This window comes from Silurus meridionalis, chromosome 14 (genome assembly GCF_014805685.1).
Source record: "Silurus meridionalis isolate SWU-2019-XX chromosome 14, ASM1480568v1, whole genome shotgun sequence".
NCBI lineage: Eukaryota > Metazoa > Chordata > Actinopteri > Siluriformes > Siluridae > Silurus > Silurus meridionalis.
Window position 1 is genome coordinate 1,899,083 of NC_060897.1, and position 288,358 is coordinate 2,187,440.

The window sequence follows — 288,358 nt, forward strand, 5'->3', positions numbered from 1 at the left end:
AGCACTTATGCCGGCAGGCGGGCTCCACCCAGGATGTCGCACGGGTCCCAGGAACAGGTGGGGAGTGCTTGGCTAACCAGGGACGACCCAGGATCACGCCCACTGTCGAATCCTCCAGTACGAGCAGTTGAATCTCTTCTTGGTGTAGCACTCCGACTTGGAGGACAATAGGTGGAGCACAGTACTTCACCTTGCCCTTCCCTAATGGTCGTCCCTGGATGGTCTGGACGGCCAGTTCCTGGGATCCCCTCTGCCGGCGTAGCTGGAGGCGTTCTAGACACGCCTGGGAGATGAAGTTCCCCGCGGATCCTGAGTCGACTAGGGCAGAAGCCGATAGAGAGAGCAGGGGTTACTAAGGTGACCCTGAGCGAGACAGGTGAGTAATGTCAGAAGAAAGGGTGACCGTACTCACCGTCCGACGAGGAGGCCTCACTGGGCATTGGGCCACGCGATGTCCTCTCTCTCCACAGTAGAGGCAAGCTCCAGCCGCCCACCGGCGCTCCCTTTCTTGCCGAGACAGCCGCTGTGACCCGAGTTGCATGGGTTCTGGTTCTGGAGTTGTTGGTACTGCCATAGCCTGTGCTGGTTCGACCTCGGGGGATTTGCAGGCTGCCAGGTGTTGAGAGACTCGGATGGATCTCTGAATAAAAGCCTCAAGCCCCAGAGAGTCATCATAAGTGGCCATCGCCAGCCTGAGCTCCTGATTTAGGCCTCTGCGGTATACAGCCAACAGCGCTTTCTCATCCCAACCAGCAGATGCCGCCAGAGTGCGGAAGCGGAGGCTGTAACTCGAAACGCTGTCTGTCCCCTGGTGGAGATTGAGCAGCTGATCAGCGGTTGAGGTATCCCGGGCGGTGCTAAAACCTCGGCGAAATGACTCGTGAACGCGGCGTATGACGTCAGGGCCGGGCTCGCTGCGCCCAGAGCGCTCTTGCCCACGCTAGCGCTCTTCCGGTGAGCAGCGAATCAGAAACGCGACCTTTGCTCGCTCGCTAGGAAAACATTGTGGTCGCATCTCGATGTAGACGGCCGCCTGGAGCAGGAATCCCTGACATTCCGCCGCGTTTCCGGAAAAAGACGCTGGGAGAGCCATCGGGCTGCCAGATGACGGAGGGGTTTGGTGCGCGGCTTCCGGCCGGAAAGCCTCTCGCGCGGCGGTGAGCTCCTCACAAACTCGGACGTGGCAACGGGCTGGTCCTCCGCTGACCCGGACGCTGCAGCGAGCTGGTCCTCCATGCTGAGGTAACGCGTTTCTTTTCTTCCGTGTTAGGTGCCCCTCCGTTTGTGAAAGGTCCGTTCTTCTGTCAGGCAAAGAAAGTGCCGGAAACCGAAGTAGATTCCACAAGGCTTTTAATGAGAAAAGCACAAAAAAATAAGGAAACCCCAGGTTTGCTAAACCAGGTAAGAGCGGTGATCAGGCAGAAGCAAAACAAATACACAATGCAAAGTAGTCCGATAGTGTTCTATCGCCTAAGCTGTAGAACGGACAATGAGCTGGTGGAGGGACGGAGGTTATATAGCATGGGAGCTGATGAGGGCCAGGTGTAGCTGATTAGTAAGTGGGAGAGTGGCTTGGAGTGATAAGTGAAGGTGTGGCTGGTGGATCCCTGACATCATGTGACTCAAAACAACTGGAATGTGTTTCTTTGCAAACTCATCTACCCTGAAGAGGTAAAGGTCTAGCGTTACCTCTGACTTTTTAAAAGTGTGAACACTGGAGACTTCTTCCAGGGATACTAAGGAAACATGACCACCCAGGAACTTTCCTATCCTGGAAAAATTGCACTGGCTTCCTGTTAGTTTTCGTATTGAGTTTAAAATTCTCATGCTCACCTATAAGGCCTTGAATAATCTGGCCCCTCAATATTTATGCGAGCTGTTAACCCCCTACACACCTTCATGTGCTCTACGGTCCTCTGAAGCTGGTCTTCTCACTGCCCAAAAAACACGGCTAAAAACTGTGGGTGATCGGGCTTTTTCTTCTTTGGCTCCCAAACTGTGGAATTCCCTGCCCTCAGAGATCAGGAAAGCACAATCCATGGGTGTTTTTAAATCCCATCTTAAAACATACTTTTTAAGGGTAGCTTTTATGTGACTTCTTTGTTTGTTATTTATTGGGTTTTTATTTTTTGTATGGTTAGTTTTAGTGTTTGCATTATTATGTGTATCTTTTAATTTTATCTTTTATGTCAAGCGCTTTGAGAAACTCCTTTTAAAGGCGCTATACAAAATAAAGTTTATTATTATTATTATTATGTCACTAATACACATAGAAAAACACTTTGTGTGGAGTAGCTGAACTACTGTCAGAACCGCTTCTAAAAAAATGGATCAGATTTACAAATGCTGCAATGCTGTGATACAAAAAAATAGATATATTATTTCCATCTTTAAAAGGATTCTTTTAATATAGTGTTAACATTTACAACTTACGTTGTGTATGAAGCTCACACTGTCTTTCTTGCTTTTTCCCAAACCAAATGATGACTGGAACTAAAATGAGAAGCAGTGCTGCTGTCACTCCAAGAACAATGTAGGGAGCCGGTGACGCTGAGAGAGAAATTATTATCATCATCACATTTTTCAAGATTTAACTGCAGAACAGAAAATGCTGGAACTGGTTTATTTAGCTTCATAGTGATGACCAGGAGCTGAGTGGCAGTGAAGTTAAAGTACAGATGTAGTTTCCCTGTTGAACAGAATTTGCCTCAGGAAACAGTTAGATGACGGAGTGATTAACAGCTCACTGAGCTCTGGTTATGCTGGGTCCACTAAACAAGTAAAAGGATACTGGGGTTTAGTGTATCAATTAATAGAGAAGCTGTAGTGTCTTCTCTCTCCTGGTCCTTCAGGAGCACGGTAGGAAATTTTGGGTTTTTGCAGCTTCCTCAATAACATTAATGGGATGAGATCCTAGTATCATTGTTTTGTACCAGTAAAGAGGTAAAGATTTAACATAAGTTCTGGTTCTCAGTTCCCATGTCCCTGAAACAAGCTGTGCAGATGCTGTAGAAGCATTTGGCAGCCTTTGGAAAATCGATGAATGGTCAGGGTAAGGTGTATTCATTGGAATCTCTACAAATATCCGGTGGTGCAAGTTATAAGTAGATTTTGTGGGCTGAAACAAGTGGAGTTAGTTGTTAGTCTTCACCTCACCAATCTACAAATCCCTGGAGAAATTAGTCAGGACTTCTGACATTAATGAGAAAAGATTTGTGGATAGGTTCTGCAAACTGGGGGCATTTTCAGCAGCAAAACAATAGGGATTGATTCCCTTTCATAATGGCCCCTTGGAACAGCTGCACAAAAGGACCCAACAAGTCTTTGAGCAATTGGTATTCTGCCACTCATATGTTTTTATTATTAAAAATAAGTCACGACACAAACTACTCAAACTAAAAAACTAATTAACCAGTTATTGGTCTCAAAAATTCATTGGGAACTTTTCTTCAGCAAAGCTTATCTTAATCTCATAGTTGGGCATTTTCACCCGGACACAACAATAAATTGTCTAATGGCTAATGTCTATTGTTAACCATGGTGTGCAGCATACTGCTGGTAAATCTGCCACCCACCCAAAAAAATGCATTGCTCACCTTAGCTTTAATCAACATAGCCTGTAAAAGAATTAGTATGGAACTAATTGAGCCATTAGTAAGGTCTGTTTGAGGATATAAATTTGTGTTAGATGATGCAGCATACTAGATACTAGAATTCATGTCTATGCAATATCTCCACTTGAATTGTGGCAAAGGTTTTTCTTTTGACTCGGGATCCTGATTGACCTGCATTTGAGACTTTTTTCCCCATATTGAATTGTAAAATCTTCTCTGCACTTACCCACAGTAATGCTAATGGAGCTGCTCCTGGGTGAAGTGGAGTTACTTTCCAAGTATGTGTAATCACAGGTGTACTCGCCCTGATGTGAAGCTTCTACAGTCAGAGTAAATGTTGTTGTAGACTCTGCAAATTGCCTCCTAATGGATGTCCCATTTTTTTAAACTGAAGTCTACAGAGATGCATGTTGGGCTGGAAGTGGAACATGTAAACTGAAGGACTTCTCCAACTGATACCACAGAGTTTGGGGAGATCCGAGTCAATGTAGGAGCCTGCATGTCTGATGAAAAAAGAAATATATTTAATCATTCTGTAAATATATTTACTTTAATAAAGATATTTCAACAATAAAAAACAATTACTTACCTGAGCACACGACTCCAGCATCTTTATCATGTCCACAGTTCTCTACTCCAAATCCTCTGTGTGAGCACTGATCTATGTAGCTCTCAGTTCCATTACACTGAACATCATTCAGCCAGATTCGTTCATGACCCTGACCAAAGCGAGCATTACGAGGAGCGCTGGCGGCTTCACCACATCCTAGTTGTCTACACACCACCTCTGCATCCTTTAAGTCCCAGTCATCATCACACACTGTTCCCCACTGGGCTTTGTGCAGGATCTCCACTCGACCACAACAGTTACTCGAACCATTCAGCAGCTTGACCTTATTATGGTCTGATTAATTATATAAAAAGAGAAGGTATTTATTATTGACTGATTTGACCGATGGCTGATATGTTTATCACTTGTACTCATAAGCCAAATGCATGATTGTTGAGGTCTATGCATTAGATGTTCATGACTATCTGGTGGTGCAAGTTATAATTAAATTTTGGGGGCTAAAACAAAGTGGAGGTAGTGGTTAGTCTTCACAACACCAATCCACTATTCCCTGGATAAATTAGTCAGGATTTTAGGCATTAGTGAGAAAATATTTGGTCCCTTGGAACTGCTGCACAAAAGTCTTTGGCCAATTGTCAGTCAGACATTTTAGCCACTCATATGTTTTAATTATTAACGATAAGCCCCGGCACAAAATACTCAAACTAAAAAAAATAAAATATTAACCAGTTATTGGTCTCAAAAAGTCATTGGGAACTTTTCTTCCGCATAGCTTATCTAATATCATAGTTGGACATTTTTCACCAGTAAAAAAACCGCTAAACTGTCTAATGGCTTATTTCTATTGGCCAGGCACTTGTTAACCATGGTGTGCAGCACACTGCTGGTAAATCATGTTGCCCACCCAAAAAACTGCATTTCTCCCCTTAGCTTTAACCAATGTAGGCTTTAAAAAAATTGTTATGGACCAGGGGGGTTTATGGACACTTTTTTAAACCTCTGTATAACCAGTTATTACCTTATCAAATTCACAGATTCCCACTGACATAATTGTAACAGTAAATTCCAAATAGGTAGTTTGTTTTATTTGTTTGTTTGTTTGTTAAAAAAGCAGTCAAATAATTTACTGTATGTAATTCATAGATAATTAGTGGCAATTATTTGGACACTTTACACAATTAATTGTAAAATCATTATCTGCACTTACCCACAGTAATGCTAATGGAGCTGCTCCTGGATGAAGTGGAGGATGTTTCCCTGTATGTGTAATCACAGGTGTACTCGCCCTGATGTGAGGCTTCTACAGTCAGAGTAAATGTTGTTGTAGACTCTGCAGTTTGCTTCTTTATTGATGTTCCAGTTTTATATAAACTGAAGTCTACAGAGATGCATGTTGGGCTGGGTGTGGAACATCTGAACTGAAGGACTTCTCCAATTGATACCACAGAGTTTGGGAGATCTGAGTCAATGTAGGAGCCTGCATGTCTAATCATATAGAAAGAAACAAAACATTTAAAAAATTGTGTTAATTTAATTGGAAATATATTAACGAATAATAACAAAGCTCATTTAGAAAGGTGTGCATCCTGTTACATCTGGTTTAAAACTAACACAGGATTTTATTAAAAGGACTTCCCACCAACAGTATGAGTAGTCATGGTTGTAGTAGTGTGATGGGCAGTGGTTGCTTCAGAACATGGGCGACTTGCTATAATCTATGAAACTATGAATTCTGCAATCTACCAAAAAATACTAATGGAGAATGTCTGGCCATCAGTTCATGAGCTCAAGCGCACACGTTATGAAGCAGGATAATGATCCAAACACACCAGCAAGTCCACCTCTTATGACCCCCCCAAAAAGGGGAGTGGCCTAATCAAAGTCTGGACTTCAATCCAATAGAGGAGATGTGGCATCGCCTTTAACAGGCTTGAAAAACCACCAGTGTTTGAATTGAAACAATTCTGCAAAAGAAGATTGGGCCAAAATTCCTCTACAGTCATCTGAAAGACTTTCAGTTATCACAAATGCTTGTTTGCAGTTTTTGCTACCAAGTGTGAAACAATCATCAATTTAAAAATTGCATTTTGTATTTAATCTTTGTGTAATATACCAATTTTCTTGACAGTCGGAATCATTCACGTGTAACAAATATGCAAATAAAATAAAAAATTAAAAAAAACAGGAAGGGGGCAAATACTTTGTAAGGCACTTTACATCTTCTGTACACTTACCCACATTAACAGTAATGCAGCTGTTCGTGGATGATGTGAAGGCACTTTCCCTGTAGGAGTAGACAGAAGTAGTAGTACTTGTTCCATTTTCCTTCCCATCTGCTTAATTATTACAAAAAAACAAAAACAAAAAAACCCACAGGGTTTTACTCATGACACATTTGTTCTGTTTATGAGTTCACTCATCTCTTTAGAAAAAAAAAAAACAGTTGAAAAAACTTTATCCAAAAACTTTGCAGAACATATCCACTTTTTCTCTGTTGAACAAAAATCTGCATAAGATAAGATAAGATAAGATAAACTTTAATGATCCCGAAGGAAATTTTTAAGTGGCCAGCTGCCCACACATAAAAACACAATCATTCCTAAAAAAATAAAATAAAACACAATAAATAGATAAAAAATAAAATGATAAAAAGGTACAAGCAAATATAAACATAAACAATCACCCAAAATCAAAATCAAGCCAAGTTTCCAGAATTCCAGCCTAATCAAAAAGATAAAGTAAGTATAAAATATATATGAGTATTGACAAAGCAAAAAATTGCAACTCTTTTATGCAATTTTAGCACTTTTTTTTTTACAGTAAATGATCGCAGATACTAATATGCATTATACATTTTATATAGTATACATTATTTCTTTAATTAATTACAATTAATTAATTGAGAAGCATATCAGAAAAAAAAGCAATCAATTAGCTTTTTAGATGTAGTGTAAACAGTGTAAACTTAAATTGGTGGCTATGAAGAAACTTCACAGAGGGAGAACAATGTGAAGGACATATGGTGGACAAAAGATGACATGAAACATGACAAGAACAAACTCCTGATAGGTAAAACTTATACTTTGTAATTACACATTTTAAATCTAATATTCTTTTGTAACCCACGATCTATTAATGGGGGAGTGAAGAGGGGGCCAAGTGAAAAACAAGCCGACAATGAAAGTAGAGGAGGAAAAATTAATAAGAAATAGAATTCAAAATAAAAAAAGAAACATGACGAAGAAATGAGAAAAACAGTAGAAATATTTTACTGCACACAAACTCTCAGCAAAAATGTTGGGTTTAAATGTGTGGTCTCAAATTGCAAATGTATTGCAATTTATGTTTTCACTTCAAACTAGTGAGGACCAGCCTGTTTTTCTGAAATGTTGTGGAGTAACAAACTGATGAACTATACATTCTTTAGAAATTCATATTCTCCACTATAACAAACTCTTGTTACTTAACTGTTTCAGAAATTCACAAAAGTCCTGGGCAAAATTGGGGTTGTTTCCCCCTGAAGAAGTACATCGAACACTAGAGCTAGAGAACTTTTAATATAATTTAAATAAGAAATACACTTACCAGCCAGCAGGGAAACTCTGAGAACACTGACTATACAGGGGAAAAAATAAATAAAAATGAAATAAGTAATTAAGAAAAACATTTGTCTTTTAATATTCATCTTGATAAAGTAAATAGGTTTTATAATAAACTATACAGAAATATAAACATCAGCTATATGTGAGTTGATTATATGGATGGTGCCTGCAATTCATTCATAACCAAAAATGGTGTTCAACCAGCTCACTTCTAGAACACGCCAGAGCTCTATGTTTCTTGCAAATTGAATACTGAATACTATTTACCATTTTACATAGGTAGTGGTTTAAATATGTACACAGACTAGGCATTACTTTATGGCCGCCTGCTTATAGTAATATTGTGTTGGTTCCCCTTTTGCTGCTAAAACAGTCGTGAAACCATCGATCATCACCAGCATGAACTTCTTCAGCAGTTTGATCTACAGGAGCTCGTCTGTTGGATCGGACCACACAGACCAGCCTTCGCTCCTCACGTGCATCGATGAGCCTCGTCCACCCACGACCCTGTCGCCGGGCCACCACTGTTTCTTCCTTGCGGCATTTTGATAGATCTAGAATACTGCAGACCAGGAACATCCCACAAGAGCTGCAGTTTTGGAGATGTTCTGACCCAGACATCTAGACGTCACAATTTGTCAAACTCACTGAAATCCTTACGCTCGCCTATTTTTCCTGCTTCTAACCTCAACTTTGAGGAAAAAATGTTCACTTGCTGCCTAATAAATAAATCCACCCACTAACAGGAGCCATGATGAAGAGATCATCAGAGTTATTTATTTCACGTTATAATTTTATAATGTCATAATCATAATAATGTTACGCCTGATTCTTCCTCTACAAATACCACCTATAAAATTTCCTTTGATTTCCAGGTTAGGATTGGATGATAGATTGGAAAAACTGTGCACTTTAAGACATACAGTATCTTGCATTGTGAAATTTTTGATCTCTGAATAGAGAACGTTTTCTGCTTTTTCAGTTTTAAAAATTCAATCAAAACACTCCTAATTTGCCTTTTTGTTTTTAAATTGCGAAAAAAAGAAAAAAAAGATCATCGTACATGGACTATATACGGAAAGCGTGTGTGAATTCTGGATTCTGATTGGTCAGAAGCTGACCAAACAAACAGCTCATTTACAGGAACTTATAAGGTAGGCACGCTACAAAAGCAGAAGATAAAATACACATGTTCCATGGCATCAGATAGATAAAGTGATATAAAAAAAGTATGACATCTTGAGTTTGACAAGTATGACCTATAGCAAAGCCTGAAATAAACCAGATAACGCATTTCCCTCTGTTTCCTTTTAAAAACTAGAAAATAAAATAGCAGTTTATCTCATATTCTCACTGCATTATAATGAAGCCAATCATTCCTCAAACAAGAAGTGAAAAAGTTTGCTGCAATGGTTTGGCACAGCTCAGACATCCTAAAATAAGATATTTGTCTTACAAATGATACTGTGATAGCAATAAAAAAAATATCAAATGATCATTTATATTTATAAACTTTTACAAAAAGTAAAAATGTTTTTTTTTTTTTTAAACAGTTACAAAAAAAATAAAATATACAGACAAAAATTATTGGGACACCTAACTTTTGTAGCCATATATACAGTAATCACTCGTTTATCGTATTATGAACAAAAAAACGTGCTAAATGCCAGCCCAAAAATGCTTTTTGTATTGTTTAAGCCGTAAATCATCCTCCCACACACTTTAAACACACACAGAAAACATTTGCAAGAATACAGTAATTATATTTATATTAATACATTTCATTATTTTAACATAAAACTCCATAAAAACAATTCCCTATAAGTTTGTTGGTCTTGCGTGCTCTCCGTGAGACACCGGGAAAATCAGCCAAACGAATTAGTTATGTGGCAAACGCAATTCCACGATAAACCGGGCGCCAGATTCCAACCGCGGTAAAGCGGGGATTACTGTTGTTTTTTAACAAACTGTTGATTGCAAACATTGTATTGGAGGAGAGCCAAATTCGTTCTATCATAACAATGCTCCTGTGCACAAAGCCAGCTCCATGAAGGTATGCTTTACATGGGATGGAATGAAAGATCTCAAGTGGCGTGCTTTGGCTACAACTTTGGAAAAAATGTGAATGCTGACTGCACCCCTGGCCCGTGTAGCTGAATGAGCACAAATCTTCACAAGAACAAAACTCTAGATCTAAAATCTAGTGGGACATCTTCCCAGATGAGTAAAGGTTATTATAAGAGAAAATGGGGACCATGTACCAATCTTATCAGTTGTCCAAAAAGTTTATATACAGTGTATGAAATGGATACAGACATGTGTAGGATATATAAGTTAGGAAAATTCTGGCATGAATTGGTTTGCAATCTTATCTGGATCTCAATCTTATCTGTAATATACACGAGGTGTGAAATTATACCATGTCAAATAATAATATATAATCCATTTATATATCCAGCACCAGCTTTACCACACCTTCTAGACGAGAAACAAGAAACTCCAGCATAATTCTAAAACAATTCAAATTTAGGTTCAAATGTAATAGTCATTTCTATTGTTATTCAGAATGACATCAGAGTTTCCCCAAATTTCTCTGAAGGATGTTTTCACTGGAAAATAGATATTTAAATATCATCCTACAGATAAGCATTCTGAATTCATGTAGCACATTAATATATAAATATTTAATTAAACAACCCTAATAAATAAATGCTATTGTATAATATTCAAATCAATAGTAAAGATAAGTTGTTCTTAATTAGCAAGAACCTGCTAAATGTATTGATAGAATGTTGCATTTACCAAGCATTAAAGTGAGATGATGTCTCAGCATCTTGGACTTTGAGGTCTCCTTCAGTGTAATGATAATTACTGCATCCCCTGTTGCTTTTTTCTTAACATGAAACTCACAAGCTCATGCAGCTGATGGACTTTTTACATGCATTGAAATAGGTGGAGTTTAGATTTGGCCAATTACTGTTTGTGCTACTGGTAAAAATGTACAGAACAGTTCTACAGTTCTATCAGTTCTACACTGCCACAAACACCCTTCTTATTCAAATAAGGAACACTGAAGTGAGCTAAAGTAACACTTGTAAGTATAAAAACAGGGGAATGATCTGTGTCTTTCGTTTCACAATATTCTCAAACCCGTTGAATTTTTTGACACGCTCAATGTTTAGCAAAGAACATTAATCAGACACATTTACATTTCGCCCTGTATATACGTAAAGTAAAAAAAAAAAAAAAGAATGTGGTTAAAGAAACATGTTAGAGCCCACAGAGTGCAGTTTGCCATGTCTAAATATCCACTTCCACTTTTTGCTTCCGTTTATCAAGCCATTGTACAGAGAGGTGACAAAACCAACATAACTGCTGTTAAGCCATAATGAGCTGCCTGGAACATCTGCTCTGCTTGAACATCAGCATTCAAGTGGTATTGAAGAATAGTATCTTAACACTTCAATCCAAACTTTCACATTGAAGTGATTTTTCATATAATGACTCTGAAGGCCATTGCCTATTCTAACTTTAATTCCCAATAAATTAGTTAGTAAACCCTAGATGGGGATGGAGTGGAGACCAGGAAGAGACCACACCGATTAGGATAGATGTCAACTACTAGATGGGAAGCAGATGCAAGTGCAGGAAATTGAACACAAAAACAGCCAAAGACATGAACAAACCTCATATGATCAGGGATGTAAGATGTGGCTCTGTAAGTGCTAATTAACGTGAGCATGAATAAGCTGAACAAATGAACATGTGAGGGGAAACAATCCTGACAGAAGCAGAATAAAGATGAACCAGCCAGATTGTACAACTGGCGATAACGAAAACAGTTTAATAAGTTTATAAAGCAGGTTTTTTATTATTGATTCAGGCTCAGATTGTACAATTCTAACTGATCTTCTTCTGAAGCCATTTATTTGTTGTCTTTGTGCTTTTATGCCAGATACAAATCTATTTCAACGCAAAAAAAGTCAGTAAACTACCTTCAAGATATCAAACAGTGGCTTTCCCAGAACTTCCTTCATGTGAATGAAGATAAGACTGAGTACATCCTGTTTAGCCCGGACTCACCCAGCAGTTCTCTCAGTTTTGGTCCTCTTACACCTCAGTTTGCACCTATCGTGCATAACCTGGGTGTTATTTTTGACAAAAGTGTGCACTTCAATAAACAGATCAGTGCAGTAGTGAAGGCGAGCTTTTACCAGCTAAGACTCCTCAGCAAGGTCAAATCATTCTTGTCCCGAGCTGACCTTGAAAAAGCTATTCATGCCTTCATCAGCTCGAGGATTGACTACTGTAATGCTCTCTACACTGGGCTTAATTAATCACTTCTCAATCGGCTTCAATTGGTACAAAACGCGGCAGCACGTCTTCTCTCCAACACCTCCAAGCGCTCACACATCACCCCTGTCCTCCGCTCACTTCACTGGCTTCCGGTGCGGTTTAGGGTGGAGTATAAGGTCCTGCTGTTCGTGTTCAAGGCCTGGCCCCGGTCTGGCCCCGGCGTATTGCTGAACTTGTAACGGTCTACCAACCAGCCAGAACTCTCCGCTCCTCTGGACATACCTCTCTGGTCACTCCCATGTTCAAATATAAAAAGTTTGGAGGCCGGTCATTTGCCATCCAGGGACCAAAGCTGTGGAACGCACTTCCAGCACACCTTCGAAGCATCACTGTGCTGAGTGTTTTTAAATCGCAGTTAAAAACACATTTATTTATACAAGCTTTTAACACGTAGCCCCTGATTCAACTGTTATTTTATTGTGTTGTTATATTTTGAAGTATTTTATTGTTTTTACTGGAAAGCACCTTGTGCTACTTTTGGCTGTTGTAAGGCACTCTATTAATACAATTTTATTATTATTATTATTTGTAAACAGTCAGCTGGAGGTGAAGTTTTTTACTTTCCAGCATGACCCATGCTGCATAAATAGATTTGTATCTGGCATTATCCCTACTATTACCATCACCACCATTTTGAATAGTGTCTCAGTCCTGGCTGTAGAGAATCCACAACCATGCTTTGACATGGGTATGGCTTTCTTTGGGTTGTACAAACATACAGTACTTTTGTATTTATGCCCCAAAACTCTAACTTGCTTTAAACAGATGATAACAATTTCTGGTACAAGGTTTGAGGTGATTTAGGTAATCTTGGATGTTTTATTGGAAAAAAAAGGCTTTCATTTGTCCACCCTACCCTATAGCTAAAGGGTTTTAAAAAAAAATGTTTCTCACAAGGTTCTTCTGTGTTTTCATCAATTTCAGAGAGACATTCTGTTATTGGTAATGTCACTGTGGTGCCCCATTTTCTCCACATTCTATTGATGACCTTCACAGAGTTCTGGAAATCTTTTGAAGATCTAATTTATGTTATTAGTAGCCAGATTTACTACAAAATAATAATACGGAGTGAAATTTGTAGCAAGACTATAAAAAGACCAATATAAGAAGTTAGGTTTGTCTCTGAGCTAGCTCGTTCTTGTTTTTATTTTTCCAAATACGGATCTGGGAATATCAAAAACAAAGACACCAGGATGTGTGAGAAAATATCCAACGTTTAATAATAGAGAGAATGCATATATAGACCTCCATGATGACTATGAGATCATTGCATGCATATCAGTGCATAATGATGTAAAATGTTATTGAAGGTCATACTATTCTTGGTACAGAAGTAAGCAATCTATGACATGACAAACAGGGGGCTGGGGTCAGTTTTGTCCAAGTGTTAGATTCATACCTGGTAGAAATACCTGGCACTTTAACTATTCAAATCTTAAATCCAGGAGCACGAATAAATTCAGCAATCACTGTCTGGTAGTGTTTCTGTTAGTCCATTAATACAGCCATTTAAATAATTCTGTTTTTAAATTATAGACAATTAGTTCAATTTGTAGACAGCACATAATTCATTTATCACCTAATGGTCTTCTGAACATTAGATCACTTGCACCCAAAACACTCATTGAAAAGGAGATGATCACAGAGAATAATCTCTCAGCACTGGATTTAACCAGATAATTATATGGGTCTAAAAAGGTCTACACTGTCAGAATATGTTTATAAGCATGAGCCCCGTCAGACTGGTCGTGGGGGCGGTGTAGCAACCATTTATAGTGCCCTAGGACTTTTTGGGGGTTAAACAAAATATAACTAGACCGACTTATCGTTTTAATCACACATTAGACTTAATAATATTTTACACAGAAGACATCAGTCTTCATTTAGACACAAATATAGATATACAAATATGTAATTAATTTATTTGAAACACTTAAATTAGCACTTTCCAAGTTTGTAGAATTCAAGAGTTATACTTATATTAAGTTTGTAATCTGGTGTACCAGTGTAGATTTATTCATTACTAGAGACTCAAAGCACTTTTGTACATCGCTCTGGATAAGGGCGTCTGCTAAATGCCGCAAATGTAAATGTAAATGTAAATGTAGATATTTTATCTCAGAGTGATGACATCACAGACCATTACCTCATACTCTACACACTACCGGTAGAGCAGATTAGCCGTGTTTCACCACGTTATTGACTTGGTACGACTATTGTTCTGTCCACTAAAGACAGATTCACAAATAACCTGCCTGATTTATCTCAATTTCTCACCAAACCCATAACTGATAATAATCTTGATGAAATGACTAACAACATAGACCTTATCAACACTAGCACATTAGACACCGTTGCCCCCATCCGGTTAAAAAGGTCAGAGAAAAAATACCTGCACCATGGTATAATAGTCATACGCATGCCCTCAAGAGAACAGCCCATAATCTGCAGAGAAAATGGAGGAAAATTCAATTGGAGGTATTTAGAATTGCGTATAAAGTCAGTATGCTCAGCTACAGACAGGCGCTAAAAGCTGCTAGAGCTGAACACCTGAGCAAACTCATAAAAAATAACCAAGACAATCCCAGGTTACTTTTCAGTACAGTAACTAAATTAACAACAAATCAGGTATCTGAAAAATGTGTTGAATCACAGTTTAGTGGTGAGGACTTTATGAATTTCTTCTTGAAAGTATTAGAAAAACAATTGTGGCGGTCCAGCCTCTGGAGCAAACTAAGGAGATCAGATTTGCTAAAAAAAACCCTACCCACTGAAAAGCTGGAAAAACTGTTTTAGCCATTGACCCAGCAACAGTATGGACTGGTCTGAGGACATCACCAAGTAGAAGACACCATTCCCACAGTCTGTGGAGAATCATCAACTGGTTGAAAACCTGTATGTATTCTACTGTCAGTTTAAAAATAGGCCCTGTCTACCACCCACCACTTGGTCTGAAGCTAAAAACAGGTCATTAGTGATTTTAACTAGAGCAGTTTCTGTGCTATGATGGGGCCTGAAACCTGCGTAAAACTCCTCAAAGCTATTGTTGTCTTGTTGGTAGGAACTAAACTGGGCAGACACAATCTTTTCTAAAATCGCTTACAAAATTACATCGGCATTCAGGGACAGGCATTAAGCTGGTGAAAATCCTACTTGTCTGATCGTTACCATTTTTTAAATGGAAAACTATCCAGGTTAATGCAAGTAAAAATTATGGGGTGCTACGAGGTTCAGTTCTAGGACCCCTGCTTTTCACAATTTACATGCTTCCATTGGGAAATATTATTAGAAGGCATGGGATTAGCTTCTACTGTTATGCTGATTATACCCAGCTATATATCTCATCAAAACCTGACGATACAGCTCAATTGAAACATGTTGTCTATATCTGATGCAGAGAAGCTCATCCGTGCGTTCATGACCTCCAGACTGGACTATTGTAATGCATTACTAGGTGTTTGTCCTGCATCATTAATAAACTCACCAGGGATAAATACACATCGTTCACCTTCACTGTTAAATTCTGTAAAACTGTTTTGAGACAATGTCTGTTGTGAAAAGCGCAATAGAAATAAACTTGACTTGACATGACATGAACTGAACTGCCACATGAACTTGGCATGCACAAAGAGGGGTGTATGTGTGTTTTATATATATATATATATATATATATATATATATATATATATATATATATATATATATATATATATATGGTAAAATCCATATGCAGTTTAATAGGACAAATAGAACAAATGTAATCCAATAACCAATAATTACAAACTTAATGCAGTAAGTCCGATACACATCAAGGCATTCCGCTAAGCAAACAAATAAAATAAAAAACCCACAATATGTGAGAAATAGAAACAAAGTTCAGTAGACAATGGAATAAAAGCATAAAGTATAGGAGACGGCTTGGTACACACTGAGAAGCACAATACTTTGAAGACAGTGAGGCATTAGCATAGCATAAGAAGGCTACGAACAGGAAGTGACCCTTGAAGCCGTCTCTGCTGGCTTAAACACTATCAGAAGCACTGACCTACATTTACAACCTAAATTCTAATATTTGTTCCATAAAATTGTATTAATTTATTCCTGACAGTTTATTCTCTTCATTTCATAGCGTTTCTCTCGGCTGCACTGCTTCCAGTACGTGTATGTGGATGTTAGATTTTTTTGAGATCAGATTTTAGCCTCTATGTGCTACCATGTCAATGTTATCTGCCCAGGGCGTTCAAAGTCTGTTCTGCTGGCTTTTTACCTCAGTCTCTATTAGAAATAAGTGTGTTTCTTTAACCAATCAGATTTCAAATTGGCCTCACAGGGCAGCTCGCTGACCCAGAATAGCATCATCATTTGTCCGTCCTCTGATTGGTTGGTTAGAGGGGAAACTGTTACAGCCAAGTTTGACTGGTAAAACACGTGTGTAGCTCTGCACACATTAATACATCTGAGTAAGACTTTTTTATGCCTACAGAGGAAGAGAAATTGACATACTTTAAAATAGATTTTTAAGACATGGTGAGGAGGTCGGCCAACCCCGAAGCTAGCTAGCTTGTCTCAGCGCGGGAAAGGTTTTGTTCTCCACTTCCAGACTAGTGAACACGAGCGGTACCACTGGATTACAACATACACACAAGTGGAGACAACTGTGAAAGAACACACACATAAAGACTGAGACTGATGACAAGACAGAAGTTTGCCACCGTGCTGTGTGGGCTTGCCCATTTCATGATCAGCACAGGGGGTCATTTCTGACATTGCTCCTAAATGTGAAGTTAATTAGAATCACTAAATTGATGACAAGAACCATAATTATAGAAGTCATTTTATGTTTCCAAAACTATTTTCAAAATAAAAAGGTTTATATGGTTTGCATGTATATCAATGCTATAATTGAAGCTATGAAGCCAAAATCAATAAAATAAAAACATTTACACAGGGCAATCTTGTTTTAAAGCTGTAAAGCATTCCAAAGTAAATTGCTGTTCATAAGACTGATTAAATTAAGCAGAAAGATAAGAAAACATGGATTAAATAAACAATTCACAATATATAAAAGTAATAAAGAAAATCCTACAGGTAAAAATAATTTCTAGATTCTTAAAGACTGCAAAAAATGCGCTAGCAAAAAAATGAGTAGACATTGCATAGCTGTTTTGAGGATTATAATTGTATAAATACGATGTATTTTGTAACTACTGTAATTGTAAATAATAATAAGATATATGTGTAGGAAAGCATTCAGAAAGTAAAACTTATATATATATTTATGAATGCATGAGTCCTGAGGAAGGAATACACTGATTTAAATTTCCATGTAAATCTATCATTTACAATGATAATATCTTAACAATGGAAAATTATGATCTAATTTAACTGTAATTTGTTACTGGACTGTGAATACTGCACTCTACCATACACAATTCTCATAGATGTCTGTATCCACATAGTCATTGCCCACATCACTTCTTTGTTCATCCGAATCAACTTTATAGTTGTCATCATCTGAGTTTTGAAAATTCTCCTCCTGCTGGAAAACTGTTTCTGCATTTTGTTCAACATCGTCTTTGTCCATCTCATTCTCTCCTTGGGGACTCTCGTAAATGCTGTCAGCACCTCCAACTTGATGGAATCGAAATGTACACACATTTATAGGTTAATGTTCTATATATTAAACTTCAACACAAATAATGCAAATAATTACAGGAAGATAGACAGTGATTATATTGTTCTACACTTATCATTTTTAAATTACAAAATGAAATACAGTATAACCTTGATAATCGCGACCCTCGTGACCTTGACCTTGATTATTATAATATTCATTCAAAGTGGTAAATAAAACATTTATGAAAACTTGTTGAGTTTACAGTACAGTACAATTCCCCTTGAAAAATGAACCATCAAAAGGTGAGTCAAAACTTTTTTTTGCTACTCACGAGGGGTCATAGAGCGTAACCCCCATGAGTATTTGTTTAATCTGTTAACGGTAACTTGTGCAATGTCTGCAACTCTAATGTTCTTTGGGGTTTGTGACGCATGCTTCAGGGTTCATCTTGTGCCCAGCACTTTCGGCATGGCAGCAGATTGTCTCTTCGGCTACCTTCCTCCAGAGATGTATTTTGCCATTGTTCCTGCTTTCCTTTCTGTTGCTGACATCGTTTGGATGACTGTGTATAACTGTGTAACCTTCCTGCACCCAATTGCTTTTATTTTTGGCTCTTGGATTTTCAGACTCTGTTTTTAAACTCTGCTGCTTAGGTCTATTCTGCCTCACTCTGTTTCTGGCTTTTGACCACTTGTGCTCAATTAATCAGACAAATATTTCTCTGCCTGGATTGTTTGTGTTTGTTTCCTGTCATTAAAAGACTTGTTATTTTACTCCTGTATGCCCTGCATTTGTATCCCCCTGCTATTCCCAGGTATTCTCTCACCAGCCTCTCTTTATGTCTCTCCTAAATGTTGGAAAAACAATTGCAAATCATGTTACTCAGGAACCTTAAAGTAGTTTGTTTGCAGACTCACCGGCAGATATAGCTTAACCTTTCGCTAATTAAAGTTGCTAATACTTCCTCCAAAAAAACTAAGCAAACATGACCTCCTACACATACACATATATTAAAAAAATACATTTATGTGGAGTACTGCAGTACTGTAAGTGTTTGTGGTATAAAACAAAAATATATTATTTACATTTTCAAAGGCAGTAATTTTTTTAATATAGTGAAACTCACGCTGCATAGCATTTGTGTTATTTAGCTGACCCTCTCTTGTTTGCTGCTTCTTCACAAAGTAAATGATGACTGGAACTAAGAGGAGAAGCAGTCCTGCTGTCACTCCAACAACAATGTACAGAGTTGGAGATGCTGAGAGAGAAATCATCATCATCATCATTAATATTATTTAGCTTTTCCAAAGTAAAACTGCAGAACAGAAAATGGCAGAGCGTTATATTTTACTCTACCTCTCACAGTGATGACCAGGAGCTCAGTGGCAGTGGAAGTAACGGTACGTGAAGACACGCTAACTTCATAAATACAGCTGTAGTTTCCCTGATGGACAAAATCTGCCTCAGGAAACTGAAAGATGGCTGAGTGTTCATGAGCTGACTGAGTTCTGGTGATATTGTATCCACTAAACATCAAGTGAAAAGAACCTCCTGGATACTGAGGTTTAGTGGAGCAGATGATAGAGAAGCTGTACCCCCTTGTCACATCTGGTCCATCAGACCCCCAGTGGAATAAACCACCGACAGCACTGAAGGAGATATTGGGCTGCAGCAGGTCCACTACAAAACAACAAACAGGGTCAAATGTTGTCTGTTACTAGCAAAAAACCCTGAAAGTCTACTTGTGGAAAATCTGATGAAGTTGCTTACGGCTGTGTAAGGCACACACTTTATCACTCCAAAATCATATATTGCTGATGTTTATGTAACGTTCTTGGTTAGAGTCTATAGTGTTATTACTTCATAGCATTAATGTATGTAATGTATAAACATAGAGATTGACACTCAGAAACTAAATATCTGATTTCTGTAATTACATGGCAAGTTTTTTCAATTAAAATAAAGAGGGATAAATGGGATACTGCAACATAAACAAATACAAGAACAAACTTTACAGAATGAAAGCTGCAGTTTTTTTTGATAAGTCATTTAGTAGTCATTTTTTTTTACTGCACATAAAAGTCTGATTTAATAATTAAGAGTCTAAACTCAGTTTATGTTCTGCCAAATTCAAATCAAATCAAATCAAATTTCATTTGTTACATACACATACATACAGGGTACGACATGCAGTGAAATGCTTTTTTACGATGGTCCGGCATGAGGAAATAGGATGGGGAGAAAAATAAAACAAAGAAAAAGAAGGCAGATAAATAAAGTATAGAAACTATATAAAATATTAGAATATATAAAGATATATGAGATATGTGTGAGAAAAAAGATGTATATACAAAATATGCTTATGGCAGTAAACAGTAAAACAGTAAACAATTTAAGGTGGTTTATGTGATTGTCCTTAAAGTGTCTGCGTGCGGTATGGTGTGGTATAAAGTGTCCATGTGCGGTATGGTGTGGTAAAAAATATAAAGTGCACTGTGCTGTGCGAGTCCAGAGTTTATAGTGTCGTAGTGCGAAAAGAGAGATATGTGCAGAGAAAAAGTGTGATGATGGAGAGAGTGAGCCAGTTTTTAGATCCTGTGTGTTTCCTGGTTTAAACTCCGAATGGCCTGCAGGAAGAAGCTCCTCCTCATTCTCTCTGTGTTCGCTTTCAGGGAGCGAAAGCATTTCCCTGAACTCAACTCCAGAAAAGAGTCCATTGTTGGGATGGCTGAGGTCCTTCACAATCTTTTGGAGTCCCATTGATGTTAAGCGGTTGTTATGACTGCCCTTGCTTCGTGCTGAAGTCCACGATCAACTCCTTAGTCTTGCTGACGTTCAGGAGAAGATTGTTCTCCTGGCACCATCTCGCCAGGTTTTTATCCTCCTGTCGGTAGGCCGTCCCGCTGTTGTTGGAGATCAGGCCCACCACAACAGTGTCTTCAGCAAACTTGACAATGGTTGTGGAGTTGGAAGTGGCCACACAGTCATATGTGTACAGTGAGTACAGCAGGGGGCTCAGAACAGGGGGCTCCAGTGCTGAGGGTGAGGGTGGATGAGGTGTGTTTGTCAACCCGTACGGCTTGTGGTCTGTCTGTCAGGAAGTTAGAGATCCATTGGCACAGCGGCAGGCTGAGTCTCAGGACCTCCAACTCAGAGGTGAGTGTGGAGGGAATTATGGTGTTAAATGCTGAACTGTAGTCAACAAACAGCATCTTTGTATAATTCCTATTTCTGTGGTCCAGGTGACTCATCGTAGTTGGAGGAGATGAGCAATGGCGTCCTCAGTAGAACGATTCTGATCGTATGCAAACTGTAATGGGTCCAGTGTGTCTGGTAGTGAGGCAGTGATGAAGTCTCTGACCAGCCTCTCAAAGCACTTCATCACTACAGAGGTCAAGGCTACAGGGCGATAGTTGTTTAGGCAGGCGGGCTGGGGTTTCTTTGGGACAGGAACAATGGTGGACTGTTTGAAACATGAGGTGACTGTTCCAGTGAGAGGTTGAATATCTCAGTGAACACCGGTGCTAGCTGGTCAGCGCAGGATTTTAGAACCAGAACTGTGATGCCATCTGGTCCAGCTGCCTTCCTGGTATTCACTCTCTTGAATGCCCTCCTCACGCCATGCTCCAAGATGCAGCCTCGAAACGAGCATAAAAGGTGTTTAGCTTGTCTGCCAGAGAAGCGTCCGCATTCACCATTCTAGAAGATGGTGTTCTACAGTCCGTGATTGTTCTTTGTCCCTGCAGAGTGACCACCGATTGGTCAGTCCAGCCTTTGTTTGTAAACAGGCATGGGGAAGATGGCTGCATTGTCAGATTTCCCAACTGGTGGACGTGATTGTGTCTTGTAGCTGTTCTTGAATGGTGTGTAACAGTGGTCCAGTGTCCTTTCGCCCCTGGTGGGGCAGGTGATGTGCTGATGAAAGTTCGGTAGTGCGCGCTTGAGGTTGGCATTGTTAAAATCTCCCACCACAATGAGCGCAGCGTCCCGATGCTGTGTTTGGTAAAGTGTTATTGTCTCATGTAAATCCCATACTGCAGTGTCTGTGTCCGCTTGAGGTGAAATATAAACGGCACTGACTATGACAGAGCAGAATTCCCGAGGTAGATAAAAGGGCCGACATTTGATGGTAAGTAGTTCCAGGTTTGGTGTGCAGGAGCGTGAAAGGGGAACAATGCTCGCGCTGTTGCACCAGTGGTTGTTCACTATCAGAGACACTCCACCTCCTCTTGACTTCCCCGACTCCAGTGTTCTGTCCATGCAGTAAACCGAGAAAAACTCAGCTGGCTGGATGGCGTGGTCTGGTACCGCTGGGTTCAGCCATGTCTCGGTAAAGCAGAGAAGGTTGCAGTCCCGAATGTCTCGCTGGAACTTGACCCTTGCCCTGAGGTCATCAAGCTTGTTCTCCAGTCACTGAATGCTGGCTAACAGGATACTAGGTAAGGGAGCGTGGTACGGGTCAAGTCCATTGTTCTCCCTCAGGATTTCGCTTGGCCAGCATGGGTCCGGGTTTAAAAACGGCGAAAGGTAAGTGCATTGTAAACCAGTAGATATGAGTGTCTCTGTCATATCTAATGATGTCCATCTTGTGTAGATGGAACTGTAACTAATTAAATAAAAGTATAAAATAAACAAAAAAGAGAAACAGTAGCCAGAGCAGTCATGATGGCAGCCAACCTCACCGGCGCCATCTTGTGTTATTCCTAAATCTTCCTTTATAACTTCACAAGCGCTTTGTGAAATATTCAAAGCTCTTGCACTCCTTCCTTAAACCTAAAATCAGGGGCTTCTCAGCCTGTGCAGCAAGCAGCAATGGTGCTTCGCTGGAGCAGCTTGCGCCAGTGTGTGCTTCAAGTGTTTGCTTTTCAATTTTTTTGTACTTTCCTCTGCTCAACATTTTTTTTGTGATGTTCAGTTTTTGTAAAAAGCATTTGTCTTGTATTCATTGGGTCCAGTAAATGGAGCAGGCATACTGCCAGGTGAGTTTAAACGGGGGCTTACTCTTGAATTTCATTTTTCTACAAACTGATGTGTCAGACAGTGATGCTTTGTCCTAGCTGGTGAAAGAGGAAGAGTGTCCTACGCTTTGCATCAGTGAGAAGATCACAAATAAGTAGTCCGAGTACAGTACCACCAAGAAGGAGTGTGTTATTCCTCACTCTTCAATTGTACCTGCTGGGGTTCTGTGTTTTTACTCTCTGCTTTGATCCGGTTTTGAAGGTGTAATAAAACCAATGGTTAAAATAAATATTAAAGCTAAGTTAATGTTCTTTCTGTCTCCCAAGTTTTTCCCCACATCCTTAGTATTGAATAGCCTTTATTTCACTGTCAGGAACTCGAACTGCGTCAAAAAAATAAAATAAAAAATACGTTCCTGTGAGCAGAGCACACTAGGTCTGTTATCGAGAGAGCCAGCTGCATGTCAATATCGCTCCGCTCCAGAGCGGCACTCTGCTCACACGAGGAGACAGCTTGTGCTCCTTGTGGTTCTACCCCCGCTCTTGCTGAGGCGAAGCGGCACGGCAGTTCCTGAAGCTTGCAATTGACCTTACAGAGGGTTTCGAGATGGGCGTATCCCTTTCTCCAACCTCACCTGCTTGGTCCAGCACTCGCTCGCAGGCTCGGAAACCCCTGCAATGAGAGCATTAGCTCTGTCTCTCTTCCTCTGAGGGGGTGCACTTTGCAAGCTAGGCTGGAGGAGCTATAGAGTTGGGGGTGGAGCTAGGCTGGTTCCCAAGAGTGACTGCGCACATTCTGTCCGCTTTCGGTGCAGTTTCTTTGCACATTCTGCAGCACAAAAAGAGGCAACTTTGGCTCATTCTCTCGGAAATGTCCAACAGAGATAAGAAAACAGGTGGTCCAGCAGCACCTCCCACACCTCTCTCATGGGGCTGTACAGAAATGGAGCATTGCCTCTTGCACTCACCCTGTCAGGGATCCTGCGTGGAAAAAGCCCTGTGAAGTGACACATCTGAGGACTGTCATCTTCAATAAGAGGGCTACGGCAAAAAAGTCATGATAGGACATTCTGGGGATCTGGCCGTGAAGGGGCGCATTGCACCACAGTATCCGATGCCCGCCCTGCCCCCTCAGGGACCTGGTCCCTTCAGTCCTTGCACAGCCGGTTCCAGCGAGCATCCTCCTTTGTCTCCACCCGGTCTCGTAGTGGTCCAGGAGAACTCCTAGAGCAGGGGTGGCCAACCCGCGGCTCGCGAGCCGCATGCGGCTCTTTGGCTGGTTTCATGCGGCTCTTACGTTCATATCGATTTTTGTGTGTTTGATTTATAATGTGCGTGTTCGCTTTGCTTAAGTTCAATATGGTATTTTTAAGACTTGAATGAGCTTGCCCCTACTGGGAAACTTTGCGGTATATCAGACCTTGGCATGAGGCCAATCATAAATTACAGGGATGCACCGAGAATTTTCGGAAATACCTAAATCACCGAAACAACACGGCAGAAACACAATTGTAATGACGCAATAAAAAAGCGCAGCAGCACACGGTTATATGGATAAGAGCCAACATGTCTGCGGTGTGTGGAGAGCGATGTGCAAAACATGCAATGCTGAAATTTCAAGAGAGGGGTTTATCTGCAAAGAGTTTCTACAAGTCGGGTTTAATTTATCACCTGAAATACAAACATCCCGATTGCCTTCTAAATATGAGAAGAATGCGGCGCAGAACAGTAAAGTCAATCCGAGCATGCGCACTCCGTCTGTAGAGGACATTTTTAAAAAGGCAGGAAAGTTTTCCAGTGATGGTGCCAAGGCAAAAGGCATAACAAAAAAAATTATGGATTTCATTGCCTTTTGAATTGAATTTTCATTTCGGTGCATCCCTAAAATATTATCGTTGGTGTGGCCCTCTGACACAATTCGGGTTTCTCATGTGGCCCCTTGTAAAAATGTATTCCCCCCCTGCGGTATATTCATCTCACGCGCATGCGCATTTGACGAAAATACCGTATTGAACTCAAGCGAAGTGAATACGCACATGAAAAAACCCCACAAAGTCTGTGTTTTATACCCTGAAACACCTGAAATCAAAGCATCGATCTGTTGTGACTGACACACATGTGAAAGAATTGCTTCGAGTGGCAACAATGGAATACGAGGCAGATTTGAAGGGGATTGTTCAAGGCAAGGATGCCAAAAGTCCCACTAAGTAACATGCATAGTAAAAGAAAAACGCTATTGTAAATTATTATATTTTTGTTTGTGGACTTGGTTAAACAGAGTTTGTGTGTGTGAGACAGCGCAGTGTTCATTGTTGAAAATGACTGTCCTGTGGTCTTAAAACTGTAGGAGTCAATTTCTGTCATTATGTTGGTGTGTGACATTTACAATAAATCTATCTAAACAGAGGTGTGTGTGTGTGTGTGTGTGTGTGTAATAGGAAGGGATGGGTGATGTTCATGTGTGCCCATGTGTATGATGTGGCTCTTTGCGGTAACACAGTCAAAAATGTGGCTCTCGGTCTCTGACTGGTTGGCCACCCCTGTCCTAGAGTCACTTCAGGGCACTGCCCCGGCTCTAGGCACACCAGAGGTCAGTCTCAAGAGACTGATACCCCCAAGAGACTTCCTGGCAGCCTGGAAAGCACTGCCAGACGTGTCTTTGTGGGTCCTGCCCACTGTAGAGGGAGGCTACTTGATTAATTTCGAAGTCTTGTCCGCCCCGTTTCGACAAGGTTTTTCCCACTCTGGTGGGAACCCAACAGGCTCTGGTCACAGAACGAGAAGTAAACACTCTCCTGAGAAAAAGGCTATTGTGGTTGTCCCTCCATCAGAACAAGAGTCCGGGTTCTATAGCCAGTACTTCATAGTTTCCAGAAAGGACTGTGGGTTGTGTCCTATTTTGGATCTTCATCAGCTGAACCACTTACGTGTGAGACTTAGGATGCTGCCCTTTAAGCAGGTCGTGCTTAAAATCAGATCCAAGGACTGGTATGTCATGGTAGATCTAAAGGGTGTGTACTTTCATGTATCCATCCTACTTTCACAAAGGAAGTTCCTGAGGTTCGCTTTAAGGGCCGAAGCTTACTAATACCAGGTTCTGCCGTTTGGACATCACAAAATGTGTGGATGGGGCTTCGACTGACAGCCGGGAAGAGTGTGCCTACTCCATTACAGAGAACCACCTATCTCGGTGTCATATGGTATTCGACTAATTTGCGGGCGCAGCTTTCCCCTGCCTGCTTTGTGGTTATCCTTACAGCTGTCAGGAACTTTAAAGAAGGGCGCTGCTTCCAGGAGTTCTGGAATGAGTTCACCGGGACAGAGTCCGTCTCCTCCTGGTAGCTCCAAGGTGGCTAAGCAAACCATGGTTGTCGGACCGGGTAGCTCTCCTCGAGCACCCTCCATGTGAGATTCCTTTGAGGAAGGATCTTCTTTCCCAGCTTGGGGGTCTCATATTTCACCCCCTTCTGGAGCTGTGGAGGCTGTGGCTGTGGCTCTCGAGGAGGCACAGCTCTGAGGTTCTGGTCACTCCACTGAGGTTGTCCACTCCAGAGCTCCCTTCACGAGGAGGTTGTATGCTGCCAGGTGGCATCTGTTCTGCTCATGGTGTGAGCACCACCAGCTGGATCCAGTCCGCTGACCGGTTGGATCAGTGCTGGATTTCCTCCAGGGACAGTTCACCAAGGGGTTGGCTCCATCTACCCTAAAAGTCTACGCGTCTGCCATTTCGGCTTATCATGCCCCTTGACCAGGCAATCTCTGGGCAGAGACCTTATGGTAACGCGTTTTCTTCCATGGCACCTGGAGGCTTAGGCCCCGGTTACAACCTAGAGTGCCTGGGTGGGACCTGCCTGGCATTTTGGGGGCTCTGTCTGAGCCCCCCTTTGAACCTTTTGCCAAGGCATCTTGGAGGCACCTTTCCATCAAGACCATGTTCTTGATGGACATCTGCACTATGAAGAGAGAAGAGGACTTGAAGGCCCTTGCAGACCCCTTGCAGACCACTCCTTCCTGGAGTTTACCCTAGGTATTGCTAGTGCCTTCTTGAACTCCCATACGGGTTACATACCCAAGGTGCCCTCGGTCATCCCACAAACTTTAAGATTACAGGCACTTTTATCCTCCTCCATTCCAGGCCCCAGACAAGGAAAGACTGATCAGGTGCTTGTCTGCTACATCCCTCCCAAAGAGGGCTCCCTGCTAATTAGCAGATTCTGAGCAGGTGGATTGTTGATGCCATCAAATCATCTTATGAGTCCACTGGTCTTCCCGGTCCCATCTGTTTCAGAGCTCACTTCACCCAGAGTGTGGCTGTCTCAAAAACACTCGTTCTCAAGCATTTCGACACAACTTGAGTTCCTGAGAGGAAATGTTACATATGTAACCCTAGTTTCCAGAGGGAACGAGACACTGCGTCTGTATGCCATGCCTCTGGAGTCCCTGCAGCACTTCCTTCTCCCTTACAGAAGCTGGCACTGCCTCACTCCATATGAGTTTTATATGGAGGTCACGACCAGGAAGTAGGGTCTTGACCTCCCAGTTACCCCACCAGTGACGGCCAGCGTCCATTTTTTGACTAATTACACACATTATTTCAGAGCGTGAACAATCGGGGCGCGTTCCCAAAGCGCTTCAACGCAGTGTCTTGTTCCCTCAGGGAACTAGGGATAGATAGGTAATCTAGACAGGTTCTCAGATATACATTATAGCACAGTGAAATTCTTTTTTCCTCATATCCCAGCTTTCTCAGAAGCAATGGTCAGCCATGATACAGTGCCTCTGGAGCACAGAGAGTTGGGGCCTTGCTCAAGGGCCAAAGCAACCTTCTGATCAGTAACCCAGCAACTTAACCACTGAGCTACCATTACCAATCCTGATACTAAATTTCCCTTCTCACAAATCATTTAGAAATTGTTATAAGAGCAACCTAGGGGATAATAAACCTTCTTTATCCCATGTTACCATAATTGATTATTTTCCTATTTAGTTGAGTGTTTTTCTCTTTCCATAATAGTAACAGCAGATTACTGGACTAGTCTCTGTGTTAGTTTGTTAGTAAAGTCATTTAAATAATACTTTGTGTCATGTGTCATAGATGCATGAAAACAGAAACAAAAGGGTAAGAACATTTCTTAAAGGTTAGCAACGAAACACCATGTAAAAAATAGACAGTACAAATTATTTGGACAGCATATAAAAGGACATAATGCCATAAAACTAGTTAGTATAACATCCTGTCTGCACTTACCCACAGTAATGCTAATGGAGCTGCTCCTGGATGAAGTGGAGTTACTTTCCCTGTATGTGTAATCACAGGTGTACTCGCCCTGATGTGAAGCTTCTACAGTCAGACTAAATGTTGTTGTAGACTCTGCAGTTTGATTCTTTATTGATGTTCCAATTTTATATAAACTGAAGTCTACAGAGATGCATGGTGTGGAACATCTGAACTGAAGTTCTTCTCCAATTGATACCACAGAGTTTGGAGAGATTCGAGTCAATGTAGGAGCCTGCATGTCTAATCAAATAGAAAACTATTTAGTAAATTAGTAAATATCAATATTTAAATAAGGTATTAGATAAAAAAAAAAAACCTTACTTGAGCACACGACTCCAGCATCTTCATGGTGTCCACAGTTCTCTACTCCAAATCCTCTGTGTGAGCACTGATCTATGTAGCTCTCAGTTCCATTACACTGAACATCATCCAGCCAGGTTGGTTCACTTCCCTGACCAAAGCGAGCATTATGAGGAGCGCTGACGGCTTTACCACATCCAAGCTGCCTACACACCACCTCTGCATCCTTTAAGTCCCAGTCATCATCACACACTGTTCCCCATTGGGTTTTGTGCTGGATCTCCACTCGACCACAACAGTTACTCGAACCATTCACCAGCCGGATCTTATTATGGACTGATTTATTATATTTAAAAGAGAATGTTTTTATTAATGACTGATTATTCAGTTAATCAGTACTTACACTAATCTATAATTTTTTTTAAAATAATTATACTTACCCACAGTAATGCTAATGGAGCTGCTCCTGGATGAAGTGGAGGATGTTTCCTTGTATGTGTAATCACAGGTGTACTCGCCCTGATGTGAGGCTTCTACAGTCAGAGTAAATGTTGTTGTAGACTCTGCAGTTTGCTTCTTTATTGATGTTCCAGTTTTATATAAACTGAAGTCTACAGAGATGCATGTTGGGCTGGGTGTGGAACATTTGAACTTAAGAACTTCTCCAACTGAGACCACAGCGTTTGGGGAGATCTGAATCAATGTAGGAGCCTGCATGTCTAATAATAAGGAAATATATGAAATTATTTGTAAATATATTTACTTTTATACAGATATTGAGTCAATGTAGGAACCTGCATGTCTAATCAAACAGAATAAATATTTAATAATTATGTTAATGTAAATGCGTTAATAGGGTTTTAAGAATAAATTAAATAATAACTTACTTGAGCACACGACTCCAGCATCTTCTTCATGTCCACAGTTCTTTACTCCAAATCCTCTGTGTGAGCACTGATCTATGTAGCTCTCAGTTCCAGTACACTGAACATCATCCAGCCAGGTTGGTTCACTTCCCTGACCAAAGCGAGCATTACGAGGAGCGCTGACGGCTTTACCACATCCAAGCTGCCTACACACTACCTCTGCATCCTTTAAGTCCCAGTCATCATCACACACTGTTCCCCACTGGGCTTTGTGCAGGATCTCCACTCGACCACAGCAGTTACTCGAACCATTCACCAGCCGGATCTTATTATGGACTGATTTATTATATTTAAAAGAGAACGTTTTTATTAATGACTGATTATTCAGTTAATCAGTACTTATACTAATCTATAATTTTTTTTTAAATAATTATACTTACCCACAGTAATGCTAATGGAGCTGCTCCTGGATGAAGTGGAGTTACTTTCCCTGTATGAGTAATCACAGGTGTACTCGCCCTGATGTGAGGCTTCTACAGTCAGAGTAAATGTTGTTGTAGACTCTGCAGTTTGCTTCTTTATTGATGTTCCAGTTTTATATAAACTGAAGTCTACAGAGATGCATGTTGGGCTGGGTGTGGAACATCTGAACTGAAGGACTTCTCCAATTGATACCACAGAGTTTGGAGAGATCCGAGTCAATGAAGGAGCCTGCATGTCTAATAATGAAGAAAACTATTTAGTAAATTAGTAAATATAAATGTTAAAACAAGGTATTGGAATAAAAAAAAAAAAATGTACTTGAGCACACGACTCCAGCATCTTCTTCATGTCCACAGTCCTCTACTCCAAATCCTCTGTGTGAGCACTGATCTAAGTTGCTCTCAGTTCCATTACACTGAACATCATCCAGCCAGGTTGGTTCACTTCCCTGACCAAAGCGAGCATTATGAGGAGCACTGACGGCTTTACCACATCCAAGCTGCCTACACACCACCTCTGCATCCTTTAAGTCCCAGTGATCATCACACACTGTTCCCCACTGGGCTTTGTGCAGGATCTCCACTCGACCACAACAGGTACTCGAACCATTCACCAGCCGGATCTTATTATGGACTGATATTATATTTAAAAGGGAAAATTTTTATTAATGACTGATTATTCAGTTAATCAGTACTTCTCATAATCTATAAATTTTTTTTAATAATTATACTTACCCACAGTAATGTTAATGGAGCTGTTCCTGGATGAAGTGGAGTTACTTTCCCTGTATGTGTAATCACAGGTGTACTCGCCCTGATGTGAGGCATCTACAGTCAGAGTAAATGTTGTTGTAGACTCTGCAGTTTGCTTCTTTATTAATGTTCCAGTTTTATATAAACTGAAGTCTACAGAGATGCATGTTGGGCTGGGTGTGGAACATCTGAACTGAAGGACTTCTCCTACTGATACCACAGCATTTGGGGAGATCCGAGTCAATGTAGGAGCCTGCATGTCTAATCAAACAGAAAATATGTAAGAATGTAGTATCTATACACATGGGCGTAAATTTCATTTAACAGTAGGGTGGAACAATAAATATAAAATTTCTCATGAGCAATTTTTGAAGGGGGACACAAATAATACAGTCAAATTGTACTTACAGTATAAAGATATGTCCCCACAGTGAAAAACTTTGTTTCTATCATTATTGTTGCATGGAGACTGCGTCAATTACAATGGTATTTCAAACTGCTTTACATAAATTAAGTAAAACTATCATAAAAAAAATAATCACAACAATAAAAACAAGGAATTAAAATAAAGGTTTAACATTTTATTTACAAATTAATTAAGACACTTAAGAACAGAATAGAAATTGATTATAAAAATACAGTGGGGTCAGTTCGGATGTAGCACAGTGCTCATTTAGCAAATGCACAGATGAACAATATGCTAATTGTGGCCGTTAATGTAAGTTAACATTATACCACGTCGTCCCAAATAAAACACTGCATGGGAAACGGCTTTGGTGTGTTAGTGTCAGTGCACTATGCTACAAGCTATTGTAAACAAGCTAACGTTCACTAGATACGTCATATTTTAATCGCTAATAGAGCAGATTCATGGAAAATTACATCGCTAATCAGCATTTTTGCCGCAACTAATTTATGAATGAGTCTGCATCAACTACATTAAAGAGAATCACTTTATTTAAAGTGAATAAAATACACTAGTTAATGGAGTTTAACATTAATTGAGCCGCAGACACACAGCTGACTCGTGTGTGTAGAGAAGATGAGATGAACTGGGAAAGCAGGCAGTGGGTCAAACCTCTGTGAGGAAGAGGAGGGGGAACTCAACTGTTTCAATTATTTAGGTATACATACATATATATTTTTTCATATAATAGAGAATACATATAATAGAGAGTGCAATTTTTTAAAATTATCTTTTTTTGGGGGGGACAACCCTCGGATGGGAGGGGGACATGTCCCGGGATTTACGCCCATGCCTATACATGCTTAAACAGGTCATTGTAATGAAAAAAAAAAAATAATAATAACTTACTTGAGCACACGACTCCAGCATCTTCATGGTGTCCACAGTTCTCTACTCCAAATCCTCTGTGTGAGCACTGATCTAAGTAGCTCTCAGTTCCAGTACACTGAACATCATCCAGCCAGGTTGGTTCAGTTCCCTGACCAAAGCGAGCATTATGAGGAGCGCTGACGGCTTTACCACATCCAAGCTGCCTACACACCACCTCTGCATCCTTTAAGTCCCAGTCATCATCACACACTGTTCCCCACTGGGCTTTGTGCAGGATCTCCACTCGACCACAACAGTTTGTTGAACCATTCACCAGCTTGACCTTATTATAGACTGATTAATTATATAAACAAATAAGGTTTTTATTAGTGACTGGTTAAAAAAATGATATTTTTTTATTTTATTAATGACTGATAAAAAAATCAGATGGGTGTGCAGAAAAGTTTAAACTTAAGAATACAAGGCTTGTTTAATATCAATTTAATAACTTATTAAAAAACCTATTTTCTAACTGAGCTACAAAGCTTGTTGATAAGCACATTCCTTGCAATGGCTAATAATTTTGTATTACATATATACAAAATAAATGATTTAAAGATATACACACAGACATACATACAGACTTAAATGAGATAGTAGGCAATGAGTAAAGGCATCTGTCTTATAAAACTTATGGACAGAGTTGCAGAAGAAATGGGTAGACTAAACCAGTTCTGAAATAGACTGGCAAACTTCATTTGTAGCTGATATTTTTTTTATTTCAGTTATTTCCACATCTCTTGCCTGCAGACAAAACCCTCTTTTCTTCCTTTTTCTTTTCAGATGTCACACCAAATACCTTTCTAGCATTCTCCCTTATCACTTCTGCAGTAGTTGCCCAATCATCCAGCACCTCTTCACCATCACCGAGCTCCTATCTGACCTCTTTCCTGAACCTCACACTACAGTCTTCCTCCTTCAGTTTCCACCATCTTATTCTTCTTTCAGTCCTCACACTCCTCCTCTTCTTTTTCACCTCCAAAACCATCTTACAGACCACCATCCGATGCTGTCTAGCTACACTGTCCCCTGCCACCACCTTATAGTCTCCAATCTCCTTCAGGTTGTATCTCCTACATAGAACATAGTCCACCTGTGTGCACCTTCCTCCACTCTTATATATCACCCTATGCTCCTCCTTCTTCTTAAAATACGTGTTCACCACTGCTATTTCCATCCTTATTTCAACAAAATCTACCACCATCTACCCTTCCACACTCCTCTCCTTAAAGCCACACCTACCCATCACCTCCTCATCACCTCTGTTCCCTTCACCTACATGCCCACTGAAATCCACCCCATTCACCATTCATTCAATCCTAGGTACACCTTCTACCACGTCATCTAATTTACTCTAGAATTTTTCCTTCTCCTCCATCTCACAACCAACTTGTGGAGCATAGGCACTGATGACATTTATTATCAGCCCTTCAATTTCCAGCTTCACGTTCATAAATCTATCAGAAACTCTCTTCACCTCCACTACACTCTTACTGTACTCTTCCTTCAGTATCACCACTACACCATTTCTCTTTCCGTCATTGGTGGGCGGTCAGGGCCAGAAAAGCCTTCTCCGCTGGCCGAAACACTATCAGAACCACTGACCTACATTTACAACCTAAATTCTAACATTTGTTTTCTGAAATTGTATTAATTTATTCCTGACAGTTTATTCTCTTAATTTCGTAGAGTTTCTCTTGGCTGCACTGCTTCCAGTACGTTTATGTGGATGTTAGATTTTTTTGTCAAATCAGATTTCAGCTTCTATGTGCTGCCATGTCAATCTATTTTGCCCAGGGCCTTCAAAGTCAGTACTGCTGGCCTTTTTACCATAGTCTCTTTAAGAAATAGCTGTTTCTTTAACCAATCAAATTTCATATTCTCCTCACAGGGCAGCTCGCTGGCCCAGAATAGCATCAGCATTTTTCCATCCTCTGATTGGTTGGTCAGAGAGAAACTGTTACAGCCAAGTTTAACTGTTAAAACACGTGTGTAGCTCTGCACACATTAATACATCTGAGTTAGACTTTTTTATGCCTAAGGAGGAAAATAAATGCTTTTGGTCTAAGACATACTTAAAAATCCATTTTCGAGAAAAGCTAGACATCGTGAGGAGATCGTTCAACCATCTCTGGTGAGTAGGTTGTATTTTATTAAAATCTTTATGTTTTAGATGTTCAGATGTTGTAGGTGCACAGTTGCGATTGTAGTGTAGAGGTTTGGAGTCTTAACTGGGTTTCTTGCTTTAGTAAAATGGATTTCACCTCTATATGTGAAATGTCTCTCTCTATGTAATGCCACGTGTTGTTATATTGCGTTTTTGTACATTATTGATGGTTTCTATAACTGCGACTTGGTAGTGGTGGTATTAAGAGGTGGATTAAGTTGGGTAAGTCCCCACTGAAGGCCCAGGTACCAGATGCACCGCACGCCACTGCTTTCCATCCACACCATGATAGAACAGTTTAAACCCACGTATAATGTTCATGGAACATTTAATTGGAATTTAATATTGTTGACAAGAGACCTGCACAGGACGGATTTTCCAGTCCTGCTCCCGCCAGCTGACGATAATTAATTAGTGATTATTTAATGATTAATGATAATTAATGATTAATACTAGTCAGTTAAACATCTCTGCACTTACCCACAGTAATGTTAATAGAGTTGCTCCTGGATGAAGTGGAGTTACTTTCCCTGTATGTGTAATCACAGGTGTACTCGCCCTGATGTGAGGCTTCTACATTCAGAGTAAATGTTGTTGTAGACTCTGCAGTTTGCTTCTTTATTGATGTCCCATTTTTATATAAACTGAAGTCTACAGAGATGCATGTTGGGCTGGGTATGGAACATCTGAACTGAAGGACTTCTCCAACTGATACCACAGAGTTTGGGGAGATCTGAGTCATTGTAGGAATCTGTATGTCTAATCAAACAGAAAATATGTAAGAATGTAGTATCTATACATGCTTAAACAGGTTATTGTAATAAAAAACCCCAATAATAATAACTTACTTGAGCACACGACTCCAGCATCTTCATTGTGTCCACAGTTCTCTACTCCAAATCCTCTGTGTGAGCACTGATCTAAGTAGCTCTCAGATCCAGTACACTGAACATCATCCAGCCAGGTTGGTTCTGTTCCCTGACCAAAGCGAGCATTACAAGGAGCGCTGACGGCTTTACCACATCCAAGCTGCCTACACACCACCTCTGCATCCTTTAAGTCCCAGTAATGATCACACACTGTTCCCCACTGGGCTTTGTGCTGGATCTCCACTCGACCACAGCAGCTCCTCGAACCATTCACCAGCCTGATCTGATTATGGACTTATTTATTATATAAAAGAATTTCTATTACAAACTGACTTTTTGGTTCAATAGTTATATTTCAATACAAACAATAGCAGCTGAGTTTGAACTTTAAACTTTAAATAAAAAAAAATATTTGTTCCAATTATTGGACATAATAATAATTAATTAATAATTAATAATATTTATTGATTAATACTGGTTAGTAACATTCTATCTGCACTTACCCACAGTAATGCTAATGGAGCTGCTCCTGGATGAAGTGGAGTTACTTTCCCTGTATGTGTAATCACAGGTGTACTCGCCCTGATGTGAGGCTTCTACAGTCAGAGTAAATGTTGTTGTAGACTCTGCAGTTTGCTTCTTTATTGATGTCCCATTTTTATATAAACTGAAGTCTACAGAGATGCATGTTGAGCTGGGTGTGGAACATCTGAACTGAAGGACTTCTCCAATTGATACCACAGAGTTTGAGGTGATCAGGGTCAATGTGGGAGTCTGCATGTCTAATTAAACAGAAATATATTTAATAATTGATAAATATAGTTAAATAGAATATTGAAATTAAAATAATAAAATGCTTACCTAAGCACACGACTCCAGCATCTTCATTGTGTCCACAGTTCTCTACTCCAAATCCTTTGTGTGAGCACTGATCTAGTACAGATTCCTTTCCAGTACACTGAACATCATCCAGCCAGGTCGGTTCAGTTCCCTGACCAAAACGAGCTTTTTGAGGGGCGCTGACGGCATTTGCACATCCAAGGTGGCTACACACCACCTCTGCATCCTTTAAGTCCCAGGAATGATCACACACTGTTCCCCAACGGCCATTGTTTTGGATCTCCACACGACCACAGCAGTTACTTGAACCATTCACCAGCCTGATCTGATTAGATCCTGAGTTAATAAATTAAAAAGCAAAAGGATTTAATTAATAGCTGATTTTTCTGTCTTTTAGTTTGCTCATGAGCCATAAAGAAATTACACCAATCAGGCTTAACCTTATGGCCACCTTCCTAATATTGTGTTTGTCCGCTTTTTGCTGCCAATAGAGTCCTGACCTGTTAAGCTTTAACCACATTCACTTCTTCAGCAATTTGAGCTACAGGAGCTTGTCAGTTGGATTGGATCACACAGGCCAGACTTCGCTCCCCACATGCATCAATAAACCTTGGCTTATACTACAATCATTCATATAGTTTTTCTACAATCATTAATATACAATCAATGTAAATTGACCCTGTCGCCAGTTTACCACTGTTCCCTCCATCAAGCACTTTTGATAGATAAGCACTACAGACGCAAACTTTGACCCACTCATCTAGCCATCACAATTTGGCCCTTCTCAAACTCACTAAAATTCTTTCAACTCCAACACTTGCCCATTTTTTCTGCTTCTAACACAAATTTTGAGGAGAAAATGTTAACTTACTGCCTAATTTATCCCAAATACTAACAGGTGCTATGATGTGGTGTGAAAGAGGCAGATGTAGAGGACAGGGTGGTATGGAGACGGATGATCCGCTGTGGCGACCCCTAATGGGAGCAGCCGAAAGAAGAAGACTAACAGGTGCTATGATGAAGAGATAATCAGTGCTATTCACTTCACTGCTCATAATGTCATAATGTTATGCCTGATTGGTATATTGTATTCAAAGTAAATTAGTAAAGGCCACGGCATACTATTCTATTTGTTACTGTGTATGCTTAACAATATTTAATTTGTTTTGATTAGTAAATAACCAGTTTAATATATAACTTATATTCAAGGAGTCTCAATGGAAAAAGCACACATGCACAACATATTCACAAGGAAAACATGTAATATGGATCTTATGTAAATTTTGCAGATTTGTTTTTCAAGGTTGCAAGTTATAAAATGTTTATGCCTGATACATGCAGCTTCATTTAAAGAATGTCTGTTAAACTCATCCTCAATAAAAATTGAGATGTACATATAAACTATTAAACCAAGTGTTGTGCCATGCATTTAAACCTAGACCTTGAGTGGTTACCTACATGAATCAATACACCCCTTAATAACATCAATATAATACTACAGCTACGTAAATATTAGTAAAAGATAACACAAGTGAACACAACATGCAGTTTTTAAATGAAGGTTTCTATTATTGAGGGAAAACAAAATCCAAAAGTACATGGCTCTGTGTGAAAAATTGTTTGCCCCCTAAACCTAATAACTGGTTGGGACACCCTTAGCAGCAACAACTGCAATCAAGAGTTTTGCATTCACACACAGTTGACACATGCATTCACACACAGTGGAGCCTCCGTTCCATACAGTGATGGAGTTAGTGCTCTCGATGATGCAGCGGTAGAAACTCGTTAAAATCCCTGGGGACAGATGAGCTTTCTTGAGACTCGTCAAGAAGTACAGGCATTGTTGTGCATTCCTAACCAGAGCTGAAGTGCTCTGGTGCCAGGACAAATCCTCAGAGATGTGAACTCCCAAGAACTTAAAGCTGTAGACCTGCTCTACATCAGTTCCATTGATGTTGACTGGGAAATCTCCTGCTGTTGGATTTCCAAAAGTCCATGATGAGTTCTTTAGTTTTCGAGGCGTTTAGGGTCAGGTTGTTGGTGGCACACTAAGCTTTCAGGCTTCGGATCTCTTCCCTGTAGACCGATTCGTCATTGTTGCTGATCTGGCCAACCATGGTGGTGTCATCTGCATACTTGATGAAGATGTTGGAGTTATACAGGGGATAGTCGTAGGTGAACAGGGAGTAGAGCAGTTGGCTCAGAACACAGCCCTGTGGGATGCCAGTGTTCAGAATAAGGGTTGAGGATACCTTGTTGCCCAACCTAACAGATCAAGGTTTGTTGGTGAGAAAGTCCAGAATCCATCTGCAAGTGGAGGTGCAGATACCCAGGTCACTGAGCTTAGTGATCAGTACAGTGGGGAGGACTGTATGGAACGCAGAGATAAAGTCAATGAAAAGCATTCTGATGTAGGTGTTGCTTTTATCCAGGTGGATAAAGAGCTGTGAAAACTGCATCCTCTGTCGACCTGTTTGGGCGACTGGTGTGAGAAACTGATGTGGGTCCAGTGTAGGTGGTATACCCACAGTGAGGTGATTCAGGACCAGTTTATCAAAGCACTTAAAATGTCTTATGCCATGATCGGAATGAGCAAAAAAGTGATTGAGTTCGTCCGGTAGGAAGGCACTGCTGGTTGATTGAGATCGAGATGTTGGTCTGGATGCCTTTACACATGCGTCTGGGGTCAGAGTTGTGGAAGGTCTCTTCTATGTTAAGTTTGAATGTGAGCTTGGCTCTCCTGATGCCTCTTTTCAGGTTGGCCCTGGCTCTGTTGTAGTCCTCTGCGCTGCCAGATTTAAAAGCAGCATCTCTTGCTGTTTTCAAAAAGAGATGGACTTCATACACGGCTTCTGATTAGGAAAGCATTTTATGTGTTTGACGGTAGTGACATTTTCAATGCACGTCTTGATATGATTCAAAACCATATATACTTCATTATATATTACCATTTGTTATCGCTATTGTTATAAGATATAATTACTTATTACTAAGCACACCTGGACAGCAAATCAAACATAAAAGCTTCAGTTTATTGTGTAATTTGCAGCTGTTGTTCTGAAGATTTACATTTTAGGATTTTGGGGTCCTGTCAGGACTTTGTTCTACTCCAGCACATGTCCCCATTATTCCCTTGATTCTCTCATTCGTTAAGCAAATCATTGCTACATGTAATTTTTTTTATTGTGAATTATTGCTTCTTGTATATATGGTCTTTAAACTGCTTGTTTAAACCATGTTTATTTTTTATTTTTTGTATTTTGGACTTTGTATTAGAATACTTTTCCGCTTTAACCTGTCTGAGTCTGTCTCTGCTGCTATGTTTGTACATTCCTCTCTGGCACATTCTGAGAGGGTCTGGCTCAAATACTGTTGACGATGGTCCCAGGTCAGATACTGCACCCACTTAAATTAATTTATTAAAATTAATTCGTTGGCAATATATATTTTTATTAACTAACAAAAGTTAAAAGTGGCATATAATTATAAGCACATTCATTACAAAGACATTATATAAGAGCACTTTTGCTCTTTTGAACTTTTGTACGTCGCTCTGTATAAGGGCGTCTGCTAAATGCCACAAATGTAAATGTAAATTTATAAGAGATTTCTGTACCTGAGCAAGTAACACCAGCATCTTCACCATGGCCACAGTTGTGTTTTCCAAATCCAGCATGTGAGCACTCTGTGATGGTGCTTTCATTTCCAGAACACTGAACATCGTCCAGCCATATTGGGTCACTTCCCTGACCAAAGTGGGCACTTTGATGATCACTGACACCTTTACCACATCCAAGTTGTCTACACACCACATGTGCATCATTCAGATCCCAGCTATCATCACACACTGTTCCCCACTGGTTATTATAATAGATTTCCACTCTACCAGAGCAGGAGTTACTGCCACCAGCGAGTCGTATGTTAGCGCCATCTAATACAAACAGCAAAATGCATGTTAATATTCATTCTTTATAAATAATTTCATCATTACATCTATATCCTACTGTGTTTTTTTTATTGTACAATATACATTTCCCATCAAGTATTAATAATCACAACCAGTACAACCATCTAAATCCTACAAAAGCATTAGAAAACATTTACCTCAGTGATAAAAAGATTGAAAATGATACAGCTACAAAAACATGTAAATAAATTTAATTTACTGGAATAAAAGTATTAACTTCCAAGGAGAAACAAATAAATATTAATATTTATACTATAAAACTATAAAACTTTAAACAGGATATGAAACTACACAACAAAATACAGACAACACAATAAACACAGACCATCAGACAACACCATACTTAATCACAAATGACACATTTCTCACAGAATATCATTAACATGACAATTCTTACTACCAAAGACAGCACAAAATGAAGACATATGTATTCAAACACTTTACTCAATACTTATTTAAAACACTTCAATTCAAGTTAAGTAGCTTTTATTGTCATTTCAACTAATACCTGATGTAGTACACAGTGAATGAAAAAAGGTTTCTCCGGAACCCTGGTGCTACATCAAAACAACATAGAGCTATATCACGCAACATGGCAGCAATTACAGCCTTGAGTCTTTTTGGGTATGATGCAACAAGCTTTGCATCCCTGGATTTGGGGATTTTCTCTAGGAAATTTAGAGTTGTCCCTAAAGCCACTCTTGTGTTGTCATAGTGTGTTTTCTTTCCCCATTCGGGAACTCGAGCTGTGTCGCAACGCTTTGGGAATGCCCCTGCATTGTTCGGCCCTAACCCACGTGTGAAATCTGACCAATAGGCAAGTCGTGACGTCATCGGTGGGAGACGTCGCGTAAACCAGGAAGCTACAAATGGCTGCACGATGGTAGCAACACTAGCTTCTGCTCGTTCGGGGGAGTGGTAGCTGCAGCGGTTAAGGCGCTGGGTTACCGATCGGAAGGTCGGGGGTTCAAGCCCCGGTATCGCCAAGCTTCCACTCTTGGGCCCTTGAGCAAGGCCCTTAACCCTCTATGCTCCAGGGGCGCCGTATCATGGCCGACCCTGCGCTCTGACCCCAGCTTCTATGCAAGCTGGGATATGCGAAGAACAAATTTCACTGTGCTGTAATGTATATGTGACAAATAAAGGCTATTCTATTCTATATTCTATTCTTCAGGTAAGCGCTGTTTAGCTGTGTTTTCTGACCGAGTGATGGCTAGCAAGCAGATATACCGAAAGTGTGTTCATCCGTGTCCCCGTTTCATTACGGGAAAAGATACGCACAATCGGTGCGTTGTTTGCTTGGGAGTGAAGCATACTCAATCGGCTCTCGAGGGAGATGATTGCTCACATTGCAGACGAGCGCTCTCCCTTACGGCTCCAGGCCCGCTCTTGCCAAGGCAAAGCGGCACCGGCGCTGGTGGGGCTCGCAGGCCGATTTAGCAGCAGGTTTGGAGTTGGATGAGTCCTCTCCAGCCTCTCCTGCTGAATCGAGCACCTGCTCTCTCGAGGGAAGCAGGCCCTAAGACTGCTTCTTCTCCCAGCACAAGCAGTGCAGTATTACATGTCTCTCCCTCCGAGGAGGATGAGATGATGGATGCTAGCGAGCCAGTGGACTCCTCACAGCCTGTGTTGTATAAGGAGCTACTCGAGGTCATGACACGTGCTTTATCCAAGCTGGATCTAGCTTGGCCGGTGGAAAGGCAGATGCAGTGTGCACCCAGTAAGATGGATGAGCGTTTCCTGCATCCTGTGTCACTACCTCAGCGCCGAGGCCTTTTGTTGTTCCCCAACCTGCACGCTGAAGTGTCCAGGTCCTGGGAGACGCCGTATGCCGCACGCACTTTTCTCAACACTCTTCGTTTTACGCGAATGTGGTTGGGGCTAAGTAGTGCGGCTACAGGGCGATGCCGCATGTGGAAGAGATGCTAGCTAGCTAGCTAGCTCTCCCCTAGCATAGCATCATCGCTAAACACCCGAGTGTTCCCTACTAAGCCGTTGCTTAGGGTCCTCTTGTGGTCCCAGGGCAAACTCCTCTCATTGAGAGCCATTTACATCCCAAAACGGTTAAATGTCAGAACAGACGCCCTGTCGAGACAAAGGCCTATGCCTGGGGGATTGCCGACTTCACCCTGAGGCAGTGGAGCAGGTATGGTGGAGGTTCTACAGAGACCGGGTGGATCATTTTGCGACCCGGGAGACTTTGCACTGTCCCGTCTGGGGACTGGATGCCATTGGACAGTTGTGGCTGAGGCTATGCCCGTACGCCTTTCCCCCAATCGCGCTGCTCTCAGGAGTTCTGGGGAGAGTTCCCCGGGATGGAGTCCGTCTCCTCCTGGGAGCACCTCGATGGCCGGGCAAGCCATAGTTTGCGGACCTGGTATCCCTACTCGATGGGAAATTCCTCCCAGGGGGGATCTTCTCTCACAGGCGGGCAGAGCCCTAGTTCACCCCCGCCCAGAGTTGTGAAAGCTGTGGCGGCACAGTTCGTAGCAGCTGGTCTCTCTACCGAGGTAGTGAAGACCCTTCTCCATTCCAGAGCTCCCTCCACAAGGAGGTCGTACGCTGCACCGTGGCAGCTGTTCATGTCATGGTGTGGGCACCGTAAATTGGAACCAGTTAACTGCCCGGTTGGTTCAGTTCTGGAGTTTTTACAAGAACAAATTGCCACAGTGTTAACCCCTTCAACCCTGAAGGTTTACGTGTCCGCCATCGCGGCATATATCACTCCACCTGCGGGCCAGTTGCTGGGTAGGCACCCTCTGGTGACATGTTTCCTCCGCGGCGCCAGGAGGCTGAGGCCCGGGACGCGACCCAGAGTGCCTGTCTGGGACTTGGCAGTTATGCTGGCGGCTCTATCCAAGCCCCCTTTCAAGCCCTTGGCCGAAGTGGCCCTTAGGTACCTGTCGATCAAGACTTCCTCCTGGCGATTTCCTCCCTGAAGAGGATCAGGGATCTGCAGGCTCTGTCCATGGCCCCATTTCGCCTGGAATTTGCCCCTGGCATGGCCAGAGTGTTTCTATACACGAGTCCTGGGTACGTACCTAGGGTGCCTATGGCTTCCTCATGACCTGTCGTGTTACAGGCATTCTAGGTTACGAATCTAACCCTAGTTCCTTGAGGGAACTAGACGCTGCATCTCCGTGCCACACTCCCTGCATTCTGTGGCCCTTACCGTCTCTCTGTGCAGAAGCTAGCATGCCTGCTCGATGGTAGCGACGCTAGCTTCTGCACAGAGAGAGACATTGGGCCAGTTGTCATGTATGACAACTTCATGTAATTTAACTGAACTTTTGGCCCAGTCTGAAGTCCTGAGTGCTGTGAAAAAGGTTTTTATTAGGGAGATCTATGATCCATTTCCTTAGCCCTAATCAGTTACAGTCCCTGCTGCAGATAAACACCCTCACAGCATGATGCTGCCACCATCTTGCTTCACTGTTGGGATGGTTTTGGGCGTTGTGAGCGGTGCCTGGTATTCTCCAGACATAACATTTAGAATTGAGGCCAAATAGTTAATTCTTTATTTCATCAGACAAGTGAATCTTGTTCCACACAGTCTACGAGTTATTCAGCTGGCTTCTATGGATTTTGCCACATCTGTCTAGCCACAGATAAAGCTAAGATTGGTGGAGGGCTGCATTGATCATTGTCCTTCTGGAATTCTGGAAACAGGATCTCCAGAGAGGAGTCACCATCCCTTTCTTGGGAACTTTTCTTAATTAGGCCCCAATTGCTCAGGTGACCAACTCTTGGATGAGTCCTGGTTGGGCCACACATCTTCCATTTGAGAATTTTGGAGGCTACTGTGCTTCTTCATCAACATCCTCAAAGCAAATAATGCGTCTGTGGTGCTCTTCCTCGGCATAAAACCATACTGTTGCTCACAGATGGTCATCTCTTCTCTCAGCCTGGCTTCCACTACTCTTTCTTATAACTTCATGGTGTGACTGATCAACTTAATTCCCCTGTAGTTACTGCAGGTCTGCACATCTCCCTTATGCTTAAAGATCGGTACCAGCACACTCCTTCTCCATTCCTCAGGCATCTTCTCACCTTCCAAAATCCTGTTAAACAATCTGGTTAAAAACTCCACTGCCATCTCTCCTAAACATCTCCACGCTTCTACCGGTATGTCATCTGGTCCAACCGACTTTCCATTCTTCATCCTCTTAATCGCTGCTCTCACTTCCTCCTTACTAATCCTATCTTCATCCTGCTTCACCAACTCCACATCATCCAACATTCTCTCTCTCTGATTTTCCTCATTCATCAGCTGCTCAAAATACTCCCTCCACCTTCACAACACACTCTCCTCACTAGTCAACACATTTCCCTCTCCATCCTTTACTGCTCTAACCTTCAGCACATCCTTCCCAGCTCGGTCCCTCTGCCTGGCCAATCGGTAATCCTTTTCTCCGTCCTTAGTGTCCAACCTCTCCTACAGCTCCTCATATGCCTTTTCCTTGGCTTTCGCCACATCCCTTTTTACCTGCTGCCGCACCTCCTTGTACTCCTGCCTACTTTTCTCATCACTCTGTCGATCCCACTTCTGTTTTGCCAACCTCTTTCTCCTTATGCTCTCCTAAACTTCCTCATTCCACCACCACGTCTCCTTGTCTTGCTTTCTATTTCCAGATGTCACACCAAGTACTTTTCTAGCTGCCTCCTCATCACTCCTGCAGTAGTTGCCCAATCATCCAGCACCTCTTCACCCCACTGAGCCCCTGTCTGACCTCCTCCCTGAACCTCACACCACACTTCTCCTCCTCAGCCTCCACCATCTTATTTTCTTTCAGTCCTCACTCTCATCCTGTTCTTCTTCACCTCCAAAACCATCCTACAGACCACCATCCGATGCTGTCTAGCTACACTGTCCCCTGCCAACACCTTACAGTCTCCAATCTCCTTCAGGTTGCATCTCCTGCATAGCACATAGTCCACCTGTGTGCACCTTCCTCCACTCTTATCGTCACCCTATGATCCTCCTTCTTCTTAAAATACGTGTTCACCACTGCCATTTCCATCCTTTTAGCAAAATCTACCACCATCTGCCCTTCCACATTCCTCTCCTTAAAACTATACTTACCCATCACCTCCTCATCACCTCTGTTCCTTCACCTACATGCCCATTAAAGTCTGCCCCAATCACCAATCGTTCTTTCCTAGGTACACCATCTACCACTTCATCTAATTCACTCCAGAATCTTTCCTTCTCCTCCATCTCACAGCCAACTTGTGGAGCATAGGCACTGATGACATTTATCATCATCCTTCAACTTCCACCTTCACGATCATCACCCTATCAGAAACTCTCTTCACCTCCACTACACTCTTACTGTACTCTTCCTTCAGAATCACCCCCTACACCATTTCTCTTTCCATCCACACCATGATAAAACAGTTTAAACCCACCTCCAATTTTCCTGGCCTTACTCCCTTTTCACTCGGTCTCCTGAACACACAACATATCTACCTTTCTCCTCTCCATCATATCAGCTACCTCTCTCCCTTTACCAACCCTAACCTCTACTCTCCTACACTTCTCCTTTCCCTGCTGTCTCTGTAGATGTCTTCCTCCTCTCCTTCTCCTTCTTCGGCCAACAGTAGCCCAATTTCCACCGGTACCCTGTCGGCTAACAATACCTGTGGCGGTCGTTGTTAACCCGGGCCTCGACCGATCCGGTATGAAATTCTCATTTGTGATCCGCATATTTGATTTGGCACATGTTTTACGCTGGATGCCCTTCCTAACGCAACCCTCCCCATTCACCCGGGCTTGGGACCGGCACTAAGAGTGCACTGGTTTGTGCATCCATAATGGCTGGGTTTTTATAATTAAACAAAATATGGAGTAATAACTACCTTGAGTGTAAATAAAATATACACTTACCAGCCAGCAGTGAAGCTGTAAGAACACTGACTATGGAAAGAAAAAAAAAGTATGTAAACCAGCAATATAAAAAACTAAACGTTATTTCGCATGCTAATCTTTAATTAAACTAAAACATAAATAATCTTCATCTGTATTGGAATTTTGGTAAAGCACCAGTAATTTGGTGATAAGCAGAAGAGTAGTGCTGTTCCAACTGTACCGCAAGCTCTGGGATTCAGCTCCACCATTGTGGCAGCATGCACATGGATGCAGTGAAGGCCACAACCAGTGAGATGGCACAAATCACAAAAATCTAAAGTGTTTGTATAATGTGTCTGATATATATTTGCTTATTGCTCGGAATGGACTTGTTTTTGTCATTGGTTTAGTTCTCTCTAAAATATTTGCACCCTTCATTAAAATGACAGCTTTAGCTGAAAAGTTTAACACAGACAGGAGCTCATTCACGAACATTGTATATTATTATTTATACAACAGTGCTGTTCTGCATTCTAATTGGTCAGAATGCATTGATTAATTCTCTATTCCCAGCTCTGACAGGATTATATTACCACACTCATAATACCATGTTTAGTGTTTTCGTATGTAACAACTCTTTAGCACAGTCTGAAGCTTATAAGAAAGATGAACTATAATCTCCCTTGGTCCGATGTTTCTTTCAATATGGTTTTTATTTTTATTTTATTTATGTTGATAAATCAGGAGAACAATAAATGTGTAGCTATATTTTCACCATGATCTACAGGTGAAAAGACAACCAGATTTGACAGAAAATAGATTCTAACATCTATTAAAGGTTATTGCCTAGCACAACAGTTCCTCAGTCCTGATTTAATCAAAATCAGCAATTTCTCAAACAACAGGTAAAACAGTTTAGGCATCATCTCACACTGCTCAAAATAAGATTATTTTATAAAGTGTCACATATTTTTCCAATAAATTGTTAAAAATTAAAAACCAGACAATAATCCTGAGTTTTTAAGTTTCCTGAGGACACTTAAAAAAAATCAGCTCTCCTCGGATATCCTGGTGAACTTCAACCGCTGCGCAGTAGAGAGCATCCTGACCAGCTGTGTCACAGTCTGGTATGGGAGCTGCTCTGCTGCAGAGCGTAAGGCACTGCAGCGGGTGGTGAAAACTGCCCAGCGCATCACAGGGACTCCACTCCCAGCCATGGAGGACATCCAAAAGAAACGCTGTCTGCGTCGAGCTCGCAGCATTCTTAAGGACTCCTCTCATCCCGCCCACAGACTGTTTACTCTTCTGCCCTCTGGCAGGCGTTTCAGGTGCCTCCGGACCAGGAGACTAAAGAACAGCTTTTTCCTAGAGCTGTCTCTTTAGTGAACTCTGACACTCACTGATACACTACTACATTCCCCCCACACCTCACACTCTTTGCTAATGGACTCTCTGAACAAAAACTTATGCTCACCAAGACACTGATCATTTCTCACCTCACACTTTGTTGTTGCACGGACTGTTTACACAAACCTTGCTCATTTGCACACTGCTCTCTTTTTTATTGCTGCTCACCATAAACTTATCACCACTGTACATATACCTGTTCTCTGTTTATAGCTATAGCAATATTATTATGTCCACCGCTTACATCCTTCTGTAAATCTCTGTGTATAGTAATAGGCATCTGTATAGCATGTTCATAATACATTTATATATATACATCTGTATATTATTGTTCATAGTACATATATACTCATCTGTAATTATATTTATATTTATAGTACATATATATATACACTACTCTGTATATTGTGTTTTACATATATAACATATATTCATCTGTATACTACATTTATAGTACATATTCATCTTTTAATTACTGTTTATAGTCTTTATTTTATTTAACTGTAAATTCATGTTAAATCTATATATCCTGCACTTGCTGTTATTGCACTCTGGTTAGACCCAAACTGCATTTTGTTGCATCGTACTTGTACATGTGTAATGACAATAAAGTTGAATCTAATCTAATCTAATCTAATCTAATCTAATGTATTTTCATAAAGCAAGACTTTTCAGGTAAAAAAAAATCAATATTCTCAAAGACTATATATAAATATTAACAATCAACTGGCAAAGTTTCAAGATGTAAATTCTTTTTTTTTTATTATCCTGCATTGCCTCATGTATACTGCAACCTAATCAATTGTGGAAATGATATAATTAGATAACAAACAAATTGATTTTACCATGCAATAAAGTGAAATGAAATTCCAGCATCCTGGTCCTTGAAGTGTCATTGAGTTTCGTGCTAATTGTAGTGCTCACTGCTGATCTCTTCCCACGGTAAAGCTTCATGCATTTGAATAGGCAGTTTCTTTTTTTTTTTCTTTTTCTTAAACGTTTCTGCTTTTCTGATTTCCACTTCCTCTTAGACATATATAGGATTTTTGGAAAGAAAAAGGTTTGTACATAAGATTAAAAATTCAATCAAGACATTCTGTGTAATTAACTGTGCCATTTTCTTTACAACAACTTAGTTTATCAGCTCCAGCCAAGATCATTCTTATTTATGTTATTTAACTGTCTTCAATAATGATTTCAAAATGTATGCAGAGTCATTGTTTAAACAGAGTCATGATTTAGTTGAGGAAAAGCCGTTCTCACATTTTTTCTGGTTGTGCTTTTTTCTTTTGTGCTGAAATGAAGAAAAGCTATTCGTAAAAGGATATAAAAGGATGCTGGGAAGGCAACAAGCCCGAGAAGCTGCTAATGTGGCGGTTACCCACTAATGTAGTGTTTGTGTGTCTCTCAATAGTTGCTTGCTAATGTGGTGTTTGTGTCTTTCTAGGAAGCAGCAGCAGCAGCGAAGATAACGGCTCCGGTCAAAGTCTGCTCCTGCAATGAAGAGATAAACCCTTACCTCAGCTCCATGGCAGGTCCTTCTGACCCTTTCAGGACTGAGAGACAAGCTGCATGCACCATGGCTCCAAGCCCGGTGACCGGACCTTCTGTCCTTCTCTCCACAGCATCATTTGACCTTTCCAACTGTTTCCCAATGCATGCTGCACTTTGCACCTCACTTCATGTTCACTACACTGAAGACTTTAACACAGAATCTTAATAAAAGAGCACAATTGAGAGCACAACATCTGAGTCTAGTGAACTGTATTCAGCCTCTTCCTACAGCAAGTCACTACTATATATATATATATATATATATATATATATATATATATATATATATATATATATATATAGTAATTAGTTGTGGCTCTGTTGATGTAGTTTTTTCTACATTAGAATCGAATGTAATACTGTACATTTTTAAAACTCTGCCTTGTTCAGAAATGCCTTTAATCATATTGTTTTTGCTGAGTTGCTGAGCTGAAAATATGAAGTCATGAACCTCTTAAGAGAGAAAATAAAGAAGATGTAAACTGATATAAAAACCTCAAGCTTTCTTTTTGTTACTGTCTAGCGCTACAGTTAATGTCTTTCCTCAGTCCTTCATTTGACTAAGATCAGCAATTCTTCAAACAAGAAGTGAAACAGTTTGGGCATATTTCACACAGCTTAAATGTATGCATACTTGCATTATGTATAGTTCACACTCATAAATTGTGTAAAATCTATAATTATATTACAAACAAAGAAAATGTTGAGATGAAATCTCAGCATCCTGATTATTGAAGTGTCATTCAGTTTGCTGCTTGCAGCTCTCACTGCTGATCTCTTCCCATGGTAAAGCTTCATGAGGCACTTGAGAGGCCTTCCTGCTCATAAGCAGACCCTCAGCAGATTATTGACGTATTGCATCCTCTTTCTGGTCCTTCGGTCTCCCCGCTTTATTCGAGAGTGTGGCAGCCTCTAAGGCTTGGTCCTCTGGAGGTCACTCCAAAACCTTTGCGATGCTGCGGGCTAGTGCACCCGCTCACCTTTGTCAGGTTTTACAACCTTGACCTCTGTACCACTCCTGGCACCTTTGTCCTTCGACCTAGCTGTGCTCTTTCACACTAGTCAGGGACTGGTCAGCTTGAGTTCCTAAAGGGAACGTCTCTAGGTTACGTATGTAACCCTAGGTCCCTGAGGGAACGAGACGCTGCGTCTCTATGCCACACATCCGGCATCTCTTCAGCGCTTCCTTCTCATTTACAGAAGCTGATGCCAGCTTTACTCTCTGTGCATTTTATACTTCCTGGTCCTAAAGTCACCCCGCCAAGTGATAAATTTTGACTGATTACACACATTATTCAGGGCATGGACAATGCAGCCACGTTCCCAAAGCTTTCCAACGCAGTGTCTTGTTTCATGACACAGTCAGTGAACTAGGGTTACATACTTAACCTAAAGACGTTTTTGTGTTTATCATAACATGATTTAGTGGGAGTGTAATGACCTTCCCCTTTTACTTGGTTTGCTTGGCATCACCACTGGAAGGAGTAATAAACATATAGGATATAAGTTAAATGAAGAGCAAGCGTAATCCACGAAGAGCAAGAGTAATCCATGTTTGTTCACAAGATAACAGGTACAGCCTGGGAGAAAAATTTCAGCTGTAAGGATGGTCAGATCTCTTAATGAGGCCAGACTCTGATAATTGCCATGCAACAAAACAATAAACCTTTTAATCTGAGGAGAGGATCTCTTTAATCTGAGGAGAGAAAGCCATCTGTTCAGCTGCCCGCTCACCCATCTTTGAGCCCCCTCTTTCTCTCCTGGGGAGATGGCCTGATCACGGAAAGGTGACTTGGAAGTTACCAGAATTCAAGCTACTATACTTGCATAATGTAATAATTACATTTTAGGAATGTATGCATTTTACCTTCACATGTTTGGTATCATTTTAAAGGTCTCAGTGTGATTGGAAGTATGATCTTAGTCCCATATCATTAGAACAGAACTCAGAAATAACTCAAACAACACAATAAATGATGATCTGCGGCAGAAGCTACGCGACCTCGGCGTGCTCTGAGAACGAGGCCTCCAGACCCCGGTGTTGCCTGAGGCGAATGGACGGAGGAGGGGGAAAAGAAAGCACTGCGCGAGGAAGCGAAAGCGCGGAAAGCGATTGGGTGCTAATGCTAGGCTAAAAGCTAACCCTCTCTTCCGCTGGCAAATGTCTGCTCCCTGGACAATAAATTAGACTACATCAGACTCCAACAAGCTACTCGGCGTGAGTACAGACACTGCTGCGTTTTTGTGTTTACTGAGACGTGGCTGAGTGACAGAGTTCCGGACGCGGTCATTTAGCTGGACGGGCTAGCCGCGTTTCGTGCCGACAGAAATGCAGCTCTGTGCAGTAAGACTCACGGTGGTGGTCTGTGTGTTTACATCAATACAGAATAATGTAAGAACTCTGTCCTTGTTTCTACCTACTGCTCATCGCTGCTGGAGTTTACTGTTGTGAGATGTACACCTTTTTATCTACCACGGGAATTCACCACCGCTATTGTGCTCGGAGTGTACATTCCACCTAGCGCTAATGCTAAGGAGGCGCTCAGCATGCTCTCTGGGACCATTAGCGAACTTCAAAACACACACCCTGACGGATTGTTTATAGTCGCCGGAGATTTTAATCACGCAAATCTCAGGACTGTGCTTCCCAAATTTCACCAAAATGTGGACTTTGCAACCAGAGGAGAAAACACGCTGGATGTTGTTTACACTAACATCCGGGGCGCATACCGGGCGAAGTCCCGCCCCCACCTCGGGTACTCAGACCACATCTCTGTTATGCTGATCCCAGCATACAGACCACTCAGCAGGCATTCAAGACCAGCTCGGAAGCAAGTGAGAACCTGGCCAGCAGGATTCATGTCTGCTCTCCAGGACTGTTTTAAATGCACTGACTGGGACATTTTCAGGGAAGCTGCAACCAATGGCGATTTCATCAACTTGGAGGAGTACACGTCAACAGTGACCAGCTACATCGGCAAGTGACGTGACCATCTCCAAGACCATCACTACACGCTCCAACCAGAAGCCGTGGATGACCGCCAAGGTGCGTGCGCTGCTAAAAACAAGAGACTCCGCCTTCAGAGCAGGGGACAAGGCGGCCTTGAGAACAGCAAGGGCCAAAGTGTACACCCGGTTCGAGGTGCAGAACAACATGGTGGCGAGGAAGACTATCCCTCCTCCCAGTGACCAGGTGCTCTGTCTAACCCCAGCTGAAGTGAGGAAAACTCTATGCAGAGTTAACCCACGGAAGTCTGCTGGACCAGACAACATTCCTGGCAGAGTGCTCAGGGAATGTACACAACAGCTAGCAGATGTCTTAACTGACATCTTCAACATCTCTCTGAGAAGCACCATTGTTCCTACATGCCTCAAGACAACGACCATCGTTCCTGTGCCGAAGAAGTCTACTGTCTCCTGCCTCAATGACTATCGTCCCGTTGCACTCACACCCATCGTGATGAAGTGCTTCGAGAGGCTCGTCATGAGGCACATCAAGACCCAGCTTCCACCCGCACTGGACCCCATGCAGTTCGCGTATCGTCCAAACCGCTCCATGGACAATGTTATCTCCACAACCCTTCATCTGGCCCTCAACCACCTGGACAACAAGGACTCTTATGTAAGGATGCTGTTCATAGACTTCAGTTCAGCATTTAACACGATTGTCCCTTAGCACCTGATCGAGAAGTTGAGCCTACTGGGCCTGAACACCTCCCTTTGTAACTGGATCCTGGACTTCCTGACTGGGAGACCTCAGTCAGTCCGGATCGGAAACAGCATCTCTAGCACCACCACACTGAACACTGGAGCCCCTCAGGGCTATGTGCTCAGTCAACTGCTGTTCACTCTGCTGACTCACGACTGTGTAGCAATGCACAGCTCGAATCATATCATCAAGTTTGCCGATGACACAACCATGGTGGGTCTCATCAGCAAGAACGACGAGTCAGCATACAGAGAGGAGGTGCAACGGTTAACAGCCTGGTGTGGAGTGAACAACCTGTCTCTAAACATGAACAAAACCAAAGAGATGGTTGTTGACTTCAGGAGAGCACAGAGTGACCATTCTCCACTGATCATCGATGGATCCTCAGTGGAGATCGTCAAGAGCACCAAATTCCTTGGTGTTCACTTGGCGGATAACTTTACCTGGTCACTCAACACCAGCTCCATCACCAAAAAAAGCCCAGCAGTGTCTCTACTTCCTGAGAAGGCTGAGGAAAGCCCACCTCCCTCCCCCCATCCTGACCATGTTCTACAGAGGGACCATTGAAAGCATCTTGAGCAGCTGCATCACTGCCTGGTTTGGGAATTGGGAAGATTACAAACTCAATATAAATATAACTCGAATTCTACAAACTTGGAAAGTGCTAATTTAGGTATTTCAGGAAGAGGTAGGTCTTCAGTCGTCGCTTAAAGATAATCAGGGTCTCTGCTGTAAGGACATCTAGGGGAAGTTCATTCCACCACCTCGGTGCCAGAACAGAGAAGAGCCTTGAAGTGTACTTACCTCTCATTCTGAGAGAAGGTGGTACCAGTCGAGCAGTGCTGGAGGATCCCAGACAGCGTGCAGTGCGAGATGTGATGAGGTCACTGAGGTAAGATGGTGCTGGTCCATTTTTGGCCTTGTAGGCAAGCATCAGTGTTTTGAATCTGATACGTGCAGCTACTGGAAGCCAGTGAAGGGAGCGCAGCAGTGGGGTGGGGTGGGAGAACTTGGGCTGATTGAACACAAGTCGTGCAGCTGCATTTTGGATCATTTGCAGTGGACGAATAGCGTTCAGGGGGAGACCTGCCAGCAGAGAGTTGCAGTGATCAAGTTTTGAAATGACAAGAGACTGAACAAGCACCTGGGCAGCCTGTATGGACATAAATGGTCGAATCCTTCGGATGTTCTAGAAAAGAAATCGACAAGAACGAGCAATGGATATCACCAAGGCTGTAATCGTCTCCAGGTCCATAATGAATGATTAATTGAAAAGACAGAAAGCTTAGAATAATTTATTACAATTAAAGAAAAATACAATCAATAAAGTGCTCGGATTGAATTAGAGATATTCAAGTTAAATCTTTATTATAAATTGGAGTCAGACTAGAGATTAAAAATTGGATTCATGAAACAAATTGATATCCATTTTACTAATCTTTTACAGCAGCGCGAGAAAGACATACATATAGCATACCTTCACCCACACCAGTGAATTCCGTCATTGGGCCATTGGGTGGGCACCCCTACACAGCATTCAGCTTTATTATCCATTCGGCAAGTTTTTTTTGTTTTCACGTATTTCTTTGGTACAATATTGTTGATTAATTTGAATGTTAAATCTTTAGTTATTGCGGTCGGTGTTTGGTTGTTTATTTTGCTTTGCTTATGTTTGTTTCTTTATTTGTTTTCTTTGTAGTTTTTTGGTGCCATGGTGCTGTGATCTTATTGGTATGGTGCTATGAAGTCAATCAATAGTTGTGATTTATGGAATGAATTTGCAACAAAGAATTGAGACAATGAGTTCTTCAGTGATGAAGTTTTATTGTATCTGAGTAAAATAAATCACAGGCACCCGTCAAAAAAAATCTCTGCCTCCTTTGTTTGACGCTAAAGGGCTGCTACAGAGACTAATGACAAGACAAAAGTTTGCCACAGGGGGCAATCTCTGACATTGCTTCTACATTTTGAGTTATTCAGAATCACTAAATTGATGACAAGAGCCTTAATTATAGAAGCAAGTTAATAATTCTACATTACAAAGCTACTTCTAAAATAAATCAATGTTTATATAGTTTGCATGTATATTAATGCTATAATTTAAGCTATGTTGCAAATATCAACAAAAATTGCCCTGTGCATTTTTTTATCTTAAATGTAAAAAGAATAATATGAGAATGAGGAGAAAGCTAAATTAGTGCTAAGTATATAAGTGCTAGCATTTGAAAGCAAAATTGCTTTTAATAAGACTGATTACATTTTGCAAAAAAGAAAACATGGATAAAATAAATGTAATTCACAATCTTTAAAAGTCAAATTAAATAGGAAAGTCTTGTTAGTAAAACATATTTCTAGACTATATTAGATTATAATTGTTTAAGAATGTATGTGTTCTGCATCTACTGCAATGGTAAATAATAATAAAATATATGTGTAGAAAATTAAGAAAATAAAACCAAATGTTTTACATGAATACATGAGTCCTGTGTAAAGAATAAACTGATTCAAATGTCATTTAAATCTATCATTCACAATGATAATATCTTAACTATGGAAAGTAATGATCTAATTTAATCATAACTTGTTACTGGACTGTGGATACTGCACTCTAACCTACAAAATTGGCATAAATGTCTGTATCCACATAGTCATTGCCCACATCACTACTTTGTTCATCGGGATCAACAATAATGTAATCATCATCCGAGTCTTTGGAATCCTCCTCCTGCTGGAAAATGGTTTCTGCATTTTGTCATCTGTCTCAGGCTTCCCTTCTGGACTCTCATGTGCTGTTGGCACCTCCAACTTGATTTACTTAAAATGTACAGAGGTTTACAGGTTAATTTTCTATATATTTATTTTCAATAAAGATAATGTAATTGTCTGTCCCAAATGCTGTTATTAGAAAATAATCAGTGATTACATCCTACATGTTTTTGTCTACTTTTATGCCTTGGCAATTAGACACATTTTTCATTCATCATAAAAAAGCATAAAAATTTTATCCGTTTAGATCAATTAGTATAAAGTTTGCAAAACAAGATTAAGACTTTTGTATTTCTGTTATAAAAATAAAAATATATTTATATTTTTAATGGGGTTATTTTATTGATATAGTAAAACTCACACTGCATATCGTTTGTCTTATTCAGCTGATAATTTCTTGTTTGTTGCCTTTTTACAAAGTAAATGATGAGTGGAACTAGGAAGAGAAGTAGTCCTGCTGTCACTCCAACACCAATGTAGGGAGCTAGAGATGCTGAGAGCAAAATCATCATCATTATCACCATCATCAAGCTTTTCAAAAATATTACTGCAGAACAGAAATAATTACTTCTAATCTACCTTTCACAGTGATGACCAGGACCTCATTGGCAGTGGAGGTAAAAATATGTGAAGACACATTAATCTCATAGGTACAGCTGTAGTTTCCATGATGGACAAAATCTGCCTCAGGAAACATGAAGATGGCTGAGTGGTTAACAGCTAATTGAGTTCTGGTGATGTTGGATCCACTGAACTTCAAGTGGAAGGAACCTCCTGGATACTGATGTTTAGTGGAGCAGATGATTGAGAAGCTGTAGCCTCTTGTCACATCTGGTCCATCAGACCCCCAGTGGAATGAACCACTGGCAGCACTGAAGGAGATATTGGGCTGCAGCAGGTTTACTACAAAACAACAAACAGAAAAGCCACTTTCGTTAAATCAGAGCTTATGCAGTTGGTAAGGGCTGTGTAAGGCACACACTTCATCAATCTAACAATCATACTTTATATTGTTGATATTTATTTATTTGATAAAATTAAAGGTAAGAGTCTATAGTGTCATTACTTTGTATCCATAAAAAGGTAAAGGTGAATGTTAAGATAGTTTGACACTAGAAATTCAGAGACTGACTGTCTGAATTTTGTAGATACGTTTTATTTACATTAAAAAAAGCAAATAGAATATATAAACTTGTTTTATAACCTTTGTTGTTATTAAAAACAGAAAGTGACAGTGAGCTCATTGGCAAGTGTCAGAGAGGAGGTGAATTAGAAGGTAAAGCTTTATTCTTCCTTATAGCCTATGTGTGTCTTGCCTGGGAGCGGAGCACGCTAAGTTGGTTCTCATGGTGTGCTCACATGTCAATGTCCCAGTGGGCACTCTTCGAGGAGGTGCTGCCGCACCTAGCGGTTCTGGCCCCACCCATGCTGAGGCGGAGCGGCGCGCTAGTTTCTTGGGCTTGCAAATGGACCTTAGCTTGTCTCTTTCTCCTATCTCACCTGCCCAATCCTTCTGGCATTTCAGAGGTTCCTCCCACATCGCTCTTATGGGGCTGCTCAGCAGGCACAGCCCCAAGTACAACCCAGGATCCTGTGCGATGCTCTGGGCCAAAGCCCCATGAGGCCAAGAAGTCCTAATATAGTATGTTCTGGGGATCCTACCAGGAAACCCAAGGACCCCCAGTGACCTCAGTGCTTTAGGGCACGGCCAGTTCCAGCTAATACTCTCCTCATTTCCCGCCCGGCATTGTAGTGGACCTGGAGAATTCACAGCCTTCTTTGAGGCTCCTAGATCTGTACCTTCTTTGAGGCTCCTAGAGGGCGTACCCCTAGCTCTAGGCATTCCTAGAGGTCAGTCTCAATAGACTGATATCCATAAGAGACTACATGGCAGGTGGATCATCGATGCCATCCTCCTACGAGTCTTCTGGTTGCCCCGCCCCCTTCGGGGTCAGAGCACACTTGACTTGGAGTGTGGCAGCCTTTAAGGCTTGGTCCTCTGGAGTTTCGCTCCATTACATCTGAAACGCTGCAGGCTGGTCTACCCCGCTGACCTTTTTCAGGTTCTATAATCTTGACCGCAGTGCTTCTCATGGCCCTAAAGTCCTTCGACCTAGCTGTGCCCCCACACACTAGGCAGGGACTGGTCAGTCTGCCGGTATTGGACACTCATTAACAATGCGTTGTTGATGCAGCTCGAGTTCCTGACCTGCTGGGGAAGTCCTGGGGTTTTTATGCTATGCACAAGTGGGACAGGCTGCCACGTCTCTCTTAATTGATGGCCACCAGAACTTTTGCTCGAAGAGGTGTGCGTTGTGCAGTAGGTAATAATATATGGTATATATAGTAATATACCATATATTGTGCAAAGATTTTTCATAGACAGATATCTCAAAAGATAATACACATAACTTACATGATAAAGTACGTACAAGTATGAATGTATGTATGATACAGTATCATCTTCTTCTTCTGTCGGCTTCTCCCATTAGATGTCGCCACAGCAGATCATCCGTCTCCATACCCCCTTGTCCTCTACATCTGCCTCTTTCAACTACCTGCATGTCTTCCATCACCACATCCATAAACCTCCTCCTCGGTCTTAGTCTTTTTCTCCTTCCTGGTGGCTCCAATCCTCAGCATTCTTCTAACGATATACCCAATGTCCCTCCTCTGCACATGTCCAAACTATCTCAATCTCACCTCCCTAACCTTGTCTCCAATATGACCTGCATGCACTGTCCCTCTAATAAACTAATTTCTAATCTTGTCCATCCTTGTCACTCCAAAGTTAATTAGAATTGCATATAAAGAAAGTATGCTCTGCTACAGACAGTCGCTAAATGCTGCTAGAGCTGAGCACCTGAGCAAAATCATAAAAAACAACAAAAACAATCCCAGGGTCCTCTTCAGTACAGTAGCTAAATTAACAACATATCAGGTATCTGAAAAACGTGTTTTCTTCACTGAAAAAAATTATAGTATTAAAAAAACAGTTGTGGGGGTGCAACCTGTGACAGCATTTCCTGATCCAATCGTACCTAAAACTCCACAACTACATTGCTTTAAAACTACAGGACATCAAGAGCTGTATGATATTACCAAAGTCAACTCAACAACATGTCTGTTAGGTTCCATTCCAACTAAACTACTGAAAAAAGTGTTACATACAGCTGGTGAGCCTCTTCTGAATATTATTAACTGCTCACTATCTGTCAGGGATACTCCTGCCATGCCTCCTCTGCGGCTCTCTCTTAGCCGCTCCCGGCGCTAATCGCTGACACCTGTTCTGCATTACTTGGCCCCCCTTTATAAGTTCTCATTCCGGCCTCACTTGCTGTTGAATCTACTTGATGTTACAGTGATCATTCAAACTTCTGACCGCCAGCATTCCCTGATTGGTTCCTGGTCCGTGTTACGATCCATGACCACCAGCATTCCCTGCTGGTTCCTGCTCCATGTTCCGATCCTACAGATCCTACCCGCTTTACAGATTATCTCCGCAATATAGATCCTACCTGCTTTACGGATTATCCCTGCATTACGGATCCTACCCGCTTTATGGATTATCCCCGCATTACCGATTTTACCCGAACTAGGGATCCTCCCCGCATTATGGATTATACCTGCATTCCGGTCTATACCCGCATTATGTATTATACCTGCATTATGGACTATACCCGCAATATGGTTCGTAACTCTCCCAGACTTGTGTTTATGTTCTTACCTTAATAAAGACTATGATTGAGTTACTCCCACTTCCTATGCCTGGTTGCTGCACTGACAGAAGATCCAACCAAAACTGAAGGAAAGGGAATTGCTGTACTGCGATAGGTCGGCAACCCTGTTCTGCTTCGAGACCCACCCTGAAGCTCACTGCCGCTCCTAGGGAGTCATGATTGAAGGCTCCGGCTCATGCAAGTGCGGCGGTGCCGCGCACCTTCAAGAGCCCGATGGCATTCCCGGCTTGTTTTTCGGGCTACGTGGCCGATTGGAGTGGTTTTCAATGAAACGTTAGCGTTCTTTATCTCTCTCCTTTCTCGGGAGGCTCTCTCTCAAGCCTATAAGATGTGGAATGCAACCGAGGCAATTTTGGCTCGTACATCTAATTTATCTTTCAGTTCACGGGGAGAATTTGGGATGATAATGGCGACCTCCACTACAGTCCCCTTCATTCTGGGAAAGCTTCAAACTGGATTACCAGTGGCAGGAGGCGCCAACCCCCGCTCCAGTCTCCCAGCCCCACAGAGTACACCGCCCAGCCTCCAGGTCCCACTGGGGGCACTGCCCAGCCATCTCTCCTCGCTGGGGGTGCCACACAGTTCGTGAGTCCCGCTGGGGTGGTGCTTCACCAGAGACATCTACGGATTAGGGATTAATACCTGCATTCTGAACTATACCCGCATTACGGATTATACCTGCATTATGGACTATACCCGCATTAAGGTCCACTAAAGGTGGTGGAATATTCTCACATTTAGCTTTGGAATAGTCTTCCTGACAGTGTTTGGGGCTCAGACACACTCTCCCAGTTTAAGTGCAGATTAAAAACATATCTTTTTTACACATAACACACATCACAGATAATAAATTTGTGCTCCAGTACATCTGATCACATGCACATTATCAACTTGTTGTGCTTGTTAATATCATAAATAGCAGCTATGCTAATTCCTCTCCACTGCATCTCTTTCACTACCCATCCCGAGGCATCCTGAGGTTGCTCCAGCCCCAGTCATGTCCCACCTCATGAAGATTGTGGACCTTTAAAGAAGTAGATGCCGATCCTGCAAACATCCCGAACCATCTAGAGACATACCAGCGCCAATTGGACCCCACTTCATGTGGAGTTTGGACAGTGGACCTCCTTGAGTGTTTAAAGGCTCTGTTTTAGGCTGTAAATGAAGCCACTTACAATAACACTATATTTAATTTATAAAGTTACTGATTAATACTGGTATAACATCCTGCAAACACTTACCCACAGTAATGCTAATGGAATTGCTCCTGGATGAAGTGGAGGATGTTTCCCTGTATGTGTAATCACAGGTGTACTCGCCCTGATGTGAGGCTTCTACAGTCAGAATAAATGTTGTTGTAGACTCTGCAGTTTGCTTCTGTATTGATGTCCCAGTTTTATATAAACTGAAGTCTACAGAGATGCATGTTGGGCTGGGAGTGGAACATCTGAACTGAAGAACTTCTCCAATTGATACCACAGAGGATGGGGAGATCTGAGTCAATGTAGAAGCCTGCATGTCTAATCATACAGAGAAAGAGTAATTAATACCTAAATATGCTTAAACAGGTTATTGGAACAAAAAGAATAATAACTAACTTGAGCACACGACTCCAGCGTCTTCATGGTGTCCACAGTTCTCTACTCCAAATCCTCTGTGTGAGCACTGATCTATGTAGCTCTCAGTTCCAGTACAGTGAACATCATCCAGCCAGGTTGGTTCACTTCCCTCACCAAAGCGAGCATTACGAGGAGCGCTGACGGCTTTACCACATCCAAGCTGCCTACACACCACCTCTGCATCCTTTAAGTCCCAGTCATCATGACACACTGTTCCCCACTGGGCATTGTGCTGGATCTCCACTCGACCACAACAGTTACTGGAACCATTCACCAGCCTGATCTGATTATGGACTGATTGTTTACATAAAAAAGGTTTTTTTTTATGTTAATCGGTTCTTCTCATTAGCTATAAAAATGTTATAATGGAAACAACAGCAGCTGAGTTTGCAGAAAGGTTTAAACTATAAACAAGCCTTGCATTCTTGATGAATGTCAAACTAAAATTATAAAAAAAAAAAGAGTTTTCTGAACTACAGAGTCTCAGCTGAACATTTAGCTTGTTGATAAGCCCAAGCAATGCACCACTTGTGCTGTAAAAAAATCCACCTTTGTGACTGACACACTTACTGGGGCCTGTTGGTGGTGCTATACCCGGGACTCACAATAGGCAAATCGATGCGATCAGAATCTTTGGCCGAACATACACCCCACGTGTCATCACAATAAGACATTTTTTGCCTTAGATATTAGACACTTTCTGTTTCTCTGATTTCGCCATAAATTTGTTGCCTCGCCATGGCAGCACCGTTCAAGATATCAAAAATCTCTTCACAATTTAGCAACTTCAATGTGTTGGCATCATGTTTACCATGTTTGGTGTCAATCGCATTAATCCCCTAGGAGGAGTATTTAAAAGTTCACCACGTGCACTTTGACGTCTGTGCCAAATTTCCGGTGTTTTCGAGCATGTTAAGAGACCCCAATTGGCCAATGTGTTACAAAAAATAAAAATAAATAAAAAATAAATCTGAGCAAAAACAATAGGGCTACACACCTTTCGGTGCAGGCCATTCTGGCCTGCTCCTCGGTGCTCAGGCCCTAATTAAGGTCTGAGGTCCAAGTATACAGATATGAGGGTGATTAATGTACAGAAGGTGCAGTTGGTAATAATATATGGTATATATAGGAATATACTGTGCAATAATTTTCCATAGACACTCCAGATTTTCCTTTCCCTGCGGTCTCTGTAGATGTCTTCCTCCTCTCCTTCTCCTCCTTTAACCAACAGTAGCCCAATTTTCACCAGTACCCTGTTTGCTAACGATACCTGTGGCGGTTGTTGGTAACCCGGGCCTCGACCGATCCGGTATGAATTTCTCTTTCGTGATTCGCATATTTGATTTGGCACGTTTTATGCTGGATGCCCTTCCTAACGCAACCCACCCCATTTACCCGGGCTTGGGACCGGCACTAAGAGTGCACTGGCTTGTGGCTCTCTCCAGTGTTCTATATTGTTTAAAGACTATAATCACACACTGGATGTCATATAAATGAGGATGGGTTCCCCTTTTGAGTCTGGTTCCTCTAAAGGTTTCTTCCTCATGTCATCTAAGGGAGTTTTTCCTTGCCACAGTCGCCATGCCTGCTCATCTGGGATAAATACACATTGTTTACCTTAACTCTTAAAATTCTTTAAAGCTGCTTTGAGAGAATGTCTGTTGTGAAAAGCGCTATAAAAATACACTTGACTTGACAGTGTTTGTTTTTGGCTGTTAATGAAGCTACTTACAATAACACTATATTTCAGTTATAAAAAATATGTGCTAATTCTTGGTTAGAATAACAATTAAATAGTAATTATTTAATGAGGAATAAAAGTTACTGATTAATACTGGTAAAACATTCTGCAGGCACTTACCCACAGTAATGCTAATGGAGCTGCTCCTAGATGAAGTGGAGGATGTTTCCTTGTATGTGTAATCACAGGTGTACTCGCCCTGATGTGAGGCTTCTACAGTCAGAGTAAATGTTGTTGTAGAAGCTGCAATTTGTTTCTTTATTGATGTCCCAGTTTTATATAAACTGAAGTCTACAGAGATGCAGGTTGGGCTGGGTGTGGAACATCTGAACTGAAGAACTTCTCCAATTGATACCACAGAGTTTGGGGAGATCCGAGTCAATGTAGGAGCCTGCATATCTTATCATATACAAAAATAGTAATTTAGTATCTAAATATGCTTTAACAGGTTAGTGGAACAAAAAGAATAATAACTTACTTGAGCACACAACTCCAGCATCTTCATGGTGTCCACAGTTCTCCAATCCAAATCCTCTGTGTGAGCACTGATCTATGTAGCTCTCAGTTCCAGTACACTGAACATCATCCAGCCAGGTTGGTTCAGTTCCCTGACCAAAGCGAGCATTACGAGGAGTGCTGACGACTTTACCACATCCAAGCTGCCTACACACCACTCCTGCATCCTTTAAGTCCCAGTAATGATCACACACTGTTCCCCACTGGGCTTTGTGCTGGATCTCCACTCGACCACAACAGTTACTTGAACCATTCACCAGCCTGATCTGATTATGAACTGATTGATTATATAAACAACACAAGGTTTTTATTAATGACTGATTTTTCTGCTCATAAGCTATAAAAATGTAATAATAAAAACTGAGTTTGCAGAAAAGTTTGAACTATGAACAAGCCTTGCATTCTTGATAAATGTCAAACTGATGTATTAATAAAAAAGTGTTTTCCATCTAAACTACAGAGTCTCAGCTGAACAGTTTCACTTGTTGATAATCCCAAGCCATGCAACACTTGCTGGGAAGAATGACAATTCAACTTGACACCTTGAAAATAATTTTATATCATAACAGATGAAGTTTAAAGGAGCAGCTCATCCAAAATCAAATGTAGATCTCTATATCAGAATCAGAATCAGGTTTGTGCGCCAAGTGTGACACACACAAGGAAATTGATTCCAGCTGTTAGTGACTCTAAAAAGTACACACATAACACCATACATTTAGCTTGCACTATACAAGACAAAACACACAAGACAAGACAAAAAGGGACTATACAAGACAATACAGACAGTATGAGTATTAAATAGAAATTCAGAGTATACAACAGATCATATATGAAGTGTGAAAGTGCATGGTTGTGCAAATGACAGTATTGTGTGTCGGGTATGATAAAGAGTTTACTTTAGAACTTTGTACAATATACAGCAGGAATAGTGTGTAACATATACGGATGATGTTATGACTGACAGGTCTAATAATGCAGTACGGCACTTTTGGGGGAGCTTTGAGACTCGACGGCGCTTCCAGCGTGGTCCTGAAGTGTGACGGCCTCCTGGGAGGAATTTAGGACCTCAACGTTGCCTTCAGAGGAACTTGGGTCTGTGGTTTAGCCCTTAGAGGAACTTGGGACCGCGACATCACTTTCAGAGGAACCTTGGGCCACGACGGGGCTTCCGGAAGGGACCTGGAGCATGCAGTCGCCTTCTGAGAGACATGGGAGAGCAATGGTGCTTACGAAAAAGGACTGTGTCATTGCTCTCAGAGGGACCTAGGCCTGCAACGTGGGCTTCTGAGGGATCCTGGAGTGCGCCGGCTCCTTCAAAGAGGACTTAAATCGCGACGGCAGTTTTAGAGAGTGACTTGGAAATGCTATGTCACCATGGTAGGAGCTGTGAATCGCGGCATCACCTTCAGAGAGACTTAAAGGCGTGACATCGGCCTCGGAAGAACTTGGAGGCATGACGTCGCCTTCAGAGGAACTTGGAGGCGTGATGTCACCTTCTGAGGAGCTGGGAGGCGAGATGTCACCTTCAGAGGAGCATGGAGGCAAGACATCGCCTTTGGAGGAGCTTGTAGGTGAGACCTCGCCTTCAGAGGGCCTTGAAGGTACGACGGCCCATCCGGAGCGGTTTGGCGCCGATGTTTTTTTCGTGTCGCGGTCCGGTGACGGTAAGACCTCCGGTAAGACACTGGAGCGGCATGCTCGGACGGACAATAGAGCATTGCGGCACGCTCGACTGAATGCTGGAGCGGAGAGACGCACTCGGTGGAGCACTGGAGTGGAGAGACGCACTCGACGGAAGTGAAGGGGCAGAAGTGGGGGTCCGCCATTGTCATTCGTTGGGGAAATGGGTTGACTGCACCTCAATATACACTTGCAATCAGAAATATTCAACCCCTAAAAAATTTTAAGGATTTATAAATAAAAATCTTTTTAAAGTGCAGGATTCTGATTTGGATGGCTTCTTAATGAGTTTAGTGATACATAAAATCAACACAAAAAATGTATGATGTAGTATTTGTGTGTAACAGTATATTTTGTTAATATCGCCATGTCACAATTATTCAACCCCTATATAACGTTGTTTTTAAAGCTTTCTGACAGTTTTTATGGCCTGAAGTGGAGCTGAAACATCATTAAGCCTTTGGGAACTCTATAACATTAATTTGCTTCACCTGTGATGCATATATAAACCCCGACCATAAAGGTGTTCAAGGTGAGTTGCAATCATGGGAAAGCCAAAGAAGCTTCCACAAAAGCTGAGAGAGGAGATTATTTCATCACATCTGAAGGGCCTTGGGTATAAGAAGATTTCCAAAAGATTTAACATTCCAAGAGACACCATTGGGAGCATTATAAGGAAGTTTAAAACTTATGGAACAGCTGCAAACCTGCCTGGCCATGGAAGAAAGTGCATGGTAGTGCAAATGACAGTATTGTGTGCCAGGTATGATGAGAGAGTTTACTATAAAACTTTGTACAGTATATAGAAGCAATAGTGTGTGCAACATATACAGATAATGTGATGACTGACAGTTCTGTGCAGTACTCATAGATGTGAGTAGGGAATATAATTATGGTCAGTTGTTAGTGAGGGTGATTGCTTGGGGAAAGAAACTGTTCCTGTGTCTGGCAGTTTTAGTGAACTAAAGTTCTGTAGCGCCTGCCAGAATGGAGGAGCTGAAAGATGTTGTGTCCAGGGTGTGAAGGGTCATTAATGATTTTTCCTGCCCGGTTTCTGGTTCTTGTATGGTACAAGTCCTGGAGAGTGGGCAGGAGGGCACCAATAATTTTTTCTGCTGTTTTAACAGTTTTCTGCAGTCTGTTTTTGTCCTGTTTTGTTGCTGCTCCAAACCAGATGGTGATTGATGAGCACAGGACAGATTCAATGACTGCAGTGTAGAACTGTATCAACAGCTCCTGTGGCAGACTGTACTTCCTTAATTGCCTTAGAAAGTACATCCTCTGCTGGGCCTTTTTCAGAATTGAGTTTATGTTTGATTCCTATTTCAGGTCTTGGGAAATGGTAGTGCCCAGAAACTTGAAGTTCTCCACAGGTGACACAGGGGTGTTGGATATTGTGAGGGCGAGTAGTGTTGAAGGATGTTTCCTAAAGTCCACTATCATCTCCACAGTTTTGAGTGTGTTTAGCTCAAGGTTGTTCTGACTGCACCATAGCACCAGCTGCTTCACCTCCTGCTTATATGCAGACTCGTCAGCATCTTGGATTAGTCCAGTGAGCGTGGTGTCATCTGCAAATTTCAGGAGTTTGACAGTTGGGTCACTTGATATGCAGTCATTCGTATAAAGGGAGAATAGCAGTGGGGAAAGGACACACCCCTAAAGAGCACCAGTGCTGACTGTCCGAATACTGGAGGTAACACCTCCCAGTCTCACCTGTTGTTTCCTGCCTGTCAGGAAGCTTGTGATCCATTGACAGATGGCAGGGGGTATAGTAAGGTTTAGGAGTTTGGAGTGGAGGATTCCCAGAATTATTGTATTGAAAGCCGAACTAAAGTCAACAAACAAAATCCGGGCATATGTTCCTGGGCAGTCAAGGTGTTGCAGAATGTAGTTTAGCCCCATGTTGACTGCGTCATCCACCGATCTGTTTGCTGTTTGCACCAATCTTGCAAACTGTAGGGGATCCAGTAGCTGTTCTGTCACCTTCTTTAGATGGGCCAATACCAGCTTTTCAAAGGCCTTCATGATGACAGATTTCAGAGTGACAAGCCTGTAGTCATTCAGTCCAGTAATGGAGGGTTTCTTGGGGACTGGGATGATTGTGGAGAGTTTAAAGCAGGAGGGGACCTCACACAACTCCAGTGATCTGTTGAAGATAGAGGTGAAAATGGGAGCCAGTTTGTCAGCAGTTAATTGGTGGTCAGCAGTTAATTGGTGGTACTAAAAAGTACATCCTCTGCTTGAGAATGTAGTTTATGTTAGACTCCCAATTTAGATCTTGGGAAATGGTAGTGCCCAAAAACTTGAAGTTCTCCACAGATGACACAGGGCTGTTGGATATTGTGAGGGGAATTTCCTAAAAATCACTATTACCTTCACAGTTTTGAGTGTGTTTAGCTCAAGGTTGTTCTGACTGCACCATAGCACCAGCTGCTTTACCTCCTGCTGATATGCAGACTTGTCGCCATCTTGGATGAATATGATGAGTGTGGTGTCATCTGCAAATTTCAGGAGTTAACAGTTGGGTCACTTGATGTGCAGTCGTTCATATAGTGGGAGAATAGCAGTGGGTAGAGGACACATTCCTGAGGAGTGCCAGTGTTGTCTGTCCGAATATCGGAGGTAATTCCTCGCAGTCTCTCTTTTTGTTTCCTTCCTGTCAGGAAGCTGGTGATCCACTGACAGATTGTAGGGGGTATAGTGAGCTTTAGGAGTTTGGAGTGGAGAATTCCTGGAATTATTGTATTAAAAGCAGAACTGAAGTCAACAAACAGAATCCAAAACCTTGAAGATAGGAGCCAGTTAGTCAGCACATGCTTTGAGACAGGAGGGGGAGACACCATCTTTTCCAGGAGCTTTCCTTGTCTTCTGTCTCTGAAAGAGCCAATTCACATCCTCTTTACAAATTGTGAGTGCAACTTGAGTGCTGGAAAGAGTTGTTAGAGGGGTTCCCAAAGGTGTGATGAGAGCAGACAGTGGGCTAGGTTGTATGACAGATGTGAAGATGTTGTTCTCAAATCTGCAGTAGAAGGTGTTGAGGTCATTGGCCAGGTCTTTGTTTGCTTCAGTGGGGAGGGGTGGTCTCCTGTAGTTTGTGATTTCTTGGAGGCCTTTTCACACTGATGCAGGATTGTTAGCTGAAAACCTGCGTTTCAGCTTTTCAGAGTAGCTTCTTTTGGCTATTCTGATTTATTTTGTCAGTAGATTCCTGGCCTGCTGATACAGTGCTTTGTCTTCCCCTCTGAAGGCATCTTCCTTAGCATGTTGAAGTTTTTTCAGTTTGTAAATCATGGCTTGTTTTTATTGAATTTGCAGAAGGTTTTGGTTGGAACACACACGTCTTCAAAAATTGATGTAAGATGTCACAGTGTCAGTCAGTTCATTCAGGCTGTCAGTTCCAGCCTCAAAGACACTTCAAACAGTCCATTCAAAGCAGTCTTGTAGTTCCTGCTTTGCCTCACTGGTCCATCTCGTCACTGTTTTGACTACAGGCTTAGCAGATTTTAGTTCCTGCCTGTATTTTGGAATAAAATGAACCAAGCAGTGATCGGAGTCCCCTAGGCCTACCCAGGGTACAGAGCGATATGCACCCTTAAGAATGGTGTAGCTGTAATCCAGTGTGTTTTTATCGCTTGTGGGACAATTAATGTGCTGCCTGTATTTTGGAAGTTCAAGTGTTAGTTTTGCTCTGTTAAAGTCTCCAAGGATAATACAAAGACAATCTGGATGTTTTTGCGACAAACTGGATTTTTTTGTTTGTCAGGTTTTTCAGTGCATCACTCATGTTGGCCTGTGGTGGGATGTAAACTCCAGGCAGAATGAATGACGAAAATTCCCGCAGTGAAAAAAAAAGGTTTAAAGTTTATAAACTGTGATTTTAAGTTTGGGCTGCAGTAGTAATTCAGCACTGTGATATCTGTACACCAATGTTCGTTAATGTAAAAGCAGATTCCGCAGCATAAAATTTTGCCTGATAGCTCCATTACACGATCTGCTCGGTGTAAGTGGAAGCCCGAGAGAAGTAATCCGCTGTCCGGGATTGAGTGACTGAGCCATGTTTTGGTAAAACAGAGAGCAGCAGAGCATGCAAAATCTTTGTCTGGTATGTTAAGAAGAATCAGATCGTCCATTTTTTTCGGCAATGAGCGGAAGTTCGCCAGGTGAATCTATGGGAATCTCCGCCGTGCACCATTGAGTCCGGCTGCCCCTCCAAATAAGAGCTCCAAAAAACTTTACGTGTTTCCTTTCACTGAAACTTTCAAGACACTGAAACTTTCCTTTCAGTGTCTAGAGTGAACTGCCTGATGTTAAGTAGTTCTTCTTTAGTTTAAGTTATCAGGGTAGGGTTTCCAAACACACAGACAATAATCAAAAAGAAAAAAGTACTAGAGAGAATCGTGCCGAAGCTGCCATTCTCAGCGAAATCTTGCAGAGAGTTTTATAGACGTTCATCTTAGAGGGGTTCTTAAATGATCAAATATAAGTGTAAATGTTGGTAAGATTTCTACCACAGTATTGCTGAATATTCAAATCTGATAAAATTTGCTGATTAATGTTTTACCATAGTTTTATGGGTATGTTCCTGTACAAATCATTTCTACAATATCAAATGACACAAGGAATCATATGGTACAACTTCCATATTTCCATCATTTAATCATATGTAATTGTTAGAAGGAAAGGAGTTTATGATCACAACACCCTGTTGATTATCTTCTTATAAAATGGAATGTTTTATTATTTTAATAAAAGTAACACTAAATAACTGATCAGTAATAGAAGCTTAGGCTGAAATATTCATCGATCACTGACTGACAGTGTTTGTTTTTGGCTGTTAATGAAGCCACTTACAATAACACCATATTTCATTTATAATACATATGTGCTAATTATTGGTTAGAATAACAATTCTTCTTCTTCTTCTTCTTTAGGCTGCTCCTATTAGGGGTCCCCACAGCGGATCATCCGTCTCCATACCACCCTGTCCTCTACATCTGCCTCACACCAACTACCTGCATGTCTTCCCTCACCACATCCATGAACCTCCTTCTTGGCCTTCCTCTCTTCCTTCTACCTGGTGACTCCATCCTCAGCATTCTTCTACCAATATAATTCATGTCCCTCCTCTGTACATGTCCAAACCATCTCAATCTCGCCTCCCTCACCTTGTCACCAAAACATCCTACATGCGCTGTCCCTCTAATAAACTCATTTCTAATCTTGTCCATCCTCGTCACTCCCAACGAAAACCTTAACATCTTCAGCTCTGCTACCTCCAGCTTCACCTCCTGTCTTTTACTCAATGCCACTGTCTCTAATCCATACAACATCGCAGGTCTCACCACAGTCCTATAAACTTTCCCTTTCATACTTGCAGATACCACACTATCACAAATCACTCCTGTCACTCTTCTCCACCCTGTCTGCACTCTTTTCTTTACTTCTCTAACACACTCTCCATTACTTTACACTGTTGACCCCAGGTACCTAACCTCCTCCACCTTCTACACCTCTTCTCCCTGCAACCGCATCACTCCATTGCCCTCCCTCTCATTCACACACATGTACTCTGTCTTACTCCTACTGACTTTCATTCCCCTTCTCTCCAGCGCATATCTCCACCTCTCAAGGCTCTTCTCAACCTGCTCTCTACTCTCACCACAAATCACAATATCATCTGCAAACAACATAGTCCAGGGAGACTCCTGTCTGACCACGTCCGTCAACCTGTCCATCACCACTGCAAACAGGAAAGGGCTCAGGGCCGATCCTTGATGCAGTCCAACCATCACCCTGAACCAGTCTGTCGTACCTACTGAACACTTCACTGCTGTCACACTGTCCTCATACATGTCCTGCACCACCCTCACATACTTCTCTGACACACCTGACTTTCTCATACAATACCACAACTCCTCTCTTGGCACCCTGTCGTACGCTTTCTCTAAATCCACAAATACACAATGCAATTCCTTCTGTCCTCTATGCTCACAGATGGTCACCTCTTCTCTCAGCCTGGCTTCCACTACTCTTTCCCATAACTTCATGGTGTGACTGATCAACTTAATTCCCCTGTAGTTACTGCAGGTCTGCACATCTCCCTTATGCTTAAAGATCGGTACCAGCACACTCCTTCTCCATTCCTCAGGCATCCTCTCCCCTTCCATAATCCTGTTAAACAATCTGGTTAAAAACTCCACTGCCATCTCTCCTAAACATCTCCACGCTTTTACCGGTATGTCATCTGGTCCAACCGACTTTCCATTCTTCATCCTCTTAATCGCTGCTCTTACTTCCTCCTTACTAATCCTATCTACATCCTGCTTCACCAACTCCACCTCCTCCAACCTTCTCTCTCTCTGATTTTCCTCATTCATCAGCTGCTCAAAATACTCCCTCCACCTTCTCAAAACACTCTCCTCACTAGTCAACACATTTCCCTCTCGATCCTTTATTGCTCTAACTTGCAGTACATCCTTCCCAGCTCGGTCCCTCTGCCTGGCCAATCGGTATAAATCCTTTTCTCCTTTCTTAGTGTCCAACCTCTCATACAGCTCCTCATATGCCTTTTCCTTGGCTTTCGCCACATCCCTTTTACCTGCTGCCGCATCTCCTTGTACTCCTGCCTACTTTTCTCATCGCTCTGTCGATCCCACTTCTGTTTTTCCAACCTCTTTCTCCTAATGCTCTCCTGCACTTCCTCATTCCACCACCACGTCTCCTTGTCTTGCTTTCTATTTCCAGATGTCACACCAAGTACTTTTCTAGCTGCCTCCCTCATCACTCCTGCAGTAGTTGCCCAATCATCCAGCACCTCTTCACCACCACCAAGCCCCTGTCTGACCTCTTCCCTGAACCTCACTACACTCTTCCTCCTTCAGTTTCCACCATCTTATTCTTCTTTCAATCCTTACTCTCCTTCTCTTCTTCTTTGCCTCCAAAACCATCCTACAGACCACCATCCGATGCTGTCTAGCTACACTGTCCCCTGCCAACACCTTACAGTCTCCAATCTCCTTCAGGTTGCATCTCCTGCATAGCACATAGTCCACCTGTGTGCACCTTCCTCCACTCTTATACGTCACCCTATGATCCTCCTTCTTCTTAAAATACGTGTTCACCACTGCCATTTCCATCCTTTTAGCAAAATCTACCACCATCTGCCCTTCACATTCCTCTCCTTAAAACCATACCTACCCATCACCTCCTCATCACCTCTGTTCCTTCACCTACATGCCCATTAAAGTCTGCCCCAATCACCAATCGTTCTTTCCTAGGTACACCATCTACCACTTCATCTAATTCACTCCAGAATCTTTCCTTTTCCTCCATCTCACAGCCAACTTGTGGAGCATAGGCACTGATGACATTTATCATCATCCCTTCAACTTCCACCTTCACGATCATCACCCTATCAGAAACTCTCTTCACCTCCACTACACTCTTACTGTACTCTTCCTTCAGAATCACCCCTACACCATTTCTCTTCCCATCCACACCATGATAAAACAGTTTAAATCCACCTCCAATGTTCCTGACCTTACTCCCTTTCCACTTGGTCTCCTGAACACACAACATATCTACCTTTCTCCTCTCCATCATATCAGCTACCTCTCTTCATTTACCCGTCATAGTACCAACATTTAAAGTACCAACCCGAACCTCTACTCTCCTACACTGCTCCTTTTCCTGCTGTCTCTGTAGACGTCTTCCTCCTCTCCTTCTCCTCCTTCGGCCAACAGTAGCCCAATTTTCACCGGTACCCTGTCGGCTAACAATACCTGTGGCGGTCGTTGTTAACCCGGGCCTCGACCGATCCGGTATAAAATTCTTATTTGTGATCCGCATATTTGATTTGGCACATGTTTTACGCTGGAGGCCCTTCCTAACGCAACCCTCCCCATTTACCCGGGCTTGGGACCGGCACTAAGAGTGCACTGGCTTGTGCATCCATAATGGCTGGGTTGGTTAGAATAACAATTAATTATTGATTATTTAATGAGGAATAAAAGTTACTGATTAATACTGGTATAACATCCTGCCTGCACTTACCCACAGTAATGTTAATGGAGTTGCTCCTGGATGAAGTGGAGGATTTTTCCCTGTATGTGTAATCACAGGTGTACTCGCCCTGATGTGAAGCATCTACAGTCAGAGTAAATGTTGTTGTAGACTCTGCAGTTTGCTTCTTGATTGATGTTCCAGTTTTATATAAGCTGAACTCTACAGAGGTGCATGTTGGGCTGGGTGTGGAACATCTGAACTGAAGAACTTCTCCAATTGATACCACAGAGGTTGGGGAGATCCGAGTCAATATAAGAGCCTGCATGTCTAATCAAACAGGAAAATAGTAATTTAGTATATTAATATATATATTATTAAACAGGATATTGGAACAAAAAGAATAATAACTTACTTGAGCACACGACTCCAGCATCTTCACTGTGTCCACAGTTCTCTACTCCAAATCCTCGGTGTGAGCATTGATCTATGTAGCTCTCAGTTCCAGTACACTGAACATCATCCAGCCAGGTTGGTTCAGTTCCCTGACCAAAGTGAGCATTACGAGGAGCGCTGACGGCTTTACCACATCCAAGCTGCCTACACACCACCTCTGCATCCTTTAAGTCCCAGTCATCATGACACACTGTTCCCCACTGGGCTTTGTGCTGGATCTCCACTCGACCACAACAGTTTCTCGAACCATTCACCAGCCTGATCTGATTATGGACTGGTTGATTATATAAACAACACAAGGTTTTTATTAATGACTGATTTTTATGTTAATCGGTTCTGTTCATAAGCTATAAAAATGCAATAATAAAAACAACAGCAGCTGAGTTTGCAGAAAGGTTTGAACTATGAACAAGCCTTGCATTCTTGATGAATGTCAAACTGAAGTTATGATTAAAAAAGTGTTTCCAATCTGAACTACAGAGTCATGCAACACTTGCTGGGAAGAATGACAATTCAACTTGACTGAATGAAAAGAATTTTGTATCATAATAGAAGAAGGCTGACTGAGCAGCCTATCAGAATAGGATTAAATGTAGATGTCTATAGACCTTCACCTTTTACATTAGATTAGATTAAACTTTATTGTCATTGTGCAAGGAACAAGTACAGAGCCGATGAAATGCAGTTAGCATCTAACCAGAAGTGCATATGTGGCATTTTTACAATAAATAACAGTCGATAAATAAGGTCTCAGGTAAATACATACAGATATAAGGGTGATTAATGTACAGAAGGTGCAGTTGATAATAATATATGGTATATATAGTCTTCTTCTTCTTCTTCTTTCGGCTGCTCCCATTAGGGGTCGCCACAGTGGATCATCCGTCTCCATACCACCCTGTCCTCTACATCTGCCTCTTTCACACCAACTACCTGCATGTCTTCCCTCACCACATCCGTGAACCTCCTCTTTGGCCTTCCTCTTTTCCTCCTACCTGGTGGCTCCATCTTCAGCATTCTTCTACCAATATAATTCATGTCCCTTCTCTGCACATGTCCAAACCATCTCAATCTCGCCTCCCTCACCTTGTCACCAAAACATCCTACATGTGCTGTCCCTCTAATAAACTCATTTCTAATCTTGTCTATCCTCGTCACTCCCAACGAAAACCTTAACATCTTCAGCTCTGCTACCTCCAGCTCTGCCTCCTGCCTTTTACTCAATGCCACTGTCTCTAATCCATACAACATCGCAGGTCTCACCACAGTCCTATAAACTTTCCCTTTCATTCTTGCAGATACCCTACTATCACAAATCACTCCTGCTATCACTCTTCTCCACCCACTCCACCCTGCCTGCACTCTTTTCTTCACTTCTCTAACACACTCTTCATTACTTTGCACTGTTGACCCCAGGTACCTGAACTCCTCCACCTTCTCCACCTCTTCTCCCTGCAACCGCATCACTAAACTGCCCTCCCTCTCATTCACACACATGTACTCTGTCTTACTCCTACTGACTTTCATTCCCCTTCTCTCCAGCACATATCTCCACCTCTCCAGGCTCTTCTTAACCTGCTCTCTACTCTCACCACAAATCACAATATCATCTGCAAACATCATAGTCCAGGAGACTCCTGTCTGACCTCGTCCATCAACCTGTCCATCACCACTGCAAACAGGAAAGGGCTCAGGGCCGATCCTTGATGCAGTCCAACCTTCACTCTGAACCAGTCTGTCGTACCTACTGCACACTTCACTATACTTCTCCATCAACATCCTCAAAGCAAATAAGGCAACTGTGGTGCTCTTCCTCAGCATGAAACCATACTGTTGCTCACAGATGGTCACCTCTTCTCTCAGCCTGGCTTCCACTACTCTTTCCCATAACTTCATGGTGTGACTGATCAACTTAATTCCCCTGTAGTTACTGCAGGTCTGCACATCTCCCTTATGCTTAAAGATCGGTACCAGCACACTCCTTCTCCATTCCTCAGGCATCCTCTCCCCTTCCAGAATCCTGTTAAACAATCTGGTTAAAAACTCCACTGCCATCTCTCCTAAACATCTCCACGCCTCTACCGGTATGTCATCTGGTCCAAACGACTTTCCATTCTTCATCCTCTTAATCGCTGCTCTCACTTCCTCCTTACTAATCCTATCTACATCCTGCTTCACCAACTCCACATCCTCCAACCTTCTCTCTCTGTGATTTTCGTCATTCATCAGCTGCTCAAAATACTCCCTCCACCTTCTCAACACACTCTCCTCACTAGTCAACACATTTCCCTCTCCATCCTTTATTGCTCTAAATTGCAGTACATCCTTCCCAGCTCGATCCCTCTGCCTGGCCAATCGGTATAACTCCTTTTCTCCTTCCTTAGTGTCCAACCTCTTATACAGCTCCTCATATGCTTTTTCCTTGGCTTTCGCCACATCCCTTTTACCTGCTGCCGCATCTCCAAGTACTCCTGCCTACTTTTCTCATCACTCTGTCGATCCCACTTCTGTTTTGCCAACCTCTTTCCCCTAATGCTCTCCTGCACTTCCTCATTCCACCACCACGTCTCCTTGTCTTGCTTTCTATTTCCAGATGTCACACCAAGTACTTTTCTAGCTGCCTCCTCATCACTCCTGCAGTAGTTCCCCAATCATCCGGCACCTCTTCACCACCACCGAGCCCCTGTCTGACCTCTTCCTGAACCTCACACTACACTCTTCCTCCTTCAGTTTCCACCATCTTATTCTTCTTTCAATCCTTACATTCCTCCTCTTCTTCTTCGCCTCCAAAACCATCCTACAGACCACCATCCGATGCTGTCTAGCTACACTGTCCCCTGCCAACACCTTACAGTCTCCAATCTCCTTCAGGTTGCATCTCCTGCATAGCACATAGTCCACCTGTGTGCACCTTCCTCCACTCCTATACGTCACCCTATGATCCTCCTTCTTCTTAAAATACGTGTTCACCACTGCCATTTCCATCCTTTTAGCAAAATCTACCACCATCTGCCCTTTCACATTCCTCTCCTTAAAACCATACCTACCCATCACCTCCTCATCACCTCTGTTCCCTTCACCTACATGCCCATTAAAGTCTGCCCCAATCACCAATCGTTCTTTCCTAGGTACACCATCTACCACGTCATCTAATTCACTCCAGAATCTTTCCTTTTCCTCCATCTCACAGCCAACTTGTGGAGCATAGGCACTGATGACATTTATCATCATCCCTTCAACTTCCACATTCACGATCATCACCCTATCAGAAACTCTCTTCACCTCCACTACACTCTTACTGTACTCTTCCTTCAGAATCACCCCTACACCATTTCTCTTCCCATCCACACCATGATAAAACAGTTTAAATCCACCTCCAATGTTCCTGACCTTACTCCCTTTCCACTTGGTCTCCTGCACACACAGCATATCTACCTTTCTCCTCTCCATCATATCAGCTATCTCTATCCCTTTACCCGTCATAGTACCAACATTTAAAGTACCAACCCGAACCTCTACTCTCCTACACTGCTCCTTTTCCTGCCGTCTCTGTAGACGTCTTCCTCCTCTCCTTCTCCTCCTTCGGCCAACATTAGCCAAATTTCCACAGGTACCCTGTCGGCTAACGATACCTGTGGCGGTCGTTGTTAACCCGGGCCTTGACCGATCCGGTATGAAATTCTCCTTTGTGATCCGCATATTTGATTTGGCACATGTTTTACGCTGGATGCCCTTCCTAACCCAACCCTCCCCATTTACCCGGGCTTGGGACCGGCACTAAGAGTGCACTGGCTTGTGCCCCCCTAATGGCTGGGTTTATGGTATATATAGTAATATACAATATACTGAGCAAAGTATTTTCCATATACAGATATTTCAACAGATAATATACCCAAATGACATGATATAATTATGTACAAGTATGAATGTATGTATGATACAGTATTATCATCTTTCGGCTTCTCCCATTAGGGGTCGCCACAGCAGATCATCCGTCTCCATACTCCCCTGTCCTCTACATCTGCCTCTTTCAAACCAACTACCTGCATGTTTTCTATCACCACATCCATAAACCTCCTCCTTGGTCCTCCTCTTTTCCTCCTTCCTGGTGGCTTCATCCTCAGCATTCTTCTACCGATATTCCCCATATCTACACTGCTTTACACGCAGAGGACAGGAAGAGCTGTATAATGTTATTACCAAAGCCAAATCAACAACATGTCTGTTAGATCCCATTCCAACTAAACTACCGAAAAAAGTGTTACATACAGCTGGTGAGCCTCTTCTAAATATTATTAACTTTTCACTATCTTTAGGTCACGTCCCTAAACCCCTCAAGGTGGCAGTTATTATGCCCCTCATTAAGAAACCTCATTTAGATCCAAGCACACTATCAAATTACATACCCATTCAAATCTCCCATTTATGTCTAAGATTTTAGAAAAGATTGTGTCTGCCCAGTTCTGTTCCTACTTACAAGAGAACAATATCTTTGAAGAGTTTCAGTCAGATGTTATGCCCCATCATAGCACAGAAACTGCTCTAGTTTAAATCACTAATGACCTGTTTTTAGCTTCAGACCAAGGCTACATCTCTCTGTTAGTTTTGCTAGATCTTAGTGCTGCATTCGACACTATAGATCATGGGCTTCTCCTGTATCGCTTACAAAATTACATCTGCATTCATGGACATGCATTAAGCTGGTTTAAATCCTACCTGTCGATCGTTACAATTTTGTGGACTTAAATGGAGAGCTATCCAGGTTAATGCAAGTAAATTATGGGGTGCCACAAGTTTCAGTTCTAGGACACCTGCTTTTCACAATATACATGCTTCCATTGGGAAATATTACTAGAAGGCATGGGATTAGCTTCCACTGTTATTCTGGTGTTACTCAGCTATATATCTCATTAAAACCAGACGATATAGCTCAATTAGCTCGGATAACTGAGTGTGTTAAAGAATTAAAAGATTGGATGACATAACTTTCTATTATTAAAATCTGATAAGGCAGAGATTTTGCACATCAGCCCAAAACCCAGTACACAGAAGCTCCAGCATTTATACCTGCATTTAGAAGGATGTTCTGTAACTTCTAGTTCAACAGTAAAAGGCCTGGGAGTTATTTTAGACTGTAATTTGAAAATCATATCAACCATATTACAAAAACAGGCTTCCTCCACCTTAGAAATATCGCTAAACTAAGAAACATGTCTATATGATGTCTATATGTCCTGCATCATTAATAAACAAGTTACAGTTATTCCGGAATGCAGGAGCCAGAGTTCTTACAAGGTTGAGAAAATCTCACCATATAACCCCAATCTTATCATCCCTACACTGGCTACCTGTTAAGTTTTGAATCGACTACAAACTATTCCTACTTATTTACAAAACACTAAATCTCACAGATGCTCACCTCTTCTCTCAGCCTGGCTTCCACCACTGTTTCCCATAACTTCATGGTGTAAATGATCAACTTTATTTCCCTGTAGCTACTGCAGGGCTGCACATCTCCCTTGTTCTTGAAAATTGTTACCAGCACACTCCTTCTTAATTCCTCAGATATTACTCTTATGCATTTTCTTTGGCTTTCGCCACATCCCTCTTCACCTGCTGCCGCATCTCCTTGTACTCCTGTCTACTTTTCTCATCACTCTGTCGATCCCAATTCTGTTTTGCCAGCCTCTTTTTCCTTATGCTTTCTTGCACTTCCTCATTCTACCACCACGTCTCTTTGTCCTATTTCCAGATGTCACACCAAGTACTTTTCTAGCTGTCTCCCTTATCACTTCTGCAGTAGTTGCCCAATCATCCAGCACCTCTTCACCACCCCTGTCTGACCTCTCCCTGAATCTCACACTACAGTCTTCCTCCTTCAGTTTCCACCATCTTATTCTTCTTTTAGCGCTCTCCTCCTCTACTTCTTCACCTCTAAAACCATCTTACAGATGACCATCTGATGCTGTCTAGCTACACTGTCCCCAGCCAACACCTTACAGTCTCCAATCTCCTTCAGGTTGCATCTCCTACATAGAACATAGTCCACCTGTGTGCACCTTCCTCCACTCTTATATGCCACTGTATGATCCTCCTTGTTCTTAAAATCAGTGTTCACCACTGCCATTTCCATCCTTTTAGCAAAATCTGCCCTTCCACATTCCTCTCCTTAAAGCAATACCTACCCATCACCTCCTAATTACATTTGTTCCCTTTTCCTACATGCCCACTGAAATCCACCCCAATCAACATTCATTCAATCCTAGGTACACCTTCTACCACTTCATCTAACTCACCCCAGAATTTTTCCTTCTCCTCCATCTCACAACCCACTTGTGGAGCATAAGCAATGATGACATTTATCATCACCCCTTCAACTTCCAGCTTCACAATCATTGCCCTATCATAAACTCTCTTCACCTCCAGTACACACTTACTGTACTCTTCCTTCAGAATCACCCCTACACCATTTCCCTCCATCCACACGATAACAGAACAGTTAAAACCCACCACCAATGTTCCTGGCCTTACTCCCTTTCCACTTGGTCTCCTGAACACACCATATCTACATTTCTCCTCTCCATCATATCAGCTCCCTCTGTCCCTTTGCCAGCCATAGAACCAACATTTAAAGTACCCACCAAACCTTCACTCTCCTACACTTCTCATTTCCCTGCCACCTCTGTAGATGTCTTTCTCCTCTCCTTCTCCTCCTTCGGCCAACAGTAGCCCAATTTCCACCGGTACCCTGTTGGCTAACGATACCTGTGGTGGTCGTTGGAAACCCGGGCCTCGACCGATCTGGTATGAAATTCTCTATCATGATCCGCATATTTGATTTGCCACGTTTTACACTGGATGCACTTCCTAACGCAACCCTCCCTATTTTCCCGGGTTTGGGACGGCACTAAGAGTGCACTGACTTGTGCAACCGTATTTCTCTCTCCAGTGTTTCATTATGTTTAAAGACTATAATCACACTCTTGATGTCATATAAATAAGGATGGGTTCCCCTTTTGAGTCTGGTTCCTCTAAAGGTTTCTTCCTTATGTCATCTAAGGGAGTTTTTTTCTTGCCACAGTCGCCATGTCTGCTCATCAGGCATAAATACACATTGTTCACAAATAAATGCTGCTTTGAGACAATGTCTGTTAGGAAAAGCGCTATATAAATACTCTTGACAGTGTTTGTTTTTGGCTGTTAATGAAGCCACTTACAATAACACTATATTTCAATTATAAACAAATATGTGCTAATTCTTGGTTAGAATAACAATTATTCAGTGATTATTTAATTAGGAATAAAAGTTACTAATTAATACTGGTATAACATCCTGTCTTCACTTACCCACAGTAATGCTAATGGAGCTGCTCCTGGATGAAGTGGAGGATATTTCCCTGTATGTGTAATCACAGGTGTACTCGCCCTGATGTGAAGCTTCTACAGTCAGAGTAAATGTTGTTGTAGACTCTGCAGTTTGCTTCTTTATTGATGTCCCACTTTTATATAAACTGAAGTCTACAGAGGTACATGTTGGGCTGGGTGTGGAACATCTGAATTGAAGGACTTCTCCAATTGATACCACAGAGTTTGGGGAGATCCGAGTCAATGTAGGAGCCTGCATGTCTTACCATATAGAAAAATGTTTAATAAATTAGTAACTGTACATGCTTAAACAGGATATTAGAATAAAAAGAATAATAACTGACTTGAGCACACGACTCCAGCATCTTCATGGTGTCCACAGTTCTCTACTCCAAATCCTCTGTGTGAGCACTGATCTAAGTAGCTCTCAGTTCCAGTACACTGAACATCATCCAGCCAGGTTGGTTCACTTCCCTGACCAAAGCGAGCATTACGAGGAGCGCTGACGGCTTTACCACATCCAAGATGCCTACACACCACCTCTGCATCCTTTAAGTCCCAGTAATGATCACACACTGTTCCCCACTGGGCTTTGTGCTGGATCTCCACTCGACCACAACAGTTTCTTGGACCATTCACCAGCCTGATCTGATTATGGACTGATTGATTATATAAACAACACAAGGTTTTTATTAATGACTGATTTTTATGTTAATCTTCTCATTAGCTATAAAAATTTTATAATAGAAACAGCAGTTGAGTTTGCAGAAAAGTTTTAACTATAAACAAGCCTTGCATTTTTGATGAATGTCAAACTGAAGTAATAATAAAAAGGTGTTTTTTATCGGAACTACGGAGTCTAAGCTGAACAGTTTCGCTTGTTGATAAGCCCAAGCCATGCAACACTTGCTGGAAAGAATGACAATTCAACTTGACTCCATGAAAATAATTTTGTATCATAACAGACGAAGGTTGAAGGAGCAGCTCATCCAAAAACTATCAAACGTAGATCTCTATATCACAATCGGGTTTAGTGGCAATGTGTGACAAACACAAGTAATTTGATTCCAGCTGTTAGTGACTCAAATGTACAGACATAAATAACACTATGCATTTAGCTTGCACTATACAAGACAAAACACACAAGACAAGACAAAAACAAATTATACAAGACAATACAGGCAATATGAGACAATATAGACAATATGAGTATTAAATAGGAATACACAGTATATGACACATCAGTAATGTACATAAAGTGTGAGAGTGCATGGTTGTGCAAATGACAGTATTGTATGTCAGGTATGATAAAGAGTTTACTTTAGAACTTTGTACGTTATACAGCAGCAATAGTGTGTAACATATACGGATTATGTTATGACTGACATGTCTAATAATGCAGTACTTATAGATATGTAGCAGGAAATATAATTAAGGTGAGTTATTAATATGGGTAATTGCCTGGGGAAAGAAAATGTTCCTGTGTCTGGCAGTTTTGGTAAACAAGGTTCTGCAGCACCTGCCAGTAGGGAGGAGCTGAAAGAGGTTAAGTCTAGGGTGTAAAGAGTCAGGAGTGATTTTTATCCTTCCCGGTTTCTGGTTCTTGTATAGTACAAGTCCTAGATAGAGGGCAGTTCAGTTCAGCTTGTTGATAAGCCCAAGCCATGCAACACTTGCTGGGAAGAAAAACAATTCAACTTGACTCCATGAAAATAACTTTTTATCATAACAGACGAAGGTTGACTGAGCAGCCTATCAGAATAGGATTAAATGTAGATGCCTATAGACCTTCATCTTTTACATTAGATTACAGGTATTCGTCGCTTACGACCACAATTGGGACCGACATATCGGTCGTAACACGATTTGGTCGTGTTAAGTAGAGTAGGCTATATGTACAGTACTGTGAAATGATGCCGGAAGCTGGTACGCACTGTCGTATGCCGCGGCTAGCGGCATAGCCGCGGTGTACGACACTCGTAACACGATTTGGTCATAAGTAGAGTAGGCTATATGTACAGTACTGTGAAATTATACCGGAAGCTGGTAAAAAAATAACGTACGCCGCGGCTAGCGATTGTGGTCGTAAAGTCGAATGGTCGTAAGTTGCATAGGTTGTAAGTCGACGACTACCAGGATATTAGATTCAACTTTATTGTCATTGTGCAAGGAACAGGTACAGAGCCAATGAAATGCACTTAGCATCTAACCAAAAGTGCATATGTGGCCTTTTCACAATAAATAACAGTCGATAAATAAGGTCTGAGGTCCATATATACAAATATGAGGATGATTAATCTACAGAAGCTGCAGTGGGTAATAATATATGGTAAATATAGTAATATACAATATACTGAGCAAAGATTTTCTATAGACAGATATTTCAACAGATAATACAGTCGAAACCCACTTATCTCGACCTCAGTTAACTCGCCAACCCTAATAAGTCGATGTTTTTAAAGTGGAACCGCCAAATTCTTGCTTTGTCTTAGCATTTTTAATCGGTTATGTCGATTCTTTTATGTCGCCGAACCCTAATATCTCGAGCACAAGGGGGGGGCAAATTTGCCACTTAACGTCGGTTATGTCAGGAATCCCCCTGCCTCGCCCCCTTCAGTGGCGGCATTCCCCGAAGTATCCCGCTATGTACCCTTCTTCTCGGACTCCGCATTCTCTCAATGGCACCCTGGAATACCCCGATCCTGCTGTTTTCCATGTTCGTGTTGTCTGCACCACGTTTATCCATTGCTGCCCAGCGCTGCACTTCCATAGCGCGGATCCGTGGATTCTCTACACGAACTGTCTCTGCTTTCACAGAACTTCATGGACTGCGCTCCCGGAGCGCACCACTGGATATTACTGCTTCGCTACAAGTATTGGTGGATTATCTCCTGAGTATTCTCAATAAACTTTGTTTGCGTTTACTTCGGCTTCCGCCTCCTTATCCGCATTACAGGATCTCGATTTGCATGACCAATGTAAAAAAACCTCCAAAAACACGTGCATGCACATTCTCATTTAATAACGCACATCATGCACATAAAGAAATTTCAAGCACGTAAATATATTGCTGCCATATTGGTTTTCGTTTATCTCGATCATCGGTTATCTCAATGCTTTTTGGCGTCCCCTAGGCCTGTGACATAACCGGGTTCCACTGTATACTCAAATGACATGATATAGTTATGTACAAGTATGAATGTATGCATGATACAGTATCATCATCTTCTTCCAATTAGGGGTCGGCACAGCAGATCATCCGTCTCCATACCCCCCTGTCCTCTACATCTGCCTCTTTCAAACCAACTACCTGTATGTCTCCACATCCATAAACCTCCTCCTTGGTCCTCCTCTTTCCCTCCTTCCTGGTGGCTCCATCCTCAGCATTGTCCTACTGATATACCCCATGTCCCTCCTTTGCACATGTCCAAACCATCTCAATCTCGCCTCCCTCACCTTGTCTCCAAAATGTTTTACATGCGCTGTCCCTCTAATTAACTCATTTTTAATCCTGTCCATCATCGTCACTCCCAATGAAAACCTCAACATCTTCAGCTCTGCTACCTCTACCTCCTGTCTTTTAGTTAATACCTCTGCCTCTAAACCAAACAACACCACAGTCCTATAAACATTTCCTTTCACTCTTGCAGATACCCTACTATCACAAATCACTCCTGCCATGCTTCTCTCCAGTAACACTAGTAGTAACACTAAATTACTGATCAGTAGCAGAAGCTTAGGCTGAATTATTAACCTATAATTGACTGACACCATAAATGACCCAGAAATGCTAACCACCTTGATGAAATGGCTAACAACATAGGCCTTATACTCACTAGCACATTAAACACTGTTGCCCCCATTCAGTTAAAAAGGTTTAGAGAAAGAACACCGGCACCATGGTATATTTAATACGCATGCCCTCAAGAGAACGGCCCTTAATCTGCAGGGAAAATGGAGGAAAACTAAATTAGAGGTATTTAGAATTGCATATAAAAACAGTATGCTCAGCTACAGACAGGCGCTAAAAGCTGCTAGAGCTGAACACCTGAGCAAACTCATGGAAAACAACAAAAACAATCCCAGGTTCCTTTTCAGTACAGTAGCTAAACTAACTACAAATCAGGGATCTGAAAATTGTGTTCCATCACAGTTTAGTAGTGAGGACTTTATGAATTTCTTCACTGAAAAAATAGATAACATTAGAAAAACAATTGTGGAGGTCCAACCTCTAACAGCATCTCCTGAAATTATCTCGCCTACAACTCCACAACTACACTGTTTTACATGTACAGGACAAGAAGAGCTGTATGATGTTATTATCAAAGCTAAATCAACAACATGTCAGTTTGATCCAATTCCTACTAAACTACTGAAGGAAGTGTTATATACAACTGGTGAGCCTCTTCTAAATATTATTAAATCCTCACTATTGTTAGATCATATCCCTAAATCCCTCAAGTAAGCAGTTATTAAGCCCCTCATTAAAAAAACTAATCTGGATCCAAACACGCTATCGAATTACAGACCTATTTCAAATCTCCCATTAATGTCTAAGATTTTAGAAAAGATTGTCGCTGCCCAGTTATGTTTCCACTTGCAAGAGAACAATATTTTTGAAGAGTTTTAGTCAGGTTTTAGGCCCCATCATAGCACAGAAACTGCCCTAGTTAAAATCACTAATGACCTGTTTTTAGCTTCAGACCAAGGCTTCATCTCGCTGTTGGTTCTACTAGATCTTAGTGCTGCATTCGACACTATAGATCATGATCTCCTCCTCGATCGCCTACAGAATTACATCGGCATTCATGGACAGGCATTAAGCTGGTTTAAATCCTACCTGTCCAGTCGTTACCATTTCGTAGATTTAAATGAAGAGTTATCCAGGCTAATGCAAGTAAATTATGGCGTGCCGCAAGGTTCAGTTCTAAGACCCCTGCTCTTCACAGTATACATGCTTCCGTTAGGAAATATTATTAGAAGGCATGGAATTAGCTTCCATTGTTATGCTGATGATACTCAGCTATATATCTCATCTAAACAAGACGATACAGCTTAATTAGCTCGAATAACTGAGTGTGTTAAGGAAATAAGAGATTGGATGACCCATAACTTTCTACTACTAAATTCTGATAAGACGGAGATTTTGCTCATCGGCCCAAAAACTAGTATACAGAAGCTTCAGCATCTCAACCTGCATTTAGAGGGATGTTCTGTAACCACTAGTTCAACGGTAAAAGACCTGGGAGTTATTTTAGACAGCAACTTGTCTTTCAAATATCATATCAACCAAGTTACAAAAACAGCCTTCTTTCACCTTAGAAATACAGTGGAACCTCGGGTTACGAATTTAATTCGTTCCGGTACTTTATTCGTAACCTGAAAAGTTCGTATCCCGATACAAATTTCCCCATAATAATAAACAGAAACTTCGGTCATTTGTTCTGGACAACCAAAAATATTACTTAAATAAAAATAAAGCCAATATTCACTAATATTATTAAATTTTAACATGTTATATTAAAATTATACCACATAAAAACATACAAAAGAGGAAAAGATCTTTACCGGGTACTTTCCCTTTGAGAAGACTCGCTGCAGGAGACGACATTCGTAGAAGGGGGAGGAGGGAGAGTTATTGTTTGGAAGGAGAATCTTATTATATTATATTATTTATATATTATTATATATTATATTATAGAATATTAAAGACAGTGTTATTAACACGAACGCTGAGACAATTGTTGCATTAGAGGGAAAATGAGAGCTGTTTCTTTAAGGCTACTATCAGTTGGTATTGAAGTCCAGAGTGAAATTCATTATGGGTATTGTACTTCGGAAAAGACTGTAACCCTGCTAATCTATCTTCATAAAAACAAGTAAAGTGGTTATGCATCGGCTAATATTGTCCATCTCATCATTCCACGAGCATCAACTAACGAGTTGTTACGCTGCTGCCGGGAAAAGTTCAAGCGGATAAGTAACACGATGCTCTCGCTAGGGACACAGGACGCTAACTGATGTGACGAGCTGCGTGGATAGAGCAAAAACAACCAACTTGCCTGCGATTTTTTGGTGAGCGACGTTTGTATCCCGATATATTGTTCGTAACCAGGGGCAAAAATTTTGATGAACTGCGATTCGTAACCTGAATTATACGTATGCCGGGGCGTTCGTAACCCGAGGTTCCACTGTATTTCTAAGTTAAGAAAAATGTTATCTATATCCGATGCAGAGAAGCTCGTCCATGCGTTCATGACCTCCGGAATAGATTATTGTAATGCATTACTAGGTGGATGTCCTGCATCATTAATAAACAAGCTTCAGTTAGTTCAGAATGCAGCAGCCAGAGTTCTTAAAAGGTCAAGAAAATATGATCACATAACCCCAATCTTATCGTCCCTACACTGGCTTCCTGTTAAGTTTCGAATAGACTACAAACTATTACTTCTTACTTATAAAGCACTAAATGGTTTGGCTCCCGTGTATCTCTCCAGTCTTTTAACATGCTACAATCCGCCATGCTCCCTGAGATCTCAAAACTCTGGACTTCTAGTAGTTCCTAGAATAGCAAAGTCCACTGAAGGCGGTAGAGCATTTTCATATTTAGCTCCTAAACTCTGGAACAGTCTTCCTGACAGTGTTCTGGGCTCAGACACACTCACCCAGTTTAAGTGTAGATTAAAAACATATCTTTTTAGCAAAGCCTACACATAACACACATCACATCATAACCTTGTGCTCCAGAACATCTGATCACATGCACATTATCATCTTGTGCTGTTAATATCATGAACAGCAGCTACGCTAATTTCTCTCCACTGCTTCTCTTTCTCTCCCCATCCCGAGACACCCTGAGGTTTGGCCAGCTCCAGTCACCTCCCACCTCGTGATGATTACGGACCTTTGAAGAAGTAGATGCTGAACTCGCAAACATCCCGAACCATCTAGAGACGTACCAGTGCCAATTGGATCCCACTACATGTGTGGAGTTTTGACATTGGACCTCCTGGAGTGTTTAAAGGCTCTGGCATAGAAAAGCTGATACTGGATCTGTGATGATCACAAATGCTGAGCTCATAAAACTAGGAGCTACTAACCATATAGACTGTATAAGACTGCAGAAAGAACATCACTTATAATCTTATACTCCAGTAATCATGCTAGTTCTCACTCTCCAGTGTTCTGTACTATTGAAAGCTTTATGATCACACTCTTGAAAGTTGAATCTAATCTAATCTAATCTAATCTTGATGTTACCCAAATGAGGATGGGTTCCCCTTTTGAGTCTGGTTCCTCTCAAGGTTTCTTCCTCATAACATCTAAGGGAGTTTTTCCTTGCCACAATCGCCACGGCTTGCTCATCAGGGATAAATGCACACCGTTTACCTTCACTGTTGATTTCTGTAAAGCTGCTTTGAGACAATGTCTGTTGTGAAAAGCGCAATAGAAATAAACTTGACTTGACTTACAATAACACTATATATCAATTATAAACAAATATGTGCTAATTCTTGGTTAGAATAACAATTAATTAGTGATTATTTAATGAGGAAATAAAGTTACTGATTAATACTGGTATAACATCCTGCCTGCACTTACCCACAGTAATGTTAATGGAGCTGCTCCTGGATGAAGTGGAGTTACTTTCCCTGTATGTGTAATCACAGGTGTACTCGCCCTGATGTGAGGCTTCTACAGTCAGAGTAAATGTTGTTGTAGACTCTGCAGTTTGCTTCTTTATTGATGTTCCAGTTTTATATAAACTGAAGTCTACAGAGATGCATGTTGGGCTGGGTGTGGAACATCTGAACTGAAGGACTTCTCCAATTGATACCACAGAGTTTGGGGAGATCCGAGTCAATGTAGGAGCCTGCATGTCTAATAAAACAGAGAAATAGTAATTAATACCTAAATATGATTTAACAAGTTTTTGGAACAAAAAGAATAATAACTTACTTGAGCACACGACTCCAGCATCTTCATGGTGTCCACAGTTCTCTACTCCAAATCCTCTGTGTGAGCACTGATCTATGTAGCTCTCATTTCCATTACACTGAACATCATCCAGCCAGGTTGGTTCACTTCCCTGACCAAAGCGAGCATTACGAGGAGCACTGACGGCTTTACCACATCCAAACTGCCTACACACCACCTCTGCATCCTTTAAGTCCCAGTAATGATCACACACTGTTCCCCACTGGGCTTTGTGCTGGATCTCCACTCGACCACAACAGTTACTCTGACTGTTCACCAGCCTAAACTTATTATGGACTGATTAATTATATAAACAACACAAGGTTTTTATTAATGACTGATTTTTATGTTAATCGGTTCTTCTCATAAGCTATGAAAAATTTAATAATAGGACAACAGCAGTTGAATTTGCAGAAAAGTTTGAACTATAAACAAGCCTTGCATTTTTGATAAATGTCAAACTGAAGTTATTATAAAAAGTGTTTTCCATCTGAACTACAGAGTCTCAGCTGAACAGTTCAGTTTGTTGATAAGCCCAAGCCATGCAACACTTTCTGGAAAGAATGACAATTCAACTTGACTGAATAAAAATAATTTTGCATCATCACAGACGAAGGTTGAAGGAGCAGCTTATCAAAATAGGATCAAATGTAGATGTCTATAGACCTTCATCTTCCAGGGGTTCTTAAATGATCAAATGTAAGTGTAAATGTAGGTAAGATTTCTACCACAGTATTGCTGAATTTTCAAATCTGACAAAATTTGCTGATTAATATTCTATTATAGTTTTATGGTTATGTTCTTGTACTTATTATTTCTATAGTATCAAATTACACTGGGAATCATATGGTACAACTTCCATATTTTTATCATATAATCATATGTAATTGTTAGAAGGGGAGGAGTTTATGATCACAACACCCTGTTGATTATATTCTAATAAAATGGAATGTTTTATTCTTTTAATAAAAGTAACACTAAATAACTGATTAGTAGTAAAAGCTTAGGCTGAATGATTCACCTATTACTGACTTACAGTGTTTGATTTTGGCTGTTAATGAAGCCACCTGCAAAAACACTATATTTAAATTGTAAAAAAAAAAAGTGTTAATTCTTGGTTAGAATAACAATTAATCAGTGATTATTTAAATAGGAATAAAAGTGTCAGGGATCCACCTGCCACGCCCCCTTTGGTGGCTCTCTATGCCTCCACTCTCCATAGAGCTCCAGGTCTAACGAGGCACACCTGGAGCTCATCATCACTCATGCCTCCACTCTCTCTGAAGCCCCAGGTTTAATCACGCTCACCTGGGGTTCATCATCACTCCACCCTGCTTCTATATAAGCTCCTCATTCACCCCCAAACAGCGTTCGTTATTGTTTGTGTTGGACTTCCCGTACTGCATGTTCTGTCGTTCCGGCTTTCATACAGGACTTCCGTTATCATCCGTTTCATTCGGACTCCAGAATCCCGTACCGGCTGCGCTTCCCCTCCCTGTGCATCTCGGGTCAGCTACGCTTCTCCCAATGCGCTACTCGGACTGTCTTTTCAACCTAAGGACTGCCGTGTGTGTATGTGTGCGCGCGCGCGTGTGTGTGTGTGTGTGTGCGTGTGTGTACCTCTCTCTCACACATGCCATTAAAACCCGAGCGAGCTGTACTCCGGCTTCCGCCTTTTGTTTCGCTCACACCGTGACAAAAAGTTACTAATTAATACTGGTATAACATCCTGCCTGCACTTACCCACAGTAATGCTAATGGAGTTGCTCCTGGATGAAGTGGAGAATGTTTCCCTGTATGTGTAATCACAGGTGTACTCGCCCTGATGTGAGGCTTCTACAGTCAGAGTAAATGTTGTTGTAGACTCTGCAGTTTGCTTCTTTATTGATGTTCCAGTTTTATATAAACTGAAGTCTACAGAGATGCATGTTGGGCTGGGTGTGGAACATCTGAACTGAAGGACTTCTCCAATTGATACCACAGAGTTTGGAGAGATCCGAGTCAATGTAGGAGCCTGCATGTCTAATCATACAGAATAAATATTTAATAATTATGTTAATGTAAATGCTTTAATAGGGTTTTGGAAATAAACTAAATAATAACTTACTTGAGCACACGACTCCAGCATCTTCTTCGTGTCCACAGTTCTGTACTCCAAATCCTCTGTGTGAGCACTGATCTATGTAGCTCTCAGTTCCAGTACACTGAACATCATCCAGCCAGGTTTGTTCACTTCCCTGACCAAAGCTGGCATTATGAGGAGCGCTGACGGCTTCATCACATCCAAGTTGTCTACACACCACCTCTGCATCCTTTAAGTCCCAGTAATGATCACACACTGTTCCCCACTGGGCTTTGTGCTGGATCTCCACTCGACCACAACAGTTACTTGAACCATTCACCAGCCTGATCTGATTATGGACTGATTTATTATAAATAAAAGGCAGAAGATTTTGATTAATTACTTTCTAATTTCTGCCATTCACTTGCAGTCATGAGTCAGAAAGAGCTTCTTTTCCAAAAAGAAAACATTTATGGACACTTCAAGTCAAGTCAAGTCAAGAAGCTTTTATTGTCATTTCAACCATATATAGCTGATGCAGTATACAGTGAAATGAAACAACGTTTCTCCTGAACCCAGGTGCTACATAAAACAACATAAAACAACAGTCACAGAACAGAAGAACACAGGGCCAGGAACTAAGATCCTCGCCACATAAAGTGCATGTGTGCAACTGGTGCAAACAGTGCAAAAGACAACACAAGACAGTGCAAGACAACACAGGACAGTGCAGGACAATACACAATACACAAAATATAAAAATAGCAATAGCTCCGCCAGTAAAACCTGTCGTGACAGAATAAGGTGCACAGTAGCAGAAAAATGTAAACAGAAATGTAAACAGAATTTTGCAATTCTATAATAATATAAAATATAATAGCAGCAATCAAAATAAAGTGATCACAGTCCCGGAAGATCAGCAACAAACGGCATGTAAACATTTTGCAATAATGAGAGGTGTGAATGGTGCTGAAACCTGGGTGTGTGAAGTGTATGTGTGTTGAGTCCGGTTGTACAGATCAGTCACTCAGTTGTGTGTAAGTGTGTGTGTGTGTGAGAGAGAGAGTTCAGTCCAGATGTTTGTTCAGGAGCCTGACGGCTTGCGGTAAAAAACTGTTGCACAGTCTTGATGTGACGGCCCGAATGCTTCGGAACCGTTTTCCTGATGGTAGGAGTGTGAAAAGTGTGTGTGAGGTCGTCCACAATGCTGTAATTGTGGACGACCTCACACACACCCAAAAAGGGTGTGTGTGGTCATCCACAATGCTGTGTGCTTTGCGGATGCAGTGTGTGGTGTAAATGTCCATGATAGAGGAGAGAGACTCGATGATCTTCTCAGCTGTCCTCACTATCCTCTGTAGGGTCTTGCGATCCGAGACGGTGCAGTTCCCAAACCAGGCAGTGATGCAGATGCTTAAGAAGCTCTCGATGGTCCCTCTATAGAACATGGTCAGGATGGGGGGAGGGAGATGAGCTTTCCTCAGCCTTCTCAGGAAGTAGAGACGCTGCTGGGCTTTCTTGGTGATGGAGCTGGTGTTAAGTGACCAGGTGAGGTTGTCCGCCAGATGAACACCAAGGAATTTGGTGCTCTTGACGATCTCCACTGAAGATCCATCGATGATCAGTGGAGAATGGTCACTCTGTGTTCTCCTGAAGTCAACAACTATCTCTTGGGTTTTCTCCACGTTCAGAGACAGGTTGTTGGCTCCACACCAGGCTGTTAACCATTGCACCTCCTCTCTGTATGCTGACTCATCGTTCTTGCTGATTAGACCCACCACGGTCGTGTCATCAGCAAACTTAATGATATGATTCGAGCTGTGCGTTGGTGCACAGTCATGAGTCAGCAGAGTGAACAGCAGTGGACTGAGCACACAGCCCTGAGGGGCTCCAGTGCTCAGTGTGGTGGTGCTGGAGATGCTGTTCCCGATCCGGACTGACTGAGGTATCTCGGTCAGGAAGTCCAGGATCCAGTTGCAGAGAGAGGTGTTCAGGCCCAGTAGGCTCAGCTTCTCGATCAGGTGCTGGGGAATAATTGTGTTGAATGCTGAACTGAAGTCTATGAACAGCATACTTACATAAGAGTCCTTGTTATCCAGATGGGTGAAGGCCAGATGGAGGGTTGTGGAGATGGCATCGTCTGTGGAGCGGTTTGGACGATACGCAAACTGCATGGGGTCCAGTGCGGGTGGGAGCTGGGTCTTTATGTGCCTCATGACAAGCCTCTCGAAGCACTTCATCGTGATGGGTGTGAGTGCAACGGGACGATAGTCATTGAGGCAGGACACAGAAGACTTCTTCTGCACAGGAATGATGGTCGTCATCTTGAGGCACGTAGGAACAGTGGCGCTGCTCAGGGAGATGTTGAAGATGTCAGTGAAGACATCTGCTAGTTGTTCTGCACATTCCCTGAGCACTCTGCCAGGAATGTTGTCAGGTCCAGCAGACTTCCGTGGGTTAACTCTGCATAGAGTTTTCCTTACTTCAGCTGTGGTTAGACAGAGCACCTGGTCACTGGGAGGAGGGATTGTCTTCCTCGCCACCAAGTTGTTCTGCACCTCGAACCGGGCGTAGAAGTCGTTCAGCGTATCTGGAAGGGAGGTGTCATGGTCACAAGCAGGTGATGTGGTCTTGTAATTCGTGATCGCCTGGATGCCCTGCCACATGCGCCGGGTGTCTCCGCTGTCCTGGAAGTGGCCATGGATTCTCTTGGCGTGTGCGCTCTTCGCCTCTCTGATAGCACAGGACAGTTTGGCTCTTGCTGTTTTTAAGGCTGTCTTGTCCCCTGCTCTGAAAGCAGAGTCTCTTGTTTTTAGCAGCGCACAAACCTTGGTGGTCATCCATGGCTTCTGGTTTGAGCGTGTAGTGATGGTCCTGGTGATAGTCATGTCATCAATGCACTTGCCGATGTAGCTGGTCACTGTTGACGTGTACTCCTCCAAGTTGATGAAATCGCCATTGGTTGCAGCTTCCTGAACATGTCCCAGTCAGTGCATTCAAAACAGTCCTGGAGAGCAGACATGGATCCGGCTGGCCAGGTTCTCACTTGTTTTTGAGCTGGTCTTAAACGCCTGCTGAGTGGTCTGTATGCTGGGATCAACATAACAGAGATGTGGTCTGAGTACCCAAGTTGGGGGCGGGGCTTTGCCCGGTATGCGCCCCGGATTTTTGTGTAAACAACATCCAGCGTGTTTTCTCCTCTGGTTGCAAAGTCCACATTCTGATGGAATTTGGGAACCACAGTCCTGAGATTTGCGTGATTAAAATCTCCGGCGACTATAAACAATCCGTCAGGAGTCCCCATCGGAGAGGCTTGGAGGCGAGATGTCGCCGTCAGAAAAAGACTTGGAGGCAAGACGTCGCTGTCAGAGAGGCTTGGAGGCGAGCCATCGCCCTGTGGGGAACTTGGAGGCGAGCCGTCGCCCTGCGGGGAACTTGGAGGCGAGCCGTCGCCCTGCGGGGAACTTGGAGGTGAGCTCCCACCATCTTGGAAACTTGGGGACGAGACGTCGCCATCAGGGAAGCTTGGGGGGCGAGACGTTGCCTTCAGTGAGACTTGGGGGCGAAACATGCTCGTGGAGACGTGGCACGGAGTGCTTGTGGAGACTCTGTAGATGCTCTGAGACGGAAAGGCACGCCCGCAGGAACCTCGGAACAGAGCGGCACACTCGTGGAAACTCTGCAACAGAGCTGCGCGCTTGTGAGAACTCTGCAACAGAGCCGCACGCTTGTGGGAACTCTGGTGGAATGGTACGCCCGTGGGAACCTCGAAACAGAGCGGCACACTCGTGGAAACTCTGCAACAGAGCTGCGGCGCTTGTGAGAACTCTGCAACAGAGCTGCGGCGCTTGTGAGAACTCTGCAACAGAGCTGCGGCGCTTGTGAGAACTCTGCAACAGAGCTGCGGCGCTTGTGAGAACTCTGCAACAGAGCTGCGGCGCTTGTGAGAACTCTGCAACAGAGCTGCGGCGCTTGTGAGAACTCTGCAACAGAGCCGCGCGCTCGTGGGAACTCTGCGACGGAGCCACGCGTTTGTGAAGACTCTGCGACGGAACCGTGCCCTCGTGAAGACTATGGCACGGAGCCGCACGCTCTGTAGAACTCCGGGACCAAGCCATCTTAGACTCGAGGGAGCTACAGTGGAGGTCCGCCATGTCCTTACCAAACATCCCCAGGAGAAGCCTGATAAAGTCGGCGTACGAGCCAAGATCGTTTCCCTGGGCGCTTTACAGCGCGCTGGCTCGAGAGAGAGCGTTAGCAGCCAGGAGGGAAATGCAAAAAGCGATATAATCAATGGTTCTGGAAAAAGCTTAACAAATGTTTTGATCTGTTTTGGCTGATCTTTCCTCACAATGTCCAGCTTTGCTTGAAAAGTCTGTCTTGAAAATGGTCTTGTAAGTCTATCTGAGACCAGTCTGTCAGCCATTGTGGTATGAAAAAAGAAAACAGCTATTAAATCTACAAGAATTTTAAACTTTGCTCTGATTAGTGTGATCTCTGTTCATCCAACCTAAGAACATCAAAATACTAACAACACCAGGGTTAATTGGCCCGTGTCAGCAATTAGAATTTGATTGGTTAAATTAACAGTTTTACTGTCATGTATTTGAAGCTACAGGTGCCCACAGTGTTGATTCTGAAGGCCTTAAGGCAGATTTTTTGACCCTGGCAACACATGATGGCTGACATATGATTGGATAGAAACTCTAACATAAACATATACTACTGAAACCAGTACAACCAAAAGAAAAGCACTGAAATGAAGAGAATAGACTTTAGTAATTATTTAATAAATATTCATTAGGGAAAAACATTTTAAAAAGTAATTTGTTCTGATAGTATTAAGGCCAGCAGAGAATACCTTGTTGGCCCTAAAGGCTCGCCACTGATTAAACCATGTACATGTACAATGAGACATTCACATTTAATATAACATTCATGAAATATAAAGATACTGATCTGAAATAATTTACTAGTAACTCAATAAATTACATATATTTAATTTGGCAGATACCCTTCTCCAGAGCCACTTATACCTGAAGTGTAAGTTTATACACCTGAGCACCTGATGGTTAAGAGACTTGCTCAAGGGCCCAAGAGCAGCAGTTTGGTCTGAACCATTGAGTTATAAAGTCACCACATGTTGTGATAACAGCATTACAGTTCTCCACCTCTTCTTATATTACCATTTGTTATTGTTATAATAAAAATAATTTTGTAACAGCACACCCCGAGTGACATAAATTATCAACAGCAGCTGTTAAGCAAATCAAATTTAACAGCCAGCCAACTTCAGCCTGTTGTGGAATTTGCAGCTGTAACCTGGTTCTGAAGATCTGCATTTCAGGATTATAGGGTTCTGTCAGGCCTCTGATCTCCACCAGATGTCCCCATTGTTTTCCTTATGTTTTCTTCTGTTCATTAAGTCAATCACCTTCCAACTTTTAACCTGTTTGGGTCTGTTGCTGCAGTTGGGTTCACATACTACTCTGTGGCACAATCTCAGAGAGGGTCTGACCTCAAAAACGCTATTGACTCTGTTTTAACTTCTAGCTCAGATTTTACATCTGATTGAAAATGATTTATTAACATTTTATGTAAAATGACTGAAATTAATTGCTTATAAAATATATATATTTTTAATTAATTAATAAAAGGTAATACGTGATATATAAATATAATCACATTTATTAGAATGTCATAAAGTAAAAGTTTTCTGTACCTGAGCAAGTAACACCAGCATCACCATGGCTACAGTTGTGTGTCCCAAATCCATTATGACGGCACTGTGTGATGTCACTTTCACTTCCAGAACACTGAACATTATCCAGCCATATTGGGCCACTTCCCTGACCAAAGTGGGCACTTTGATGAGCACTGACAGCTTTACCACATCCAAGTTGTCTACACACCACATGTGCATCATTCAGATCCCAGCTATTATCACACACTTTCCACCACTGGTTATTAGAATAGATTTCCACTCTACCAGAGCAGGAGTGATTGCCACCAGTGAGTCGTATGTTAGCAGCATCTAATACAAACAAAATGCATGTTAATATTTATTCTTTATAATTAATTTCCTTACTTCACTGATATCCTACTGCCTTTTTTATTGTACAGTATATTTTCCCATCAAGTATAAATGATCAGTATAATTATCTAAACCCCAAATAAGCATTAGCAGACTATCAGGAGAGCAGGGAACACGATGCACAACTAAATTATTCTGTCAGCGTGTCTCTCTATGGCAGGGGGTCAAACTCAGGCCGACGGGCCAAATCTGGCTCGCGGTGTAATTAAATTTGGCCTGCGAGATCATATCAAAAGTGTATTAGAGCTGGCCCGCCAGTATGTAGCGCATACACCGCTAATACTACAAATCCTAGAATGCTTTGTTAGTACATTGGCGCGTCAGTTGAGACCGCTAAAACACCTTCCTCCTTTTTTGTCCACAATCATCGGTATCCATGCCATCAGTCTGCTTGAACAAACTTAATCCACCCCTCCCCAAAAATGGGCAAACGAAAGATGGAAAACGGGAGCTTTCAAGACAGGTTGGAGGCAGATTATCTGTTCACAAATGGAAAGGACAGACCTGTTTGTCTCATGTGAGGAGCCACCATGGCTGTAACGAAAGAATATAACATAAAAAGACACTATGAAACGAAACACCACGACAAGTACAAGGACCTGGACGTAAAGCAAAAGTTCCAGAAGGTAGAGGAGATGAAAAAAAGTCTGGTTTCACGGCAGACTATGTTCACAAAAGATAAATCACAAAGTGAGGCTGCTGTAGATTGCTAAAAAGCAAGCATTTTTAAATGTGAGCCTGAGCAGAAACACCATGGCTGAGCATACATGTGAGCTCACCACCAATTTACATGAACAGCTGATGAAAAAGGAAAAAGATTTTATTGCATACTCCCTTGCTGTGGATGAGAGCAGTGACACATCTGATACTGCCAAGCTGTCAATCTTCATCCGTGGAGTGGACTCGAGTCTGTGTGTTACAGAGGAACTTTTGGGATTAAAATCAATGCATGGCACAACCACTGGAAAATAAATCTTTGAAGAGGTATCCAAATGTGTAAATGAAATGAGGCTGCCTTGGGATAAACATCTGACGACAGATAATGCGCCCGCGATGTGTGGTCAAAAGAGTGGGCTGGTGGGCAGGATTCGGGAGAAGATGCGGGAGAACCATGCAGGTGAGCTTACAGTTTATCACGGCATCATACACCAGAAAGCGTTGTGTAGCAAAGAACTGAAAATGGAACATGGTATAAGCACCTTAACACGAGTAGTTAACTTCATAAGAGCCAAAGGTTTGAATCACCGCTAAGTCTTTTCTGGAGGAGTTTGGTTCAGAATACACAGACGTGCCCTATCACACAGATGTGAAGTGGCTAAGCCGAGGAAGAGTACTGAACAGATGTTTTGAGCTGCATGAGGAAATTTGTCAGTTTGTGGAAAGCAAAGGGAAAGACACAACCGAGCTCAGAGATAGAAAGATTCTGTGTGACTTGGCATTCCTGTGTGACATCCTGAGCCATCTCGATGTGCTCAACCTGCAGCTTCAGGGGCGGAGCCACGTCATCACGGATATGTACGAGTTGTGCCTGTGGGAGACTCAGATGCTGAAAGGAAACTTCAGTCATTTTCCGTGCTGCCAAACAATGAAAGTGCAGATCTCTCCCGCCATGTTGCCTAGTGCACAGTTTGCTGAAAAACCTGATTTTGAATCCCAGAAATGCATATTTAATCTGCTCAGTAATCCATTTGTGGTTGACGTGGAAAGCGCACCAACCTCCAAATGGAGCTGATTGAATTTCAGTGTAGTGACACGGTGAAGTTAAAGTACAACTCTGTGTGTGCTGCACAGTTTCCATCTTTCCTCCCTGACACACTTCCCCAACTCCATGTCCAAGCTGCTCAAACACTCTTTATGTTCGGCAGCACATATCTTTGTGAGCAACTGTTCTCTTTGATGAAGATGAACAAAACACCACTCAGGAGTCGTCTATCTGATGAACACCTTCACTCAATCCTGGGGATTTCTTCAGCTTAGAGCCTAACCCCAGACATTGATGCACTTGCATCTAAGAAGAGATGCCAGGTATCTGGCTTCAATCAATCAGAATAAATCAGAGTGTAGAAACTGAGCAAATTGATGAATGTTATCTTTATGCATGGACTGTTCATAGTTGAAAGATTGTTTTTTTTTATTTTATTGAAGGATATTATTATTATCTTTGGTTGTTTTGTTGTTGGCCAGTAAAAAAAAGTTTTATATAATAAAGGAATTTGAAAGGCTATAAATAGAGAGACATAATAAGAAACAAATATCACTGATGTGTTTTATTTCAAAATAAATTTTTCATGTGTTTATAATAATAAACTTTGGTTGTTCCAGATTCAATGTTTATGCAAAACTAAAGTTTGTTTCCATATAAAAAGGTTCAACATTACACATCTGGAGAGAAGGAAAAACATGCACAATTGCAGTCAATTTTTAAATAAATATTAAGTATGGCCCACGACCAATTTTTAGTTTTGGCCCACTGTAAATTTGAGTTTGACACCCCTGCTCTATTGGGTGACTAGGTGAGTGAGAACCCAAATGCAGGATGCACACATGGAGTAAGGAAAATACAGGTTTTAATATAATAGCACACTAAGCAATGGGGCAAAGACAAAAACACTGTCCAAAAACAGTCCAGGGTCTTAACTCAGGCGAACAACAGGGAGAGAACCAAACCAAAATCCCCTCTGTGAGCACTGATCTATGTAGCTCTCAGTTCCAGTACACTGAACATCATCCAGCCAGGTTGGTTCACTTCCCTGACCAAAGCGAGCATTACGAGGAGCGCTGATGGCTTTACTACATCCAAGCTGCCTACACACCACCTCTGCAGTCCCAGTAATGATCACACACTGTTCCCCACTGGGCTTTGTGCTGGATCTCCACTCGACCACAACAGTTACTTGGACCATTCACCAGCCTGATCTGATTATAGACTAATTTATTATATAAAAAAAGAAGTTTGATTTTTCTGTTCATTCCTTGTACTTATTAGTTATACAAATGTTAGAATATTAGATGCAATAGCAGCTAAGTTTGCAGAAAAGTGAAGTATGAACTATGAGTAAACTTGCATTCTTGATGAATGTCAAACTGAATTTATAATATATAATATATAAGTGTTTCCAATCTGAACTACAGACTGACTGACAGCGTTTGTTTTAGGCTATTAATGAATCCACTTACACTAACACTATCTTTCAATTATAAACAAATATGTGCTTATTCTTGGTTCGAATAACAATTAATTAGTGATTATTTAATAAGAAATAATAATTACTGATTTATACTGGTATAACATCCTGTCTGCACTTACCCACAGTAATGTTAATGGAGTTGCTCCTGGATGAAGTGGAGGATGTTTCCCTGTATGTGTAATCACAGGTGTACTCGCCCTGATGTGAAGCTTCTACAGTCAGAGTAAATGTTGTTGTAGACTCTGCAGTTTGCTTCTTTATTGATGTTCCAGTTTTATATAAACTGAAGTCTACAGAGATGCATGTTGGGCTGGGTGTGGAACATCTGAACTGAAGGACTTCTCCAAGTGATACCACAGAGTTTGGGAGATCCGAGTCAGTGAAGGAGTCTGCATGTCTAATCATATAGAAAAATAGTAATTTAGTACATAAAAATGCTTATTGGAACAGGTTATTGAAACAAAATAATAACTTACTTGAGCACACGACTCCAGCATCTTCACCGTGTCCGCAGTTATGTACTCCAAATCCTCTGTGTGAGCACTGATCTATGTAGCTCTCAGTTCCAGTACACTGAACATCATCCAGCCAGATTGGGTCAAGTCCCTGACCAAAGCGAGCAGAATGAGGAGCACTGACGACTTTACCACATCCAAGCTGCCTACACACCACCTCTGCATCCTTTAAGTCCCAGTAATCATCACACACTGTTCCCCACTTGGCTTTGTGCTGGATCTCCACTCGACCACAACAGTTACTTGAACCATTCACCAGCCTGATCTGATTATGGACTGATTAATTATATAAAAAAAAACAAAGTTTTATTAAGGACTGTTTTTTCTGTTCATTAGTTGTACTCATAATTATAAACACGTAATAATATTAGACACAACAGCAGCTGAGTTTGCAAAAATTTAACTATAAACAAGCCTTGCATTCTTGTTGAATGTCAAACTGAAGTTATTATAAAAAGGTGTTTTCCATCTGAACTACAGAGTCTCAGCTGAAAAGTTTAGCTTGTTGATAAGCCCTAACCATGCAACACTTGCTGGGAAGAATAACAATTCAACTTGCATCCATGAAAATAATTTTGTATCATAACAGCTGAAGGTTGAAGGAGCAGCTAATCAAAAAAAAAAAAAAAAAATCAAATGTAGATGTCTATAGACCTTTATCATCCAGGGGTTCTTAAATTATCAAATATAAGTGTAAATGTAGGTAAGATTTCTAACACAGTATTGCTGAATTTTTAAATCTGAAAAATTTGCTGATTAATATTCCATTATAGTTTTATAGTTATGTTCCTGTACTTATTATTTCTATAATTCCAAATTACACAGGAAATCATATGGTACAACTTTCATATTTCCATCATATAATCATATGCAAATATTTGAAAGGAGAGGAGTTTATGATCACCCTGTTGATTATCTTCTTATAAAATGGAACATTTTTTTTTTTAATAAAAGTAACACTAAATTACTGATCAGTAGTAGAAGCTTAGGCTGAAATATTCACCTATTACTGACTTGAAAGTGTTTGTTTTTGGCTGTTATTGAAGCCACTTGCAATAACACTATATTTAAATTATTTAAATATATGTGCTAATTCTTGGTTAGAATAACAATTAATCAGTGATTTTTTTTAATGAGGATTTTAAAATTAATTTACTGATTAATACTGGTATAACATCCTGCCTTCACTTACCCACAGTAATGTTAATGGAGCTGCTCCTGGATGAAGTGGAGTTACTTTCCCTGTATGTGTAATCACAGGTGTACTCGCCCTGATGTGAGGCTTCTACAGTCAGAGTAAATGTTGTTGTAGACTCTGCAGTTTGCTTCTTTATTGATGTTCCAGTTTTATATAAACTGAAGTCTACAGAGATGCATGTTGGGCTGGGTGTGGAACATCTGAACTGAACGACTTCTCCAATTGATACCACAGAGTTTGGGGAGATCCGAGTCAGTGTAGGAGCCTGCATGTCTAATCATACAGAAAAATAATAATTTAATACCGATATATGATTAAACAAGTTTTTTGGAACAAAAAGAATAATAACTTACTTGAGCACATGACTCCAGCAGCTTTATGGTGTCCATAGTTCTCTTCTCCAAATCCTCTGTGTGAGCACTGATCTATGTAGCTCTCAGTTCCATTACACTGAACATCATCCAGCCAGGTTGGTTCAGTTCCCTGACCAAAGTAAGCATTACGAGGAGCGCTGACGGCTTTACCACATCCAAGCTGCCTACACACCACCTCTGCATCCTTTAAGTCCCAGTAATGATCACACACTGTTCCCCACTGGGCTTTGTGCTGGACCTCCACTCGACCACAACAGTTACTTGGACCATTTACCAGCCTGATCTGATTATGGACTGATTAATTATATAAAAACATAAGGTTTTTATTAATGACTGTTAATTGTTTATACTCATAAGTTACAAAAATTTAATAATAGATAGAACAGCAGCTGAGTTTGCAGAAAAGTTTAAACTATTATCAAGCCTTGCATTCTTGATGAATGTCAAACTGAAGTTATTATAATAAATGTTTTCAATCTAAGCTACAGAGTCTCAGCTGAACAGTTCAGCTTGTTGATAAGCCCAAGCCATGCAACACTTGCTGGGAAGAATAACAATTCAACTTGACTGAATAAAAATATTTTTGTATCATAACAGATGAAGGCTGAAGGAGCAGTTTATCAGAAAAGGAGCAAATGTAGATGTCTATTGACCTTCATCTTCCAGGGGTTTTTAAATGATCAAATGTAAGAGTAAATGTAGGTAAGATTTCTACTATAGTATTGCTGAATTCAAATCTGACAAAATTTGCTGATTAATATTCTATTATACTTTTATGTTTATGTTCCTGTACTAATAATTTCTATAATTGTCACGGTTTTCCGGTTTCGCGGTGCGCACTTTGCAACATTCACTTACAGGTCGGCGGACATTTTGGGGTTTTCCTGCATTGACCGGTATTTAAGGACTTGAAGAACTCTGTCTCTGCCGGATTATCTCTTTGGTCTCCTCAGATTGTTTCCGAGGTCCTCCAGCCTTTCGCCTGTTTGTTTTTTTAGGACTGTTTTTTCACTTGTGTCTCTGTTTGTTTTCCTCCTCTGTGTTTTCAGTTTTGGATTATTTTTGTGCTGTGTTTTTGCCTGGATTTCTATGCTGCATGCTCGGACTATTTTAATGTATTTTTAGACTTTTGGGTGGTTTTGCTTTTTGAATTGTTTGTTGGGATTAGCACAGTTGTTTTGGCTTTTCAAATGGTTACTCCCTAGTTTGTTAATTAAAGACTCTTATCATAACTGTCAGTCTGCGTCCTGCATTTGGGTCCCTCCAGCAAGTGCCTGACAGAAAAATCTGGCCAAAATGGACCCCGTGGATGCTTAGTATATAGGAACCGAGATAAACACCTTGGCTCAGGTCTCGGCCAGCAACACCAGGACCCTCACCTTACAGCAGCCATTGGCGGTTCCACAGTTAAAACCAGTCCTAGCTATGGTAACCCCACTGAGAGCCTCACCTAGCCCCGCCTGCACATTTCTCTGGGGAACCCGGATCTTGCCACTCCTTCCTCACACAGTGCATTGTCATCTTCTAGCTCCAGCCTTCTTCATTTCCAACCGTGCAAGCCAAGGTGTCGTACGTGGTATCCTTGCTGACCGGAAAGGCTCTGTGATAGGCGACTGCCGAGTAGGAGAGCCAGTCTGCCTTCTGTTCTTCTTTTGCCGCCTTCTCGGGTTAGCTCCGCAAGACCTTTGATACTGCCACTCCCCGGCAGGATGCTGCACGGTCACTTCTCTCAACCACCCAGGGTAGTTGCTCAGTTGCCAATTATGCTGTGGATTTCTGCAGAGACACCGTTGACAGTGGTTAGGACCACACCGCTTTGTACGACACCTTCCTGTGAGGCCTTGCTATGGATGTGAAGGATGAGCTGGCTGTCCAGGAGTTACCAGTTGGCCTAGATGGTCTAATCACTCTGAACACCAGGATTGACCAAAGGTTTTTGGACCGATGCGTTGAAAGGCAATTGAAATGCCCTTAACTTGGTCCTCAGTTCCCAGTTTGTCAAAAGACCCCTACAGAACCCCTGACTTTGCTTCAGCCTATGGAAATAGGGCACCGACATTTATTGCTCACAGAGAAGGAGAGGCGCTGCTCCGAGGGGCTCTGTCTCTATTGTGGGGAACCAGGGCACATGGCGGCCTGGTGCCCAGCAAAAGGCAGGGTTCACCATTGACGGGGGGAGCCCACATCAAGCCAACCACTGGCTGTCTCCTCCAAACCACTTCTTAAAGTACAGATCTGCATTTGAAACCATACCCACAAGTTGGCAGCATTCATTGACTCCGGAGCAGACTCTGAATTCCTGGATGATAACATGGTGTGTTAATTTGGCATCTAGACTGAACAGCTGCTTACCACCCTGCAGGCCTAAGATGGGCACACCCTTTACCAGGCATCTTGCCGTACCAAGCCACTGCTTGTTACCATCCCCATACCTGCTTGTGACCATGACGCCTCCCTCCCAGATGCATCCCGTCATGAGGCACATCAAGACCCAGCTTCCACCCACACTGGACCCCATGCAGTTCCACGGACGATGCCATCTCCACAACCCTCCATCTGGCCCTCACCCACCTGGATAACAAGGACTCATATGTTCGAATGCTGTTTATTGACTTCAGCTCAGCATTCAACACAATCATTCCTCAGCACCTGATCGAGAAGTTGAGCCTACTGGGCCTAAACATCTCCCTCTGCAACTGGATCCTGGACTTCCTGACTGGGAGACCCCAGTCAGTCCAGATCGGGAACAGCATCTCCAGCACCACCGCACTGAGCACTGGAGCCCCTCAGGGCTGTGTGCTCAGCCCACTGCTGTTCACTCTGCTGACTCACGACTGTGTAGCAATGCACAGCTCGAATCATATCATCAAGTTTGCCGATGACACAACCATGGTGGGTCTCATCAGCAAGAACGATGAGTCAGCATACAGAGAGGAGGTGCAACGGTTAACAGCCTGGTGTGGAACTAACAACCTGTCTCTGAACGTGGACAAAACGAAAGAGATGGTTGTTGACTTCAGGAGAGGACAGAGCGACCAATCTCCACTGATTATTGATGGATACTCAGTGGAGATCGTCAGAGCACCAAATTCCTTGGTGTTCATTTGGCAGACAACCTCACCTGGTCACTTAACACCAGCTCCATCACGAAAAAAGCCAAGCAGCGTCTCTACTTTCTGAGAAGGCTGAGGAAAGCTCATCTCCCTCCATCCTGTCCATGTTCTACAGAGGGACCATTGAGAGCATCCTGAGCAGCTGCATCACTGCCTGGTTTGGAAATTGCACCATCTCGGATCGCAAGACCCTACAGAGGATAGTAAGGACAGCTGAGAAGATCATCAGAGTCTCTCTTCCCTCTATCATGGACATTTACACTACACGCTGCACCCGCAAAGCACACAGCATTGTGGACGACCACACACACCCGTCACACACACTCTTTACACTCCTGCCATCAGGAAAACGGTTCTGAAGCATTCGGGCCGCCACATCAAGACTGTGCAACAGTTTCTTTCCCCAAGCCATCAGGCTTCTGAATACACAGAAATGAAACAGAACACACATACACATTTACTCAATGTGTGTACCGAACTGTACAACCTGGACTAAATACTTAACACACACTCATCTCAATCCATTCCACAACCATTAATTTATTTATTATTTATTATACTCGACCGTACTATACTCCTTAACTGCTGTTTTTTGCACATTTATCACTATTATACTTTTTACATGCTGTCTTTTCACCTCTTGACTGCTGCTGTTCTTTTGCACTACACTGTTCTGTTTGTTCTGTTTATATTTACTCCCAGTTATAGTTTTTACATTTTACATTTCACCTAGCACAGTACTGTATAATTTGAGTTTACAGTAGGTTTACTAGTCAGTGCTATATTGGTTTTTTGTCTTGTCTTGTCTTGTGTTTTCTGTCTGCACTGTCTGTCTGTACTGTTTTTTTGTCTGCACTGTTTGCACTAGGTTGCACTCGATGCACTTTATGTAGCTTGTCTTGTGTTGTAGCTTTATGTTGTCCAGTGTAGCACCAGGGTTCCGGAGGAATGTTGTCTCGTTTTTACTGTGTACTGTGTACCACTGTGTATAGTAGAAATGACAATAAAAGCCTCTTGACTTGACTTGACAAACACCAGGAGTGGCTCTCATTCCTGATCATCCCCTTGTCCCATGCTCATGTCATGCTTGGTTTTCCCGGCTTTGGAAACACAACCCCCATCTAGATTTTAACAGTGTATGAGTCTTAGAATAGGAGTGCCCTGCCAGACCCACTGCATTTCCTTAACCGGCCCTGCACTTGTCCCGCCATGTCAGGAGCCTCAACCTGATTTTAGCTCTATCCTGGCAGGCTACCATGACCTGGGGGCCGTTTTTAGCAAGGTCAAGCACCCGCCCTGCCACCACACCAGATATACGACTGTGCCATCGATCTGCTGCCTGGAACCTCTCCTCCCCAGGGACGTTTGTACCATCTGTCTGGACTTGAGCAGGAGGCAATGCACCAGTATATCCAGCAGTCTCTCTCTGCCGGGATTATTCACCCTTCCTCCTCCAGTGCTGGGGCTTGGTTCTTCTTCATGGAGAAGAAAGACAAGATCCTTTGCCTAAGTATAGACTATCGGGGGCTTAACACCATTACTGTCAAGAATCGCTAATCGGGAGGGAGATGAGGGAAGACTGCGTTTAACACCCCTTCCGGACATTAAGAATACTTGGTAATGCTGTTCGGCCTGACCAACGCTCCAGCAGTGTTCCAGGCTCTGATCAGTGATGTCTTGTAACACATGCTTAACTGCTTTGTATTCGTTTACCTTTACGACATCCTCATTTTCTCTTGAACCCAGGAGGAACACGTCACGTTTCTGCCTAGTCTGAGAAATGTGAGTTTCACGTCACCACCACCTCATTCTTGGGGATCATACTGTCAGCCGGGAAGATACAGATGGACACAGGCCGAATCCAGGTAGTCAGAAGTTGGCCTACTTAAGAGGTTCCTTGGTTTTGCCAACTTTTATCTGCGATTTATCCGGGGTTATAGCTCTATTGTGGCCCCCCTTCACCAGCCCACTTCCAACTATCGGCTGTTCCTGTGGGACTCTGAGTCTTAACAGGCCTTCTCAAAACTTAAAGACCTTTTTACATCTGCTCCTGTTTTGGCCATGCCTGACCGGATTTGTCAATTTGTTGTAGAGGTTTTCTGCTCTAGGGGTGGGGGTTGTACAGGAGTGGCGTCATTGGTTTGAGGTTGTGGTTTCCTGTACGAGAACATCAGCAGGAAAGTGAAACACCTCAACAGCACTCAGTATCAGAGTTCACATGCAAAGATGGTTCCAGATTTATCATCAACACGATACTGAGTTACGGATCACCGCAGTCTGGAGTACCTGAAGTCGGCCAAACCCTTGACACCCCATCAGGCATGCTGGGGGCTTTTCTTTGGCCGTTTCAACTTTTCCCATGTCCCGTGCCCCGCTACCGGGTAAGCCATTCCATTTTGATCACCCTGAGCAACCCAGAGGGTTCGCGGCGTGCACTTCCAGTTTTGCAATGTGCACTTCTGGGTTGGTGGCCATTTTTTCACACCCTGTTGATTATCTTCTTATAAAATGGAATGTTTTATTCTTTTAATAAAAGTAACACTAAATTACTGATCAGTAGTAGAAGCTTAAGCTGAATAATTCACCCATCACTGACTGACAGTATTTGTTTTAGGCTGTTAGGCTGTAACACCCTGAAACTGAGTTACAGTACAGTGGCCAGGCTTTTACATAGGTTTTCCAAGATGGGTTCCACTCAGAACAGACCGTTTCTAGGTTATGTATGTAACCCTAGTTCCCTGAAGGAATGAGATGCTGCATCGAATCGCATTGTCCACGCTCTGAAATAAATTTTGTAATTAGTCAAAATTGGATGCAGGCCATCACCAGTGGATGATGTCACGACCAGGAAGTATAAAATGCACATGGAGTGGCAGGGTGGCAATCATGCCAGACTGACCTGTCCCTGACTAGGTCAAAAGACAGAGGGGCCAGGAGTGGCACTGAGGTCCAGACTGTAGAAATGGACGAAGGTCAGCAGGGTAGACGAGATTGCAGCATTGCAGATGTCTTAGAGAGGTACTTCAGGGGACCATGACTCTGACCCCGAATGGAGCAGGGGAACCAGAGGACTCATAAGAGGATGCAATAACATCAATGACCCATCTGCTCAAGGTCTGCTTATTGCAGGAAGGCCTCCCCTCGGAGGGCTGTCACAGACAAGCAGATGGTCAGACATCACTGGGGGAAGTTCCAGGTATGGCCAGTACCTTTTTGTAACCTAGAACGGGTTACTTCCCCAAGGTGCCCTCGTTCGTTCCATGACCAAGGGCACTTTGGGGAAGTAACCCATTCTAGGGTTCAAAAAGTACTGGCCATACCTGGAATAAACTCCAGAAAGGAGGGTTACAAAAGGGCCTGCAGATCTCCGAGAGCAACTTCCCCTGGGACCACAGGAGGATCTGTTGCACTAGCCTGTAGAGGGGGTGTGAGAGCAGACCTCCATTATGGTTGATGTATGAGACCACCGAGGTGTTGTCGGAATGTGGTGACATCTGAGGTCTGAGAAAAAACTGTTTAATTGCTAGAAGCATGGCCAGCATCTCTACGCAATAGATGTGCCACAGTAGATGGGGGGCCCTTCTAATAGACCTTGGGTGGAAGCGGCCCACCCTGTGAGGGACGCATCCATCATTAGCATTACACGACGACTGGGGACTTCCCCCACAGGGCCCTGAGATAGGAACCCGGGATCTCTCCAAACATCTAAGGCACATAGGCATCACCGCATGACCCTGACTGTACGGAGGGGGAAACCCTTCCGTGAGAGGCCATAGGTCCTGAGCCACCACTGGAGGCGTCTCAAGTACAGAGGGCAAAGTGAAATGACACTGGACACAGCTACCATGAGCACTAGCAGTTTATGCAACTGCTTGACAGTGAGGCTGTCCTTCTCTTACCTTCCTGACGGCCGTAAGGATGGACACAATGCAGGCAGGGGAAAGCTGCAACGCATAGTTCTCTGTAATGGAGAAGCACACTCTTCCCGGCATTCAGCCAAAACCCCAAAGCCTTTATGTAAACAAGAACGACATCTCATTGCGAGACCGTTAACTGCTCTGATTAAACTAATATCAACCAGTCGTTGATATAGTTGAGGATGCTGAAGCCCTGAAGTCTCAGGGAGACCAGAGCCGCATTGACACACTTTGTGAAGATGCGGGGTGAGAGGGTAAGGCCAAATGGAAGAACCTGATACTGGTAAGCTTCAGCCCCGAAAGCAAACCCCAGGAACTTTCTGTGAGAAGGACGGATAGATAGATGGAAGTATGCACCCTCTAGATCTACTGTGACAAACTAGTTCTCGTATCTGATTTGAGACATTACCTGCTTGAGGGTCAGCAAGAGTCTCAAGAGTGAGCCAGCTGACGAAGATCCAGAACATGACACAACCCACCGTCCATTTTAGGAACTATGAAGTACCGGCTGTAGAACCTAGACCTGGACTAGAACTTTCCATGACCAGAGCCTGCTCGGGTTCTCACTAGAGTGGAAACAACCCCATCAAAACGGGGTGGACGAGACCCAAAAAGAATCGAATAGCCTCGTTCCACAGTGCACAGGACCCCCTGAGACAACATACTTTAGTCAATAATTTTGTATTTTGTTATGTAAAATATTATTAAATATTATTTTATATATTATTTAACCCAGCCATTAGGGTTGCACAAGCCAGCGCACTTTCAGTGGCAGTCCCAAGCCCAGATAAATAGGAAGGGTTGCGTTAGGAAGGTCAGCGTAAAACATGTGCCAAATCAAATGGGCGGATCACGAAAGAGAAATTTATACTGGATCAGTCGAGGCCTGGGTTACCAATGACCGCAGCAGGGATCATTAGCCAGCAGGGTACAGATGGAAATTGGGCTACTGTTGGCCAAGAAGGAGAGAAGGAAGACGTCTACAGAGACGGCAGGGAAAAGAGAAGTAAAGGAGAGTTGAGGTTAGAGTTGGTACTTTAAATGTTGGTACTATGGCTGAGAACGGGAGAGAGATAGCTGATATGATGGAGAGGAGAAAGGCAGATATGTTGTGTTCAGGAGACCAAGTTGTGGCCAGGAGCATTGGAGGTGGGTTTAAACTGTTCTCTCATGGTATGGATGGAAAGAGAAATGGTGTAGGGAAGATCCTGAAGACAGACAGGGGTCTTCATGGACTATGATGTTTCACGGATGATATTGTTTTTTTGTGGTGAGAGTAGGGAGCAGGTGGAGAAGAGGCTGGAGAGGTGGAGGTACACACGGGAGAGAAGGGGAATGAAAGTCAGTAGGAGTAAGACAGAGTACATGTCTTTGAATGAAAGGGAGGGCAGTGAAGTAGTATGGTTGCTGGAAGAAGAGACGGTAAAGGTGGAGGAGTTCAGGTACCTGGGGTCAACAGTGCAAAGTAATGGATAGTGTGTTAGAGAAGTGAAGAAAAGAGTGCAGGCAGGTTGGAGTCACTGGAGAAGAGCGATAGCAGGAGTGATTTTGTGATAGAAGGGTATCTGCAAGAGTGAATGTTAAAGTGTATAGGACTGTGGTGAGACCTGCGATGTTGTATGGTTTAGAGACAGTGGCATTGAGTAAAAGACAGGAGGTGGAGCTGGAGGTAGCAGAGCTGAAGATGCTGAGGTTTTTGTTGGGAGTGATGATGATGGACAGGATTAGAAATTATTTTATTAGAGGGACAGTGCATGTAGGAGGCTTTGTATACAAGGTGATTGAGATGAGATTGAGATAGTTTGGACATGTGCAGAGGAGGGACATGGTGTATATCGCTAGGAGAATGCTAAGGATGGAGCCACCAGGAAGGAGGAAAAGAGGAAGGCCAAGGAGGAGGTTTATGGATGTGGTGAGGAAAGACATGCAGGTAGTTGGGTTGAAAAAGGACAGGGAGGTATGGAGATGGATGATTTGCTGTGGTGACCCCTAATGGGCGAAGCCAGAAGAAGAAGAAAAAGACGAAGATTTTATATATTATTTAACCAAGCAGACATTTTGATTAAAATTGTTTTAAAAATGTAAACGGTTTAAATGTTTATGATTACAAATGTTAATAATAATAAACTGCATTAATATAAATTGAAAAGCAATTTTAGGTTTTGCACTTCTTCCCCCCCAAACTGAGACTTAAAAATCGAGGTACATACCGAACTGTGAGTGTTGTGTAGTCTAAATGAAGTCTAAACAAAGATGTAGGTCTGATGATGCAGATTTTTCTACACTCGAATGTACATACTGTACATTTTTAAATACTCTGTGTCATGTTTGCAGTTGCCATTTATTATACTCTGCTTGCTGATTTATAATTAAAGAAAATAGGAAATCATGACCCCCTACAGTACATCGTATAGTGTGTTGTTAATGCAGAAAATAATCTGCTTCCTGGAAAGAAGTTATATATTTCATGAATAGCTATATTTACACTCACAAGACACATTTTGCTACCAGCACTTCCAATGTTCTTTGTGGTTATTTTTCACGCTTAGCTGACAAGCTGCAACCTGATTGGTCGAGTGGTCTGAAATTATTCGAGAGCATTTTTTGCATTTCTGACAGTTTGTGAGCATTTATGAAATGCTGAACTATTTCAACAATGCCTTGTAAAAGAACCCCCTTCCAAAAAATGTGAAAGCAGCTTCAAATTCTACACAGTAAATTCACTATAAAAAACTGAAACCCTTCAAATGTGACACATGTAATTAAACAAATGTGTCTAGTTTAGAATTGCCTTTTATTATTCTCTGTTTGCTTAATTTATATTTAAAGAAAATATATAATCATGACCCCCTACAGTACATCGTATAGTGTGCTGTTAATGCAGGAAATAATCTGTTTCCTGTAAGAAAGTTCATTTGCTCTCACTTTTGTTCTTAGTGTTCATGATCTCTAAACCAGGTTATTCCGTCTTCTAAGAACAATTGAGTATATATTTATTTTCTAAATTAGGAGGTTTACATTTTGTATCTAGCAATTAAACGTGCTTGAAATTAAATTATTTTTCAAGGTAATAAAATAAGTATAATCAGTTTAATCGTTCCAATATGTGATCTAGCTTTTTTTTTTAATTATAATTACACTTACCAGCCAACAGTGAAGCTGTAGGGACACTGACTATGGAGAGAAAATAAAGAGGATGTAAACCAGTGATATAAAATCCTAAAGCTGTCTTTAGCATGATACTCTTTAATTATACTAAAATATAAATAATCCTCAGCTGTATATGAATTTAGACTTAGAGACTTTATTCGTCATTGTAATGATACAAAAAATTAGTTTGGTAGCTCTCAGAGACCAGCAGCAATAAAAAAATAAAATGTAAGAGTAAAAAAAAGAATAAACAAAGATAATAAAATATAATATAATGAAATATATGTGCAGTGTAACATGAACATATATTTATTAAAATAATTGTGCATGTTACATATATTTAATAAATAGTATCAGTCATTGTATTAAAAAAATATTAATATTATTCTTAAACTAAATTATTTTAATAGTATCAGTAATTCAGTCATAAGCAGAACAGTAGTGCTGTGACCGAACGCTCTGTGCTTCTGCTTCACCATGCTGTTAAATACTAAAGAGTTTGTGTAATGAGTCTGTTAGAAATTTGCTTATTGTTAGGAATATAACTGTTTTCAGCAGGTAATTGGTTCAGTCCTCACTACACATATTAACACCTTTCATGAAAATGAACATATGAAAAGAGTAACACGGCCAGAAGCTCGTACATGAACACTGTGTATTAGAATTTAAACCACAGTGCTGGTCTGGATTCTGATTGGTCAGAAGGTATTGATTAATTCTCTATTACCAGCTCTAACAGGATTTTATTACCATAATAATATGTTTAGAGGTTCTAATGTAAAAGATCTTTGGCAAAATCTGAAGATTATAAAAAAGATAAGATAAACTTTAATCACCCTTTAAAGAAAAGTTTCTTTCATTTTTAAAGTCTCCAACAGGAGAAAAGACAAGCAGATTGAACAGTAAATAATTATAACGGCCATTAAAGCTTAATGTCGAGCGCAACAGTAATATCGCATCAGCATGTTTTTACTCAAACAAGAAGTGTAACAGTTTAAGCACATCTCACACAGCTCAAAATAAGATTATATACAAAATAGTCATTTATATTTTTTCTATAAAATTGTAAACAATAAAAAAATAAAGACAATAATGTATCTACATAAAGCAAGATAATATAGGTAAAAAAAAAAATCTAATCTCCTCAAAGACCTCAAAAATCAGTAAATAATAATAATCATCTTGCAGAGATTCTTTGTGATATGAACTGTTAAACAAAACCCTGTCTCGTGTATAATTCACAATGATAAATTGTGGAAACTGTGGAATTATATATAAAAGATTTTTTACCAAGGAATAAAGTTAGATGAAGTTTCAGCATGCTGGTTCTTCAGGTGTAGATCAGTTTGATGCTAATTTCTGCGCTCACTGTCGATCTTTTATTTATGGTGAAGCTTCATGAATCTGAAGAGGCGGAGTTTCTTTTTTGCGCAGTTTCTGCTTATGAGAGATAAAAAAATCAGCCAAAAGCACCACTAGTTATAGAAATCTTTTCAAGACTTTCTTTACTCATGATTTCACATTTTGTCTCACACTTTCCTTTTTTCTTTTCTGCTGATGTGAAAAAAAGCTGCTAACCTAGCATACTGTAAAGCACAATAATCCAGTAAAGTCATCGTTATGTGTTATTTTGTGTCATTTTACACCACATACAGCAGATTCAGAGCATATACACCCACCAGGCAAAATGTTATGACCTTATACCATTATAAGCGGTGAAGTGAATAAAACTGGTTATCTCTTCTTCATGGCACCTGTTAGTGGGTGGATCTATTTATTAGGTAGCAAGTGAACATTTTGTCCTCAGGGTCGATGTGTAAGAAGCAGGAAAAATGGGCAAGCACAAGGTTATTAAGGACTATTTTATATATCAAAGTGCTCCAAGGAAGGAACAGTGGTGAACCGGCGACAGGGTCATGGGCGGCTGAGGCTCATTGATGCACGTGGGGAGTGAAGGCTGGTTTGACAAACGAGTTCCTGTAGATCACATTGCTGAAGAAGTTCATTCTTTAATGCTCGATGGGTCACGACTGTTTTAGCAGCACAAAAGGGACCAACACAATATTAGGGAGGTGTATGCTGCATTATGCCTGATCGGTGTATATTACAGTGCTTCACATATTTATGTTATGCCGATTACATATGCAAGATATTTCCGCAAGAATAAAATAATCTGTCAACAAAATTCATACTATTCATTGTTAATCCTCTATTCCAGATATAGACAAGATTTAGAATTAAATTTAACTCATGGCATACTAAGATGCAACACTTAAGCATCGTATCTTCATTTTTCTGTCCCTTTTACCTGATCTCATCAACTGAAAGATTGAATATATAATCACTAATGAAGCACAATATCTATAGTATTGGATATAAAAAATTATCTACACTTTCTAGCAGCAGTTAAAGCAAGATTGAATCCTCTTGATGAATTACTTTCTATAAATGTTTGTTCATCCTAATCCTTTTTTTGAGATTGTGTCTGAGGTAATGAGGACATGACAATTATATATTTCATGAATATCTATATTTACACTCACAAGACACATTTTGCTGCTGTCAGGGCTCCACCGGCTTCGCCTGGTCTCGGCACCCCGCCCGTACTGAGCGCCTCTCCTACATACTAACTATCCACACCTGAACCTAATTCACGAGACCTACTTCAGGACCTTGTCCCCACATTAGGCGTCCGTTTTCTTCGTGTGGACCACGCCTCTCCTCAGGCGCACCACGGATATCGGTTTCACTACCCAATATCCGTTCTCGGACTTTGTGGACCTCGCCACCGTTCGGCGTACCACGGATTATCTCCTTCCTGTTTTGCTTCAGAGCATATTATTCCCTTCCCTCACTTTTCTAAATAAAACCCACTCCATCTACTACAGCTTCCACCTCCATTTCTCCGCGCATGACAGCTGCCAGCACTTCTATATGTTTCTTTGTGGTTGTTTTTACACTAAGCTGGCAAGCTGGAACCTTGGTCGAGTGGTCTAAAAGGATTCAAGAGCATTTTTGCATTTCTGACAGTTTGGGAGCATTTATGAAATGTTTTCCAATGCTTTGTAAAAGAACCCTCTTCCAAAAAAGGTGAAAGCAGCTTCAAATTCAAAACAGTAAATTCACTATAAAAAATGAAACACTTTAAATGTGACACATGTAATTGAACAAATACAAAACCATCATTTTTTAATAAAGATTATTTTTATTATCTAGTTCATGATACAAGAGAAATAATATTGCTGCATTTGTGTTACATTCCCACAGTGGCTCAGGTGAGAGTGTAGGGGTGGCTGGGGTGGGGGTTGTGAGGGTGGCTGGGGTGTGGAAGTGCAGGATGTTTGGATCAAAATGAAGGTAAATATAATAGCACCAGAGGTTAGCGTGTGGTTATTGCATTTATTGATCAAATGCAAAACTGACTTAAAAACAGAATGACAGAAGAGACAAGAAAACAGTCCAGGAAATAGTTGACAGAGAAAAAAGACTCACACAGACCACAGAAACATGGACAGTGCCAGATAAAAATAAACAAAAGAAAAAGACGATTCTAAGCTGCATTTTAAGAAAGCTAACATAAATAACAAACAACAAATCAAGTAGCCAACTAGTCCTTTTCTCGGCCTAAGTAACAAATGGTTCGCAGCAAGTTTTTACGAACAAAGCAACCCTACTTCTGGATACCTCCCTTCATTGTGTCTTCTTTGTGTAGCATAGTCCTGATCTGGACAGTCAAATTCGGGTCAAGCTGCTGTTTTTGTTTCTGCTGTTTTAGTTTTTGTCTCCTTTAACTCTTCTTATATATGCACAATCCCTTGTCGCTTGTTTGAGAGCGGAGCATGCTAGGTCGGTTGACAGGGGGGGAAGAAACCGCCGAAAAGCTTGTTCCCGAAGCCTGTGAACGAGTGCTGGACCGAGAAGATGAGGTAGGAGAAAGGGATAAGCCCGTCTTTAAACCCTCTGTGAGGTCCATTTGCAAGCCCCAGAAACTAGCGTGCCGCTCCGCCTTAGCGAGAGTGCGGACAGAACCGCAAGGAGACGCCATGCTTCCATGGGACAGATTACACACAGATTGCGGTCGGTGTTTGGTCGTTTATTTTTCTTTGCTTATGCTTGTTTCTTTATTTGTTTTCTTTGTAGTTTTTTGGTGCCATGGTGCTGTGATGTTATTGGTATGGTGCTATGAAGTCAGTCAATAGTTGTGATTTATGTAGAGAATTTGCAACAAAGAATTGAGACAATGAGTTCTTCAGTAATGAAGTTTTATTGTATCTGAGTAAAATAAATCACAGGCACCCGTCAAAAAATCTCTGCCTCCTTTGTTCGATGCTGAAGTGCTGCTACAGAGACTAATGACAACACAAAGGTTTGCCACAGGGGGCAATCTCTGACATTGCTTCTACATTTTGAGTTATTCAGAATCACTAAATTGATGACAAGAGCCTTAATTATAGAAGCAAGTTAATAATTCTACAATACAAAACGACTTTTAAAATAAAAATAAAAAGATTATATTAGTACTATAATTTAAGCTATGCTGCAAATATCAACAAATATAAAATCTACACAGGGCAATTTGTATCATAGCTGTAAAAAGAACAACATGAGCATGAGGAGAAGGCAAAATTTTAAGTGCTAGCATTCCAAAGCAAAATTGCTTTTAATAATACTGATTAAATTTTGCAGATAAGACAAACATGGATTAAATAAATGTAATTCACAATCTTTGACCGTCAAATAAAGTAAGAAAATCCTACTGCAATGGTAAATAATAATAAGATATATATAAAGAATAAACTTATTCAAATTTCCATTTAAATCTATCATTCACAATGATAATATCTTAACTATCGAAAGTAATGATCTAATTTAATCATAACTTGTTACTGGACTGTGGATCCTGCACTCTAACCTACACAATTTGCATAAATGTCCGTATCCACATAGTCATTGCCCACATCTCTTTTTTGTTCATCGGGATCAACATTCATGTAATCATCATCCGAGTCTTCGGAATCCTCCTCCTGCTGCTGAAAAATGTTTTCTGCATTTTGATAAATGTCTTCATTGTCATCTGTCTCAGGTTTTCCTTGGGGACTCTCATAAGTGTTGTTGGCACCTCCAACTTGATTTACTTAAAATGTACAGAGGTTTACAGGTTAATTTTCTATATATTCAATTTTCAATAAAACTAATGTAAGAAATGGTCTGTCCTAAATGCTGTTAAAGGAAAATAATCAGTGATTACATCCTACATGATTTTTGTGCAATTTTATGTAAAATTCATAAATTTATAAATTTTTTAATCCATTTATAGTATTTTGTGCAAAGTCTGCAAAACAAAATAAAGACTATTGTATTTCTGGTATAAAACAAAAATATATTAACATTTTAATTGGGTGATTTTATTACTATAGTGAAACTCACACTGCATATCATTTGTCTTATTCAGCTGATTATTTCTTGTTTGTTGCCTTTTACAAAGTAAATGATGAGTGGAACTAGGAAGAGAAGCAGTCCTGCTGTCACTCCAACACCAATGTAGGGAGCTAGAGATGCTGAGAGCAAAATCATCATCATCATCATCATCATCATCATCATCATCATCATCAGGATTTTCAAAAATATAACTGCAGAACAGAAAATGACAGAAACAATTTCTTCTACTCTACCTTTCACAGTGATGACCAGGACCTCATTGGCAGTGGAGGTAAACGTACGTGAAGACACATTAATCTCATAGGTACAGCTGTAGTTTCCATGATGGACAAAATCTGCCTCAGGAAACAGGAAGATGGCTGAGTGGTTAACAGCTGATTGAGTTCTGGTGATGTTGGATCCACTGAACTTCAAGTGGAAGCATCCTCCTGGATACTGAGGTTTAGTGGAGCAGATGATTGAGAAGCTGTAGCCCCTTGTCACATCTGGTCCATCAGACCCCCAGTGGAATGAACCACTGGCAGCACTGAAGGAGATATTGGGCTGCAGCAGGTTTACTAGACAATAACAAACAGAAAAGCCACTTTCGTTAAATCAAGATTGATGAAGCTGCTAAAGGCTGTGTAAGGCACACACTTCATCAATCAAACAATCATACTGTATATTGTTGATATATATTTATTTGATAAAATTAAAGGTGAGAGTCTATAGTGTCATTACTTTGTATCCATAAAAAGGTAAATGTGAATGTTAAGATTGTTTGACACTAGAAATTCAGAGACTGACTGTCTGAATTTTGTAGTTACGTGACACAGCCTATGTGTGTCTTGCCTGGGAGCGGAGCATGCTAAGTCAGTTCTTGAGGGAGCTGACTGTGCACATTGTGCTCACATGTCAATGCGAACACTCTGCTTCCAGTGGGCACTTGTCGAGGAGGCACCTCCGCTCCTTGCGGTACCCATGGCTTACCCTATCGGTATCTTTCCGATCGGGACAGGGCCATGCTGCTGGACGCCCCTCTAGTGCCAACTGGCCTGTTCTGCAACTCCGTGAACACGGTAGTCAATAGACTCCAGGAGGCCAAGAAACAGGTGGTGGCATTTCAGAGGTTTCTCCCACATTGCACTCATGGGGCTGCTCAGCAGGCACAGCCCCAAGTACAACCCAGCACCTTCCATCATCAGGAGATACAGAAACAGTGCGTCGCTACTCACACTCCTTCTGTGAGGGATCCTGTGCGATGCTCTGGCCTGAAGCCCCATGAGATGACAGATCTGAGGACTGTCATTTTCAATAAGCGAGCTTCGGCCAAAACCCGGTGCATCAACCCTGCCACGTTCAGTGCTTCTGGGCACGGCCAGCTTCAGCAAGCACTCCTCAATTTTCACCCGGCATCGTAGCGGACCTGGAGAACTTGTGGCCTCCTCTGACACTCCTAAAGCTGCACCAGGGTGTAGCCTCGGCTCTAGGTGTACCAGAGGTCAGTCTTGTTAGACTGATACCCTTAATGTCAATTGACTTATGTCTCTTAGTGCTTTTATTAACTGCTTTTATTAACTGCCATAGCCACAGAGAGAGTGGTTAAGTCAATTAAAAGGGTGATTTAAGTAAATGTTACCTGGAGGCAAAGTTAATAACTGCCTGTCTCCCAAATTTTCCCCCACATTTTGCATGGGGAAGGGGGCGGGGCGCAATGACTAAGTCAAGACACAATGGGCATCTTGGCACAGGGGAGTGGGCAGAGTAGACCTGCTGGGGAAGTCTTTGGGTTTTAATGCTATGCACAAGTGGGACAGGCTGCTATGTCTCTCCTGACTGATGGCCACCAGAACCTTTGCAGGAAGAGGGACAAGGGCCATGTGCACCTGGGTGACAGAATAGAGAGGAGCTGTGGCCACTGGAGGACCAGGTAGGGCAGCTGGTTGGCGATGTAAAGCCTTTTCTACAGACCACAATCATTAACCCAATTAGCCAGACATGGTTTCTTATACCTTCCTTTCAGTGTCCAGGCAGAGGCACAAACCATTACAGAGGAAGGGAAGAATGTGTTCGGAAGTTGTCACTTGTCACTTTTAATGTCATGTAGTGCACGGGCACAAAGGAAGAAACAAATACAAGTTTAATGTAAGACTGTTTCTTAAATATAAGCAGTGAAATAAATTCAAATTGACAAATACGATCTAAATGTGAAACAGACTAAGGTCAGGTGATTGGCAAAGAACAATATGACAGAAAAAAAGAACAAGAAAGTAGAAACAAAATTAGATCAAACACCAGGAAATTGCAAAACATAAAAAAAATTAACAAAAACAGTGCTGTAAAGTACAGTAAACTTTACACATTGCTACAGAGAGATATGACGGAAACAAAAGGCTATTTATAATGACAGGATAGGGTGAAAACAACACAAAGAGACACACGTGGCAATGACTGGAGAATGGAATGTGGAAGTCGCTAGTGTGTAGTGTGACAGGGTTTATCTCTGACTTAGGGAAAATTATTTGGACAGAAGATAAAAGGAAAAAATCACATAACACTGGTCAGTATAACATCCTGTCTGCACTTACCCACAGTAATGTTAATGGAGCTGCTCCTGGATGAAGTGGAGGATGTTTCCCTGTATGTGTAATCACAGGTGTACTCGCCCTGATGTGAGGCTTCTACAGTCAGAGTAAATGTTGCTGTAGACTCTGCAGTTTGCTTCTTTATTGATGTTCCAGTTTTATATAAACTGAAGTCTACAGAGATGCATGTTGGGCTGGGTGTGGAACATCTGAATTGAAGGACTTCTTCAGGTTTGACGACAGAGTTTGGTGAAATCTGAGTCAGTGTAGGAGTCTGCATGTCTAATCAGATAGAAAAATGTTTAATAAATTAGTAACTATATATGCTTAAACAGGATATTAGGATGAAAAGAATAATAACTTACTTGAGCACACGACTCCAGCATCTTCTTCATGTCCACAGTCCTCTACTCCAAATCCACTGTGTGAGCACTGATCTAGTACAGTCTCAGTTCCAGTACACTGAACATCATCCAGCCAGGTTGGTTCACTTCCCTGACCAAAGTGAGCATTACGAGGAGCACTGACGGCTTTACCACATCCAAGCTGCCTACACACCACCTCTGCATCCTTTAAGTCCCAGGCATCATCACACACTGTTCCCCAACGGCCATTGTTATGGATCTCCACTCGACCACAACAGTTATTTTGACCATTCACCAGTCTGATCTGATTACGCCCTGATTTATTATAAATAAAAGGCAGAAGATTTTTATTAATGACTTTTTTCTGTCATTCACTTTCAGTCATGAGTCAGAAAGAGCTCATTTTACTAAAAGAAAAACAGTTATGTACAGTTTATACTATTTTATTTGTTACTGTGTTTGCTCAAGTATAATTTGTTTATGTTCTGTCTTATAACCAGTTTGACAATTAAAATACACTACATGTAATGTGGATCTTTTCCTGTAAATTCTCCAGAAATGTTTTACAAAAAGGTTGCAGTCTGTACTAAATATTTAAGGCTGATACGTGCAGCTGGATTGAAAGAATGTCAGTTCAACTCGACTTCATTTAAAATGAAACTGTACAACATACAAACAATAAACCCCAGTGTCAGGGCCCTGCATTTCACACCGAGGCCTTCAGTGGTGTCCTACCTGAATCAATCCACCTCTTATTACAATCACTATGATGCCATCAGTTTTATACAGAAACACATTGAAACAGAGTGAAGCATAACAGACAGGTATTTCATGCAGTGAGAATGAAATCCATTACTAAAGTAAGAAAACTAATTAACACAATTCAACACATCTCCTCCAGCACCTCTCCAACACATCACCACCATCGCTACATCATTTTCAAACTCATAGTTCTCTGAGCATGGAAACCCCAGGGATTATCATTTTCCTGCTGTTTTCAAATTCAGGCAAATTGTATGTTTTTCCACAGGAAAAAATGCTAAATAATAAATGGTTCTGGAAAAAAAGCTTAAACATTTTTTTGATCTGTTTTGGCTGATCTTTCCTCACAATTTCCAGCTTTTCTTGAAAGGTCTGTCTTGAAAATTGTCTTGTAAGTCTATCTGAGGCCAGTCTGTCAGCCATTGTGGAATGAATAAAACAGTATTTAACATAACATTCATGAAATATAATGATACTGATCTGAAATAATTTATTAGTAACTCAATAAATTACATTTATACAATTTGACAGATACCCTTCTCCAGAGCCACTTACACCTGAAGTGTAACTTTATACACCTGAGCACCTGAGGGTTAAGGGACTTTCTCAAGGGCCCAAGAGCAGCATTTTGGTTTGAACCACTGAGTTATGAAGTCACCACTTGTTGAGTAGCTGAACAGAAAAGAATTGTACCACAAAACTATTGACTTTTCACAAATTGTTGAATTATTTTCTATAACAGCATTACAGTTCTCCACCTCTTCTTATATTACCATTTGTTATTGTTATCATATAAGAAAAATAATTTTGTAACAGCATATACCGAAGTGACATTAATTATTATTAACAGCAGCTGTTAAGCAAATCAAATTTAACAGCCAACAGCCAACTTCAGCCTGTTGTGGAATTTGCAGCTGTAACCGGTTCTGAAGATCTGTATTTCAGGATTTTGGGGTCCAGTCAGGCCTCTTATACTCCACCAGATGTCCCCATTATTTTCTTATGTTGTTTTCTCCTGTTCATTAAGTCAATCATCTTCTAATCTTCAACCTGTTTGAGTCTGTCACTGCTGATTGGGTTCACATACTACTCTGTGGCACAATCTTAGAGAGGGTCTGACTGTACCACTGTTGACCTGTTTTTACTTCTAGCTCAGATTTTACATCTGATTAAGTTGATTTATTAACATTTTATGTTAAAATGACTGAAATTAAGTGCTGGCAAAATATATATTTTTAATTAATTAATGAAAGGTAATAAGTGATATATAAATATAATCACATTTATTACATATATATATTATATTAGTATTGTATTAGATATACACATGTCATAAAGTAAAAGTTTTCTGTACCTGAGCAAGTAACACCAGCATCTTCACCATGGCTACAGTCGTGTTTCCCGAATCCATAATGACGGCACTGTGTGATGTCACTTTCACTTCCAGAACACTGAACATCATCCAGCCATATTGTGCCACTTCCCTGACCAAAGTGGGCACTTTGATGATCACTGACAGCTTTACCACATCCAAGCTGTCTACACACCACATGTGCATCATTCAGATCCCAGCTATCATCACACACTGTTCCCCACTGGTTATTATAATAGATTTCCACTCTACCAGAGCAGGAGTTACTGCCACCAGCGAGTCGTATGTTAGCGCCATCTAATACAAACAGCAAAATGCATGTTAATATTTATTCTTTATAAAGAATTTCATTACTAACTGATATCCTACTGTCGTTTTATATTGTACAGTATATTTTCCCATCAAGTATAAATTATCAGTACAATCATCTAAACTCCAAATAAGCATCAGTAGACGTGTACCTCTGTGTTGAATGACTGAAACTGTTACATCTACAAAATTCATTAACTAGAATGAAAGTGGTGTTAATTCACCAGGAAAAATTAAATATTTTTTATGAAAATTAAAATGAAATAAAAAATAAAAAAAACTTCAATAAACAAACCACAATACAGACAACACAATTATCACAGACAATCAGACAACACCATACATCACAGACAACACAATTCTCAATCACAGACAGCACAAAGCTCAAAGATTTGCAGTTTTATGAGGAAGTTTCAGAATGAACACTGATGAGGGCTAAAGCTGATGAAGAGGATTATCCAAGACAGTTCGAGGTGAGAAATTGTGTTGTTGCACGGGAGGAACTGAGTGGCTGCCTGACTCTGGTTTACTGAGGGAAGTTGTTGAACCTCCTGCAAAACTGTCTCTGCTTGATTCAGCCAGACAAGTTACGCAGTGAACTTTCCAATCACAGGGTTTAATTATTTTCATTTGGGATAAGTATTGTACGAGCTTCAAGGTCCTGCATGAGCTGTCAAAGATTGCAGTGATGTTGGAACTACTTCCACATGCACAGCTACCACCAGGTTAACTTCCAACATACACACTAATATGATCAAAAATACAGCACACTCATGCACATACACCTGAGCATCAGAGCAAAAAACTGAGTTACAGTACAGTGGCCAAGGTCATACAGAGGTTTTCCAAAACGGGTTCAACTCAGATTCCACCTTGTGCTGTCCATCAGGTGCAGAAGCTGCTTCAAAAAACAGATGAATGAGTGCTGCAGCATTGCATTAGAGGTTGCTGAAAACCCCCTGCCCAAGAGATGGTTTCCATCATGTGTGGTGACGCCCTGGTAAGGAGGACCAAGAAAATTGTGTCTTGCCTACAGTCCATCATGGTGGTGGCAGCATCATGGTCTGGGGCTGCATGAGTGCTGCTGGTACTGGGGAGCTGCGGTTCATTGAAGGAAACATGGATTCCAACATGTACTGTGACATACTGAAGCAGGACATGATGCCGAACCGCAGTTTTCAAACATAAAAACGACCCCAAACACACCACCAAGATGATGGTGATGGAGTGGCCAAGTATGTCTCCAGACCTGAACCTGAATAGCTGAATACATGAGCCCTGAATAGACATCACAAGACAGTGAAGGACAGATACACAAAACACAAAATAGTGCCAACCAGTAAACCTACTGTATAATATGTTATATAGCACAATGTGCTAAAGAAAGAACTATAAACAAGTGTATTTGTAAATAAACACAAAATGAAAAAACAAAAGGTTGTGCAAAACAGCAAAAGCAGCGATCAAGTAGATATGCAAAACAGTTATATAGTTATAATAAAATAATAATATAGATGGACGTGTGTGAATCCAAATGAGTATGAGTGTGTGTTTGAGTTCAGATTTGTAGCAGCTCAATAACACAGTTAAGTGTGTGTGTGTGTGTGTGTGTGTGTGTGTGTGTGTGTGTGTGTGTGAGTTCCAGTGAGTTCCATATATATTAGGTGTGTAATGTATTTATTCTGAAATTTTTCGGTGCAGGGCTTTTGGTTCGATTTGGATTGAATTCAATCCTTTTTACTGTAAGGAACATAGTTACAATCTGGGTTTCCTCACGGACGTATAAAGGGGCGGAGTTAGCGTAGTGTCACTCCGTATCGGAAAAAACATTTATTTTGCGCATGCATGAAAAGAATCAATAGTGCTAGTCACAATAGTGCTAGTTCACAAAATAATCAATATTGCTAGTCACGAGGAAGTGGCTAGCAGCTTAAAGTAGCACTATCCTGCATATGTTTGTGTCAGGAAATGGTGAGTGGAGACTGGAAGGAAGAATCCAAATGCAGGATGCAAGCAGAGTAATATACAGTTGTGTTCAAAATTATTCAACCCCCAATGCTGTAAATGGTTTTAGGGAATTTAGTGTACATTTGTAATTGTATTCAGAATGAAATCCTACAAGGACTTCTTAAAAAACCATATGCAACTAAAATGACATCAATTAGTTTTGTAATACAGTAGTAAATGTTTCTTTTGTGAATTCTTCATTGACATAATTATTCAACCCCTTAAAGACTACCACTCTGAAGAACAGAGGTTCAATGAAGTGTTTTCAATCAGGTATTAAAAACACCTGTGGATATCAGGGAGCAGCAATAAAGCCTAATAAGCACCAATTAGGCAGCTTTAAAATGACTGTGATACTCAGCTCCTTCTAGACATTTACTGGTGTGGTTACAAACATGGTGAGGTCAAGAGAATGGTCCAGGAAGACAAGAGAACAGGTGATTACTCTTCACAGGAAGGGCAATGGCTATAAGAAGATTGCAAAGATGTTAAACATACCAAGAGACACCATAGGAAGCATCATTCGCAAATTCAAGGCAAAGGGCACTGTTGAAACGCTACCTGGTCGTGGCAGAAAGAAGATGCTGACTTCGACTGCTGTGCGCTACCTGAAGCGTAGAGTGGAGAAAAGTCCCGTGTGACTGCTGAGGAACTGAGAAAAGATTTGTCAGATGTGGGTACTGAAGTTTCTGCTCAGACAATACGGGCGCACCCTGCGTAATGAAGGCCTCCATGCCAGAACTCCCAGGCGCACCCCCTTGCTGTCCCCAAAGAATAAGAAGAGTCGACTGCAGTATGCCAAAAGTCATGTGGACAAACCACAGAAGTTTTGGGATAGTGTTCTGATGGACTGATGAAACAAAATTAGAACTGTTTGGGCCCATGGATCAACGCTATGTTTGGAGGAGGAAGAACAAGGCCTATGAAGAAAAGAACACCTTGCCTACTGTGAAGCATGGCGGGGGGTCAATCATGCTTTGGGGCTGTTTTGCTTCTGCAGGTACTGGGAAGCTTCAGCGTGTGCAAGGTACCATGAATTCTCTTCAGTACCAGGAGATATTGGATGACAATGTGATGCAGTCCGTCACAAACCTGAGGCTTGGAAGACGTTGGACCTTTCAACAGGACGTTGGACCTTTCAACAGGACAATGACTATGCTATGCTTCACGTTTAAAAGCTGTTATAACTGTAAAAGGATGTTGTACTAAGTACTAAGATTGAATGTCACTTGGGGGTTAAATAAAACTGATAATGATGTGAGCTCAGAAAAGACATTTGTGGTTATTTTATTATAAATGTTATGTTATATTTGTCTGACCTACACGTGCCTCTTTGATTTAATTGTAAGCAGGATGACTGAATAATTATAATCAATGTCAAACCGACCAAAACAATCAATTTCAGTGGGGGTTGAATAATTTTGAACACAACTGTAGAATACTGTCTTTATTGAGTAAGAGGCAGGTGGAGTAACACAGGTCATACACAGTTCTAGGGTCAAAGCCAACAGACAGAGCAATTGGGCACAGGCAAGATTCAAGAGTCCAAGATCCAGAAGGCAAAACTGTACTGGAAAATCAAAATTAACAAACAGTCCAAAAATCCAAAAGCCGGCAAAATGAGCAATATAGAGCAGAGCAAAAAACAAACTGAGGTCCAAAGTCCAAAACCGGTAAACAGGCAGGCAGAACGGGATCAGGGTCAGGAACAGGTACCAGAAAGGCAGGGTGGCAAGAATACTTTTAGGGACTATGGAAGCTGGTAAAATAATCTGGCCAGGAGTAAAAGTCTGTGTCCTTAAATAATGGATGGCGATATGGCCGCCGACTTGGAACACTACACTGCAAACCAGTTTGAGACAAATAAAAAAATGTAAAATCCTGAATCCATAGCGTTAGCTGCAGGCCATTTCCTGATTAGCGGATAATACTAGTGCTATTGATTCTTTAGCGTTTTATATTTAGCTTCAAGAATTTCTTATAAAAGGAGAAAATCTGTAATTTCCGTTAATTTTAATTTACAAGCAATTTTAGGTTTTGCATTTCTTCCCCACCAAACTGGACTGAGACTTAAAAATCGAGATTACATACCGAACCATGAGTGTTGTGTAGTCTAAACAAAGTCTAAACAAAGATGTAGGTCTGATGATGCAGATTTTTCTACACTAGAATATACATACTGTACATTTTTAAATACTCTATATATGTCTTGTTTAGAATTGCCTTTTATGATACTCTGCTTGCTGAGTTTATAATAAAAGAAAATATGAAATCATGACCCCCTACAGTACATCATATAGTATGCTGTTAATGCAGGAAATAATCTGTTTCCTGAAAGGAAGTTCATTTGCTCACACTTTTGTTTTAGTGTTCATGATCTCTAAACCAGGAGGTCACTCCGTCTTCTAAGAACAATCGAGAATATATTTATTTTATAAATGAGGACGTTCAGATTTTGTATCTAGCAATAAAAAGTGCTTAAAATTAAATTATTTTTAAGTTAATAAAATAAGTATAATCAGTTTAATTATTCCAATATGTAATTTTTTATGTAATTAATTTGTCACATGTTCATTACAGCAAAATTTGTTCTTCACATATCCCAGCTTGCTCAGAAGTTGGGGTCAGAGCGCAGGGTCTGCCATGATGGCACCCCTGGAGTACAGAAGGTTAAGGGCCTTGCTCAAGGGCCTAAGATTGACAGTCAAGTCAAGTCAAGAGGCTTTTATTGTCATTTTTGCTATACACAGTGGTACACAGTACACAGTAAAAACGAAACAACGTTCCTCCGGAACCCTGGTGCTACACTAAACAACAAAACAACAACAGCATAGAGCTACAACACAAACATAAAGTGCATCGAGTGCAACCTGGTGCAAACAGTGCAAACAAAAAACAGTACAGACAGACAGTGCAGACAGACAACACAAGACAAGACAAAAGACAAAAAAAACAAGTATAGCGCCGACTAGTAAACCTGCTGTATACTTGATTATACAGTTCTGTGTAAGGAGAAATGTAAAAACTATACCCAGGAGAGAATACAAACAGAACAGAACAATGTAGTGCAAAAAACAGCAGCAAGGAGGTGCAAAGACAGCATGTAAACATTCTACTGAATACAAGGTGCGAGTATAAATAATAATAAATAGATAAGTGGTGGTGGAGTGGATCGAGATGAGTGATGATTGTGTTTAGTCCAGGTTGTACAGTTCAGTAACACACATTTGAGTGAGTGTGTGTGAGTGAGTGTGTGTGAGTTCTGTTTCAGTTCTGTGTATTAAGAAGCCTGATGACTTGTGGAAAGAAACTGTTGCACAGTCTTGTTGTTGCAGCCCGAATGCTTCGGAACCGTTTTCCTGAGGGTAGGAGTGTGAAAAGTGTGTGTGACGGGTATGTGTGATCGTCCACAATGTTGTGTGCTTTGCGGATGCAGCGTGTAGTGACAGCTTGGCAATACCGGGGCTTGAACCCCGACCTTCCGATCAGTAACCCAGCACCTCAACCACTGAGCTCCCACTCCCCTAATCTAGGTTTTTTATTATTAAAATTACACTTACCAGCCAACAGTGAAGCTGTAGGGACACTGACTATGGAGAGAAATTAAAGAGGATGTAAACCAGTGATATAAAAACCTAAAGCTGTCTTTCACTTGATAATCTTTTATTATACTAAAATATAAATAATCCTCAGCTGTATATGAATTTAGACTTAGAGACTTTATTTGTCATTGTTGTGATATAACAAAATTAGTTTGGTAGCTCTCAGAGACCAGCAGCAATAAGAAAGAAAATATAAGAGTAAACAAAAGAATAAACAAAAGATAATAAAATATAAAATTTTTAAATATGAAATGTGCAGTGTAACATGAACATATATTTATTTAAATATATGTGCATGTTACATATATTTAATAAATAGTATCAGTCATTGTATTAAAAAATATTAATATTATTCTTAAACTAAATTATTTTAATAGTATCAGTAATTCAGTCATAAGCAGAACAGTAGTGCTGTGACCGAACGCTCTGTGCTTCTGCTTCACCATGCTGTTAAATACTAAAGAGTTTGTGTAATGAGTCTGTTACAAATTATTAGGAATATAACTGCAGGTAATTGGTTCAGTCCTCACTAGACATATTGACACCTTTCATGAAAATGACTGATGAGATTATAAAAAAGATAAAATAAGCTATCATCACCCTTTAATAAAATTTATTTCAGTTTTGGGAGTTTTATATTTTTATGAATGAAAATTCTGGAGAACACTGGATGTGTATCACATCTTCACCTTCACCAACAGGAGAAAAGACAAGCAGATTGAACAGTAAATAATTATAACGGCTATTAAAGGTTAATGTCGAGCGCAACAGTAATATCACATCAGCATGTTTTTGCTCAGTCCTCAAACAAGAAGTGTAACAGTTAATGCACATCTCACACAGCTCAAAATAAGATTATATTTTGAGCTGTGTAAGATTATATAGACAATAATGTATCTTAATAAAGCAAAATAATATAGGTCAAAAAATACCTTAAAAATTAGTAAATATTAATAATCATCTTTCAAAGATTCTTTTTGATATGAATTGTTTTAAAAACAAAACCTGTCTCATGTATAATTCACAATAATAAAACATGGAAACTGTGGAATTATAAAAAAAAAAAAAAAGTATTTACCAAGCAATAAAGTGAGATGAAGTCTCAACATGCTGGTTCTTCAGGCGTAGTTCAGTTTGATGCTAATTTCAGCGCTCACTGTCGAACTCTATTTATGCTGAAGCTTCATTAATTTGAAGAGGCGGAGTTTATTTTTTTGTGGAGTTTCTGCTTATGAGAGATAAAAAAAATCATCACTAGTTATAGAAATCTTTTTAGGCCCACTGAGTGACTGTAGTGTGAATGTGTAATTACTTTTTGTAATTTTTATAGAAAATATACACATTTATTTAAATTTTTACATCATTATTTTAACTATTCAGTTTATAACTCCAGCATTTTATTTACAACAACTCAAAACTTATAAGTTTGTGCTCAAGTTGAGATCATTTTTATCCATGTTTTTTAACTTTCTTTACTCATGATTTCAAAATGTACAGCATGTCGATGATTCTAGTTCCAATTTTAGTAAAGGAAAATGCGTTCTTACACTTTCTCCTACATTTTCCTTTTTTTCTTTTGTGCTGATATGAAAAAAAAAGCTGCTAACCTAGCATACTGTAAAGCACAACAATCTAGTAAAATCATTATTATGTGATATTTTGTGTCATTTTACACCACATACTGCATATTCAGAGCATATATTCTCCAAGATCGGAGAAGAGGTCGGCTGCCGTCATGACTGCGAAGGCTACATTTTCTGTTTTTTTGTTTATTTTATACTTTTCCATCTACACAAGATAGACATCATTAGATATGACAGAGACACTCATATCTATTGGTATACAATGCACTCACCTTTCGCCGTTTTTAAACCCGGACCCATGCTGGCCGAGCGAGATCCTGAAGGAGAGAAAAGGACGTGACCCGTACCGGCGTCCACGAGGGAAATGAGCCGGCGTCAGGAACAGGCTGACGGCACGTGCACACCGCGCTCCCTTACCTAGTATCCTGTTAACCAACGTCCAGTCACTGGAAAACAAGCTTGACAACCTCAGGTCAAGGGTCAATTTCCAGAGAGACATTCTGGACTGCAACCTTCTCTGCTTCACCAAAACATGGCTGAACCCAGCAGTACCGGACCACGGCATCCAACCGGACAAGTTTTTCTCGGTTTATTGCATGGACAGAACACTGGAGTCGGGGAAGTCAAGAGGAGGTGGAGTGTGTCTGATGGTGAACAACCACTGGTGCGACAGTGCGAGCATTGTTCCTCTTTTACGCTCCTGCACACCAAATCTGGAACTACTGACCATCAAATGTCGGCCCTTTTATCTACCTTGGGAATTCAGCTCGGTCATAGTCAGTGCCGTTTATATTCTATCTCAAACGGACATGGACACTGCAGTATGGGACTTACATGAGACAATAACACTTTATCAAACACAGCATCGGGACGCTGCGCTCATTGTGGTAGGAGATTTTAACAGTGCCAACCTCAAGCGTGCATTACCGAACTTTCATCAGCACATCACCTGCCCCACCAGGGGCAAAAGGACACTGGACCACTGTTACACACCATTCAAGAAAAGCTACAAAGCACAATCATGTCCACCGTTTGGAAAATCGGACCATGCCGCCATCTTCCTCATGCCTGTTTACAAACAAAGGCGGAAACAGGAAGCTCTGGTTCAGAGGAAGGTCGCGCGCTGGACTGACCAATCGCTGCCCGCTCTGCAGGACGCTTTGGATGACGCAGACTCTGACATGTTTAGGCGCAGCTCTGGTGACGTCAACATGTTTACGGAAGCAGTTGTGGGATTCATCGGGAAACTAGCGGATGATACTGTGCAAAAAAACACAATCAGAACGTTTCCCAACCAAAAGCCGTGGGTGTATAAAACAATCCGTGACACTCTGAGATCCCGCTCCGTTGCCTACAACACAGGGCTCGCCACCGGGGACATGGATGAGTAGAAGGCTACATCTTAAAGTGTTTACAGAGCGGTGAAGGATGCAAAGCACTACGGGAGGAAACTAGAGTCACAGTTTCAACATAGTGGATCTAGGAGCCTGTGGCAGGGACTAAGAACAATCATGGACTATTGAAAACCATCTTCTAGAATGGTGAATGCGGAAACTTCTCTGGCAGATGAGCTAAACACCTTTTACGCTCGTTTCGAGGCTGCAGCTAACCACGCTAATGGTGCTAGCAGCACAAACAGCATGCACGCCAAGAGAGCCAGAGAGGTAAACACGTTCACCATCTCAGAGCATGACGTGAGGAGGGCATTCAAGAGAGTGAATACCAGGAAAACAGCAGGACCAGATGGCATCACAGGTCAGGTTCTGGAAGCCTGCGCTGACCAGCTAGCACCGGTGTTCACTGAGATATTCAACCTCTCACTGGAACAGTCCCCTCATGTTTAAAACAGTCCATCATTGTTCCTGTCCTGAAGAAACCCCAGCCCACCTGTCTTAACGACTATCACCCTGTAGCTTTGACCTCAGTAGTGATGAAGTGCTTTGAGAGACTGGTCAGAGACTTCATCACTGCCTCACTACCAGACACACTGGACCCATTACAGTTTGCCGTCAGAACCATTCTACTGAGGATGCTATTACTCATCTCCTCCACACTACGATGAGCCACCTGGACCAAAGAAATGGGAATTATACAAAGATGCTCTTTGTGGACTACAGTTCAGCATTAAACACCATAATTCCCTCCACACTCACCTATAAGTTGGAGGTCCTAAGACTCAGCCTGCCGCTGTGCCAATGGATCTCTAATGGATCTTCCTGACAGACAGACCACAAGCCGTACGGGTGGGCAAACACACCCCATCCACTCTCACCCTCAGCACTGGAGCGCCCCAGGGTTTTGTTCTGAGCCCCCTGCTGTACTCACTGTACACATATGACTGTGTGGCCACTTCCAACTCCACAACCATCATCAAGTTTGCTGACAACACTGTTGTGGTGGGCCTCCAACATCGACGAGACGGCCTACCTACAGGAGGTTAAAAACCTGGAGAGATGGTGCCAGGAGAACAACCTTCTCCTGAACATCAGCAAGACTAAGGAGTTGATTGTGGACTATCAATTGTGCACGAAGCAGGGGCGGTCATACCAAGCGCTAAACATCGACGGGACCCCAGTGGAGGGAGTGGACATTTTCCGGTACCTAGATGTTCATATCACACAGAACTTGTCTTGTGACCTCACCTATTAATTGGTGGGAAATATGTATTAGGCAGCAATTGAACATTTTGTCTTTAGGGTCGATGTGTTAGATGCAGGAAAAATAGGCAAGCATAAGGATTTACTATTTGATATATCAAAGTACTCCAGGGCATCAACAGTGTTTAGCCGGTGACAGGGGTATGGGCGGTCGAGGCTCATTATTTCACGTGAGGAGCGAAGGCTGGTTCATTTGGTCCGATCCATTAGATGAGCTCCTGTAGCTCAAACTGCTGAAGAAGTTCATGCTGTTAATGTTTGATGGGTCACGACTGTTTTAGCAGCACAAGGGGACCAACACAATGTTAGGCAGGTGGTCATAATGTTATGCCTGATCTCTGAAACTCAATGTTGCCCAGCAACAGCCCCAAAACATGAAAGATCTGGAGAAGACCTGTATGGAGGAGTGGGCTAAAATCCCTGCTGCAGTCTGTGCAAACCTGGTCAAGAACTACAGGAAACGTCTGACCTCTTTTGTAAACAGAGGTTTCTGTACCAAATATTAAGTTGTATGGTTCTATTGTATTAATACTTATTTCATGCAAGAAATTGGAAATTAATTATTTAAAAATCATACAATGTGATTTTCTGAATTTTTTTTAGATTCTGTCTCCCACAGTTGAGGTGTACCTATAATGAAAATTACAGATCTCTCCGTTCTTTGTAAGTGGAAAACTTAAAAACTCGGCAGTGTATCAAATACTTATTTGCCACACTATTTCATAAATATCTATACTATTTACACTCACAAGACACATTTTACACTTCTATATGTTCTTTGTGGTTGTTTTTCACACTTGGCTGACAAGCTGCAACCTGATTGGTCGAGTGGTCTAAAAGTGTTCGAGAGCATTTTGTGCATTTCTGACAGTTTGGGAGCATTTATGAAATGCTGAACTATTTAAACAATGCGTTTCATTGCTTTGTAAAAGAACCCTCTTCAGCTTCAAATTCTACACAGTAAATTCACTATAAAACTGAACCCTTCAAATGTGACACATGTATGTGAACAAATACAAAACCATCAGTCTTTATTAAAGATTTTTTTATTAACCAGGTCATGATACAAGAGAAAGAATATTGTGGCATTTGTGATATATTCAAACAGTGGCATGGCCTGGGGGTTGTGAGGATGGCTGGGGTGGGGGTATGAGAGTGGCTGGGGTGGGGTGTGAGGATGGCTGGGGTGGGGGTCTGAGGGTGGCTGGGTGTGGGAGTGCAGGGTGTTTGGATCAACATGAAGGTAGATATAATTGCACCAATGGTTAGCATGTGGTTATTGCATTTAATGATCAAATGCAAAACTGACTTAAAAACAGAATGACAGAAGAGACAAGAAAACAGAACAGGGAACTAGTTGACAGAGAAACTAGACTCACACAGACAACAGAAACATGGACAGTGCCAGCAAAAAATAAACAAAAAAAAACCTGCAGGCTGCATTTTAAAAAGCTAACATAAATAACAAACAAAAATCCAACTAGCCAACAAGTCCTTTCTCGGCTTATGTAACAAAGGGTTCGCAGCTGATTTTATTTTACAAACGAAGCCCTACTTCTGGATAGCTTCCTTCTTCCTGTTTTCTGTGTGTAGCAATATCCTGATCTGGACAGTCAACTTCGGGTCAAGCTGCTATTTTTGTTTATGATGTTTTTCTTTTTGTCTCCTTTTACTTTTCTTTTGGAGCGGAGCATGCTAGGTTGGTTCCAGAGTAAACGTTTTGTGATTACGAAGGCTTCTTTTTTTTCTTCGTTTTCCCCCTGTATATTTGGGTTTTGTTGTCATGCATCTTTTAAAATGAAGCATTCTGTGTCGGCTGTGTCATTTTGAATTTAAATTGCACTGCACAGATACTGCACAATTTGGTTTGGTTGTGCTGGATTGTTTTCTCTTTCTCAATTTTTACTACAAGACTAAACTCTTTCTGTCTCTCAAGCAGAGCGTTCCGAGGTAGAGACTAGACAACCACTCCAGCAGTGCACAGGGTACGGACAGCTGTCTTAAGATGAAGTGCCGTTAAAAAAACTCTGTTCCCTGCTGGGGATGAGCTTCAAAATATCTCTCATATTTGGTGTTTCCTTAACTTGCCAGTTTAGTGTGGGGAGAGCCCAAAGTTTTGCTGCCTTAAAATTTATTAAAGACCATTTCCAAGACCAAGAACATTCCTGATCATCATCATTTTTCTCTGCTTGCATTCTATATTGTGGATGTTCAGCCTGGATAAATTCACTAGGTAACAAAATATTTTTATTTGTTTTGTAATAATATTTTATTTGGGGCTGTCAAAATGCTAATTAATTTTATTCACGATGTTCTTTCTTAACTCAGATATAATTAAAAAATAAACACCACCGAAATTTAAAAAAAATTAGTAAACATTGTTTTACTGATACGGCAAGTGTCAAATCAGCACCAAAATCCACCATGATGCACACAGTGAACCCTCTGGGGGTCACACTGATGCATTTTGTGTCTTTTTTTGCTCATAACACTGAAACAAACTTAAATTGCTCTGTCTTTTTTGATCGTAGAGATTAAATTAAATTTAATTCTTTTTATTTGTTTTGTAATAATATTTTATTTGGGGCTGTCAAAATGCTAATTAATTTTATTCACGATGTTCTTTCTTAACTCAGATATAATTAAAAATAAACACCACCGAAATTTAAAAAATTAGTAAACATTGTTTTACTGATACGGCAAGTGTCAAATCAGCACCAAAATCCACCATGATGCACACAGTGAACCCTCTGGGGGTCACACTGATGCATTTTGTGTCTTTTTTTGCTCATAACACTGAAACAAACTTAAATTGCTCTGTCTTTTTTGATCGTAGAGATTAAATTAAATTTAATTCTTTTTTATTTGTTTAGCGCTTTTAACAATGAACATTGTCTCAAAGCAGCTTTACACAGATAATGTGGTGATTAAAAGTGAAGATGTTCTTTATAAGTGTAAGTTTGTCCCTGATGAGCAAGCCAGTGGCAACTGTGGAAAGGAAAAACTCCCCGAGATGGTATAAGGAAGAAACCTTATAGGGAACCAGACTTAAAAGGGACCCCATCCTCATCTGGGTTGAACCGAATGCCCATTTATAGCAGATATACGATGTTGCGGGGTACAGTGATGATGATCAGAAGCAAAAAGTAGTTCAATGTAGCAGACTGTTGACATTAAATACAGTCCAATCCATCCTTAAAGCGCCCGTTCTTACTCCGTAATTTCATGAAACCACCCAAGGCGTTAAAGAGAAACCGTGCCAAGCTGCACAAAGTGGCCTCCAGTCGAATAGAACACTATCCAGAGGCAGACCTGGACGAAGTGGGAAGATACACGGAGGGAGAGGGGCAGGAACAGTGGTCACTGGAAACTCAGGAGCATGTTTAACTCGATCGAGAAAGAGAGAGAGAGAGAGAGAGAGAGAGAGAGAGAGAGAGGAGAGGGGTAACAGGAAGAGAAGGATATGGATTATTATGTGTCTTTATTGTTGTATGAAAGTTAATGTCACTGTGCAGTTTGGACTCCGGCAAGACTCGCTATGGCAGCATAACTAAAAGGGAGAACCAGAAGGTAACACCAACATGAGGGATTGTAGGATTAAAAAGTAGCTTATTTATGCTTAAGTAAACATAACGCATAGGAAAGTTCCCATACCACTCACTATACATGAAAAAAAGGGCCCCACCCAACACAGACGAAAATAACACACAAACAGCATGAATCCTGAACGAGAAAGTTTATTATAAATGCCATAAAAGGGGATGGAGAACATGTCTTCCTTGAAGTTTGCCCCAAGTGCAGGCCAAAAAAGGGAATGATACCTTTTCAGTGAAATCCACCACATTTGTGGAAAGCCTAAGCAGCCAAGCAGTCGACTAAAACCAGCTAAGTAATAAAGTTAGAATATATTTAAAAAATACTAATGAGCTTATCCAAAGTAATAAAATTGCTAACAAAATAATAATATAGAATAATCTATGAAATAAGGAAAAAGCAACATACTCAAGCATTATCAAATTGCACGGGCAACCAATCGAAGTAAAACAATGAAGTGAAACAGTGGTATACTTCCCACTTTTTGTGAGCCAACCCTCTCGAAGAATCTTGAAGATAATGGTAATCAGAATTGACCTTTTGAATGTTACAATATTTGAATGTTAATGATAGTTAAAAATACTTGAGGGAAGGTTTAACATCTGAAGATTTCCAATAATGGTAATAACTGATGGTAACTGAGGAGGACCTAGGTTTGGGAAGTTATCAATGTTAAGCGTCAAAATGTATAAAAACAGGAGGAAATGCCAGGTGTGGTCAGACCATCGATGTCATGACATGCGGATGCTCTCGAGTTGATTGTGGTTTGCCGCAATAAACTCTACCTTTGCTCTACTCATCCTAGCATCTTGGCTTCTTTTGAAGAGACTATTTTACATTTATTGTGTAAGTCCCAACTAAAGTCAGAAGCAACTCGGTCTAGGAGGACAAGAAATTTCCGACATAATTGGCGTTGTCGGCAGGATTCCGATGAGGCTGGCGGAGCCTCTCCTCCGCGTCGGGCTGCAGCATCTCACAGGCGGCAGAATGGCCAACTAAAAAAGGTGAGCAGAAGCCTGTTTAATTGAAATTCTGCTTAGTTATCTGCTGTCCTGGGAATGATTCGGCCCGGGGTGGGGGTAGGCTAAAACTAGTCCTGGAGAAAAGGACCCCAGGTACAAAAGTTGGGAAGTTTGGCAAACAATTTGGTTAATTTACCTGTGGGTGAATGGATGAGCAGTTGCAGAGGATGTAACTTAAGTTTGTGCCTCCAGAGAGAAATAAGGAAACTCTGGATGTGTGTGAATGTGAATTGTGTGAATGGAAGTCTCGTGGGTACTACTATATTGCGCATGACAAGAGCATATCCAGGTGTGATGACGGTTTGTGTGATATAGGTTTGCACTGTGGAGTGCACTGAAATTCCTGAGAATACCACTGCTATTGTGACTGGATTTTCACGGGCGGGCAGGTCTGAATGGTCAGGTGTGAGGCCTGCCCTAGATACCGCTATCAGTGAGGATAGGTCTGCATGGTAGGGACCCGAGCTCGGGCTGGTGAGTCAGTGTCACTAGGACAGGGTTGAACCCAGTGTGTGTAGTGTGTTAGGGTAGCGTTTTAAGGTTAAGTCGTGTTTGTCTGTATGTGTTTGGGGGAAGTGGTTTGGCTAAGGGAAAAAGTTGGGCATGCCTGGAAGGTAAGTATAACACTACATTAGATACAAGATACAAGCAAGCTTATGAAATATAATGTAACATTTAATAAATGAATATGTGGATAAAATGAAACTATTATAAAACATAATAGCCTGTGACATTCAGCTGTGTGAAGAAACTTTTTGTTTAGAAACAGGGGCAAGAAGTTATCCAAACAGAGCAGAATGGAGGCACTGATCATGGTGGTAAGGAAGCAGCGAGACTAACAAGAATCAGGTAAAGCTGGGATTTCTGTCAATAAAGAACTTTGGGTTGATTCTGGTCTGACTGTCATGTTCTTAAAATAACTTTATAGGGAGACTTTATATGAAACTCAAGTGCTTGATTAAAGAGGAAGTGAAAAAGCAAAGCTGACATTATGAATAAAGAGGAACATCCTGTCGACGACATAGTATTATAGCATAAGCCTTTTGAAAAGGATATTAAAAATACATGAAGAAATGGCATAACAGGACAAGTGGGGAGTTGCAATCCCCAAAAGAAGGCACCTTTAATGTTTTATTGTGTGGAATGATGAAAAACAATTTGATGAGTGGGGGGAGCACAAAATGGCAAGGAAGGGACAAAGTAAATTAGAGTGGGGAAAAAAACATAGTGGGGTGGATTGAAACAGAGGGGATAATGAGAGAGACAGAAGAGCGGAAGAAGAAAGGGAAATAGTTATAGGAAGGGGAGCAGAATGTAGAAAGCCAGGAAGAGAAGGAACAGCGCCACTCTCAGGGCTGCATGATGGGCACAGATGGTCACCACCTTACAATGATGCATGTCTTCCAAAGCCAGCAGGAACTTATTCACAGATGGAACTGAAAAGTCATGGATGGACTACTGGAGACCTAAAAGTGCATGGAATTCTGAGCAGATACTACAACCCTGAAGAAAATGAGAAAAGAGCAACACTGGCAAATGCGCACAGGAAGCTCTGCCAGAGCTGTTATTCCAAGTGGAACAGACAGAAAATTTCTCCCAGAGTGAAAAAGTTCAGCAATATTATGCCGAGTACACCAAGAGCAGCACTCCCTATGGGCTAAGAAGAAGCGAACACAGCGAAGCAGAGAGCCAGAAGGAGAGAGAAGCAGATGGGATGAAACTATTCGATGATGAGCTGGAACAAGAACCCAGAGCACGAACAGCACCCCCAAGGGTACCAAGATCAAACTCATGCCTAGAGGTAAGGGAGGAGCTAAGAGCCACGGCATGTTCGTCGAAAAGTCAAGTCAAGTCAAGTCAAGTTTATTTGTATAGCGCTTTTCACAACAGACATTGTCTCAAAGCAGCTTTACACAAATCAACAGTGATGGTGAATGGTGTGCATTTGTCCCTGATGAGCAAGCCGTGGCGACTGTGGCAAGGAAAAACTCCCTTAGATGTTATGAGGAAGAAACCTTGAGAGGAACCAGACTCAAAAGGGGAACCCATCCTCATCTGGGTGACATCAAGAGTTTGATCATAAATCTTTCAACAATACAGAACACTGGAGAGTGAGAACTAACATGATTACTGGAGTATAAGATTATAAGTAATGTTCTTTCTGCAGTCTTAAACAGTCTATATGGTTAGTAGCTCCGAGTTTTATAAGCTCAGCATTTGTGATCACCACAGATCCAGCATCAGCTTCTCCATGCCAGAGCCTTTAAACACTCCAGGAGGTCCAATGTCAAAACTCCACACATGTAGCGGGATCCAAATGGCACTGGTACGTCTCTAGATGGTTCAGGATGTTTGTGAGTTCGGCATCTACTTCTTTAAAGGTCCGTAATCATCACGAGGTGGGAGGTGACTGGAGCTGGAGCAACCTCAGGATGCCTCGGGATGGGGAGAGAAAGAGAAGCAGTGGAGAGGAATTAGCGTAGCTGCTGTTCATGATATTAACAGCACAAGTTGATAATGTGCATGTGATCAGATGTTCTGGAGCACAAGGTTATGATGTGATGTGTGTTATGTGTAGGCTTTGCTAAAAGATACGTTTTAATCTACACTTAAATTGGGTGAGTGTGTCTGAGCCCCGAACACCGTCAGGAAGACTATTCCAGAGTTTAGGAGCTAAATGTGAAAATGCTCTACCACCTTTAGTGGACTTTGCTATTCTAGGAACTACTAGAAGCCCAGAGTTTTGAGATCTCAGGGGCGTGGCGGATTGTAGCGTGTTAAAAGACTGGATAGATACACGGAGCCAAACCATTTAGTGCTTTATAAGTGAGAAGTAATAGTTTGTAGTCTATTCGAAACTTAACAGGAAGCCAATGTAGGGACGATAAGATCGGGGTTATGTGATCATATTTTTTTGACCTTGTAAGAACTCTGGCTGCTGCATTCTGGACTAACTGAAGCTTGTTTATTAATGAAGCAGGACATCCACCTAGTAACGCATTACAGTAGTCTATTCTGGAGGTCATAAACGCATGGACGAGCTTCTCTGCATCGGATATAGACAACATATTTCTTAGCTTAGAAATATTTCTAAGGTGAAAGAAGGCTGTTTTGTAACCTGATTGATGTGATTTTTGAAAGACAAGTCGCTGTCTAAAATAACACCCAGGTCTTTTACCGTTGAACTAGTGGTTACAGAACATCCGTCTAAATGCAGGTTGAGATGCTGGAGCGTCTGTATACCAGTTTTTGGGCCGATGAGCAAAATCTCAGTCTTATCAGAATTTAAAAGTAGAAAGTTATGGGTCATCCAATCTCTTAGTTCCTTAACACAATCAGTCATCCGGGTTAATTGAGCTGTATCGCCTGGTTTAGATGAAATATATAGCTGAGTATCATCAGCATAACAATGGAAGCTAATTCCATGCCTTCTAATAATATTTCCTAACGGAAGCATGTATATTGTGAAGAGCAGGGGTCCTAGAACTGAACCTTGCGGCACGCCATAATTTACTTGCAAAAAAGTGACAAAGCCTCCAGGGAAGGGGAAGTAATCAGCAAACTAGTGAGGATGGAAGGAGAAGTAAATTGTAAACTGGACCAGTAAACAGTAAACTGGACCAAGAAAAAGACCTGGAGAAGATAGCGAAAACAATGGTAGAGCTTAAGAAAGAGGTAAAGGGGATAGAAGAGCTGGACCGAAAAAGCCAAGAACAAGTGGCCGCTAATTATGGGCTGGTGCAAGAAGGAAGTAAATTACTGAACACCAGCCTGAAGCAGTTTGTTAAAACATGTGAATGGACTAACGAGGCCCAAGCAGGAAAGCAAAAGGGGAAAGAACTTTAATGTAACAAGTACAGAAACAACACCTGATCCAAAAGAAGGAAGAACATTGAGAGATAGAACTCTGTTAACACCCCCAGAACGTTAAAGCCATACCGGAAAGCCTGACAAGAGACACATAAGACAGTCGAAGAGAAATAAACAGGGTTCACGTTTAAATGCAGAAGAGACCGACAGGCCGAGTGACCACAGCGATGACGACACCTCAAGTGACGAAAAAAAAGCTGTATATGGCAAGAGACAAGAGCACCCGCCACAGCAGTATGCGGTACATCAACTACCCTTAATAGTTAAAGGAAAAGATGTCCAATATGTCCCATGGTCATTCATGGATGTAGCAGGACTGATGCACGGAGCACAAAGGTGGATAACACAATTTGAAGAAAAAACAATGGGATACCAGCTTGCACTTGGAGACGTTAAAGCCCAAACCATAGGAAGGGCAAAAACAGTGGAGATCTTTAAAAGAAGCGAAAGTCGAATATGACACAGAAGATTCCAGACATGATCATTTTCCATTCATTTGGCCCATTCTGAAATGACATCTGGGGTACCTTGAGAAAACAATACCCCACAAAGCTGGACCCAGAAAAATTGGAAACCATGCGAGTGGGAGAAGAGGAAAATGTGGCTAAGTTTATCCAAACATTCCAAGATGCCTGGAGAGAGGTGACTGGTGCCCCTTGAAACAATTCTGACACCAGCAAAGGTTTGTTTCGAATGGTGTTGAAAAAGACACTTCCTTTTGAAGTACAGGGATTCTTGGAGGGAGTAATAGGCATAAGCACAATGCCTTGGAAAACTTACCAAGCCCACATGATCCATTTTGTAAACCAATACAGAAAGAAAAAGAAAGAGAACAAAGAGGTGAGTGTAGCTTTAGTGACAGACAGAGTTGCACAAGGCCCAACTGAGTGAGATCACCCGACACAAACAAGAAGAGAAAGAAAAGAAGAGAGACATTACAGTAAAGCAAGTTGCAGTAATGGTTCCAACAGCTATGTCTAATTCACAGGACCAAATGCAATAAGCACAGGCCCCAGTGCAAGCAGGGGCACATTGGATGCAACTAATGACGCAACCAAGTGGATCAGTGGCCCAACAAGCAACCCTGCCAATGATCCAACTAGCAGCCCCAGTATATGTGTTTGCCAGCGGACTGCAATGGCCCCAGCACAACCAAAATGCTAGACATTTCACCGAGGAAAGAGGGGAAGAGGAAGAGGAGGAAAGCTCAAAACTGATATCAAGTGGACAATGCAGTGCCCCATGTCTCCCTGATGGTTGCGAAAAATTTAAAGTGGGAAGATGTAGGTTCTATGATGGAGGAAGCACAGGGGGTTGGGATGTGGGTGCCAACACACAATGCTTACATACACCTATCACCCGATAAAAGTTTTCTGCGAATTTCACAGGTATTAGTAGATCAGACGGTAGCTACACACACAGAAATAGAAATAGGGGAAGGGGAAGTGAAATAGTTAGCATTGACAGGGATTGAGATAGATGAGCAGACAAAGAAATTACTGAAAACAGTGCCAGGAGGTTTGTGGACAAAACACTCAACTGATGTAGGACTAGTAAAATCTGCAGGACTAGTGAAAATACAGGTTAAGCCAGGTGCTCAACTACCATACCAGAAGCAGTATCTACTGTCAGTACAGGCTAGGGAAGGGATAAGGCCAACTATTAAAGGCCTATTAGATGCAGGGGTATTAATACAGACCAAAAGCAATTGCAACACCTCAATTTTTTCTGTTAGGAAGCCCAATTCAGACAAATGGAGTTTGGTTCATGATCTTAGACCAATAAATCAATTGGCCATAGCAGACATACCTAATGTTCCAGATCCACACACACTGTTGTCAAATATTCCAGAGGGAACAAAGTGGTATACTGTCATTGACTTAGTATGCTCTGCATTCTTTAGTGTTCCTCTCCACCCCGACTCACATCCAATATTCGTAACCTTGGGGCTGCCCAGGTGCTTGTTCAATCTCTTGTCATTTCAAGACTTGACTACTGCAATTCTCTGCTGGCAGGTCTCCCCCTGAACGCTATTCGTCCACTGCAAATGATCCAAAACGCAGCGGCACGACTTGTGTTCAATCAGCCCACTGCTGCACTCCCTTCACTGGCTTCCAGTAGCTGCACGTATCAGATTCAAAACACTGATGCTTGCCTACAAGGCCAAAAATGGACCAGCACCATCTTACCTCAGTGACCTCATCACATCTCGCACTGCACCACACTGTCTAAGATCCTCCAGCACTGCTCGACTGGTACCACCTTCTCTCAAAATGAGAGGTAAGTACACTTCAAGGCTCTTCTCTGTTCTGGCACCGAGGTGGTGGAATGAACTTCCCCTAGATATCCGTACAGCAGAGTCCCTGATTATCTTTAAGCGACGACTGAAGACCTACCTCTTCCTTAAATACCTAAATTAGCACTTTCCAAGTTTGTAGAATTCGAGTTATATTTATATTGAGTTTGTAATCTTGCGTACCAGTGTAGATTTATTCATTACTAGAGATTTAAAGCACTTTTGTACATCGCTCTGGATAAGGGCGTCTGCTAAATGCCGCAAATGTAAATGCAAATGTAAATATTTGCATTCACCTATGATGAGCAGCAGTTTACCTATACTAGGCTACCACAGGATATTCTTAAAGTCCTTCCATCTTTAATCAAGTGTTGGCAAAAGACTTAGCTTCATTAGATGTGACTAGCACAGTCCTCCAATATACAGATGATCTACTGATTTGTAGTCTGACAAATCAGTAGATCAATGTCAACAAGATTCAATAAGCATACTTAATATGCTAGTCAAAAATGGTCACAAGGTAAATAAAGAGAAACTGCAATTCTGTCAAGCAACAGTTGAATATCTGGGGAGAGTACTGGAGGGAAATACAAAGAAAAATTTCCCCTGCACATGTGGAGGCTATTCAAAGGCCCCACAACCACAAACAGTTCGTCAAATGATATCTTTTCAATGGATGGCAGGGTTTAGTAGGCCCTGGAAATGTGATTTTGCTCAGCAGGTACAACCACTGAGGAACATGATAAAGACAGTGGACCAGACTAAACCCAGGGCTCCACTTAAATGGACATCAGAAGCGTTAGCAGCGTTTAATGCAATTAAGACAACATTGTCCTCGGCACCAACATTAGCTTGTCCTGATTATAAGAAACCATTTCACCTGTATGTGTCTGACAGACGAGGCTTTGTCTCCGCCGTGTTAAAGCAAACAACAGCATGGAATGGGAAAACAACCCATTGCATACTATAGCACCGCGCTAGATAACATAGAAATGGAAATGCCACCATGCTATCATGCCCTAGCCGCAACAGCGCAAAATCAACCATTACCAAATGCAGACTGGTGCATACAGATTCAGCCTATGCACACAGCGTCTCTCACATGTTTGGCCCAACATGGGCACAGCAACAAGCAGATGGGACAACAATTAAAATTGGTCCCCATATAGCTGAACTCTTATATGCTATGAATTTGCCAGCCAAAGCAGCTATAGTTAAATGTCAAGCTAATTTTTGTCGATGGCGAGCTTCAAAGTTATGTTAAACACTTAGACCTATTTGTTAAACAAAAAACCCATAGGACTTTGTTTTCACATACTGCAGAAACCACAAACGGGGAGCCACCCACAAACGAATGTCCTGTTGAACCAGGAGACTGGATGTACATTAGACACTTTAAGAAAAAGCACTGGTCTGATCCAAGGTGAAACAGCCTATTTAAAGTGGTATTAACAACTCCTACAGCAGTGAGGGTAGAAGGTGGGGAGCACTGGTACCACCTCAACCACGGGACACACCTGAGCTCAAGTACAAAATCGCTGCAAGCAGAAAGCAGCCAAAGAACACTCAGCTTTCTCACCTCCTTGCTAATCTAGGAATCAGGTCCCAGAATCTCTAGAGTAGGAGAACCAGAGCTACCCTTCTTAGACTTGCTACTGCAAAAGGAAGCCAAAGAAAAGAGCGAGCCTACCCTAATCTTAGATCAACTTAAAGGGTGCCATTCTACCCAAACTCTATATTTTGCCATATTAAAGTTCTCCTTTGATTCATGATGGCATATCGCGATGAAAAGCCCTCAACTGTAGGAAAAAGTGTTATACTTCTTATTTTTATGTTCATAGCCACACTGGGCTACTGCGCCTATTACTATTTTTCCCGCATATACATCGACTTAACCACCCCCGCTTATCCTCAGAACATATCTGCGTCACTGATGTTCCATCACCTCTGTACCAGCAGAAATGCTCTTCTGGTCGAGGATCTGGTAGAAATCGAGCAGCTGAAATGTACAAAGCTTTTCAAATTCACATGACGTGTGCCTCAGCCTTAGATGGCGCCCCTTATCTTTCCCCTCGACCAAGGCATGCACAATTTCAAGCCTCATACTCCAACCACTCCACTAGCGTTCAGGTTACTGCAACAGCCACACCATTTAACTGCTCCATGCCAACTGCTATACAGAACCGATCTTTCTTCTATTCTCCCTTTGTTGAATCTGATACGTGCAGCTACTGGAAGCCAGTAAAGCGAGCGCAGCAGTGGGGTGGTGTGGGACAACTTGGGCAGATTGAACACCAGTCGTGCAGCTGCGTTTCGGATCATTTGCAGTGGACGGATAGCGTTCAGGAGAAGACCTGCCAGCAGAGAGTTTCAGTAGTCGAGTCTTGAAATCACAAGAGACTAAACAAGCACCTGATTATTTTATAATCAGTGTGAGATGTAATTGGGAGCAGTGTAGATGATTAAAACAGGGCTGATGTGCTCATATTTTCTAGATCTAGTGAGGACTCTTGCTGCTGCATTCTGAACTAACTGAAGCTTATTTATGCACTTACTCGCACACCCAGACAGTAAAGCGTTACTGTAGTCTAATCTAGATGTAACAAAAGCATGAACAAATTTTTCTGCATCCTTTAACGACATCATTTTTCTAATTTTAGCAATATTTCTAAGGTGAAAGAAGGCAATCCTGGTAGTATTATTCACCTGAGCCTCAAAGGAAAGACTAGGGTCAATAATCACACCAAGATCTGCTGTACACGCTGAAACAGAAACACCATCCAGAGTTTCCCTTCAGGAACTCGAGCTGCATCGAAATGCTATGGGAACGCCCCTGTGTGACCACGCTCTGAACCATGTGTGAAATCTAGCCAATAGGCAAACTGTGACGTCATAGACAGGCGACGTCGCGTAAACCAGGAGGCTACAAGATGGCTGTGCGGTGGTAGCGACATTAGCTTCTGCTCGTTCAGGTAAGCGCTTTGAGTGTGTTATCTGTGCAGTCATGAGCTTATATGCAGGCAGAATTCCGTCTGCGTGTTTCCTGCTTGCCCCGATTTATTTTGGGGGGTGATATGCAGCCGATGTGTTGTTTGCTTAGCTTAGGAGCGTGCTTAGTCGGCTCTCGAGGGTATCGGTTGTTAGCATTTTAGCCGTGCGGCTATGCGCTCCCGGCTGCGAGGCGAGCTCCCGTTCCCCGGGGATTGCGCTCGTTTGGCGGTTCCTTCTCTGGTGCGTGTGACGCGGTGCTCTGTATTTCTTCCTCCGAGGTGGATGAAATTTCGGGAAATTCGGGGAAGCATGCCTAATGGCTGCTTCTTCTTCATTGCATGTGTCTCTCTCCAAGGAGGATGAGATGATGGATGCTGGCGGGCCTGCGGACTCCTCACAGCCTGTGCTGTACGTGGAGCTCCTTGAGGTCGTGGCACGGGCCGGGTGCTGGATGAGCATTTCCTGCACCATGTGTCACAGCTTTAGCGCCTTCTCTGATCTGCGCACCGAGGTGTCTGGGTCCTTGGAGGCCCGTGTGCGCGCGTGCTTTTCCGATGTTTCTCGCTGGGCGCGAATGTTATTGGAGCTAAGTGACGCGGCTACGAGACGATGCCGCTTGTGGTAGAGACGCTAGCTAGCTATCTCTCCCCGAGTGTTGCGTCTATGACGGCTATCGGTTTGCCTACGAAGAGCCGCTTGGCACTGGTGGGTAGGGCTACGCGGCAGGTCAGGCTCGACACGATGAGTGTGTTGCAGTCATACCAGGCTGGCGGCAGGTCAGGTTGCTTCAACACGATGAGTGTGTTGCAGGCATACCAGGCTGGCCTGCTATGGGGGATGATGCAAGCTTCCTTCTGAGCGCCATGGTGTCCCCTCCTGGCCTGGTAACGCTGTAGGTAAGGGCGATTGCTGGCGGGTTCAGGAGACCGCGGTGGCGTTTCAGTGGTAGTTCCTCGCTGCTCCGATGGGGCTGCTCGGCGACAGCCTCGCCCTGGTACGTCCAGGCACAGCGAAATAGCCCGGTGAGAGAGTGTTGCCACCCGATTCCCGCGGGGAGGTCCTAGGGGCCCCTGGCGGCACTCTAGGCCCGAGGAGGGGCTGGATGGCCTGAGGATCGTCCTCACCTCTAGTGAACAGGCTGTGGTGCGTAGGCCTGATGGCTTGCATCTTGGAGGGCGGTGCGCACCTCATGCTACGGTGCTCGTCCCTCCCCAGGCACCACCGGAAGGCCGGTCTGTCGGCCCTGCCACAGGGTGTTCGGGACGCTGCCTCCCTCTAGTGGTTAACTCCTTTTCCACCCAAAAGTTTGTTGCGGATGGGGGTCATCCGCTGCCTCTCAGGGGGCTTCAACGGCCGCAGTACGCTGCTCCTGCCGTTCGGGTTCAGGAGGACTGTCTGCTAGCCCTGCCACGGGTCGTGTTTAGGGCGCAAACTGGCCATCGAGGTGGTTTCCTCCTCCTTGATCAGAGAGTCAGGCTGCTACAGCCCGTGCTTCATTGTTCCGAAGGATGGTGGGTTGCATCCCATTCTGGATCTCCACTCCTTGAACCACTCACTTTTGAGGCTCGGGTTCAGGTTTCTCGTTTAGAGAGGTCGTGTCTCAGGTCAAGTCTGAGGACTGATTTGTCATACGCTAGATCTGGAGGTTGCATGCTCCCACGCAGCCATCCTTCACCGCACACGGGAGGTTCCTGAGGTTGCTTTCGGGCAAAGCTTACCAATATCGGTCCTTCCGTTCGGCCTAGCGCTCTCACCCCGTGCCTTCACAGAGTGCGTGAACGCGGCACTGACCCCGCTGCGGCTTCAGGGCATCCGCATTTTGTATTATATCGACGATTGGTTGATGTTGGCTCGTTAGAGCACCAGGCAGTTCGGCATTGAGATGCTGTTCTCGCCTGCATGAAGGTACTGGGGTTCAGACTGAAACGCCGGGTACAGTGTACTTTTCCCCAGCGCGGAGAACCACTTTCTCGGCGTGGTGTGGGACTCGGCCGGGTTGCGGGCATGGTTGTCTCCCGCCAGGTTTGTAGTCATCCTCACTGCAGTCAGGAGGGTAGGAGCAGGCCAGCCAGTCACTGTGAGGCAGTTCCAGAGGCTTGTCGTCGCGTAACGCTAACGACGGATGCTTCCCTCACGGGGTGGGGAACGGTCATGAGAGGCCAGGGTCTGTGGAGCGGCCCACGTCTCTTGTGGCACATAGGTTGCCGGGAGATGCTGGCAGTGTTGTTGGGGTTACAACACTTCCTCCCAGTCCTTAGAGATCGCTATGTGTTGGTCCGCACGGACAATACTGCGGTGGTCTCGTACATCAACCACCAGGGGGGCCTCCGGTCTCACCCTTGCAAACAACTGGCGCGGGAGGTCCTCTTGTGGTCCCGGGACGAACTCCTCTCATTTAGAGCCGTTTACATCCCGGGACGGTTGCATGTCTGAGCAGACACCCTGTACGCCTTTCCCCCCAATCGCGCTGCTCTCAGGAGTTCTGGAATGAGTTCGCCGGGAGGGAGTCTGTCTCCTCCTGGTAGCACCTCGATGGTGGGCAGAACCCTGTTTCACCCCCGCCCGGAGTTGTGGAGGCTGTGGCCCCTGAGGGGGCACGGTTCATAGCGGCTGTTCTCTCTACCGAGGTAGTAGAGGCCCTTCTCCACTCCAGAGCTCCCTCCACGAGGAGGTCGTACGCCGCATGATGGCGACTGTTCACATCATGGTGTAAGCACCATGACTTGGACCCAGTTAACTGCCCAGTCAGTTCAGTTCTGGAGTTTTTGCAGGTACAGTTTGCCGCAGGGTTAACCCCTTCGACCCTGAGGGTTTCCGTGTTCGCTGGGTAGGTCCCATTGGTGACACGTTTCCTCCGTGGCGCCCGGAGGCTGTGGCCCAGGACACGACTCGGAGTGCCTGTCTGGGACTTGGCAGTTGCCTCGTCCCACCTGGAGTTGCCCCCTGGCATGGCCAGAGTGTTTCTTTACATGAGGCTGGGTGCTCCCACATGATGTGTCGTGTTACAGGCATTCTGCCCTCCTTTGTTTATAGCCCCCGACCAGGGGTTACGAGGCCCGGCTGTGTCCAGTGCGAGCACTGGGTGCTTATCTCCACAGGACGAGTCCTTGGAGGTGGTCGGTGCAGCTGTTCGGCTGCGAGTCCTGGTCCCTGCTCCGATCGCGGTCAGGGCTCGCTCCGCCAGAGTGTGGCGGCCTCTACAGCCGGGTCCACTGGAGTGTCACTCCGGGACGTCTGTGACTATGTCAGGTTCTATGGCCTTGACCTCAGAGCCACCCCGGCTCCTCTGTCCTGCGTGCTGGTGCCGAGGCCCTCACTCTCGGCAGGGTCTGGTCAGTGTGGCGTGATTGGACACTCGTTCCCATAGCGTTTCGACGCAGCTCGAGTTCCTGAAGGGGAACGTCTCTAGGTTACGAACGTAACCCTAGTTCCCCGAGGAACGAGACGCCGCGCCTCCGCCACACTCCTGCATCCCTGCAGCGCTTACCTTCTCTCTTTGCAGAAGCTAATGTCGCTACCACCGCACAGCCATCTTGTAGCTTCCTGGTTTACGCGACGTCGCCTGTCTATGACGCCACGGCTTGCCTATTGGCTAGATTTCACACGTGGTTCAGGCGTGGTCACGCAGGGCGTTCCCATAGCGTTTCAATGCAGCGTCTCGTTCCCTCGGGGAACTAGGGTTATGTTCGTAACCTAGAGACGATGCTACGTAATCGGAAAGTTTGCTTCTAGCTGCATGTGGTCCTAGTAAAAGTACTTCCGTCTTTTCTGAGTTGAGCAGAAGAAAGTTATCAAGCATCCACTGTCTAATGTCCTTTACACACTTCTCAACATTGTTAAGCTGATCTCTCTCATCAGGCTTTGCTGATATATACAACTGTGTATCATCAGCATAGCAATGGAAGCGAATACCATGTTTATGTATAATTTCACCAAGAGGCAGCAAATATAAGGAGAAAAGCAGTGGGCCTAAGACAGATCCTTGAGGATCACCAAACTTTACCTCAGAGAGTGTGGAGAACTCACCATTTACATCAACAAACTGATAGCGATCAGTCAAATAAGACCTGAGCCAAGAGAGAGCTGTTCCCTTTATTCCAACAACGTTCTCAACTCTAGCAAGCAGTATAGTGTGATCAATATTGTCAAAAGCTGCACTAAGGTCTGGCAAGTAAAGAGACAAAACCCTGATCAGAGGCCAATAACAGGTCATTTGCCACCTTAACTAGCGCCGTCTCTGTGCTATGATAAGGCCAAATCCTGACTGATACATTTCACAAATGTTATTCATAAGTAGATGTGAGCAGAACTGCTGTGCTACAACCTTTTTTAAAATTTTGGATATAAAGGGGAGATTTGATATTGGCCTGTAGTTGGACAGCTGACATGGGTCAAGGTCAGGTTTCTTAATTATGGGTTTGATAACTGCCAGGATTTAGGTACATAACCAGTGCTAATGGAAGAGTTTATTATTTTTAAAACAGGTTTAATTACCTCTGGAGTTATCTGTTAAAAGAAACTTGTAGGCGAGGGATCGAGAATGCAGGTGGATGATTTTGATGAGGAAATTAATGAAATTAAGTCATTCTCATTAATAGGAGTGAAGCTTTGTAGTTGATTGTCTGTTAAAATTACACTGCTGTCTACAGGATTACTTGTAAAATAATTTGGAATTATATTAATCCTCTGGATTTCTTGCCTGATGTTTTCAACTTTATTATTAAAAAAGTTCATAAAATCATTACTACCTAATGATGGTGTGCATGTGTCAGGGATTCCCCTGCCACGCCCCCCTCGACCGCTGTCAGAGATGCACCCTGCCAAGCCCCCCTCAGTAACTGACAGTTCCTCGTTATTCATTGCCTGCCAGGATCACCGACAGCTGTGGCTCGTTAAGGACTAGACTATATAAACTCACGTTCTCGAGTCACAGGCTGTCGGTTCTTAAAGTGTCATGCTGGTCACTTCGCGACTGCCTGCCTTCCCGTTGGTTCTGTTCCCAGGACTCCGTTTCCGCGTTGGATTACGCGTTGCCGTGGAGTTGCTTTCAGTTCAGGTTTTGTTTTCCGTTGGACATTCGCTGCTTTTGGATTACTCGTCTCGAGTGGATATCTTAGTTTGCTTTCCTTCGCGGCATGAGAGTGTTTTGTTTGTTGAAAGGTTTTTGTGAATAAAGAACATGATCGAGTTATTTCCGCTTCTGCGTCGTCAGCCTGACAGCATGTTAGTGCAGTGCTTTTATTTCCTTTTAATTTTGCCACCGTGCTGAATACAAATCTAGGATTATGCTTGTTATTTTCTATGAGGGTGGAGAAATATGCTGATCTAGCAGCACTAAGAGATTTTCTATAATTTAGGAGGCTCTCTTTCCATGCTATTTGAAATACTGTTAATTTTGTTTGACGCCATTTACGTTCTAAATTCTGAGTGGTCTGTTTTAAGGTGCGTGTATCATCATTATATCACTGTGCTAATTTTTTCCTCCCTGATCATTTTGGTCTTAAGGGGAGCTCCATCATCTAGAGTATAACGTAACGGTGATTCTAGGTGTTCAGTGGCCCAGTCGAGCTCTGCGGGGTCAGACGGAGATCTATTTATTATCGTAATTTCTGGAAGATTATTTATAAAACGCGCTGCTGTAACTGACGTGAAAGTACGCTTAACACGGTAACGTGGTGAGGCAGTAATGCAATGACTGAGGCAGATTTAAAAAAAAAAAAAAGATGAGATAATGGTCTGAAATAGCTTCAGACTGTGGAATTATGACTAAATCTTTTATTTTTAATCCAAATGTTAACAACAAATCGAGAGTGTGTCCACCACTATGAGTGGGTCCTATAACATTCTGATTAATTCCAAATGAATCTAGAATGGACACAACTGCTGCTCTTAAGGAGTCTTCCTGATGATCAAAATTAATATTAAAGTCACCAACAATTAATGCTTTGTCTAAAGAAGGAGCTAAATTTGTGATGAAATCTGCAAATTCTATGAGAAAATCAGAGTAGGGCCCTGGGGTCTATAAATAATAATTAGTGGAATTGACTGACTGGACCTGCTTTTGGACACTGAATATTTTATGTTGCTGTAAAGAACTTCAAATGTTTTACATTTGTGTTTAGACTTTTGTGAGATGCTTAGATTATTATAAATAGCAGCGACTCTGCCTCCTCTGCCATTTATACGGGGTTAGTGTATGTAACTGTACCCAGGAGGACTTGCTTCATTTAATGCTACATATTCATTCGGTTTAACCGTCCGTGTGCAAAAGTTTTGTTTGGTGTCCTGATAATTTACATAATTTAAAATATCATAATTACTTTAAAACGTTTACATATTTTATGTTGCGTTTGGTTTCACAAATAATAAACATACATCTGCATAAATCATCAATATTTGTCCTTGCCCATGTTGATTAGAGTATTAAAAAATTGGAAAGTATTAAATTAAGGTACATTTAGAACAGACAAAAAATGTGAGTTAACTCATGACAATCATGCGATTATTCGTTTAAATATTTTAATTGATTAACAGCCCTGACGTGATGTCTAGTTACCAGCGTGACACTAAAACAGGTAGTAGTAATAGCTATTTTTTACTTAAGTACATGTCAGAAACCATATTTATTTACTTTAACTCGAGTAAAAAAGATAAGATAAGATTCTGTGTTACAGCAGCAAAGATAAAATAAATGCAAATATATAAAATAAGAGACATACTATAGTATACAGTATATACACAAAACAATGTATAAATACAAATAAGAAAAAAGAGACCACTAATAATTAGTTATACTAAGAGACATATTGCACACAGGTAATATTGCACGGTTTTTGAAATTTCCGTTGTTGCACATGTTGTTTAAGATACTTTGTTTTTGTTATTATTGCACAGTTAGACAGTAATAGCAGTGTGTAATATGGTGACAGGTTTACTGGGAGCAGCTTTGATTGTAAAGTCTAATAGCAGCAGGGAGAAAAGACCTTCTGTAACGCTCCTTCAGACACTTAGGATGTAACAGTCTGTCACTGAAGGAGCTGCTCAACGATGAAACTATTTCATACAAGGTGTGAGAGTCGTTCCCCAGCAATGATGATAGTTTTTCTACCATCTGAAGTCGGAAGCCGCTCGGTCTGAGAGACAAGAATTTTCACACAATATACATGGTCACAAGCCAGACAAGTTGAGGGTGGTATTTGACTATAAGACTCAGATTAAGTGTTTCGATAGATTCTTCAGAGTGTGCAGTATCTACCAAACCACTTAATCTGAGTCTTATAGTAACAGGATATGTTCTTGGCATCCAGTGGTCTACAAAAATGATACATTCAGTTTTGACATCAAGTTTTGAAAGATCAGCCTTCAACACATCAAAGTATTTTGTCAACTGTTGCTTCTTTGTACGACCCTATTGATTTTGTTGCTTCTTTCCATTTGAAAGGGAAGTATATTTTACAGAATATGTGTCATAGAAATATTGGATAAGATGATTCTCTACATTGTAGTCTTGTAAAAGCCAAGGCTTAGGTTGCACCTACAAAGATCAAAAGTGTTCCAAGAATGGAATTGTCTGCTGATGTAGATTCTGCCATTACAATTATTATGTTAAAGACTGAACTCAACTTAATTGACTTTCATGTTGTATTAGCAAATGTTAACAATGAAGCAATAAGCCTTTATGTGTTTGTTGCAAATCACGTCCGGTTAACAAGGAAAATCAAAAACATAAGCCAGTGGCAGTTAGGTGGAGTTGTTGAGGTAATTAAATGGAGCAATGGCTTAGTCTGATGAGATAAAGTTCAAACAGGGGAATGAAAACTAAAGACAAAGTTTTTTTTTTTACATTTTGATTTTGTGTGTAATTATAAGTATGTGTGTATTATTTGCTCTATTTTGTGTGTGTTGTATTCTTGTTTGCCTGTATGTAAAGCGCCTTGAGAAGCTACTTTAAAGGCGCTATATAAAAATAAAGTTATTATTATAAAGTTAGGGCATCACTCTAAACCTTTACTCATTGAACAACCAATTAAAAAATTTGTGGTTAAACTTGAAACTCATTGATATAGTTCTTGCCTCAGACAATTAGGTTTAACACAAGATTCAAATGATTATTTCTGTATTATGTGTTTGTGTTAAAAAGGGTCATTATATTTTGAAATCATGAATTATTTGTTTTCTGTGTTTATCATAATATTATTTGGTGGGAATAACCTTCCCTTTTTACTTGCTTTGCTTGGCATCACCAGTAGAGGGAGTAATAAACATATAGGACAGGGGTCACCAAACCTCTTGAAACTGAGAGCTACTTCTTGGGTACCAATTAATGTGAAGGACTACCACTGTGATACACACTTCTGAAATAACAAATTTGCTTAATTTACCTATAATTATATGTTATTATTAATAATTAATTATATTTATTTATATTTAGTTAACTATATTTTAATATTGTAATTTTTTTAATTCACACCAATGCAAGTGTGATTTTGTCAGGGAACCACCAGTCATGCCTTCCTCCAAGGCTCTAACTCTCACTCAGCCTCTCCCTGCTCTAATCACCTACACCTGTTCCCCATTTACCTTTTCCATTTATAAGGTCCCGATTCCGCCTTACTCACAGTCGGATCTACTCGTTGCCATGAGAGATCTACCAGACTTCCTACCACTAGTATTCCCTGTACATCCGTGCTTCTGGCACCGCTTCGGCGGAATCGCTCAAGATAGGTTTGCCTTAAACAGTTTAACATTTAACATTGGCGATCATCCCTGGACTACCCGCATTACGAATTATACCCGCATTATGAATTATACCCGCTCTCCTGTTCATACTTCTCCTTAAGCCTCTGCCTCGTATATGTTCAGACTAAATAAAGACAAGGTGTTTAACCATACTCTGGTTTCTGACTCTTGGTCTATCAGTGACAGATTTAAAAAAAGAATAGCAACAAAAAAATTGCGCCATTTACAAGTGAGCTGCATCTACGATGGACTATTTTTAAAAATGTGGTCCTTGTGGGCAACTATGTTAGTGACCCCTGATATAGGATATAAGTGAAACGAAGAGCAAGCGTAATCCATGAAAAGCAAGAGTAATCCATGCTTGTTCACAAGCTAACAGGTACAGCTTGGGAGAAAGATTTAAATTTTCAGCTTTAGTATCCATTTGGCAAGTAGAGTAAAGTTTGTTTGTTTTTATTTATTTCTATGGTACAATATTGTTGATTAATTAGAATTTTAAATGTTTACATTCACATTTGCGTCATTTAGCTGATGTCCAGAGCGACGTAGAAAAGTGCTTTGAGTCTCTAGCAATGAATAAATCTACACTGGTACGCTAGATTACAAACTGAATATGAATATAACTCTTGAATTTTACAACGCAAACTTGGAAAGTGCTAATTTAAATGTTTTAATAAGGGGTAGGTCTTTAACTCGAAAGGAACGAGCCACATTAGCAACATGTAAGGAGAAGGACAGTTGATTGTTTAATTATTGTGGTAGGTATTGCGGTAGGTGTTTGTTATAAATGTTGGTAGTTTATTTTTCTTTGCTTATGTTTGTTTCTTTATTTGTTTTCTTTGTGTGCCATGGTGCTATGATCGTATAGGTATGGTGCTATGAAATCAATCAATGGTTGTATATTGAGAGAATTTGCAACAAATAATTGAGACAATAATACTTCAGTGATAAGTTTTATTACATTTGAGAAAAAATAAATCTAAGGCACCTGTCAAGAAAATCCCTGCCTTCTTTGTTCTATGCTGAAGGGCTGCTACAGAGACTAATGACAATACAAAGGGTTGCCACAGGGGCAATCTCTGACATTGCAGCTACATTTTTATAGTTTTTCAGAATCACTAAATTGATAAGAGCCTTAATTATAGAAGCAATTTAATAATTCTACATTACAAAATAAAAAAAGTTTAAATATTTTGCATGTATATCAGTGCTATAATTTAACCTATGTTGCAAATATCAACAAAAATATTTTTTGTATCATAGCTGTGAAAAGAACATGAGGATGAGGAGAAAGCACAATTTCAAGTGCTAGCACTCCAAAGCCAAATTGCTTTTAATAAGACTGAAATACATTTTGCAGATAACAGAACATGGATTAAATAAATGTAATTTACAATCATTAAAAGTCAAATTAAGTAAGAAAATCCTGCAAGTAAAAATATTTCTATACTATATTAGATTAGAATTGTATAAAAATGTATGTGTTCTGCATCCACTGCAATGGTAAATAATAATAAAATATGTGTAAAAATTAAGAAAATAAAACCAAATGTTTTACATGAATACATGAGTCCTGAGTAAAGAATAAACTGATTTAAATGTCATTTAAATCTATCATTCACAATGATAATATCTTAACTATGGAAAGTAATGATCTAATTTAACAATAACTTGTTACTGGACTGTGGATACTGCACTTTAACCTACACAATTGGCATAAATGTCCGTATCCACATAGTCATTGCCCACATCACTTCTTTGTTCATTGGGATAAACATTCATGTAATCATCATCCGAGTGTTTGGAATCCTCCTCCTGCTGGAAAATGGTTTCTGCATTTTGATAAATGTCTTCAATTTCATCTGTCTCAGGCTTTCCTTGGGGACTCTCATAAGTGTTGTTGGCACCTCCAACTTGATTTACTTAAAATGTACAGAGGTTTACAGGTTAATTTTCTATATAATCGATTTCAATAAAAATTATGTAAGAAATGGTCTGTCCTAAATGCTGTTAAAGAAAATAATCAGTGATTACATTCATTTCTGTGCACTTTTATGCCTTGGCAATTAGACACATTTTTCATTGATCATAAAAAACATAAAATATGTAATCATTTTATAGTAATTATTGTAAAGTCTGCAAAACAAGATTAAGACTATTGTATTTCTGGTATAAAACAAAAATATATTTACATTTGAATGGGGTGATTTTATTACTATAGTGAAACTCACACTGCATATCATTTGTCTTATTCAGCTGATTATTTCTTGTTTGTTGCCTTTTTACAAAGTAAATGATGAGTGGAACTAGGAAGAGAAGCAGTCCTGCTGTCACTCCAACACCAATGTAGGGAGCTAGAGATGCTGAGAGCAAAATCATCATCATCATCATCATGATCAAGCTTTTCAAAAATATAACTGCAGAACAGAAAATGACAGAACCAATTACTTCTACTCTACCTTTTACAGTGATGACCAGGACCTCATTGACAGTGAAAAAGTACGTGAAGACACATTAATCTCATAGGTACAGCTGTAGTTTCCATGATGGACAAAATCTGCCTCAGGAAACAGGAAGATGGCTGAGTGGTTAACAGCTGATTGAGTTCTAGTGATATTGGATCCACTAAACTCCAAGTGGAAGGAACCTCCTGGATACTGAGGTTTAGTGAAGCAGATGATTGAGAAGCTGTAGCCCCTTGTCACATCTGGTCCATCAGACCCCCAGTGAAATGAACCACCGACAGCACTGAAGGAGATATTGGGCTCCAGCAGGTTTACTAGAAAATAACAAACAGAAAAGCCACTTTTGTTAAATTGGAACTGATGAAGAAGCTGCCAAGGGCTGTGTAAGGCACACACTTCATCAATCTTACAATCATACTGTATATTGTTAATATTTATTTATTTGATAAAATAAATAAATGGATAAGGGCATCTGCTAAATGTCGTAAATGTAAATGTAAAGGTAAGAGTCTATAGCAGGAGTCTTCAACTGAAAATTAGTGTAGACAACATTTTTATTGGACACATTATGATTTAATACATTAAAGGAAAAGCTAAAGTGCTTTTGTTTCTGCTGAACTGAGATTACAGATCATAAGTAATGAACGCATACCTCACTGGTTAATAAAATAGAAAACTGAAATCTCATCACATTTTAACTTCACACGTATTGTCTGGAAACCCAAACACCAACCATTTTTGAGAATGCCATTGTTTTTCACTCACTGAGTTTTATTTTTTGCACATTTCTCTCTGCTGCCTTCACTGCACGCTCAACTGCACGTCTGATCGTAGAAACAGTGAGCATGGTAACTGTAGTAGCGACCTGTGCCACCGTAGGACCCAAACAGCACTGCTGAGCCCACCTTGATGTGCCTGATACAAATTTGGCATATATTAATTTTGATTATGTGAAAAGGCTTTGCGGTCCGGCCGGGCGCATTTTGCAGTCCGGATTCGGACAGGAGTCTGCCAGTTGGCGACCGCTGGTTTATAGTGTCATTACTTTGTAGCCGTAAAAATGTAAAGGTGTATGTTAAGATTGTTTGTCACTAGAAATTCAGAGACTGAGTGTCTGAACTTTGTAGTTACATGACACAGCCTATGTGTGTCTTGCCTGGAAGCGGAGCATGCTAAGTCAGTTCTCGAGGGAGCCGACTGTGCACATTGTGCTCGCATGTCAATGCAAACACTCTGCTCCCAGTGGGCACTCTTCGAGGAGGCCCCACCGTTCCTTGTGGTTCTGGCCTGCTCTCGCTAAGGTGGAGCGGCATACCAGTTCCTGGGGCTTGCAAATAGACCTCGCAGAGGGTTATGAGACAGGCTTGTCTCTTTCTCCTATCTCACTTGCCTGGTCCAGCACTCATTCGCATGCTTTGGAAGCACTCCCTTCGGCACTTTCTTTCCCTTGTGATGAGAGCTTTCAGCTCTGCCTCTCTTCCTATGTGGACGGGGGAAAAGGGGTTTTGTGACCTGCTGTATGAGCTAGACTGTCAGGTGGCCAGGAGGTCCAGAAGTAAATTTATCTCTCAGGGCCACAAAAGAGAGTCTATGGCCACCCTAGCCTCCACCAAAAGGCACCTATGGCTCACCCTATATCTTTCCGATAGAGAAAGAGGGCCCTGCTGCTGGATGTCCCTCTAGTGCCGACTGGCCTGTTCAGCGACTCCGTGAACACGGTAGTCAATAGATTCCAGGAGGCCAAGAAACAGGTGGTGGCATTTCAGGGGTTTCTCCCACATTGCTCTCATGGAGCTGCTCAGCAGGCGCAGCCCCAAGTACAATCCAGCTCCAGTTATCAGGAGGTACAGAAACAGAGCGTCGCTACTCGCTCTGCGCTGAAGCCCCGTGAGATGACAAATCTGAGGACTGTCATTTTCAATAAGAGGGCTTTGGCCAAGACGTGGTGCATCAACTCTGCCATGTTCATGCTTCAGGGCACGGCCAGCTCCAGCAAACATTCTCCTCAATTTCCACCTGGCACCATAGCAGACGTGGAGAACTCGTGGCCTCCTTTGACACTCTTAAACCTGCACTAGGGCATAGCCCCGGCTCTAGGCGTACCAGAGGTCAGTCTCTATATACTGATACCCTTTAGAGACTACCTTGCAGGTGGATTGTCGATTGTCCATCCGCTTTTGGTCGTGACGTTACCCCGCCGGTGACGGCACTCGTTCAATTGGACGGATTACACACGTGATTTAGACCGTGGACAATGTGAAAGCATTCCCAAAGCGTTGTTGATGCAGCGTCTCCTTCCATCAGGGAACCAGCGTTACATACATAACCTCAATGCCATAGCCTTAGAGCCATTTCTGCAATTCTGTAATTCTTAATGATGTCCACACATATCTGCACTGTAATAACCTTTATATTTATTCACTGTACTACTGTATGTCCACACATCTCTGCACTGTTATAACCTATATATTTATTCACTGTATATGCTTTCACATATACCACTTGCTTTAAATATGCTACATATTGATCTGCACTTTTGCACGACTGCTACATTTTGCATTTCTGGTAGATGCCAAACTGCATTTCGTTGCTGTGTACCTCTACAATGCAATGACAATAAAGTTCTATCTATCTATCTATCTATCTATCTATCTATCTATCTATCTATCTATCTATCTATCTATCTATCTATCTATCTATCTATCTATCTATCTATCTATCTATCTCAAGATGTTCTTACCTCTGTTTTATTATTAACAATTGACTAATGTCTCTTTGTGCTTTCATTAACTGCCATAGCCACAGAGAGCATGGTTAAGTCAATTAAAAGGGTGAAATAAATGTTAGCTTGAGGAAAAGTTAATGTTCTGCCTGTCTCCCAAGTTTTCCCCCACATTCTGTCATGGGAAAGGGGGAGGGGCACAATGACGAAGTCAAGACCTGCTGGGGAAGTCTTGGGGTTTTTATGCTATGCATAAGTAGGACAGGCTGCTACATCTCTCCTGACTGATGGCCACCAGAACCTGTGCAGGAAGAGGGACAAGGTGTGATGTGCAACTGGGTGACAGAATAGAGAGGAGCTGGAGGACCTGGTAGGGCAGCTGGTTGGTGATGTAAAGCCTTCTTTACAGACTGCAATTATGAACCGATTAGCCAGACATGGTTTCTTATACCTTCCTTTCGGTGTCCAAGCAGAGGGCACAAACCATTACAGGGGAAGGGAAGAATGTGTTCAGAAGGTGTCTCTTCCTTGTCTGGAGAGTCCAGCTGGGACAGAACATTATGCTTCCCCTTCTTGGATCCCGAATGATAAGAAAAGTTGAAGGGTTCAGGCACTTGGCTGTCAGTAGGTCTTCCAGGTTTTGGTGGTCCTCCAGACAACAAAGGGTTGTTCCACCCCCTCCAGCCAATCACAGCCAATGTCAAAGTTTGACAGACAGTAGCTTTTATTCCCTAATAATTAATTTTATTCTGTGGGATTCCCTGGAAAGGCTACGACCAAGACACATGCACTCTCTCCACTGTTTTTAACCTACTGTAGGTAGGCCGTCTAGTCGTTGTTGGAGATCATGCCCAACATAATAGTGTCGTTAGCAAACTTGATGATAGTTGTGGAGTTGGAAGTGGCCACACAGTCGTATGTGTACAGTATAGCAGGGGGCTCAGAACACAATCCTGGGGAGCTCCAGTGCTGAGGGTGAGGGTGGACAAGGTGTGTTTTCCCACCTGTACAGCTTGTGGTCTGTCGGTCAGGAAGTTAGAGATCCATTGACACAGCAGCAGGCTGAGTCCCAGGACCTCCAAATTAGAGGTGAGTGTGGAGGGAATTATGGTGTTAAATGCTGAACTGTAGTCCACAAACAGCATCTTTGCATAATTCCCATTTATGTGGTCCAGGTGGCTCATCGTAGTGTGGAAGAGATGAGCAATGGCATTCTCAGTAGAACGATTCTGACGGTACGCAAACTGTAATGGGTCCAGTGTGTCTGGTAGTGATGAAGTGATGAAGTCTCTGACCAGTCTCTTCATCACTACTGAGGTCAAGGCTACAGGGCGATAGTAGTTAAGGCAGGTGGGCTGGGGTTTCTTCAGGACAGGAACAATGGTGGACTGTTTGAAACATGAGGGGACAACAGACTGTTCCAGTAAAAGGTTGAATACCGGTGCTAGCTGGTCAGTGCAGGCTTTTAGAACCCGACCTGTGATGCCATCTGGTCCTGCTGCTTACCTGGTATTTACTCTCTTGAATGCCCTCCTCACGTCATGCTCCGAGATGTTGAACGTGTTCACCTTACTGGCTCTCTTGGCATGCACGCTGTTTGTGCTGCTAGTCCCACTAGCATGGTTAGCTGCAGCCTCGAAACTAGCGTAAAAGATTTTTAGCTCGTCTGCCAGAGAAGCGTCCACATTCACCATTCTAGAAGATGGTGTTCGGTAGCCCGTTATTGTTCTTAGTCCTTGCCACAGGCTCCTAGAGCCACCATGTTGGAACTGTGACTCTAGTTTTCTCCTGTAGTTCTGCTTTGCATCCTTTACCACTCTGCGAACACTGTAAGATGTAGCCTTGTAATTGTCCTTGTCCCCGGTGGCGAGCCCTGTGTTGTAGGCAGCGGAGCAGGATCTCAGAGCGTCGTGGATAGTTTTATCTACCCACGGCTTCTGGTTGGGAAATGTTCTGATAGTGTTTTTTTGCACCATATCATCCGCTTGTCTGAATCGGCTCCCGGAATCGGCTCCCAGAATCGACTCCCTGAATCGACTCCCTGAATCGGCTTCCCGATTCAGCTCTGCACAGCCTTTCTCCCCTGCTCCTTTTGCATCTGCCTTGGATCCTATAACCCTAACTTTCTGACAGAACAATCTGGCCAACATGGATCCCGTGGATGTACCTGCCTCTAGCGCCGCTTTAACGGCCTTGGCTCGCCAACAGGCGGCGCAGGAGCAACAAATCCAGAACCTCTCTACTGGCGTGCAGGAAATCATGGGATTTTTGCGCACACGTTTTGGCGACCGGCTCACCACAGGTGCTTTGCCGCCATCATCATCTGCTGCCCGGCCCGGCAGGCCCCTGCTTCTCCTATCGCCTTCAGCCATGCGTGAGCCTCAGCTCGCGCAGCCAGCCCGGTTTTCGGGCGACCCTGACTCCTGCCGTTCATTTATTATGCAGTGCGACCTGATTTTTAGCATGCAACCCTCTCAATTCGGTACAGAGCGCCCAAGGTGGCCTCGTCATTTCCCTCCTGTCAGGCCGAGCCCTAAGGTGGGCCACTGCGGAGTGGGAAAGCCGATCACCCAACTGCGGATCGTTCGCCGGCTTTTCTGCGGAACTCCGGAAGGTCTTCGGCACGTCTACGCCACGCCAAGATGCCGCCCGCTCCTGGTCTCGGCCGCACAGGGCAACGCCTGTTGCGGAGTACGCGGCTGAGTTCCGGACCCAGGCCACTGACAGCGGATGGGATCGCACCGCTTTATGACACTTTCCTCCAGGGCCTCTCCTCTGCTGTTAAGGACGAACTTGCCGCCGTGATCCACCCCGGGATCTGGATTCGCTGATCTCCTGGCTACACGCATCGATCGGGCGATAAGGGAACGCCGCCGGGAGCGTGGTTACCCAACTCAGAGCCTAGGTCCTCACAGTCCTTTAACTGCGAGCGGTTCCCCTCCTCGTGTTTCGGGTTCTGGCACCCGTTCTTTCTCTCCGCCACAGGCCATGGAGATAGGACGCCACCACCTGACCCCGCTGAGAAGGAAAACGCCGGTCTCTAGGTCTTTGCCTCTACTGCGGAGGTAAGGGCACATGGCCGCATCCTGCCCAGTAAAGGCAAGGCTCGTCGGTAATGGAGGGAGCACCCACGAGCCGCGCTTCCCCCGCTCCCTCCAAACCCACTATCTTGGTCCACCTCCAGGTTGGCCCCGATGGCACGGAGTTGGCTGCCTTCGTCGACTCGGGCTGATGCCGAGTTCATCGACCTCAAGCTTGCCCAGCAGCTGCTGGTTCCCATGGAGCCCCTGCCTGAAGCTCTGCTGATCAGAGCCCTGACGGCAGCCTTTTGGGCCGGGCCACGCACCGCACTAGGCCTCTGCTCATGTCAGTGGGGAACATCATCGAGTGGCTTTCCTTCCTGGTCATCTCCTCCCCAAGCCCCCATTATGCTCGGGTTCCCTTGGCTTCGGAAACACAACCCACGTGTTGATTGGATGACAGGGCGTATTCTTGATTGGGGTGTGCATTGCTTCGGCCACTGTCTTGCTCTTCCTCCACCCAAGCCACTGCCGGCTGTCACTCCCGAGCACTCCGATATGGCGTCGGTTCCTGAGGTCTATCATGGCCTTGCGCGTGTTCAGTAAGGCCTTGGCTACCTCCTGCCTCCCCACCGCACTTCGACTGTGCCATCGACCTGCATCCCGGAGCCAGTCCCCTAGGGGCGCCTGTATCAGTTATCGGCCCGGAGAGGATTAGCATGAACCAGTATATCCAGGAGTCTCTGGCAGCAGGCATCATCCGACCATCCTCCTCCCCGGCTGGTGCGGGTTTCTTCTTTGTCGAAAAGAAGGATAAGTCCCTACGCCCATGTATTGACTACCGGGTCTTAATGCGATCACTATCCGGAACCGTTACCCCTTGCCGCTTATGGCCTCGGCGTTCGAACTCCTGCATGGTGCCACGATCTTCACTAAGCTGGATCTACGCAACGATACCACCTGGTGCGATCAGGAGGGGATGAATGGAAGACCGCCTTCAATACCCCAGCTGGTCATTACGAGTACCTCGTCATGCCGCTCGCCTAACCAACGCTCCGGCCGTCTTTCAGGCTCTGGTCAACGAGGTCCTCCGTGACATGCTTAATACGCTTGTGTTTGTCTACCTGGATGATATCCTGATCTTCTCCTGCTCCATGGATGAACACATCCGCAGGTGCGTCAGGTCTTGGAGAGACTTCTCAAGAACGGGCTTTATGTTAAACCTGAGAAATGTGAGTTCCACACCTCACAAACCTCGTTCCTGGGATACCTGCTTTCCGCCGGTAATATCCGGATGGACCCTGCCAGGGTCCAGGCTATCCGGGACTGGCCGACCCCCACCTCCCGCCGCCATTTACAAAGGTTCTTGGCTTCGCCAATTTTATCGCCGCTTCGTAAAGGGCTATAGTTCGGTGGCGGCGCCTCCACCTCCTGACGCCTTCCCCGCTCGTTCTTCTGGGGCCCTGAGGCTGAGGAGGCTTTTCTGGAGCTTAAGCGGCGATTCACGGAGGCGCCCATCCTCATCTTTCCTGACCCGGCTCGGCAGTTCGTGGTTGAAGTTGACGCCCGGTGTGGGGGTGGGGCAGTGCTCTCCCAGGTCTGCCCTGAGGATAACCGCCTGCATCCTTGCGCTTTTTTTTCCAGGCGCCTCTCTACTCGGGACCTTCCCCTTAAGGCCACATGTCGGAAGCTCGCCCCGCGCTTTATCGGCCCCTTCCCATTTCCAAGGTTATTAATCCCGTGGCCCTCCGGCTCAGGCTCCCCAGGGCGCCCGGGTCCACCCTACGCTTCATGTGTCTAGGGTTCACCTGCTCAGGCCTGCTCCTGGTGCCTCCGCCAGGCCCCTCCGCCCGCCCGGTCATTGCTGGGGTCCTGCCTACACCGCGGCGCCGCCTGCTCCGCCTCCCGCCGCCGTGGCCGGGCCTTCAGTACCTTGTGGATTGGGAGGGCTATGGTCCTGAGGAGCGCCTCCTGGGTCCCCTCCGCTTTATCCTGGACCCTGACCTGATTGCTGGCTTTCATCGGGCCCACCCGGGCAGCCTGTTGGGCGTCTGGGCCGCCCTGGGCGGGGGGGTACTGTCAGCCCGCTTGAGCACTTCAGGTATTACCGCCTCAACCACAGAGGAAACGCCCACTCCCAACCAGCTGCACGGATTTGGTGTATGATTTTCTGGCACTTATAAGGACGCCTGAATCCTCCAGTCAGTGCCAGATTGTCTTTAGGCTTGCCCTGAGCACTCTCCAGCGTATTCTGTTTTGTTTGTTTGTTCTTTTGTTTGTTTCGTTGTCTCTGACCTGAACATTCTGTCCTTCGGTTTCCGGCTCGCGCTGAACGCGCTCCGGTTTCCGGTTCGGCTCGGCTCTGCTCTGCTCTGCTCTGCTCGCGCTGAACGCGCTTTGGTTCCCGGCTCGGCTCGGCTCGGCTCTGCTCTGCTCGCGCTGGACGTGTTCCGGTTTCCGGCTCAGCTCTGCTCTGCTCTGCTCTGCTCGCGCTGGGCGTGTTCCGGTTTCCGGCTCGCGCTGAACGCGCTCTGGTTTCCGGCTCGGAATCCTCACCCCTTCGCGCACATCGGCTCTCTGAATCGGCTCTCTGAATCAGCTCTGCACAGCCTTTCTCCCCTGCTCCTTTTGCATCTGCCTTGGATCCTATAACCCTAACTTTCTGACACCGCTAGTTTCCAGATGAATCCCACAACCGCTTCCGTAAACATGTTGACACCATCAGACCTGAACATGTCCCAGTCTGCATCATCCAAAGCGTCTTGCAGAGCGGCCACTGATTGGTCAGTCCGGCGCGCGACCTCCCTCTGAACCGGAGCTTCCTGTTTCAGCCTTTGTTTTTTAAACAGGCATAAGGAAGATGGTGGCATGGTCCGATTTCCCAAATGGTGGACGTGATTGTGCCTTGTAGCTGTTCTTGAATGTTGTGTAACAGTGGTCCAGTGTCCTTACGCTCCTGGTAGGGGCAGGTGATGTGCTGATGAAAGTTTGGTAGTGCGCACTTGAGGTTGGCACTGTTGAAATCTCCTACCACAATGAGTGCAGCGTCCCGATGCTGTGTTTGGTGAAGTGTTATTGTCTCATGTAAATCCCATACTGCAGTGTCCGTGTCCACTTGAGGTGGAATATATACGGCGCTGACTATGACCGAGCTGAATTCCCGAGGTAGATAAAAGGGCCGACATTTAATGGTCAGTAGTTCCAGGTTTGGTGTGCAGGAGCGTGAAAGGGAAACGATGAACCAGTGGTTGTTCACCATCAGACACACTCCACCCTCCTCTTGACTTCCCCGACTCCAGTATTCTGTCCATGCGGTAAACCGAGAGGAACTTGGCCGGCTAGATGGCGTGGTTCGGTCCGGCTGGGTTCAACCATGTCTCGGTGAAGCAGAGAAGGTTGCAGTCCCGAAAGTCCCTCAGGAACTTGACCCTTGCCCTGAGGTTGTCGAGCTTGTTCTCCAGTGACTGGACATTGGCTAACAGAATACTAGGTAAGGGAGCGCGGTGTGCGCGTGCCCTCAGACTGTTCCTGAAGCCGGCTCGTTTCCCTCGCGGATGTCAGTACGGATTGCATCCTTTGTTCTTCCTCAGAATGTCACTCGGCCAGCATGGGTTCGGGTTTAAAAACAGCAAAAGGTAAGTGGATTGTAAACCAATAGATATGAGTGTCTCTGTCATATCTGATGGTGTCCATCTTGTGTAGATGGAACTGTAACTAAGTAAATAAAAATATAAAATAAACAAAAAAGAGAAAAAGGTAGCCGACCTCACCAGCGCCATCTTGAATGTTTTGTGAAAGAGACTAGGGTCAGGTGATTGGCAAAGAACAATATGACAGAAAAAAGAAACAAGAAAGGAAAAACAAACAATGAAAAGAAACAGTGCTGTAAAGTACAGTAAACTTTACACATTGCAACAGAGAGATATGACGGGAACAAAAGTCTATTTATAATGACAGGATAGGGTGAAAACAACACAAAGAGACACACGTGGCAATGACTGGAGAATTGAATGTAGAAGTGTTTAGTGTAACAGGGTTTATCTCTGACTTATTTTTTACATTTTCTGAAAATTATTTGGACAGTAGATAAAAGGAAATAATTACATAACACTGGTCAGTATAACATCCTGCCTGCACTTACCCACAGTAATGTTAATGGAGCTGCTCCTGGATGAAGTGGAGGATGTTTCCCTGTATGTGTAATCACAGGTGTACTCGCCCTGATGTGAAGCTTCTACAGTCAGAGTAAATGTTGTTGAAGACTCTGCAGTTTGCTTCTTTATTGATGTCCCAGTTTTATATAAACTGAAGTCTACAGAGATGCATGTTGGGCTGGGTGTGGAACATCTGAACTGAAGGACTTCTCAGGTTTGACCACAGAGTTTGGTGAAATCTGAGTCAGTGTAGGAGCCTGCATGTCTTACCATATAGAAAAATGTTTAATAAATTAGTAACTATATATGCTTAAACAGAATATTAGGATAAAAAGAATAATAACTTACTTGAGCACACGACTCCAGCATCTTCACTGTGTCCACAGTCCTCTACTCCAAATCCTCTGTGTGAGCACTGATCTATGTAGCTCTCAGTTCCAGTACACTGAACATCATCCAGCCAGGTTGGTTCACGTCCCTGACCAAAGCGAGCATTACGAGGAGCACTGACGGCTTTACCACATCCAAGCTGCCTACACACCACCTCTGCATCCTTTAAGTCCCAGTAATGATCACACACTGTTCCCCACTGGGTTTTGTGCTGGATCTCCACTCGACCACAACAGGTACTCGAACCATTCACCAGCCTGATCGGATTATGGACTTATTTATTGTATAAAACCAAAAGGATTGTATTAATGACTGATTTTTCTGTTTATCAGATGTATCCAAAAGCCATAGAAATGTTATAAGAAAAAAACATTTTCTAGCTGAACTACAGAGTCTGAGCTGAACAGTTTTTTTTTTTTTTAAGTTTTCTGAACCAAATGATTGCAATCAATTTAAACAGTTAAGCTTGTTGATTAACACAAGCAATGCAAAGTTTACTGAAAACAATTACATTTTAACTAGATTGAATGGAAATAATTGTGTATCAAAATATAAATTATTAAAACATGTACATCCAAATTCCAAAAGGTTGGGTCAAATTGTAAAATGTAAATAAAATCAGAATGCAATGAAGTGGTATTTATTCTCAGTTAAAAATATATTTTTGTATTATTGTAAATAGAATATGGCATTCTGTTTTCATTTACATTTTCACAGCGTCCCAAAGTTTTTTGGAATTGGGTTTTACATGCACTGTTATACATTTACAAAATAATCAGCTGATCATCAGAATAACCAAATACAATGTACTGGACAAAGGAGCAGCTCATCAGAAAGCTGAAATGTAGACATCTATAGACATTCGTAAATGGTGTTCATAAATCAGCACTTATTATATTTAAAGAAAAATTAAACAATTTGCTTTTTCATCAACTTAAGCATAAAAGTAGGTACAGTAAGATTTCAAACACTACAGAACTCTGACAGGACAAAAGTTGCTAAAATAGAATATTAAACAGTATTATAGTTTCTAATTCTCATTGTAATTTTCCATTTCTATAGTAATAAATTACACTGGGAATCATATGGTGGATATTTTGTATTACTATTTTATAGACATGTGCAATTGTTGTAAAGAGGAGAGGAGTTTATGATCACAACACCTTACTGTAGATTATTTTCTTATAAAATGGAGGGTTTTATTCTTTCTATAAAAGTAACACTACATTACTGATCAGTAGTTGAAGCTTAGGCTGAATTATTCAACCAACACTGACTGACAGTGTTTGTGTTCGTCTGTTAATAAAGCTATTTACTATAACACTATATGAAATTTATAGAGGATTTGTGCCAATTCTGGGAGAGAATAAAAATTAGATAGTGATTATTTAATGATTATTGATGATTAACACTGGTCAGTAAAACATCCTGCCTGCACTTACCCACAGTAATGTTAATGGAGCTGCTCCTGGATGAAGTGGAGGATGTTTCCCTGTATGTGTAATCACAGGTGTACTCGCCCTGATGTGAAGCTTCTACAGTCAGAGTAAATGTTGTTGTAGACTCTGCAGTTTGCTTCTTTATTGATGTTCCAGTTTTATATAAACTGAAGTCTACAGAGATGCATGTTGGGCTGGGTGTGGAACATCTGAACTGAAGGACTTCTCCAACTGATACCACAGAGTTTGGGGAGAGCCGAGTCAATGTAGGAGCCTGCATGTCTAATCAAACATAAATAGTAATTTAGTACGCATACATGCCGAAACAGGTTATTAGTGGAATAAAATACAAACTAACAAACAAACAAAAAAAAACTTACTTGAGCACACGACTCCAGCATCTTCACTGTGTCCACAGTTCTCTACTCCAAATCCTCTGTGTGAGCACTGATCTATGTAGCTCTCAGTTCCATTACACTGAACATCATCCAGCCAGGTTGGTTCACTTCCCTGACCAAAGGGAGCATTACGAGGAGCACTGACGGCTTTACCACATCCACGCTGCCTACACACCACCTCTGCATCCTTTAAGTCCCAGTAATGATCACACACTGTTCCCCACTGGGCTTTGTGCTGGATCTCCACTCGACCACAACAGTTACTCGAACCATTCACCAGCCTGATCTGATTATGGACTTATTTATTGTACAAAAATCAAAAGGATTGTATTAATGACTGATTTTTCTGTTCATCAGATGTATTCATAAGCCATAGAAATGTTATAATGAAAAACAGCAGCTGAGTTTGCAGAATAATTTCAACTTTAAACAAGACTTTCTTTCTTACCAAATGCTATTTTTATAAGCTATTATAAAAAAAAAAAACATTCTAACTCAACTACAGTCTGGGCTCCACCCGTACAGAGCACCTCTCCTGCCTTCTAACAATCCACACCTGAACCTCATTCACAAGGCCTACTTAAGGACCTCGGCCCCACTGTTGGGCGTTCTTTATAGCACATTGTGCCTAGAGAACTTTCGAACTCTGTTTTCATCATGTGGACCATGCCTCTCCTCAGGCTCACCACGGATATCGCCTTCATGACTCGGTATTCGTTTCGGACTTTGTGGGCCTTGCCACCATTTGGTGGACCATGGATTATCTCCTTCCCGTTTTGCTTCCCGAGCAACTCTCCGCTATCCTATGTTTTCTGAATAAAACTCGCTCTACTACGGCCTCCGCTTCCGTTTCTCCACGCATGACAGAATAACAGACCTCAAAACAACCATTAAAAATAGGTAATCGCAGTACCTTCGATGGATCCCCAGCCAGGCACATTGTCAGACACTGTCCACTCTCTCCGGGAGCCTGATGGCGATTCTGGCTTTGTTTTCGGGTGACGCAGCCGAGTGTCATGGGTTCCTGCTCCAGGTGAGACTCTACATAGGAAAGCAACCTCATAAATTCCAATCTGATTGCGCTAATGTGGCTTTTCTCATCTTACTCTTCTCCGGCAGGTTAAGACTACCTCTGCCTCAACGCCGCCACCAGCTCCCGAACCAGAACCGATGCAGTTGGGGTCTCAGAGGTTCTCTAGGAGGGAGAGGATGCACCGTCAAACAGCAGGGACATGCCTCCACTGCGGTAATCCAGACCATCGCATCTCCGATTGCCCTACCCGGCTACCCCAACCAGCAGTGAGTACGGTAGAGTTTTCCACCGATATCTCCCTGCTGTCTTAGTTGGTCATAACACTCGTTACCACCACTCTCTCTTTCGCTGTCTCTGCCCTAGTCAACTCTGGCTCTGCGGGTAACTTCATCTCCCAGGACTGCCTTAACAGGCTCCAGCTTCTCCGGAAGAGAGGTAACCAGAAACAAGCTGTCCAAACCATACAAGGACACCTGTTGGGTTGGGGCTGGGTGAAGTACTGCATTCCCACCATCACGCTCTTAGTGGGGCTGTTACATCGGGAGAAGATACTGTTCATGATGTTGAGAAGTACAAGCTCAATACTGGTGGCTTGGGATGAGCCAGGACGTGGCAAAGCATGTACGGGAGTGCTCCACCTGTGCCATGGCTAAGGTACCACAACACCTTTCGGTAGGCAAGCTAGTGCCTCTCTCCGGTCCCACCTCGGGATACACTTTGTCACTGACTTACCTTGGTCGTAGGGCCACACGTGCATTCTGGAACTGGTCAACCGGTTCTCCAAGGCCTGCTGCTTCATCCCGCTCTGGAGACCGCGGAAGCTCTCTTCCACCATGTATTCAGGAACTTCGGGCTTCCGGTTTGGGAATCAGGGGCCGCCCCTGGGGGAGGGGGTGATGTCAGGGTTCCACCGGCTTCGTCTGGTCTTGGCGCCTGCCCATACGGAGTGCCTCTCCTGCATACTAGCTATCCACACCTAAACCTCATTCACGAGGCCTATTTAAGGACCTCGGACCTACTGGGGAATCTGTTATTGCACGTTGTGCCTAAAGAACTTTCGAACTCTGTTTCATCAAGTCGCCTTCATGACTCGGTATACGTTTCGGACTTTGTGGGCCTCACCACCGTTCGGCATACCACAGATTATATCCTACCTGTTTCGCTTCCCAAGCAAATCTCCGCTATACTATGTTTTCTGAATAAAACCCGCTCCATCTACTACTGCTTCCGCCGGATCTCTTCCGCCGGATCTCCACAGGATCTCACGCACAGAATAGACCTCGGGCTGATCCAGGATCTCTGGCTGGATGAGTATCGGGGTCACCTTGGGTACGAGACACAGGGTTTTAGCAGGGACACATGAAAAGTGGGATGAATGCGTTACCTCAAGGACAGCTCCAGCCTGTATGACACTGTATGACAGCCTGTATGACACATCGGGTCTGGGAGTCAGTGCACACGCAGTTGCAACAGGCCCTCTGTAGCACCCGCAGCCACGCTAACGCGAGACCTTGAAGGGCTTGATGAACCGGGGGCTCAGCTTGCGACAGGGCTGCCCTAACCTTAGGTCTTTCGTGGACAGCCACATGAGGTCCCCTGGGTGGAAACGCAGGGACTTCAGTCGTCTCGCATTGGCGTGGCTGCGGGTGCTACAGAGGGCCCGTTGCAACTGCGTGTGCACTGACTCCCAGACCCGATTGCTCTCTCAGAACCAGTGAGCCACAGCGGGCATGTTGCACGGTTTGTCTGACCATGGGAACAGGGGTGGTTGGAACCCCAACACGCACTGGAACGGGGTGAGACCCGTGGTGTCTTGGCGGAGCGAGTTTTGGGCGTACTCGGCCCACGGCAGGAAACGGTGCCATTCCGCCTGGTCCCGACTGCAGTAGGTTCTTGGGTACCGACTCAGTTCCTGGATCTTCCGTTCCGCCTGGCCGTTGGATTGCGGATGGTAGCCTGTCGTCAGGTTGACAGACACCCCCAGTAATCGAAAGAACACTGTCCAGACGCGGGACGTAAACTGGGAGCCGCGGTCAGAGACTATCTCTTCCGGGAGGCCGAAGTTCCAAAAAACGTGCTGAAAGTGGGCCTCAGCCATTTCAAGGGGGGTAGGCAAGCCTTCGAAAAGCGATCAACCGTTACTAAGACACAGGTCTTATATCAAAGTACTGCTCAGCAGCCGACAACTTGTGGGAGAAGAGCGCGCACGGGTGGAGCTGAGAAAGGGGCACCTGGGCCTCGTCGGTCCACCTTAGTGTTTTAGCCATGCCTTGAAGGAGAGAGTTAAGGGGAGCGGTGATCCTGCTATACCCCTGGATGAACCGACGATAGAAAATAGGAACCGTTGGAGCTCCTTCACCGTCTCCGGGACGGGCCAGTTCCGCAAAGCCTTTACCTTCCCCTCATCCACCTGGATGCCGTCCACGCTAATGATATAGCACAAGAAGTGGATCTTTGGGTGGTGGAACTCACATTTGGAGAGGTTCAGGTATAGCTGGTAGGAGAGGAGCACTTCCAGGACTTTGCACACGTGTTCCTGGTGCTCCAGTAGGTCCCGGGAGTAAATCAGGATGTCATCGATAAACACCATGACGAACTTCTGGAGGTACAGCTGAAACACCATATTCATGAACCCCTGGAAGATTGCGGGAGAGATGGAGAGGCCGTACGGCATGACCCGGTGTTGGTAGTGTCCTGAGGGCGTGATGAATACGGTCTTTCACTCGTCCCACTCTCGGATATGAAGCAGGTTGTAGGCGCGCCGGTGATCCATCTTAGAGAACACCTTAGTCTCCTTTAGATCCTCCAGAGCGGCTGGTACTAACGGCAGGGGATAAGGGAGAGGATCGATTTGGGAGTTCAGCTGCCTGATGGAGTGTCTGCTGGATGTATTCCTCCATCGCCCGATGTTCTGGAGTGGACAAGGGATACACTCGACCTTTGGGCAGCTTAGCTCCGGGAAGCAGTCCGATAGAGCAGTCCCAGGGTCGATGTGGGGGGAGACGAGTGGCCGCCTGCACACAGAACACGTCAACAAAGGCCCGATATTCCTCGGGGATATCCACCTGTGTCGTGGTCGTGGCTTCCTCCACCTGGGTGGGGCCCACTGTGACACTGTCATGAATCCGTGAAGGGAGATAAGAGAGGCAGGGCTCCTTGCAACAAGGACTCCATTACAGGATGTCACAGGGGTCCCAGGAACACTTGTAAGTGTGTTGTTGCAACCAGGGCCTCCCCAGGATCACGCTGACCATTGAGTTCTCCAACACAATAAACCTGATCTCCTCCTTGTGAAACAACCCCACTTGCAGTGTGACAGCTGGTACACAGAGCCCCTCTCTCGGGGAAGTCGTAAGCGGTCAAGGCAGGCCTAGAAGATGAAGTTCCCTGCTGAGCCGGAGTTGACTAGAGCGAGCACGGAGATAGAGAGAGCGGGGGTTAGGAAAATTACGGTGAGCTTGGACAAGGGTGAAATATCTGTAGGGAACTCAAGGTACTCACCGCAGGACGAGAAGGGCGTGTGGGGCATCTGGTGATGGAGTGACCCGGTGCCCCACAGTACAGACATTTCCCAGTAGCTAGGCAGCTATTTCTTTTCCTCCGGGATAGCCTCTGTGAACCAAGCTGCATGGGTTCGGAGTCAGAAACAGCAGTGGGTCCAGGCATACTGCTAGAGTGAAGTGGATTTGGGTGGCAGGCAGCCAGGTGCTGTAAAAGACAGATGGACTTCTGTATGAAGGCCTCCAGCCCCACTGTGTCATCATGGACAGCCATTGCCAGCTTAATTTCTGGAGCCAGCCCCAGCCTATACAGACGTAGCAGCGCCACTTTGTTCCAGCCACTAGATGCCACGAGGTGTGAAAACGTAGACTGTAGTCGGTGAGCAGCTGATCGGCCATGGTAAGGACCCGAAGTGGCACAGAACACCTTCAGGAAGTGAGTGGTGAATTAAGCGTAGGAATTCAGCACGGGTCTGGCTTCGCTCCACAGCATTTGCGCCCAAGCCAGTGCTCTCCCGGAAAGAAAGGAGATGAGAAACGGCACCTTGGTGCGCTCAGAGGGGAATCGCTGTGGATGCATCTTTAATTATATAGGTTCACCTGCAGAAGAAAGCCGAGGCGAGATCTATGTAGCTCTCAGTTCCATTACACTGAACATCATCCAGCCAGGTTGGTTCACTTCCCTGACCAAAGCGAGCATTACGAGGAGCACTGACGGCTTCACCACATCCAAGCTGCCTACACACCACCTCTGCATCCTTTAAGTCCCAGTAATGATCACACACTGTTCCCCACTGGGCTTTGTGCTGGATCTCCACTCGACCACAACAGTTACTCGAACCATTCACCAGCCTGATCTGATTATGGACTGATTGATTATATAAACAACACAACACATGATAATCGGTTCTTCTCATAAGCTATAAAAATTTTATAATATAAACAACAGCAGCTGAGTTTGCAGAAAAGTTTGAACTATAAACAAGCCTTGCATTCTTGATGAATGTCAAACTGAAGTTATTATAAAAAGTGTTTTCCATCTGAACTACAGAGTCTCAGCTAAACAGTTCAGCTTGTTGATAAGCCCAAGCCATGCAACACTTGCTGGTAAGAATAACAATTCAACTTGAATCCATGAAAATAGTTTTGTATCAGAACAGACGAATGCTGAAGGAGCAGCGTATCAGAAAAGGATTAAATGTAGATGTCTACAGACCTTCATCTTCCAGGAGTTCTTAAATAATCAAATAAAATTGTAAATGTAGGTAAGATTTCTACCACAGTATTGCAGAATTTTTAAATCTGACAAAATTTGCTGATTAATATTCTATTATAGTTTTATGGTGATGTTCCTGTACTTAATCTTTTCTATAGTATCAAATTACACTGGGAATCATATGGTACAACTTCCATATTTCCATCATATAATCATATGTAATTGTTAGAAGGAGAGGAGTTTATGATCACAACATCCTGTTGATTATCTTTTGATTAAATTAAACGTTTTATTATTTTAATAAAAGTAACACTAAATAACTGATCAGTAGTAGAAGCTGAATGTTTCACCCATAACTGACTTAGTGTTTATTTTATTCTGTTAATGAAGCCACTTACAATAACTCTATATTTCAATTATAAAAAATTAGCAAATTCTTGGTTAGAATAACAATTAATTAGTGATTATATAATAAGGAAAAAAAGTTACTAATGAATACTGGTATAAAATCCTGTCTGCACTTACCCACAGTAATGCTAATGGAGCTGCTCCTGGATGAAGTGGAGGATGTTTCCCTGTATGTGTAATCACAGGTGTACTCGCCCTGATGTGAAGCTTCTACAGTCAGAGTAAATGTTGTTGTAGACTCTGCAGTTTGCTTCTTTATTGATGTTCCAGTTTTATATAAACTGAAGTCTACAGAGGTGCATGTTGGGCTGGGTGTGGAACATCTGAACTGAAGGACTTCTCCAACTGATACCACAGAGTTTGGGGAGATCCGAGTCAATGTAGGAGCCTGCATGTCTAATCAGATTGAAAAATGTTTAATAAATTAGTAACTATATATGCTTAAACAGAATATTAGGATGAAAAGAATAATAGCTTACTTGAGCACATGACTCCAGCATCTTCATGGTGTCCACAGTTCTCTACTCCAAATCCACTGTGTGAGCACTGATCTAGTACAGTCTCAGTTCCAGTACACTTAACATCATCCAGCCAGGTTGGTTCAGTTCCCTGACCAAAGCGAGCATTATGAGGAGCGCTGACGGCTTTACCACATCCAAGCTGCCTACACACCACCTCTGCATCCTTTAAGTCCCAGGCATCATCACACACTGTTCCCCACTGGACTTTGTGCAGGATCTCCACTCGACCACAACAGTTACTTGAACCATTCACCAGTCTGATCTGATTACGCCTGATTTATTATAAATAAAAGGCAGAAGATTTTTATTAATGACTTTTTTCTGTCATTCAGTTTCAGTCATGAGTCAGAAAGAGCTCATTTTACTAAAAGAAAACAGTTATGTACAGTTTATACTATTTTATTTGTTACTGTGTTTGTTCAAGTATAATTTGTTTATGTTCTGTGTAATAAAAGTTTGACAATTAATATACACTACATGTAATGTGGATCTTTTCCTGTAAATTCTCCAGAAATGTTTTACAAAAAGGTTGCAGTCTGTACTAAATATTTAAGGCTGATACGTGCAGCTGGATTGAAAAAATGTCAGTTTAACACGTCTTCATTTAAAATGAAACTGTACAACATACAAACCCCAGTGTCAGGGCCCTGCATTTCACACCGAGGCCTTCAGTGGTGTCCTACCTGAATCAATCCACTTCTTATTACAATCACTATGATGCCATGGTGATAGAAACCATCAGTTTTATACAGAAACACATTGATACAGAGCGAAGCATAACAGACAGGTATTTCATGCAGTGAGAATGAAATCCATTACTAAAGTAAGAAAACTAATTAACACAATTCAACACATCTCCTCCAGCACCTCTCCAACACATCACCACCATCGCTACATCATCTCTAGCAGAAGCATCATTTTCAAACTCATAGTTCTCCGAGCATGGAAACCCCAGGGATTATCATTTTCCTGCTGTTTTCAAATTCAGGCAAATTGTATGTTTTTCCACAGGAAAAAATGCTAAATAATAAATGGTTCTGGAAAAAAAAGCTTAAACATTTGGCTGATCTTTCCTCACAATTTCCAGCTTTTCTTGAAAGGTCTGTCTTGAAAATTGTCTTGTAAGTCTATCTGAGGCCAGTCTGTCAGCCATTATGGAATGAATAAAACAGTATTTAACATAACATTCATGAAATATAAAGATACTGATCTGAAATAATTTATTAGTAACTCAATAAATTACATTTATACAATTTGACAGATAACCTTCTCCAGAGCCACTTACACCTGAAGTGTAACTTTATACACCTGAGCACCTGAGGGTTAAGGGACTTTCTCAAGGGCCCAAGAGCAGCATTTTGGTCTGAACCACTGAGTTATGAAGTCACCACATGTTGTAGCTGAACAGAAAAGAATTGTACCACAAAACTATTGACTTTTCACAAATTGTTGAATTATTTTCTATAACAGCATTACAGTTCTCCACCTCTTCTAATATTACTAAATACCAAAATAATACTTAATAAAATTACTAATTACTAATACTCTTCTTATATTACCATTTGTTATTGTTATCATATAAGAAAAATAATTTTGTAACAGCATATACCGAAGTGACATTAATTATTATCAACAGCAGTTGTTAAGCAAATCAAATTTAACAGCCAACAGCCAACTTCAGCCTGTTGTGGAATTTGCAGCTGTAACCGGTTCTGAAGATCTGCATTTCAGGATTTTGGGGTCTTGTCAGGCCTCTTATACTCTATCAGATGTCCCCATTCTTTCCTTATGTTGTTTTCTCCTGTTCATTAAGCCAATCATCTTCTAATCTTCAACCTGTTTGAGTCTGTTTCTGCTGTTGGATTCACATACTACTCTGTGGCACAATCTTAGAGAGGGTCTGACTGTACCACTGTTGACCTGTTTTAACTTCTAGCTCAGATTTTACATCTGATTAAGTTGATTTATTAACATTTTATGTTAAAATGACTGAAATTAAGTGCTGGCAAAATATATATTTTTAATTAATTAATGAAAGGTAATAAGTGATATATAAATATAATCACATTTATTACATATATATATATATATTATATTAGATTGTATTAGATATACACGTCATAAAGTAAAAGTTTTCTGTACCTGAGCAAGTAACACCAGCATCTTCACCATGGCTACAGTCATGTTTCCCAAATCCATAATGACGGCACTGTGTGATGTCACTTTCACTTCCAGAACACTGAACATCATCCAGCCATATTGGGCCACTTCCCTGACCAAAGTGGGCACTTTGATGAGCACTGACAGCTTTACCACATCCAAGCTGTCTACACACCACATGTGCATCATTCAGATCCCAGCTATCATCACACACTGTTCCCCACTGGTTATTATAATAGATTTCCACTCTACCAGAGCAGGAGTTACCGCCACTAGCGAGTCGTATGTTAGCGCCATCTAATACAAACAGCAAAATGCACATTAATTTTCATTCTTTATAATATATTTTATTACTAACTGATATCCTACTGTCGTTTTATATTGTACAGTATATTTTCCCATCAAGTATAAATTATCAGTACAATCATCTAAACTCCAAATAAGCATCAGTAGACGTGTACCTCTGTGTTGAATGACTGAAACTGTTACATCTACAAAATTCATTAACTAGAATGAAAGTGGTGTTAATTCACCAGGCAAAATATATATATTGTTTTAGCAAAATTAAAATGAAATAAAAAAACAAAAATTCAACAAACAAACCACATTACAGACAACACAATTATCACAGACAATCAGACAACACCATACATCACAGACAACACAATTCTCAATCACAGACAGCACAAAGCTCAAAGATTTGCAGTTTTATGAGGAAGTTTCAGAATGAACACTGATGAGGGCTAAAGCTGATGAAGAGGATTATCCAAGACAGTTCGAGGTGAGAAATTGTGTTGTTGCACGGGAGGAACTGAGTGGCTGCCTGACTCTGGTTTACTGAGGGAAGTTGTTGAACCTCCTGCAAAACTGTCTCTGCTTGATTCAGCCAGACGAGCTACGCAGTGAACTTTACAATCACAAGGTATAATTATTTTCATTTGGGATAAGTATTGTACGAGCTCTGAGGTCCTGCATGAGCTGTCAAAGATTGCAGTGATGTTGGAACTACTTCCACATGCACAGCTACCACCAGGTTAACTTCCAACATACACACTAATATGATCAGAAATACAGCACACTCATGCACATACACCTGAGCATCAGAGCAAAAAACTGAGTTACAGTACAGTGGCCAAGGTCATACAGAGGTTTTCCAAAACGGGTTCAACTCAGATTCCACCTTGTGCTGTCCATCAGGTGCAGAAGCTGCTTCAAAAAACAGATGAATGAGTGCTGCAGCATTGCATTAGAGGTTGCTGAAGAAACCCTGTCCAAGAGCTGGTTTCCATCATGTGTGGTGACGCCCTGGTAAGGAGGACCAAGAAAATTGTGTCTTGCCTACAGTCCATCATGGTGGTGGCAGCATCATGGTCTGGGGCTGCATGAGTGCTGCTGGTACTGGGGAGCTGCGGTTCATTGAAGGAAACATGGATTCTAACATTTACTGTGACATTCTGAAGCAGGACATGATGCCGAACCGCAGTTTTCAAACATAAAAATGACCCAAACACACCACCAAGATGATGGTGATGGAGTGGCCAAGCATGTCTTCAGACCTGAACCTGAATAGCTGAATACATGAGCCCTGAATAGACATCACAATACAGTAAAGGACAGATACACAAAACACAAAATAGTGCCAACCAGTAAACCTACTCTATAATATGTTATATAGCACGATGTGCAAAAGAAAGAACTATAAACAAGTGTATTTGTAAATAAACACAAAATGAAAAACAAAAGGTTGTGCAAAACAGCAAAAGCAGCGATCAAGAAGATGTGCAAAACAACATGTAAACAGTTATATAGTTATGATAAAATAATAATATAGATGGATGTGTGTGAATCCAAATGAGTATGAGTGTGTGTTTGAGTGCAGATTTGTAGCAGCTCCATAACACAGTTGAGTGTGTGTGAGTTCCATATATTAGCTGTGTAATGCATTCATACTGAAATTCGATTTGGATTGAATGCAATCCTTTTTACGTGAGGAACATAGTTACAATCTGGGTTCCCTTACAGACGTATAAAGGGGTGGAGGTAGCATAGTGTTACTCCATATCGGGAAAAAAAAATGTATTTTGCCCATGCATGAAAAGAATCAATAGTGCTAGTTCACAAAAGAATCAATAGTGCTAGTCACGAGGAAGTGGCTAGCAGCTTGAAGTAGCGCTATCCTGCATATGTTTGTGTCAGGAAATGGTGAGTGGAGACTGGAAGAAAGAACCCAAATGCAGGATGCAAGCAAAGTAATATAGAATACTGTCTTTATTGAGAAAGAGGCAGGGGGAGTAACACAGGTTATACACAAATCTAGGGTCAAAGCCAACAGACAGAGTAATGGGGTAAAGGCAAAAAAAACAGTCCAAGTCCAAGATCCAGGAAGCAGAGCTGTGCTGGAAAACCAAAATCAACAAACAGTCCAAAAATCCAAGAGCTGGCAAAATGAGCAATATAGAGCAGAGCAAAAAACACAAACTAAGGTCCAAAATCTAAAACCGGTAAACAGGCAGGCAGAACGGGGATCAGGGTCACGATCAGGTCAGGGTCAGGAACAGGTACCATAAAAGGCAGGGTGGTAAAGTAGTTTTAAGTGACTTAGGAAGCTGGTAAGATAATCTGGCCGGGAGTAAAATTCTGTCTGTCCTTAAATAATGGGTGGTGCGAGATAGACTGCAAGATGGCAGCCGACTCGGAAGCAGTTTGAGACAAATAAAAAAATCTTAAATCCTGAATCCATAGCACTTGTGTTAGCTGCAGGCCATTTCCTGATTAGCACTAAGAACAAAAGTGTGAGCAAATGAGTTTCCTTTCAGGAAGTTCATTTGCTCACACTTTTGTTCTTAGTGTTGTTCATGATCTCTAAACCAGGAGGTCACTCCGTCTTCTAAAAACAATCGATAATATATTTATTTTATAAATTAGGAGGTTCAGATTTTGTATATAGCAATAAAAAGTGCTTAAAATGAAATAATTTTTAAATTAATAAAATAAGTATTATCAGTTTATTCATTCCAATATTTAATTTTTTTATGTAATTAATTTGTCACATGTTCATTACAGTGAAATTTGTTCTTCACATATCCCAGCTTGCTCAGAAGCTTGGTTTAGAGCACAGGGTCTGCCATGATATGGCACCCCTGGAGTAAAGAGGGTTAAGGGCCTTGCTCAAGGGCCTAAGATTGACAGCTTGGCGATACCAGCGCTTGAACCCCGACCTTCCGATCAGTAACCCAGCACCTAAACCACTGAGCTCCCACTCCCCTAATCTAGGTTTATTATTATTATTAAAATTACACTTACCAGCCAACAGTGAAGCTGTAGGGACACTGACTATGGAGAGAAAATAAGGAGGATGTAAACCAGTGATATAAAAACCTAAAGCTGTCTTTCACTTGATAATCTTTAATTATACTAAAATATTAATAATCCTCAAATGTATATGAATTTAGAGACTTTATTTGTCATTGGAGTGAGAACATTATTATGATATAATAATATGAAATATATGTGCAGTGTAACATGAACATTTATTTATTTAAATATATGTGCATGTTACATATATTTATTAAATAGTATCAGTAATTTTATTTAAAAATAATATTATTATACTAAATTATTTTAATAGTATCAGTAATTCAGTCATAAGCAGAACAGTAGTGCTGTGACCGAACGCTCTGTGCTTCTGCTTCACCATGCTGTTAAATACTAAAGAGTTTGTGTAATGAGTCTGTTAGAAATTTGCTTATTGTTAGGAATATAACTGTTTTCAGTAGGTAATTGGTTCAGTCCTCACTACACATATTAACACCTTTCATGAAAATGACTCGGCTTTAATATATGAAAAGAGTAACATGGCCAGAAGCTCGTACATGAACACTGTGTATTAGAATTTATACCACAATGCTGGTCTGGATTCTGATTGGTCAGAAGGTATTGATTAATTCTTTATTACCAGCTCTAACAGGATCTTATTACCACAATAAAATGTTTTAGATTCTAATGTAAAAGATATTTGGCAAAATCTGAAGATTATAAAAAAGATAAAATGAGCTATCATCACCGTTTAATGAAAGTGTCTTTCAGTTTTGGGGGTTTTATACTTTTATAAATGAAAATTTCGGAGAACACTGTATGTGTATCACATCTTCACCTTCACCAACAGGAGAAAAGACAAGCAGATTGAACAGTAAATAATTATAACGGCTATTAAAGGTTAATGTCGAGCGCAACAGTAATATCGCATCAGCATGTTTTTCCTCAAACAAGAAGTGTAACAGTTGAAGCACATCTCACACAGCTCAAAATAAGATTATATACAAAAGTCATTTATATTTTTTCTATAAAATTGTGAATAGAAATTATATAAACAATAATGTATCTTCATAAAGCAAAATATTATAGGTAAAAAAAAGACCTCAAAAATCTGTAAATATTAATAATCATCTTGCAAAGATTCTTTGTGATATGAATTGTTTTAAAAACAAAACCTGTCTCATGTATAATTCACAATAATAAAACATGGAAACTGTGGAACTATATAAAAAAAATCATTTACCAAGCAATAAAGTGAGATGAAGTCTCAGCATGCTGGTTCTTCAGGTGCAGTTCAGTTTGGTGCTAATTTCTGCGCTCACTGTCGATCTCTATTTATGGTGAAACTTCATGAATCTAAAGAGGCGGAGTTTCTTTTTTGGGGCAGTTTTTGCTTATATGGGGATAAAAAAATCACCACTAGTTATAGAAATCTTTTCAAAACCACTGAGTGACTGTAGTGTGAATGTGTAATTACTTTTTGTAATTTTTATAGAAAATATACAAATTTATTTAAATTCTTATGTCATTATTTTAACAATTTAGTTATTAACTCCAGCATTTTATTTACAACAACTCAAAACGTAGTTTGTGCTCAAGTTAAGAGTCAAAATGTACAGTATGTCGATATAACAATGATTCTAGTTCTGTTTTTAGTCAAGGAAAAGGCGTTCTCACACTTTCCTTTTTTGTTTTGTGTTGATATGAAAAAGCTGCTAACCTAGCGTACTGTAAAGCACAACAATCCAGTAAAATCATCATTATGTGTTATTTTGGGTCACTTTACACTACATACTGCATATTCAGAGCATATAATATTTTAAGTGTTAAAGTGAGTAACACTGAATATATCTTTACCATGGCACCTATTAGTTGGTGGGAAATATGAATTAGGCAGCATGTGAACATTTTGTCTTTAGGGTCGATGTGTTAGAAGCAGAAAAAATGGGCAAGCATAAGGATTTACTATTTGATATATCAAAGTACTCCAGGGCAGGAACAATGTTGAACCAGTGACAGGGGTATGGGCGGTCGAGGCTCATTATTTCACGTGGCGAGCGAAGGCTGGTTTGTGTGGTCCAATCCATCAGATGAGCTCCTGTAGCTCAAACTGCTTAAGAAGTTCATGCTGTTAATGCTCGATGGGTCGTGACTGTTTTAGCAGCACAAGGGGACCAACACAATTTTAGTCAGGTGGTCATAATAAAATGCCTGATCTCTAAAACTCCATGTTGCCCAGCAACAGCCCCAAAACCTGAAAGATCTGGAGAAGACCTGTATGGAGCAGTGGGCTAAAATCCCTGCTGCAGTCTGTGCAAACCTGGTCAAGAACTACAGGAAAAGTCTGACCTCTGTAATTGTAAACAAAGGTTTTTATACCAAATATTAAGTTGTATGGTTCTGTTGTATTAATACTTATTTCATGTAAGAAATTGGAATTTATTTATTTAAAAATCATACAATGTGATTTTCTGTGATTTTCACAGGCTTTCACAGTTGAGGTGTACCTATAATGAAAATTACAGATCTCTCCCCTCTTTGTAAGTGGGAAAACATGAAAAATCGGCAGTGTATCAAATACTTATTTGCCACACTATTTTATAAATATCTATATTATTCACACTCACACATATTTTGCTGCCAGCACTTCTTTGTGGGGGTTTTTCACACTTGGCTGACAAGCTGCAACCTGATTGGTCGAGTGGTCTAAAAGTGTTCGAGAGCATTTTGTGCATTTCTGACAGTTTGGGAGCATTTATGAAATGCTGAACTATTTCAACAATGTGTTTCATTGCTTTGTAAAAGAACCCCCTTCAGCTTCAAATTCTACACAGTAAATTCACTATAAAACTGAACCCTTCAAATGTGACACATGTATGTGAACAAATACAAAACCATCAGTCTTTATTAAAGATTTTTTTATTAACCAGGTCATGATACAAGAGAAACAATATTGCTGCATTTGTGATATATTCAAACAGTGGCTTGGCCTGGGGGTTGTGAGGATGGCTGGGGTGGGGGTCTGAGGGTGGCTGGGTGGGGGAGTGCATTGTGTTTGGATCAAAATAATTGTAGATATAATAGCACCAATGGTTAGCGTGTGGTTATTGCATTTAATGATCAAATACAAAACTGACTTACAAACAGAATGACAGAAGAGACAAGAAAACAGAACAGGGAACTAGTTGACAGAGAAACTAGACTCACACAGACAACAGAAACATGGACAGTGCCAGCAAAAAAAAAAAAAGACTGCAGGCTGCATTTTAAGAAAGCTAACATAAATAACAAACGAAAAAACAACTAGCCAACAAGTCCTTTATCGGCTTAAATAACAAAGGGTTCGCAGCTGATTTTTTTTTTTTTTTACGAACGAAGCAGCCCTACTTCTGGATAGCTTCCTTCTTTGTGTTTTCTGTGTGTAGCAATGTCCTGATCTGGACAGTGAACTTCGGGTCAAGCTGCTATTTTTGTTTATGATGTTTTTCTTTTTGTCTCCTTTTACTCTTCTTATTGGAGCGAAGCAAGCGGAACGTTTCCCCTTGTATATTTTGGTTTTATTGTCATGCATCTTTTAAAATGAAGCATTCTGTGTTGGCTGTGTCATTTTGAATTTAAATCACACTGCACAGATACTGCACATTTTGGTTTGGTTGAGCTGGATTGTTTTCTCTTTCTCAATTTTTACTACAAGACTAAACTCTTTCTGTCTCTCAGGCAGAGCGTTCCGAGGTAGAGACTAGACAACCACTCCAGCAGGGCACAGGGTACGGAGGGACAGCTGTCTTAAGATTAAGTGCCCTTGAAAACTCTGTTCACTTCTGGGGGATGAGCTTCAAAATATTGCTCATCTATGGTGTTTAGTGCGGGGAGAGCCCAAAATTTTGCTGCCTTTAACTTTATTAAAGGCCATTTCCAAAACCAAGAACATTCCTTATCATCATCATCATCATCATCATCATCATCTTTTCTCTGCTTGTGTTCTATATGGTGGATGTTCAGCCTAGATAAATTAATTAGGTAACAAAATTATTTATTTTGAAATAATATATTAATTAGGGCTGTCAAAATGCAAATGAATTTTAACGGCACTGGTTTTATTAACCCACAATTAATGCAGAGTGTATTTCTGTTTGACCATTTTTATTAAAAATCAAAATAAATAACTATAAAAGAGGCGAAATTAAAACCATCAGCAAAACACGTTTATTCAAAATGTTCTTTGATTACTCAGATATAATTAAATCAATATTAAATCAAACTCCACCAAAATTTTTTCTTTTTGCCGTCTCTGTCATCTCTCTTTACAGACACACAAAAACAAAAACCCTAAATCTCAGTGAATATTTGCCTCACAGACATAATATATTTACAGAAAGTTTGAAAAACACTACTTTAAAATAAAACAATTCACAACGAATACAAAGATTGTCAGTTTATATAATCCATATGACAGTTATAAGAGGTATTGTATGAGGAAGTCTGGTGTGTCAAAGAAGTATGTGAGGCTAGTGCAGGACATGTATGAGGAAAGTGGGGCAGCAGTGAAGTGTGCAGTGGAACGTAAAGTCCTGAGAAGAGTCCTTGAGTGTTCTGACAGCATTATCTGTAAGAATAGACATAGGTTGAAAGGAGGGGGGCCTTAAGTAGGCCCTGGGCTGATGAGCGCCAGGTGCAGGTACTTAGTACGACGAAGACTCACTTCCTGCTGGTGGGGTGTTGAGGAGAGGCGAGGCTGGTGGATCCCTGACACGAGGTCAGACAGGAGTCTCCATGGACTAGGGTTAGTTTGCGGATGATATTGTGATTTGTGGTGAGAGTAGGGAGCAGGTTAAGAAAAGCCTGGAGAGCTGAAGGTACACGCTCGAGAGAAGGAGAATGAAAGTCAGTAGGAGTAAGACAGACTACATGTATGTGAATGAGAGGGAGGGCAGTGGAGTGGTGCAGTTGCAGGAAGAAGAGGTGGAGAGGCTGGAGGAGTTAAGGTACCTGGGATCAACAGTGTAAAGTAATGGAGAGTGTGTTAGAGAAGTGAAGAAAAGAGTGCAGGCAGGGTGGAGTGGGTGGAGAAGAGTGATAGCAGGAGTGATTTGTGATAGAAGAATATCTGCAAGAGTGAAAGGGAAAGTTTATAGGATTGTGGTGAGACCTGAGATGTTGTATGGTTTAGAGACAGTGGCATTGAGTAAAAGACAAGAGGTGGAGCTGGAGGTAGCAGAGGGTGTTGAGGTGTTGAGGTTTTTGTTGGGAGTGACGACGATGGACAGGATTAGAAATGAGTTTATTAGAGGGACAGCACATGTAGGACATTTTGTAGACAAGGTGAGGAAGGCGAGATTGAGATGGTTTGGACATGTGCAGAGGAGGGACATGGGGTATATCGGTAGGAAAATGCTGAGGATGTAGCCAGCAGGAAAGAGGAAAAGAGGAAGGCCAAAAAGGAGGTTCATGGATGGGGTGAGGAAGACATGCAGGTAGTTGGTTGGAAAGAGGCAGATGTAGAGGACAGAGTAGTATGGAGACGAATGATCCGCTATGGTGACCCCTAATGGAAGCAGCCGAAAGAAGAAGAGAAGATGAAAGTTATAAGAGGTACAGTTTCTCTGGAATCACCTCAATTACCGTCTGTGTGGAAACATAGCAAAGGTTTCGTTTGTTGTCCTGATAATTTACATAATTTAAAATATCATAACTACTTTAAAACTTTTACAAGAATATTTTGTGTTTATGTTTTATGTTGAGTTTGGTTTCATAAATAGTAAACATACATTTGCATCATCAATATTTAAGTATTAAAAATTGAAAAGTATTAATTTAAGGTACATTTAGAACAGACATATTTATTTACCATATTTATTTACTTTAACTTAAAAAAAGTGTAGTCTGTACTTAAATTTTTGCCCAAATATTTTAAAACATGAGTATCTGTACTTACTACTTAAGTAAAGGATGTATGTACGGTTACAACCCAGAGTAATTTGCAGGTTGTATTGTATTTATTATGCGGTGTGTGGTTGTGTGCAGGTGCCATCCCGAAACTCCTGTCCAGGCCTTCCCTGCATTCCAGTAAATTAAAGCAGCATCCACTTCCTTTGGATGATGTCAGCAGGAGGCGACCTTGAGTCGGAAGCTGGGCTCAAGAGCTCCCTTAGCTGACTCTTGCTTTAAACGTTTGTTACTTTGTTCCATGTTTTGTGATTTCCTGTTACGGACCTATGCCCTTTCTGTCCTGTTCTGACCCAGATTAGCTCATTGTAAATACACACACTTATACCAAATTCAATTCAATTCAATTCATTTTTATTTGTATAGCGCTTTTAACAATGAACATTGTCTCAAAGCAGCTTTACACAGATAATGTGGTGATTAAATGTAAATATGTTCTTTGTAAGTGTGGCAAGGAAAAACTCCCCGAGATGGCAAAGGAAGAAACCTTGAGAGGAACCAGACTCAAGAGGGAACCCATCCTCATCTGGGTTGCACCAAATGTCCATTTGAAGCATATATGCAAAGTTGCGGGGTACAGTGATGATGATCAGAAGCAAACTGCACTCCCGAGTCAGTGCAGCAGACCGCTGACACCAACTACAGTCCAATCCGTCCTCAAAAGCACCCGTTCTACTCCGGAATTATATGGAACCACCCAAGGTGTTGATGAGAGACCATCCCGAGCTGCACAGAAGTGTGAAGATCCATGGAGGGGAGAGGGGCAGGAACAGTGGTCACTGGAGCCTCAGGAGCATGTTTAACTCGACCGAGAGAGAGAGAGAGAGAGAGAGAGAGAGAGAGAGAGAGAGGGTGACGGGAAGAGAAGGATATGAATTATTAAGTGTAACTATTGGTGTATGAAAGTTAATGTCACTGTGCAGTTTGGACTCCGGGAAGACTCGCTATGGCAGCATAACTAAAAGAGAGAACCAGAAGGTAACACAGACATGAGGGATCTCTGGGATGAGGCGACCCACCACACCACCGTTCAACAAACCTGAGTGAGCGTGTGAATGTGAGGGACGACAGCATACAAATATACCAGTTCACCAAACACTCTATATCCATGCTCCCTCCAGATCTGAGCCTTTACCTAAGAAAAATCTACTGATAAAAGGCTTGACTAAATAAATAAGTTTTCAACCTCGACTTGAACACTGAGACTGTGTCCGAGTCCCGAACACTGATTGGAAGGCTGTTCCATAACTGTGGGGCTTTATAAGAGAAAGATCTGCCCCCTGCTGTAGTCTTCATTATTTGAGGAACCAACAGATAGCCAGCACCTTTTGATCTAAGTAGGCGTGGAGGATCATACTGGTACAGAAGTTCACTCAGATACTGCGGTGCAAGACCGTTAAGTGCTTTATCGTCAGTAGTAATATTTTATAATCAATGCGAGATTTGATTGGGAGCCAGTGTAGACTAATTAAAACAGGGGTGATGTGGTCATATTTCCTAGATCTAGTGAGGACCCTTGCTGCTGCATTCTGGACTAACTGAAGCTTATTTATGCACTTACTCGCACACCCAGACAGTAAAGCGTTACAGTAGTCTAATCTAGAAGTAACAAAAGCATGAACTAGTTTTTCTGCATCCTGTAACGACATCATATTTCTAATCTTAGCAATATTTCTAAGGTGAAAGAAGGCGATTCTGGTGATATTATTCACGTGAGACTCAAAGGAAAGACTCGGGTCAATAATCACACCAAGGTCTTTGACAGCCGTACATGCTGAAACAGAAACACCATCCAGAGATGCTACATAATCGGAAAGTTTATTTCTAGCTGCATGTGGTCCTAGTAAAAGTACTTCTGTCTTATCTGAGTTGAGCAGAAGAAAGTTATTAAGCATCCACTGTCTAATGTCCTTTACACACTTCTCAACATTGTTGAGCTGATCTAGCTCATCTGGCGTTGCTGAAATATACAGCTGTGTGTCATCAGCATAGCAATGGAAGCGAATCCCATGTTTATGAATGATTTCACCAAGAGGCAGCATATATAAAGAGAAAAGCAGTGGGCCCAAGACAGATCCTTGAGGAACACCAAACTTTACCTCATAAAGTGTGGAGAACTCACCATTTACATCCACAAACTGATAGCGATCAGTCAAATAAGACCTGAGCCAAGAGAGAGCTGTTCCCTTTATTTCTACAACGTTCAAATACACTCCCATCCATCTAATATCCACCACCCCTGCCTTTAATCACATAATTGGGACATAACTATACTTTTGCCACCTCTCCTAAACACAGGCAAACAGGGTAATGCAGGCAGAGACAAAACCAAGTCCAAAAACAGTCCCAAAAGTCTAAGAGCCAGCAAACAGAACAATGAAGGGCAGAGCAGAAACATAAACCAAAAACAGTCCTTAGTGTTAATCTGGAAGTCACATCTCTGGCTTGCCATTGTAACAACAATCTAGTGTCCTTAAGTGATTCCCTGGGTCCTAATTCCAGGGTGGCATAGTCATGCATTACATAAAGACTGCTAGAATATAAACACTCCCTATGGTATGTTCTATTTTGGCATAATTTTAAATGCTACTATTATTTCTATTGAACTAGTACATTAAATTACTGACTCATCCCTACGGTGTGCCACACAAGTAAGCTAGTATATGACAGCAAGGCATTATTAAAAACACCCCTCAGTCTGCCTGCAGCCATTCTGACCTCCACAGAGGGCGTAGCTTGGCCTCAGATCACCGCAGAGAGATTCACTCCACCTTATCATATCAGCCAGAAAGCCAGGGTGATAACCAGAGACCTGCCCCTGAGGGCAGCCCCCAGAAGGTATGCCCAGCACCTCATCAGGCCATTCATGACCTCCAAGACGCTCCACCTAAGTCTATTGACTTGCGGTCTGCCTAAAGTCTCTCAGAATTCTTCGCTACCATCCGACCCTCCTCTTGCATCCCAGCCTATCCTTCTACCAGGTGGAAATGATGCAAATCGATTATTCTTAGGTTTTGCTCATCTACAATACAGGAATGTTAGTGGAGTGTTTTACACCACCTCTGGGTTTTGGTGTTTTCCAAGAAAGTCCCAATGTGTACATGGAATGCACATTTCTTTATTTACAGAGCCGGTGCTGGAGGTCCAGACAGTACCCTCTTGATGTGCCTGATATGGGCAGCCTCATCTGAAGAATATTTCAACATGTTCCCAACATTTGCAAGACATGATAATAAATACAAGTCAGTCCCAATCATAGCCTATAGTGAATCACAGTGAAATTTAGTGAATAAGATTTTGGGAATTTTGGAGTGAGGACTCTGGCGAAGCAAATAGACAGAGCAACATCTTTATCTGAGCCAGGAGCAGGACTACCATCCTCAACTGAGCAAGTCCTCAGCATGAAGAGGAGGTGAAGATGGGAGGAAGAGTGAGGTCTTCAGCAAAGAGGGAAGGTGGAACAGTGGGAAAGACGGTGCTCAACACTAGCAGCTGACAAAACTGGTTTGCTTTTGAGACATTCTCAAAACCAGTTGAAAAATTAGAGAGTCCAAATTAAACAAACAGAGAAATGCAAAATAGAATTCCTAAAATCAGGTCCAAAGTTGACAATTCAAAAAATAAAAAATCTAAATTTTAACAACTCAAGAACTCTTCTCAGGAAAGCAAAGGCAAAAAACAAATGTAAACAAATTTACATAGGCCTAGTCGAGATAGGACTGGAGACACAGGGAATTCAAACCGCAAGAAACAGACACCATAACATCAACAATCAAGCAAACTGACCCAAATGGGGAAATTAAATACTGACAGGCTTGATTAGACACAGGTATAAACAATGGAAAGCATCTCTAGGTTCTGTATGTAACCCTAGTTCCCCGAGGGAATGAGACGCTGTAAGCCCTGGTCAGGGGCTATAAACGGAGGAGGGCAGAATGCCTGTAACACGACACGTCGTGTGGGAGCCGTAGGCACCTTAGGTACGTACCCAGGTTTCGTGTATAGAAACACTCTGGCCATGCCAGGGGCAAACTCCAGGCGGGACGGGGCTACGGACAGAGCCTGCAGATCCCCGATCCTCTTCAGGAAGGCGGTTTTAACCGTACAGGAACCTAAGGGCCACCTCTGCCAAGGGTTCGAAGGGGGGCTCAGATAGAGTGGCCAACACAACTGCCAAGTCCCAGACAGGCACTCTGGGTCACGTCCCGGGCCTCAGCCTCCGAATGCCACAGGGGAAACGTGTTACCAGAGGGTGCCTACCCAGCGACTGCCGTGATATATGCCGTGATGGCAGACACGTAAACCTTCAGGGTCGAAGGGGTTAACCCTGTGGCAAACTGTTCCTGTAAAAACTCCAGAACTGCACAGACCGGGCAGTTAACTGGGTCCAAGACATGGTGCTCACACTGTCACGTGAACAGTCGCCATCGTACGGCGTACGACCTCCTCGTGGAGGGAGCTCTGAAGTGGAGAAGGGTTCCTACTACCTCGGTAGAGAGATCAGCCGCTACGAACTGTGCCCCCCTCAGGGGTCACAGCTACAGCTTCCAAAACTCAAGGCAGGGGTGAACCAGGGTTCTGCCCGCCTGCGAGAGAAGATCTCTCCTGGGAGGAATTGCCCATGGAGGGCCCTCGAGTAGGGATACCAGGTCCGCAAACCATGGCTTGCCCGATCATTGAGGTGCTACCAGGAGGAGACAGACTCCTTCCCGGCAAACTCTTTCCAGAACTCCCGAGAGCAGCGCGATTGGAGGAAAGGCGTACAGGCGTAGCCTCGGCCACAACCGTACAATGGCAGCCACTGTCTCGACAGGGCGTCTGCTCTGACATTCACCTGTCCCGAAATGTAAACGGCTCTCAATGAGAGGAGTTTGTCCTGGGACCACAAGAGGACCTCTCGCGCCAGTTTGTACAAGGGGCAAAACCGGAGGCTCTCCCTGATGGTTGATGTACAAGACCACTGCTGTAGGGACCAACAAATGGTGGTCCCTCAGGCCTGGGAGGAAGTGTTTCAACCCAAAAAACACTGGCAACATCTCCAGGCAATTTAAGTGCCACAAGAGACATGGGGTGCTCCACAGACCCTGGGCGGAGTGGCCGCTCCCCACCCTGTGAGGGAAGCGTCCGCTGTTAGCGTTACGCGACGATAAGGAGTCCCTAAAACGGGGCCTCGGGACAGAAACGTTGGGTCCTTCCATACATCCAAGGCTCGAAGGGCACGCCGCAAGACCTTAATGGTATGATACGGACTCCCTCTGGGGGAGAACCCTTCTGCCCCGGAGCCACCACTGGAGGGGCCTCATATGGAGGAGGCAGAGTGGAATTACACTGGACGTTGCCGCCATAAGTCCCAGCAGCCCCTGGAACTGCCTCACAGAGTGGCTGGCCTGCCCCTACCCTCCTGACTGCAGTGAGGATGACTTTGATCCGGGCGGGAGACAACCGTGCCCGCAACCTGGCCGAGTCCCACACCACGCCGAGAAAAGTGGTTCTCTGCGCTGGAGAAAGTACACTCTACCCGGCGTTTAGTCTGAACCCCAGTTCCTTTATGCAGGCGAGAACGACATCTCGATGCCGACCTGCCTGGTGCTCTGAACGAGCCAATATCAACCAATCGCTGATATAATTCAAAATGCCCTGAAGCCGCAGCAGGGTCAGTGCTGCGTTCACACACTTTGTGAAGGTACGGGGTGAGAGTTCTAGGCCGAACTGGAGGACCAATATTGGTAAGCTTCGCCCCGAAAGCAACGTCAGGAACCTCCTGTGTGTGGGAAGGATGGCCACGTGGGAGCATGCGACCTCCAGATCTAACGTGACAAATTAGCCCTTGGACTTGATCTGAGACACGACCATTTTGAGAGTGAGTATCCTGAACCCAAACCTCATAAGTGAGTGGTTCAAGGACTGGGATGCAACCCGCCATCCTTCTTCAGAACAACAAAGTACGGGATGTAGTAGCCTGACTCTCTGACTGAGGAGGAGGGAACCACCATGATGGCCCGTTTCCTCAGGAGAGTACGCACCTCCTCTCCCAGGACCAGAGTCTGAAAGGGTTTCACCAGGGTGGGACACATCCCGTTGAACCAGGAAGGAGAAGATGTGAACTGCATCACACAGCTCTTCTCCACAGTATGCAGGACCCCCGACAGACTCCCGGCAGCCCTCCAGACTAACAGAAAGTTCCACAGTGGAACCAACCCCTCGGGGCTGGCCTCTGAACCACTTAGAGCAGCTGGAGCGGTGCTCTGCAGCTGACTACACCTCCTGAGAGGCGGCGGATCTCCCCTATCCGCAGCAATCTTACGGGGGGGATTAGGCGGAAAAAACACTGGAGGGAAGCCACACTCTAAACATGTCCCGTGGCAGGGCTAGCAGACAGTCCTCCTGAACCCAAACGGCTGGAGCAGCATACTGCGGCCATTGAAGCGTTGAAGAGGCAGTGGAAGACCCCCATCCACAACAAACAAAAAAGGGAGGCTGCGTCCTGAACACCCTGTGCGCCCTGAATGTCCCTGCATGGACAACGTTCCAAAAGCGTTTTGACACAGCTCGAAGTTCCCGAATGGGGAACTAATAAGAGACTCACAGTCAAAACAGTGACACCTGGTGGAAAAAAGAGGAAACACATGGAAAGAAAACAGAACGTTTAAACTACTAACCAATCACAGCTCACAACAATCAGTGATAATTACTTTTGAACAGTTTTTACATAACAGAAAAATATGTAATATGAACAAGAGTATGTTTTTTTTTAGATCTGCTGATTATAGTATGTGTGTATATAAATACAAAGAATCAATTTTTAGCAATTTATGTAGCAAATATTAATACAAATTATACAACATAGTGAAATTTGTAGGCTGTAAAAAGAACAATATAACAAAAAAAAGTCAAAATGTTCAATGCTAGCAATCAATAGCAATGTGCTCTTTATACAAATGGGGAAACGGATTAAATTAATGTAATTCACAAAGTAAAAGTAAAAAGGCAAATAAAATAAATTCTAGACAAGAATATACAAGAATAATTTGAAGTTTTTTATATTATGTCTTTAAAAGATTTTTTAGAATAATATTAACAAACTGCATGACTGTTAAAAGAGTTTAGGACATATCAAATAAATAAAATAAACACTGACTTTAATCTTTAATCATCATTTCCATATATAATACAAAAATAATACAATCGCTATACAATATAAACAATTGTTATGCCAAGTAAAGAACAATCTGATTATGAAATTCATGTAAATCACAACATCTATAATCAAAAATTATAATGAGAACACTTTAAAATGATCTAATTCAAGAGTAGAATTGTTCCTGGACTTGAGATATTGGACACTATGACAAACAGTTGGCATAAATGTTTGGTTCCTCGTATTCATTGCTCAAATCACCACTTTGCTCATCAGCATCAACATTAACATAGTCATCATCGAAATCTGAATCCTCCTTCTCCTGGAAAAAGGTTTCTGCATTTTCATAATCTGCTTCATCGTCATCTGGTTCAGTCTCTCCTTGGGGACACTCATACGTGTTTTGAAACCTAGAAATGGATTTGAATCAGAATACAACATTTATTTTTTTTTGCTATATTTAAAGCTAATTAAATTTAACACAAATATTACAAGAAATAAATACAACTATTTGTGTATTCCTGTTACAGGAAAATCAAAGCTGATGACATATAAAAGGTGTAGTAGTAGTCTTCTCTTAAGCGATTTTACACTGATTTTTAAAGAATTTAAATATGATTTCTCGTTATTTGTGGTTTATTTTTACAAGGTCTGAAAGACAAGTAAGTGTTTCCTGTCAGAGATCATGCCCATCGAGCCGAGCGCTGCATACCACATGCCAGCTCACAGAGCTACACCACACTTTCATGGTTGATGAGCCATGTGCCTCTTTATTTGATTTGTGCTATATTTTCACTTACTAAGGTTTCCAATTGTCCATAAATGGTTCTGTTTTTCTCTGTAAATAGTTTGTCTTTAAGTACCCTGTATTTCCATTGTCAGATCACCAAGTATTGTTTATTGTTTAGCACCAGTTTTTACCGAGCGTAGTGTTTCTACTTCCCGGTTTGCTTTTAATAAAACAATTTTCTCTAGCATTTGCATCCAGCTTTCATATTACATGACATTCCCTCACCAGCATCTCGTTTATTGTCTCTCTTGAGGTAAAAAAATACAAAAAAATAAACTTAAAAATGCAACAGCACAAAGTCATCTACTTTTTAAAATAATACCAGAAACTAAGTCCAGAAATCAAAAGAAAAAATATATATATGGAGCAGCTGCACTACAATAGCTGTTAAAAATGAGGTGAGACTTTATAGACTTCTATCTATAAAGAGAATCCTTTTTTTACATAGTAAAACTTTATTACTCACGTTGTGAAACTATCTTCTTATCCAGCTGATGTCTTTGTCTTTTCTGTCTCATTACGAAGCAAATAATAGGAATAAGGAATAAGATGAGAAGCAGTCCTCCGATCACTCCAAACCCGATGTAGAGAGCCAGTGAAGCTGTTAAAGTAAATGATCAGATATTTATTCACATTATACTGCAGAACAGAAAATAGCAGAGCTTGATTATTTTACTCTACCTTTCACGGTGATGACCAGGAGCTTAGACATGAACGTGAAGACACGCTAACTTCATAAGTACAGCTGTAGTTTCCCTCATGGACAAAATTTGCCTCAGGAAACTGGAAGATGGCTGAGTGGTTAACAGCTGATTAAGTTGTGGTGATGTTGGATCCACTGAACTTCAAATTGAAGAAACCTCCTGGATACTGGGGTTTAGTGGAGCAGATGATTGAGAAGCTGTAGCCCCTTGTCACATGTGGTCCATGAAAACCCCCCTGGAATAGTTAATTGGCAGCACTGAAGAATATGTTGGGCTGCTGCTGGTTCACTTAAAAAAATAAAAATAAATAAATAAATAAAGGAAATCAAAGCTCAAGTTACACAGGGATGTGTATAGCACACACTCCAGCATTAAATAACAAATTAGTAAATCAAAAATATATATTTTACCTAATCTGACATTTATTTAACGTTAGTAGTAGAAGCTTCCAGTGCCATTGATGTATAGGAGTAAATATGTAAATCTTTAAATTTTAAGCTTTAAGGTTTTCTGACACTGGAAAGTCAATGGAATGTATTTTGTTGTATTAATTCAGAGCGAGGTACACGAGAGGAAGGTGAGAACTATGTATTGTTGCTGTAACAAATAGAAGGAACTTACATATTTCACTGGAATTTCAATTAAACTAAAAACAGAGGAAAAGTAAAAAGTTTCCTTTTTTAAAGTTAAAATTGCTGGAAAATTGAAGTGAAATAAGAAGAATGGAACAATTAAGTCTCTGCAGTTTTAACAACTTTGAAAGGTAAATCTACTACATCACAACGCCCATTTATTGATTTATTTTTTAAAAGTGTGTTTTATTATTCCCATAATGGAAAGAGACGAGAGAGGAAGTGGCTACTTTACTTCTGTCTGTTTCTGTGTGCTTTCAGTTACTTCTGTAATCCTAGAAATAGAGTCACTGAGCTGGCAGATCATGCAGCTCACATACACAAGCATGCACACACACACACACACACACACACACACTCAGCAAAACTTTCCGTAAGTCCATGACAGACCTATTTGAGTGTTTTGAGTTAACAAGTTTTGACCATGCACAGACTAAATATAAATTCATTCCAGCAATCAATTAAAAGTGCAAACTTCTCTGAAGGAAGACTTCTATGCCATGATAGAAACCACCAAACCCAATTTCAAGCCTCCTTAACTACAATAGTAGCTGTATAGTAGTGGATGTTTTCTGAAACCCGCATGAAAAAAGCAGACTGAGAACATCTAATTGAGCATTATTATGTATAATATTGGTGCAGGACAATTGAACATTGCATTTGGTCCATGATAAAACACTGTCTTATAGCTTGTTTACTTTGGTTGGCCATTTGTGGTGATGTTTACAGTGGTGTGCATCATGTTGAGAAAATTCAGCTGGTAAATTCATCAACAATGGAAGTGCCCCTTATCCTTGATCAAAGTTCCCTTTAAAAAAATCGCACAGACTTTTTCAGGCTTCTTCTTCTTCCATCTCCATACCACCCTGTCCTCCCTCACCACATCCATAAACCTCCTCCTTGATCTTCCTCTTTTCCTCTTGCCTGGCAGCTCCATCCTCAGCATTCTTCTACTTATATACCACATGTTCCTCCTCTGCACATGTCCAAACCATCTCACTCTAGCCTCCCTCAATTTGTCTCTCTCTAATAAACTCATTTCTAATCTTGTCCATGCTCGTTACACCCAATGAAAATCTCAACATCTTCAACTCTGCTAGAAGAAAGAAAGAATAATAACTTACATGAGCACACGACTCCAGCATCTTCATGGTGTCCACAGTTCTCTACTCCAAATCCATTGTGTAAACACTGATCTATGTAGCTCTCAGTTCCAGTACACTGAACATCATCCAGCCAGGTTGGTTCATGTCCCTGACAAAGCGACCATTACGAGGAGCACGGCCCTCCACATCCAAGCTGCCTACACACCACCTCTTAAATAAAACGTTTTATTAATAACAATTTTTTTTATCAGTTTGCTTATGAGCCATAAAAAAAAAATAATTTTGAAACAAAATTTAAAACCAAAGTCAGTTATGAAAACTTGAAATAATCCTATATCATATATGCTTAGGAATATTGAATTAATTTCTATTAAATAAAAATGTAAATTTGTACAATGTGTTTAAAAGAGAAAATGTAATGTTCTGTAATGCAGGATTTACAGGATTTTGTTTAATAATTGCAGTCAGTACAAAACTTTTAAACAAGATAAGTGCAGGTGGATCTTTTTTTTTTTAAGTGTTAGCAAAGATTAAAACAAAATCATCTACAGTGACTGGAAATCTACACAAAAATGCTTTTGTGTGTGTTTTTTTTTTTTCTGCAAATTATTTTGCCAACTTTAACATATTGTGGAACCTGCAGCCATTGTTACTCGGTTTTAAAGATCTGTATCCATGGATAATTGGTAAGGCAATAATTGCCTGAGACCTCTGTATACTCTGTTTACTCACTAATAAAAGTTCATTGAATTCAATAAAAATATAACATTGATAAGAGATTTCTGTACCTGAGCAAGTAACAACAGCATCTTCACCATGGCCTCAGTTGTGTGTCCAAATCCGTTATGACTGCACTGTGTGATGTCACTTTCACTTCCAGAACGCTGAACATCATCCAGCCATATTGTGCCACTTCCCTGACCAAAGTGGTCACTTTGATGATAACTGACAGCTTTACCACATCTATTGTGGTAAGCTGTCCCCACTGTTCCCCACTGGTTATTATAATTGATTTCCACTCTACCAGAGCAGGAGTCATTACCAGCAGCAAGTCGTATTTTAGTGCCATCTAAAACAAACAGGAAATAGTATGTCAATGTAAATGAATCATAGTAAATTCCATTACTACACTGCAAGATTACATTACTGCAATCTCAATATATATATATATATATATATATATATATATATATATATATATATATATATATACAATATAAAAAGTCACCTGGTTCCACTAGGTTTTGGAGTGCGCTTATATTGCTTATAGTGTTGATATTTGTGTTCATCAGCCACAAGAGGGTATTACAAAAATGGCAGGTACTGATGTAAGTGAGGAGGCCTGGGGTGCAGTCAGCGTTCACATTCATCCAAAAGGTGTTCAGTAGGGACACCTTGAGTGGCCTGCTCTAGCATAATCTCTACAAAAACAAAAAAAACTACAAACAAGAAACTAAACTGCACAAAATGAAACCCAACACTCAACACAATACTCCCAAACCACAGATCATAAAGAGAATAATCACTAACCTTAAAAGACACACAGACCATTAAAGACCACCATGCTCACAGACAATCCCAGATAATGCAATACTCTATCGTAATATAAAGGTGGTATCAAAAACAAAGGCTCTGTTTACAAAAAAGTGGATCTCCACAATGGTGTCAAAATGGCAAGCTTTGAGCAGGATCTTCATCTTTGAGAAGAGGCCGAAGTCTGCAGGAGCCAAATCGCTCGTTGAAGGTCTTCCTGATCTCGTATCATATCCAGTGATGTTATTCCAATCTTGAAGAGCACATGCCGCTCAAAACACCTCGAACGACTCGTTGCAACATTGCCATATGCCAAACGTATATGTCTTGTCAAATGTCTCTGTTGCAGATTTGCTCAATTTCACAAATAATTTCCTATTTGCTCTGTTCAGTGGTGGGCTGTCTGTCAGGGATTCGGGTGCGGGGCTAGGTGAGTTGATGATAGGACCCAAATGCAGGATGCTCCAGATGATATGAGTCGAGAGAGAAGGGTTGCACAGGCAGAAAATATTTAATGTCCGAACACAATAGCACAAAAACACAGTCACGGCACGCACATTGTTAAAGTGGAAGAAAAAGATGAGAAGGATAGAACGGGCAGGGAAGCAACATGTCCGAAAACTTAAGAGCAAACAACAGAATCACACACAGGGTTAATAAAGCGAAAAAAAAGAAAACCAATAATGTCCGAATACTTTTGACCACATAGTGGGAGCACACGCTGGGTTTATACGGAGAAAAGCAGTAACGTCTGAATACTTATGAACACACCGTAGCGGCACTCACTGGGTTAATGTGAAGGTCCGTGGCACCGGGAGAGCGAAGCAGGGGGCGTTTCCGAAAACAGAAGCGAGTCCGAAAACAGACAGAGGGAGTGAGCTGGAGAACAGAGCAAAAGGGGAATCCAAAGATCCAAAAACCGAGGGCAGGCAAAAATCCGAAAAAACCGGGAGATCCGAAAACGAAACTAAACATTCCATGGGAAAAATAAAGGCAGAAAGGTCTCAAAAAAGCGCGGAGCCGAACGAGACAATCTGGCAGCGAGCGCAGGCAGCCGGTGGCTATTTATACAAAAACAAGATGGCGGGCATGCCGGTGTTGCCGGCTGAAAGATGACGCTGAACCGGAAGCGAACGTCGTGACCGCGGAAATGTTCAAGCGGCTGGCTGACACTGTCAGGGCCAGCAAGGTCTTCTCTGCTGGCCTAAACACTATCAAAAGCACTGAACCACATTTACAACCTAAATTCTAATATTTGTTTCTTGACATTGTATTAATTTATTCCCAACAATTTATTCTCTTTATTTCTTAGCGTCTCTCTTGGCTGCACTGCTTCCAGTACGTGTATGTGGATGTTAGATTTTTTGTCCAATCAGATTTCAGCCTCTATGTGCTGCCATGTCAATCTAATCTGCCCAGGGCCTTCAGATTCAGTAGAGCTGGCTGATGTACCTTAGACTAAATTAGCAATGGGTCTTTCTTTAACCAATCAGATTTTTAATTCGCCTCACTTTCAGACCAGTGAATACGAGCAGTTCCACTGGATTACAGTCTCTGAGGAGCTGTGCAAATTATGTGAGTATACATTATGACTATGCATCTCTGGTGAGTAGGTTGTATTTAATTAATTTTTTTATGTTATTGTAATGTTATAAGACAAATATTTATTCTGAACTGCTCCAGATGATGTAGGTGCACAGTTGCGGTTGTAGTGTAGAGGTTTGGAGTCTTAACTGGGTTTCTTGCTTTAGTAAAATGGTATTCACCGTCCATATGTGAAATGTCTCTCCCTATATATATAGGGTAGGGTAGATGGGGCTCGTGAACCTTAGGTGGTAGCTCATCTAGGAGAAGGAAACTCTGATCTCAAACCTACGCTGCCTTGAGGTTAAACCCACTCATGGGAAAGGCTAAGGGAGTAAACCCCGACAGAAAATCCGGAGATGGATTCCCTAATGCGGTCTGACATTGACTTCAACGTCACTCCAACAACTCCTGCGATGCCGTTGGTGCCAAGCTGTATCAACATTTGTCATTCCCTTGGGTTCACCAGCTGCGTGGAGAGGGGGGGATCTGCTGCATGGGCAACAGCTGATTCTCTATTTTAGGCTGCCCAGGCTTTGTAGCTCCACTGGAGAGGACACTCCAGTGTCATCCTAAGGCATCAGCACAACACGGGAAACAGCAGTCTACCGTGGCTCAATTGGCGTAGAGCTTGGCGCCAGGGGCTGCTTTTGACAGTGGGAGAGATCGCCATGTCTCATTGGACAGCTACCACCCGCCTCAAGCTGGGCAGCCCCCAGTCAATAAGGTGCTGTCCCGCCATAGCCTGTTTGCTTAACTGGGTGCGTGGAGCTTAGAGAACCATCTCGACAAGCAGGCTACAAACTCTGCACCAGGCAAGATACAAAGAAGAAAAAAGAAAACTACAGCTCTTCGTTTTGCAAGCTGAAATGTGAGGACCTTGTGTACTAGACTAACCACTGACCTGCAGCAGGTCAACGACGCATGGAAGACTGCCGTCATTGACAGAGAACTCGCCTGACTGAATGTTGATTATTGCCTGCCTTGAAAAGACCCGAATGGCTGACAGCAGCACCATCAGGGAAGCCAACTACACTTTCTTCTGGCAAGGAAAGCCCTCGGACGAACCTAAGCAACACGGTGTCGGCTCCGCTGTAAAGAACACACTCGTCGCATTCATCGAGCCTCCGTCATCGGGCACTGAGAGGATCCTTGCTCTCCGGCTGTCAACATCATCAGGCCCAACCAACATTCTCAGCGTGTATGCCCCAACCCTCTGCTCAAACCCAGAAGAAAAAGACCAGTTCTACGAGGCTCTGGATCAAGCAAAATCCAATATCCCCAGTACCGAAGGCCTCTACCTACTAGGAGACTTCAATGCGAGAGTAGGAGCTGAACACGAGGCATGGCCCTCCTGTCTCGGCTCGCATGGAAGGGGTAAGATCAATGAGAATGGTCAGCGACTGCTGGAGATGTGCTGCTCCCACAGCCTATGTGGAATCCATGTGGAACTAGCCAGCGTCCTTTTCACCCGCAGCTACCACAGCGCCAAATGTGACACGGACCACTCCCTTGTAACCAGCAAGGTATGAATAATACCCAAGAAACTGCACCACGCCAAAAAGATGGTCGCCCATGCATCAACACCTGCTGTGCAAGCAACCCAGAAAAGACACAGCAGTTCATCTGCAAGCTTCATGAGGCTCTCACCAAAGAGACACCTGATGACACCATTGACTATAAGTGGTCACACCTCCGAAATGCTGTGTACAACTCAGCCATTAATGCCTACGGGAAGAAGGAGAGCAAAAACACTGACTGTTATGAGGCCAACTGGGAGGAGATAGAGCCCATGACTAAGGCAAAGAGGAAAACCCTCCTGGCTTACAAGGCTGCGCCTAGCCCTGGTACATTACAAGCCCTCAGGACTGCCAGGAAAAATGCACAGCAGACCGCCCGCCACTGCGCTGACACCTACTGGCTGAACCTCCGCACCAGTATACAGATAGCTGCCAAAACCGGGGATGCAAGGGGCATGTAGGAGGGTATCAAGAAGGCAACAGGCCCACCCACCTCCAAGATCGTCTCACTCAAGTCCAAGACTGGCGAAGTCATCAAAGACCAGGGGAAACAGCTGCAGAGCTGGGTTGAGCACTATCTTGAGCTGTATGCAACCCAAAACATCGTCACCGATACCGCCTTAGACGCCATCCCAGACCTGCCAGTCATGGAGGAACTAGATACACCACCCACCCTGGAGAAGCTCAGAAAAGCTATCGACTGCCTCGCTTGTGGGAAGGCCCCTGGAAGTGACAACATCCCGCCTGAAGTCCTTGACATCGGTAAACCAGCGCTACTCCAACCCCTGCACAAACTCCTCTGCCTCTGCTGGGGACAAGGACACATCCCCCAGGACATGCGAGATGCCAACATTGTCACTTTGTACAAGAACAAAGGAGACCGCAGTGACTGCAACAACTACCGAGGCATATCCCTCTTCAGCATCGTTGGAAAGGCTTTCGCCTGTGTCGCCCTGGTGCGCTTGTAGACCCTAGCCTCCCGCGTCTACCCAGAGTCCCAGTGTGGTTTCCGAGCCGGCCGGTCAACTGTAGACATGATCTTCTCACTACGACAGCTGCAGGAGAAGTGTCATGAGCAGCAGATGTCCCTTTACATCGCCTTCATAGACCTGACCAAGGCGTTTGACCTGGTCAGCCAGAGTGGACTCTTCAGGCTTCTGCAGAAGGTCGGCTGCCCCCCACAACTGCTGTCTATCATAAGATCATTTCACGAGAACATGCACAGCACAGTGGCTTAACCGTGCAACATCAGAGGCCTTCCCAGTCAGCAGCGGAGTAAAGCAAGGCTGTGTCCTTGCCTCGATGCTTTTTGCCATCTTCTTCTCCATGCTCCTCCAGTACGCCTTCAAGGACTGCAGCGAGGGCATGTACATCCACACCAGGACTGACGGCAAGCTGTTCAACATCGCCCATCAACGTGCTAAGACCAAAGTCACAGAGGTTCTCATCCGTGAATTGCTCTTTGCAGACAATGCAGCCTTGACATCACACACCGGAAAATGGACTGCAGAAACTGGTATGTCGCCAATCTCCCATGCCTGCAAAGAGTTCAGACTGACCATCAGTCTGAAGAAGTTTAACGTAATGGTGCAGGACACAGACTCCACTCCCACCATTGCCATTGTACAACTTGGAAGTCCACCATCTCCAACTCGCTCTCAGCAAAAACGGTATTACAAAAGGCAGGTACAGATGTACCTTATTTTCCGGACTATAAGCCGCTACTTTTTTCCCATGCTTTGAACCCTGCGGCTTAAACAACGAAACGGCTAATTTATGGATTTTTCCGAGGTTTTTCTCGGTTTCACAAGCTTCAAGCCAAAAAAACTGAGACCTATAACCAGTGTTGGGCAGTAACGCGTTACCGGTAACGCGTTACTTTTGACAGTAACGAATACTGTAACACGTTACTTTAAAAAATAAAGTAACTTCGTTACCGTTACCGTATGGTGCGTTACCCGTTAATTTTTTGAATGAATTAATTTCGGCTGAAGTGTAGACTACAGTCTAACCTGTTAACAGCAGCGTCGCATTGTTGGATTGGTGGATGAACCACTGTAAACAGGAAGAAGATGCACCGTGGGCGTGTTTCCATTTATTCAGGTCTGTGCAGCAGTCATGGCGAGTCGAGGCGAGAGCAAGACGAGTTTCTTAAAGTGGAAATATGCTCATTATTTCACTTTAGTTGAGTATAAAGACAAAAACTGTCAAATGTAAGCTGTGTCTTTCTGGTTCGAAGGTCGTATCTACTGCGATAAACAGTTACTCCAATCTGCCGAAGCTCCTTCAGAAACTCCACGCCTCGATGAAGCTAGTAGCTAGAAGCTGACCCGGTGTTCTGTTCTACATTGTTGAGAGTTTTCATACTTCAGCTGTGAAAGGAACATTTTTAAGAGCTCAACACAACAGCAGAAGCCACTTTAGTTTTTGATTGTGAATATATTATTCAGCTTGTTTCGTTATTTATTTCAGAAATGCTTGTGATATATTCAGTTTGTGCTGCTCTGACTTAAATAAAATAGTGTTTAAAAATTACTTTGTGTTCAAGTCAGTTTTGTGTTTGTATAGACCATAACGCATAAAAGGGCATTAAGGGGAACATTAAAGAAGATTCTTTAAAAAAGTAACTAAGAAGTTACTTTTAACAGTAACACATTACTTTTTGGTGTAAGTAATCAACAAAGTAACTGAGTTACTTTTTGAATGAAGTAACGAGTAACTGTAACGAGTTACTATTTTTTAGTAACGAACACAACACTGCCCATAACATTAGACCAATGAAATTGCAGAACAGGTTAAGGTGAACCAATTAAAATCTTTATATTAAATCGGGTGCGCTCCCACCGAATTGGCCTGCACCACATCATAAATATGGATGAGATGTAGGCTACTGTTTAGATACAAGCCGTTGTAACGCGCTGAGTCTGGGTCAAGGGATAGCTTGCTAACTCCAGTTGCAACAGAAATCTTATAAGCACAGACAGGTTTCCAAAACTCGTGCTTTTTTATTTTTCTTGGCAGCATCATTACAGGTTAGTCAAAGAAACTTAGAAATGAGCATCAGAAAATAATAAGGACATATTCCTCGGTCTTGCACACATGCAGTAATACTGGAAAATGTGGCGGCAGGCTATTCCCAAAATACCGCTATGCTCTTAAAGGAGCCACAACATACAGTACAGACCAAAAATTTGGACACACCTTCTCATTCAAAGAGTTTTCTTTATTTTCATGACTATGAAAATTGTAGAGTCACACTTTGCCCATCTCTGCCTCTCTAAAATACACTATTTATACCCAATCATCTCACTGACCTGCTGTCAATTAACCTCATTAGTTGCAAAATGTTTCTCCAACTGTTTAAATTTAAAAACATTTTTTTAAGACTATTTATCTAGACAACTTTCCTTTTATGTTGCAGCTATTAAATTAAAATGAATCTATTTCTTCCATAAAATGGTGCATTTATCCAGTTTAAACACTTGATATATTTTCTATGTTCTATTGTAATTAAAATTATAAATTATAAAATTTGACGTTCATTAAATTCTGTTTTTATTTACATATTACACAGTATCCCAACCTTTTTAGATTCAGAGTTTTATTATACACAGTTGTAAGTAAACACAAAGCTATTTCTTGGTCTCGTTGTCCATTTCTTTCAGGAACCTTCACAAAAATAACGTTACACCCCTTACCCTAAACTTTAAAAGGGAAATGTAATTTGCATTTAACAGAATCTAAAGAAAAGAACGACTGTCTTCTTTTGCTTACAGTGTTTTTATTTCCTGCCAAAGACCGTAAGCTGACACTAGTCGATTCAGCCAAAGATGCTATGTAGTAACCTTCCAACCACAAGATCAAGATGTTCTCTTTTGTAATGTTTTGCACGAGGTTTGAGGTCCTGGATGAACTCTAATGAATTTTATGATGATGCACATTCTAAATAGTTCTTTTATAATAAGATAAGATGTAAAAACATGACTTCCTGCATCGGGTGGTTCAGAAACTGTTCAGAATCTGTTTCCTGAAAAGAAGTCCATTTACTCATACTTTCGTTCTCAGTGTTTGTGCTCTCCAAATCCAGGTTGTCACTCCATGCAAGAGTAATGTACTTCCATTTACACAAATAAAACACGTGTATGATTGAGATTCCTGACTAAAACTCCATGCTTCTGCTACAATATGTAAATAGATTAATGTAAATATAAACTGTAGCGTTTATATTAAAGTTTTCAAAAATGTGCCTATTGTTATGCATAAACCAGTGTTTGTGCATATAATTGGTTCAGTCCCTCCAAAAATAAATATTGCCACATCTCATTAAAACAAGTCAGCATTTTTTTATAATTATACAGTTTCTTCTCAGTCCTGACTGCATTTTACTGAAGTCATCAATTCCCCAAACAAGAAGTGAAACAGTTTGGACACATCACACACATAAAATTAAGCCCTATTCGGATGGGACTAGTTTTACAGGGGGTCGTTAGAGAAATTAATCCCGTTCGAATCTGCCATGTCTGTCTTTAGCCCTATTCGGACGGGACTAGTTTTCCAAACGACGTTTGAGTTAGAATTTGTTTCAGCCGACGTCTGTCATTTCATGTATGGATTCGGACAGGACTAACATCTCCGTGTTTATTGTGGAGGTAGGAGTGTCTGTGTTTTACATGTGGGCGTGGCACAAGACCTCTACATGCATTATTGGTGCGCAGAAAGCAGAAATTTGAATACCGGCATGCTAGGGTTAGTACGGTAGTTCACGTTGACCAAAACACACAAGTAAACACGTTTTGGAAAAAAAAAATTCGTCAATCACAGACATTCGCATTCTGACGGGACTCGATTTCTCAGAGGAGCGCAGAGTTTGCTGAAAAACAGTAGGTAATTTGCTCTGGAATTTTTACAGAGATTTTGTGAGAGAAAAGCCCTATTCGGACGGGACTAGTTTTACAGGGGGTCGTTAGAGAAATTTCTGTTTCACAGAGGTACATTTAATCCCGTCCGAATCTGCCATGTCTGTCTTTTTCTCACACGACCTCTGTAAAAATCCTACCTAACAGTAGTTACCTACTGTTTTTCAGCAAACTCGGCGCTCCTCTGAGAAATCTAATCCCGTCCGAATGCGAATGTCTGTGATTGGTGAAAATGTTTTTTTTTCAAAACGAGTTTTCTTGTGTGTTTTGGTCAATGTGAACTACAGAACTAACCCTAGCGTGCCGATATTCAAGTTTCTGTTTCAGTCATATGACCATACGCAATCCACGCATCCTGGACATGTGGTCTTGTGCCATGCCCACATGTAAAACACAGACACTCCTACCTCCGTAATAAACACGGAGATGTTAGTCCCGTCCGAATCCATACATGAAATGACAGACGTAGGCTGAAAAAAATTCTAACTCAAACGTCGTTTGGAAAACTAGTCCCGTCCGAATAGGGCTTTAGACACATAAGATGTCTCACACAAAGATTATACAATTATCATACAGATCAAAGTGTCATTTATAAATGCATTAATTTTTGAACAATTAGAAAAATTCAGCAATACTCTATTTATGTATCTTTATCTTAAGCTTTATTACTAACAGATATTAAAAAATATTTAGATAAAGCATTTTTATGCTATTTTTTCTATTATATATAATGTCTCAAAATTTTACATTATAATAAAACACATTCAAAATGAAAGCAAATGAAATGCCATTATTGTTATATATCTTTCTTCTCAATTTTATTTTTTAATTTTTATCTCAGTTCCAGAATTTAGAATTGGCTTATAAAAAGCTTGTCTCTATTCCTATTTTAAAGATATCGTCATTTCCCAAAATTGATTGTATTGTTTTTGAAGAAGAATAACCCTGAATGGTCTCACCTTTACTAAATGTATACTCCAAAGATATAAAAAGTGGAAATTAAAGAATTATATCACGAACAAGTCAAATGTATTGATACAAATCTTGTATTTACAGAGCAATAAAACGAAGTGAAATCACAGCATCCTGGTCTTTGAGGCGTCCTTCAGTTCTGTGCTAAGTGAGTGCTAAATCCAGCTCTTTTCTCACGGTAAAGCTCATGAGGTCATGATGATTGTTGATGTGTATCTGAAAGGCGGAGTTTCTTTTTCTTTTTGCTAGTCTTTGCTTATAACAGGCACCACTTGTTAGTGACACTGTACTCAAACTTAACAGAGTGTGAAAATTTCCACTTCTTTACTTGACTTCCTCTCAGACTGGTGGAGAAAAAAACAAAAATCAATAAGTGTTAAAAAGATGTCAGCCCCGAGAAGATCATCTGGTGAGGTTCATGTCGATCTACATTCTTCAACAGGTTTTAAATTAAATTAAGATGCGTTGAGTGTAAAACATCACAGCACACATGACGCTGAGGCAAATTGGAAATCTGATTGATTGGTTAAAGAAACAGACTCATTGCTAATATAGACTAAGATACATAGATACATAAGATACAGGTCTGAAAGCCCTGGGCAGATTAGATTGACATGGCAGCACATAAAGGCTGAAATTTGATTGGAGCAGTGTGTCAGTGTGTCAGGAATCCCCCTGCCACGGCCCTTTCAGTGGCTGTCATACCTCGGTGCGTCAGGGAAAGCCCTGCTCCTTCGCTCATGCCTACCCCGCCCACATGGAGCTCATCACAATCGGGCTTCATTCAAAACACCGGAGACTTATTCCAAGCACTCATCACACCGCCCACAATCACCTACACTCTTGGTCCGTTATTGTATGTTCATGTGTGTCTATGCACGTTCATGGTGGTATGCGTCTCCGCATATGCATCTCCCGCTACATACCTTCTCCTCCCGGACTCCTCGCTCTCTCCACAGCTGCGTTTACCTTACCCAGCGCACCTCGGACTACCGACGCTTCTCCGTCGCTGCCTCCACACCGCGTTTCCTGCATAACGCACCGTGGATATTATTTACGGACTGCCTTTTGCCGGATTATCCCAATCTCTGCGGGTATTTTGTGTTGGCTCTGCCTTTTGTTTAATAAACACGTGTGCTTATATTCCAGCTTCCGCCTCAGTATCCGCCGCGTAACACAGTGCAGCCAGGAGAAATTCTACGATATGAAAAGAATAAATTGTTGGGAATAAATTCATGCAATTTTATGTATGGAGGGTCTATTTGTCTGCAGGAAGACCCCATCTTATACGGACTGTAGCAGATGAACAGCTGGTCCAACTTTCTTTACAGGGCAGTTCTGTGGATGAATGTGGCCAGAACCACGGGGCACGCTGGTGAGAGCGTACGCATAGACGTGCATACACAATGCGGACATTTAGTTCAATCAAGAGCCGGCCGAGCATGCTCCGCTCCCAAACAAGTGGTATACAGACTGTGTGTATCCCACCCCCACCGTGATGACGTGGGGCAAGGAAAAACACACAGCCGAAAGGATCGCTTGCTGTTATCTATCTTTTTGATTTTTTAGCTTCTTACCTTTACTTTTACCTTCTTACCTTGGAAGGAGAACAGACACACCGAGCACTTTCTGAACAACAGATGCTAGCTACGTCACCCCACCGGTGAAGTCATGCCCTTCCTTTGGACAGATTACACGGGTGGGTTCAGAACGTGGTCACGCAGATGCGTTCCCAAAGCGTTGTTGATGCAGCTGGAGTTCCTGAAGAGGATTAGCAGCAATAAATTAGACTATGACTTGTAGATCCTGACTGAACCCAAGAATTTTATCAGGAAGTGTTTCAGTGTTTCTAAAGGCTCCTGCAAATTCTCTACAAGGGTTTGTTTAATGCCGTGCCAAAGACAATCAGCACTTAATGTGAATAAATTTTTCATGAGTGCACTTTTAAACTGGTAAATCTAAATTAGGGTAAGTGTAGAAAAGCCTTTTCCTTTAATTGTTTTTCCATGCTTCACCACTTCACCAAAGTAAACTAACTGGACTAACCATGGTGTGTTTACTGAAGAGGGCACTGCCCGAACTGACGTTGAGAACTTCTGCAATACTGCCATTGTCTATTTTACATCTTTATTGTTCCATGATTGTTTAGATGTATCTGTTTTGTTGCATAGGTTCTTTACTTGGACTATCTAAGATGTTGGTGGCAATCACCTGTGTGTTCCACAGCTCACCTAATATTTTCGAACAGTTTTGTAGCCCCTACTTTCTTGGTTCTGTTTCAGTACTGAGAGCCCCCTATAGCTTTGTAAGGTCTTTGGAGAATGTGGTTTTATTAGCAAGATATCCAGGAAATCATACAGAAATCGCTAATATACATCTGGTGTAGTGGCCCCCTCTGTAAGCCAGAGTGGAGTAGTAAAATGTTCTGTATTCGTAGTTTGTAAAAACAATATCCACACATAAAATAATCACATAAAATGAACAGGTGAACTACACACATACAACCGCATAACACACTGCCCTCTAGTGGCTGACCAATAATAATTATGCAGTGTTACCTCAACTTGAGAGTTTAATTCATTCTGGGAATGAGCTGGCAAACCCAAAATGCTTTTTCACTAAAACAATTTTTCCTATAAGAAATAAAGGAAAATCAATCGATGTGTTCCACACACCCATAAATACACATATAAAATCATTTTTAATTGTTTAGTAATGGGCGCACCCTGTGATCATTATGCCATATGGCGTGAACTTTTTGTTCGCTGACCAATACATCGCTTGCAACTCAACACAATTTTTATTTAACATTTTTGCTTATACACTGATCTGCCTGAATCCTGGGTTACTCGCAAACCGAGGTTTCACTGTAATCAGAATCAGAATCAGAATCAGGTTTATTGGCCAAGTGTGTTGACACACACAAGGAATTTGGTTCCAGCTGTTTGTTACTCTCAAAAGTACAGACATAAATAAAAACCTATACATGACAAAACAGACACAACAAGACAAAAACAGACTATACAAGACAATACAGACAATATGAGACAGTATAGACAGTGTGGGTAATAAATAGGGATACAGACCAGTAATGTACATAAAGTGTGGGAGTGCATGGTGGTGCAAATGACAGTATTGTGTGCCAGGTATGATGAGATAGTTTACTATAAAACTGTGTACAGTATATAGAAGCAGAAGCAATAGTGTGTGCAACATATACAGATAATGTGATGAGTGACAGTTCTGTGCAGTACTCATAGATATGAGCAGGGAATATAATTATGGTCAGTTGTTAGTGAGGGTGATTGCTTGGGGAAAGAAACTGTTCCTGTGTCTGGCAGTTTTAGTGAACAAAGTTCTGTAGCGCCTGCCAGAAGGGAGGAGCTGAAAGATGTTGTGTCCAGGGTGTGAAGGGTCATTAATGATTTTTCCTGCCCGGTTTCTGGTTCTTGTATGGTACAAGTCCTGGAGAGTGGGCAGGGGGCACCAATGATTCTTTTAGCTGTTTTAACAGTTTTCTGCAGTCTGTTTCTGTCCTGTTTTGTTGCTGCTCCAAACCAGATGGTGATTGATGAGCACAGGACAGATTCAATGACTGCAGTGTAGAACTGTATCAACAGCTCCTGTGGCAGACTGTACTTCCTTAATTGCCTTAGAAAGTACATCCTCTGCTGGGCCTTTTTCAGAATCGAGTTTATGTTTGATTCCCATTTCAGGTCTTGGGAAATGGTAGTGCCCAGAAACTTGAAGTTCTCCACAGGGGACACAAGGTTGTTGGATATTGTGAGGGGGAGTAGTGTTGAAGGATGTTTCCTAAAGTCCACTATCATCTCCACAGTTTTGAGTGTGTTTAGCTCAAGGTTGTTCTGACTGCACCATAGCACCAGCTGCTTCACCTCCTGCTTATATGCAGACTCGTCACCATCTTGGATTAGTCCAATGAGCGTGGTGTCATCTGCAAATTTCAGGAGTTTGACAGTTGGGTCACTTGATATGCAGTCATTCGTATAAAGGGAGAATAGCAGTGGGGAAAGGACACACCCTGAGGAGCACCAGTGCTGACTGTCCGAATACTGGAGGTAACACCTCCCAGTCTCACCTGTTGTTTCCTGCCTGTCAGGAAGCTGGTGATCCATTGACAGATGGCAGGGGTATAGTAAGGTTTAGGAGTTTGAGTGGAGGATTCTTGGAATTATTGTATTGAAAGCCGAACTAAAGTCAACAAACAAAATCCGGGCATATGTTCCTGGGCAGTCAAGGTGTTGCAGAATGTAGTTTAGCCCCATGTTGACTCGTCATCCACCGATCTGTTTGCTCGGTATGCAAACTGTAGGGGATCCAGCAGCTGTTCTGTCACCTTCTTTAGATGGGCCAATACCAGCTTTTCAAAGGTCTTCATGACGACAGATGTCAGAGCGACAGGCCTGTAGTCATTCAGTCCAGTAATGGAGGGTTTCTTGGGGACTGGGATGATTGTGGAGAGTTTAAAGCAGGAGGGACCTCACACAACTCCAGTGATCTGTTGAAGATAGAGGTGAAAATGGGAGCCAGTTGGTCAGCACATGCTTTGAGACAGGAGGGGAGACACCATCTGGGCCGGAGCCTTCCTTGTCTTCTGTCTCTGAAAGAGCCGATACACATCCTTTTCACAAATCGTGAGCGCAACTTGAGTGCTGGAAGGAGTTGTAAGAGAGGAATCCAGAGGTGTGATGGGGCAGACATTGGGCTGGGTTGGATGAGAGGTGTGAAGATATTGTCCTCAAACCTGCAGTAGAAGGTGTTGAGGTCGTCAGCCAGGTCTTTGTTTGCTTCAGTGGGAGGGTGGTCTCCTGTAGTTTGTGATATTTTGCAGGCCTTTCCACACTGATGCAGGGTCGTTAGCTGAAAACCTGCTTTTCAGCTTTTCAGAGTAGCTTCTTTTGGCTATTCTGATCTCCTTTGTCAGTTGGTTCCTGGCCTGCTTGTACAGAGCTTTGTCCTCCCCTCTGTATGCATCTTCCTTGGCATGTCGAAGTTTTTTCAGTTTGGCTGTGAACCATGGCTTGTTGTTACTGAACTTGCAGAAGGTTTTGGTTGGCACACACATATCTTCACAAAAACTGATGTAGGATGTCACAGTGTCAGTCAGCTCATCCAGGCTGTCAGTTCCAGCCTCAAAGACACTCCAATCAGTGCAGTCAAAGCAGTGATAACAATAATAACAATAACAATAATAATAATAATAATAATAAGGCTTCTAAGTTTCGATTTAATCAGAATCACTTTATTGATATCAGAAGTGAAAAGTAAAGTAAAGTAAAGTAAAGTAATGTATTTACTTTATGTATTTACTTTATGTATTTACTAATGTTTTTAAATCACTAAATCACATGCATTTGTAACAAATGAGTGTAAACTTGTTTTTATTATGTATGTATATTTAAACAGAACATAATATTTAAAGGTAAATTATGTAGCAAATATGAATAGAAAATATCAGAGAGAAATTTGTAGCAAACATTTTAGACAGTTTTTTTACATGCAATTTTTATAACAACAGTTATGTACGTGGATATTATCCGCATATATATTTAAATCATTCTTCTGCCGGAAAATATTTTCTGGATCTTTTAATTAGCTTCACTGTGATCTGTCTCAGTCTCTTCATGACCTCATTTCCCACCTGATCGAGTCAAAATGCACAGGTTTAGTATTTCATGATATTTTCCATTTCAACTCATAACACAAAGATAAATAATTCTGTCTCTGTCATGCGGTTACAGGATGATAATCAACAGCCAAGCAGGTTATATCTAAAATGTTTTAAATCCTCACTTATGCTTTAGCAATTTACCAGTGATTAGTGTTTTTATTTATTAAAGATTTAGATGTCATTTTATCCATTTGAAGTTAATAGTGCAAAGTCTTCAACACAAAAATAATTCCTGTTTTCTATTTGTTTCTCATTTACATTATAGCAGCAATAAACACTTGTTCTATCACCACCCTTTCTTTCTTTGTATATATTGAAGTGTGTTAAGGAAAAATAAGAAAGTTATGTGGAGCAGCTGCACTACGGTCAGTTAAATAAAATAAATCAGATTTTAGAATGCAACAGTGTAGTGTTATAAAACTAAACAAGATATTCAGTCTTCATTTAACAAAGTATAACTTTATACCTCACATTGTGTATCGAACTTCTTATCCGTCTGATGTCATCATTTCCGTGTCTTCACAGAACAAATGATAACCGGGAGATTCTGAGAGAGAAATCATCATCAAGCTTTCCAAAAACAAAATAAAATGCAGAACAGAATCTGAAAGTAATATTTTATTTAACTCTATTTAATATATATATCATTATTTATCTACACTGAAAAAACGAACTTTTTGTTGTAGTAAAATATATTAGATTAACCCTAATAATTTGTACATAGTAATATTAACATTTATTGAATACTAGTTTTTCCTAAGTAGAATTGTAAATAAATACACAATTAATTCATGTACAAAATGAACTGTGTGGAACTAGTAAGTTTTATTAGATATTTTATCGTATTATTTAACTTTTTTTTTATAGTCGCTGCACATAGTCCTAAAAATACCAATTAAATTTTATTAAAAAACTTTAGTGCATTCAAGTCTGTGCATTGCGTATGCGCCATTGGACCCTTCATGACCGTCGTTTTGGATCAGAGGAGGGCTGTTTCACGTGGCTAGTTGTAGTAAGGTGAGTTATTTTTACATTTCTTCTGTAATTTGCGTCATTTTATAGGTCTGTGAGCATTTGTATAGTTTTTGTTAGGTTATTTTGTTGTATAATACCTTACTTCAGTAAAATAACGTTAATGTTAGGGGTCAACGTTACACTTTTAACGGTAATGAGGCCAAGAACTTTTCATAGCCATTTACCAAGCGTCGAGGCATTCCGTTTTTCTTAACGTTACAGGTTATGCAATTAACTTACTAATCAGGCAGATTCCTATAGAAATACTTGATGCTGTGATCCAATTCGTACCATATAAATACGTAATATAAATATATTCACTGAAAAACGTAACCATATTATTTTCTATCATGGTAGTGATATTTAAAGTACATGAATTTGATATTAGACATGAATAGATAACACGACACATTAGCCATGTTCAGTGCTGTGTTCAAAATTTGCGGGTTCATAATGTGCTGCAAAGGGCGAGTCATGAAGTAAGCGCGGATATCACGAGTCCTGAAGGTGAAATATCCTTGCACAGAAATGTCTGGTAAACAATCCATAACAGTACAGTGTAGGAAAGGAAATATTCATCTTTAGATAGAAAAAAGTACTTGATGTTGCATTATGTGATTGACCTTGCAGTATAAAAAATTACTTAAGTCTGCATGCTGAACAACACTGCTTAGTTACAGTACTGTGCAAAAGTCTTAGATGTGCTAGTATTTTACCCCCAAAAGAGGTTTTAAGCCAGTTAAGTTTTTCCCTTGCTGTATTGTACCAGTAAGAATTTTCAGCTTACATTTTTAAACATTCATTTTGTCATTATTTGTAATAATCCAGTTAGATTTTTGTATGCACAAGGAGTCTGACAACAGCCGGTGCTACACACCTGATCTCATCATCATCAAATTATTATTAGTATATATTAGTAAACTGAGACAAACTAAATTCAGAAGAACTTAACTGGCTTAAAACCTCTTTTGGGGGTAAAAATACTAGCATGCCTAAGACTTTTGCACAGTTCAGTATGTGTTGACAACATTATTCTCTTCACAGAACCAAAGCATTGAGGTGAGGCATGAAGCTATTATCTGGAGCCTCATACTGTACCTTGGCGAAAAATAAGAGGAGCTTTTTAAAGAATGCCTGGTAAAGCTTTTTGTGATATAGCATTTTTAAATTGTGTTACCATAAAGTTAAGCCTGAACTGAAATAAGAGCCACATAAATTCTTAATCTAATGCCATGTTCTACTAAACTATTCGAGGGTTGTTTTACCAGTACAAACCAAGTAATATTTATTGTTAATTATGTGCAGGAGGACAGTCGCAGTGACACCATGCAACACATCCTTAAGATTCTGGTGGTCTATGGAGCTGGTGTAGAGGATTCAGTGGATGTATCTATTATTCTCGAAGGCCGGGGGATCCTACCAGGATGTCACAACGTGGCTAAAGCTTGTGCACTACATATGGGGTTGATTTTTCCCCTTAACCTTGCATACCCCAAAGCCCTGCGCTATAATTTTGAGGTGTTTCAAAAACTTTTTCTAGAACTGGATGGGATTAAGTTGTTCTCTAAAGTTCAAACTTAAAAGTCCAAGCTGCTAAATTATAGTGTGTTTGTGATGGCAAATTCTGCACATTATTGGATGAAATTACAACACCCCAACTCAGTGTTTCATCCTGCATGTTCTGGTGAACCCTTTTCATAAATAATTATTTTGAGTTGTTCTGTTGTTTTGAAATTGCTTTGATACATAATTTGTACTTTTGCCATTTGTACTAAATTGATCTTTAGAAGCGTTTTCAGTTTTATGCCTTATAACCAACTGGTCTTACTGTCATCAAGAGAGACCAGACTTTAGAAGCATTGATGTGTTTATACTGTGTGTTTTGAATTTACTTTATTCAAGGCAAATAGTGGTGGGAATATGTTTTGTTAAAGTTATAATTTTTTGCCAGTTTTCATTTACTTTTATCTAGAGCGTTTAACATCTTTAATAAACATATTTAAAATCTGTTTTATGCTAAATGTTTTGATACCGTTGGGAAAAAATAAACAATTGAATTGTATTAATCACTGTGATTTGTGTTGAAAGCATACACAAAGTGATTACATTTATTTGGTAATATCATTATTATTAATAATGTTTACTTAATTATTACTACAAAAGAAAATAAAAAACAGTAAATGCAATTTACCCTAAAAAAGTAAATAAGATTTATTAAATATTTCTAGTACAGCAATGTTACACACTTTAAAATTATCTAATAGAATTTACCTAAATAATTCAAATAAATCTAACTTCTAAAATAAAAATAATTAAGAAACATTTACTTATTTTTTTTACCAAAAATTTCATGGATTATTAAGTAGATTTAAATTGATTTTGCTAGATAATTAATACTTGAAATTAGGCAGTAAATGTTACTTAAAAACTACTTGGTCAGGGCTCTCTTTGCATGAAATATTGCAGCAATATGGCATGGAGGCAATCAGTCTGTGGCACTGCTGAGGTGTTCTGGAAGCCCAGATTGCTCTGATAGCAGCCTTCAGCTCTTCTGCTTTGTTGTGTCTGGTGTCTCACATCTACCTCTTCATGGATTCTTTATGGATTCTCAATAGGGTTTAGTGGCGATTGCTGGCCAATCAAGCACAGGGATACCATAGTCCTTTAACCAGCGTATTAGTGCTTTTGGCAGTGTGGGCAGATGCCAAGTTCTGTTCCTTATTTGCCTAATAAATGTCAATCGATATTTTAGTTTTAAAATATTTTTTGTTTATGTTGGTTAGTTTTTCCTGTATTATGTGTAATACAATTGTTAAACTCAGTACATCTGATTAAATGCTAAAGTTCTTAAAGCAGGTCGTGCTGACAAATTGTTACTGCTGCTTTTGGATGAATTCCTTCTACACAAATCACATAAATGAACAAAAAAATACTTTGCTTTTTTAAAAGGGTGAACTTTACAAAATGTCAGTGACATTGTGTCCTAATCATTGTATTTTCTTTAAAAGTCTTTAAAATCTTCAAAGTCTTGAAAAAAGATTTCTTTAAAATCATTTTTTACTTTCAGAATGAATTACTCAATCACTCTGAAAATAGCTGTAGTTATAAAATGGTTGTCTTACACCTGTTACAGTCTTTTCAACTGGTCATTTTTGACCTCTACTGTCTAAATGCACATTCACACTATTTTCTTGGTGGGAGGGTCACAAACTATGAAATTTGTGAAACAAATCACTGTAGGCATTTACATTTCATGATCGAAACAGATATGGAGGCAAAGACATTTTATTCCAAAAGAAAGATGCTGTTTATGCAGGCAATAAACGAAAGGTAAGAAAGTCTTTTAATTTAGTTATTTTGTTACCTGGTTTTCCATTTCTTCATTTCACACTACGTTTTTGCTGTACTTGTGTGATAACCTTAATACTGTCTTTACAGCATTTTGGGAAAGAAAACAAGCAATGTCCAGTGTAGCATCTGGGCAAGGGTCATTTAGACTTCATGTCCCAGGCATTCCTTTTAACCCTTGACATCTGCATTTCAAACAAAGTATGGCACTGGAATGTTGATAGGTTGTATTTGGTTGTATTAATTCAGAGAGAGGCCTATATATAGCTGCTGTAACAAATAGAAGGAACTAAATTGTTTCACTGGCATTTAACAGAGGAAAAGTAAAACGTTTCCTTTTTTAAAGTTAAATTTGCTGGAAATTAAAGTCAAATAAGAAGAATAAATCAAACAAGTATCTGAAGTTTAAAGAAAGAAAAACTATTGGAAGGTAAATCTGCTACATCACAAAGTCCATTCATTGATTCGTTTCTTATAAAGTGTTTTATTATTCCTATAATGGCAAAAGATGAGAGAGGAAGTAACTAGTTTACTTCTGTCTGTTTCTGTGTGCTTTCAGTTACTGCTGTAAGTCTAGAAAAAGTGTGTGCACACACACAGTGAAAACTTGAAGTTGACAAAGTGAAAGCTGTCCATGACAGACCTGTTTGAGTGTTTTGAGTTCACGAGTTTTGACCATGCACTGAAAATGCACAGACTAAATATAAATGCAAACCCAGAACTCAATTAAATGCCAACTGTCTCCCAAGTATTCCTCTTCTCTAATTCTACAGTAGTGCCATGACCCGGATCTGAGGAAAGAGTTCTATACCATGATAGAAACCACCAAACCCAATTTTAACTAACTACAATAGTAGCTGTACAGTAGTGACTGTTTCTGAAGCCCTCATGAAAAGAGCAGACTGGAAGCACTGTTATATATTGTATTGGTGCAGGTCACTTAAACTAAGGAAGGGGTGTTGATTGCAAAATGTTGTTGGGATTGGCTCATTATAATTTCCTTGGCTGTGCATTTGGTCTATGATTTAACACACACTTATAGCTTGTTTCCTTTGATTGGCCATTTGTGGTGATGTTTTCAGGTGGTGATCATCATGTTGAGAAGTTCAGCTGGTAAATTCATCAACAATGGAAGTGTTATTGTGCCCCTTATCCTTAATCAATGCTTCCTTTAAAAAATGCACAGACATTGCCAGGCTTTTACTTCCTCTTTCATCTCCATACCACTCGGTCCTCCCTCACCACATCCATAAACCTCCTCCTTGATCTTCCTCTTTTCCTCCTGCTTGGCAGCTCCATCCTCAGCATTCTTCTACTGATATACCACATGTCCCTTCTCTGCACATGTCCAAACCATTTTAATCTAGCCTCCCTCAATTTGTCTCTCTCTCTAATAAACTCGTTTCTAATCCTGTCCATCCTTGTTACTCCCAATAAAAATCTCAACATCTTTAGCTCTGCTACCTCCAGCTCCACCTCCTGTTTTTACTCAATGCCACTGTCTCTAAACCATAAAACATAGCATGTCTCACCAGAGACATTGTCAGGCTATTAAAACATTAATACACAACTGGGATAATGGCTTTAGCACCTACTATTTAGAGCTAAAAATGGTCCTGCAGACCTTTTAGTTTTTTTTATTATATGGATGCAAGCCTTATACAATTTTAGACTTAGAAAAATGTGGGATTAAAACCTTTTAAAAGTGACAAAGACATCCATTAATTTCTTAACATGACAAAAATTTAATTCTCAGAGAGTAATTTTTATTTAAAAAGTAGATTGTATTTTAACCTGACAGAGTAAAAGCAGAATGTACTGGACCAATTTGTGTCAAATGTTTTTAGTAAGTTTTGAATGTGCGTTAAAAATACAGACTAAATAAACCAGAGGCCAGCAATTAATTGAAATTCTTTAGTGTTCCGCATACACTCTCCGTCCCCAGTGTTCTATACACTACAACATCCTGTTTGCACTTACCCACAGTAATGCTAATGGAGCTGCTCCTGGATGAAGTGGAGTTACTTTCCCTGTATGTGTAATCACAGGTGTACTCGCCCTGATGTGAAGCTTCTACAGTCAGAGTAAATGTTGTTGTAGACTCTGCAGTTTGCTTCTTTATTAATGTTCCAGTTTTATATAAACTGAAGTCTACAGAGATGCATGTTGGGCTGGGTGTGGAACATCTGAACTGAAGGACTTCTCCAGGTGAGACCACAGAGTTTGGGGAGATCCGAGTCAATGTAGGAGCCTGCATGTCTAATATATTGAGAATATTTAATACATTAGCAACTATATATGCTTAAAAAGGCAATTGAAATTAAAATAATAATAATAAATAATAACGTACTTGAGCACACGACTCCAGCATCTTCTTCATGTCCACAGTTCTCTACTCCAAATCCTCTGTGTGAGCACTGATCTATGTAGCTCTCAGTTCCATTACAATGAACATCATCCAGCCAGGTTGGTTCACTTCCCTGACCAAAGCGTGCATTAGGAGGAGCACTGACGGCTTTACCACATCCAAGCTGCCTACACACCACCTCTGCATCCTTTAAGTCCCAGTCATCATCACACACTGTTCCCCAACTGCCATTGTTATGGATCTCCACTCGACCACAACAGTTACTTGGACCATTCTTCAGCCTGATCTGATTATGGACTGATTGATTATATAAACAACACAAGGTTTTTATTAATGACTGATTTTTATGTTAATCGGTTCTTCTCATAAGCTATAAAAATGTAATAATAGAAACAACAGCAGCTGAGTTGCAAAAAAAAGTATAAACAAGCCTTTCTAATTAATTAAATTAAAGGATTTATTTATAACTAAATGTTTCAGTTTGCTTATATAAATAAGAAAATAAGAACAAATATATTAAAAAAAGACACAAAAGAAATTAAAGAACAAAACAGGAAACAATATATAATATATTATTGTGATGCGGAGAATGAGGCGGAAGCCGAAGTATGCGCACACAAACTCTTTAATGAACAAAAAGGCAGGAAATACACACACCGGTAGTGAAGCTGTATATTCCTGTGAACTATAACGGCAGGTCGTGTAAGGTAATCCACAGGACCACGCTGGGGAAAGCGCGACGCTGGCGGCAGAGCGCCGCAGTGCAGACAGCGTGACGTGTGGAAAAACAATAACGGACAACGTGTGGGTGAACATGGGCCGCTTATATGTGTGTGTGGTTAATGGAGATCAGGTGCACCGTGTTGTTAATCAGGCGAGCAGCTCCGTGCGGGCAGGGCTGGTGCGGGTGAAGACGCAGGGTGCTCCCTGACTATTCTATTCTATTCTATTCTATTCTATTCTATTCTATTCTATTCTATTCTATTCTATTATTTTTTATATTTAAAAGAATTTAAATAGAGGTACATTTAAGTTCGTTGACATTCACTAAAACCACTTGTGTCAGCAAAACAACCAGGTCAGAATTCTTTGCGTTTCATAAGTTAAATGAATCAATTTAATATAAAAATGAAATTTATAATCTTGTTTGCCATCATTGGTGTGCCAACCTGCTCTGCTGTGTTATGTAATCTCATGTACAGATGTATGTGTAGGTTATAAGAATCTTTAAACAGTATAATTTCAACACTGACAAATTCTGCACTAAGCTCTGTCAGATTTATCTCCAATATGTGGAAGCAGTGCCATTTTATTCTGTATGCAAATGCATGATATTGTGGATTATTAATTTATTTTAGTTTTTTGTGGACCGTGTTTGTCCTTAAATAATAGTGAATTTTATAAATATTATCACAATGATGTTGGGTCATAAAGAGTTTTCTGTACCTGAGCAAGTAACACCAGCATCTTCACCATGGTTACAGTTGTGTTTCCCAAATCCATTATGACTGCACTCTGTGATGTCACTTTCATTTCCAGAACACTGAACATCATCCAGCCATATTGGGTCACTTCCCTGACCAAAGTGGGCACTTTGATGATAACTGACAGCTTTACCACATCCAAGCTGTCTACACACCACATGTGCATCATTCAGATCCCAGCTATCATCACACACTGTTCCCCACTGGTTATTATAATTGATTTCCACTCTACCAGAGCAGGAGTTACTGCCACCAGCGAGTCGTATGTTAGTACCTAATATAAACAGAAACATGTAGATTAATATTAATTAATGATAATTTGTCATTACTACACATACAAATGTGAAACAGAGAAAAAAGAAAATGAAGCTAGATCAAAAACCAGTAACTGTGAACCATTAACAACAAACAAAGACTCAGTAATCGCAGCTGAACTGGTTGATTAAACAAAGGACACAAAGGAGTATTTACACACACACTAATAAACACAAATTTGAAGATACAGTATTTGTGAATGCAAAACATGTGAACATTAGGATTAATGACAGAAAAATGGTGGGGCATGATATAAATAACAAATACATACACCAGAGACACATGACAAAACCAAAAGCTCAAGGCTTCATAAATACAGAAGTAAGAAATGGTGCTATAAGATGTGCTACCCAAGGGGGGATCATTGACACTGTTCCTTTAAAAACTTGATAAGGACCTTTTCAGCAATATATTATAAAATCTAAATATTTCTGGACTATTAAACCATTCCATAATGTATGGAAGAAAAAGAAAATAAGAAAAAATATAGCTGCAAGCAGCGATGGCGGGCCCTCGCACATTTGTGAATCGCTATACGGTGCCTTCCAGAAAACAATGTACGGTGGGCAAGTGCATCAAGTGGGTAAATACTAGTGGACTATTTTATGTTGTTACTGACCCATTTGTGGACTGTAGGTAAAAGAAACCCCACATTTTAGACAAACGGGGGCACTAGTGAGCCACTTAAGAGACACACCATTGTCCGACCTTTTTGTCCACACTTGTGATGTATGTGACTTGTCAAATGTGATGTATGTGTCAAATTTCAAGATAATCTAAAATAAAGCCTTAAATATGCCTGAAATAAAAGTAAAGTTTGACACGTTGCCATGGGAACAGCGTTCGAGATATCAAAAATCACGTTGCAATTCATCATCTACAATGTCTCCGCATCATGTTGATTACGTTTGGTGTCAATCGCATAAATATCCTGGGAGGAGTATTTAAAAGGTCACCACATGCAACTGTCAAAAAATCCACCTTTTGTGACTGACACACTTCCTGGTGCCTGTTGGTGGTGCTATGTCCAAGATTCACAATAGGCACATCGATGCGATCGGAATCCTTGGCCGAACATACAAACCGCGTGTCATACAATTAGAAATTTTTTTGCTTTAGATATTAGACACTTCCTGTTTCTCTGAATTCGCCATAAATTTGTCGCCTCGCCATGGCAGCACCGTTCGAGATATCAAAAATCCCTTCACAATTTCGCAAGTGCAATGTCTCGGCATCATGTTCACCACTTCTGATGTCAATCGCATGAATTCCCTAGGAGGAGTATTTAAAAGTTCACCACATGCACTTTTGAAACTATCCAAAATGGCCGACTTACTGTTGGGCGGAGCTAATAGGTTTGATTGTGAAAGTTGTTCGGGTCGATGAGATCTATATGCCTACCAACTCTCGTTCATGTGCGTACATGTTTGCCTGATCTGTGCACCAATATTTGTTGTTTACATTACAGGGGGCGCTACAGAGCCCTATTGCTACGCCTATGTTCCAGCCTTTGAGAGGTCCTAATGGCAGACGACTTTGACGTCTGTGCCAAATCTCTGGTGTTTTTGAGCATGTTAAGGCACCCAAAGTGCATGCCAAGTGCTTCAATACGCCTGAAAATGAAAGTAAAGTTTGAGGCGTTGCCATGGGAACGGCGTTCGAGATATCAAAAATCCCTTGGCAATTTATTATCTACAATGTCTCAGCATCATGTTGACCACGTTTGGTGTCAATCGCATAAACATCCTGGGAGGAGTATTTAAAAGTTCACCACATGCAACTGTCAAAAAATCCACCTTTTGTGACTGACACACTTCCTGGCGCCTGTTGGTGGCGCTATGTCCGAGATTCACAATAGGCACATCGATGCGATCGGAATCCTTGTCAGAACATACACACAGCGTGTCATCCGAATAAGACATTTTTTTTTTTTAGATATTAAACACTTCCTGTTCTCCGAATTCGCCATAAATTTGTCGCCTCGCCATGGCAGCACCGTTCGAGATATCAAAAATCCCTTCGCAATTTAGCAAGTCCAATGTCTCGGCATCATGGTCACCACGTTTGATGTCAATCGCCTGAATTCCCTAGGAGGAGTATTTAAAAGTTCACCGCATGCACTTATAAAACAAACCAAAATGGCTGACTTCCTGTTGGGCGGAGCTCATAGTTTAGAGCAGGAAAGTTGTTCGGCTCGATGAGATCTATATGCGTAGCAACTCTCGTACATGTGCGTACATAATTGCCCGATCTGTGCACAAATGTTTGTTTTTGAATTACAGGGGGCGCTACAGAGCCCCCCTGCCACGCCTGAATACCGGCCTTTGTCCGGCCCTAGTGACAAAGGACTCTGACGTGTGTGCCAAATTTCAAGAGTTTTCAAGTATGTTAAGGGACCCCAAATTGCCAATGTGTGTAAACAATAGGGCTTCGCACCTCTGGTGCAGGCCATTCTGGCCTGCTCCTCGGTGCTCGGACCCTAAATATAGCTGCAAGCAGCGATGGCGGGCCCTCACACATTTGTGTATCGCTATACGGTGCCCCCCAGAAAACAATGCACGGTGTGCAAGTGCATCAAGTGGGTAAATATCAGTGGACAATTTTATGTTGTTACTGACCCATTTGGGGACTGTAAGTAAAAGAAAGCCCACATTTTAGACAAACGGGGGCGCTAGTGGGCCACTTAAGAGACACACCCTTGTCCGACCTTTTTGGACACACTTAACAGCCGACAAATGTGATGTATGTGTCAAATTTCAAGTTAATCTAAGCACGCCAAAAGCCTTAAATATGCCTGAAATACAATGTAAGTTTGACGCGTTGCCATGAGAACATCGTTCGAGATATCAAAAATCACTTTGCAAATTATCATCTACAATGTCTCGCCATCATGTTGATTACGTTTGGTGGCAATCACATGAATATCCTAGGAGGAGTATTTAAAAGTTCACCACATGCAACTGTCAAAAAATCCACCTTTTGTGACTGACACACTTCCTGGCGCCTGTTGGTGGCGCTATGTCCAAGATTCACAATAGGCACAACGATGCGATCGGAATCCTTGGCCGAACATACATACTGCGTGTCATCCGAATAAGAAATTTTTTGCTTTAGATATTAGACACTTCCTGTTTCTCTGAATTCGCCATAAATTTGTCGCCTCGCCATGGCAGCACCGTTCAAAATATAAAAAAATCTCTTCACAATTTAGCAAGTGCAATGTCTCGGCATCATGTTCACCATGTTTGATGTCAATCGCATGAATTCCCTAGGAGGAGTATTTAAAAGTTCACCACATGCACTTATGAAACCATCCAAAATGGCCGACTTCTTGTTGGGCGGAGCTCATAGTTTAGAGGGCGAAAGTTGTTTGGGTCAATTAGGTCTATATGCGTACCAACTCTCGTACATGCGCGAACATAATTGCCCGATCTGTGCACGAATGTTTGTTTTTTAATTACAGGGGGCGCTACAGAGCCCCCCTGCCACGCCTGTATACCAACCTTTGTCCGGCCCTAGTGACAAAGGACTCTGACGTGTGTGCCAAATTTCAAGAGTTTTCGAGTATGTTAAGGGACCTCTAATGACCAATGTGTGTAAAAAAAAAAAAATATAGCTGCAAGCAGCGATGGCGGGCCTCGCACATTTGTGTATCGCTATCGGTGCCCCCAGAAAACAATGCACGGTGTGCAAGTGCATCAAGTGGGTAAATATCAGTGGACTATTTTATGTTGTTACTGACCCATTTGGGGACTGTAAGTGAAAGAAACCTCACATTTTAGACAAACGGGGGCGCTAGTGGGCCACTTAAGAGACACACCCTTGTCCGACAATTGTTGGACACACTTAACAACCGACAAATGTGATGTATGTGTTAAATTTCAAGTTAATCTAAGCACGCCAACAGCCTTAAATATGCCTGAAATAAAATGTAAGTTTGACGCGTTGCCATGAGAACAGCGTTCGAGATATCAAAAATCACTTTGCAAATTATCATCTACAATGTTTTGCCATCATGTTGATTACGTTTGGTGGCAATCGCATGAATATCCTAGGAGGAGTATTTAAAAGTTCACCACATGCAACTGTCAAAAATCCACCTTTGTGACTGACACACTTCCTGGCGCCTGTTGGTGGCGCTATGTCCAAGATTCACAATAGGCACATCGATGCGATCGAATCCTTGGCGAACATATACACTGCGTGTCATCCGAATAAGACATTTTTTGCTTTAGATATTAGACACTTCCTGTTTCTCTGAATTCGCCATAAATTTGTCACCTCGCCATGGCAACACCGTTCGAAATATCAAAAATCTCTTCACAATTTAGCAAGTGCAATGTCTCGGCATCATGTTCACCACTTCTGATGTCAATCGCATGAATTCCCTAGGAGGAGTATTTAAAAGTTCACCACATGCACTTTTGAAACCATCCAAAATGGCCGATTTCCTGTTGGGCGGAGCTAATAGGTTTGATTGTGAAAGTTGTTGGTCGATGAGATCTATATGCCTACCAACTCTCGTACATGTGCGAACATAATTGCCCGATCTGTGCACGAATGTTTGTTTTTAATTACAGGCGCTACAGAGCCCTATTGCCACGCCTATGTTCCAGCCTTTGACCGGTCCTAATGGCAAACGATTTTGACGTCTGTGCCAAATCTCCGGTGTTTTCGAGCATGTTAAGGCACACAAAGTGCATGCCAAAGGCTTAAATATGGCTGAAATGAAAGTAAAGTTTGACGTTGCCATGGGAACGGTGTTCGAGATATCAAAAATCCTTCACAATTTATCATCTACAATGTCTCGCATCATGTTGACCACGTTTGGTGTCAATCGCATAAATATCCTGGAAGGAGTATTTAAAAGTTCACCACATGCAACTGTCAAAAAATCCACCTTTTGTGACTGACACACTTCCTGGCACCTGTTGGTGGCGCTATGTCCAAGATTCACAATAGGCACATCGATGCGATCGGAATCCTTGGCGAACATACACACTGCGTGTCGTCCGAATTAAACATTTTTGCTTTAGATATTAGACACTTCCTGTTTCTCTGAATTAGCCATAAATTTGTCGCCTCGCCATGGCAGCAGCGTTCGAGATATCAAAAATCCCTTCGCAATTTAGCAAGTCCAATGTCTCGGCATCATGTTCGCCACGTTTGATGTCAATCGCATAAAATCCCTAGGAGGAGTATTTAAAAGTTCACCGCATACACTTATAAAACAAACCAAAATGGCTGACTTCCTGTTGGGCGTAGCTCATAGTTTAGAGGCGAAAGTTGTTGGTCGATGAGGTCTATATGCGTACCAACTCTCGTACATGTGCGAACATAATTGCCCGATCTGTGCACGAATGTTTGTTTTTTAATTACAGGGGGCGCTACAGAGCCCCCCTGCCACGCCTGTATACCAGCCTTTGTCCGGCCCTAGTGACAAAGGACTCTGGCGTGTGTGCAAAATTTCAAGAGTTTTCGAGTATGGTAAGGGACCTCTAATGACCAATGTGTAAAAAAAAAAAAAATATAGCTGCAAGCAGCGATGGCGGGCCCTCGCACATTTGTGTATCGCTATACGGTGCCCCCCAGAAAACAATGCACGGTGGGCAAGTGCATCAAGTGGGTAAATATCAGTGGACTATTTTATGTTGTTACTGACCTATTTGGGGACTGTGGGTAAAAGAAACCCACATTTTAGACAAACGGGGCGCTAGTGAGACACTTAAGAGACACACTCTTGTCCGACCTTTTTGTCCACACCTAACAGCCAAGAAATGTGATGTATGTGTCAAATTTCAAGTTAATCTTAGCATGCCAAAAGCCTTAAATATGCCTCAAATTAAAGTTAAGTTTGATGCGTTGCCATGAGAACAGCGTTCGAGATATCAAAAATCACTTTGCAAATTATCATCTACAATGTCTCGCCATCGCATGAATATCCTAGGAGGAGTATTTAAAAGTTCACCACATGCAACTGTCAAAAAATCCACCTTTTGTGACTGACACACTTCCTGGCGCCTGTTGGTGGCGCTATGTCCAAGATTCACAATAGGCACATCGATGCGATCGGAATCCTTGGCCGAACATACACACTGCGTGTCATCCGAATAAGACATTTTTTGCTTTAGATATTAGACACTTCCTGTTTCTCTGAATTCGCCATAAATTTGTCGCCTCGCCATGGCAGCACCGTTCAAAATATCAAAAATTCCCTTCACAATTTAGCAAGTGCAATGTCTCGGCATCATGTTCACCATGTTTGATGTCAATCGCATGAATTCCCTAGGAGGAGTATTTAAAAGTTCACCACATGCACTTTTGAAACCATCCAAAATGGCCGACTTACTGTTGGGCGGAGCTAATAGGTTTGATTGTGAAAGTTGTTCGGTCGATGAGATCTATATGCCTACCAACTCTTGTTCATGTGCGTACATGTTTGCCTGATCTGTGCACCAATATTTGTTTTACATTACAGGGGGCGCTACAGAGCCCTATTGCCACGCCTATGTTCCAGCCTTTGACCGGTCCTAATGGCAGACGACTTTGACGTTTGTGCCAAATCTCCGGTGTTTTCGAGCATGTTAAGGCACACAAAGTGCATGCCAAATGCTTAAATATGCCTGAAAATGAAAGTAAAGTTTGAGGCGTTGCCATGGGAACGGTGTTCAAGATATCAAAATCCTTCGCAATTTATCATCTACAATGTCTCAGCATCATGTTGACCACGTTTGGTGTCAATCGCATAAATATCCTGGGAGGAGTATTTAAAAGTTCACCACATGCAACTGTCAAAAATCCACCTTTGTGACTGACACTTCCTGGCGCCTGTTGGTGGCGCTATGTCCGAGATTCACAATAGGCACATCGATGCGATCGGAATCCTTGGCAGAACATATACACAGCGTGTCATCTGAATAAGACATTTTTGCTTTAGATATTAAACACTTCCTGTTTCTCTGAATTCGCCATAAATTTGTCGCCGCCATGGCAGCACCGTTCGAGATATCAAAATCCTTCGCAATTTAGCAAGTCCAATGTCTCGGCATCATGTTCACCACGTTTGATGTCAATCGCATGAATTCCTAGGAGGAGTATTTAAAAGTTCACTGCATGCACTTATAAAACAAACCAAAATGGCTGACTTCCTGTTGGGCGTAGCTCATAGTTTAGAGGCGAAAGTTGTTCGGCTCGATGAGGTCTATATGCGTACCAACTCTCGTACATGTGCGAACATAATTGCCCGATCTGTGCACGAATGTTTGTTTTTAATTACAGGGGGCGCTACAGAGCCCCCCTGCCACGCCTGTATAACAGCCTTTGTCCGGCCCTAGTGACAAAGGACTCTGACGTGTGTGCCAAATTTCAAGAGTTTTCAAGTATGTTAAGGGACCCCAAATTGCCAATGTGTGTAAAAAAAAAAAATAAAAATAATAATAATAATAATAAATTCTAAGGAAAACAATAGGGCTTCGCACCTCTGGTGCAGGCCATTCTGGCCTGCTCCTCGGTGCTCGGGCCCTAAATATAGCTGCAAGCAGCGATGGCGGCCCTCGCACATTTGTGTATCGCTATACGGTGCCCCCAGAAAACAATGCACGGTGGGCAAGTGCATCAAGTGGGTAAATATCAGTGGACTATTTTATGTTGTTACTGACCTATTTGGGGACTGTGGGTAAAAGAAACCCCACATTTAAAACAAACGGGGGCGCTAGTGAGACACTTAAGAGACACACTCTTGTCCGACCTTTTTGTCCACACCTAACAGCTGACAAATGTGATGTATGTGTCAAATTTCAAGTTAATCTTAGCATGCCAAAAGCCTTAAATATGCCTCAAATTAAAGTTAAGTTTGACGTTGCCATGAGAACAGCGTTCGAGATATCAAAAATCACATTGCAGTTTATCATCTACAATGTCTCGGCATCATGTTGCTTAAGTTTGGTGTCAATCGCATGAATATTCTAGGAGGAGTATTTAAAAGTTCACCGCATGCACTTATAAAACAACCCAACATGGCCGACTTCCTGTTGGGCGGAGCTAATAGGTTTGATTGTGAAAGTTGTTCGGGTCTATGAGATCTATATGCATACCAACTCTTGTACATGTGCGTACATGTTTGCCCAATTTGTGCACCGATCATTTTTTGCATTACAGGGGCGCTACAGAGCCCTACTGCCACGTCTGTGCCTAATCTCCGGTGTTTTTGAGCATGTTAAGGCACTCAAAGTGCATGCCAAGGGCTTAATTACTCCTGAAAATGAAAGTAAAGTTTGACGCGTTGCTATGGGAACAGCGTTTGATATATCAAAAATTCCTCTTCAATTTATCATCTACAATGTCTCAGCATCATGTTGACCACTTTTGGTGTCAATCGCATAAATATCCTGGGAGGAGTATTTAAAAGTTCACCACATGCAACTGTCAAAAAATCCACCTTTTGTGACTGAAACACTTCCTGGCGCCTGTTGGTGGCGCTATGTCCGAGATTCACAATAGGCACATCGATGCGATCGGAATCCTTGTCCGAACATATACACAGCGTGTCATCCAAATAAGACATTTTTTGCTTTAGATATTAGACACTAACTTTTCCTGAATTCGCCATAAATTTGTCGCCTCGCCATGGCAGCACCGTTCGAGATATCAAAATCCTTCGCAATTTAGCAAGTGCAATGTCTCGCATCATGTTCACCATGTTTGATGTCAATCGCATGAATTCCCTAGGAGGAGTATTTAAAAGTTCACCACATGCACTTTTGAAACCATCCAAAATGGCCGACTTCCTGTTGGGCGGAGCTAATAGGTTTGATTGTGAAAGTTGTTCGGTCGATGAGATCTATATGCCTACCAACTCTTGTACATGTGCGTACATGTTTGCCCAATTTGTGCACCGATCATTTTTTTTGCATTACAGGCGCTACAGAGCCCTATTGCCACGCCTATGTTCCAGCCTTTGACCGGTCCTAATGGCAGACGACTTTGATGTCTGTGCCAAATCTCCGGTGTTTTCGAGCATGTTAAGGCACACAAAGTGCATGCCAAGGGCTTAATTACTCCTGAAAATGAAAGTAAAGTTTGAGGCGTTGCCATGGGAACGGTGTTCAAGATATCAAAAATCACTTCGCAATTTATCATCTACAATGTCTCAGCATCATGTTGACCACGTTTGGTGTCAATCGCATAAATATCCTGGAGGAGTATTTAAAAGTTCACCACATGCAACTGTCAAAAATCCACCTTTGTGACTGACACACTTCCTGGCGCCTGTTGGTGGCGCTATGTCCGAGATTCACAATAGGCACATCGATGCGATCGGAATCCTTGTCCGAACATATACACAGCGTGTCATCTGAATAAGACATTTTTGCTTTAGATATTAAACACTTCCTGTTTCTCTGAATTCGCCATAAATTTGTCGCCTCGCCATGGCAGCACCGTTCGAGATATCAAAATCCTTCGCAATTTAGCAAGTGCAATGTCTCGGCATCATGTTCACCACGTTTGATGTCAATCGCATGAATTCCTAGGAGGAGTATTTAAAAGTTCACTGCATGCACTTATAAAACAAACCAAAATGGCTGACTTCCTGTTGGGCGTAGCTCATAGTTTAGAGGGCGAAAGTTGTTCGGCTCGATGAGGTCTATATGCGTACCAACTCTCGTACATGTGCGAACATAATTGCCCGATCTGTGCACGAATGTTTGTTTTTTAATTACAGGGGGCGCTACAGAGCCCCCCTGCCACGCCTGTATACCAGCCTTTCTAAGGCCCTAGTGACAAAGGACTCTGACGTGTGTGCCAAATTTCAAGAGTTTTCGAGTATGTTAAGGGACCTCTAATGACCAATGTGTGTAAAAAAAAAAAAAAATAAAAATAATAATAATAAATTCTAAGGAAAACAATAGGGCTTCGCACCTCTGGTGCAGGCCATTCTGGCCTGCTCCTCGGTGCTCGGGCCCTAAATATAGCTGCAAGCAGCGATGGCGGGCCCTCGCACATTTGTGTATCGCTATACGGTGCCCCCCAGAAAACAATGCACGGTGTGCAAGTGCATCAAGTGGGTAAATATCAGTGGACTATTTTATGTTGTTACTGACCCATTTGGGGACTGTAAGTAAAAGAAACCCCACATTTTAGACAAACAGGGGCGCTAGTGGGCCACTTAAGAGACACACTCTTGTCCGACCTTTTTGGACACACTTAACAGCCGACAAATGTGATGTATGTGTCAAATTTCAAGTTAATCTAAGCACGCCAAAAGCCTTAAATATGCCTGAAATAAAATGTAAGTTTGACGCGTTGCCATGAGAACAGCGTTCGAGATATCAAAATCCTTCGCAATTTATCATCTACAATGTCTCGGCATCATGTTGACCACGTTTGGTGTCAATCGCATGAATATCCTAGGAGGAGTATTTAAAAGTTCACCACATGCAACTGTCAAAAATCCACCTTTGTGACTGACACTTCCTGGCGCCTGTTGGTGGCGCTATGTCCAAGATTCACAATAGGCACATTGATGCGATCGGAATCCTTGGCGAACATACACACTGCGTGTCATCCGAATAAGACATTTTTGCTTTAGATATTAGACACTTCCTGTTTCTCTGAATTCGCCATAAATTTGTCGCCGCCATGGCAGCACCGTTCGAGATATCAAAAATCACTTTGCAAATTATCATCTACAATGTCTCGGCATCATGTTCGCCACGTTTGATGTCAATTGCATGAATTCCCTAGGAGGAGTATTTAAAAGTTCACCACATGCACTTTTGAAACCATCCAAAATGGCCGACTTCCTGTTGGGCGGAGCTAATAGGTTTGATTGTGAAAGTTGTTCGGTCGATGAGATCTATATGCATACCAACTCTCTTACATGTGTGTACATGTTTGCCTGATCTGTGCACCAATATTTGTTTTTACATTACAGGGGCGCTACAGAGCCCTATTGCCACGCCTATGTTCCAGCCTTTGACCGGTCCTAATGGCAGACGACTTTGATGTCTGTGCCAAATATCCGGTGTTTTTGAGCATGTTAAGGCACACAAAGTGCATGCCAAATGCTTAAATCGCCTGAAAATGAAAGTAAAGTTTGGCGTTGCCATGAGAACAGCGTTCGAGATATCAAAATCCCTTCGCAATTTATCATCTACAATGTCTCGGCATCATGTTGACCACGTTTGGTGTCAATCGCATGAATATCCTAGGAGGAGTATTTAAAAGTTCACCGCATGCACTTATAAAACAACCCAAAATGGCCGACTTCCTGTTGGGCGGAGCTAATAGGTTTGATTGTGAAAGTTGTTCGGTCGATGAGGTCTATATGCGTACCAACTCTCGTACATGTGCGTACATGTTTGCCTGATCTGTGCACCAATATTTGTTTTTACATTACAGGGGCGCTACAGAGCCCTACTGCCACGTCTGTGCCTAATCTCCGGTGTTTTTGAGCATGTTAAGGCACTCAAAGTGCATGCCAAATGCTTAAATATGCCTGAAATAAAATGTAAGTTTGACGTTGCTATGGGAACAGCGTTTGATATATCAAAATTCCTCTTCAATTTATCATCTACAATGTCTCAGCATCATGTTGACCACTTTTGGTGTCAATCGCATAAATATCCTGGGAGGAGTATTTAAAAGTTCACCACATGCAACTGTCAAAAATCCACCTTTGTGACTGACACACTTCCTGGCGCCTGTTGGTGGCGCTATGTCCGAATTCACAATAGGCACATCGATGCGATCGGAATCCTTGTCCGAACATATACACAGCGTGTCATCCAAATAAGACATTTTTTGCTTTAGATATTAGACACTAACTTTTTCCCTGAATTCGCCATAAATTTGTCGCCTCGCCACGGCAGCACCGTTCGAGATATCAAAATCCTTCGCAATTTAGCAAGTGCAATGTCTCGCATCATGTTCTCCACGTTTGATGTCAATTGCATGAATTCCCTAGGAGGAGTATTTAAAAGTTCACCACATGCACTTATAAAACAACCCAAAATGGCCGACTTCCTGTTGGGCGGAGCTAATAGGTTTAATAGTGAAAGTTGTTCGGGTCGATGAGATCTATATGCATACCAACTCTCTTACATGTGCGTACATGTTTGCCTGATCTGTGCACCAATATTTGTTTTTACATTACAGGGGGCGCTACAGAGCCCTATTGCCACGCCTATGTTCCAGCCTTTGACCGGTCCTAATGGCAGACGACTTTGATGTCTGTGCCAAATCTCCGGTGTTTTCGAGCATGTTAAGGCACACAAAGTGCATGCCAAATGCTTAAATATGCCTGAAATAAAAGTAAAGTTTGAGGCGTTGCCATGGGAACGGTGTTCAAGATATCAAAATCCTTCGCAATTTATCATCTACAATGTCTCGGCATCATGTTGACCACGTTTGGTGTCAATCGCATAAATATCCTGGAAGGAGTATTTAAAAGTTCACCACATGCAACTGTCAAAAAATCCACCTTTTGTGACTGACACACTTCCTGGCGCCTGTTGGTGGCGCTATGTCCAAGATTCACAATAGGCACATCGATGCGATCGGAATCCTTGGCGAACATACACACTGCGTGTCGTCCGAATAAACATTTTTTGCTTTAGATATTAAACACTTCCTGTTCTCCGACCGCCATAAATTTGTCGCCTCGCCATGGCAGCAGCGTTCGAGATATCAAAATCCTTCGCAATTTAGCAAGTCCAATGTCTCGGCATCATGTTCGCCACGTTTGATGTCAATCGCATAAAATCCCTAGGAGGAGTATTTAAAAGTTCACTGCATACACTTATAAAACAAACCAAAATGGCTGACTTCCTGTTGGGCGTAGCTCATAGTTTAGAGGGCGAAAGTTGTTCGGGTCGATGAGGTCTATATGCGTACCAACTCTCATACATGTGCGAACATAATTGCCCGATCTGTGCACGAATGTTTGTTTTTAATTACAGGGGGCACTACAGAGCCCCCCTGCCACGCCTGTATACCAGCCTTTCTAAGGCCCTAGTGACAAAGGACTCTGACGTGTGTGCCAAATTTCAAGAGTTTTCGAGTATGTTAAGGGACCTCTAATGACCAATGTGTGTAAAAAATAAAAAAATAAAAAATAATAATAATAAATTCTAAGGAAAACAATAGGGCTTCGCACCTCTGGTGCAGGCCATTCTGGCCTGCTCCTCGGTGCTCGGGCCCTAAATATAGCTGTAAGCAGCGATGGCGGCCCTCGCACATTTGTGTATCGCTATACGGTGCCCCCAGAAAACAATGCACGGTGTGCAAGTGCATCAAGTGGGTAAATATCAGTGGACTATTTTATGTTGTTACTGACCCATTTGGGGACTGTAAGTAAAAGAAACCCCACATTTTAGACAAACAGGGGCGCTAGTGGGCCACTTAAGAGACACACTCTTGTCCGACCTTTTTGGACACACTTAACAGCCGACAAATGTGATGTATGTGTCAAATTTCAAGTTAATCTAAGCACGCCAAAAGCCTTAAATATGCCTGAAATAAAATGTAAGTTTGACGTTGCCATGAGAACAGCGTTCGAGATATCAAAATCACTTTGCAAATTATCATCTACAATGTTTCGCCATCATGTTGATTACGTTTGGTGGCAATCGCATGAATATCCTAGGAGGAGTATTTAAAAGTTCACCACATGCAACTGTCAAAAAATCCACCTTTTGTGACTGACACACTTCCTGGCGCCTGTTGGTGGCGCTATGTCCAAGATTCACAATAGGCACACCGATGCGATCGGAATCCTTGGCTGAACATACACACTGCGTGTCATCCGAATAAGACATTTTTTGCTTTAGATATTAGACACTTCCTGTTTCTCTGAATTCGCCATAAATTTGTCGCCACGCCATGGCGTTGATGTCAATCGCATGAATTCCCTAGGAGGAGTATTTAAAAGTTCACCACATGCACTTTTGAAACCATCCAAAATGGCCGACTTCCTGTTGGGCGGAGCTAATAGGTTTGATTGTGAAAGTTGTTCGGTCGATGAGATCTATATGCCTACCAACTCTTGTTCATGTGTACATGTTTGCCTGATCTGTGCACCAATATTTGTTTTTACATTACAGGGGGCGCTACAGAGCCCTATTGCCACGCCTATATTCCAGCCTTTGACCGGTCCTAATGGCAGACGACTTTGACGTCTGTGCCAAATATCCGGTGTTTTTGAGCATGTTAAGGCACACAAAGTGCATGCCAAATGCTTAAATACGCCTGAAAATGAAAGTAAAGTTTGAGGCGTTGCCATGGGAACGGCGTTCGAGATATTAAAAATTCCTTCGCAATTTATTATCTACAATGTCTCAGCATCATGTTGACCACGTTTGGTGGCAATCGCATAAATATCCTGGGAGGAGTATTTAAAAGTTCACCACATGCAACTGTCAAAAAATCCACCTTTTGTGACTGACACACTTCCTGGCGCCTGTTGGTGGCGCTATGTCCGAGATTCACAATAGGCACATCGATGCGATCGGAATCCTTGGCAGAACATATACACAGCGTGTCATCTGAATAAGACATTTTTTTGCTTTAGATATTAAACACTTCCTGTTCTCCGACCGCCATAAATTTGTCGCCGCCATGGCAGCACCGTTCGAGATATCAAAAATCCCTTCGCAATTTAGCAAGTCCAATGTCTCGGCATCATGTTCGCCACGTTTGATGTCAATCGCATGAATTCCCTAGGAGGAGTATTTAAAAGTTCACTGCATGCACTTATAAAACAAACCAAAATGGCTGACTTCCTGTTGGGCGTAGCTCATAGTTTAGAGGGTGAAAGTTGTTCGGCTCGATGAGATCTATATGCGTACCAACTCTCGTACATGTGCGAACATAATTGCCCGATCTGTGCACGAATGTTTGGTTTTGAATTACAGGGGGCGCTACAGAGCCCCCCTGCCACGCCTTTATACCGGCCTTTGTCCGGCCCTAGTGACAAAGGACTCTGACGTGTGTGCCAAATTTCAAGAGTTTTCGAGTATGTTAAGGGACCCCAAATTGCCAATGTGTAAAAAAAAAAATAAATAAAATAATAATAATAATAATAAATTCTAAGGAAAACAATAGGGCTTCGCACCTCTGGTGCAGGCCATTCTGGCCTGCTCCTCGGTGCTCGGGCCCTAAATATAAAAAAGACTAAAAAGAAATTGAAGAACAAAACAGGGAGCAATACATTAATAAAAATACAAGGTAAAATGAAATGAAAAGAAAATGTATGCCTCATATCTTTAAAATGTCAAAAACATAGGTAGAAATGTTCCACTAACACAAAATACAAAAATAAAATACAGTTTTATAGCAAATGTCTAGTAGGTTTCATTGACATTAATTAAAACCACTTAGGTGTCAGCAAAACAACCAGGCCAGACTTCTTCATTTTCAATAAGTTAAATTTATTAATTTAATATAAAAATGAAATTTATAATCTTGTTTGCCATCATTGGTGTGCCAACCTGCTCTGCTGTGTTATGTAATCTCATGTACAGATGTATGTGTAGGTTATAAGAATCTTTAAACAGTATAATTTCAACACTGACAAATTCTGCACTAAGCTCTGTCAGATTTATCTCCAATATGTGGAAGCAGTGCCATTTTATTCTGTATGCAAATGCATGATATTGTGGATTATTAATTTATTTTAGTTTTTTGTGGACCGTGTTTGTCATACATAATAGTGAATTTTATAAAAATTATCACAATGATGTTGGGTCATAAAGAGTTTTCTGTACCTGAGCAAGTAACACCAGCATCTTCACTATGTCCACAGTTGTGTTTCCCAAATCCATTATGACTGCACTCTGTGATGTCACTTTCATTTCCAGAACACTGAACATCATCCAGCCATATTGGGTCACTTCCCTGACCAAAGTGGGCACTTTGATGATAACTGACAGCTTTACCACATTTAAGCTGTCTACACACCACATGTGCATCATTCAGATCCCAGCTATCATCACACACTGTTCCCCACTGGTTATTATAATAGATTTCCACTCTACCAGAGCAGGAGTTACTGCCACCAGCGAGTCGTATGTTAGTACCTAATATAAACAGAAACATGTAGATTAATATTAATTAATGATAATTTGTCATTACTACACATACAAATGTAAAACAGAGAAAAAAGAAAATGAAGCTAGATCAAAAACCAGTAACTGTGAACCATTAACAACAAACAAAGACTCAGTAATCGCAGCTGAACTGGTTGATTAAACAAAGGACACAAAGGAGTATTTACACACACACTAATAAACACAAATTTGAAGATACAGTATTTGTGAATGCAAAACATGTGAACATTAGGATTAATGACAGAAAAATGGTGGGGCATGATATAAATAACAAATACATACACCAGAGACACATGACAAAACCAAAAGCTCAAGGCTTCATAAATACAGAAGTAAGAAATGGTGCTATAAGATGTGCTACCCAAGGGGGGATCATTGACACTGTTCCTTTAAAAACTTGATAAGGACCTTTTCAGCAATATATTATAAAATATTATAAAAATATATTATAAAAATATATTAAAAAAATATATTATAAAAATATATTATATATAAATATATTATAAAAATATATTAAAAAAATATATTATAAAAATATATTATATATAAATATATTATAAAAATATATTATAAAATATATTATAAAATCTAAATATTTCTGGACTATTAAACCATTCCATAATGTATGGAAGAAAAAGAAAATAAGAAAAAATATAAAAAAGACAAAAAAGAAATTGAAGAACAAAACAGGGAGCAATACATTAATAAAAATACAAGGTAAAATGAAATGAAAAGAAAATGTATGCCTCATATCTTTAAAATGTCAAAAACATAGGTAGAAATGTTCCACTAACACAAAATACAAAAATAAAATACAGTTTTATAGCAAATTTCTAGTAGGTTTCATTGACATTCACTAAAACCACTTAGGTGTCAGCAAAACAACCAGGCCAGACTTCTTCATTTTCAATAAGTTAAATTTATCAATTTAATATAAAAATGAAATTTATAATCTTGTTTGAAATCATTGGTGTGCCAACCTGCTCTGCTGTGTTATGTAATCTCATGTACAGATGTATGTGTAGGTTATAAGAATCTTTAAACAGTATAATTTCAACACTGACAAATTCTGCACTAAGCTCTGTCAGATTTATCTCCAATATGTGGAAGCAGTGCCATTTTATTCTGTATGCAAATGCATGATATTGTGGATTATTAATTTATTTTAGTTTTTTGTGGACCGTGTTTGTCCTTAAATAATAGTGAATTTTATAAATATTATCACAATGATGTTGGGTCATAAAGAGTTTTCTGTACCTGAGCAAGTAACACCAGCATCTTCACTATGTCCACAGTTGTGTTTCCCAAATCCATTATGACTGCACTCTGTGATGTCACTTTCATTTCCAGAACACTGAACATCATCCAGCCATATTGGATCTTTTCCCTGACCAAAGTGGGCACTTTGATGATCACTGACAGCTTTACCACATTTAAGCTGTCTACACACCACATGTGCATCGTTCAGATCCCAGCTATCATCACACACTGTTCCCCACTGGTTATTATAATAGATTTAGATAGATTATAAAAGTGAACGAGACGCTGCGTCACAGCCACACTCCCTGCATCCCTGCTGCGTGTCCCTTCTCATTTTTAGAAGCTAGCATTGGCGCCACTGCATGCACATTTTCTAGATTCCTGTTCGTGACGTTGCTGTTGGCCGGATGGCTGGATTTCACAGGGAACTAAAGTTACATATGTGACCCTAAGACGGTCTCGTTGTCCTTTTCTTTCAGGAACCTTCACAAAAATAACGTTACACCCCTTACCCTAAACTTTAAAAGTGGAAACATAATTTGCATTTGACAGGATCTAAAGAAAAGAATGACTGCCTTCACTTTTGTGCACAGTGTTTTTTTTTTATTTCCTGCCTAAGGCCGTAAGCTGCCACTAGTCGATTCAGCCAAAGATGCTATATAGGAACCTTCCAACCAGATCAAGCTGTTCTCTTTTGTGTTTTGCACGAGGTCCGAGGTCTTAAATGAACTTTAATGTATTTTATGATGATGCACATTCTAAATAGTTATTTTATAATAAGAAAATTATGAACATGACCTCCTGCATCTATTTCCTGAAAGGAAGTTCATTTTCTTACACTTTCGTTCTCAGTATTTGTCATCTTTAAAACCAGATCACTCCATGCAAGAGCAATCATTTAGTTTAGAACTCAAGTCAGCTCTGTGTTTTTTATTTTTTAATGTTATAAGTAACATTTTTTGTTATGAATGAAAAAGTTCAAATCATTGCTTTTTGAATATCTTAACATAACAAATAAATGCAAAAAAAACCAAAAAACTTACCAGCTGGCACCGAAGCTCTAAGAAAAGAGACTATGGAGAGAAAATAAAGAGAATGTAAACCAGTGAAAATTTTAAGCAGTGTAGATTTAACCCATGTACTTCCATTTACACAAATAAAACACGTGTATGATCTGAGATTCCTCTGACCAAAGCTAAATGCATCTGCTACACAATGTAAATAAATAAATATAAATATAAACTGTAGTATTTATATTAAGGGTGTTCAAAAATCTGAATATTGTTATGCATAAACCAGTGTTTGTGCATATAATTGGCTCAATCTCTCTAAAAATAAATAAATATTGCCACCCTTCATTAAAACAAGTCAGCATTTATATATATATATATATATATATATATATATATATATATATATATATATATATATATATATATATATATATATATATATATAAGCACACAACAGTTCCTCTGACTGCATTTTACATCAATTCCTCAAACAAGAAGTGAAACCGTCTGGACACATCTCACACATACAATTAGACACATAAGACATTTCGTACAAAGTACGATTATTATCATACAGATCAAAGTGTCATTTATAAATGCATACATTTTTTATCAATTAAAGAAATGCAGCAATACTGTATCTTTATCTCTTTTTTAACAGATATAAAAAAATATTTAGATAAAGCATTTTTATGCTATTTTTTCATTATATTTAATGTCTCAAAATGTTACATTTTAACAAAAATATTTCTTGCAATACATTTAAAATGAAAACAAATAAAATGCCATTATTGTACTTTCTTCTCAATTTTATTTTTAATTTCCATCTCATTTCCAGAATATACAATTGGCTTATAAAAAGCTTGTCTCTACTCCTATTTCATAGATATTGCATCATCATTTCCCAAAATTGATTGTATTGTTTTTGAGGAAGAATAACCCTGAATGGTCTCACCTTTACTAAATGTATACTCCAAAGATATAAAAAGTGGAAATTAAAGAATTATATCATGAACAAGCCAAATGTATTAAAACAAATCTTGTATTTACCGAGCAATAAAACGAAGTGAAGTCTCAGCATCCTGGTCCTTGAGTCGTCCTTCAGTTCTGTGCCAAGTGAGTGCTAAATGCTGCTGTTTTCTCACGGTAAAGCTCATGAGGTCATGATGATTTTTGTCTTTGCTTAAAACAGGCACCACTTGTTAGTGACACTGCACTTTATTGAGTGTGAAAATTTTCACTTCTTCATTTGACTTCCACTTAGACTGGTGGAGAAAGAAACAAAAATCAAAAAGCGTTAAAAAGATGTCAGCCCTGAGAAGATCATCTGGTGAGGTTCATGTCGATTTACATTCTCCAACAGCTTCATTAGATATTGTCGTGATTGTCAGAGGAGCTTTTTGGCTGTACATTGTATACTCACTTATTGAGAAGACTTCGTTTTGCCTGTATGTCAAGACTTCGGTTAGTGCAATAAAACTCAAGAAGGATATCATCAATATTTTTTTAGGATTTGTATGGAATTATTATTGTGTATGTGGCAGGGTGAGTAAGTTCTCTTCACATATTTAGAGTGGCAGCCCACTGTAACAGCGTCTGATTAGGGTGAATGACCCTGGGTGGGAGGCTGCTTTACTTTCCTGTAACTGGTGTCATTTTGAGCATGAAATGTTTAACTTATCTTTTCCATCATCTGGCTTTTTGTGCTTTCAGCAAATGCTGTAACCACAGACAGCGACTAACTTGCCAACTCACACATTGCAAAGACACTGTGTGAACTTCACATATCAAAAGCTGCTAGTTTCTATCTGTTTTTTATTTATTTAATGATTTATTTATTTATTTTATAAAACATTTTGTGTGTGTGTGTGTGTGTGTGTGTGTGTGTGTGTGTGTGTACCTTCGAAAGTGGAAAAAAACATTTTAAAAAGCACAGTTTAAATAAAAAAATAGCCTTGCACAAGGGTCCAAGATTTCTTCCACAGCCTCTAGAATGTCTCTAGGTTACGTATGTTACCCTAGTTCCCTGAGGGAACAAGACGCTGCATCAAAGAACGGCCTGCATTGTACATTTGTAAAATCTGGCCAATAGGTGAATCTTAATGTCATCGGCGGGCGACGTCCCTTAAACCAGGAAGCTACAAAATGGCTTAGCGATGGTAGTGACATTAGCTTCTGAGGAAAGAGAAGGGATGCAGGGATGCAGGGAGTATGGATTGAGACGAAGTGTCTCATTCCCTCAGGGAACTAGGGTTACATACGTAACCTAGAGATGTTCCCTTTCAGGAAATCGAGCTGCGTCAAAACGCTTTGGGAACAAGCATACCATCAGACCATACTGACCAGTCCCTGCCTAGTGTGTCTGGGCACCACAAAGCGTGCAAAACCGAGGAGCCGAGAGTGGCTTTGATGTTGAGGTCATAAAGCCTGACGAAGGTCAAAGGGGTGGACAAACCCGCAGCGTTACATATGTCCGGCGGGGTACAATAAGCCATGATAGTGACCTCTCAGGTCTCAGAGGAAGTGTTTGAGTGCCAAAAGCACAGCTGTCAGCTCCAGGCAGTTTATGTGCCATGAACGATGTAGCTCGTCCCACCAACCTTGGGCAGAGTGTCCACTCATGATCGCTCCCCACCTTGTAAGTGATGCGTCCATCTTTAGCGTCACACGAAGAAAAGGCACTCCCAGGAGGGGGCCTAGAGACAGGAATGCCCGTTTCCTCTATACATTCAAGGTTTGAAGAGCTTGTGTTGAAACCTTGATGGTACGGAATAGACTGCCCCCTCGGTAGAACCTGTCTCTGAGCCTTCACTGGAGGGGTCTCAAATGGAGGAGGAAGGGGGGTTTCACATTGGATGCCACTGCCGTGAGTCCCAGCAGCTTCTGGAACTGCCTCACAGTGAGTGGTTGGCCCTCTCTCACTCTCCCGACTGCTGTGCGAATGGCTTTAATCCGGGCGGGAGACAACCCAGTCAGCAAACAAATTTGGCCCAGACTTGGCATTCATCTGGCACAGCTGGCATTCATCCGGCACTGGCATACAGCATGTGGGCCAAACATGGCCCAGGTTTGGCAGAGGTGGTACCGATTTTTAAGGCGGCTCACAAGACATGGGCCAGATGTCATTTGTAGTATTCGCGCCAGATGTCAAGTATACATATGTGGGCCACATACGTATGGCCGATCTTAACCCATATTTAAAATCCATTTCAAATACCTTTGAGTAAATTTCCAATGTTTTAAATCACAAAGATATTTCCATCTTTCTGTGTCTCATTCCTTCAAGTTAAACCAGGCAACAATAAAAATGTATATTTCTGAATTATGAAAATCAACTGTAATTGTTTGATTTCAGTTGATAAGGTTTTTGCGATTAATTTAAACTTGTAGACAAATAAACCACCAACTAATACAGTCTAAACATTTTCATTATATTTAATCCTTAGATAAATCTAAAACTACTGGGCATGTGCACATCTGTATAGCATCATTTCTGTCACACTGTATAATAATAGTAAAGGTGAAATGGTGGAACACTTATTTTGGTCATGTCATTACACTCAGGAATTTTGGTATGATATTGGTGTTTTTGTTAAATTAAAGATTTTGCCAGAATTTTCATTACAAATGAGAAATGTTATATTTGGGTATTTTGACTCAGACCCCACAAAAGAAAATTTGTTTTATTATAAATGTAATTATTTTCTTAGGCAACGTTTACCTGTCTCTGTGGTCTTTTTAAGAGATATAGAACATTATATTAATTTGATTTCAATATCTACTGATAAAGCTATGAAGACTGTTAAAATTTCTACTGTACTTAAAGTTATTGTGTAAGGAATTTTATGTAAAACAATGGCCCTTTTTAATTTATATTATTTATTGATTTATTTTGTATTGTTTTTTTTACTGTTGTATGTTTGTTGTTGTCTTTCAAGTATCACTACTGTTGATATTTTGTATTTTGTACTGATTTGTATGTTCTTCTTTTCAGCAAAAAAAAAAAATACTGTGAAGGGTTGGGGTAGGTGTAGACTTTAATAAAATAAAAAATAGGTCGATTTTTTTTTTTTTTTACTGGAATAACTTTTACCCCGCGTGCACCAATCATGATTTAAAAAACCTGGAAATGCGAAATTGGCCTATCAGAGCAAAGTTGGCCAAAAGGCGCAATTATAATTTGCAATGCTTCATGGGATTGTAGTTTTATTTACCCAGATTGCCGTGACACACACACACACACACACAGTCTCGTATTGCCTTTATGACAAATTTTCAAATATTTGTATTTCAGATCGAATATTTTGCATGTTGTAATTCAAGTTGTATCTGGTTGTTATGATTCAAGGCTTATAACACTTTGAGCAACAAATCTCCAACGTGGAAAAGTGAATGAAAATACTCCAGGAAGTGTCTGTTGAAAAAGTGGGCGGACGCGGTGTTGCTCAGAAACAGCCGCTCGCGCTGAACCCGGGAAAGTCGGCAGAGTTGGTAAGTGAGAACATACATACATATCAGTAAACAAATATTATATTCTTCTTAAATTTAGCCACGGTCACATGTGGACTTAATGATCAATCGATGCATTCACATGCTATTGGTGTCCTTTGATGCAAACGGGGGGTGAAATTAAAAAATACACCTGTACATGTCTGAATAAACGGACGACTGCAAAAACAAAAATTAAACCTTATAATAAAAATAATAGCCATCCAGCCACAGCACAGACAAAAGTCCCTCTCGAGAGCCGACTGAGCATGCTTCACTAACAGACAAACAAGGCACAGCTCATGTGTGTCTCCCCGTTGATAAAATGGGGGCAAGAATGGGCACACGTGGAAGTTTGTTTGCCTAGCCATGTTGCACAGATTTACACAAAAAGCGCTGGGTCTTTCTTCCATGGCTTGAACCTTCAAGGAGTGATACATATATTTTAAACAATATATTGCTCTGTGTTTTTTAGACCTTTTTTTTACATCTAGATACTTTGTTATTCATTCTGTTACATGCTGCAATCAGGTACAATGCATATTCCTTGGTGTAGGACCATTAATTGCCACCTTCTCCTTTCATATAGATGCTATCTAGAAATGACTCACCAGGAATTCCAGCAATACATAGATTCATCTTATATGGCATTGACAAGCAGAAAGCAGCAGCAACTGATCAGATTATAACCCAGTTATATGTTACAGTTTGAGATGATTTAGGTGAATTCAGGTGAAGCTTTTTTTCACTAGAATCTCCATCCGTCTACAATAACTTATAGGCAAGAAATTACCAGTACTTGCTGGAAATACCCTATTTTGATTTATGTATGCAATGTTCTGTTCTTCTTAACTGTTACTGTAGTGTGGAAAGAAGTGATCTTTACTTGTTAATGATGGCCTTTACAGTGTTTCACAACACATCAAATGTTATGGAATTGTTTTGGTGATCCCATAAATGCTTTGAAATATGCTTTCTTTGGTGACAGTGTTTTAACAATTGAACAACACTAACAAGTTATCGATAAATACAGAAATAGTTTGATTTAGTGGCTTTCCCTGTAATCCAGGATACTGTAGTAAAATGATCTTTAGGTATAGGTTGTATTAAACAGATAAACACGAAGCAATGCTGGTTTAATAATTTGAGGTCTATTTATTAAAAGGATACATGACAAAAAAGCTTGTGGATCAACCACCAATACAAATAAAATTCAACTCACAGACAGGTTAGCGCATGATATGGACACACCTACCACAGCACACTGCCCTCTAGTGGCCTAAAAACACTTGTACGACTACTATGACTACTACTACGACTACTACTACTACTACTAATATTAAAATGTAGAAAAAAAGGGAAACATTTTTATAATAATAATAATAATAATAATAATAATAATAATAATAATAATTCATATTATGGTTTCTACATATAAGTGGGAGTCACAGAAAAAAAATTAATTTTAATTTCAACAGGGTTGTGTAGATTTTTTTATATTCCCTATATACTATGTATGTATATTAATGCAAAACAATGCAGTTTAGGCTGCATGTATAGAACATCAATAATAAAATAATACCACAGGGTGAAATTTTTATCAAGGCTTAAATATTAACAATATGAGAAATATTAAGGACATTTTAAGCGCTGTTTATAAGGCCGTGTAAATTTTGCAAAAAAGATGAGACCAGTCACTAAATAGATTAAAGCAAAATCACAAGCAAGACCCCGCAAATAAAAGTCTTTTCTAGACAATTTAACAAGGTTATTTTACAAATAATCTAAAATGAAATGTATTTTTTTAAGCTATTGTAATAAATGCACTTTAAAAATATCACAGACAATAAAAATACATTTCAGTAACAATTGAATAACTATAATAAAAAACATTGTGCTTTGTAAAAAATCAACAGATGTCTATAAAAGCAGTAAGAAAATAAAACTAAAAGTTGTACTCTATCTATCTATCTATCTATCTATCTATCTATCTATCTATCTATCTATCTATCTATCTATCTATCTATCTATCTATCTATCTATCTATCTATCTATCTATCTATCTATCTATCTTCTGCACTGCTAGAACACTGATGACTCAAACACTTTACTGATTTTCATTCGTAATAATCATACAGATCTTCACCACTCTGTACATTCTGTATTATCTCTGTATAATTATAATACAATGTACTTATACTGTATATTGTACATTTATATTTTTATTTTACATCTTATATCACTTATAGATCTTTTTACACACACACACACACACACACATATATATATATATATATATATATATATATATATATATATATATATATATATATATATATATATATATATATATATATATATATATATATATATATACTGTACTTGCTCAATAACTTCTGAGAATTTTCACTGCCTACAACTTACATACATACCACAGTCGTCTTCTACTATAAAGCCATGCTGTTGTAATAAATGCAATATGTTTTTTAGTATTGTCTTGCTCAAAAATGTCATATAGATAAAAGTAAATGCTGCTCTAAAACCTGTATATACCTTTCAGTATTTATAGTGCCATTGCCCATCATTGCAAAGAGACGTTGCCTATATTGTATACTCTTTTAATCTAATCAAGTTACTGACCAGTTGCCTAATTGCTTGTAAATGGTTCCTCTAGCTGTTTCTTTTGAGTACCACATACTTTTCCATCTTTTTGTTGTCCGTTTTTTTTGTCTCAACTTTTTAAAAACGTGTTTGCGCCATCAAATTCCGAATTATCTATATTTTCCATAAATGTTACATTTCCTTAAACTTCAACATCTTATATGTTTTCTGTTGTGAATAAAATACGGGTTTATGAGATTTGCAAATTATCTATCTAAAAAAATCTATATATCTTAACAGATTTCCAAGTAAGGAAAAAACTGTTCATGAAGTTCATGTTAATAGAAATGTTTATAACTGGCAATAATATTCTATCAATAGAGAAATTATCTAATTTAACCAAATAATTGTTCCTGGCCTGTGGATATTAGACACTATGCTACACAGTTGGTGTAAAAGTTTACTAGCTCATAGACATTACTCATGTCACATCTTTGTTCATCATCAGAAGAATCAAAGTCATTATCCCAATCTGAATCCTTCTCCTGCTTCTCCTGCTGGAAAAAAGATATTGAATTTTCATAATTAGCTTGAACGCCATCTTCCTCAATTTCTTCTTGGAGACTTGCACGTGTGTTTTTGGCACCTAGAAAATGATCAAGTCAAAAAACACAGGTTTACAGCTCATTTTGTTCTATATTTCAATATATTTTAACATAAACAATACATTAAATTGTGTTGTGCTGTTACAGAAAAATAATCAGCAATCAAAGCATCCTAATTGTTGTTAGTCTTTTGATATGCCTCAGCAATTTGATACTAATTAGTGTTTTTATTCATTAAAGTTTCAAATTTATATTAATTTGCATTCATTTGTACAGTAATTACTTCTTGTGCAAATTCTGCAACACAAGTTAATTCCCATGTGTTTTCCTCTGCTAACTCCTCTGGCATGAAAAGATAAATATATGTTTTCTTCAAGATAACAGTGGTGACTGCTTTCAGAAGAAAACATGACCTTTAAAGTGAAACTTTATAACTCACACTGATTATTGTTCCTGTTACTTTGCTGAAACTTTCTTCTTTTTTGCTTCTTCACAAAGCAAATGATGACTGGAACTAAGAAGAGAAGCAGTCCTGCTGTGACTCCAGCAATAATGTAGAGAAGCAGAGATGCTGAAAAAGAAATCATCAGCATCATCATAAAAAAAAATTGAACTGCAAAACAATACTAACAGAGCAAGTTTATTTTACTTCACCTTTCACAGTGATGACCAGGAGCTCAGTGGCAGCGGAGGTAAAGGTACATGAAGACACGTTAACTTCATAAATACAGCTGTAGTTTTCCTGATGGACAAAATCTGCCTGAGGAAACTGAAAGATGGCTGAGTGGTTAACAGCTGATTCAGTTTTGGTGATGTTGGATCCACTTAACTTTAAATGGAAGGACCCTCCTGGATGCTGAGGTTTAGTGTAGCAGATAATAGAGAAGCTGTAGCCCTTTGTCACCTCTGGTCCATCAGATCCCCAGTGGAATGAACCACTGGCAGCACTGAAGGAGATATTGGGCTGCTGCAGGTTGACTAGAAAACAACAAGGAGGGTCAGTTACTAGCAAGAATTCACAAAAAGAAAAAAGTTATCTATCTATCTATCTATCTATCTATCTATCTATCTATCTATCTATCTATCTATCTATCTATCTATCTATCTATCTATCTATCTATCTATCTAATCACAAAAGCAGAAATGGATGCAAGAGTAAGGAAAGAACATTTCCAACATAAGCTGTTTTGTCCTTTGCACTGAATGGAGTCATTTTGAAATAGTTATCTCGTTGATTAGTACAAGCCATGCAACACTTGCTGAAAATAATGAGTTTACTTGACTCTGTAATTATTTACATTTTTTCTTTTTTTTTTTTTACAAAAATAGAAAGGATTAAAATGCAAAGCATAAAAATATATTTAGAATAGAAAAATTTGCTAATAATCAGAAAGATCTATTTTTGCAATGTACTGGATGAAGAAGCAGCTTAATATTAATATACTCTAACAGCTTTATATTTTATTATTTCTATAATAACATGCTACATAGAGACTTATATGGTGGAACCTGCATCTTTTTAAAATATGTAATTGTTTTAGGGTGAGAGAAGTTAAGGGCATAGGAGATCAGGCTTAACATTATGACATTACAACATTCGTGAAGAACACTGATGATATCTTCATCATGGCACCTGTTAGTGGGGGGATTTATTTATTAGGCAGCAAGTGAATATTTGTCCTCAAAGTTGATGTTAGAAGCAGGAAAAATGGGCGAGCGTAAGGGTTTGAGCGAGTTTAACAAATTGTAATGGGTCAGAGCGTCTCCAAAACTGCAGCTCCTGTGGGATGTTTCCAGTCTGCAGTGGTCAGTGTCTATCAAAAGTGCTCCAAGGAGGAAACAGTGGTGAACTGGCGATCGGGTCATGGTGCACGTGAGGAGCTAAGGCTGGTCCGTGTGGTCTGATCCAACAGACAAGCTCCTGTAGCTCAAACTGCTGAAGAAGTTAAAAGTGTTGATGCTACACAATATTAAGTACGTGGTCATAATGTTATGACTGATCGGGATATAACAGTAACACTAAAATTATAATAGATAGTAGATGCTTTATTTGTTCTATCATTGACTGACAGTGTTTGTGTTAGTCTGTTAATAAAGCCAAATTGAATAACGATATGTCAATTATAGAACATTTGTCCAAATTCTTGGACAGGACAATATATAATTAATAATTCAACACTGGTCTATATTACATTATAACTGCACTTACCCACAGTAATGCTAATGGAGCTGCTCCTGGATGAAGTGGAGTTACTTTCCTGTATGTGTAATCACAGGTGTACTCGCCCTGATGTGAGGCTTCTACAGTCAGAGTAAATGTTGTTGTAGACTCTGCAGTTTGCTTCTTTATTGATGTTCCAGTTTTATATAAACTGAAGTCTACAGAGATGCATGTTGGGCTGGGTGTGGAACATCTGAACTGAAGGACTTCTCCAATTGATACCACAGAGTTTGGAGAGATCCGAGTCAATGTAGGAGCCTGCATGTCTTATAGTTGGAAAGTAGATTTAATAAATAAGTAAAAATAACAAAAAAAAATAAACAGTTTAATATATATATATATATATATATATATATATATATATATATATATATATATATATATATATATATATATATCCATTTTAAACTTTTTAAGAATAACTTACTTGAGCACACGACTCCAGCATCTTCATGGTGTCCACAGTTTTCTACTCCAAATCCTCTGTGTGAGCACTGATCTAAGTAGCTCTCAGTTCCAGTACACTGAACATCATCCAGCCAGGTTGGTTCACTTCCCTGACCAAAGCGAGCATTTTGAGGAGCACTGACGGCTTTACCACATCCAAGCTGCCTACACACCACCTCTGCATCCTTAAAGTCCCAGTCATGATCACACACTGTTCCCCACTGGGCTTTGTGCTGGATCTCCACTCGACCACAACAGTTACTTGGACCATCCACCAGCCTGATCTGATTATAAGCTAATAATATATAAAAAGGCAGACGTTTTTTTTCTCATATTATTTTTTACAAATGTTTTATCTTTTCATTATTTGTACTCATTAGCCAGAGAAATGTAATACAATTTGAAACAAAAGCAGCTGAATTTGCAGAAAAGTGTACATTTTATACAGGCCTTGCTTGAGAATTGCCACTTTTAAGGAAAAAATATATATATTACAGGTTACAAACTGTGCCAGTTTTGTCAATTGCAATTTTGAAATAGTTAAGTTCCCCTTCAGGAACTCGAGCTGCTTCGAAACGCTTTGGGAATGCCCCTGCGTTGTCCACGCTCTGAACCACGTGTAAAATTTAGCCAATAGGCAAGACGTGACGTCATAGACAGGCGACGTCGCGTAAACCAGGAAGTTACAAGATGGCTGTGTGGTGGTAGCGACATTAGCTTCTGCTCGTTCAGGTAAGCGCGTTGTGTGTATTATCTGTGGAGTCATGAGCTTAAATGCAGGCAGAATTCCGTCTGCGTGTTCCTGCTTGCCCCGCTTCATTTCGGGGGGGGTGTTGTTTGCTTAGCTTAGGAGCGTGCTTAGTTGGCTCTCGAAGGTATCGGCTGTTAACATTTTAGCCGTGTGGCTATGCACTCCCGGCTGCTAGCTCTCCCCGGGGAGAGCGCCTGTTTGGCGGTTTCTTTTCCCGGTGTGTGTAATGCGGTGCTCTGTATTTGTTCCTCCGAGGTGGGAGAAATTTCGAAATTTCGGGAAGCATGCCTGGCAGCTGCTTCTTCTCTCTCCGAGGAGGATGAGATGATGGATGCTAGCGAGCCTGAGGAGGGCTGGACGAACTGAGGTTCATCCTCGCCTCTAGTGAAGGGCTGTGGTGCGTTAGCCTGACGGTTTGCATCTTGGAGGGCAGGGTGCACCTCATGCTACGGTGCCCGTCCCTCCCCAGCACCACTGGGAGGCTGGCCTGTCGGCCCTGCCACAGGGTGTTCAGGACGCTGCCTCCCTCCAGCAGTTAACTTCCTTATTCCACCCGAAAGCTTGTTGTGGATGGCGGTCATCCACCGCCTCTTTTGGGGCTTTAACGGCCGCAGCTCCTGCCGTTCAGGTTCAGGAGGGCTGTCTGCCAGCCCTGCCATGGGACGTGTTCAGGGCGTAGCTTTCCTCCAGCAGTTTTTCCACCGTATTCCGCCCGTAAGATCGCTGCGGGTGGGAGAGATCTGCCGCCTCTCAGGAGGTGTAGTCGGCTGCAGAGCACCGCTCCAGCCACTCTTAGTGGGTCAGGGCCCAGCCCCAAGGGGTTGGTTTCCCTGTGAAACTTTCTGTCAGTCTGGAGGGCTGCCAGGAGTCTCTCGAGGGTCCTGCGTACTGTGGAGAAGGGCTGTGCAATTCAGTTCGCATCTTCTCCTCCCTGGTTCAACGGGATGTGTCTCACCCTGGTGGGAACTGTGCAGGCTCTGGTCCTGGGACAGGAGGTGCGTACTCTCCTGAGGAATCGTGGTGTTCTATCCTTCTTGGTCAGAGAGTCAGGCTACTACGGCCCGTACTTCATTGTTCTGAAGAAGGACGGCGGGTTGCATCCCATTCTAGATCTCCACTCTTTGAACCACTCACTTATGAGACTCGGGTTCAGGATACTCGCTCAGAGAGGTCGTGTCTCATATCAAGTCCGAGGACTGATTTGTCATACATTAAATCTGGAGGTCGCATGCTCCCACGCAGCCGTCATTCACCACACACGGGAGGTTCCTGAGGTTGTTTTCGGGGCGAAGCTTACCAATATCGGTCCTCCCGTTCGGCCTAGCACTCTCACCCCGTGCCTTCACAAAGTGTGTGAACGCAGCACTGACCCCGCTGCAGCTTCAGGGCATCCGCGTTTTGAATATCAACAATTGGTTGATATTGGCTCGTTCAGAGCACCAGGCAGATGTCATTCTCGCCTGCATGAAAGAACCGGGGTTCAGACTGAAACGCTGGGTAAAGTGTACTTTCTCCAGCATAGAGAACCACTTTCTCACTTTCAGGGTGTGGGATTCAGGCAGGTTGCGGGCACGGTTGTCTCCCGCCCGGATCGAAGTCATCCTCACCGCAGTCAGGAGGGTAGGAGCAGGCCAGCCACTTACTGTGAGGCAGTTCCAGAGGCTGCTGGGTCTCATGACGGCAGCGTCCAATGTAATTCTACTCGGCCTCCTCCACATGAGGCCCCTCTAGTGGTGGCTCCGGGGCAGAAGGGTTCTTCCCCAGAGGGAGTCCGTATTGTACCATCAAGGTCTCACGGTGTGCCCATCGAGTCTTGGTGCAAGGACAGACCCAACGTTTCTGTCCCCAGGCCCCATTTTAGGGACTCCTTGTCTTCGCGTAATGATAACGACGGACGCTTCCCTCATGGGGTGGGGAGCGGTCATGAGTGACCACTCCACCCAGGGTCTGTAAAGCAGCCCATGTCTCTCGTGGCACTTAAATTGCCTGGAGATGTTGGCAGTGTTTTGGAGTTGAAACACTTCCTCCCAGGCCTAAGGGACCACCATGTGTTGGTCCACATGGACAGTACTGCCCTGCTCTTGGGAGTTCTGGAAAGAGTTCGCCGGGAGGGTGTCTGTCTCCTCCTGGTAGCACCCCATTGTCTTGGCAAGCCATGGTTTGCGGACCTGGTATCCCTACTCAAGGGCCCTCTATGGGAGGCTGAGGCCCGGGACGCGACCCAGAGTGCCTGTCTGGGACTTGGCAGTTGCCCCAGTTACAGGCATTCTGCCCTCCTCCGTTTATAGCCCCCAACCAGGGGTTACAGATTCGACTGTGTCCAGTGCGAGCTGTGTCCCTCCCGCTAACCTTGTTGGGTTGTGGCCTCAACCCGGAGCCATTCCGGGCTCCTCTGTCTAGCGTGCAGGTGCCGAGGCAGGGTCTGGTCAGTGTGGCGTGATTGGACACTCATTCCCAAAGCGTTTCGACGCAGCTCGAGTTCCCGAATTAGAACATCTCTAGGTTACGAATGTAACCTTAGTTTCCCGAGGGAACGAGACGCTGCATCTCCGTGCCACACTCCCTGCATCCCTGCGGCGCTTACATTCTCTCTTTGCAGAAGCTAATGTCGCTACCACCGCACAGCCATCTTGTAGCTGGTCCATGTGGTCTGATTCAACAGACAAGCTTCTGTAGCTCAAACTGCTAAAGAAGTTAAAGGTGTTGATGCTACACAATATTAAGTACGTGGTCATAATGTTATGGCTGATCGGGATATAACAGTAATACTAAATTCATAATAGATAGTAGATGCTTTATTTGTTCTATCATTGACTGACAGTGTTTGTGTTAGTCTGTTAATAAAGCCAAATTGAATAACGATATATATCAATTATAGAACATTTGTCCAAATTCTTGGACAGGACAATATATAATTAATAATTCAACACTGGTCAATATTACATTATAACTGCACTTACCCACAGTAATGCTAATGGAGCTGCTCCTGGATGAAGTGGAGGATGTTTCCCTGTATGTGTAATCACAGGTGTACTCGCCCTGATGTGAGGCTTCTACAGTCAGAGTAAATGTTGTTGTAGACTCTGCAGTTTGCTTCTTTATTGATGTTCCAGTTTTATATAAACTGAAGTCTACAGAAATGCATGTTGGGCTGGGTGTGGAACATCTGAACTGAAGGACTTCTCCAATTGATACCACAGAGTTTGGAGAGATCTGAGTCAATGTAGGAGCCTGCATGTCTTATGGTTGGAAAGTAGATTTAATAAATAAGTAAAAATAACTAAAAAAAAACAAACAGTTTAATATATATACTGTATATACAGTGTTGGGCAGTAACTAATACTGTAACGCATTACTTTTCAAAATAAAGTAACTTCGTTCCCGTTACCGTATGGTGTGTTACCCGTTACTTTTATAAATTAATTAATTTCGGCTGAAGTGTAGACTATAGTCTAACCTGCTTACAGCACCGACGCATTGTAGGATTGGTGGATGAACCACTGTAAACACGAAGAAGACACACTGTAGGATTGGTGGATGAACCTCTGTAAACACAAAGAAGACGCGCTGTGGGCGTGTCTTTGTTTATTCAGGTCTGTGCGGCAGTAATGGCGAGTCGAGGCAAGAGCAAGACGAGTTTTTCAAAGTGGAAATATGCTCATTATTTCTCTTTAGTTAAGTTTAAAGACAAAAACTTTTAAGGCAAATGTAAGCTTTGTCTTTCTGGTTCGAAGCTCGTATCTACTGCGATAAACAGCAACTCCAATCTGTTGAAGCTCCTTCAGAAACTCCATGTTAGAGGCTAGAAGCTAGAAGCTAACCCGGTGTTCTGTTCTACATTGTTGATAGTTTTCATACTTCAGCTGTGAAAGGAACATGTTTAAGAGCTCAACACAACAGCAGAAGCCACTTTAGTTTTTGATTGTGAATATATTATTCAGCTTGTTTTTTTATTTATTTCAGAAATCCTTATGATATATTAAGTTTGTGCTGCTCTGACTTTACTAAAAGTGTTTAAAAATTACTTTGTGTTTAAGTCAGTTTTGTGTTTGTGTAGACCATAACGCATAAAATGGCATTAATGGGAACATTATAAAGGTTCTTTAAAAAAAGTAACAAAATAGTTACTTTTAACAGTAACATATTACTTTTTGGTGTAAGTAATCAACAAAATAATGGAGTTACTTTTTGAATGAAGTAACGAGTAACTGTAACTAGTTACTATTTTTTAGTAACGAGCACAACACTGTATATATATATATATATATATATATATATATATATATATATATATATATATATATATATATATATATATATATATATATATCCACTTTAAACTTTTTTAACAATAACTTACTTGAGCACACGACTCCAGCATCTTCATGGTGTCCACAGTTCTCTACTCCAAATCCTCTGTGTGAGCATTGATCTAATGCAGTCTCAGTTCCAGTACACTGAACATCATCCAGCCAGGTTGGTTCAGTTTCCTGACCAAAGCGAGCATTACGAGGAGCACTGACGGCTTTACCACATCCAAGCTGCCTACACACCACCTCTGCATCCTTTAAGTCCCAGTAATGATCACACACTGTTCCCCACTGGGCTTTGTGCTGGATCTCCACTCGACCACAACAGTTACTTGGACCATCCACCAGCCTGATCTGATTATAAGCTAATAATATATAAAAAGGCAGACGTTTCTTTTTTTCATATTATGTTTAACAACTGTTTTATCTTTCCATCATTTGTTCTCATAAGCCAGAGAAATGTAATACAATTTGAAACAAAAGCAGCTGAATTTGCAGAAAAGTGTACATTTTATACAGGCCTTGCTTGAGAATGCCACTTTGCTCAGGAAAAAAATATCGCAGGTTACAAACTGTGCCAGTTTTGTCAATTGCAATTTTGAAATAGTTAAGCTTGTTGATAAGTGCAAGTGCAAATGCATGATAGAAATAATGGAACTTAAACTTGATTCTGTAAAGAAATAATTGTCCCACAATGGAACAGATTAAGGAGCAGTTTATCAGCAAAAGTTAATCTGTTGCTATGATTTCTACCACAGAAGTGATTAATTTTAAAACATGACAGGACAAAAGTTGCTAATTAATATTCTGTAATTTCTTTATACTTATATGCAGGGCCATGCACAGACATGAGAGGCAGTGTCCCAAACCAAAGGGGGCAAATTTTGTGCTGACAACACCAACGGCCTTAGTGCCTGCTCTAGTTCCAATCAGATCTAATATAAATAACACCATTTTATTATGTCAGGTACAACAATTTGATTAGAAATTCAAATTCTAGAAACATGGATATTTGGTACATTAGTCTTTAACAATAAAATTACACATTTTTATCATTTTAAAAAGTAATCAATGTCATATAAATGTAATCACAATCATTACAACTTCATATGTGTTCTGTACCTGAGCAAGTAACACCAGCATCGTCTTTATGCTTGCAGTTGTGGACTCCAAAATTATTCTGACGGCAATTTATGATGTCACCTTCATTTCCAGAACAGTGAACATCATCCAGCCATATTGGATCATTTCCTGGACCAAAGTGGGCATCTTGATATGCACTGACAGCGTCACCACAACCAAGCTGCCTACACACTACTTGTGCATCTGTCAGATCCCAGTAATCACCACACACTGTTCCCCACTGGAAATTATGAAGGACCTCCACTCTACCAGAGCAGGGTTTTTGCCATTAACAAGGTGTATATCAATGCCATCTAAAACAAACAGCAAAATGCATGGTATATGGTAAGTTTTATTAAATAATTGAAAGTTAAAGAACACATGAGTAAGCATAAACACATATAAGGACCCCCTCCTTCATTAGTGTTACTTTTGTTAGATGCTAAAGCTTCATGAGGATGAACTAAAAAAACTAAAATACAATTAATACAATAATGATGCTAATGATAGTTATTTTTCTTTTCTTTTTCTTCTTCTTCTTCTTCTTCTTCTTCTTCTTTCAGTTGCTCCAATTAGAGGTTCCTACCTCTAACCAACTACCTGCATGTCTTCCTTCACCACATGGAGGATGGAGCTTCCTGGCAGCTCCATCCTCAGCATTCTCCTACAAATTAACCCCATGTCCCTCCTCTGCACATGTCGAAACCATCTTAATCGTGCCTCCCTCACTTTGTCTAAAAAAACGTCCTACATGCGCGGTCTAATGAACACTAATAAGTTCATTCCTAATCCTGTCTATCGTCGTCACTCCCAAAGAAAATCTCAGCATCTTCATCTCTGCTACCTCCAGCTCCACCTCCTGTCTTTTACTCAATGCCACTGTCTCTAGCCCATACAACATCTCAGGTCTCACCACAGTCCTATACCTAACTTTCCCTTTTACTCTCACAGATACTCTTCTATCAAAAATCACTCCTGCTATCACTTTTCTCCACCCACTCCACTCTGCCTGCACTCTTTTCTTCACTTCTCTAACACACTCTTCAATACTTTGCACTGTTGCCCCAAAGTACCTGAACTCATCCACCGTCACCACCTCTTTTCCCTGCAACTGCACCACTCCACTGCCCTCCCTCTCATTCACACAGATCATAGTCTGACCTCATCCTTAAAATTGTCCATCACCACTGCAAACAGGAAATGGCCCAGAGCTGATCCTTGATGCAATCCAACCTCCACCTTAAACCAGTCTGTGATTCCTACTGCACACTTGTCACACATACATGTACATACATGTACTGCACCACCCTCACATAATTCTCTGCCACACCAGACTTCCTAATTCAATACCACAACTCCTCATTCATCAGCTGCTCAAAATATTCCCTCCATCTTCTCAACACACTCTACTCACTAGTCAACACATTTCCATCTCTATCCTTTATTGCTCTAACTTGCAGCACATCCTTGCAGCACATCCTTGCAGCACATCCTTGCGTGGGCAAACGCTACAAATCCTTTTCTCCTTCCTTATTGTCCAACTTCTCCTACAGCTCCTCATATGCCTTTTCCTTGTCTTTTGCCACATCCCTCTTTATCTGCTGCCACATCTCCTTGTACTCCTGCCTACTTTTCTCATCACTCTGTCAATCCCAATTCTGTTTCTCCAACCTCTTCCTCCTTATGCTCTCCTGCACTTCCTCATTCCACCACCACATCTCTTTGTCTTCCTTTCTATTTCTAGCTGTTTCCCTTATCACTTCTGCAGTAGTTGCCCAAATGTCTAGCACCACCTCCTCTTCTTCTACACCTCAAAAGCCATCCTGCAGACCATCATCCAATGCTGTCTAGCTACACTGTCCCCTGCCAACAGCTTACAGTCTCCAATGTCCTTCAGATTGCATCTCCTACATAGAGTATATTTTCCTGTGTGCGATTTATATGATTTGTGTTCTACAGTGCGGTCGGTTAATCCAAGTTTATCCACCTGGGAGTTATATTATACTGTAACCCTGCGAATCTATCTTCATACCACTGTGTATATATATATATATATTTACTGTTCGTTTATGTTATTGAATTTGGGGCTTGTTCAAGATTGCACTTAATTATAATGTGCTTGCTGAGTTTTACAGTATGAAAGCTTCTAATGGTTTAGATTTTAATTATTTATATTTATAATAAGAAAGAAAATGAAAATTTGACCTTTTACATAGTTTAGTGAACTTGTAGTGCAGAAAATAATGTGTCCTGAATGTAAATCTCTTAATTCACACATTAGTTCTTATTCTTTGTGATCTTTAAATCAGAAGGCCAATTTATCTTTTATTTGTAATAGTAACAATCTTTTAACAAGCATTTCATGACTCAGTTGTATATTTATGGAAATAAATAATAAGGTCAAATACTGTGATTTGAATCAGAATCTTTGTCTTACATCCCAGATGTATAAAGTAAATCAAAATTAATTAAAGTAAAAATACACTTACCAGCCTGCAATGATGCTCTAAGAACACTGACTATGGAGAAAAATTAAGATGTAAAACCAGTAATGTAAAAAGTTAAAAGAAGTAACAGAAATAGAAGTATGTATGATCAAGTGCTCAGACCAAAGTTCTGTGCTCCTGTTTAAAGGTGGAAGTAATAAAGTGCAAATACTTTGTTACTGTACTTAAATAGATTTTTTTGGTATTTTACTTCACTATTTATTTTTCGGACAACTTTATATTTTCAATCATGACATTTTTACACAAATATCTGTATTTTATACTTCTTACATTTTCAAACCAGCCTCATTACTTTAGTTTTATTTTTCTTCTCATTGCTCATTGCATTGTTTTCAGCCCATCAACCTATTTCTTGTAATTGTGGTGTATCATTTCCTGTGTCTCTCACTCACCACAGATGTAGACTAGTTTACGAAGCTAATAATGAGAGGGCAGAAGGCAGTAAGAAGTGTGGGGTTAACGTGGATGACACAGAGGGAGTCAGTGATGTCAACATGACTGAGAACTGAGACATTCCTGATCACCTGATCATCATCATCTTTTCTCTGCTTGTGTTCTATATGGTGGATGTTCAGTCTGGATACATTCATTAGGTAACAACTTTTGAAATTATTTTGTATTAATATATTAATATGATGTGAGGTCCAGTTACCAGCATGACACTAAAACAGGGAGAAGTAATGGCTACTTTTTACTTTATGTCAGAGCCCAAAATTCTATAACACATGAGTATCTGTACTTCTACTCAAGTGAAGGATGTGTCTACTTTTGCCAACTCTGCTCCTATTACACAATGCTGTTCAGACTGTAATGTGTGCTCAGTCTGTTGGAAACTTCCTGATTGTTTTGTACAGAGCTGTATTTTGGACATGTAACTTGTTCAATCCTTTTTACACAAATATTGGCATCCTTCAATAAACCGACTCAGTGTTAATATAAGGGAAAAGCACCACAGACAGGAACATTGTATAATATTATTTACATGTTGAATTCTGCATTCTGATTGGTCAGAATCTTTTATTACCAGCTCTGACAGTAATGCAGTTGCAAATCATAGGATTATATTAACAAAGTAGTCTTTATTATTTCTATTGTTATCTAAGCCTTTGGATGAAAAAAAAAATCCAAGATATAAAATCTAACAGCCATTATAGGTTGTCTGAGTTTAACAGATTAGAATTTTTTCGTCAGTCCTGACTGCATTGTGCCTAAATCACCAATCCCACAAACCAAAAAATAAAAGATTTTGGGTGTAATGTTAAATGTATTATAGGATTACATGATCTTTGTTTTAACTAATCTAAGAGAACGCACTTCTCAGGAACAAACATAGATGTAAGATTGACACAACGAATTAGGAAATTGTGCGTCTTGTTTTATCTCTCTTGCCAGTTTCAGTCTTCATCGTTCATTTTGTGTTTTTATGTAGGAAATTATTCTGTATACAGTCGCATTGTCCTGAGATTCTTTCTATACATTTGCTATATAAATTGTCAAAGAAAGTGTACTGTAGGGCAGACCTCCGAAACGTGTGCCCTCCTTCCAGCCGAACTCTGGAAGTTTAAATGATAAATATCTAAAGATAACAAATACAGCAATCTTTCTTTCTTTATTTTACCAGCGTTATCAGTTTTACAGAGTTATCATTTTTTTTTATCAAATGTGATCAATAAAAAAAGACACACAATGCTGTATTTTTTTCACATTGCAAGAATATACATGTAAAAATTATTATTTTATATATTCCATATTTAAGATAAATCTGTATTATTTTTCAAAACCTGTAGCAATATAATTTTTAAATTATGTCTCAAATTATGACATAATAACAAAGATATTTCATTAGAAACTTATTTAGAAACCACAACAGTTAGAGTAAAACCACCTGAAATGGCATTTTTCTCAAAACCAATTTTCTTATAAATACAATCAAAGTTTCAGAAGTTTTAGAATTCAGTATTAGTTCATGTAAAATCTGTTCCTATTGTGGTCATTGTTGTTTTGGTATTATGTAAGTTTTTTTTCATGTAAATATTCTTTGCAAATGTTAAATGCCTTCACAGTAAAAGTTAAATTATATTTTTGCATTATGAACAAACCAAATGTATTGATAAAAATGTTGAATTTACCAAGCGTTAAAGCGAGACGAAATCTCAGCATCCTGCTTGTTAAGGAGTTGTTCAGTTTGGTTCTAGTTGCAGTGTCGTTGCTGCCGTGTTCCCAACGAGAAGCTCATGAGGTCCTGATGATAGTTTCCTCATGCATCTGAAGAGGTGGAGTTTCTTTTTTGGCCACAGCCTGCTTATGATAGGTGGAGATTCTATAACTGGTTTTGCTGCAACAGACCAACGCACCAGTTGATAATAATAAAAAGCAAAAAATAAATAAAAAATGAGACCTCAGAATGACTTCCTCTTTTCAATTCCTCATAAACAGGTAATAAAAAAAGAATAAAAAAAAAAAAAATAAGGGTGCTAGAATGATATCAGGCCATTACCAGATGCCAGAACAGCTCCTTTGAAACTCTACATGAGGATCTTTTATGCTTTCAGATGGTATATTTTTAATAATGTCTGTTTTTCCCTAATTCTAACCCTGCCGTAATAGCCAGTGTTACGCAGTGGTCTTGATGCTTGAGTAATGTCCAATTACACCACTGTAGCTCATTTAAAAAGACTGTTAGTTTTTTTACCTGCAAGTCTCCTTCTTGTTTGGGTTTAAGGGGCGACCTTATCCTGGCAACACCTGGGATGCAGCTACCATTCCTTGGTATTGATTCGAATGAACTCACTAGGAAATAATGTACCTTTTCTTCAATATACACATTTTTACACATAAACAATTTTGCAAAACATGGTGTATCTATAAAGCTGCTTGTAACAATGTCCATTGCTAAAATTGCTATAAAATAAAAAACCTGGATGGGGCAGAGCCACACTGGAAGGGACCACAGTTATAAGGATAGAAATGTTTGGAAAATCAGGAAATTGACAGAAGAGTTGCAGTATTTATTTGTCCCCCTTGTATTGCGAAAAATTAATTCACTGTTTGTAAGATTAAATACTGAATAGCATTTTTTTTAAACAAAAACGCTATACAGGAAAATGTTGCTATAACTCAGTTTTGAAAACATTTAGATTAGTTAATCTAATTTTCTAATCTACTGTCTAACCTTCATACTTTATATAGACGTGTGAACCTGTCAACTAAAGTGAAGCTGAAATGATTCTGTGGCTGATTTATAACTAATACACTGTTTTGACTAAAGATAATGAGATTCTCTGCACTGGGGCAGTGTGAAGCTACAGTAATATAAAATTATTAAAGGTCAGAGTGCAAAAATCTTTTCAGAACTTGTGATGGGCGAAGTATAGCAACATATACTGTATAAATACAATTTCAGTTTAAATGTATCTAACAATTGCGGATTACAGAAGACTTTGCCACAATGCAGCTTCATTTCAATTTAATTTGTATAGCACTTTTAACAATAAACATTGTCTCAAAGCAGCTTTACACAAATAATGTGGTGATTAAAAGTGAATATGTGCTTTATAAGTAAGTTTGTTCCTGATGAACAAGTTAATGTTGACATTAACTACAGTCCAATCCATCCTTAAAACTCCCGTTCTTACTCCAGAATTGCATGAAACCATACAAGGCATTGATGAGAAAACGTCCCCAGCAGCACAGAGTGAGCTTGAAAGAGATCTTTATTTAGCGTTAGCACCTTGTAACTTTAGAGATGGGTTTGAATGTCCTGGGCCTTGTTGGGAGGCCAGCAATACAGATCAAACAAACAAAAAAGAGGAAAAGGCCTACAAGAAAGGAAATACCCACAAGGAAACCACTTTGTCCTTGGTGACATTGTACAATAAATTACAGTGCAATACTGCATTGTCCCATCAGCTTCTTTTTCATGTACCAAAGTACAAAAACAGGTGACTGAGCTTTTATTGTGGCTGCCTGTAAACTGTAGAACAATTTGCCTTTTAATATAAGATCAGCCTAAAATCTGTCTACTTTTAAATCTTTGTTTATTTTTTTTCTCATGTGGTTCTTGAATGATACTTGAATGTGACTGCTCTATTTGTGTTTTATTAGTATTGTAAAGCACCTTGTTAACGGATTGTTATAAAATGGGATACATAAATTATGCAATAATTTATATATATATATATATATATATATATATATATATATATATATATATATATATATATATAAAAACAAATACTTATTTTCCTCACAGTGTATATATATATATATATATATATATATATATATATATATATATATATATATATATATATATATACACAGTGAGGAAAATAAGCATTTGAACACCCTGCTCTTTTGCAAGTTCTCCCACTTAGAAATCATGGAGGGGTCTGAAACGTTTCCTGTAGTTTTTTACTAGGTTTGCACACACTGCAGGAGGGATTTTTGGGCCACTCCTCACACAGATCTTCTCTAGATCAGTCAGGTTTCTGGCCTGTCGCTGAGAAACACGGAGTTTGAGCTCCTCCAAAGATTCTCTATTGGGTTTAGGTCTGAGACTGGCTAGGCCACGCCAGAACCTTGATATGCTTCTTACAGAGCCACTCCTTGGTTATCCTGGCTGCGTGCTTCGGGTCATTGTCATGTTGGAAGACCCAGCCTCGACCCATCTTCAATGCTCTAACTGAGGGAAGGAGGTTGTTCCCAAAATCTCGCAATACATGGCCCCGGTCATCCTCTCCTTAATACAGTGCAGTCGCCTGTCCCATGTGCAGAAAAACACCTCCAAAGCATGATGCTACCACCCCATGCTTCACAGTAGGGATGGTGTTCTTGGATGGTACTCATCATTCTTCTTCCTCCAAACACGTTTAGTGGAATTATGACCCAAAAGTTCTATTTTGGTCTCATCTGACCACATGACTTTCTCCCATGACTCCTCTGGATCATCCAAATGGTCATTGGCAAACTTAAGACGTGCCTGGACATGTGCTGGTTTAAGCAGGGGAACCTTCCGTGCCATGCATGATTTCAAACCATGACGTCTTAGTGTATTACCAACAGTAACCTTGGAAACAGTGGTCCCAGCTCTTTTCAGGTCATTGACCAGCTCCTCCCGTGTAGTTCTGGGCTGATTTCTCACCTTCCTTAGGATCATTGAGACCCCACGATGTGAGATCTTGCATGGAGCCCCAGTCCGAGGGAGATTGACAGTCATGTTTAGCTTCTTCCATTTTCTAATGATTGCTCCAACAGTGGACCTTTTTTCACCAAGCTGCTTGGCAATTTCCCCGTAGCCCTTTCCAGCCTTGTGGAGGTGTACAATTTTGTCTCTAGTGTCTTTGGACAGCTCTTTGGTCTTGGCCATGTTAGTAGTTGGATTCTTACTGATTGTATGGGGTGGACAGGTGTCTTTATGCAGCTAATGACCTCAAACAGGTGCATCTAATTTAGGATAATAAATGTAGTGGAGGTGGACATTTTAAAGGCAGACTAACAGGTCTTTGAGGGTCAGAATTCTAGCTGATAGACAGGTGTTCAAATACTTATTTGCAGCTGTATCATACAAATAAATAGTTTAAAAATCATACATTGTGATTTCTGGATTTTTTTTTTTAGATTATGTCTCTCACAGACATAAATCTCTGTTCTGTATTCTTCATTATTCGTGGCACCAACAAAAAAAGCCTGCAGCCTATTATCAAATTAGGTGTGGTTGGATATGAATGCAAGCAAGATAATAATTTTTTTTATTTCTAATGTAATTTCACTGTCAGCTGATCACTGATTTTTAGTTTCTGTTTAATTAAATAAAATATCGAACAGATTGGAATTGTAATGTAACATTTGTAGAACATTTAGTCAGGTGGCTGAATATCTTTTGGAAATCAGTATATCTCTAAAGCTGGTTGAGACAATGTTTTTAGCTAAAAGTATACAAATGAAAACCCTTGATGGGGTAGATACTTGCTGGAAAGGATCTCATTTGACTGGATAGTCAGGTAATTGACAAAAAAGTTGCACTGTTTATTTGCCACCCCAAATGTCCCCCATAGTGCAGAATTCATTTCTTCTAATTGTTTTATTTATTTATTTATGAATTAATATACTAAAGATTTTTTTTAATATGACTCAGTGTTAGGAAACTTTGTATTTTTAGGAAAACTTTGTTCAGGTACAGAAATTATTGCACCACACTTTTAGAGAAGTTAAAGTCTATAATCTTCACACCTTATATGCAAGTTAAAGTGTGAACCTGTCAGAGGAAGTTATACTACTGTCAATAAGTCTGTGGCTTATTATTGTGGTTACCTTTTTAAACTAAATCCAAGAACCCTTAGAACTTGTGATGGCCAAAGGATAGCATCATGTATAAATACAATATCAGTTTGATATCAGTTTCTATAAATTGCTTATTACAATAAACATTGTCTCGAAGCAGAGCTACATTTAGCTTTAGCACATTGTGTGTACAGAAATGTGTGTATGTCCTGGTATTGTACTTCACTCTTCTTTTTTTGGGATAGAGTGTTGTGATATATCCATATACAGTAAAGTTATTAAAGGTAGTAATGAGAAATACAGATCAAACAAACAAAACAAATACAATAAAAAGATCTCTAATGAGCAAGCAAACACTCAAAAGGTAACCTGTAAACCATCAGAAATGCAGCTTTTTAAACAGAGTGCTGATAACAAGCCACATGGTCCCTCTCCTCTTTAGTCCAAAGAACATTGTGTTTATGGTAAACAATAAAACTGATTCTGAAGTGCATGTTAATAAAAACATTTAATAAATATAATATTTTATCAATAGAAAATGACCCAGTTTAACCATATAATTGTTGCTGGCTTGTGTATATTGGACAATGTGCTACACAGTTGTCATAAATTTTAACTTCCTCATAGTCACTGATCACATCACTTCTTTGTTCATCAGCATCAAAATCAGTGTAGTCTGAATCCTCCTTCATCGTCAAGTGGCTCAGTGTGTACTTGGGGACTCTCTTGATCATATCAAAATGCACAGGTTTTGGGTTGTTTTTTTTATATTAAAATAACCGTAGATATTGAAATCTTTATTCATGAAATATTAAAATTTATAGTATTTTTTGTCTATTTATAGTTACTTATGGTGCACATTCTGCAGCAGAAGGTGTTCCTCTCTGTACCTCACACTCATTAAAGCAGTAAGAAACAGATGTTCCCTCACTTTTTGTCTCTCTTTAATTTAACAAGACAAAAAAACAGGTCACAACTTGTCATGTAACTTGTAAAGTGGGAAAGTTTTTTTGCAAACCCATGAAATAAAGAGGTCAGGATGTATGTTATTTTTGGAAAGAAACCTGGCCTCCCAGAAACTAGAACACCTCGTCACCAATATACAATATTAATTTTTTTTTTTTCAATTTGTCTAGTACCTTCACTACTGCCAGAACTGCTGTTAAAGAAAATGGTTCAGATTTAAGATTTACTGACTATAAAGCACAATTTTATTTGTAAAACTTTATAACTCACACTGGAACTTTCTTCTTTTTTGCCTCCTCAAAACACTAGAAAACAACAAGCAGAAAACAACAAGAAGAATCAAATGTTGTCTGATTTTTGCAAAAACCCATAAAATTCCAGAAGCAATAATTGTTCACAGGGCTGTGTATGGCACACACGCCTTCACCCCAATAATACTATATAATGGTTAATGTTTATTTAAAACCAATAGTAGATGTTTGTCATTGTCATTACTTTGTAGCAAAGAGGTAAGAGGTAAAGCTGTACCTTAAGTACAGAAACTGACAAGACAAGACGCATTTTTTTTATTAAATTAAAGATGTATAAAGGGGAGGCTGGTAGAAATAGAATCATTTATACCAGCTGGAAAATAAGCAAATAGAAGGAAAAACATGTCTGTCAACTTCTGTTGTAATAAAAAAAAAAAAGAATGGCTCATGGTCAATTGACAGTCGAAGACAAAGACAAGGTAAATAAATGCGTCATGATTCTCTCTTATGCCTTTTACAGACAACTGACTAATGTCTGCCTCTTTGTGCTTTCAGTAACTGCCATAGTTACAGAGAGAGATAGTGGCTAAGCTGGTAGACCATGTAGAACATACACATGCACAACATGATCTTGAAGACCACAGTGCAAAAGCTGCAAGATTTTAATTTGTTTCGATTTGTTGATGGTGTTTTTGAGAATATGCTTAAAATTGTAATTTAAACAAATAAAACTCGGAAACTGTGTTTATAATCGGACAGTTTCCCAAATCTTCCTCCACCACTTCACATGACAGGAGTTCTAAAAACCTGGGATATAAAGATAAAAACCTAGCATCAAGCAGCAAATGCTACTTTTCTAGTTTCTAGCACAGTTTCTAGAACATTGACAAAACCCTAAATGAGCAAAGCCAGTGCATCTGATCATGCCTGCTTGCTGTGGTTAGCTGCTCTTTCATCTATTTGTGGTGGCTGAAAACCTCATGTCATCAGTGTCTGATGGTGTAGAAATAGGATATGACTCATCAGCTCAGATCATCAGCTGGAGGTATGAGAATAATTTTTTTTAAGAATTCCAACCAGTGCAGTGTTGTAAAAACAGTGCAACTGGCAAATGATCCTGTAGAAAGATATGCAGCTTGTGGAGAATAATTTGGTCATGGTTCCTAATCCAGTGTCCCTGATGGAGAACCTTTTAACACATTCATGAACTAAAATTAAACAATAATCTGAATACTCTACTAAAAGTCATTGGATTAAACATTAGGTTTATGGCAGATCCCCTTGTTTAGAGCAACTTACCGATATCTTGCTTATACAACTCAAACTTCAACAGTTTCAGAATATTGTGGAATTTGCAGCTGCTGTTTCCTGGTTCTGAAGATCAATATTTTAGGATTTTAGGACTTTAGGATTTTAGGGCAGGTCTGGCAAACTCCTTTTGTCCATCCCATGTCCCCCCATGTTGTTTTCTCCCACTTGTTAATCTAATCATTGTTTCCTTGTGCCTCAGTTACTTGCTTTGCCGTCTCTATGTGCTGAGTGTCCCTGCGTCTTCAGCTTTGTCTCAGGTTAACCTGGGTAAGGTTTTTTTTTCTTTGAGAATCTGCTCTAGTGATGTTAAGACAATATTTCTGTTTTTGTTAATTGAGCATTATTGTATGCGGATGTTGGACTACATGTTAAAGCATTGATTATGTCTTTATTTTTTACCCTCCCCACCCACCCATGCGGCACATTCTGAAAGGGTCTGAACCTAACCTTGTTCTTAAGGTGTCAGCAACATTAGACAGTGGATGCTTGATAACTTTTTTCTGCTCAACTCAGATAAGATGGAAGTACTTTTACTAGGACCACATGCAGCTAGAAGCAAACCTTCCGATTAACGTAGCATCTCTGGATGGTGTTTCTGTCTCAGTGTGTACAACAGTCAAGACCTTGGTGTGATTATTGACCCGATTCTTTCCTTTGAGGCTCACGTGAATAATATTACCAGGATCTCCTTCTTTTACCTTTAAAATATTGCTAAAATTAGAAATATGATGTCGTTACAGGATGCAGAAAAACTAGTTCACAGATGGTCACTTTTTCTCTCAGCCTGGCTTCCACTACTCTTTCCCATAACTTCATGGTGGGACTGATCAACTTTATTCCGCTGTAGTTACTGCAGGTCTGCACATCAACTCATTTTACTGCAATATTACTTCACATGTATTATTAGACACTGTATTCCCCCATCAAGTAAAAATTAGCAGAAGAACCCTCAACCCAATTCCAAAAAAAGTTAGGACACTGTGTAAAATGTAAATAAAAACAGAGTTTCCATAGTGTTTTTGACGCAGCTTCTCATTCCCTCAGGGAACCAGGCTTACATACCTAACCGAAAGACATTCGGTGGTCTGATGAAACCAAGATAAAATATTTGGGCGTACAGCTGCACCTTGATGTTTGTTCAATCGAAGTACGTGTCTCTCTTTCTTTCTCTTCTGCTTTTCAATCAAGGTTTAATAGTTTGTGTAATGTTTAGATCTTTTTTTTGTTTGTATTAACAGTAAAATGGAACATTATATGCTGTAAGCCTATGCCTGCTGAAGAGGTTATGTGATGCCACTGCTGTTTTGCTTGCGGGCATCGCTGGTGTTTTGCTATCGACTTTACTTCTGTTTTCTTAACAAAAAGATATGATAAGACAAGACAGGAGTGGCTTAGAGTCAACTCTGTGTATGTCCTAGAGTGGCCCAGCCAGAGTCCTGGCTTAAACCCTACTGAACATCTCTGGAGAGAGCTAAAAGTGTCTTGAAAGGATTTGCCCTGAAAAATGGCAGACAATTCCCCAGCCAGGTGTGCAAATCTTGTTGCTTTTTACCCAAAAGTACTAAGTAAAGGGTCTGAATACCTTTGTACATGATTTCTTTTCTTTTTTTTTTTTTACTTTTTCATTTTTACTTTGTCATTATCAGTGTAAATGAATAAGAAAAAAAAAATGGAGTGATTGTAGTTTTAGGCTGCAAAATAACAAAATTGAAAAAAGTGAAGAGGGTCTGAATACTTTCCGAATGCACTATATATAAAACTGCAATTATTTATGTTCTACTAGTTCAGAGAACAGAAGAGCATAATCTACATTCACACACTGTTTCTGGCCCAATGTTCCAATAATTATAGACTATTCTGACAGAACTTTCTAACATCTTACTTTAGGTGAATTTAATGTAAAATTAGATCTTAGTACCTTTTCTTTAAAATATGCATTTGTTTGCATCTAAATTCAAACTATTTATCAATCAGTTACAAAGTTCTACCAACATTCAAGCAAATTATTTTTTTTAATTTGTGTTCTAGATTTTGTACCTACATGTTTCTTTTAACAGATGAGAGGAACTCATCTCAAGGTTTCCTCCTTATTATAAGACAGTTGGTCAGGTGCCTGGATATTTTAGCAAAACATGGTATACCTGTAAAGCTTCTCATGGCAAAGCCTAATGCTAAACGTGCTATACAATTAAAGACCTGTAGGGGGCAGAGCCATGCTGGAAGTGACCACAGTTATAAAGATTGAAACGTTTCACTGGATAATCATGTAATTGCAGTAATTCTATACAGGGCCAAAAAATCTCAACAAAACTGCTGCCCCATAATTCAACAAAATCACTTCTCCTAATCATTTTGACAAAAATATACAAAATGATTTTTACTCAGTGTTTGACTGTTTATGAATCAGGAAACAGCGGGTTTAAATTCTGTTAGTTTCTCATGGTACTTTTAGAGAAGTTACTCTCTCTAATCTTCACACCTTACAGTCTGTACAAGTTCGTGTGTGAAACTGCCAACAGACTCTCAATAATTGACTACACTATGTTTGGCTGCTTTATGTGGTTAATTATTTAAACTACAGTATAAAGACAGGTCACGATTCTGCTCTGGGGTGGTGTAAAGCTAAAGGAAAATAAAAATATTAAGGGGCAGAGTGCAAGAACCCTTTCAGAATGTATAGCAACATATAGTATAGTATTTATACGTGTATAAATACAATTTCAGAATGAAGTTACAATCCCAATTCCAAAAAAGTTGGGACACTGTGGAAATCCGGATTATGGTTAGTTGTACGAGCATGAACACATTTTAACTAATAGCTATTAAAAAATTCTTTACCCATAATTTGGCTCTGGGTTTCTGATTGGAAGTTCAGGGGTTCAAGTCCCAGTATCACTTACCTACCTGATTTGTAGCATAGGTGATGAATAAGTGATACTTTGCATAAGTGCACATTACACATTCTTGAGAATTTGCACACCTACTGTAAGATACACATTCTCCCTGTACTCCATCTTCCATCATTTACTTACTTCCTCTTTTCTTTACTGTTTATTATTGTATAATGTTTAATATTTGCTGTAGTTTGCTTCACCTTACAAACGTTTCATTTACAAACTGTGACTGACATCAATACATATAACAAGTAAACTTGAAACTTGATCAGACTTAGTAAAAACCTGCTTCCACTATTCGGAGTTCCAATAATTTCTCATTTTGCCAGCGTTGCCTCAGTTCTGCTTCCTGTTTTTTGATAAACGAAAACTTATTAATGTCTAAAGATTACATTTCAAAGGATTTTATGTCTATTTCATAGTTTAATACTAAATTTCAGAAGCTTATTGCTGACATTCACAGGGAGAAGAAATTGCAATGAAGGAAAATGCTGGTAACCAGAGACTTTAATATATTTAGTCCCACAGCGCCCTCTTTGGGTTGGGGTGTATATTAGTACTACAGCATCAAATCAAATCAATTTAATTCATTTGTCACATACATACAGAGTACAACATGCAGTGAAATGCTTTTTACGATGGTCCGGCATTTAAGGAAAATAAACCAAGAAAAAAAGAAGGTATTTTAATAAAAAGTATAAACTATATAAAATATATATGAAGATATATGTGAAAGTATGTGTATATACATAGATGTGTATGACAGTAAACTGTCAAAAAAAAAGGTGAAATTTAAAAAGTAAAAAAAAAAGTGAAATAAAAGAAGTAAAATATAAAGTGAATAACGTGATTGTCCTTAAAGTGTCCGTGTGCAGTATGGTGTGGTAGAACGTGGCCCTGTGCTGTGCAAGTCCAGAGTTAAAGTGACAGTCCAGAGATTAAAGTGTCATAAAGCAAAAAAAATGTGAAGATGGAGAGAGAGGTCCAGAATTGGACCTTGAGGTGTTTCCTGGTTTAAACAGTATATCAGTAGCTCTTAATTCTTTATTGTTTACAGGACTGTGCTAACAATACTAACAAGAAATCAGGAACATCATGCAGAAATAGCTTAGTTTAAATTTGGTAAGTGGCTTTCCCTGTAAGCAAGATGTTTTGTAGGTGTAGGTTGTAAAAAACACATAAACACAAACTAATGTTGGTTTCATGACCTGAGGTCTATTTAATTAAATATTCCTGAAAGAAATGAGCTTATGGATGACGTCTCTAGGTTACGGACGTAACCCTAGTTCACCGAGGGAACGAGACGCTGCGTCGAAACGCTATGGGAACGCCCATAGCGTTTCGACGCAGCTCGAGCTCCTGAAGGGGAACTACACATACAAGTAAAATTTAAGACACAGATGGTCTAAACACAATTTTTACTTCAGAAAACTCAACATGGGTGTGTAGATTTGTTTTATTATATGTATATATATACAGTGGAACCCGGTTATGTCGATGTCCTAGGGGGACGCCAAAAAGCATCGAGGTAACCGATGATCGAGATAAATAAAAATCAAAATGGCGGCAGTATATTAACCTGCTTGAAATTTCTTTATGTACATGATGTGCGTTAATAAATGAGAATGTGCATGCACGTGTTTTTGGAGGGGTTTTTTTACACAACAGCGTTGCTGCGATTTGTTTGATGAAGGCATGCTATAAAAATGTACATACGTTTGTTAACAACAAAAGGCATAAGTGCAGCTACTAACAGCAGAGATTTACCAGTATACAATACAAACCACCGTCCATTCTCCATACAAACCTTTATTATATTCTCCAACATTATAAACACACAGATCGCTCAAAAAAAAAAACAGCGGCTGCACAGTGCCATCTCACATTTAGTCCACATGTGGAAAAAAGAAATAAACAGTAACTAAGTTTCTGAAAACTTATGACCATCAGGCTGAAGTAATCCGCACAAACACACAAAGCAAAGTGTCCGAAAAACTTACGTCCGCCATGCCGAGGGGAGAGAGCGAGAGAGAGAGAGAGAGAGAGAGAGAGAGAGAGAGAGTTTGTGAATGGAAAAATAGGAAATTAAAAATACCGCGAGGCACGGCGAAGTCGGAAAAAACCCGAAGATCCAACCGAACCCGAAACCAAAAAGTCTCAAACATGAACGGCCGAAGGGGCGTGGCAGGTGCTTTCTCGCCGCTTTCTGAAGCTCCGGCTACAACTCCTTACCGAGAGCCGTGCTCCTTACCCTGCTCGCCCGCCGGTAAGGAGCACGGCTCTCTCAGCCCGGTAAGGAGTTGAAGCCGAGCGCCGCCCTGTTCATCGCATAACATTTAACAAAAAAATGCATATGTGCACTTACTAACAGCAGAGATTCACCAGTATACAATACAAACACCTGTAGTATCTGTAAGGTTTGATTTTTCCGCCACTTTCGTGAGTTCTTCTGCGGCTGCACAGTGCCGATCGACATAACTGACGTTAAAATTTCTAATTTTTCCCCCCTTGTGCTCGAGATATTAGGGTTCCGCGACATAACCAATAAAAAATGCTTAGAAAAAGCGAGAATTTGGCTTTTCCACTTCAAAAACGTCGACTTAATAGGGTTGTTGAGGTAACCGAGGTCGAGATAAACGGGTTCCACTGTATATATATATATATATATATATATATATATATATATATATATATATATATAGCATGTATCTTGCATGTATCAATGCAAAACAATGTTTACATGCAAACTATGTAGACAATATCAATAGCAAATAATACTATAGTGTGCAGTTTGCAAACTGTAAAAAGAATAATGTGAGGAAAATTAAGTAAACGGTTAAATGCTAGCATTTTGTCCTGTTCATGAGAGTAAATTTGGCAGAAAGATGACATCATGCAGTAAACAGATTATCCATATCACAAACAAAACCTTAAAGCATATAAAAAAAGAAATAAAAAGCATTTCTAGAAAATTAAGCACGATAATTTAATAAAAATCCAAAATAATTTTACATTTTTTTATTATCGTTATAAATGCAGTTTTAAAATATCAACAGACTCCGTGACATTTTTCAGTGGTGTGATAGGAGTAAAAGAACAATAAAAAATACATTTCAGTAACAATTAAATAATTATTCTTAATTAATCATAATTGTATTTGCTTTAGTAAGTAAATGTGTTAATAGCAACAAAAAGTTTGATATATCTGCATCAGGGTCTGGACGTACGACGGCGTATTAGGGCTAATACGGGATAAAAAAACACCCAAAGATTTGGAAGGGGAGGGGCAGGGAATTTCCGAGTTTAAAACTCAAAACTTTTAAGTTGTAAGTGAAAATTTTCTAGGTTAAAACTCAAAATTTGCAGGGAATAAACTTGAAAATTTAGTTTGTAAAGCACAAATTTGTTGGTTTTTTTCTATCAACTGAGAAAACCGCATATACACTTTACAAGGTTTGGTAGACGTCATTTGTTCTGCGCCAGATCTAATCAAACTTTACTTTTACTTGGATTTAGCAACAAGGAAATACTTCCATTTTCTTTTTCATACCAAATTGGCCCTAATACGCCATCATAAGGACAAATTTTCCTCTAGAATGAATAAAGTGATCTGTCTAGCCATTAAAACAGATTCCTGGTTAATGAAAAACAACTTATTTTAAAGTTCACGTAAAAGAAACATAACAATGATAATATCTTAACAGTGGAAAATTATCTGAACACTATGTTACATAAATGTCCACCCCCTCATAGTCATTGTACACATCACTTCTTTGTTCATCAGCACCAACATTAACATAATCATCATCAGAACCTTCTGAATCCTCCTTCTGCTGGAAACATGTTTCTGCCTTTTCAAAAGCAGCGTTAATCTCTGCTTCCTCATAGTCATTGCTCACATCACTTTTTTGATCCTCAGCATCAACATTAACATAGTCATCATCTGAATCTCCTGAATGCTCCTTCTGCTGAAAATGGTTTCTGCATTTTCATAATCAGCTTCATTGTTATCTGGCTCCGTCTGTTCTGGGGGAATCTCATATGAGTTTCTGGCACCTATGAATTAATCGAGTCAAAATGCATGTTTATCCGTTATTTTCTTTATATTAATATAGATATTAAAACAAGTCAACAATTTTTATTCAGGTTAAGACGATCATGTGATTTAATTCCTTAAAGAAATTTAATTTGTAATTACTTTATTGAGTTCATATACTGACCCTAACCCTAGTTCATAAGTTCATAACTCTAACCCAGCTAACACTGGTGACTCTTTCCAGTAGGAAAAATGACCTCCAAAAAACTTTCACTCTGTCACTAATATACACATTTTAAAAATCCATTTATGTGGAGTAACTACACTACTGTCAGAATTACCGTATTTTCTGAACTATAAGCCGCTACTTCTTTCCCACGCTTTGAACTCCGCGGCTTAAACAATGAAGCGGCTAATTTATGGATTTTTCCTGGGTTTTTCCTGGTTTCACAAACTTCAAGCCAAAAAACTGAACCCCATAACATTAGACCAATGAAATTTCCGAACAGGTTTCAGGTGAACCAATGAAATTCTTTATATTAAATCAGATGCGCTCCCACTGAATCGGGCCGCACCACATCATAAATATGGATGATGGTTCTCTGACGTTTGACCTGCCGCTCACTCGGACTGTCTACAGGAAATGCGAATCATTCGTCACGCTGAAAACAACCGGGCATGAAAACACACTTCACCTGTGTTCTGAGCTGCACGGCATCGGGAGAAAAGATTCACTGATGGTGATTTTTAAACACACGACGATGCCAAAAGAAAAACTCTCGAGAGAAATAGTTGTGAAAGGAAGGAGGAAGACAGTGAACAATGACTTTCTTGGTAGGCTACTGTTTAGATACAAGCCGTGTAACAGACACTGTCTTTCGTTAAAGCCTGTGTAAAGTTCATTAGTTTTAGTGTAGACACCTGCGGCTTATAGACAGGTGCGTGTATTTATGTTCAAAATAAACATCTTTGTAAAATTCAGTAAGTGCGGCTTATATTTCTTAATATGTGTGCTTAATAGTCCGGAAATTACGGTACTTTTAAAGAAAATTAATGAGAGTTTAAAATGCAGTGGTGCGATCTATAAACTACATTATATTAGTGAAACTTTATAACTCACACTGTTTGCTGTTCTTCTTCTTTAGTTGAACCTTTCTTCTATTTTGCATTTTCAAAAAGCAAATGATGATTGAAACTAAGAGGAGAAGTCCTGCTGTCACTCCTACACCAATGTAGGGAGCCAGAGATGCTGAAGTAGAAATCACCATCATCATTATCATCATCATTGAAAAACTGTAGAAAATAACTAAAAGAACTAGTTTATTTTACTCCACCTTTCACAGTAATGACGAGGACCTCAGTGGCAGTGGAGGTAAAGGAACGTGAATTCACGCTAACTTCATAAGTACAGCTGTAGTTTCCCTGATTGACAAAATCTGCCTCAGGGAACAGGAAGATGGCTGAGTGGTTAACAGCTGATTGAGTTTTGGTGAAGTTAGATCCACTTAACTTTAAATGGAAGGAACCGCCTGGATGCTGAGGTTTGGTGGAGCAAATAATGGAGAAGCTGGAACCCCTTGTCACCTCTGGTCCATCAGATCCCCAGTGAAATGAACCACTGGCAGCACTGAAGGAGACACGGGGCTGCAGCAGGTTCACTACAAAACAACAAACAGGTTCAAATGTCATATGTTACTAGCAAAAAACCCTCCAAGTGAAAATAAAGAAATGATAAAGGTGCACAATAAATAAATATAAATAAATGTCAGGCTGGTAAAGACATGACTATTTACAGTTTCTGCAATATAAGCAAATTGTTTCACAACATTTATTATATTAAAAAACAGGATGTCAGCTGGAGACAGGGAGGAGATGAATTGTTATGTAACGCTCCTTGATTCTCATTTGTCTAAGCACAGCTCATTCATCTCCGTCTCATTGTGCTGTCAGTAACTGCTTCAGCCTGAGAGAGAGAGCGGCTGAGCTGGTGGACGACACAGAACACACACACACACACACACACACACACACACACACACACACACACACACAAATACACACAACATGAATTTTACATTCATAGAGCAGATACCAGTGGTGAGTCGTGCATTTCATATCTAGGCCTTGCTTGGACTCCTACCTGAGTCAATACATACCATCATTATGATGCCACGGCCATAGAAACTATCAATATTATATAGAAACTCAGTATAACAGAGCGCTGCATTACAGAGGGAATCTGAAAATTAAGTATATCGTCCAACACTGACATGTTACTCCATTAAACCTAATATCTAATGCACCTCAGACTGTGCAGCAAGCAGCAGTGGTGTTTTGATACCCTTGGGAGGGAGCATGTTGAGAACAATTTGGTTCTCTCACCCACCACATCTTCAGTTGTGTCACCTGCCCCATTGCATAAATGTAATTTCATTTCAGGCCAAATAATTTAAAGCTCTTTGAGCATGTGGTGTTGGTGTGAAAATGGTGAAAAGATAAATGGCCTAGGCAGCTACGACTGAGGACACAGCAGGAGAACAGCCAGTACATCTGGTCACACCTACTTGCTAAGTCACAATCCTGAAATACATCCTGACTGATAAAAATTATGTGCAGATTCTCATGTGCATTTGCAAGTGGATTCTAGGGTTAGGGTTAGATTGCAAATAATCTAATTCAATTCAATTCATGATTCCACACACTGGGACAGTTAACAGAAGAATTTTCTTCAGGAACAAGAAGATTGCGGTTATATAATAAGTATGAAGTGTGCTATTGAGTGGGTTCATCTCCAAAACATTAATAATGCAGCAATTGTGGAGAAACTGATTTAATTCTGAAAAACACAGCATGTCTGCATGTCTGACCATACACAATAAATGTAATAATTTAATTTACATTTATGGCATTTAGCAGACACCCTTATCCAGAGTGTTGCATTGGACAGAGGGCAGGGGTTCACATTGTCCTAGGTGGATGTGGGAGGGGTGTCCTATGCTTAAAAATCAGAAGATCACAGTGGAGGAGACCAAGTACAAGACCACCAAGTAGGAGTGTGTTATTCCTCTCCCTTCAATACTCCCTGCTTGGGTACACATATAATTTACTACTTCAATCAGAAATATTCGTTCTGGGCAAAGTTCATGTTCTGACTGTCTCCCAAGTTTTCCTCCACATCCTTACATGCTAACGTTTTAGTCAGGAGTTCTGACTTTTTCCTCCTTGAAAAAAATTCATGCTGTTTCATAGGAGGAATAAAACACCATACATTTGTATATACATATTGTAGAAACAGTTTACAACTAAGGATACACAATATCCTCTTAATCAAAATGTGCCATCATTTATAATTTATTTTTCTTTACATAATCATAACAGCAAAATACTTAACTAGTTTGTGTATTAGTCTGTTGGTTTGTCAAAAACTGAACAGATAATAAAAAATGTGCAGAGTGAGAATTTAACCAGGTAACCAAATCCCAAGCAACTGACAGAATCCAAACATGAAATAGGCTAAGGTCAGACAATTGGACAACAATAATGTCAGGTTATAACAAGAACGAGAAAGAAATTAGATCAAACACCAGGATTCAATTTGCACTTACCCACAGTAATGCTAATGGAGCTGCTCCTGGATGAAGTGGAGGATGTTTCCCTGTATGTGTAATCACAGGTGTACTCGCCCTGATGTGAAGCTTCTACAGTCAGAGTAAATGTTGTTGTAGACTCTGCAGTTTGCTTCTTTATTGATGTTCCAGTTTTATATAAACTGAAGTCTACAGAGGTGCATGTTGGGCTGGGTGTGGAACATCTGAACTGAAGGACTTCTCTAGGTGAAACCACAGAGTTTGGGGAGATCCGAGTCAATGTAGGAGCCTGCATGTCTTATCATATAGAAAAATAGTAATTTAGTACCTAAATATGCTGAATCAGGTTATTAGAATAAAAATAATAATAACTTACTTGAGCACACGACTCCAGCATCTTCATGGTGTCCACAGTTCTCTACTCCAAATCCTCTGTGTGAGCACTGATCTATGTAGCTCTCAGTTCCAGTACACTGAACATCATCCAGCCAGGTTGGTTCAGTTCCCTGACCAAAGTGAGCATTACGAGGAGCACTGACGGCTTTACCACATCCAAGCTGCCTACACACCACCTCTGCATCCTTTAAGTCCCAGTAATGATCACACACTGTTCCCCAACTGCCATTGTTATGGATCTCCACTCGACCACAGCAGTTACTTGAACCATTCACCAGTCTGATCTGATTATGCCCTGATTTATTATATAAATATAGGCAGAAGGTTTTTATTCATTATTGATTTTAAATTTTAAAAAAACATTAAAAAAAGAAATAGACTATTGTAGACAATAGTCTATTTCTTTTTAAATGGGTCATAACATAACTGAAAGGAAGAAAAATCAATAATAAATAAAAACCTTAAAATAACCTTAAAAAACACAGCATGTCTGCATGTCTGATGTCCCCATTGTTTTCTCCCACTTGTTAAGCTACTCATTGTTACCTCCTGTACTAAGTTTTCAGCCTGTATTTAAGTTCTCTTGTGCCTCAGTATATTGTTTGGTTTAATGTTGTATATCCATTTCATTGTGTTAAGTTTCTCCAATTTTGTCTCAAGTTAACCTGGAAGTTATTTGCCCTGTTCTTTGAGAATCTTTTTGCTCTAGTGGTTTAGATGTAGATGATAAGATTTTTGTTGAACATTCGGAGAGGATCTGACTCTAACATTGTATTCATTTAAGTTGATTTACTAAAATTAAGGTGTCTGCAAAATAATTGGGTTTTTTTTAGCAGTTAACACAATTCAATCAGTGCCATATAAATATAGTCACAATCATTACAAGGACACAATACGAGAGTTTTCTGTACCTGAGCAAGTAACACCAGCATCTTCACCATGGCCACAGTTGTGTTTCCCGAATCCATTATGACGGCACTGTGTGATGTCACTTTCATTTCCAGAACACTGAACATCATCCAGCCATATTGGATCTTTTCCCTGACCAAAGTGGGCACTTTGATGAGCACTGACAGCTTTACCACATTCAAGCTGTCTACACACCACATGTGCATCATTCAGATCCCAGCTATCATCACACACTGTTCCCCACTGGTTATTATAATAGATTTCCACTCTACCAGAGCAGGAGTCATTGCCATTTGCGAGTCGTATGTTAGTGCCATCTAATACAAACAGCAAAATGCATGTTAATATTAAATTATTCCAATTAATTTTATTACTACATTGCAATATTACTTCACTTTTATTATTATAATACAGTATATTTTCCAATCAAGTATAAACTAGCAGCAGACCCCAATATACCCAACAGAAGCTTAAATAGACTATGAAAAAGTTTTAAAAGCTTTAATAGAATCTAATTTTGCAAAAGACTTAAATTAAACGATTCTTAATAGCAGGCAGTGGCTGTAGCTGAATATTGGTGAAAATGTTTAGTAAGACAGGAATGGAGTGATATCAGTATTTAGGAGATGGCTCCCACTGGCATTTGGCTGAGTGATTCTCTGGCAGAGAGTCTTTTCTTCTCTGATGTCCGCTTCCCTTTGAGTCTGGTTCCTCTCAAGGTTTCTTCCTCATGCCATCTCAGGGAGTTTTTCATTCACCACAGTCACTATTGGCACTCTACAAAGCTGCATTAAGACCAGGTTCCTTTGTAAAAAAGCACTATACATAAAAAATCAATTTGAATGAATTAAATTCTCCTGAACAAGGCCATGTGCACACTAATATGTTTTTATTTAAAAAGGCATATTTTCTCTCTGTTTCGGTCTTCTGTTCACACCGAGATTAAATTTTCATTCAACGAATACGCTTTTTGGAACTGCTTTCCAAAGTAGATTATTTTGACTACACCATGTCGAAGCATCTGTAGCAACTTTTGGGAAATTATTGAAAATTCAAGTGTGGATGTGGAGCGTTGCCATTTTCAAATTTCAACAGATTAGTGTAGATGTAGACCAAGTGATCATGAGTATTTGCTAGCCCAGCACACATTGGAAATTAATAAATTCAGTGGAAGAGTGAGAGAGGGAGTTCTGGGAATACTCAGACTATGGAAGAAAATCACACTTCTTTTCCTGCTCACAGCTGCAATGTGATCAGTGGTAGCAACCAATCTCCTGATTAAATCTCTTAACCTATCTGTTAGACAGTGGGTAATAGCATGAGGTAAGCCTGACTTTAATGTGAGATAAATTGTGAACCCCGACCAGCACAATGTCCCCTGGTATTCTGTAATTTCTGAAGACATGATGAACCAAGGGGGAGTCATTTCAATGGTTGTAGGGACACCCTTGAAAGGGACTAGACAACATGATTTGGAAAATAGTTCTATGAAGTTCTTTCCAAAATGCTTATATTAATTTCAGATGTTTTCTCCATGGGTTTTCATGAGTCAAGGAGGCAAAGAGGATCCTGGGGTCAGGACCGAACCCTTGGTTAGTGTCGGCAGAGAGAAGAGTTCAAGGTTGGATCACCAGGTTTGTCAGGATGGTGTCGTTATTTGACGCTCCCATCACTGAGGTTGACAGGTAGCTCGCACGCAGTGAGCTCGTACTTAACCTCCAGTAAGAGGACCCGAATGAATCATACAGCATGATGGGGTACCATCTGCAGGTGATGGTGGCCATGCAGAATTTTAATGAGGAGGGCTGGAGCTGGAACACCATGTTACACTGTGTAAAGAAGGCCTGAGATCTTCCAGATATCACAGAGAAACATAGGTGAAGTTGTGTGAAGGCCAGTCTGGGCTTCAGTGGGGGAGCAGCTCCTGGGGCAGTGGAGGATGGGGGTCAAAGTTAGAAAGCCAGTTTTTGGATGGCTGTGGTCAATTCCTGAAGCGGTTTCATGGGTGGCGAGGTAAGCCTGCACATTTCACCAGAGAAGAGCTCGAACTGCTGAATTGAAGTGTGTACTTGGTGGCTGTTTCCTGTTCATAAATGCAACAGGTGTACATAACTATACTGTTCCCCTCCTGGAGGTTTTAAAAAGTTCATTAATCCGTTTCACAAAATAAACATGGTTTGTACCTGTTTATCCACATCCCAGAGTAACCATAAGGTACTTTTATGATGTATGAAGAGTCATCAAAGTCATCATTAACCATTTCTAGTTTCCAGACAAAAGGCCTCAAGGGCAATTCTTACTGGTTCAGCTAAACTTATACTCCAGTAATGGGTTAAGAATCGATTTGTTATATATTAATAAAATAATTGAATTTAACCAACATGTTAGACCACTCTGTCATGTTTTAAACATACAAATACTACATACATTTTCTAAATAAATAATAGTTAAAGAACACGAGTATGTATATTTGCAAATATAAAGATTTTCCCTTCCATATTGTAACTTTATTTAATATGCTAAAGAACTAAAGATCTGAATGTGATGAAGATTAAAATGATTATGATAATGATGTAAATTCTTTATTGATTTTGGTGGCACAGTAATTCTAAATTAATTGATATTTCTGTAGATATACTGTATGTTTTTGTTATTAAATTTGTGTCTTGTTTAGAATTAATTTTACTGTGCTTGCTGCGTTGTGTGAAATATTAAAAAAATAGATTTTATAATAATAGAAGATGAGATGACCTCGTAGATCAGTGTTCTTGTAGTGCAGGAAATGAGCGGAAGTCCCTTAATTCACACTTTTATTGTGTATTGTGCGGCCACTCTATCTCGTACTTGTAGTCTTGAACAATCTTACAGCACTGTATGACTCTGTTAAAAATATATTACTCCATGTATTATTTATGGAAAACAATCATTTTAAATATTCTAATAAATCGGAATGAATCTAATTGTATGCGATTTTATTCAGAATATTAACACCCCTGATATAGAGAGAAAATCTAATTGAAATGAAAAATACACTTACCAGCCAGCAGTGACGCGCTAAGAGCACTGACTATAGAGAGAAAATAAAGATGGTGTAAAACAGGGTTGTGCAAACTTAACAGAAGTAACAGAAATAGAACACTTGTGAATGACTGTGCGATCGAACCAAAGCTCTGTGCTTCTGCTACACAATGCTGTTCAGACTGTAATGCGTTTGTAATGAGACTTGTTCGTGTTTGTGCTTTTAATTAGTTCAGTGCAGAATTTAAAATATTGGCACCCTTTGTTAATACATGAACACTGTATAATATAATTTATACCCACAGTGTGGTGTTTAATTCTGGATTCTGATTGGTGAGTATTTTTATTACCAGCTCTAACAGCAATACAGCTGCAGATCACAGGATTATATTAACACACTTATTTTACTCTCTTTATATTTGGCAAACATCTGAAGCTTATAAGAAATATAAACCATCGCCTTCGTTCTGGAGAGCACTAGAAGTCTATCACATTTTGACCTGTTTCTACAGTGAAAAGAGAACCAGGATTGACAGAAAATAAATCCTAACAACCATTAAATGGTACTGTTGAGCATAAGTTTCTTGTCAGTCATGAAATGCATCTTGGGTAGCAATTCAAGAAATGAAAATGTTTGTGAATGTCTCACATATAAAATATTTCCAATAAGTAATTTATCATTTTTCTACTTAAAAATAGAGACATGCTTTATCTTCATACGGCAAGACATTATAGACTATTTTGGCACTTCCATACTTCCATAACTGTGTCTATGAGCAATACAAATATTGAATTATTACATTATAACAGTAAAGATTGTTTTTTTACAATCTATGGAAACCACAACAACTAAATTGAAAACACCTTATTTTTTTGCTCGAAATAGTATACGTTTAAAATTTTTATCTGAGTTTCAGATCTGAGAATTAAGTATAAATGTAAAAATTGTAAGCCGTTACTTTTCTCATTTAAGATGATATTCAACAATTCCCAACATTGTTTATACAATTGTTTCTCTCAATTTCTGCAAATGGAGAATGTTTTTACAGTAAACACAGTAAAAAAAATTACACAAAGATTTATTGTGAAAATAACCCTGCATTGTCTCACCTTAACTCTGCCTATACAATACACATAAAATGTGAAAATTATACAGTTATATCATGAACAAGGAAAAAATAATTAATCAAATTTTTGACGTTACCGAGCATTAACGTAAGATGAAGACTCAGCATCCTGGTCCTTGAGGAGTTCTTTAGTTTGGTTCTAGATGCAGTATCACTGCTGCTGTTTTCTCACAGAGAACCTCATGAGACCATGATGATCGGTTCCTCGTTCATCTGAAGAGGTGGAGTTTCTTTTATTTTTTTTTTGCTTATGATAGATGGGAAGTGTAAAACTGGTTTTGCTGCAACAGCCCAAGTATCACTTGATAGTGAAACGTTCTTCAAGAAACCAGAGTGTGAAAACATTCTACTGTACTTCCTCTTTTTTATTCTCTCGGACACAGCTGTGACGTGGCTTCCTGTGTTTGACTTGTTTGTATTTTATCAGGCGTTTTTCATACTTTAAACTTTACAGATTTTTTTTTTACATAATAATAATCCTTCTCTTCCTGTCACCCCTCTTCTCTCTCTCTCTCTCTCTCTCTCTCTCTCTCTCTCTCTCTCTCTCGCTCGCGCTCTCTCAATCTCTCGCTCTCTCTCAATCTCTTTCTCTCTCTCTCTCTCTCTCTCTCGTTAAACATGCTTCTGAGGTTCCAGTGACCACTGCTCCTGCCTCTTCCCTCTGTGGATCTTCCCACTTCGTCCTGGTCTGCCTCTGGATAGTGTTCTCTTCGTTTGGAGGCCACTCTGTGCAGCTTGGGATGATTCTCATCAACACCTTGGGTGGCTCATGAAATTCCGGAGTAAGAACAGGAGCTTTGAGGATGGACTTGGACTATAGTTAATGTCAACAGTCTGCCACATTGACTCAGGACTACATTTCGCTGCGCTGGAATTATCCCAGACGGACACTCACCGGTCCCGCGGACTCTGGATGCTGCAGCTGTGGAAGACTTGAGCCAAGCCACAGGACTTCGAGATCTCGACTCAATCGCTTCGCCCCTCTCCGCGAGACAGAATGCGATATCGTGATTTTTGGAGATTCCAACCTCCGGCATGTCCGAGCAACCAGAGCCAAAGTTAAGGTACACACTCGCTGTTTTCCTGGTGCTCGTGTTCCCAGTGTTCACAGCGAACGACTGTGGTTAAGCCAGGCGTAGCTTGAAAATACACGGTCAAGTCAGCCACAATTTTATTTTTATTATTTGCTTTGCGTGTCTAATCGTGCACTTACGGTATGGGTCATGGGCGCGGTCAAAAAAGATGTAAAGATGCTTTAGAACGGCGTTTCTGTTATAAAATAACAATAATGTATTGTTTTTTTTTATCAAAAAACAAATACAATTTTTAAGAAACATAAACATCAGTGCATTTGAATCGCCACATTCAAACACTCATAAAACATTTTCCTTTATAGGTTTGCTCATTCTTTGAAATAATTCTTATTTAAAGTCTCCCTGTCTATGATTCTGTTAAATTTCAAGTCATTTTACAGTAGGTTTTTTAAGAAAAGTTAAAACAAATTCACTTCAAACATCAGTGCATCTTCAACCATGTCCTATATTCAAACGTTCATAAAACATTTTCTTTTATTAGTGTTTGAATGTGGGACATGATTAAAAATGCACTGATCTTTGGAGTGGAAATGATACAGAAATCGCTGATCTAAATTTCCATGTAGTGGCATTTTCTGTAATTTTCGGAGTAAGGTAATAAAATGTTCTGTATTCGTAGGTTGGACAAACAATATCCACACATCACATAAATTGAACAGGTGAACTACACATCTACCTCAACATAACACACTGCCCTCTAGTGGCTGATCAATAAAAATGATAATCTCTAAGTCTGTAACCGGGGGTGGGGGGGATGGGGGGAAACACCTCGATGGCCCGCTTTTTCAGAAGAGTGCGCACCTCTTTTTCCAGGACCAGAGACTGCTTGGGACACATCCTGTTGAACCGGGAGGAGAAGATGCAAACTGAATCATGTAGCCCTTTCCTACAGTACGCAGGACCCACCGAGAGAGGTGCCACTTGGCCTACTATAAATGTGACCCCTACAGTGGAGGCTCAGGGACAGAGGGTTCTCATGAAAGGGCAAGCCACTTCACACAACCAAGGTCATGCGGCATGCCTTACAGGCCTTTGAAATGTGAAGAGATCCCGGGTTCCTGTTACAGGGCCCCATGTTGGGGGCTCCTTGTCATCACGTAACATTAACGACAGACGCCTCCCTGGTTGAAGCAGTCATATGTGGCCACTTAGCCAAATGTCTATGGAAAGGTCACCATTTCTCGTGGCGCATCAACTGCATGGCCATGCTTCTAGCATTTAAGCATTTCCTCTTAGACCTAAAGGACCATCATCAAATATAGACAGCAGAGCACAAGTGGACCTGTTTGCGACTTATAAGACCTTGCACCGTCCCCTCTGGTTCTCCCTTACTTACCCAGCCCCCTCTTGGGCTGGACACTATGGTACAGGTTTGGCTGAGGCTCCGCCTGTACGCTTTCTTCTCGAATCGCTGCTCCTGGACGTTCTGGTGAGACTTTGATAGGATGGAGTCCATCTCCTCCTGGTAGCCCTTTTGCTGGCCAGGCCAGCCATGGTCTGTCAACCTGGTAAACCTTCTCAAACACCCACACTGGGAAACTCCCCCAGGAGGGACCTTCTCTCTCAGGCAGGGGGTGCTTTGCTTCACCCCTGCCCTATGTTGTAATGGCTGTGGCTGTGCCCACAGCTCTTAAGATTAGATAAGATAAGATAAACCTTTATTCGTCCCACAGTGGGACAGTGGGTAACATTTCTACGTTACAGCAGCAAGACAAAGAAATAAAAATAAATGCAAATATATAAAAAAGAATATATACAAAAAAATAAAAACAAAGAAATAAAAACAAATAATAATAATAATAATAATAATAATAATAATAATAATAATAATGATAATAATAACAAACAAAGAAATAAAAATGCAAAATAAAAATGCAAATAAAAATGCAAATATATAAAAAAGAATATACAAATACTATAATGACAGTATATACACAGTACAATGTATAAATACAAATAGGGGGAGAAAAAAAAGTATGCATTTCAGGTAATATTTCAAGGTGGTATTGCACGTAATTTTGCACATGATTCATGTAATATTGCACACAGATAATGTTATTGCACAGCTTAAAAAGTAATAACAGTGTTGTATTTTGGTGACTGGTTTTACTGGGAACAGCTTTGGTTGTAAAGTCTAATAGCAGCAGGGAGAAAAGACCTTCTGTAACGCTCCTTCAGACACTTATGATGTATCAGTCTGTCACTGAAGGAGCTGCTCAGCGATGTAACGGTTACATACAGGGGGTGGGAGGCGTTCTGCAGCAATGATGATAGTTTTGCTACCATCCTCCTTTCTCCCACCTCCTGTACAGTGTCCAGGGGAATCCCCAGGACTGAGCTGGCCTTCCTGATCAGCTTGTCTAGTCTCTTCCTATCCTTAACCACTGGTCTTTCAGCTGTGGTTATAGAGACCATTCTCCAATCCAGAGCGCCTGTTCACTACATGGTGTGGAAGTCACCAGTTAGACCCAGTTAACTGCCCGGTCAGCTCAGTGCTGGAATTTCTTCAAAA

At 41.1% G+C, this 288,358-nt stretch overlaps 3 protein-coding genes and 3 long non-coding RNA genes across 6 annotated transcripts; 1 reads left to right on the top strand and 5 right to left on the bottom strand.

The window, feature by feature from the left end:
* Nucleotides 1-17,467: 17,467 nt before the first annotated feature.
* On the bottom strand, nucleotides 17,468-242,099 carry LOC124397120 (deleted in malignant brain tumors 1 protein-like). Its single transcript, XM_046866619.1, has 43 exons — nucleotides 241,974-242,099; nucleotides 240,954-240,983; nucleotides 238,309-238,620; nucleotides 222,192-222,503; nucleotides 220,728-221,042; nucleotides 175,604-175,882; nucleotides 174,492-174,730; nucleotides 169,312-169,387; nucleotides 168,935-169,213; nucleotides 167,451-167,765; nucleotides 119,576-119,854; nucleotides 101,369-101,683; nucleotides 101,010-101,288; nucleotides 99,779-100,093; nucleotides 89,702-89,980; nucleotides 87,941-88,255; nucleotides 87,584-87,862; nucleotides 80,326-80,640; nucleotides 79,964-80,242; nucleotides 72,576-72,890; nucleotides 72,212-72,490; nucleotides 62,439-62,753; nucleotides 62,081-62,359; nucleotides 60,199-60,513; nucleotides 59,842-60,120; nucleotides 55,440-55,763; nucleotides 55,222-55,353; nucleotides 39,226-39,540; nucleotides 35,631-35,945; nucleotides 35,273-35,551; nucleotides 34,749-35,063; nucleotides 34,381-34,659; nucleotides 31,713-32,027; nucleotides 30,380-30,658; nucleotides 29,964-30,278; nucleotides 29,603-29,881; nucleotides 29,184-29,498; nucleotides 28,737-29,015; nucleotides 28,318-28,632; nucleotides 27,967-28,236; nucleotides 19,117-19,440; nucleotides 18,887-19,018; nucleotides 17,468-17,774 (listed from the first exon to the last, which is right to left on the bottom strand). The coding sequence occupies exons 1-43, from the start codon at nucleotides 242,002-242,004 to the stop codon at nucleotides 17,563-17,565; spliced, it is 11,619 nt and encodes a 3,872-aa protein (XP_046722575.1). The 5' UTR covers nucleotides 242,005-242,099; the 3' UTR covers nucleotides 17,468-17,562.
* LOC124396549 lies at nucleotides 155,679-167,361 on the bottom strand. Its single transcript, XR_006927793.1, has 4 exons — nucleotides 167,090-167,361; nucleotides 157,201-157,520; nucleotides 156,973-157,104; nucleotides 155,679-156,663 (listed from the first exon to the last, which is right to left on the bottom strand). It is a non-coding gene; the product is annotated as an uncharacterized LOC124396549 (long non-coding RNA).
* On the bottom strand, nucleotides 178,134-182,795 carry LOC124396550. The gene is made up of 3 exons (XR_006927794.1): nucleotides 182,726-182,795; nucleotides 181,471-181,500; nucleotides 178,134-178,464 (listed from the first exon to the last, which is right to left on the bottom strand). It is a non-coding gene; the product is annotated as an uncharacterized LOC124396550 (long non-coding RNA).
* LOC124396551 lies at nucleotides 215,749-217,038 on the top strand. Its single transcript, XR_006927795.1, has 2 exons — nucleotides 215,749-216,166; nucleotides 216,335-217,038. It is a non-coding gene; the product is annotated as an uncharacterized LOC124396551 (long non-coding RNA).
* A 5,699-nt stretch (nucleotides 242,100-247,798) lies between the features above and the next one.
* LOC124396546 lies at nucleotides 247,799-262,181 on the bottom strand. The gene is made up of 8 exons (XM_046865652.1): nucleotides 262,105-262,181; nucleotides 259,958-259,987; nucleotides 257,469-257,782; nucleotides 256,397-256,711; nucleotides 254,997-255,275; nucleotides 249,272-249,595; nucleotides 249,057-249,188; nucleotides 247,799-248,658 (listed from the first exon to the last, which is right to left on the bottom strand). The coding sequence occupies exons 5-8, from the start codon at nucleotides 255,271-255,273 to the stop codon at nucleotides 248,447-248,449; spliced, it is 945 nt and encodes a 314-aa protein (XP_046721608.1). The 5' UTR covers nucleotides 255,274-255,275; nucleotides 256,397-256,711; nucleotides 257,469-257,782; nucleotides 259,958-259,987; nucleotides 262,105-262,181; the 3' UTR covers nucleotides 247,799-248,446.
* A 12,548-nt stretch (nucleotides 262,182-274,729) lies between these two features.
* Nucleotides 274,730-284,952, bottom strand: LOC124396544 (deleted in malignant brain tumors 1 protein-like). The gene is made up of 8 exons (XM_046865648.1): nucleotides 284,830-284,952; nucleotides 283,645-283,674; nucleotides 280,610-280,924; nucleotides 279,679-279,993; nucleotides 279,321-279,599; nucleotides 277,050-277,373; nucleotides 276,836-276,964; nucleotides 274,730-275,735 (listed from the first exon to the last, which is right to left on the bottom strand). Exons 1-8 carry the CDS (start codon nucleotides 284,858-284,860, stop codon nucleotides 275,575-275,577), a joined length of 1,584 nt encoding a protein of 527 aa, XP_046721604.1. The 5' UTR covers nucleotides 284,861-284,952; the 3' UTR covers nucleotides 274,730-275,574.
* Between the last annotated feature and the right edge of the window lie 3,406 nt (nucleotides 284,953-288,358).

Coding starts and splice junctions, on each gene's coding strand:
- LOC124396546 (XM_046865652.1), bottom strand. CDS start 255,273: ATGCAGGCTCCTACATTGACTCAGATCTCTCCAAACTCTGTGGTATCA. Junction 249,596..254,996: donor CTCCATTAGCATTACTGTGG/GTAAGTGCAGTT, acceptor GTTGTTTTCTAG/TCAACCTGCAGCAGCCCAAT. Junction 249,189..249,271: donor CCTGGTCATCACTGTGAAAG/GTGAAGTAAAAT, acceptor TTTCTTTTTCAG/CATCTCTGCTTCTCTACATT.
- LOC124397120 (XM_046866619.1), bottom strand. CDS start 242,004: ATGCTGAGACTTCACTTCGTTTTATTGCTCG. Junction 238,621..240,953: donor TAGAGCTTCGGTGCCAGCTG/GTAAGTTTTTTG, acceptor TGTTTATATTAG/GTACTAACATACGACTCGCT. Junction 62,754..72,211: donor CTCCATTAACATTACTGTGG/GTAAGTGCAGGC, acceptor ATAATCAATCAG/TTCATAATCAGATCAGGCTG.
- LOC124396544 (XM_046865648.1), bottom strand. CDS start 284,860: ATGCTGAGTCTTCATCTTACGTTAATGCTCG. Junction 283,675..284,829: donor TCATCTTACGTTAATGCTCG/GTAACGTCAAAA, acceptor TTCTCTCTATAG/TCAGTGCTCTTAGCGCGTCA. Junction 279,994..280,609: donor TGCTGGTGTTACTTGCTCAG/GTACAGAAAACT, acceptor ATAATAAATCAG/GGCATAATCAGATCAGACTG.